At 35.8% G+C, this 288358-nt stretch overlaps 2 protein-coding genes across 2 annotated transcripts; one reads left to right on the forward strand and one right to left on the reverse strand.

Moving 5' to 3' along the window:
* The first annotated feature begins 34587 nt into the window (after positions 1 to 34587).
* Positions 34588 to 173882, forward strand: PHIP (pleckstrin homology domain interacting protein). The gene is made up of 40 exons (XM_030799018.1): positions 34588 to 35210; positions 35326 to 35384; positions 35511 to 35540; positions 35733 to 35792; positions 52660 to 52810; positions 52903 to 53001; positions 70789 to 70949; positions 87629 to 87850; positions 88170 to 88270; positions 94948 to 95018; positions 96510 to 96610; positions 96707 to 96747; positions 97455 to 97553; positions 98314 to 98467; positions 98882 to 99016; positions 110298 to 110426; positions 112037 to 112262; positions 115763 to 115900; positions 116564 to 116747; positions 122867 to 122984; positions 125495 to 125635; positions 128424 to 128500; positions 130742 to 130973; positions 135136 to 135255; positions 136939 to 137046; positions 137657 to 137781; positions 137913 to 137995; positions 141771 to 141882; positions 142062 to 142123; positions 144572 to 144727; positions 146021 to 146141; positions 149226 to 149351; positions 152176 to 152245; positions 152570 to 152620; positions 152889 to 153038; positions 160514 to 160666; positions 161415 to 161578; positions 162031 to 162290; positions 162789 to 162986; positions 166978 to 173882. The coding sequence occupies exons 1-40, from the start codon at positions 35171 to 35173 to the stop codon at positions 167613 to 167615; spliced, it is 5466 nt and encodes a 1821-aa protein (XP_030654878.1). The 5' UTR covers positions 34588 to 35170; the 3' UTR covers positions 167616 to 173882.
* Positions 173883 to 206186: 32304 nt separating this feature from the next.
* Positions 206187 to 243821, reverse strand: IRAK1BP1 (interleukin 1 receptor associated kinase 1 binding protein 1). Its single transcript, XM_003258258.4, has 4 exons — positions 243388 to 243821; positions 220190 to 220255; positions 207706 to 207836; positions 206187 to 207601 (listed from the first exon to the last, which is right to left on the reverse strand). Exons 1-4 carry the CDS (start codon positions 243700 to 243702, stop codon positions 207331 to 207333), a joined length of 783 nt encoding a protein of 260 aa, XP_003258306.1. The 5' UTR covers positions 243703 to 243821; the 3' UTR covers positions 206187 to 207330.
* Between the last annotated feature and the right edge of the window lie 44537 nt (positions 243822 to 288358).

Here is a 288358-nt window from a genome sequence, read left to right on the forward strand (position 1 = left end):
TGTATGTGTGTGTGTTTTGTTATCTCTTCTTTCCACCTTCCAAAATTTTGTCATTAGTGTCTTCTTTGTTCTTTTTGTCTTTGTGAGTTTATAGGCTTAAAATACAATCATTAACTGCCATTTAGTGGACGTTGAAGAGGGTGCTAAGGGAAATGCACATGTTCAATTCTCCATCTTTGCCTGTGAGTTAAAGGGTGTTAAGGGAATGTCCTCAAGATAAGATGATATTCAAGCAGAACCCTGAAAAAAGTGAGGAACTAAGCCGTACAAAAATCTGAAATAAGAGCATTCCAGATGGAGGGAGCTGCAGGTGACAAAGCCCCTAAATTAGAAGTATGCTTTCTCTGTTCAAGGAACAAGAAGCCTAGTGCTACTGAAGTGGAGTTGAGAGGTAGGATGGGAAGGGAAGCCTGTTAGAAAAGGAGGTAAGAGAGGTGGCGTGGGACCAGATCATTTATTGGAAGTCAAGGCAAGGATTTTTATTTTTATTGAGAGTGAAGTAGGAAGCCCTTGGAAAACTTAAAGCAGATATTATTATAATTATGTTTTAGATAAATCACCTGGGCTGCTATAAAGTATCCTGTAGAGAGACAAAAGCAGAACCAGGGACACCAATTAGGAGAGTATAGGCAAAAGATAATGATGACTTGAACTAGAATTGTGGCAACAGACAATTTAGATTTTACTGATGGACAAGACAATAGAAGAGCCAAGCATATTCCAAGGTTTTAGACTTGAAAAAAAAAATGTAATTATGGTGTTATTGAGATCATGAATACTGCAGGTGGATGGATTTGTGTGGGTGGATTGGGGGAGGAATAGGAGCTCAGTTGGACATCCCAAGTTTGAAATAACTATTAACTAGATAGTGATGTTGAGTGGTTATTGGATATGAGTCTAAGATGTGAAGGAGAAGTCAGGTGGCTCTTCTAATTGGAGCTAATCAGTATTTGTACAGTATTTAAATACTGTTGTTAAAAGAAAGAGTGGCCAGCGAAATAGGAGAACCAAGAGAAGGTGGTCCCTGGAGGATAAGTGAGAGAAGCATTTCGACGAGAAGGGCATAATGAACTCTGCTAAATGCTGCTGAGAAGATGAGTGAGATGAAGTCTAAGAAATGAGAATTACATTGACAATGTGGAGGTCACTGATGATCTTGAAAAAGGAAACTTCAGTAAAATGAAGGGAGTGAACACCTAACTAGAGTGCTACAGATGGTGACTGACTCAGGAAGACAGAAGTTATCTGCTGTAGCAAGGTACACAAGTAGTCAAGAAAGAGGAAATGCAGCGCGCAGATGGAGATAGTGGTCTTAGGTAGTAAACCAGACAATTTATCCATTGCAGTTGGAGGGAAGGCAGGAGGCTCAGTTTGTAGTAGATTGGCAAATGTGACCAGAGATGTAGAAGCTCACTTTTGGTTGAAATAGCAAGCAAGATAATTATCAGCTGAAAAAATGGACAGCAGACAGATGTTGAAGGTCAAAGGAAAGAGGAGATGCAAAATAGTCATTTAAGAGAGTAGGAAGGTGAATTAACTAGGAAATTATAAAACTATAGTGGGAAATTATATTTTAAAATATGGCATGACTAAAAGCCACTTGAAGATTTAGGTCATAAAGAGAGATTAGTCAGCTTGGTCCAGTGATTTTCCTCCATCCATGTTTCATTGCTCAGGTACAGGTGAAAAGTGAATAGAAATTTAGATTTGACCAGGTTTGGGGTTTGGCCAGGCAAGTTTGATGGAGAGACGCAAGCAATCCATCTTCCACACAGCAGCCAGAGTCAGTTTCTACCATCTTAATCAGATTATATATTGCCTCACTTCAGACCTTCAGGGGCTCCCCACTGGACTTTCATTTTAGCCCAAATGGTGGCCATCAAGGCCCTTGCTCCTCTGGCCACTTCTCCAAACTCCTCTAGCACGACTTTCTCCATGACTGCTCTATTGTGGGCACACTGGCCTCTTTGATTCCCAAACATTCAAACCCTTTTTGTCTCAGACTGATGAAATCCTTTCTGTGTCTGTCTGGGCTGCTCTTCCCTTAGTTCTTTAACTGGTCACTTTTATGCATTCTTCATGTCTCAGATTAAGCTGTAACTTCCTCAGAGAAGACTTCCCTGAGAATTGCACTTAAAGCACCTCTACTCATGTACTCGGCATCACATCAGTTCCTTACTTTTAGTGCCCTTAAACAATCTGAACCATATCTTTATATATTTCTTCACCTGCATGCCCCAACCAGGATGAGGGCAGGGAATTCATCTCTTTCATTCTTCTTCTATTTCTAGGGCAATGATTTTCAAATTTATTTATCTCAGAAAGTTTACATTCTTAGAAATCACTCAGGATGCGAAGGAGCTTTTTTATATTTAAGTTATATCTACCATTATTTGCTACTAGACATTGAAAAGCAGAAATTTGGAAAATATTAATGGATTTCTTCATTAAAAAAACAATTATTTTGTTGGTTTATTATTGGTATATATAATAAACCAATTAAATTGTTAACATAAATAACATTTTATGAACAGTAATTCTATCTTCTAAAATAGAAAAAAAAGTGAAAAGAGTGGTATTATTCTTTCTTTTGCAAATCTGTTTTTTTTTTTTTAGATGGAGTTTTGCTCTTGTCGCCCAGGCTGGAATGCAGTGGTGCAATCTCAGCTCACTGCAACCTCTGCCTCCCGGGTTCAAGCTATTCTCCTGCCTCAGCCTCCTGAGTAACTGGAATTACAGGTGCCCAGCTAATTTTTTTATTATTTTAGTACAGACGGGGTTTTGCCCTGTTAGCCAGACTGGTCTCGATCTCCTGACCTCAGGTGATCTGCCCGCCTCGGCCTCCCAAAGTGTTGGGATTACAAGCTTGAGCCACTGCGCCCGGCCTGTTTTGCAATTCTCTTTAATGTCTGGTTTAACAGAAGATGTTGAGTCTCATATCTGTCTCTATATTCAATCTGTTGTGATCTGTTGTTTAGATTCACATATATGAAGAAAATCTGTCCTCCCACCAACATATAATTGGAAAAGGAAGTATATTTTATAGACTTTTTAGGTACTTGTGTATACCATCTTTGGTACTACACTAAAGGTCAACAAGTGGCTATTCCTTAAAGGTAAGCTGCAACGTGGAATCTGTATCAATTAACCTTTTCACTGTGCATAAACTTTTTGGTCTACTGTGAGATTTGAATGGATCTTTTACCTGTGCGTGACTTTGTAACATCATGCATTGGTCATCTGGAACTTACTGGTTTACTAGTTTATAAAGAGTTTTCAAATGTTGACATATTTTATTATATAATATTTTAAAAGCACGTTTGTTCTGATGTCATCAAAGTATCTTTAGTATTGGGATGCTGTCAGGCTAATAATAGGAAATACAAATTTTCCAAAATCCTAATTTCTATTTGAAAACTTAAATTTTTTATTGGCATCAAATATTGTTAGTTGCTTATTTTGAAATAACAGACTCACTTTTTTTTCATTTTTTGAAAAAAAAAGTGTTTGCTAAATTCCTAAGCCTGAATAATCATAGTTGTCAGCCAGTTGTTCTTTCAAGTCATAATGATGATCCATGAAGAAAGTGGCTAATTCAGCTTTCAAATAATGGGAAAAGTGTTTTTTTCTCAAAATGGCCATTGTACTTCAGCATGCATACTTTCAATTTTACCACAAAATATAAAAAGATTCAAATTCAAGGATTGAGATTTAATAAAATTAGTTTTTTTAACTGCTCCAGCAAGTATATTCTTAATAAATACAACCAGCATTATTATTATTTTTTGTTTTTGTTTTTACTGTGAGTACATGTCAGTCAAGGACACAGTGACCATTGGTACAGTTTGGTGCTACTTCCTTGATTCATGCTAAGACACCAGCAATTTTACCCACTATTGCTTTTGCACCATCAATGCAAATATCAACCCAGTAGAAAAAAAACATCTCAAAATTGTTATGGATATAGTTCTTATCTCCTAGACCCCTGAAAGGGTTTCAGGATTTTAGGCATTCACAGATCATATTAGAACGGTAGCCTGGCACATAGTAGGAAGTTATTAAATGTTTGTAATATAAATGAGGGGTTATATTATCTTACTATTTAAGTCTATTATTGTTGATTTGGCAACTACTTGTTCTAAAAGTAACTAAATCTTATAATTTATCATTTTGTTAGAAACATTTTGTAAGGTAAAAAATAGGGAATCATTTCATCAAAAGTACATAGCAATATCTATCTTTACACGGAGTTGTGTAGACACTGCACAGATTGAGTTAAACATACTTCATGTCTTGAGAAGTTTATCAGCTTTGCACACATAAAGGGCATAAACAGAGATAATATTGAACAAGTACGTTAAATTAGTTAATACTGTCAACTTCTAGAAAGAAGACCACATATTAGATATCATTAATGTCTAAGTCCTCTAGGGAGAATATTTAAAACCCTACGAAATAAAATTAAATAAGACCTGAATAAATGGAGAACTGCATTTAGATGAAGTGACTTAACAATGTAAGTATGTCAACTATCCTGAAATTACTCTATAAATTAACTGCAATCCTGATCCAAATGTCAGTTGTAATAGACAAATAGATGAATTGAATAGACATAAGAAACAGACAAAGGAATGATAATGGTACTATGGAAGAAACCTAGAATTAGCAAGACTAAAAACCTAGAAAGATGGAAAATATATGGATAATTAGTATATTATCTCAGTAAATAGAAAATAAATTTAACAATGAGATACTACTTTACATCCATCATATGGGAAACAATTGTCCATTTTGATAATATTAATTGTTAATGGATAAATGAGAATTTCTTCATATTTGGCTTCTGCCATTTTGAAGAAAAATCTGGCAAAGTCATTGCGAATATATCATATGAGTATTTGATCTCACTCTTAAAGAGAAAGGGGGAGATAAAAATTTTATAAAAGAATGTAAGATAATATGTTTTTTCACAACATTGTTTACGAAGGCAGGGAATTGGAAGCAACATTGTTGTCCATTATTAGAGGACTATACTAAAATAAGGTTGTGGAGGCATACTACCGAATGCCACGTGGTAGTTAGAAACAACACAGATCTTAAAAATGTAATGCTTTGTGAAAAACAGAAGAAAATGAATGGGTTCCATTTATGTAAATTTAAAACTATACGCAAAAAAATGACACTACGTGTTTCTAAAGATACATATAAATTTGAGAATGTATCTCAAACACATTAGAGCAGTTACCTGTTTGGGAGGGAGTAGAATATGATAACAAGAAGAAATCGTTTAAAATTGCTTTTTTTTTCACTTTGTTCAGATCAATGATGATAACGTGCCGTGAACCAGATTCTGCATCTCACTCTCCTCTCTTTTTCTTTAAAAAAAAAAAAAAGGAAAGAAAACTACATACATTGTAAAATAGTAACACATTCAGGTAGTCTGCATATTTACACAAGGATAATTAGAAAAATTTGTTGCCTACCTCTTTTATGATTAATCAGAGAATTAGCCAGACAACTGTAGAGTTTTTTAAGGCTGAAAGAAGATCTAAATAATTTAGGTTTTCTAGTTCCCTGATTGCAAGTATATCTGCTCCTTGGCCATAACAAATTGATGTGTCTATTTTTCTCTATAATAGTTAGCAGCAAAGGAGATGCCACATATTCTTCTTATAGCCTGTTTTAATATTTAACTCTCAACCCTATCAGTAAATTCCTTCTTATGTCTGTATTATATGTCCACAGTTACTTTCAAGTCATTTCTCAGAGAAGAGAGATGGTCTATATTTTTCTTGTAATAATGCTTCATGTATTAGAAGGCAATTATTATTTCCAGACTAATTAATTCAAACTCCTTTTCTCATGGGTCTTATTTATTCAACACTTTAATCATATTGTTAATCTACTCCAAACTCCTCAACTTCACAGCATCCTTATTAAGGTAAGGAGACAAAAACTGGGTGCAACACTAACTCCACAGTGTGTCTAATCAAGAGAGAGAAATTATTTCCAACTATTGCCTTCATGAGTCCTCAAAGATAACAGTGGCTAGGCGATCTCTTCAACCATTTTCTTTATGAATTTTAATTATAACAATCCCCTTATACGTATAAGTTTTATTATTACAAAGCACTGTCATATTTTTTCTTCCAACAACTCATTAACAACAGGAAAGATGCCATAATTCTCTGCACAGATGAGTAATGTAAAGTGCAAAGAGGTTACCATAACTTGCCTACGATCACTGAGCTAGTAAGTGCTGGAGGTAGAACCTCCCATTCTAAGTATGTAGGAAGCATGTAATGTGCTTGAATGGGAGGCAGCATAGAGCAAGAGAAAGAGCATAAATCTGTTGCCAGAGGACTTGGATTCAGATTCTAGCTCTGTCACTGGTAGTCTTGTGGCCAAACAGAGATAATAATAGGGTTGATGTGGACATTGTGGTGTAATCAACTCTCTAAAGTTTTATTGTCATATTTTCCTTGTTCTGATGAGTTGAATACATCTGACTTTAAAAGGTTATTTCAAGATGATTTTCCTTCTCTTTTCTGCTCCCACATCACCAGTTTATTTTTCATGAAAATATGTTCTTTTTTGTTGTTTTTAGTTGCTGGGTTTTTCTTCCTGTTTTACCTGAAGCAACATTTCTTACCTCCTCTTATTTCTTAGATTTTTATTAGTAAAATGAAGATTTGCTCTGACACCGTTTTCCTTCCTTAGACTATAAAATCAGGCCAGTCTCAAGATATTTATAGAAAATAGACAAAAAACTAAAAAGCATTAAATATTTCTACTCACTTATATTTGTAGTTTTGAAGCTGTAGAAAATGGAGCAAATGACCCCAGAATCAAAGAAGAAATATTTTAAATCAACATAATTTTGTCATATTTAGTGACTTTTTAAACCTTCAAAAGTTAGTATTGGAGAGCAAAATTTCAGAATGTGTCAGTGACCCACCATTGAAACACTTTTGTTTATTGAATATAATCATAGTATTTGTACACCTGTTTTCCTACCTGGAGTGCCAGAAAGTTCTCACAGAAGATAAGCAATACATACACTTTATTTTTTGCTATGGGACATCTGGAGGTGTCTACCTAACACTCCTCTTCTAGACAATTCTCTGCTTTCATCCACATAATTAACATTCATCCAGGGCCTCTCTCCATGTTTCTAGTTTCCTGAGATTTAGCTATATCCCTGATCTGCTTATGATTTGGTTACTTTCTTGGATTACATGAGCCAATTTAATTTTCCTTTTGCCTGAAAGTGGTGACATTGATATATCTCTCACTACCCACCTAATATGTGCTACAGATGAGGTTTTCATGGTTAAGGTGGTGTCTTTTGGATGGGCTGCTGAGCTGAGTAGGTCAAGTGGGAAAGCATAAAGCAGGAGTAAGTAGCCTGGCACAAGTAACATTAAGCTGATGTCAAGGAAAAAAAATCATCCATTGGAATATGCAACAACTTTACATAATGAATATTACAGAGTACAGGCATCAGCAACATAGCATTAAAAGAACAATCAAGTGAACTGCCTCACAGCTATCTTGCTTTCATAGATACTATGAGATATTATACAGCTATCATAACTGTACTACAGGTATTATAGATCAGAGATAGTATAACTATCTTAACCATACAAGTGCCCTTGATTCAACTGTAATTATTTAGTGTTGCTTCAAGTCTACAACCCTTTAACCCTTTCAATGTGCTGCCGCACCTAACATTCAGAAGTGCCACAGGAACATGAAAGATTTGAGGACTCAGACTAACATACAAAATAGAAAAAAAAGTTGTTGAGACACCCCCTATTTTCTCAATTCTAGGTCTTTTCACATTTAATGTGTCTGGAGTTGAAATATATTTCATACTGATATTTTCTTTAAAACTTACCAGCCATCAGGGAAAATAAGACAGTAAGTTGTCATTGTCTGCACATGTGCAAACCTATGTATTGAAGGAAACTCTTCAACTCAGTTACTTGCTGTTTTAATTTTATGTTAAATTGGCATCCTGTTTTTGCGAAGTGAAAGCCTTTCACTAAAACACTGAACATCTACCTGTTTAAAGCTTCCAGTTAACTTTTAAGAAAAGAGATTTTTAATTTACATAAAACCCTGTGATTTTACCCAAATAAGATGTACAGAGAGAACACTGGTATCCCTCAATATGCCTAGAAACTCCCCTGTCAAATCTAAGGATGCCAAAGAGGTCAAGGTTTGAGCATAGATTATGAAAGGCAGCAGGTTATCATGGTACTATTCATAATTGATAATAGCCTAACATAATTCTGAAAAATTAGACTTCGAACACACAGAAGATTTACTCTCATACTCTGGTTTGCTGCTGAAATTAAAAGGCATGTAATTGTATGGATAAAGGAATCATATTATTGGCAGTTAAGATAAATTATCTTTATTTAACATAGTTGTTTTTCCCTCTTGAAAGCTACTATAAAATGGTTGAAGTATGTCAAATGGCTAACATCTTAAAATTGAGGGGTTTATGTACTTTTTTCTATCCTAACAGGCCACTAGTTGTGATTAGAGCATCTATTTTTCAAATACATGTATCTACAAAAAATAATGTTGGATTAAATACACCTGGGTCCAGCTGAATTGCTCAACAAATAAGTTTATTCTCTTCATTCCCAAAAACTTCCAGGACATGATTAGTTCATGCATTGTTAATTGAAGATTCTGTGAGTTTCTGCTATCATATGTTAAAAGTTTCTTTTCGGAAAAGTTTTTAAAGTTCTTATGAGAGGTTTCCACCAGGTAGTCTATTGAAATCAATTGGTGATAATTAAGTGAATTTCACTGCCACTGTAGGGACTCTTTCAAAACTCTCATAGAGATTGGAAATTGGTTGGGATTGAAACAAGAAGAAATCTCCAACTTTCAAACGTTTCAATGACCCAGTTCCATAAAAACTGCAAAGCTTGGCTAGGCACGGTGGCTCATACCTGTAATCCCAACACTTTGGGAGCCTGGGCCAGGAGTTTGAGACCAGCCTGGCCAACATGGCAAAACCCCATATCTACCAAAAATACAGCAATTAACCAAGAGGGCGCCCATATTCCCAGCTACTTGGGAGGCTGAGGTGGGAGGATCACTTGAACCCAGGGTGCAGAGTTTGCACCACTGCTCTCCAGCCCGGGAGACAGAGTGAGACTCTGTCTCACAGTGAAAAAAAAAAAAGAAAAAATAATAAACTTTAAGCTTTGAGGCTACTGATAACTGAGAATGGCAAGATCATTAGTACTCAAATAGTAAATTTAGCCAGTCACGTACTGGTCCTTACATAACCTTGAGTTTCTTCCAGTATCAATTGACCTGACTGAGAATATTTAGGTGATCTCTAGTTCAGAGTTGCAACAGTATTGGAACTTTTTATTTTAGAATCTCTCATTTAATAGAATTCCATAGCCTATATAGAATATGTGTATATGTCAAAAACACATAGCTTTCTAGCATCTTTCATATTTTTGTTTTATAAATAATTATGCCTAGATATGTTAGTGTCAGTATGACCTTTTGTAAAGCAAAGTTTCATTATGTAAAGATATTTAATTTTTAAAGAGTAATTAAATACCTTTGCTTATCAGGACCCTAGTAAAAAAAAAAGCAGCGTGGAGTATTGTAGCTTGATACTGACAGATCAGATTCAGATCCTTTGGTCTGCTTAAGTTTCCACGGGGATGGATCTTAAAATAGTTGGTATATCATGCTAATATACTGCAACTTGTTGTTTTTGCCCCGTGTGCCACCAACTGCCCACTATTAGTCAAGAGAAGCCACATGCAAGCCTAACCAGACTGTATCATCTTTGTCATTATTATCATGGTCCATAAATTAAGAGGACACACTAAAATTCCTACAAACATATACTACTTTTGAGATTACAATTGCTGGTATTAAATTTAGCTCCTTTTAGAATTCTGACATTTTGTATTAATATTGCATAGACAAATGATATTTCCTTTCTGGGTGAAAAATACTTCACTCAACACAATGGGTATAATGAACAAACTTACTTAAATTATTATTTAAGTTAACAAGTTTATAAAAAAATCTATATAAAGGGATGATTATTTTCAGAAAAAAAGACTTGATTAAAAGAAACTCAGAATCTGGAGCTCTATTTATTGAATGGGGCAATTGGCGAGTCAGGTATCAATATATCCCCAAATAATAACAGTGTAATAAAATGCTTCAATGACAAAGTACTTCCTTATTGAAATATTTGTATTTTGATATATTACTGACTCTTTATGGGGAAACTTTTTTGATATAGATTGCTTAGTTATCGGATTAAAGAAATCAGAATGGTAAACTGCCAAAGGGAGAAGTAAGTGTAATTTGAATCTGAGACATGGCGTGAAAAATAAAGAACATGAATGGATGATGGAACATTTCTTTCTGGATGACCTTATGGTTACCTTTCTTTTCATCAAAGAAACATTCCCAGGTATCAAAAATGAAACCAAAGGAAGATTTAGATCAAAATATGGTGCTTACCGGAAGTAAACCCATGCATGTAAGGTCAAGCAATCTTCAACAAAGGCACCAAGGATACGCAGTGGGAGAAAAAATAGCCTCTTCAGAAAAATGGTGTTGGATCCAATTTTGTTACAGGTGTAGTGAACTAAATTTGTTTTTTTTTTTTTTTGAGACGGAGTCTCGCTCTGTCACCCAGGCTGGAGTGCAGTGGCGCAATCTCGGCTCACTGCAAGCTCCGCCCCCCGGGTTCACGCCATTCTCCTGCCTCAGCCTCTCCGAGTAGCTGGGACTACAGGCGCCCGACACCACGCCCGGCTAATTTTTTATTTTTTATTTTTAGTAGAGATGGGGTTTCACCGTGTTAGCCAGGAAGGTCTCGATCTCCTGACCTCGTGATCTGCCCACATCGGCCTCCCAAGGTGCTGGGATTACGGGCATGAGCCACCGCGCCGGGCCATGAACTAAAATTTTTTTAAAATGATGCTGGGAAAACTCGATAGCTACATGCAAAAAAAAATATGAAATGGGATTTTTATCTTACATCATATACAAAAATAAACCAAAAATGAATCAAAGATTTAAATATAAGACCTAAAACCATGAAAGTCTTAGAGGAAGACATAGGGAAAAAGCTGCATGGCAGTGACCTTGGTAATTTTTTGGATATGCCATCAAAAGCACAGGCAGCCAAAGCAAAAATAAACAAGTGAGACTACATCAAACTAGAAAGTCTCTGCACAACAAAGGAAACAATTAACAAAATGAAAAGGCAGCCTACAGAATCGGAAAAAATATTTGCAAACAATATCCACTAAGGAGTTAATATCCAAAATCTATAAGGAACTCATACAACTCAATTGCAAATAACCCAATTAATGGGCAAAGGGACTGAATAGAAAATTTTCCAGAGAAGACATACAAGTGGCCAACAGATATGTGAAAAGATGCTCAACATCACTAATTGTGATGGTTAATATTGAGAGTCAACTTGATTGGATTGAAGGATGTAAAATACTGTGCCTGGGTGTGCCTGTGAGGGTGTTGTCAAAGGAGATTAACATTTGAGTCAGTGAACTGAGAGAGGCAGACCCATCGTCAATCTGGGTGGGCACCAACTAATCAGCTGCCAGAGCAGCTAGTATAAAAGCAGGCAGAGGAATGTGGAAGGACTAGACTGGCTTAGTCTTCCGGCTTACATCTTTTTGCCATGCTGGATGCCTCCTGCCCTTGAGCATGGGACTCCAAGTTCTTCAGCTTTTGGACTTTTGGACTTTCGACCACAAACTGAAGGCTGCACTGTTGGCTTCCCTGCTTTTGAGGTTTTGGGATTCAGACTGGCTTCCTTGCTCCTCAGCTTGCAGACAGCCTGTTGTGGAACTTTTATGATCATGTGGGTCAATACACCTTAATAAACTCTCCTTTATATATGCATCTATCCTGTTAGTTCTGTCCCTCTACAGAATCCTGACTAATACACTAATCATCAGGGGTATATAAATCAAAACAAAATTGAGATATCATCTTACTCCTGATAAGAAGATTAGTATCAAAAAGTCAAAAGATAATAAGTGTTGGTGAGGAAGTGGAGAAAAGAAACCCATTCTCTTTATATTGTTGGTGGGAATGTAAATTGGTACAGACATTGTAGAAAAGAGTATGAGGTTTCCCCAAAAAATTAAAATAGAACTACCATATGATCCAGCAATCCCACGTCTAGGTATATATCCAAAAGGAATGAAATTAGTGTGTCAAAGAGATATCTGTACTCCCATATTTACTTCAGCATTATTCTCTATAGACAACATGTGGAAACAGCCTAAGTGCCAGTCAACAGATGAACAGAAAAGAAAATGTGGTGTGTATGTAGGTGTGTGTGTGTATATGTATATATATGTATGTATGTATACACACATACGTACACACCACATACACAATGGAATATTATTCAGCCAAGAAAAAGAAGGGAATCCTGCCATATGCAACAACATAGATGAACCCGGTTGACATCACTCTAAATGAAATATGCCACACACAGAAAGACAAAAAACCACATGATCTGACTTATATGTGGAATCTTAAAAAGGTGAAATCATAGAAGAAGATAGTAGATGGGTGGTTACCAGAGGCCAAGGGTGAGGAAAATGGGGAGATGTTTGTCAAAGGGAAAAAACTTGCAGGTATAAGAAAAATAAGTCCTGGAGACCTAATGTACAGCATGATGACTATAGTTAATAATAATATATTATTTATTTGAAACTTGCCAAGAGAATAGACCTTAAGTATTCTCACCACAGGAAAAAAGGTAACTATGTGAGGTGATGGATATGTTAATTAGCCTGATTGTGGTAATCATTTCACAACATTTTAAATGCGTACATATAGTAAGACATACATTGCATACCTTGAATATACACTAATTTTGTTTGTCAATTTTACCTCAATAAAGCTGAAAAAAAAGATAGTGCTTAATAAGAACAAGTCAAAAATAATGAAGTGGACTTCATCATGAACAAAAGCTGTTTTAGAGCTTCTGGTTTATTAGAAATAACATAGAAATAATAACATTTTCCTGACATGAATAATGATAGAATGAGTTATTATAGAGTGATCAAAATGATTAGTCTGTCTTCTGAGATCTAGTGCTGTTTGGCTGGAAAGAAAAAAAAACAGAAAAAAAACCAGTTTATTGTGAGAAAGAGTAATGTGATTTTTAAAAAATCATTGAAGTCTTGATATACAGTGCATTTAATCTTACCAAATTGGCTTCATGATTTAGCATAGACATATGGTAAACTAACACGTAGTTGCTTTCCCTTGAAAGGTGGACCATGTAAATGAGAAACTTAGTCTCTTTTTTTTATGTCAGTGTCCTAGAAATGTTTTATAACCTTAAACAAAAGTTTCATCTGAATATATTCTTATTTTTATTTTTTAACATAAGTAAAGAAATATAAACCAAATACAATATAGTTACAATTTTTAAGCCACCGAAAGAGTTGATTATCCTGTTGTTAAACCATTAGCTATAAAGTGGGATACAGCAAGAGATCATTGGGCCAAAAATGTCCACTCTGAGCCCTGAGTGATATGGATTCCTAATTCACCCTCACAGGATAATTTTATGGGAGGTGTTTTTCCATAGCACTTTGACAATGGGTCTCATTTTTCTGTTTCTCTACTCTGCAAAGAGACTACATGGAAGACTCTTAGCATAGTAATTAAAAACCCCTCTTTGAGTGGCAAATAAATTATGGAGTCCATGTACAGAGAAAAAGAACACATACACAAACATTTGCAAACAATTTCAAGATGTTCACACTGTCCAAAGCACCTGTGTACCTGGTCCCAGGTTAAGAAACTATTTTGCAATGTCAAATATGCTGTGAACTTGCTGTGAGCACAGCTTTTTCCCTGTCACTGAAGTCTATATAACTTCCATAATACGATATTCTCACTACCAGTAGGTATAATGCCTGCTGGAGGATAGAACAGCAGAGGAGAAGAGCTTTGTCAGTCTGTAGTCAACCACAGAAGGGTACATACTAGCACACAAAAGGGATGAGCAAACACCATGTATTAAACATTGTGTCATCACTGACAGCCCCCTAAAAAGTCAAACCTACAATTTAATGTTCAAATTTTAGTACTTGATTTTACAATACTTTTGTTGGACAAATATATGCTTTACATAAGTAATTGTAGAAGAATTTGTATTTTTCCTCCATTAAATGGTTAAAAACATGTCTTCATGACATTCCAACTCACCCTGGTGGCAAAAAAAAAAAAAAAAAAAAAAAAGAAAACAAAAGAGAATATGGCTTGTTTCCAAGCTTTTCTGCAAAGAATAGTGCAGTGGTGAAGAATTAGGCACAGCAGTTAAAGCTTTTGCTTCGATTTTTTTTAAACAATTATGGAATGCATTCATCATACAAAGTCTTACTGTCAAATTGATCCCAATAGCTTACACTGAAGACCTTTAATGAAGCTGATGGTTGAAAATTATATGAGGCAAGCATCAGGCTAAATACAACAGTGGAAAGCTTCCTTCTTACCCCTTCTAAGAGAAAAATAAAATTTAAAAAAAAGTATCAAAGTTTTAAAGTATTACTAAAAAAATAAGGAGAAAGTAAGAGAGACAAGTTGGCCAAACTTGGGTGAGATAAATGTTTTTAAAGTTTAAGAATGGACTTCTGCTTCCAGCCAAAATGAAGTAAGGATTGAATCTACTCTCCTTCCTGAAACAAAAACTGAATAAAATGTATGAAGCATTGGTTTTCAAGAAATTGGACTTAGGCAATGAATGACAGTGATCCTAAGACAATGGAAACAAATGAGATGAGCACCCGATTGTCTCAGCTTATTGCCTAGAAGTAGTTTTCCAGACTGGTACAGAACTGGAGGACTCCAGGTGGAGACCTGCAGTCTCCCTGAGTTCAGGATGCATAGCAAGCAGTCCAGGGAGGCCGAGGTTCCTGGAGGTTGCCAGGCATGGAACTATATAAAAGGAGATGTCCTACATACACTTAGTTTACTCAAGAAGAAAGAGATCATTTTAATAGTCATATACTAATTAAAGAAATTAAATTTTTAGCTAAAAATATTCCTATAGAAAAAAAACCAAGTTCAGATTGCTTCACAGGTAAATCCTAACTAGACATATAAGGAAGATTAATCTTACAAAAATTGCCAAAAAATTAAAAAGGAAAAAATACTTCCCAACTCATTCTGTGAGGCTAGCTCTACTCAAATATGAAAATCAAAATCAATCCAAGACTTTACAGGAAGCATAACTACAGACTAACATTTTTCATAAACATAGATTTTTTTATAAACAGTTTTTTTTATAAAATGTAACAAAACATTAACAATCTGAATTAAAAAGTGGATTCCAACAGGGGTTTTCTCAGAAATGCAAGGTTGGTTTAACATTCAAAAATCTACCAGTGTAATTCACTATATTAATTCACCAGTTTTCTCAGAAATTCAAAATTGGTTTAACATTCAAAAATCTACCAGTGTAATTCACTATATTAATAGACCAAAAAGGAAAACCATATGATCAACTTAGCAGGTCCAGAAAAAGTATTAAACAAAATCCACAGCCATTCCTGATTTAACAAAAAAACAAAAAACTCTCAGCAAACTAGGAAGAGAAGGGAATGCCCTCAATCTGATAAACAGCATCTATGAAAGCTCACATTTAATATCAGATTTAATGGTGAAAGATTGTTTTTCTTCTAACATCAACAAAAAGGCAATATGTCTGCTCTCACCATTTTTACTCTACATTTTACTGGAGATTAGAGTAAGGAAAAAAATAAAAGGCATGTAGATAAGAAAAAAAAAGGAAGTAAAACTGCTGTTATTAACAACCAGATTCTCCTATATGGAACATTTTGTGAAATTATGTAAAAGCTATTGGAACTAGTATAGTATTTTTTTTGCAAGTTTGATGTTTATATATGCAACATCAGTATACAAAATTCAGTTGTTTTTCTCTATACTAGCAATGAACAATTGGAAATTAACAAACTTTTTTTTTCCACAAAGAATCAAAGGCAATTCAGTGATCTGGGAATAGATATAATCATTGATATTATTCACCACAAGCCTTTCTGCAGATAAGAAAAGTCCACACTAAGTAACAAAACAGATTCAGATTTCCCATAGCTCATTAAAATTGCCCCATGAGTTGCAGGACTAGTATTTCTGATTCCTGGTAACTAATGAGATTGATAGCAATCTCATAAAAATCACAAAACGACTTTTTTCCATTGCATTTATTCATTTAGAGACAGAGTCTATGTCACCCAGGCCAGAGTAGTGCAATGGTCCAATCTCGGCTCACTGCAACCTCCACTTCCTGGGGTTTGGTGATGCTCCCACCTCAGCCTCCGGAGTAACTGGGACTACAGGTACACGCCCCCAAACCCGGCCAATTTCTGTGTGTTTTTGGAGGCGGGTTTTCACCATGTTGCCCAGGCTGGTCTCAAATTCTTGAGCTCAAGCCATCCCCCCGGCCTTCGCCTCTCAAAGTGCTGGGATTGCAGGCCTGAGCCACTGCACCTGTCTCCCATTGCATTTAATTCTACATAGATAATCTAAGACTATTTGAAATTAGTTACCATGACTGACACCATAAGTTCAGAATAGTTTGTCCTATATCTATAAATCCTAATTTTAAGGAAATTGATTGATTCAGTCGGAATAATCAGTGATTTGTGTAGTCAGAGCTGTGTACAATAACAATATATATTTTTATCCTGATAAAAATACTAAGCTTTTAATGTAAAAATGCACTAAAAATATTTAAACTAGTGGCTGAATTAAATATTAGCCCTTTAAGTGTTTAGTTTGTTCTTAGTTAATATAAATCAAAACAACTGGTAAGAAACAGCCGAACTGTCAGTTACGACCAAGAGCATTTTTCTGAGAAGAGGAGTAAGATTTTCACTGGATTCTTAGAAGTGTTGTTACTCAAATGAATTTTGAAAATCACTGAGTTACAGATGCCTGTCATGGTGTTTCAAAAATATTTTTCATAGAAGGGTGTCTTACTCAAAACAATACAGATATATTTAAGTATTTATTTAACAACAACAATGTACTAGTTACTATTATTGGGTTTTTTTGTTTTTGTTTTTGTTTTTGTTTTTTGAGACAGAGTATAGCTTTGTTTCCCAGGGTAGAGTGCAGTGGCATGATCTCGGCTCACTGCGACCTCTGCATCCCAGGTTCAAGCGATTGTCCTGCCTCAGCCTCCTGAGAAGCTGGGACTACAGGTGTGCACCACCACACCCTGCTAATTTTTTATATTTTTAGGAGAGATGGGGTTTCACCATGTTGGCCAAGCTAGTCTCAAACTCCTGGCCTCAAGTGATCTGCCCACCTGGGCCTCCAAAAGTGCTGGGATTACAGGCGTTAGCCACAGTGCCTGGCCTATTACTGTGTTATATAACAAACCACACCAAACTTAGAGAATAAATAATAACCATTTTATGTTGCTTATAAATTTCGTATGTCCAGGGCACATCAGAGAAGGTTTGCTGCTTTGCAATATCCATGAACACTCAAATTACTGGTAATGATTCAGAAGGTTGGGAACTGATATTATCTGGAGGTTCCTTCTCTTACATATTTGGTGCTTGTGCTGGGATGACATGAAGACTGGGCTCAGCTGGGACTGAGCACAGGTATTCATTGGAATACCTACATGTGGCCACTCCATTTGGACTCTCACAGCAGGGCAGATGTATTCTGAGAGGGGAACATCCATAGAGTGAGCTTTTCAAGAGAACCACATGGAACCTGCATGGCATTTTATGACTCAGCCTCAAAAGTTATATATCATCACTTCTGCTATTTTCTGTTGTTTGGAGCAGTCACAGACTACCTAGATTCAAAGGGAGAGGACATAGATTTCACCTTCTGTAACTGGTACATTGCTTTTGATGAGGGAGTGGCAAGGTCACATTGCAGAAGAACATGTGGGATGGGAGATATTTTGGCAGCTCTCTTTAGAAAATACAACCTGTCACTGAGAACAGCAAACAAACTCTTCTTTTCAAGTCAAGTATAATAAATAGTATATAAATAAACACATAATAAGTACATAATTAAATAGTAAATAAATAAAGGCTAAATTAATGGAAATGGTGTCTGGTTTCTGCTAATCTATAAGTAGGAAATGAGGCATTCATGTTATAAGGCTGATTTTCCCAAACAGGAGACTTCTAACTGTCCCATAGCTTCCTCTTGGGAGGTACTTCACTCATCCTGACTTATCATTAGTTGTAGACATAAAATGTTATTCCAATTGCTAAACAGATAATATTAATAATAATCACCACTTCTGCTGAGGGCGGAGTAAGAAGTGATTATTTTGCGTAAGTCCTGTGTATTGCTTATAAGGTTAATTTTATTCTGTTAAAAATATAGTTGCATCAAATTTTTTATTCCCACTGACCTAAAATGAATTCAGTTTATTTTATTTTCCTAGCATATCTGCTGTTTAATAATGGCTTGTTATTATTCTCAATTTATATGAAGATCTTTTAAACCTTCCTACATTTAAAAAAACACTTATTATATATTTAACTATGAGTCAAGTACTTTGCTGATACCAGAGACATGATTCTTGCCTTCATTCCTTGGGGAGGACAGGTATCAAGCAGATAGTTACAGTGTCATGAGGGCTATAAGGAACTGCAGGATGGATGCAATGGGGTCATGTAATGGGAGATGCAGTAGAGTCTTTGGGTTAAAATGTGGGGATGGGGATAGAATAATATATTTTGAGGGAGTAATCAGCTTGTATAAGAAAGATCATGGCACCTTTAAGAAGAGAATTATATTGAACACCTTTTTAAATTTTCATTAGATGGTCTTTTTCCTATTAATTTATGAGAGTTAAAAATGTATTCTCGATATGAATCCTTTATTGGATATGTATGTTTCAAACACACTTTCCCAGTGGCTTGCTTTATTTTTTTAACCTTCTTTTTTTTTCTTTTTGAGATGGAGTCTCGCACTGTCGCCCCGGCTGGAGTGCAGTGGCATGATCTCAGCTCACTGTAACCTCCGCCTCCCAGCTTCAAGTAATTCTCTTGCCTTAGCCTCCCAAGTAGCTGGGATTACAGGTGCCCACCACCACGCCCAGCTAAGTTTTTTGTATTTTTAGTAGAGATGGGGTTTCACTATATTGGCCAGGCTGGTCTCAAACTGCTGACCTCGTGATCCACTTGCCTCGGCCTCCCAAAGTGCTGGGATTACAGGTGTGAGCCACCACGCCTGGCCTATTTTTTTTTAACCTTCTTAATGATGTCTTTTGATGACCACAAGTTCTTAAGTTTGATATTGTTTATCTTTTTTAGGATTAGTGCTCTGTATGTCCTGTTCTCTCATATATCCCATGTTCATGAAGATACCTCTTATATTCTTTTTAAGAAAGTTTTTGGTTTTAGCTTTCACAATTAGGTCTAATAACTTGTTTATTTCTTTATTTATTTACTTAGAGGAGGATCTCACTATGTTGCTCAGGCTTGACTTGAACTCCCGGCCTTAAGTGATCCTCCTGCCTTAGCCTCCTGAGTAGCTGTGACTACAGCGTGCACCACCACATCTAGCCTTAATAACCCATTTAAAATTAATTTTTTGATATAGAGGAGCAGTTGCCCCAGCACCATTTATTGTGGAGAACTCCATTGCATTGAATAGTTGGCACCATTATTGAAAATCAAGTAACCGAGTATGTGTAGGTTTATTTTCTGAACCCTCTGTTCCATACTGTCTTCATGAGGTAGCTTTATGTTCAGTCTTCAAATTTGGTAGTGTAAGTCTTCCAACTTTCATCTTATTCTTCATTGTCTTCTTGACTACTCTAGGTCTTTGTACTTTTGCACAAATTTAGAATTGGCTCATCAATTTCTCACTAGAGAAATGCAAATTGGATCCACAATGAAACCCACTACCCATCCACCAGAATTGCTAAAATTAAAGACATAAAATATTAAATGTTGAAAAGAATGTAGAACAATTGGAACTCTTGTAAAATTGTAAAATCACTTTGAAAATATTTGGGATTATCTACTAAAACTGAAAAATTCCTAGTCCCTAATTCATAAATTCCATTGGTATGCATAGACCCAAGAGGAAAGAGTACATATGTCCACGAAGATACTTACACAAAATAACATTTATATAATTATGGCTAATCGTAATAGCCATCTTATTCATAGTAGCCACAAACTGGAAACAAATCAAATGTCTTTCTGTAGACAAATACATAAACAAATTATGGTTTATTCATATAATGAAATACTGCACAGCAATAAAAAACTATGGATACATGCAATAACATAGATGAATCTCAGAATGGTATGTTTGGGAAAAGAAGTCAGGCAAAAAAGGATACCATACTGTGCGATTGGTTTACATAAAAATCAAGAACAGGCAAAACGAATCTATAATGATGAAATTCAGAATAATACTTACCTTGGGAAGAGTACTGATGAAACTCTATAGATGATGTAAATTTGCTGTATTTTGATCTGGGTGGTGATTGATTACGTGGAAGTATACATTGATAAAGGCTCAGCAAATCATACCCTTAAAATGTTCATATTTTACTTTATGTCTATTATACCTTAATTTAAAATGGAGAAAATTCTAGTATAACTAGAGCAGATAAATCAAAGTGGAAGAGTTGTTTGAAAAGAAGCTTGAAAACTATATCAGATCATGTAAAGCCCTAAGAGTACCCCACTGATACGGTCTGGCTCTGCGTCCACACCCAAATCTCATCTTGAATTGTAATCTGAATTATAATCCCCATGTGTTTGGAGAGGGAGCTCGTCGGAGGTGATTAGATCATGAGGCTGGTTCTTCCATTCTGTTCTTGTGATAGTGAGTGAGCTCTCATGAGATCCGATGGTTTCATGAGGGGCTTTTCCCCCACTTCCCCAGGCACTTCGCTCTCCTGCCACCATGTGAAGAAAAATGTGTTTGCATCTTCTTCCGCCATGATTGTAAGTTTCCTGAGGCCTCCCCAGCCATGCTGAACTGTGAGTCAATTAAACCTCTTTCCTTTATAAATTACCCAGTCTTGGGTATGTCCTTATAGCAGCGTGAGAATGGACTAATACACCCACCTTCTGGTGTGACAATTATAATGAAAAATGAAGCTGATTGTTGAAAGAATTGTTAGCCATTGTGACCATTTTTGGTGTTAATTATGGTAGCATAACTAACCAGCTTTTAAGTGGTAGTGTAAGCTATATTCCTTTTGCTTACAGGTGGCAGAAACCAAATGTGAGCTTTCTTAAGCAAATGGGAAAATTTATTATATGCATACTGGGTTATCTCACCCAATTCAAGGATGGGAACTTGGTATCAAGTAGAACAAACGACTTAGACAACATCTTGTCTGGCACTTTTCATTTGGACAAAAATTTATTAAGTAGTAAATATGATCAAACAACTGGTTAATTTATACAAAATACCTGGTTTGATTATCCAGATGGACCATTCTTTTCTTGGGTAAAATCAAAGATTTTTGTCTTGTCAGTAATTATAACAATAATTATATAAAACTGACACTTTATAAAAATTTATCAATTTTATAACAACACCAGAAGGTAAATGTTATCACTTCCATTTTACAGATGTGGAAAATACAACTTAAAGAGTTAAATGACTTCATTACAGGCAAGTAGCTGAGAAGTAGCAGTGTTAAGGTTCAAATTCTTTCTGCATCCCAAATCCATAATTTTATCATACCATATTTTCATGAAACACTAACATGAATAAATTTCAGTTTGGAAATTCTGGAAAAAATAGTAATTCTCTGTATATTTTGTGCATCTATATCTTCCCCCAATTTTGAGGACTTTGAATTGTTAAGTGAAATAACTATACGCTCAAGATCACTGAGGATGTCAGTAACTTATGAGGTTAGACAGTATTAATATACAAATATTTTTCTTTCAAAGATTTTTATATCTCTTCAAATGCACTCTGAAAGAGCATTTAGAATCAATGTTGCAAATGTCTAACTGACTGGGATTTGCTTTTGTAATGAGAGAAAGAGAGAGACATTAGAAAATGCCATTTTTAGTCAAGCTAGTACAACAAAGTCAGTTTTCTATTCCTGAGAGTAATGTCAAGACAAATCTGTGGAAAGGCATACTAGGCCCCATAATGTCACCTGCAAAAAGTTGAAGAGGTATTCTGAAACATTCATTAATTTCTTAACAGATTTAAGTGTTATGGATTAAGTCCTTTTATTTTAAACCTTTTCAACCCATGATATTACTTTCTTTGCTCTTGGAAATAACAAATATTTTGGGATACAGTTAGACTTTAACAGTTCTAAATCTCTTCTCTTCCAGTCTTTAAGAAGTGTTTACAGGATACAACATTACCTATGTAGCATTTATTCTTGCCAAAAATCTTCAAATTTAATATAATCATGAAGAAATAATTAGCAAAATTCAAACTGAGAAATGTTCTGCGAAAGATTTTTCTGGACGCTCAAAAACTAAGGATGCCATCAAAGATGGAAAATTCTGGACAACTGTTCCAGATGAAGTGAAAATAGGGCATCATATCAAGTAAATGCAACTTGAGATATCTGACTGGCCCCTGGGTCAAAAAAAGAATAAAGGAGCGAAGGAGGGAATGAAGGAGGGAATGAAGAGGGGAATGAAGGAGGGAAGGAGGGAAGAATGAAGGAGGAATGAAGGAGGGAAGGAGGAAGGAAGGAGGAAGGAAGGAAGGAAGAAAAGAAGGAAGGAAGGAAGAAAAGAAGGAAGGAAGGAATAAGGGAGGGAGACAGGGAAGGATGGAAGGAAGGAAGGAAGGAATAAGGGAGGGAGGCAGGGAAGGATGGAAGGAAGGAAGAAGGGAGGGAGGGAGGGAAGGAAGGAAAGAAAGGAGGAAAGGAAGGAAAGAATGGAAGGGAGGAGGGAAGGAGAGAGGGGGGAAGAAGGGAGGAAGGAAAGAAGAAAGGAAGGAAGCAGGAAGAAAGGAAGGAAAAAGGAGGATGAAAGGAAGGAGAAAGGAGGAGAAAGGAAGAAGAAAGGAGAAAAGAAGAAAAAGGAATAAGAAAGGAAGGAAGCAGGAAGAAAGGAAGGAAGGAGAAAGGAAGGAAGAAGGAAGAAAGAAGGAGAGAGCGAGGAGGAAGGGAGGAAGTAAGGAAGAAACAAAGAGACAAGAAGGGAAAAGAGAGGGAGGGAGGAAGGGAAGAAGGGAAGAAGGAAAGAAGGAGGAAGGAGGGACGGAGGAAGGAAGGAAGGAAGAAAAGAAGGAAAGAAGCAAGGAGGGAGAAAGGAAGGGAAGAAGGAAAGAAGGAGGAAGGAAGGGACGGAGGAAGGAAGGAAGGAAGAAAAGAAGGAAAGAAGCAAGGAGGGAGAAAGGAAGGGAGAGAAGGAGAAAAGAAGGAAGGAAAGATGGAGGGAAAGAGGGAGGAAAGAGGAAAAAAGAAGGAAAGAAGGAGGGAGGAAAAAAGAAGGAAAGAAGGAGGGAGAGAAAAAGGAAAGAAAGAAGGAGGGAGGCAGAGAAGAGGAAGGAAGAAAGGAAAAAAGGGCAATAAAGGACCTTATTGGGACAGTGGAGAAACTTGGATGTGGATTATATGTTAGGTAATAGTATTAATGTGAAATATCCTAAGTGTGAAAATACATGGTGATCCTGTAGAAAATACCCTTCCTTCCAGGAGATACATTATGAACTATTCAGAGGTTAATAAGAACAGAAACAAGGTACTTGCTGGTTCTAGAATTCTAGATTTTGATGAATACCTTTGTGTTTGTCCTATCCATTTTCATCCTGACTTTACTACATCCCTTCTCAGTTTTCAAAGATATTAACATATTTAGTCCATTTTTCCAGCAGTCAACTTTCCATATCTTTACAACATTTTAATTATTTTTCTCTAGATAGTTTCAAGCCTTATGTATTCTTTGAGGTGTGGTGACTAGAACTTCAAAATACATCTAATGCTGATGTACAGTCCTTGGGATAATATTTTATGTTTCCAGTACTCTTCTTTTTGGCACTTTGTATTGGGTTTTGGCATAGAAACTTTTTAGGATAATGTTTTGCAGGGACTAATCTAAATGACTCAAAAATGCCTTGTCTAGCAACTCATCTTGGATCATGCCACTTGACATCATTGGCTTGGCTCTTTTCTCCTGAGAAAAACATATTGTCAACTGAAAATCAATACATGTTAATGCGTATTTATATGCCACATCATGTTCTAAAACATGAAAAATTGACTGGTTCCAGTGTAGACTCTGGGGACATTAGCTGTTTATTCTTCAGAAACTGGCTAAATTCTTCCCTTGTTACTCTTTATTTTCTCTTTACTAAATTTTGCTCACTTGTAGGTCAAACAAAACATTGATAATATGCGTATATGTGCCTTATATCTTATGCAGATACATACTAATACGTCTAAGCACATTTTTGGTAGAAGAGGAAGAACAAATAAAAGTATTGATCCAAATAAGAGTTCAGGTTGGAATGTAGTAATAAGACCATGGGCTTTGGACCAAGACCAATGTCTTCTGAATCCTGGTTCTGTCCTTACTGGCTTCTGACTGTGGTTGAGCCATGGAACCTCCCTGGGCATCTGTGTGCCTTCCAGGTTAGTTGTAAAGAGAATACCTTATGCTTAGAGTAAGCCTTTAGTCAATATTAGGCATCCCTTTCTTTGTCCACATGAGAAAGTATAAAAATAGTATTATCCAACATTTATTAAGCCCTTATTATGTACCTAGTTCTGTGCATGGAAAAGGGTTTATGCATATTAATAGTATAGGAGTCGGGAGATTGACTGGCTAAGAGTGAAGGCTCTGGAGCAACCTTCCTAGGTTTTATTCCTGACTTTATTAATCACTAATTCATGACTCAGAACAAGCTATTTTATCATTCTTTGCCTCAGTCTCTTTCATTTTTAAGGTGGGGGAGGTAACATTGCCTTCCTTATACAGGCCTTATTAAGATTAAATTAGGTAATATTTATTAAGTAGTTAACAGTGTCTGGCATATCCCATAGTACTATGTATCATACTAAATATTCAGTATGTGTTAGCTTTTATTATAGACAATGTTATTATCTAATTCAATCCTCACAGCAGCCCTATGAGTTAAGTAAAATTCTTATTCTTATATTATTTGTGGAAAAATGTTAAGCAAGGTGAAATAATTTCCCCAAGGCCACTCAGTAAGAGACAGAATTAAGACTTGATTCTTCTCTGTCTATATTGTTAACTACTAAAATTTCTCCCTATTTCTCTCCAACTCAATTTCTTATGGGGATTGTCTAAGTAGTCTCTGATATAGGAACTTTCATAAAGCTTTTTGAAAGTTTAAATATAAACTTTATCTCCAAATCTCCTTAGTTATGCTTATTTATCCCCTGAAACAACTCTAGTGAAACCCACAAACATCATTTCTCATGCAGAAATCACGTTGACTCCTCCATGCTAAATTATTCTCTTTTGGCTATTCAGCTATCCTGCCCTTTCACCAATAATCTCAAAAACATTTCAGGGCTGACTGAAATTTGAAAAGAGAGTGTGAGTTTGGACAAACCATTTAACCACTTTGAAAGGAAATTTGGACTAGATAATCTGCAGGGTACGTTCCAGCTCTAAAATTCTGTGATCCTATGTGTGGAATTGCTACAATTATGGGAGTAATGGCCCAGACTCTCTTTTCCACTTGCTAGTGGAGCCTTGCTGATGCACCATCCTATTTATTAGATACCCCATTTACATGCATGCTTGTTTTCCCTCTGATTCTTGAAAGTATAAGATGTAAAGTAAAAGATATGCAAGAAAAATGTACTAAAAAAGACATATTAAAGACATATTAAAGTTAAGTGGTGTATTAATCTGTTCTCACACTGCTAATAAAGACATATGTGAGACTGGGTAATTTATAAAGAAAATAGACTTAATTGACTCTCAGTTCCACATGGCTGGGGAGGCCTCACAGTCGTGGTGGAAGGTGAAGGGGAAGTAAGACACGTCTTACATGGCAGCAGGCAAGAGAGCTTGTTATGTGGGGGAACTTCCATTTATAAAACCATCAGATCTTGTGAGACTTATTCACTATCATGAGAGCAGCACAGGAAAGACCTGCCCTCATGATTAAATTATCTCCCACTTTTTCCCTCCCATGACATATGGGAATTATGGGAGCTACATGGGAATTATTTTTCCCTCCCATGACACATGGGAATTATGGGAGCTACATGGGAATTATGGGAGATTTGGATGGGGACACAGCCAAACCATATCAAGTGGCAACAGGAAATGTGAAGGGGTAAAAACGGAATTGCTGTTCATTAAGTTAGGCCTTCTTTGGGGGCTATTATTTTGTATTCTGTGACCTTATTTTAGTGATCAAATCACCCCTTCATTTTATATTCAAATAATACCATCATGAAGACTGAAAAGAAAGAGCCAATATTGAAATGGCACATGATAGCCTGGTGTTTCTTTTAAATACAACACACACTTTGTTTCTTTCCCTTCAATGCGAAAACTACCAGTGGTTCCATAGGATTTTGTTAGTCTTGTGAAATTATGGCAAACTGGAATCATCATTAGGCACCACCCTAAAATATCTCCAGAAATGACCATAGTTTATTTATTTAACCAACACATTCCAAGGAAAAAACCCACTGAATTTATTAAATACCTGTTGTATATTCTGAATTGCACCACATAATACAGAAATTCAGGATTATTTCTGAATTCATTCAGGAACTATTCTAAAAAAAACCTCTTAGTTTAGTTAGTGAGGAAGAGCACTATAAAACAATAAACTATCTGAATGCTATACCACTGTAGAGATATACAGAAGATTCTCTGGAAGGACAAAGGATGAACACCTAGTTGTTTGTTTGCTGGGAGGAAAGACACAGGGTAAGATTTCCCAAAGAGGCAAAGAATGGGCTGTCTCTTGAAAACCACGTGGAAATTGGCCTGGTTTGGAGATGAAGATTATAGAGAGGCCAGTACGTGCAAAAAAATAAAGGAGACCTATCTGGAAAACTAAATATTTCCATACAGAAAGAATTTAGAGCGATTATGCTCTGGTGGATAAAACTGAGTGTGGAGAGTTCGAGGTGGGGCAGATCATGAAGGATCTCACATATCATACTAAGGACTGTCCAGGACTCATGAAGCATCATGGATGGGGTTTAAGCAGTTGAATGATATTTGTTAGCAGTTTACATTTCCAATCATCAGAGAACTTCTTAATAAGGATCCTAATGACATTGCCTGGCTAATCAATTCCCAGGGCTTAATCCAGTGACTGAAATATGGTAGCTCAACAAATGTTTAATATATGAGATAGTAAATAAATGAATCAGTCAATCAATAAAAGAACTTAGTCAAGAATTTGCATCTGGACTGCACACCAAATTATTTACAAGGATAATGATGAGATTTACTTTAAAATATTCAAGCAAGAAAGGTTGGTGAGGATAGATAAAACCAGAATGTCAAAATGTGGATAATTGTGAACACTGGGAATTGGAAATCTGGGGGTTATCCTTCTATTCTCTTTACTTTTTTGAATGTTTGACAATTTTTCCATAATAAAAAGGTTTGAAACATCACTCCAAAGTTAATGACTTGATTTCTAGACTCCAAATATTACTGTGTTGGAGCATAAATATGTTAGGAAAAGAAAAACTAAACTTTTAATGAATGACAACTTGTTTGTAACCTAAAAAAGCTAAAAGGAAAAAAATCTGCACACTAAAAAATTTTTTGGAGTAAATGCAACTTGTGACTCTAGTTTGTAAGTTTCAATCTACTTGTGGCTAGAGGACTTGATTGAAACCTCTCTATGGTTAATAATATTGTATAAATAAAAATAATCTGTTACAAATTAACTGTTAATTTTAAAATACGAAAATCATACCCTCACTCAAAAAGTGTTTTGAAAAAAAATTCATGAGTCTATCGTACTCAAGTGATTATTTCACAAAGTTTTAGCATGTTGTTTTGCAGTTGCTAAAAATAACTTGGTAGACTTTATTCCGGCTAGCATTGTAAAATATATACATTTTGTACTAAAAGCCATTAGGTTAAGATACAGAAACATAGACTATATGAAATAAGTACTCATTGTTTCAAAAATGTGAATTCTTTGTAGTTAAATTTGAATGGTATATATAGCCATTGATTCATATCTCTTGCAATCCATTCAATAAATTGATTTATTGCTGTTAAACAAAGTCAGATTTTAATAACTGAAAATTTCTGGAGACTAGCCAGATGATGAAACCTTTGTTTTCCAGATGTTGTGGTTAGAGGGGTCACTGCTGCTTCAGATTATCGGCCTCTAGTAAGCTGGACATCTCCATGTGTTGAAACAAAGTACATAATGAGGGTCAAATTGCAAGTGTTTAAATGATGGTTCTTCAGCTGACACACAGAGAGAAAGGAAGAATTCTGCAATGAGGATACTATAGTAGTAGGAATGACATGTAAGGGCCAAGGACAGATGTTAGAGGTTGACTTTGGGTTTTTATGTCAACTCAAATAATTTTGCCCAGGAAAAAAGAAACACACCTTCACAGCAATGCAGAACACCAGAACTTGTGACAGAAGTTCTTATTTTTTTCATCTTTTTTAACATTAAAAAAATTTCTATTAAAATATCATGAGTAGTAAAAAGGGAAAAGATGATAAAATAATAACAGGGAAAAAGTTGGGTGATTAATAGAGGAAATTACCTTTGTAATTATTATTCTAATAGAAGAATGCCTGTTAATAGGCTTTAGGGGAAAGTATCTTCACTACTGTGCCACGGAAATTTGCCATTGTGTGTTCAACACAAACTGATCTAAATTTTTTTAAGGTATGATAGGATCTGGATCTAAAAATGAAAATGAAACAAGATATCTAAATATCTCAAAGAAGTGAAGTTAAGCAATATTAACCATAGAGAGGTTTAAGTTTATGTAAGTCCTGAAAACTTTATGGAGTGTGAAAAATGCAAAAACTTTTTTTTTTAAATTTAGTAATTCATCTAACTCAGTAAAATCTAATATCTGAAGAGGCCACATTTACCTGGACTTCGGCAAAAATGTTGAAATAAGAAAAATTTGGCAACACAAAAATGCAAATACATACTGCACAAACAGCAAATGTTTGCCACTTAGCACTTCATTTATTTCCTTATGGAAAAACACAGGAAAGAAAGCAGGAAGAGGGAAGCAGGGAAGCAAGGTAGGAAGAAAGGAAGGAAGGCAGGGAGGCAGGCTACATGTTTTTTCCTTCTTTTGACACCAATTCTTTAAATTGTTTTAGTCTTTTGTATAATACCCAGGACAGCTGAAAATAAGAGATGTTGAAGATTTTAATGTGTGACAGTCCCAACTATAAGAGGAAAGAATAGATTCATATTTATATTTTTAGAGTTCTTAGAATACATCCAAACCGAAAATATAACATGGGAATTGTTTCTCCAAATAATTACATATCTTATTTCCCATATTTGGTTTACCTTTGGAAACTAACATTTCACTGATGGAAAAGAAGGAAACTTCTATAGAGACACGGAAAAAACTGAAAATGCAGGAATATCAGGGAAAGATGGAATTCTTACACAAGTACTTGCCAAAAAACCCAAAACACTGAATGACAAAAACAAGTGTAAATTGTAACATGTACAAACTATAATAAGACAAAAAGACAATATATTTCTTCCTTCTCACGTGATGCCACTTACTCAACATTTTTAAGAAAGATTTTCTCTAATGATGTCTTAGAGGCATTATTTCTGATACCTGTTAAGGGGAAATGCCACATATATTCTTACCACAATATTCCATTTAAAGGCTATCCTAGTTTGTATATAGATCATTATCAGTTGGTAAATTTTGATGAGCATTTAAAAATCCACTCCAGCCATTTCATCTGCACCTGTATTTTTAGGCACTTAAGTGTAAACATGAAAATTGTTAGTGCAACAAGAATTGTAGATGTAATCTCAAAATCAAATTATAAGCTTTTCTTAAATTTTAGCACACACATCTTGGTTAAAAGATCTACCTGGTATTAATATTATTTTAAATTGTTAACTATGATAGAACTAATTTTTTTGGAATAGTCAGCTCGTCATTGTTTCAATAAACATGTATGAGAAAATCCGTGAAAGAGAATAAAGCAACAGAGGCATAAGTCAGGGGGACCTCTGCCAAGTACACACACATCCCCATATGTGAAGAAAAACAAAAATAATATACAAATTAGATTGTATAATTAGGTCTCTTACAGGAATTCAGAAAATAAGAGTATTTTTGGTTACAGTCAGTTAAATCTAAGTTGCTTTATTCTTAATTTTGAATTAGAACTTATATATGAGTCTCAAGTCAGACTTGTGGGTGCTCTGACTGTTCAGTCCTTATTCTTTCAAACACCTGTTCTTCTTTGTCATCAGTAGTGTCTACTTTGGTGTCCTTCATATCCATTATTTTTACTCTGTATAGATTCCTCACTATTTGTCAGATAAAACTTTCCCTTCCTTTTCTGTAACTAAAATGCTTTTTCTTTGGGGTTCCTGAAGTTTATGGCTTTAGGCACATATAAAGGCAAGTGACTATGTAACTGGTTTTCTCAAACGCCATCTTAACATCGCATACATAATAGTGTACTACCGGAGCCTCTGCACCCATTCTCTCCTCCCCTCCCCCAACTTTACCTTCTCTTCTTTCACAGTTCTCTGTTCAACCCAGCCCACTCCCAGTCCATCAGACATCTTCCTATGATAGAACATGCCTACAGACTTCTCCTTTATGTTTCCTGCCATCTGGAACAGCTTTTTCTGCTTCATCCACTGTGTTGCTCCAAATCTTAGGGGAATATGTTCTAAAATTGTTTTTCTCCTTTAATCTTTGTAATTGTACTGTTAAACTCATGAAGTGATCATTTAAAAAAAACTATATAAATAAACCCATGAAGATGTGTATTTCTTGTGCAAATTAAGACTTATAAAAATACAAACTACTAGAATTATTTAACTTGGATAAGAAAGATTGAGTGAATTACTAACATTTAAATACATAAGGGATAACATGATTGTTGAGGACTAGCTATATTTGTTACACATTAAAAGGAAACGTGCTCTAATTTAAGTAAAAAGATTTCTCAGTGAGATATAAGGGAGAACTGTTAATGTTAAATAACAAAAACATTGTTAAATAATGGAATGGCTCACTGAAGTTGGTTATCTCTATTCTTTTTGTAGCAGCCAAATAGTATATCTGTTCATGTGCTTCAAATCTGATATTCATGCTTTATGAAGAAGGATGTGTGTGTGTGTGTGTGTGTGTGAGAGAGAGAAAGTCAGACAAGCATGGACAGAAACACACAATATTGGGGAGCAAGCCACAAGGAGGAGTGTGGCTTGTTAAATAAGATCCTTGACAGTTGTATTGTGTTCTTGGGGCAGATGAGTACTTTTTTTTAAAGTACTTTTGAGAGAACAGTGTTTTCTACTTTTACATTTCTGTATTTCACAGGATAAAGCTTCTGCTATAGAAGAAATGTAACATCAAAACAAAACCAAGATTTAACATGAAATTTTAAAAGTTGTACTTGTAGAGATTTTTTGAGTTATGTATTATTCACCACACTACTGGAGACTAAATTTCATAAATGTATAATTTTTGTACTTATAAATACCATCCCATCTTGTTCCTGAAATAACTGAAATGATAGCATTTTATTATTTTATTGTAATAATAGCTTACAAGATCAAGACACAATTTTTGCTAAATGTTTATTTTGTTTCATGCGTTGCCAAGTGAAAAGTGATGAATTTCACATAAACTTTTATATTTCAAGAAAAGTTTCTATTTCTCCTAGAGAGACTATATTATATAAAAACGTTAGCTCTTGGCTTTCCAAACTTTTACTATTATTTGTTAACCTTGTTATTTAAACTGCATGGAGATCTTTTTAAAGTCATATTTTATTTTTGGAACCCATAAAAATGTTAAAATAAACAAACAGGAAAGGATATAGATGGAATCTGAACTATCCTTATATGCAAAAGAGTTGGCTGAACAAAAAATTGCAAGGATCATTGCTTTGGGAACTAAAATCTAGAACTTCCAAATAAGACTTTTCTTTCTATTCGATATGTACAGACTTTGTACACAAACAAGTACAATAAACAACTTAATAAATCTTATAGTTAACAGCCAATGCTATAATTCAGAAATGTTTTTTATGTTTAAGGAAACTAAAAGGGCTATTTGGAGTATTTGTTACATTTAAAGGACTTAGTAAAATTCAATTTAATATCCACTGTTAAATACAAATAGTTTATTTGGCTGAAGAGAAGTTTTAATTTTTAGCAGGTAATGTATATTTTCTTATAACAGATAATAGTTCAAAGGGAAGGTTACAACTATCTTCATATTGGACATTTGAAAAAGAAATATAAACACTGTCAAAAGTCAATCAAAATGACAGGAACATCATGCTTAGAAAACTTAGAGGGGGATTTTCCAAAAATTTTTTAAGGAGCTAAGTACTAGTAGCATATTTAGGCTGAAAGCTTTTGTGGCTTCTAAATGAAAAGAATATATGAGATAATCATGCCAGTTTTCTATGTTTACATAACACACAGAAGATATATATCACAGACTTTACCCAGAGTAATATTATATTCCATATCATAATTTGGTTTATTTTCAATCAGAAGGATAAAACATCTATTAGTAAGAATGATACATTCCAAGCCTTCAAAACCAGAAAATCCCATTATAATTTTTAGTTTCTAAACTCTGTTTATTTGAAGAACTTCATGATCGTGTAAAATATTACAATTATTTGAAGAATACTTTTTTAAAAGTTATGCTAAAACAGCATCGGTCTTAGAAGTAAATACAATTTGCAAAAAGGCATACAAAATGTCCTATCTTTTCAGTCTGTCTTTTCAAGCCTAACCACCTAGAAAGAGGCTACTTTACCTATAATAGAATAAAGTGTCTTTAAAGATGCAAATATGTTCAGTATTTGAGAATAGCTATATTTAAAAAACTAAGTTATTCTGATAACCAGGTTGCAATAGGAGAAGTCATGATAACCTTCCATTTTTAAGATTCAGTTACAAAAGGCAATTTTAAATCCTATTATTCCAAAGGGTTTGAGGCTTTATTTCTTCTTCCTCATATGTATGATGATTTCTGGATGTTTTAGTATAGGGCATCACACCAGTGCAGCACACTTGGGCTTACATTGCAGCCCAAGGCATTTGCAGCAAGTATTTCCCACTAGGAATGTAAGGAGCTAGGAGGTTACAAGGCTTGAGGAGACAATCTAGAAAACCACAAGACAGTTTGTTGGTCCTTTCTCCACAAATAACCTTTTTAAACCAGACCCATAAAATGCAGTTTATTATCTAACATTTTTAAGGAGAATCTTTTGTTAAGTGTTAACAAAAGAACGACTATCCAAATTCCCTTTAAAATGCAATCCTTCAAAAATACTGAACTCTCAAGTCTTTTTGGAAAGTGCTTAAATCATCTGGAGATAAATATCATTTGGTGTCCTTGTTTTGTAACAAATGGCTTTTTCCATTGTTTCCATTAATTTCACCCATATTCGTTTTTTTAAAAACAAGGCCCTTATCCTCATCAGCAAAACACAGATGTATGATTTAGCATATAAAACCGGTAATTACATACTAATTTACGAAAGATTGTTTTTTTCTCCTTTTCGTCAGTTTTCAAGAAGTCTTCCCGTGATTAACTGTAAACAGGAATGGTTTACATCTCAAATTAGAAGCCATTAATTAGCATGACGAAGTGAACTGAAAGATACACAATTATTTAAATTATTTAATCACTATTCACCTTGGCTAAACTGTAGTATACTCTTTCAATATCCTTCGGTAGGTTATCGATCTGTCACTAAATTACCTCCAGATCAGTTAGAGATGAATATTAGCGTCCTTTCCTTTCCCTCAGGTTTACATTCTCCCTTCTCGTAAACACTTAAAAAAGCTTTAAGGTTCTTTAATTCCAAATACCTAATTAGCCATCACTAGCCTTTTTGTAATAAGGAAAAAGAGTATCTGAAGTACAAATCAAGAGTTCGCTTTGCCCGTTTAACAATAAAAAACATTTAAAAAACGTACGCCAAAGGCAATGGCAGTAATAAAAGAAATATGCAGAGGTGGCTTCAGCAAATAACGGGTTTGCAAAACGCAAGTGCTTAACAAAAAGCAGCCTAAACCTCTATTGCAATATACAGCACTCCAATAAATTACACAACACTTGCATAGGCTGCAGAAATAACGCAGGACAAGACTTACACAGATGCCAATCCGCAGCATTTATACACATGCACATGGCAAGAGACAGAAACCAAACACTATCATTCAACTCGGGCAGGGTAGCGCGATCCCGAGCTCGCCCAGCGTGAGAGTGCTCTCTGCGTGTGTGTCTGTGTACGCGCGTGAGTGAGACCCATCCTTGGGGCATTTCCCCTCTCTGTGCAGTTTTGCTTCATTTGTTTCCTATTTCTGCTACATAGAAACTAACTTCCATCTCAGCTCCAGCCAGCGCCGCTGAATAGAGCCTGTGCTGCGGCTCCGTGTGCGTCAGATCCCTCCGCGGAGCCGGTCCCGGCCCCCTCCCTGCCACTATCGGCCTCCACAGAGAAAGCGCCTTCCAACCAACCGGCAGCTTGGGCTCCGACATCTTCTCCGACTGGAAATAAATAAATAAATCGCACGCCCTGCGGGGAGGAGCGGGTGGGGGTCGCGCTGTGCCGGGTGCGGAGCGCTGGGGACGAGGGGTCGGAGGCACTCCTTTTTCAGCGTCGGGGGGTGGGGGCGCGGGCCGGAGCCGGGGCCGAGCCCGGGGCCGCGAAGGCGGCGGACTCCTTTCTGCGGCGGAGGGATCCGCGGCGGAGGCGGCCACGGCCGTAGCCGCTGCCTGAGAGTTGTTGTTTCCTCCTCCTCCTCCTCCGCCTCCGCCGCCGTTGCTTGAATGGTGGAGCCGAAGCTCGGCTCGTGAACACACACTGACAGCTATAGGGCAGGCGGCGGCACCGTCCCCGCTTCCCCTCGGCGGCGGGGTGTCCCGTCGGCGGCCCTGAAGTGACCCATAAACATGTCTTGTGAGAGGAAAGGCCTCTCGGAGCTGCGATCGGGTAAGTCGGGGGGCTGCCGGGGCCGCTGGCACCGGGCGATTCCGCCCGCGGTCCCCCGCCCCCCGCCGCCCGACCGCTCAGCCTGTGTGTCTCCCCGTCCCTCTCTCCCGCGCAGAGCTCTACTTCCTCATCGCCCGGTTCCTGGAAGATGGACCCTGTCAGCAGGCGGCTCAGGTACGGCGGCGCGCGGCGCGGGCCGGGCCGGCGCTCGCCGCTCGCGGGCGTGGGGGGAGGGAGGCGGCGGCGGCGGGGCCGCGGCCCGGGGCGCGGGGCTCAGCTCTCCCCGCTTTGTTGTTGCAGGTGCTGATCCGCGAGGTGGCCGAGAAGGAGGTAAGGGCGGCGGCGGCCCGGTGCGTCCCGCCGTCGCGCGGCCGCCTCTGGGCCGCTGCGCCGCCGCTGCCGCCGCCGCCAGGGCGCGGGGCGCGGGGCTCGGGGTCCCCGCCGGGGCGCGGGGCGGGCGGGGGAGGGGAGCGGGCGGGTAGGGGCCGGGGGCCGGGCTCACGGGGTGTCCTCTCCCCGCAGCTGCTGCCCCGGCGCACCGACTGGACCGGGAAGGAGCATCCCAGGACCTACCAGAATCTGGTGAGACATTCACGTCGCAGAGCAAAGAAACTTTTCCCTGAGTCGAATAAAAATTGAATTTCCCGCAATTTTTTACAGAGACAAAAACTTGGCCCTAGAACGTGAAAGCTCCAAAGGCCACGGGGAGGGTTGGGAGGCCGGCGCGGGGTCTGCGGGGGCCAGTGGCCGGGGGTGCTCGTACTCCGGGGTCGCAGGGGCTGCGGACAATTTATTTGTGATATTTTGTTAATGTGCTAGAAATAAAGATACGTCATGAGTGTTGTGCAGTGCAAGGCCGGAGGAGGAGGGGCCGGCGCGCGCGTCCGTGCGGGCGCGGGGGCGCGCGAGAGTCGGCGGCGGCGGGAGCGGCGCGAAGAGGGAGAGCGCGCTCGCTCGTTCGCTTGCTCGCTCTGCACGCGCGGCCGGCTCGGCTTTCTCCTGCCCTACACAATAGCTGGTGACTAACTGCTCCGAAGTGGCATTAGCATTTCACAAGCAGGCTATCCAGCCGCTGCGGTACCGTGGCAAGACATTATTTTTTTCCTCCTCTATCGTTTATTTTGTTTTCCTTAAATTCAGTCCCAGGTTTTTTGTCGGAAGGGTTCTGATGTGTGATGATAGTTGGTCAGTGCTTCGTCTTGCATTTACTAAAACACATCTTTGCAGAAGTGTAAAGCCTGTAATTCCCTAAAACCAGAAGTTTAGTAGGCTTTTTTTAATTCTTACGGTATGCCTCTCGTTTAATTAAAAATTATTATTGGAGTACACTGAAGAGTTTTGATTTTTGTCCACATAGTTACTGTGGGATGGAACCTGGCCAATAAAAGTTGTTGTGTTTATATTGGGACAAATTTTGTTTAATAGCTTAAAAATTTAAGACCTTAATTTTGTGGGTTGTCAAAATGAGTATCTTAGGAATCTTTAAAAATTGCTTTTCAGAAGCGGATCTATCGCTTCAGTATTGTGATAGGAAGTTATTTTAAAGGAGCTATATTTTCTGTAACACTTTCTCCTAAACTGATGCAGGTTCGTTGTGTGTATATGTGTGTGGGGCAGTTAAAGCAGTCGCACCGGACACACCAAGCCTTTGAAATTTATGTAGTGCGTTGATTTTATGAGGCTTTTGTAACCGTTTTGAGATAGTTATAATTACTAATGTTACTTCATCAGAACTTCTCTAATGACTAGGAAGTTTCAGCGAGCTTAGAATGAGTGTCTTGTGAGGTGAAGGCAGGACGTGATTATAATGGCTTTTTTTTTTTTGTATATAGTATATTTCCTAACTTTTGTGTATAAATCTCTTGTGGTTTAATATAAGTTGTTGATAACCGCTCACGGCTGTTGAAATAAGCAAGGGTACTGAGGTTTAATAAATCTAATGGAGATTTAACAGTGTATTAGTGTATTCATTTTCACACTGAACGTGTGTTAGTTTTCAAGGAGTGATTTGGGTTACTTTCATTCAATTCTTGGCCAAAGTGAATGGAGCTGGAAGTAAACTCCAAGATTTACTAATTTGAAATTAATTTTTAGGTTTATAAATATTTGATAGAAGTCTTCAGTGAATTTACATGTCTTCCTTGCTGTTTGAAAAAATTATCGCAAAGATTATAATACTCCATTTTTAAGATGGGGCAGGTTTTACAAAACTCATCTTTGCATCTGCTTTTACATGTGTGCATCTCTTAAAAACCCACAAACCTTAAGTCACCGAGGATTGCTGCGTTTTCTTGAAATCTTTTGGTAATGTTACATTTTTTAAATGAAGCAGCTTAATGGTATCTGGCTAAATTATGGTAATGGCTAATCCTCGTAGGAATATCTTTTTTTTTTTTTTTTCAGTAAAAATGAGCTATCAATTTTGATTTTGAGTTAATTTTTGGGGGGAGGGTGGGGGGGAGGAATTATTAGTAAAGTGAATTTCTATCCCTAGTCTGCATCTCAGCTCTAAGATACAGTAAGCATTCTTTTTATCTATGTATTATTCTCAAAATTCACCTATTTTGAATGGAAGTGGTTTTTCTTGCTTGGAGTTTTCTCCTTACTAGAACAGGAACGTTGGCATACTTATCAGACAGTTTAGAAATCTTATTAGAACTTGGAGTTCTTTGACTAGTTTTCTCTTTTCATTCATTCGGCATATTGCTTACTCTATATCTACTGGATGCAAGGTACCATTTGAGGTGCTTTCTCATCCATCAAACTGTATATCTAGGTGTGTGAGTTAACTTTATTTTACCTTTTTAGTTGAGATTTAGTTAGGTCTAAAAACATTTGGAACACTGGATTTTTTTGTTCAATAGTAGATCTTGCTGTTCAATATCTAAGTCAGCACATGCAAAGTCTCTTGTACAGTATTTTCTATTTTAATTCTTCTGACTTAAAAAGTTTTACGTTGTTGCATATGGAGTTGAATTTATTTAACATTGATTTGAAAATTACTTGGTGAGTGAAACTGTAGTTTCATTAGTTTTCACTCTACCTGGAAATGATTTGTTGTATTAACTAATAAACTGAGCAGTATTTTAAATGGGAGAACTCATATATCACATCACATTGAAATTTCTAGAAAACCTCAAATTATCGCTGTTTAAAATGGGGTGTAATATTTGTACATGTGAATTTAAAAATAGGCACTGATCATCTGTAGCTAGTCTAGTTATAATCGTAATGGTTGAATTTTAATTAAGAGGAAAGTAGAATTTTAAGAGCAGTTTTAAAAGTTTACAGGTTAAAATTGATGCATTCATTTCAAGTGTGATTGAGAAAGGAAATGCTCATATCTTATGGTTGTTTCTGTCTCTGGTATAAAACATGACTGTGATTATCACCATCTACCTTAAGATTTAAAACATTTTTAACAAAGTAAATGGAATTGGATAGGAAGCTAAAAGTTGTTTTTGGTACTATGGTATACGTTTAATTAGATTTTACATTTTTTAAAATATGAGATTTATTTTAAAGAAAAGGGGCACTTTTCCCAAGTATCAGAATTCTTAAACTGTAGAATAAAAAACTTTTTTTTTGGACGAAAGGAAAGCTTTGTCATTTGTAAACAATTTCTTAGTTTGAATAGTGAATCTAGTTAGTTCATTAAGTCTGCTTTCTAGTTGTCACTTAATGATGATTGCATGTTTATGAGATCTAGAGGCAGAATTGTCAAGCATTTTACCGGATTTGGGGCTCTCTTGATTACATTTTTTCTTGTAAGACTTCTCTTTTTTCCCCCCAAGAACTAGTTCATGTTTTGCCAATCTGTTAAAATGATTTAATTTTTTCCTTGTAAAATAGTGATACTTGCCTTTCTTAAAATTATTCCACTTTATTAGAAATCTTTTTTGTTTGTTTGTTTGTTTCAAGTGAAAGGATTGGGAGTCAGGAGATGTGGATTGTGGTTTTAAGCCCTGCTGACAGTTAACCTGTAGGTAATCTTGGGCAAGTCATGGAATTTCTCTTTGTCCCAGTTACCTCATTTGAAAAATAAGTGGATTGAAATTTTTTCAATCTGATAATCTGTGATTTTGAACTAGAAATAGTAGTACATTATATTTAAGAACTAAGCTTTATTTCATTCTTAGAGTTTAATTTTCCAAAACACAGAAAGTAGAAATCACATAGGTTACAAAATTATATGAATGCTTTTCATAGTGCCATTCTTTGGTGGTAATATCATTTCTTGTTGCAAAGATGATTTGAGACACTAACTACGTTGTAAAATGCCCCAAAATTACCATGATTTCCATCATAGTTTAAGTACTAGTTTTCATTATTGGTGGTCTCAAATTCAGAGATGAATAGGAACAATGGATAGGATTTATTTAAGTATGTATCTTAGGTATACATTTATTTAGTGTGTGCTGATTAATGTGAAAGTTAAGGTATAAAACCTAGAGACAACTTTCAGGGAAAAAAAAAAGATACCATATTAAATGTTTTAGAATTAGGGATTCCCATTCTATATTGAAGATAACATAGTTTCAACACTTGATTATTATAATTTTTTGGGGTTGGGGGAACATGTAATAAAGTAAATGTGTGTAGTAGAGTTACTGTTTCCTTTTTTAGTAGAGTATCAATGAAATAGAAGCTTTGCGTGGTAGTCTCTAAAACAGCTTTAATCTCACATGGTTGTTATAATGATGAATAAAATATGTTAGGTGTGAAGGGTTATATGATGAATAAAATGTTTGGTGTGAATATGTTGCTGAGAGGCTGAAGGAGCATTCTTTCTTACGTATAGAATTATTCTATTGATGATTATACCATTTTTTAAAATTTGAGGCATTTACAAACATTTTTAAATGCAATACTTACTATATTGTTAATATTCTTAAATAATTGTAAAGCAGCATGAACATAAAGCGGGAGCTGGAGTGTCCCTTTCGCAAACCATAATCGTTTTTATTTGATTGTTGTGAGGCAGAATCGTATTGAGGGAGTCTGTTTTCCATTCTGTAAAATGGGCTAATAATAGCTTCTACTTTGTGTGGTCTGTGAGTAATAACTGGCATGAATCAAGTACTATGTAAGGGTTTGGGTTTGCTATTATCAGAACTTTAGTAGTGGTAGTAAAGGTTGTTCCGCTTAGAGCTTTATAATAAAGTTTTCTTTAAGAAAAGCATTTACATTTTTATTTCAGGCACAAGTGTGTATGTACTTTCTGAACATAGAATCTGCAGTATAAAAAGGCCACATTAAAACTTCAGAAGAGTCAAGGTGTGGTGGATGGCTCATGCCTGTAATCCCAGTACTTTGGGAGGCCATGAGTTGGAGACCAGCCTGGACAAAATGGAAAACCCTATCTCTACAAAAACTAAAAAAAAAATTAGCCAGGTGTAGTGGCACATGCCTGTAGTCCGAATTACCCCAAAGGCTGAGGTGAGAGGGTCACCTGAGCCCAGGGAGGATGAAGCTGCAATAAGCTGTGTCCCATGCCACTGCCCTCCAGCCTGGGCGACACAATGATACCCTGTCTCAAGAAAAGAAAAAAAAAATCTTCGGAAGATACTATTAGTATAATTACTTTATAGACTCAAGGATGAAACAGGTCTAAAAAATAAGGAAAAATGTTTAGTTAATACCAAAAACAAATCATGGTTAAGGCATTGTGGATAGACCTCTGGAAAAATTTTGCTACTGATTTCTACTGTGACTTGTTTTTATGGAACACTGAACATTAAGAAATAATTTGGGTGGTTGACATATCCTGAATTGATTAGAGAATATGCAAAGCTTTTTTTCTTTGGGTAATCATCAAATGACATTTAGGAATATATGAAGAGAATTTGGCTATTGCATTTGCCTCCTTCTATACAGTTATTTATGAGATTTACAACCATCACAATAGTTTGTATTCTTTTTGGAAACTGTCAGAGAAGACATGTCTTGACTTCTGTTTTGTCAATCTGTTTATGTATATTTTAAACAGAATTTAAGAAAGACTTTAGCTTTAGGTTAAATAAATCCTAATCAATTTCAGTTTTTTAGTTGATTCAGAATTTCTTTGTAAGTTAGTTTTTGGTTTTCTTTTTTTTCTTCATAATCTGGAAAGTTGTGGATGAATAAGAAAATAATAATAATAATAGTCTAATGCAGCTTCAGCTTAAGTTAAAACCAATTGACAGTCATTCTTCCCTTTCTCAAATTTTGTGGGTATTTACCATGTCACTACAGAATTGTAACAAATAAAATGTATCTTGTACAACTTACTCTGAACAAGTAATACTAAACAGGTTAGTTTCATTCTTACTAGTAGTTTCCTTGTATAAATTTCAGAATTCATAGAAAAATATCTGTAATACTAAGCTAAGTAGCCTTTAGTTGCCAGAGAATACCAAACATACTTATTTAAAATAACTTCCTATTTTAATGCACTTTTACTTAGAAAAAAAAATTTAACAGCTAATTTTAGGATATTTAAGTTGCTTTTGTGGTTATATCTAAAAGTGGCAAAGGCTATTATAGGAATCAAATTTAAAATTTTAGAAAGACATTTTAAATGTGAACATTCTCAGTTTCTATTATTTTTTGAGAAGCTATGTCAATGAAATGATGAGGAAATTGTGAGTTAATAAATTACTTTGCAATGAATAATGTTATTGGACCTATGGAATATAGAGGAGTGTAAGTATTTGATAACAAATTGGTGAAAATGATAAGATGTTTTTTCTTGATGGAATTTGATAAAGCAGGGTACTGAAAAATCACAAGCTTATCGTATTGAATAGTGATGAATGTAAGTTGAGAAGTTACTACAGAGAAGGCAATCATCAGTTGTGAGGCAGGTCCTCCTTTAGTTATTTACCTTACACACTCAAAAACAGCCGTATTTGAGCTTAGGCATCACAGGTAAGAAAAGGATGGTTGGATGAGAAGTTTTTGATAAGAAAATTTAGGTGGCAACATAGTCGAATGCAACTTCTGCTTACATTAAAACTAAATCGTAAGGTGAATGAGATGTGTGGTATAGGTAAGCCCTAGGTTATCCATGACAGTACAGATGGCTATGGCAGGTTTTTTTGCAGAAGAGACACAGAAAGAATTCATGTACAGCAGGCCTTTCTTACCTGCGGGTGTCACATCTGTGAATTCAACTGTAGATCAAAATAATTTAGAAAAAATATATATAAAAAATTTAAAAACTACATTCTAACAATTATTTCCATAACATTTACATTGTATTAGGTATTATAAGTAATCTAGAGATGATTTAAAGTGTGCAGGAGGGGTGTATAGGTTATATGAAAATACTGTGCCAGTTTATATGAGGAATTAGAGCATCCTGGATTTTGATTTTGGTGTGGGGTTTCCTGGAACCATTCCCCCGTGGAGATTGGAGGATGACTGTTCTGGACTCCAGCTGACCCGTGGTCATGTGTCATGGTCTATTTGGTCGCTGTCATGAATAGAAAAAGGCATGTAACTTGTCTTGGCAAAGGTTATAGTATAAAGCAAGAAATATATATCTCGTGTTTGACTCTGGTTTAGTTTTTGGGTGTAGAGACACTAAATTCTAGGCAACTTAGTGAAACATCCGCTGTCTGAAACAACTTTGCTGTCATTGTATAAGAATTGTGTTATTTTGAGTACTGTGCTTGGAACTGAAACATTAAAAATGAAACTGGTTGTTCAAGATTATTTACGTTGGCCTTAGTATAAGCAGTTAAAGGATTTTTCGTCTTTAAATTAATACACAGTAACTTTTCAGCAGATTCCTAGATTTGAGTTTAACGTTTTACTAATGATGTTTTAAAGGGAATTTTAAAATTACACAAATTAGCACATATGACGACTTAAACATCAAAACTTGAAAATTTATTATTTTAAGCAGTTAAATGTTGTCATTTTGTTGTATTTTAAATTATTTTTTATGGAGCATCCCTACTTTGGTTTATGGAAACCTCAATTCTGAATAGAGTCTCTTTTTTTTTAGCAAGATATAATTGGTTTATGATGAATAAAATTTGGAAGCGTAGTATTGCATTTTCTTTTTCTGTTTGTTTTTCTGTTAGTATTGCATTTTCTTTAAATGACAAATTTGTATTGGTAATTGTATTGATAATGTAAACTGAATTATTATCTAAATGAATTCTTAACAGTTGACTAAATTCTGAATATGACATATTCTTTGAAGCTTGTTTATTCACAATTACTTGAGCAGATAGACCGTCGAGATTAATTTTGACACTTAATAAGGTTCTATATTAATTTTATTATAATTATAAAGACATAATAGGCATCTAAGGGTCCTTCTGAGAATAGTTACCCAAGTTAGAGGACTTGACTTGAACTGACTTATATGGGTTCTATTAAGTTTCTAATCAAATCTATGTGTCAATGGGGAGAAAACTAAAGTTCTAATAAGGAAGCTGTAACATAATAAAAATAACAGTAAACTTGGAATCAGGAGACCTGGGTTTGATTACTATTTCTCCTGTTTTCCAAATGTGTGCCCTCAGACAAACTGCTGCCTTTGAACTTCAGTTTTCTTTATGTATGAAATAGGGAGAATACTTAAGCTGATGTGCTTATGAAGATAAATAAATTTTGAGATCACTCAGCACAAAGGAAGTCTTTGTTTTTCTGTGGAGAAGCTATTACAGTTAAAAAATCAGAAAATGCATTCTTTCTTTAAAGATTATAGATATAATTTAACCCACACTGTTAGTAACAGATTTATAATTATAAGCTTGGATGTTTTTAGAATTTTAGGGGCTGGGATTTTAATATAGGCCTTACACAGTAATTAATTATCACATAGTGTTCTATAAATTTATATTTATATATTGTATATTATATATTATAAATAATACAATATAATGTATATACAATATATTGTATTTCTATAATTTTGTTTATATGCTATAGTAGTGTACAAATAAGAACTATATTCCAATAAACTGGCCTTTTAGAACTCAAAAACATAATAGAGAGCAGAAGTGTAACTAGCCTTTTATATCTGACAAAACTGTGAGAGAATAGATGTGAGAAGATCTGAAAAAGTGACTTTTTTAGAACCAATTAGGTGTTCAGAACATAAGGATGAAGTGAAAGCCTAGTTAGACAGATGATACTGGTGCCAAACAGCAGGGTTTTATTTTCATAATAATTATATGCTAGAGGACAGAAGGGCACTTCTAGGTCTTCACAGCTAAATCAAATAATTGGAATGAATATATTGATCTAACATCACTTTGAAAAGATTGTTAAAAAGATGCTCAAATTTTTTTCTTATTTAGATTTACAAAGATTTTGTTCAACATGAAGGGTCAATATGTAATACAGAATGTAATTAAAGTAACAGCCAACTGTTAGGTACAGTACTAACTACTTCATATGGTTTAATTTAATAATTTATCACTACTTTCCAAGGTGGTAACTGTTGTCTTGCTAGTCATACAGATGAGGACAGTGAGACTTAGAAAGAGTAAATGTTTTTCCCACCCTCAGCCTTAGCAACTTTAAACCCAGGCTGTGACTTGAGATTTCGTGGGGTTTTTTTGTTTATTTTGTTTTGTTTTGTTTTGTTTTTGAGACAAAGTCTTGCTCTGTCACTCAGGCTGGAGTGCAGTGGCATGATCTCGGCTCACTGCAACCTCTGTCTCCAGGGTTCAAACAATTCTCCTGCTTCAGCCTCCCGAGTATCTGGGACTACAGGCATGTGCCACCACGTCCAGCTAATTTTTGTATTTTTGGTAGAGACGGGGTTTCACCGTGCTGGCAGGGCTGGTCTTGAACTCCTGACCTCAAGTGATCCCTCCACCTCAGCCTCCCAAAGTGCTGGGATTACAGGCATGAGCTACCATACCCGGTGAGATTTCACATTTTATACTACTGACCATTTCTTTAAAAACCGAGTAGAGTTCTTAGTGACAGTATGTCTGCTAGAATGCAGCAGCTTCCAGATCCGTTGTATTTTCTTCCCACTGATAACACTTGCCTTTTAACAATACCTTCCACTGAGATAATGGCAAAATTTTTTGGCTGGGAAGGATGGCTGTTTATGTGAAGTAGCATACTATCAGAAAATGTTGTTTTAGCCAAAAATGCAGGATAATAAACCTCTCAAAGAGCTCAGTTTCTTGTTTCTTCCATACTGTAATTCACATTCTCAGAAGATGACCCTTTTGTTCAAATTGCAATGGATAATTTTAGAAATATTTTATATATGTGATCTGAAAAAGGGATGATACAGATTTAAGACTTGGGCCAAGATGGACAAGGAATGAGCAGAGTTGCTGCTGTTTCACAGAATTCTTTTGTTCTTGCTGATGGAAACATTGCTAGAACCATGAATCATTCTTTCGATCAGGGGTGGTAAACTAATAATGGCTGCTGTGGGTAAATTGTGCAGGAGATCTGTTTTTGGGAGGCCATCAAGCTAAGCATGGTTATTGCATTTTTATTTTATTTTATTTTATTTATTTATTTTTTTTTGAGACAGAGTCTCGCTGTCGCCCAGGCTGGAGTGCAGTGGCGCGATCTTGGCTCACTGCAGGCTCCGCCCCCCGAGGTTCACGCCCTTCTCCTGCCTCAGCCTCCCCAGTAGCTGGGACTACAGGCGCCCGCCACCTCGCCCGGCTAATTTTTTGTATTTTTATTAGAGATGGGGTTTCACTGTGTTAGCCAGGATGGTCTCAATCTCCTGACCTCGTGATCTGCCCGCCTCAGCCTCCCAAAGTGCTGGGATTACAGGCGTGAGCCACCGTGCCCGGCCGGTTATTGCATTTTTAAAGAATTGTTTTTAAAAAATAAGAACATGCAATGGAAATAGTATATGATTCTTAAAGCCTCAAATATTTACCATATGATGGTTACAAATGTTTGCTGACTTGTACTCTAAATAATATAACATGATATTTTACGAAAAGGATACCTTTGGCTAATTCAAGTTTTAACCATGAAAAAGGATTAAAATGGATGGACAGTTAACCAAAGATTGTTGTTCCCATAGCAAGCAACTGAACTGAGAACGGAGGTGGAAGGGACGTAAGTTTGAAAAAGCTCTGACTAGCCTCCTGGTTTAGCCAGTAGAGGTGTGAATCTCAGTGGGATGGCATCAGGATTTGCATCCATAGGGCCCGTTCTTGCATCTTATTGGAGGAGAGAAAATGTTTTGTTCATCAAAAAGGGATAAGAGCTAGGCATGGTGGCTCATACATGTAATCCTAGCTACTTGAGAGGCTGAGGCAGGAGGATCACTTGAGGCCAGGAGTTCCAGACTAGCCTGGGCAACAGAGAGAGATGCTGTCTCTAAAGAAATAAAATAAAAATTAGGCGTGATGTAACGCACCTATAGTCTCAGCTGCTCTGGAGGCTGAGGTGGGAGGATCATTTGAGCCCAGGAATTTGAGGCTGCAGTGAGCTGTTACTGCGCCCCCTAGCCTTGGTGACAGAGCGAGATCCCCCCACCCCCTTAAAAAACAAACAAAAACAAAATCAGGGTGGATGAGTTTAAAAAGTTTTGAGCACTACTGATATATGGGCATTCTTGGGGAAATTTTAAAAATAGTAATAATGAATTTGGTATTAACTCTTTAATCTGTTTTTACTTTCTAATTTTAAATTAAGGGTTTAGAGCAGTATAATCTTATAAATATTGTAGTTTTATCTTCTACTTTTACCGTTAGAATTTTTTAAAGTGTTCCCTTTTACCTATAGGAATTTATGCCTTTATGCTAGTTTCCTTAGTAGTGAAAGTGAACTGTGAAATGTTTCTCTTTTTCTGGCTCAGTTTAATGTCTGTGTTGAAAACTATTCAAATTGTCTGTTGTATGACTTGCTTATATCTTGCACATTGATATATACACATATTTGAGGTAATAGGTCATTTGTGTGATAGTATGAATTGTAGGGTCCAGAGTTATATTGCTGTGGTTTGACTCTCTGATGTGCTGTGTTTGAACTTGGGAAGGTCACAATATCTTTTTAAATAAATTCTATAATTTTTTTATAGAATGGGAATAATGATAGTATATACCTCTCAGAGTTATGAGTAGTTCCATGTAAAACTTACCACACTTACCATAGGGCCTGGCATTCAGTGTGCAGCCAATATGTGTTAGCTATATTAGTATAATTTATCACACTGACTTTATAATCTGGTCATAACTTTTTATGTGTTGAATGTTAAGAATTTGAAAGCACCTAGGGTCCCAGAAAGTAACTCGTATATCAGAAATTGGGGATCTTGAGGGACTATTTTTCCCCTGAAATAATATCGTATGGCAGATTACTGAGAAACCACATACATACAATATAGATAAGAGATTTTATTATTGTATTATTTTAAATATGTCTTTATTTACCAGTGAAATAAAAGCTAATTAAAAGTAAAAGCTTAAGTTTATATTAAAGATATGGGGTTCTTACTAACTTGAAAACTGAAAATCACATATGTATATCTGTAAATAATGGATTAATATTTATGAAGAATATGAATATGGTTAATATGTTTATAAAGAATGTTTAGAAAAAGGTAGAAAAGATTGTTTTATTGAAATATTTTTGTTTATTCTGTGTGTGTGTGTGTGTGTGTGTGAGAGAGAGAGAGAGAGAGAGGTATAGTTGAGAGCAAAAAGATTCATGGCCCCTGCTCTTTTGTAGTTAATGGTGAAATAGAAAAACATTAAATTATACTTCTAAATGTATAATCACAAGCCGATATATTGAGTTAATAAAGGAAAGTCACAGGAAGTGTGCAACCAAGAAAACAGACTTAGATTCTGTAGAGTACAGAAAAACAAAGGAAGTTACATTCCGTATCCAAAGAGTGAGAAAAGCATCAGAAGTGTTTTAAGTAGGGGTGACTTGATCCAATATGTATTTTGGAAAGAACATTCTAATTGCAATATAGAGAATAGATTTGAATGGGGCATGAGTGCACTTGGGAAAGGTATGCGTTTATTGCAAAGATTATTTGAATTTGGACTGTTATGGAGATACAGGTAGATGGATTTAAAAATAGGAAGGAAAAATTAAGTTGAACTTGGTGACTGCTTGGATATTGGGAATATGATGTGAAGGAGGAAGGAATGGGCTGTGTACAAAATGCAGCTCCTTGGTTTCTGGCTTCTAAGGTTGGATAAATGGGGTTGACATCCACCAAGGTAGGGAGCACTTTAGTGGGGAATGTTTTCATGAGGATCCGTCAATTCAGTTTTGCATATGTTGAGTTTCAGATGCTTTGGGGCTCTAGAGAGCTGTTTTAAGAAAGTTTGATATGCAAGTCTATGCTGTAAATAGAAATTTGGCAATCATTGTTGTAACAGTTGTCCAAAGAGAGAGTATATAGTGAGAAGAAAAGAGGATCTGGAACTGGACTCTGGTGCCCAGGATCTTAAGGAAGTTCACTATTTAATGGCTGTATAGAGGATTATAAGCCTAAAAGAAAAATGAGAAGGAATGGTTGGAGAGGAAGAAGGCAAGCCAAGGAGTGTCACGAAAGTTAAGAGAAGATAGTTTGCAAATGAGGAAGTGTTCAACAGTTAGGTGAAATATTATGGGACATTAAATAAGGTATAGATTTAAAGATGCTTATTAGAGTTATTGATAACCGAAGGTGAACTTTTGATAAGAACTATTTTTTGTAAAGTCATGAGTGGGAGCTAGTATGGAGTAGATTGAGAAGAGGATGGGATATGAAATGAGATGGACTATGGACCATTGTTTTAAAAACATGTTTCCGGAGAGGAAGAGAACGGGAAAGGGGTAGCCAGGATATTTGGGTGGGGAGGTGTTGGATAATAGCAGTTAGGCAGGATTTTTGTTTTTTCCTAAAGTGGATGCAAAATGAGCATGTTTACATGTAGATGGGAAGGAGTTGGTTGAGAGGAAGTTAGTGTACATACTAGAATGTGGAGGTCTAATTTATAGTGTAGGATTTCCATGCAGTCAGAGAAGTTAGAATTCAAAGCATAGGTAGAGGGATTGGATCTTAAATATTTATTAAGAGGGACAGTTGTGTTACTAAGAGTTACAGAATTGGTACAGGTGTAGGTAGGTTTACAGATTTGATAGGGAAGAAACAGAAAGCTTCAGCTTTAAAAAAGGTTCTCCTGTAAAGTAGGTTAGGTCATCTGCTGAGAAAATGAGGGGTGGGGAAGAGGATTCTTGGGAAAGAGAGGATAATAGCATTGTTTGTTAGTCTGTTTCCACTGTTCTTTCCAGAGACCCTTTCATGGTGGTACCTCAGGGACTGCTAAGAGGAAGCAAGTAGAGAGTCAAGCATTGAGATATGTGTTCCCTGATGCCACTTAAGTAAGAATACTTTCTGAGTACCTTTAATCTGTTTTGTCTAAAATTTTGTTTGAAGACATGTTCTAAGGCTTTCTTTAAAAAGTGTTTTAAAACTATTAGAATTGGCCGGATGCTGTGGCTCATGCCTGTAATCCCAGCACTTGGGAGGCCTAGGGGGCAAATTACTTGAGGTCAGAAGTTCGAGACCAGCGTGGTCAACATGGTGAAAGCCCGTCTCTACTAAAAATACAAAACTTAGCGGGGTTAGGTGGTGGGCGCCTGTAATTCCAGCTGCTCGGAAGGCAAGGCAGGAGAATCACTTGAACCTGGGAGGCGGAGGTTGCAGTGAGCCGAGATCCCGCCATTGTACTCCATCCTGGACGATAGAGGGAGACTCCGTCTCAAAACAAACAAACAAACTCACCCCAAAACTATTAGAATAAAGAATTATACCATGTAAAGAAATTTTACTGCATCTATTTTTATGTGCTGGGATAGGTGCTAACAAAATGTTTTGAGTTTTTTGAGAGTGGGGAAGTCAGTAGTTTCTGCATATTCTTAAATCTTCATATATCCAACTAGAACTTTATTAAGCACTTAACTATAAGTACTGCACTAGGTATTGGGTAGACAGAGGTAAAAATGACCCACTCTCTCCTTATGCAGGACACAGACAAGTAAACTGGCAATTTTAGTATAGTGCATGAGTCTTATGAACCCCCAAAACAGGGCAAATAATGGTAGGGCTTGTGTATTTTTTGGAGGAAGAAGATTATAGCTGTCATTAGACTCTTAAAAGTCTAGGTATCAAAATATATTAAGAACAATTAATATGGTAAGTACTACACAGTGCTAGAGGGATGAAGGGACATTCGAGGAGTATAATGTGCTGTGGGAACACAAAGTGTCCAAAAACGGGCACAGGTGGTGTAAATAGGTCATGGAAGGCAGTGAGTGAGACATAGACTGAGACATGAAGGAGAATGAGGTGTAGAGGTGGGCAGGTAAGACAAGATTGCCAGCAGAGGGATCAGCTTGTATAAAGTCTCAAAAGCCAGAGAAAGCACAAGGAATTTAAGAACTGGAAGTATCTCTTCTAACTGTAAAATGAAAGTTGATTTTGAAAAATTCAAACATTCTAAATCACCAAAGAAAGCTTGAGTCAGAGTGGATTCATAATATTTTATTGAAAGATAGAATATTACAGTAAGGATTTTCAGTTTCACTACCTGAAAATATATTTTGCCAGAGGATACTAAAACAGGATCATCACCCATCTGAAGTTAATAAGTAATGAACTTCCATCTTCTTTAAAGTAAAATTTTTAAAAGGAATTTTGATCAATTAAGTCATATTAAAATAATCATTTGCAAGCTTAGAACTGGAAGCAACCTTACAAGTATTCTAGACTTCTAAATTTTATTTTTAGGTAAATTATTTTGGGGGAGATTAAAGAAAAGTATACAATTTTAAAAACTCATTTTGCTAAGTTCTCTTTTAAATGCTTTTTTATTTAGCTAATCATACTAGTGTTCCCTAAAGTGTGTTCTGAGTGAATATGATAGATATTATTAGGGAAAAAAGGGATTCTGTAGCTAAATGAGTTTGGGAAATTATCTCAGGATTTCTCAGAGACTTCAATGTCACTGTGCTTTTTGACTGCAAAACAAGGAGGTAGTATGTGTAATTCATATGATACGTACTCTATTAGAACTCCTTTTTCCAAAAATACTCATTTTACTGGCTTATCACCTACTGTATGCCAAATTCTGCTGTTTTAAATAATCTTACCAAAGATTATTTGGTGGCAGTATGGCTCCATGTTATCTTTGTGAAAGAAGGAGTGTATTTTGATGAAGAGTAAGGTAGGTTTCTCCTATTGGCTTCAGTTTAGATGGATGAGTATTAGCTACCTTTAAAAACATATCGTTCATGGATTTCTGCAGTTGGAGTATAGCAGATATTGCAAGATGGAATGAAATGATTTAAATCCTCACCTCCCCCCACATCAGTCTTATCCAAAGGAATTCATATTAAAGTTGCCATTACTTGGTAAACTTGAGGAACAATTTTCAAATTTCTTGGTCTTAGGACCCCTTTACACTTACTAAAATGTATTGAAGTTCCATTATTTGTGTGGCTTATAATCTATTGGTATTTACCAATAGATTAGAAAGATCAGAAACTTAGCATTTAACATATTAGAGACCTATTAAATAGTACTAATAAACTAATCTCATTATAAGTTTATAATAAGATTATATTATATTATGTACTGCTGCATTCATATTATGTACATCTGCATTCAAAAAGAAACTTATAATGAGATTATATTATAATCTCATGTTAATATAAGTAACATTTTTATAATAATTATTCCCAAACAAAACAAATTTGTGAGAAGCGTGGCATTGTTTTACATTTCTGTGAATCTTTAATATCTGGTTTAATAGAGGAGACATTTTCCTATCTGTTTCTGCGTTCAGTCTGTTAAGACATCACATGTTATGTGTCCTGTGGAAACCTCCACCGTGCATTCATGAGAAAAAGTGAAAAACAACTAATATAGTATTATTCATAAGTTTTATCTGAGGGACCTCCAGGGGTTCCCAAAACATACTTTGAGAACAGCTGAACTAGATACTACTGTGGAAATTTTTTTCTAACTTGATAGCTAATTATAAAGTAATACAATAGTATTTTTTCCAATATAATTTTATTTAGATCATGAATATTGTTTATTTATTGAAAGACTAATAAAAATATTAGCATTTCATATCATGGTTTCAAATGCAGGTATAAATTAAGCAGTATTTTGAAGTTGTTCCAAAAGTGCTCAAACTTTTTATAGTGGGTAGCTTTATTTTATGATTGAAAGATATTTAAAGCAGCAGTTGGAATTTTGCCTTTCTCTCTGTAAGGTTTTTGGTAAATTATGAAATTCAGCATAGATGTTAAGTGTTCTTAAATTTTTTAATAACATAAACTATCAGTTGTTTTTAATTCTTAATTATTCTGGAGATTTGCTTTACATCAAAGATGCAAAAAAAAATATTTTATACTTGGATGCATTTTTTTTTATTGTTGCTCAAAGATTTTGAAAATTAAAATGATAAACTGAAACATACTATATTTGTCTTTTACATAATAGGTGAAGTATTACAGACACTTAGCACCTGATCACTTGCTGCAAATATGTCATCGACTAGGACCTCTTCTTGAACAAGAAATTCCTCAAAGTGTTCCTGGAGTACAAACTTTATTAGGAGCTGGAAGACAGTCTTTACTACGCACAAATAAAAGTATGAAAGTTTTCTCGTAGGATTTAGACATTATTTATCTCACTTTTGTTTTTTGTGTTCTTTGTATGCATAAAAATACATGTGTTTAATAGGCTGCAAGCATGTTGTGTGGAAAGGATCTGCTCTGGCTGCGTTGCACTGTGGAAGACCACCTGAGTCACCAGTTAACTATGGTAGCCCACCCAGCATTGGTGAGTTGTTTGAGTTCACTGGTAGTTAATAGCCTCTTGGTAAAGAGCTTTTGAAAATGAAAAGGTTTTTTAGTTACTGTGGTATTAGAGAACTTCATATTATGTACATCTGCATTCAAAAAGAAAAAAATAGATTTTTTTCCTTATTAGTAGTTTTAATAGTGAAAAAGTCATGTATAATTAGGGATTGTGCACACTGTACCTTATGTAGGCCAATTAGCTCATTGGAATTTTATTTTTACAAAAGTTCCATATTAAGGTATATATTATTAGGTCGAGTTAGTAAAATCAATATGTAATTCAGATTAGTTATAATGGTAGGAGACAAAAATAGTTGTCTTTTTAAGAGCACAGTACTTTTTTTTTTTTTTTGGCTAAAGTTTCAAAGAGGGAATACTGATGCAAGTATATCTTGAGATGCCTCCTAGGTTCATGCCTTTCACATCTGCTACTACCAGGCCCTTGCCTTACCTGGATTAATACAGCATCATCCAAACTAATCTTCTTGCTTATGGTGTCTTCTATCTCTCTCTCCCTTCCAGTATAGTGTGTAACACTGTAATAGTAACTTTATTCAGTTTTACCTTTGTTGTGTCACTCTTCTGCTCAAGATAGTATAGAGAGGTTAAGATATTTTAATAGTGTTGTACTTTCTCTAAGTGTACTCCTAATTTTCAGAGACCTTCAAAGTTCAATCATAGCTTCTTTTCCACTCTCATGTTCCTGCCTAGCCAGGAATGTTACTCGTCTTTCTTCCACCTGTTCAAATCTTACTTAATTCTTTCTTTTCTGGATACTTATTATACAGATAGTAAGTTTTATATGACTTTGGTTTGGCATTTATATATATATCTATCTTTATCTTTTTCTATCATTTTACTTTCAACTTTTTGTTTCCTTTTATTTCTTGTCTTTTAAAAATATAAAAGTGGCTTTTAAAAATACAATATGACAATCTTTGTGTTTTATCTGGAACATTTAGTCATTTACATATAATCATTGATGTACTTGGGTTTAAATCTACTATCTAACTTGCTACTTTGAAGGCAATCCCTTTTTCTCTAATTGCTTGTAAGATTTTTTCTCTTTCTGGTTTTCTGCAGTTTGAGTATGATATGTCTTGACGTTAATTTGTTAAAAATTTGTCTTGTTTAGATTCTGGAAATGTCTTTTATTGACATTGAAAAATTCTCAGTCATTATCTTTTAAAATAACCTCTGTTCCTTTCTCTCTCCTTTCCTATGGGACTTAAACACTTTATCTGCTTTGTTATCCTTCTATGTTTTACATGTTTTTGACTCTCTGATGTATTCTGAATTGTTTCCTCTGACTTACTTTTCAGAGATAACGTATGTGATCTCTGCGTGGTGGTAATCATGTATGATTTTTTTTAAAACATAAGATTGTCCTGTTTAAATAATTTCAATATATAATCTTGCTATAATGAACAACCATTAAAACAACAAAAGAATTTGAGAGACGAGGGTATATTTGTACTTAGAAAAGTATTCTAAGGTGGTATAATAGGTTTCCTGAAAGAAGGGAAAGATAAAATATTATAGGAGTTTTCCCATTTAGGAAAAGTTTATCCTGTCTTTGAAAAACTGTAGATCCATATAGTAAGGAGAACATGTTATGCTTGTTCTTTCAGTACATTGTCAGTCAGGCCTGTGGTAGGTAATGAAAATGTAAGAATGATTGATGGTAAATAACATTTGCTTTGTGAGTAATTCCTGTATGCCAGACACTGTTCTAAGCATTTTCTATTTATTTACTCTTTTAAAACCTTAAATGTTCTATAGGTAGGAACTATTATGCTTATTTTACAGCGGAGACTGAAGCATGGAAAGATTTTGGTAACTTGACCAAGTTCACACATGCAGTGAGAAGTGAAGCCAGGATTCCATCCAGACTGTTTGACTCCATTATGCTATGCTTTATTCCCAGTAAACTAAATTTATTAATAATAACACTTGGCTACTCAAGAAAATTGGTGTTAGTCATTTTTTGGAAAAGGGTACCAAATATTTATAAAATCAAATAAAATATTTTAGGCCACGTCATTGATGGTCAGATTAGTAAATACTGCTGACAAGGAGAGAGGAACATTTATCTTCCCTTATTCACAGGAGATACATTCTGAGATCCGTAGTGGATGCCGGAAACAACAGATGGTACAGAACCCTATATATACATATGGCAAAAATACCTTGGATTTTGCATCCAAGCATAGAAATGTAATTGATTCATGTAGGTAACAGAATTAATTGCCAAGCAGGTGATTGATGTACCTTTCTGAAAGACTATTTTATTTTTAGAGTTTAAGATAAATTTTTTTCTCTCTCTTCCATTGTGATTTTCAGGAAAATCTTTGCTTTATGTTAAGAAACACCTGTAATAGATTGCCCATTTTGCCTACTTTTAAAAATTGTATTTACATATATTTTTTGAAAGCACTACAGAGAAGCTAGACTGATCAAAATGACTCAACTTGCATAGTCATAGTTTAGTGTCTGTGTTTTGCTAGAGTTCACCATGGTATATATTTTGTTTTATTATCACTATAAAGTTATGAACACGATGGTGATGGGGAGAAATAATTCATCAGTCTTCTTGCCCGAATAGTTGCCTGCATAGTGGTACAATGCATTATTTCAAGCTGTTACAGTATGGTTCAGAAGATTTAAAAAAATATATATGAATGTTTGTAGTACTGACTTATTTCTTCTTTTGTTGAGTCTTTGCCATTTTCTGTCTGGCTACCTTTAAAACTTTTCTTTGCCCTTTCCTTGGTCAGTGTGGTATTACCAAGTATCAGTGGAGGTAAGAAAAAATTCTTGACATTTTGGCTTTTCTTAAGATACGTATATAGATTTAAATGTTTAATATAGATCCCAAATACTAAAATTTTGACACATTTGGGGTAGTAGTTTTTCTTTAAATAAACTTTTAATTTTGGAGTAAGAAATTATTTACTGAGAAGCTACACAGATGGTTTAAAGAGCTCCTGTATACCCCTCATGCAGTTTCCCCAAATGTTATACTTTTGCATTACCTGGTCTATTTCTCAGAACGACTAAGCTAACATTGGTGCATTACTGTTAACTAAACAGCAGACCTTATTCATATCTCACTAAATTTTCCCACTAATTACGTTTTCTTATTCCAGGATTCAGTCCAGGATACTGTACTGGACATAGGGTTTGTTAATTTTTTATTGGACTTCTTACTGTAGTTCAGAGGATAATTTTAGGTTAAGTTTGTGGCAAAATTGGATTTTCTTAGATATTTCAAACCATCTGGAAACTGTTGGACCTCTTGAATATCTCACATTCATCTCAAACTTAAAAATACCTAAAATGTAATTTTTGACACTCTGAACCTTGTTACTCCAAGCCAGAAGCCTGGAGATAATTTTGTTTTAGATTTACTGTTCATTTCTTATGTCTATTTAATATATAATACCTGTTTATTCTACTTTCTTGAATTTGTTCTCCATTATCATTGCCACAGCCACATTTCAGGCCTTGGTACTTCTTGCCTGGAGTCCTACATTATTCATTCACTCACTAAGTAAATATTGTGTATCTCTAATTATATCTGGCACCGGGCTAGGGTCTGGAGTTGCGGATAAGCAAGAACAAGGCCTCTGCTCTCCCAGAACTTAATTGCTACTTGAGCCCCTGCCCCTAGTCTATTCCTGTATCCTAGGAGTCAGATTCTAACCAGGGTTGTTTTTTTTTTTTTTTGAGACGGAGTCTCGCTCTGTCACCTAGGCTGGAGTGCAGTGGCGCGATCTCGGCTCACTGCAAGCTCCGCCTCCCGGGTTCACGCCATTCTCCTGCCTCCGCCTCTCTGAGTAGCTGGGACTACAGGCGCCCGCCACCACGCCCGGCTAATTTTTTTTTTTATATTTTTAGTAGAGACGGGGTTTCACCATGGTCTCGATCTCCTGACCTCATGATCCGCCCGCCTCGGCCTCCCAAAGTGCTGGGATTACAAGCGTGAGCCACCACGCCCGGCTAACCAGGATTTTTTAACCTTGGCACTGTTGAGACATTTTGGGCCAGATAATTCCTGGGTGTAGGCAGCTTTCCTATGCATTGTTGGATGTTTATTAGCACCCCTGGCCTCTGCTTGCTAATTGCCAGTAGCATCCCCACTACCCCCTTGTCACAATTTTAAAAGTCTCCAGACATTGCCAAATATCTCCTGGGCAAAATTATCACTGCTCTAAACTTTTTGAAGTGCACATATTACCATGTCATGCCTCCTCTTTTACCCCATTGAGAGTGACTGAATGATAGTGTCAGCCATTTTAATGTATCACACAAGACTGACCTTTTCCCACTTTTCCTGCCGTGTCCTCACCTGCACTTTGTGCTCTAGCTTAGTACAACTCTTTGGCAGTTCTTAGAATCAGCCATGTTGGTTTTCATCCTTTTGTCTCCTCACATGTTTTATTTCTCCCTGGAATGCCCCTCTGTTTTCTGTACATTGTACAAATATCTGTTTATCCTTTAAAACTCAGATGTTAAACTGGGCAGAATTAAGTGGTTTTACTTATCTCTACTATTGATTTTATCACATGGTTATGGCTATTTATTTACCTTTGTTTCCTCTACTATACTGTTAGGTCCTGGAGGACAGACATTATGTTTTATTGCTCTTTAGAGACCCAACTCTTCAGCATTAGTAAATATTAAATGAAAAGTAGTAGGTAGTTGATGAAATTGATACACTGGGATGGGACAAGTAAAGTTCAAAGGTGGGTAAGGCATTACAAAATGGAATGAAGGTTAGTAGAAAGAAGAGAAGCTTGATTCAAGAATAGCTTTGTGGTAAGAGAAGATAAAATCACCAAACCAGAAACTGATTTTTAAGAAATTAAGGTTTATGAGTAGACTGAGTTATCAGTTCATTACACTTGGAATATAAAATACCTATACAATTTGAGAAGCCACTTGAGCTTGTCTGAGTGTTTTCTTATCCTGTTTTATTATGTGCTTATAATTCCCAACTACTCTGAACCTTTTAGTCTTTGATGTAAGTTGTGAAAATTGAACTAGAACTCAGTGTCAGCAAGAGACCCAAAGTGGTCCACCTGCCTTCCAGTGCTCTAGAACCTCCTTTAATACTGTTTTCAAAAGCAAAGACAAAAGATCCCACTGATCTGTTATTATTACTAGCTTGTGATTCTTTTATTGTGGAAGAGAGATGTGAGTGTGTACTTGGCATAGCAGCATTTGCTTCCAAAGGTATTAGGGAATCTTTGGTATTGTCCTTTCTCTTACCTCTCCATACTCACATTATGCCTGTTTTCAGATATAGTTTATTCTATATTTGCTTATACTTCAGTAATAAATGTGCATGAATAAGGGGAGATAGGAAAGAAGAGACCTAAATACATTAAAGGGGTTTTTAAGGTTAAATTTGGAAGTTGGTTTAATGCATGTTTATCTTGTGAAAAAGATTGTAATACATTAAATTAAAGCAATTTTTGCTGATTGCTTTGTTTGCATTTTTCTTACATTTGACATGTTAGCAAAGTAAACTTTTTATCTCTAGGTCTTTCATTTGTCATCTTTTTTGGTGTTTTGCCTAAGTTTTTCCATATTTTTATTTTACTTGTCTGTGGAGGATTGCTATTAAGTTCTGCAGTTTTGGGTGAGGATAAGGAGTTTTGAGAATCCTGATTCTTAAACATGTTTGAGTGTAAGGAAAAAACTTTGCCTTGAAAAGTAGCTTCACTACCCAGACATCCAATTAATGCTAAGAAGCCTTTGCATTTAAAAAAAAAAAAAAGTCTTAAATCTTGTCTACATTTATAATTTTGTGATCCTCTGAGAAAACTAGTTTGATTAAAGATAGCAAACAGTCACTTAAAGCTAGATGCAAATCTTTGTAGAGAAGACTCTTCTTTCTCACCTTGTGCTATATTTTGCCGTATTTCCAATATTGTGTTTGACTTATTCTGTAGCTGGTAATTTCTTAAATTTATTCAATCAAGGTTTTTTTTTCCCCTTAGGTTCTTAAGTTTATATTTTCGTCATATATTTCTTACATAATTATTAAAATGATTTTTTATATTACAAATATGTGAGATTACATAATTTTAATATATAAGTTAACAGTTACATATAATTCAGCAAATTATAGGATATAATATATGGGTTTTTTTTCCTGTTCACTTATCTTTTTCTAATATGCTGTATTCAGTGTTTTTTCTTTCCATTTTCTTACTCAATCCATACTTTATTCCTAGTTAGATATCTACTCATCACTTATTTAAATATATTTATTTTAACCTATTGTTTCTCAGTAACCATTTTTACTTTTAGAGCTCATTTTCTTCTGTTTTTCTAGTCATAATTTTAGTCTTATAAAGATTTTATACTTCGCTTTTTTGTTTGTTTGTTTAATGATTGTTGACTCAGTTATATTCTTTTTTGTCTTGGTCTTTGTTTTTTAGTGTTTTCCCTGAATGATCTTCATATTTCTATTTGACATAGGTTTTGTTGTTTTATTAACTATTTTCTCCCTAGCCCCCTTCCCTGTCTATTTCCTCCCTTTTTTTTGCCTCTTAAAAACAGGTTAGCTGTGAGAGACTTTCAAGGTGTATTAGCATTTTTTTTTTTTTTTTTAGGGAAATAATGTTCATTATGCCAGAGTATCAAATGTATAAAATATATATTTATTTTTTTTCTTCTGCTAAAATTTCTTTTCAAATTAATGGTTGACAAAAAAAAAGGGGGCGAAACTTTGAAGAAATGAAACTCCCTTAGGTGAGTTTAAATTGTTGCTTTTGTAGCTAGCTGTGTTTTAATTTCTTCTGTAACTGATAGGATAACATTTGTTTTTAGGTTATAGATGTGATGAGGGATATCCCCTCCACTTTATATAAAACATCTGGCTAGTAATTCCAGTAGTAATTAGGAATCACTAGCCATTTTCCCTTTTAGTTTGCATCACATATTTTTCCAGAGTGATTATTGGGTTTGATTTTGTTGAATATTCATATCTGTGTAGGTGAAGCAAATTATGATATTTTCTCATAAGGTCATGACTTTTTATTTTGAATTTCTTCAGGGATCCTTTGAAGTTACATATTCAGTGTTTTCTTAGACATCTTTTGGACCTGGGAAGTCCATGATCCGATCAGGCTGAATAGATATTTTTATAAACAAAGGAATAATTTGTTCAGCTCCATAAGGAAGCCTCGGGGAAAATTGGTCTCCAACAAAAGTCTTTTAAAAAGTAAAACTATGTTCAGTTAAATTAACTTTTATGACACATGAAGATTTGATTGTTTAGGGGCAGTCCATATCAATGTTAGTATAACACACCTTTGAATTTGCAAAACATTTTGTCTCGTCTGTTTTCTATAGCAACTCTTTAAGATAACCCTACATTTTTAACTTAATTTTATTCTTTTGAGATTGAGTCTCGCTCTGTTGGCCAGGCTGAAGTGCAGTGGCGCAATCTCAGCTTATTCCAACCTCCTCCTCCCAGGTTCAAGCCATTCTCCTGCCTCAGCCTCTCAAGTAGCTGAGACTGCAGGCATGCGCCACCACACGCGGCTAATTTTTGTATTTTTGGTAGAGACGGGGTTTCACCATGTTGGCCAGGCTGGTCTCAAACTCGTGATCTCAAGTGATCCACCCACCTCAGTCTCCCAAAGTGCTGGGATTACAGGTGTGAGCCACCACACTCAGCTGATCCTACTTTATTAATGAGGAAACTGAAGCTTAGAAAAGCAGTAACCAATGACATTATATCTCTGTTTTTGTGTGTATATATATGCATGTACCTCAGATCTTATGCTTTTAACTTTATGTCACATTTATATAGCACCTTTTTGCCTTCTCTGTGAAATTCTTTATGTGTTAATGTGCCAGCTCTGTCCATTTGTTGATTTGGGAATAGCAGTTGTTTGAATTTTGCCTCAGTATTTGAACTCTAGAAACAATGAAACATGGTGTGTTCTTTTCAAGTTTTTATATAGTGCCAGATACTTATGAGATCAGGTATTTAATTCCTTGAGAAAGTGTTGATAATTTTGGTCTCAAGCTGATTAAATTTTTTCTAAAATGAAATTTTGTTTTCAGAGCCCTTTGATTTTTTTGCAAAGTTAGCTTTTGCTTTTAGTTATATCCTTTCCAATTCATTCTCATTGTGGTCAAGAGAAAACTGCAATGAATTATCCCAAAGTAAATTTTACTATGTATGTTACTCCATTCTTTTCTCCCCCAAAACTTCAACCCATTATTACTGGAATTTAGTCCAAAATACCTAACATAGCTTAGAAAGCACTCTATATAGTCCGCCCCCCTACCTTCTCAGTCTCTTCTCTTGACACGTGCCCTTTCTGTGCTCTGTGTGCAAGTCAATCTTGACTTCTTTATGTTGCTTGAATGGTATGCTCTTTCCAGCCTCAGGCTATTGCACATGCTGTTTCCTCAACCTGGAATATGCTCTGCTCCCATCAGCATTCTGTGGCTGTTCATTTTTCAGGTCTTAGTTTAAATGTCAGTTTTTCAGAGAAGTTTTCCCAGACTCCCAGATATCCACCCCTCAGCCCCAATGTGTTTAGAACCCTTTTGCTATATATTTCAAGATTTCCCTATACCTTCTATTTGATAACACTTAACATTGTTGTAAGTCCTTGTTTCATGTCTTTCTTCCCTGCTAGACTGCAATCTCCATGAGGGTAAGTACCATGTCTTTTCTTTTTCCCGTTTATATCCTCTAGCCCATATTTGGCTCATGTAGGTGCTCTATAAATGTTTGTTGACTCAAAATTGAGTGATTAAAATGTTTGACATTAAAAAAACCCACCTAACTTAAAAAATGTTTATTTAAAAGAAAAATAAATTGTTATTAAAACAACTGTAAACATTTTAAAATATTTAAAACTGAAAACATTATGTCATTGTGTGTTTTCTACTTGAAGTAGAATCAGACTGGTTTCCAGGAAATAAAATAGGAGGAAGATTAAATACTATTCCTAATAATTATCATATCTACCCTTTTTATTAGTGCTCTTTATGTACTTGGTTCATGAAATTTTTTGCTTCTTGGAATCATCTTTTCATTTCCTGTATTTTATTTCAGTTTAGTATTTGGGTTTTCCTTTTCAGACATTATTCGTCTTTATGGTATCTGCTAAATTTTAAAAACATAGTATGTTTCAAACAGGAGGTGCAACTAAACACCAAAATTGAATATCTAGAGATCTGGGAAGTAGCTGCTGTGCATACTGATTATTTTAGTTATAGTATTAAAGCGAAGAGAGAAGCTCTCATGGGTGCTATGTTGCTCAGGTGACTATTTCCCCTTACTCTTCTATTCCCAATACCTGCCCTCCTTTTTTTGTAGACAAAAAGGTGACTACAGGATTATCTTTTTATATTGCAACCCAGTTCTTTGTACTTTAACTGAAATTGGGACTGTCATTCATTATAGTTACTATTAGGGTGATTTATTTGTCCTGTTTCTATGTTGGTTGGTTGCTACTTGCTGGTACAGTATGATGTAGAGACCAGATGGTACTGTAGAAGTAAACCAACCTGTGTTGAATAATTTCCTAGATTAACTCTGGCCCTCAAATTAGGAGTATTTGGTTGTCATTACTTCCTTGATACCCGTATTAGTAACAGGTCTTTCCATGGTGGCTCTATAGTGAATTAAACATTCCTTCTTATACGATTCCCTCCTAAATAAAATTGAACCTGAACTATCTTTGACATGTTTCTCTTTTAGTTTAAAAATTCAATGGGAAAGATTACACAAACAAAACTTACAAAGTTGATGGCCTGCTTTGTAGTATTATCTTACAGCTTTCAAATCAAAACTGATGTGAATTATTTCTTTATAGCATATCATTTTTTCAGTCCATTTTCAAATACAAAATTGTCATTCTCTGTAGCATAATATACATTCATACACTGTAATATGCTTAGGCATTAGTGTTTCTTTTTTATGATTAAATAAATTTAAATTCCTTGCATCTTTATCTCTAGGTTTATTTTTGTCAGTCTTTGAATTTAAGCTAATCTCTTCAGATATTTTAGAGTTTTCATACTGCTTTTTTGAATTCCTTGAGGTAGATTGAGTTATAAAAAATTAGAATGAACATATGCTCAATAGAGAAAGTTTAGAAAACAGAACAGCTCAAAAATTAATCAGTCTCACTTCTTATCTGCTATACATACTTTGGCATGTTTTCTTTCAGTCTTTCTTTTCTAATATTGATCTACATAGGCAGCATATAATAGTTAAGGGTACAGTCTTTGGCACCAGACTGCCTGAGTTCAAACCTCTGGTAAATTACATTTTATCCTTTGGTTTCCTTACTGGTAAGGAATATCTGCTTATTGGGAGTAATGGAAGTACCCACCTCAAAGGATTAGTGAGGATTAAATGAGAATATATGTAAAATACTTAGAATAGTGCCTGGAATGTAGTAAAACACTCAGTAAATACTAGCTGTTATTCTCTAAACTTGCTACACATCGTAAGAGTGTTCTGTAGCCTTTTTCCTCTCCTCGTTGTGTATTTGTATTGTGACATTTATACTCACATTATTAATTGCAGCAGATAAGACTTTTTTTTTTTTTAATCATCAGATTCTTGAAGTCCTAGTAAAAACCTCTCATAACTCTAAACCATGGTTGCTTTCCTCTTCCTTTATAGCCATTTTCTCAAGGGTTTGATGCCTGGCTTTAGCATAACTTCTGTTAGAAAATTATGATTAGCAATTTCTTTTTTATTCTCATATTTCCTTTTCATTAAAACACTTCTGTGGATCTCTAAAATGAATAACATTTCAAGTAATTTTATGCCTTATTAAATACTTTATGCCACACAGTACATTTATCTGATAGAAATTCTGAAATCACCAACACCATATATATAGACAACTATTTGGACTTGTAATAAACTAATAACTTGGAAGGTCGTTTTTATAGACATTGCTCTCTGATGTCTAGTCATGAATATAGCATTATTTTCTTGGAAAATCTAATTATCATCTAAAATTGGAGATGGCATGTATGAGGGGTAAATCAGTTTGGAATTTGTTTTCATGTACTCTTAAGTTTTTATCAACATTTTTATAGTTCACTCAAGTTTAGTGTCATAGAGTTCCAAACTCTTGTTTTACAGTGATAGTTATTAATCGTGTTTGTAGAAAGCCAAAGCCTTTATTAATACAGATTTTGGAGATTAAAATGAAACCTGGTACTGATTATTTAGAAGTTACTCCCTTTTATATTTTAATTTAGGAATCATTTCTGTAGTCGTTAATTAGAAATTATAATTACTTTTGCATTTTATTTACAGAAAACCTGGGAGCTTTCCTTCTAAGTGTTTTCTTTAATTAGAATCACAGAATAAAACTAGTCAAGACCAGTCATGGTGGCTCACACCTGTAATCCCAGCACTTCGGGAAGTTAAGGCAGGCAGATCACTTGAGGCTGGGAGTTCGAGACCAGCCTGACCAACATGGTGAAACCCTGTCTCTACTAAAAATACAAAAAAAATTAGGCATGGTGGTGCACACCTGTAATCCCAGCTACTCAGGAGGCTGAGGCATGAGAATCGCTTGAACCCAGGAGGTGGAGGCTGCAGAGATTGTGCCAGTATACGCCAGCCTGTACGACAGAGTGAGACTCTGTCTCAAAAAAAAAGTAAAACTAGTCAAAAGAGGATAAAAAATGAATTAAGTAAAATTATTGAAAACCTTCTCGTAAAATACCGATGCTTCTTGTCTGAGTACCCCCAATTCTGCATCAGAAGAGGCCCAAATTTTACTGAGATACCTTCCGAGTTATTCTTGTGCCTCCTCACTTAGTTCTTCTACTGTAAAAAATTGGTTCTCCAGGTTTTACAATCTACAGCTACATGCTTTTCCTTGCATTTCATTAGGCTACCAGCAGGGCTCTGCTTTCATGAGTTGGCAGAAATTGTAAGCACTGTTTTTGTGGTCCTCCATTTCTGTTTAAGAGGGAACAGCTTTCCTACACTGGAGTAGGTATTATATAGCATATTATATTGTTATTAACAGTTAGAAAACAATAATAACAAAAAACACTAACCTTTGTATTTTCTTAATTCATAGTCATTTTCATTTTTTTCCAAGTCATCTTTTTTAACCATGGTTAATTTTGATCTTGGGTAATTTATTGCAGCTTTATCATATGTGCTTGTTCATTTTACATAGATCTTCGCAAAAGGAGAAAAAAGTCTAAACATTTTGTAGGGAGGTAATGGTATTTCTGCTATACTACTTATTTGCAGGGATTTTTTTTTATCATGTATTTTTCTAGTGCCCTCAAAAATGTATTTACTAACGTTATTGCAGATACTCTTTTATGGCAGCTACCTTTTTCTTTCTTTGTGAACTTGGTTCAAATGATGTAGTGAGAGAAAATGAGGTAACTTTATTATGTTTATCTTTTTAAAAAATCATCTGCATTGAAAACTTGGGCCCAACAACAGGAAGAAAGCACCACGTTCTAGATAGAAAGATGTCAGTTTGGTAGTAAAGTTAAATTTACATTTCCAACAAAAATTTTGTAACTTTCTGTTTATTTTCAAAACTAACAAATAATCAAGATACAACATTGTTAAGTGGACTTACAAGAGGAATACCCAAATATTAAAACATCATTGATTGTAAGATTAAAATTTTGGTATTGGCATATAAATAGACTGTCGGTCATGTCAGTGGCCCAGCACAGAAAAAAAGAAAAAAAATATATATACATGTATATATATATATATATATATATATAACCATATATACGATAATGTAATCAGAATTTAATAGGAAAGAATTATTTAGTAAATGGAAAGGCTGGAACAAATATTCAGTTACTTGAGGAAGAAAAAATAATCTTTAGAGACCTCATAATGAGTATTATAATTGTGGATAGATTAAAGAGTTAAGTGAGAAATCTAAACCACAAAAAAGTAAAAGAAAATGTAAGTAGATGTTTATTGTACTGTTGGGCCGAGTAGGAGGACTTCATAATAAAGCAGTAGAAGATATTAATAGAACTATGTAAAATTTGTGAAACTGTGGAGTGTCAAAGAACAGCATAATATGAAAGCCAGTTATATTGTGGTAAACGGAAATGTTTCTCTAATAATGTAACTGGAGAAATTAAAGTTTAGAAAGAGTAACTTGCTTAAAGTCTCCATAGTGACAAATTTGAACACAGGTCTGTCAGACTTAAAACCTCTTATTTCATTAAGGAATACAACATAGCTGTTAAAATGTTGTTTATGAGGTAAACCTTTGCAAAATTTTAAAAGTGATTGCTATAGACAATAGAATTATGAGTTTTTCTTCTTTCATTTATGTTCTTTTCTAAATTGAATATGCATTAGTATTATGATTGGATAAGTAAATCAATTCTTGAAAAATAACTAGATGTGAAGTAAGAAGTGACTTGTGGGGGAATTTGACTTATCCTAGCACCTAAAGAAGTAATGGATGAGAACCCAAGGGCCGAATATGTGCATAGTTACATCTAATGTTTAAGAAGTTGTGGGCCTTTTGTTAATCTCTACTAATTGGTTTTGTAGACTTGAGCACATATACTTTATTTCAAAGACGGTTCTGAATGATTTGCTACAAATGACACTTTTCAGTATTTTGCTCCTTTTTTACTTCAGACTTTATTCAAATGGATAACAGTGATTTCTGGAATTTTTATTTCATTTATGCTCTATTTTCAGAAAATTAGGTGAATACGTTCCCCCCTTATTTCCCAATTAAATTCATTTAGCAGGGCAGTTAAAATGAAGCACTATTTAGAGATATTTTGAATCTTGTAATCTGTGAGATAAATCTTCCTTTTTTTTTTTTTTTTTTTTTTAATTCTTAAACCTAATTTGTTGTTGTTGTTTGAGACGGAGTCTTACTCTGTTCCCCAGGCTGGAGTGCAGTGGCATGATCTCAACTCATGGCAACCTCTGTCTCCCGGGTTCAAGCTGTTCTCCTGCCTCAGCCTCCCACGTAGCTGGGATTACAGGCGCCTACTGCCACACCAGCTAATTTTTGTATTGTTAGTAGAGATGGGGTTTCACCATGTTGGCCAGGCTGGTCTCGAACTCCTGACTTCAAGTAATCTGCCCACCTCAGCCTCCCAAAGTGCTGGGATTACAGGTGTGAGTCACTGTACCCACTAAACCTAATTATTTTTATTAATATGTAATTTATTTGTTAATTCACCAACCTGTGTCGGCTCTTAGGCTAATCAGAGAATAAAATAAAATCCTGCCCGTGTGAAGTTTGTTATGTTGTAGTAGGAGGAGGCAGGAAATAAGCAATGAATATAATAAATAATTAAAATGTCTGGTAATAAGTGATAGATGAAGAGCAAATATAAAGCTGTATAAAAGGGGATCAGGAGTTATGGGTGATGGCAGGGGCTGTGTTGCTATTTTCAGTGGGCTGGTTAGGTTAGGCTTTATTCAGAAGGTAACAGACATCTGAGAAAAGACTTGAAAAGGGATAAGGGAATTAGCCATATGTGGAAAAAGACTTTATGAAGAAGGAACAGCCAGTGCAAAGACCCTAAGTTTGGAGCATGCCTGGTGTGTTGGAAGAACAGGAGATTGGAGTGGCTGGAGCAGGTCAAGGCGAGAAGTAGCAGGTAAGGTCAGAGATAATGGGAGATAAGTTTCTGCAGGGCCGTCTTAGGCTGATGTATCAGGAAGTTGGTGTTTATTCAGAATGAAATGAAGAGCATTGCAGTTTTGAAGAGAGGAGCAATGTTGTAGTGCAACCAGTTAGGATGCTTTTGAAATCTTCCTAGAAGAGGTTGCATTTGAACTGATCCTAGAGGATAAAAAAGAATTTGCCAAGTGAAAAAAGAATAGAGATTTGCTTTGGTAAGCTTTATTTAAGAATAGTTTCTATTGCTATACTTATGAAAATAAATGTGCTTTTAAATGAAAGTCCTATATGCTTCTTGATTTAAGGTTAAATTATAATGTCATATAAAGAATTTATCCTTTTGTGTCCCCTTATCTGTTTAACCATGCTCATTTTAAAAATTGATGTTCTAGTTTAATAAAATTTAAGGACTTCCAATAATCCAAGAGACGTTTCCTTTTTACTCAAATTAATTGGTGTCTTATTAATTTCTTTAGAAGTGAATGATTGCCATTGCCATTCTGCCATAAAACTATAAATTCAGTTGAACCATCTTGTATATCTTATTATTAAGGAAGATTTATTTATATACTTTTTTAATTTAAAAGGGTGTATACTCAGGTTTGAGAAATATAAGAGAATTTTTGTCTTTAAGGTACTTAAGATCTGATAGGAGAGATAGACATTTTCCAAATGGTATTATAAAAGAAAATGGGAGTTCATCGAATGTGAGTCCTAGCTCATCCTTCTATCTTTATAAAAATTATCTACCTATTTGATATGGTCAAGCCTTCCTCAAATTCAACCTCTTCAGTTGTACAACTACTGAACTATACTTATATTTTCTCTTCTAAATCCTATAGTTAGAAAGTTTGAACTACCACCTTATTACCTGGGAATCTACGTATGTTCTTTCTGTATGTCTTACCTTTTAGTGCTGTTACACAAGTTTGTAAATGTTTGAGACCAGGACTCTGCTAAGTACCTTTTCCTTCAGAATATAGTCATAGCATAGATAGCCAATAGTTAATTGGTAGCTAAGCATTACAAAGGGTAGTGTGGAATATAGTTTTAGCTATAAATGTTTCACCTAATGTGATTCTGGAAAATGTTGCTTGAAAATATGACTGTAAAGTAACTTTGAAAAGGTTATTCTTTTTTTTTCAATTGGCTTCCAAAATGAAAATAGATTTAATCCCAGTTTAGTTCAAAGAATCAGTAAAACCTGTGTTTAAGAAGTAGTAACATTCTTTTTTAAGAGAAGTAGTTTTTGCTTATAAAAGACTTTATCATCTCCGATTTTTAGATGGTCTTTATAACAAATTTATCTTAAAAATTCTGACCTATATACTAATGCTTAATCATCATTGAGAAATGGGTCTTGATATATTATTTCCAACAATGACATTTTCACACTTGAACACTGTTAGTTTCCTAAAATTCGACATTTTGGAAATTTTGGATAGAGGGAATTAAAGTACATCTTGGTAATACTATCAGTGTTCATGTGGCATGTCATCTCTTACTTTCTTACAACAGACAGCTGAGTCTGAGATGTGAGTGATCCTTGGTGTTTGGATAAGATGATTTTAGTTCTCATTTGGCAGGAAAATTGATGTCTGTGGTTTTTGTGTGATTCTTGCATTAAATAAGTTTGGAGCCAAAGCATCGGAGGATGTCTTTTACCAGGCCATTCCTGGGCATGAAGAAAATGTATCTGGGGGCTAAGCTATGATTGAAACTTATTGAGTCTCTGTTAAATTGTTATATAACCAACTTAAGCCTAAATATGCTAATTCACAACTGTCAAACCTTGTCTTAGAAATTCCCAAGTGTTGGGGTAGATTGTTGCATAGAACTTACATGCTAACAGCAAGAGAAATAGTGTATCAGAATATAAGATTGTTGCTGTGATGAAAGAACATAAACATAGTGTAATTATTCTTTGAAATATTATTGCTTAGGAACCTGTAAAGGCTATATATCTCCTCACCAGGCCCAAATATTTTTTGGGGGTTTGGGGTGGGGGCAGCGGGGGTGTGGAGTGGCTGGAAATATAGTGTGAGCCAGACATTTATTGGATGTGAATAATATAATCAATACTGAGATTCTTCATAATACAACCAATGTATTTATTTTTATCAACTTTAGGGCATAATTACTGGGCTCTGTACCTTGGTTAAGTAGTATTTTATATATATATTTAGTTTTCTTTAGGGCTAAATTCAAGCGAGAAACCCTAGTGCTAATTACCCAATGTAGATGGCAGTCACTGTTAGAAAAAAAAAAAAAAAAAGCCTGTATTAGAAGATCATCTGTAGGTTAATAATGTGCCTGCAGATCAGTCAACATATATTTATTGAGCACCTTCTTTGTCCATAAGTTACTGGTATAGAAAATAAGTACAGTAGTAATTTAGATGGAAGAGGACATTTTCAGCTGGAGTCAATGTATCAAGCTTTGGGACAGAAGATAAACTTCAGTCAGATCTTGAATGATGATTAGAATGAATGAGTTGAAAGGGAGAACTAAGGGAGAGCTAATAGATTCCAGAGAAGGAATCATTATACAGGTGTTTGGCAAGATTCCCAGTTTAATTATTATTTTTTAATAATGCAAATGACATATTCCTTTGTCTTCACTTGTTATAAAGATGTTTTTAAATGTCATTCTGCATGTCAGATTTCGAGTGTTCAAGTGTTACTGGTTTGTGAAAAGTACACCGGGTTCCAGTTTTAAGTGCCTTTGTAAGAAAAACTATTTCATAGACAGCTTTTAAGGAAATAACATATAAATGCTTTAGGGTATTAAAGAGCACTAGCCAGAGAGTAAATAAATCCGAGCTTTAATCCTAGCTTCATGCCTTACTTTGTGATTTTTGGACAGGTCATTTAGCTTACAAATTAAGTTATAAAGTGAGAATGATAGTGCCTGACTTATTTCAGGTGAAACAATGTTTTTATTCATTACTTTAAAGACTTTTAGCGAGAAGCCATATATATCAGAAAGCATCTTTATTTTTACCTCCACATGACAAATTGGAATATGTGAATTCTTAAAAGGTGATTATTTAAGAAAATTAATTTCCAGATTACATTTATTTTCCTTTTTCTTGGTAGCGGATACTCTGTTTTCAAGGAAGCTGAATGGGAAATACAGACTTGAGCGACTTGTTCCAACTGCAGTGTATCAGCACATGAAAATGCATAAACGAATTCTTGGACACTTGTCATCTGTGTACTGTGTAACTTTTGATCGAACTGGCAGACGGATATTTACTGTAAGTAATTGTTAAAGTATTATTTATATTCATATATGTAATTGAGGAAATATTGCTTATAGATGAACTTGAAGTAAAACCTTGGTTTTTTTCTTTTAATAGGAAACCGGAAATTCAGGGTGGTTTCACTTACTCTAACAGAAGAGTTTAGTTAAATTTGGACTTTATCCAAATTCAGAAAGTTTCTAAATGACATGTTGCAGCACACTCACAGTTATTATATGGTTGTACATCATGAATAAGTATGGTTCTCAACATTTATCAAATACAGTTTGACATCTTGCAAAATGTCATAAAATAATTTTAATTTTAAACTAAGGACATTTCCTAAGTATGTTGAGAGATTATTAAATGTGCCTTTTTATAATTGTATGAGATTATTGAATATACCTTTTTATATTATCTGTAGAAAATCACTTGCTTGTCTATGAGAAATTTCCCTTAAAATAGTGATTTTAAAAAAGCTAAAAAATTCTGAGCATATCTAATACTCTTATTACCTGTTATTCTTAACCGTTCATTCTTCAAAATATCTGACGTTTTGTTTAAAGAGCCTCTTTGGGTTTATTTATTTGTTATTGTTTCTTGTAACCTGTTGAATGGAGAAAAGCAAAGCTTTTGAGCTTTAAGTGAGAAAATTACTTTGGGAAATACTTTATTTCAGGTGCCTTAACATCTCTACGTTCATTAAGTGTAATACTACACTATTATGATGATATTTATTATTAAACACTACCCTGTGGGCTGAAGGTATGCATTCATTCACAAGGTTTTTAATTTCTTTTGAAATAAGAAAATTTGAAATGGAAGTTAAATGGAAATTTTCCTGTCTTTGAAGAGAGCAGCTGTGAATTTTACGTAGTTATGACAATTATAGATTCCTCTTTTTAGTAAATTTGCTTGTAAACTGAGACCTATTTATACCTACTACTTCTCCTCTATCCATACACCCAGTCATCTGTAAAACAGCTAAATAGCAGGATGTAGGAATGCATTTTTGTACTTTTCTTTTCCCTTGGCTCTAATCTACCTCAGGCATTTGCACATCACTTCTTATATCAGTATTTTCCCTTTTTACCTTCTCTTGTATCAAGTATTATTTTCAGAGTGGAAAATAGGCATCTCTATATTTGCTGAAGTGCCTGACATACCTACAATAGTAATTTGCTCTCAAATAGTAATTGAAAATTAATTTAGCCATTCAAGTTTAATATGGTTATATTCAAATTCACCTCTCAAAAACTTAAAGTAAATTTGGTTTTTCTAATGTTTGAAAGAATTCTTTCAAAAACAGTAATAAATTAAAATAATGAAAAAGGAGCATTATATTGTGTTTGTATTACATTTTGGTTAGTATAAAGTTATGCCATTGTAAAGAACCTTGTAGGAATTCTTTCTTTAAAAATGATAGGGATTGTAAGCATTTGTTTATCATATTTTACGAAGCATTTTACATGTTTTGATATTAATTAGACATATAATCTCCTGGAATTTTTTTAGGGAGAATGCAGTGAAATAGTGTGCTTTTTGCTATCTCATGAGTCCGGTAGGTACAGACTTGGAAGAGCTTTTTGAACCAGGGTTCAGCATGCTGCTGCCTGCGTGTCAAACCCAGTTTGTCACTTGTTCTTATAAATGCAATTTTATTGAAACACAGGCATGTTCAGTTGTTTATATATTGTCTATGGTTGCCTGTGCACTACAACAGCAGAGTTGAGTAGTTTTGACTGAGAACATATGGCCTGCAAAGCCTAAAATATTTATCCGGCTCTGTACAGAAAAAAATTGCTATCCTTTTCTAGACATTTGATTCTTTCTTTGAAGGGCATGTGATTTAGAGAACAGGAATAATATGCGAAGAGGAAGCTGTTTTTTGGTTATTTCTTTAGTTGAAAGCACATCAATTAAGGGAAGAAAAGTAGCACTGTACTATTTTATATGGTCTTACCAAAAGTCTAAAGGTGTTTATTTTTTAAGAATGTGATAGAATTTGTTAATTATGCTAAATTCAGTCTCATTTGTAATTTTTTACTGGTGGTTTGCAGTTACAGATTTCAGAATGTTACCTTATAATAAGAAATATGAAGATATGAGGGCACTGTTTTTTAAAAAAATTCTTGTATTTTTATTATTTTCACTTCAAGTGGTGGTAGGGTACACATATGTTCACTGTTCATATTACTTGTTAATAGAGTGGGCGCTGAGTGTTTTTTGCATTTCGCTAGGCACAGACTAGACACTAACTAGTCCTTTGGAAATCAGTTTTGAAAATAGATAGAATCAGCCTTTAAGATAGTAGATCATGATTGACCAGTGAAACACTCCTGTGAGAGAACATACTGTTATTATTTTTGGAGATAACAATTTGGTAATGGACCAACCAGTATTTCCTTTTTATATAATTGGTATTTTAAGACCTTGCAGATTTATTTCTAAGATATTTGTGTATATATATTTGAAAGCTTTTTCCAAGGGATTAATTCTCTTGGGTCCTTTCTGAACAGGCACAGCTGGAGGCATACAGTACTGTGGTTAAAAGCATCAGCTTTGAAATCAGAGGGCTTTTAGTCACAGCTTTACCACTTCTACTAGTGAAACTTTGACAGATTACCTCATCTCTTTAATCTCCAGTTTTCTCATCTCCTAAAGAGAGAGGGGAGTAGATGATAATACTACCAACCACATAGGATTTTTGTGGGATTACATGAAATAATGCATAGAATTAGTACTGAACAAAATAGTAAGCAGTCATTAGGGTTTTCCTGCTGCTACTTACAGATTTAAGTAAATTTTATCTTTTATTTTTTATCCAAATAAAATCTTATTTATAAATGGTATACAAGAATTAAAAAGGAAATCATTGTAATTGATAATGAAATTCTGTATTAGGAAAATGTATCATTATTTTGTACAACAGTATTTTAAGAATGGGTGCTTTCCCAGTTATTTTAATGAGAAAAACCCAAGGAGGGAAATAGCATAATTGCCAAGTCAGATTTTGTTCCCTAATTCTCTTTTAGCCTTTTAATGTTTTTTACTTGGTTTTAAAATCATTTCCTTAAGTGACATTTAACGGAGAAAAGCAGAGTTAATGAATTTTCACAACTAAGGCACTCAAAAGTACATGGAACACCATATAAAAAGCAGAGTTCCCCCCTTTTCAGAAACATAAAATGTCTCTCTGATTCTAATTAATATGGTATAATAAAGAAAATGAGTTTATGCATTCCTTTAATGAACTTCAGAGTTTTATGAACCAGCCACTGTTTTAAGCAGTTGGGATATAGAATTGAAAGTAGTATTTGTTCTTGGAGAGTTCACAGATGGTAAACAAACAATATTGTTATAATGTGATAAAACCTTGACAAGGTATACGAGATACTGAGATACCATAGGAGATAGATACCTAATCCAACCTTGTGGTAGGAGATGGTAAGGGAAATTTACTAGAGAAGTAACAGCTTGATAATTTAGGAGTTGAATTGGATATTGCAGACTTAGGGAAAGGCATTTACAGACTTTGGGAGAATGTAACATGCAATTGTGTATTAATGGATATGGCATAGAATAAATCTGGCTCATCATAAAGAACTAGAGATATTGGTGTGGTACAAAATCAAGATACTTTTGTGACCTGCTAATTAGTGGGTTTCTTTTCTGAAGGCTGTGGAGAGCTAATGATTGATTTGGTTAGAAGAGTGAGTAGAATTTTTCTTTTCATTGAATCCTTTGGCATTATTGTAGAAGATGGATTCAGACTAACTCTATATACATAGACATTGGCAAAAAGTTTCTGGCAGTGATCTACAAAAGAAATCAGGGATTAAACAGTCACAGTGGGATGGAACTGACAGATTAAAAATAGGATTTGTAAGACTCGAGAGACTGATTTGTATGTAGGGAGTGAGATGGAAGAGTATAGGATGACATATTTTTAACTTCTGTGATTTAGAAAGTCCTGTCATTTACTGTGGTAGGAATTTAAGGGGAAAAGTTTGTGAAGGTGAAACATGCTGACTTTGAGATACCTATGTGGAAAGTCAAATAGAAATTCCCAGTAGGCAGTGGGAACTCAGAGATTTAGGTTAGAATATTTAGTTTAGGAATCATTCAGCTTGGAAAGTGGAATACATTATCTTGTATATATCTAATGTAAGAAGGCTGAAACTTCAGCTTTTAAAGCAGACAAAAGAAGAGTCAATAATTGAGACCGAGAAGCTGCCTGAGAGGCTAGGGAAAAAAAAAGAAGTATGGTGTCTTAGAAGCCAGGAGATGAGAATTTCATGAAAGGCAGAAACCTAAAGTAAGATTATTACTGAAAAATATCCTTTGGGTTTGTCAAGGTAATTGTTGACTGCTATGGTCTGAATGTTTCTGTCCCCTCAAAATTAGTATGTTGAAACCTAATTCCTAATGTGGTAGTATTAAGAGGTGAGGGCTTTAGGAGATGAGGCCTCAAGAATGGAGCCCTTGTGAATGGGATTAGTGCCCTTACAAAAGAGGCTCAAGGGAGCCATGTGAAGACACAGCTAGAAGGCACTATCTTTGATGCACAAAGAGAGCCTTTACCAGACACCACATCTACTGGCACTTTGGCCTTGGCCTTCCCAGCCTCCAGAACTGTGAGTAATAACTTTCTGTTTACAAATTAACAAGTGTCTAAGGTATTTTGTTATAGCAGCTCCAACAGACTAAGACCAAAAAATGTTCTGTTTTAGCATTGGGGATAGGAATGAAATTGCAGTGCACTGAAGAGGGAATGGGAATTGAAAAACTGAATACACTTAATATAAACTAAACTTTCAAAAACTTGACAATTAAAAGATACTTTAGTCTGTATTCTGAATGTGGAGTACTGCCACTTAACTTTGTGCTTCTAATACATTGTATTTTCCTATTACATTGCAATGACAGATGTCTGTTTTCCTATTAAGTTGTGAGCTTTGTCTTTGCCTTTGTTATTGTTATTTTTTTAGATCTGTAGTGCCTTGCAGAGTATCTGATGTATACAGGAGGCATACCACAGATGATGAATGAATCAAGCAATTTGAGATATAAAAATGACTAATGTCCATTCTTGCAGAAAACTTAGCATTTGTTAGGGGAAATATATATAAATATCTGTAAGATAAGTTCCTCTCTGCTACTGTACTTCAATTACACTGATCTCTTGTACTTCAGACTTGGAAAGCCCATTTGTGGCTTAAAGTCTTTGTATTAGGACTTTGCCTGGGATCCCCTTCTCCAAAGTATTCATGTGGCTGATTGTTACTATTTTTTTAAATTAGCAGATAGAGGCCAGTAGAAGATCTTAGTTTGAAGATCTTGCAATATATCCCCCAAAGATACTAATCAATTACAGAGCAAACATTGCAAATTTACAGGGGAAAAACCTTGAAAATACTAATGTAACCATGTTAACTTCACTAGCTCTGGGATGTGTTGACATTGTGTTCTCAGAAGTGATGCACTGAGAAAAACACAGCTCCTTGTTTGTGGGATTCCTGTAAAAGATAATATGACCTGGATCTGGTCAGGAAGAAACATTGACAGACCTAGGTTTTGGGTCATCCTGCAGATTGTAAGGCCTGTATTCTTTATAACCTGCTGAGGACATGAAAGAGAAAGCCTGAGAAAGTATTCCAAATTGAAGGAGCCTGATGAGACATGCCAATTAAATATAATATATATGGTTTGTGGGCCAAAAAGGAAAAGAGAACATTGTTGACAAAACAGTTGACAAAATTTGAATAGGGCCTGTAGATTTGGATGTTATCAGTATTGTTATTGGTAGTGTTACTGGTATTGATTTCCCAACTTACATAGGGAAATATCCTTGTTTTAGAAAAATAAACACTGCGATATTTAGAGGTAATGGGGTATGAAGTCAGCAGCCTTGCTTTTTTTTTTTTTTTTTTTTTTTTTTTTTTGAGATAGGAGTCTTGCTCTGTCGCCTAGGCTGGAGTGCAGTGGCGCCATCTCGACTCACTTGCAAGCTCCACCTCCCAGGTTCATGCCATTCTCCTGCCTCAGCCTCCCGAGTAGCTGGGATTACAGGTGCCCACCACCACACCCGGCTAATTTTTTGTATTTTTAGTAGAGACAGGGTTTCACCACCTTAGCCAGGATGGTCTTGATATCCTGACCTCATGATCCACCTGCCTCGGCCTCCCAAAGTGCTGGGATTACTGGCATGAGCCACCGCGCCTGGCCCAGCCTTGCTTTTAAATGGTTCAGAAAAAAGATTAAGGTAATGGAGTTATGCGTTTATGTTATATGGAGAGAGAGGGAGGGAAGAAAGGTGGTAATGGAGATACGGGAAACATTTGTACTGTTCTTGAAACTTTTGCATGTTTGAAATTCAAAATTATTTTAAGTGCATAGGAGGTTGTGTAGAAGCAATAGTGAGCATTTAGCATGTCTGATAATAATGGAAAAGAGGCAGAGTATGGTAATTTAGAGGACAATAAATTGTAGGAAAACTGGATTGAGAGGAAGAAACTACTAAGATAGCAAATTTGAAGATATGAGAGGAGATTATTGATATGTACTGATTTTTAAGGAGGTGGGATGTATACAGTAGCAGTGTGGACTTTTTAGAAAGGTAATTATTAGGTCCACAATTAACAGTTTCTACTTTTCAATATGAAATGTTCTATCTGGCGAGAGTCTTGTTTATGAAATGGGACTGGATTCTAGAAATTAGTGATAAAGCTTGGCAATAGAAGAGTATTGAATAGAGACAGGAAAAATGATTGCTGATTATGCTTAGCCTACCCAGTAAATAGAAGATTCATGAATTCGTAGTGTTGTGTAATTAGTATGCTTATATTCCTTACCGTAATGTTTCTTGGCATCCTGGTAGCAGTATCAGAGCAAGTGATGGTTAGATTGACACCGGGTTGGTCATTGGTGGTATAGATGAATAAGGGTCAAGAATGAAATCAGACATGTGTTGAAATGTTTGACCCTGAGGTTTAGGCTGATTTGTAAGGGAAATGAAACACAGGTCTGATAGATTGGTGAGAAAGAAAATAAATTACCTAGAAAAAAATTGAACCAAATTTAAATTGTACGCAATTTTTAGTTTTGCTAGAAAAACAGGTTACTTTTTAGCTTGAATAGGAAAATGAAATTGTAGTAAATATGACAATATAGACATTTTTGGCATTTATTTTTACTGCTTATTCTAATGGCAATAAGAGATGAGATCTCTGACTGAAAAGCTGTAAAGTAGCCTCAAGAGAAATTAAAATTCTCCTTGTTGACTCTGCCAGATAGCAGTAGGTTTTCAAGGAATGTCAAATTCTCTAAGATATTTTTAGTTAAAAAATCACATAATTTCTTCTATTTTCACGTCAAAGTAGTAATCTTTGTATAATTGATGCCTGTCTTTTAGGTACACAGGTCAATATTTTAATTTTAAGGTTTCTCAGGTTATCTGAACAGAAGTAAACTGTTTCCCAATGTATACAGTTTTCTGCTTGTGTTATTGAGCAGAGGGGGCTTGCTGCCCAGTAGTGTTGGAAGCCAGTACTACGACACTGGGTTTTTGAGAAAAGAAAAGCTTTATATTGAAAGTCAACTCCCAAGAAGACTCAGGGGTCAAGCTCAAATCTGTCTCCTCATGCTGGTTTCAAGGCAGTATTTTTATTAGAAGTTCAGTAGGGGTGAATTCTGAGATTAGTAGGTGTTTGGTGGAAGGAAAGGGGAGGTCTGGAATGTCCTTGGGCATGCACAGTTATCTCATTATGCTACTTCATGGGTCATATGTGCAAATTCTAGGGTAGTTAGTATGAAATGTGGTAGATAGTCAGGCTATGATGTCAGCAAGCTTGTTCTGTGCAGACTCCAGTTGGCCATCTTGGTTCCAACTGATTTCAGCCAGTTCTTCTATCTCATAAGTAGAGGGAGTTTCAGCATTTGGACAAGTTGTTTCTTAGTTGCCATCCTGCACACTCAAAGAATGTTAGTCATTCAGTGTTAATGTTAGTCATTGATTTCTTTAACTCTTTGGGGCATGATTTCACTTAGAGAAAATTCAACCATTCCTTGTCATTTATGCTGCTTCCTTTAAATTACTTCATTACTGAACAGAATTGTCCTCTCTAATTGTCTACCTCATAGTTTTGCAACATCTGGGCCTAAATTGACTTCTTGGCCTTGCATAGAAAGGCCTGTATTTCATTTATATAGTCAGAGTATCTGTAAATAAGACATACCAGAAAGACCTTTATCAAGTTGTTCTGAAACTTAGCTTTTCTTTAAATAAATAAATAGTTCAATTAGGCCTTTTGAAGCTTAACCTCTGGAAACTCATTAAATTATTAAAATTTGGGGGCATAGACTTTAGGTGCTGTTTGGTTTCTGCATCGAATTGAAGTGATTCATGGCCCCGTGTCTGAAGTTGTTGGAAGTTTTCATGGCAGTACGTAGGCCATTTTTTTCTGGATTTTGAGGAGAATTTTAATACCAAAGTGCCTAACAGTAGAAAGCCACATCACAAAGACCTGTGGAACTTTTCTTCGTGAGAACATTAAAGTCAAATGTGTTACTAGACATTGCCTAGGCTTTATGAAAAATGCTAATACAGACATACCCTGTTTCATTGTGCCTTTATTGCATTTTGCAAATACTGTATTTTTAACAAATTGTATGTTTGTGAAAACCCTGAGTAAAGCAAGTCTGTCAGCACCATTTTTCTAACAACATATGCTCAAGTCTTGTCTCTTTCACATTTCGATACTTCTCACAATATTTCAAGCTTTTTCATTATAACCGTTATGGTGATTTATAATCTCTGATGTCCCTATTGTAAGTCATTTTAGGGTGCCATGAACTGCACCCTTACAAGATGGCGAACTTAATGAATGTTGCATGTGTTCTGATTGCTCCACCAACTGGCCCTTCCCCATTTTTCTCTTCTCGGGCCTGCCTATTGAAATTAATCCAATTAATAACCCTACAATGGCCCGTTAGTGTTCAAGTGAGAGGAAGAGTCTCAGGTCTCTCACTTTAATCAAAAGCTAGAAAAGATTAAGGCGAGTGAGGAATGCATGTTGAAAGAGTTAGCCAAGTTGTGAATGTAAAGGAGAAGTTCTTGAAGGAAATTAAACTTGCTACTCCAGTGAGCGTACAAATGATGAGAAAGTTAAAGAGCTCATTGTTGATGTGGAGGAAGTTTAAGTGGTCTGTATAGGAGATAAAACTAGCCACAATACTCTTTTAAGCTAAAGGCTAATCCAAAGCCAGACCCTAACTCCTAATTCTGTGAAGGCTGAGAGATGAGGAAGCTACAGAAGAAAAGTTGGAGCTAGCAGAGGTTGGCTCATGAGGTTTAAGGAAAAAAGCCATCTCCATAACATAAAAGTGCAAGGTGAAGCAGCAAGTGCTGATGAAGTAGTTGTCGCAAAGTATCCAAAAGATCTAGCTAAGATCATTGAAGAAAGTTGCTACACTAAACAATAGATTCTCAATTACAGGTGAAACAGCTGTGTATTGGAAAAATACATCATCTAGGACTTTCATAATTAGAGAGAAGTCAATGCCTGGCTTGAAAGCTTCAAAAAGCAGGCTGACTCTTTTGTTCAGGGCTGATGCAGCTTAGTGACTTGAAGTTGAAACCAGTGTCCATTTACCATTTTTTAAATTCTAGGGCCATAAGAATTATGCTAAACTACTTTGCTTGTGCTCTGTAAAGGGAACAACAAAGTCTGGAGGACAGCATATCTTTTTATAGTGTGGTTTACTGAATATTTTAAGCCCACTGTTGATACCTACTGCTCAGAAAAAAAAAGATTCCTTTCAAGATACTACTGTTCATTAACAAGATGCCTGGTCACCCAAGAACTCTGATGGAAATTTACAAGGTGGTTAGTGTTGTTTTTATGCTTGCTGACAATACATTTATTCTGCAGCCTGTGGATCAAGGAGTAATTCTGATTTTCAAGTCTTATTTAAGAAATACATTTCATATGGCTATAGCTGTCATGGATAGTAATTCATTTGATGGATCTGGCCAAAGTACATCGAAAACCTCCTGTTTCACCTGTAATTGAGAATCGATTATTGTCGCCATTCTAGATGCCATTAAGAACATTCGTGATTCTTGGGAGGAGGTCAGAATGTCAACATTAACGGGAGTTTGGAAGAAGTTGATTGCATCCCCTGTGGATGACTTTCAGGGGTTCAAGACTTCAGTGGAAGAAGTTAACTGCAATAGCAAGAGAACTAAAATTAGTAGTGGAGCCTGAAGGTCTGACTGAATTGCTGCAATCTTGATTAAACTTAAATGGGGGAGGGGAGTTGCTTCTTATGGATGAGCAAAGAAAGTAGTTTCTTGAGATGGAATTTACTCTTGGTCAAGATGCTGTGAACATTGTTGAAATGAAAACAAAGGATGTGGACTATTACATGAACTCAGTTGGTAAAGCAGTGGCTTGATTTGAGAGGGCTGACTCCAATTTTGAAATAAGTTCTACTGTGGATAAAATGCTGTCAGATAGCATTCCGTGCTGCAGAGAACTCTTGTGAAAGGAAGAGTCCAGTGGATGCAGCAGACTTCATTGTTGTCTTATTTTAAGAAGTCACAGCTACCCCAACCTTCAGCAACTCCACCCTGATCAGCCAACAGCTGTCAACATCAAGATAAAGCCCTCCACCAGCAAAAATATTACTACTTGCTGAAGTTTCAGATAATTAGCATTTTTTAGCAATAAAGTATTTTTAAGTTAATGTACGCCCATTTTTTAAGACATAAGGCTATTATTGCACACTTGATACACTGCAGCATAATGTAAACATAACTCTTACATGCACTTAGAAACCAAAAAATTTGTGTGATTTGCTTTGTTGGAATACTTGCTTAATTGTGGTGGTCTGGAACTGAGCCTGCGGTGTCTAGGAAGTATGACTATATTTGTTTTTATTTGAGCCTTGCCTCTGAAACTTTTTATTTTGAAGAATGTTGAAGTTTTTAAAGGGATTTACAAAATCAGAACTTTTTTTGGATATACAGAAAAAATACTAATTGCTTGTAGTAAGAAATCCAGCTGCATGCTGAAAGGAAAAGTAATTGGTACCATTACCTCCATACTGTAAAAGTACTAGAAGAAATAACAGTGGTTACAGAGTAAATGTCTGATGCTGTTTTCTTCCTTCATCCTAAAGTGCAGAAGTGTGTTGACTGTTTTTAAGGCACATTTCTTTATCATAATATGTGTGGTTTTCAGGTGTGGCAGTAGACTAAGCTAATTTTAGAGTACTTGAAGCCAAATTCTTAGGATTGGAAAAATGTAAATTTTGTTTAATTCCCTCCCTTTCTCAACACACTTTCTTATAAATAATATCTATGCTGTTGTGTTTTCAAGTATAGAGATGTACTCTTTTAGCCTCCTTGGCTTCATCCTTTGATGACGATTGTCTTGACTTAAAAAAAACCCTGTAAATTTGGTGTCTCATTTTGTTTTGGGATTTAAATAAGCTAAAGGCTATACAGATTTTCTTGAGATTTTTCCAGCTTATGCTAAGTTTGATATAAACAAATGATAATATTAATGAGCACTCTTTTGCAGTAATTATGACCATTTTATATTATTGAAAAATGAGGCTTGGTGTGGTGGCTCATGCCTATAATCCCAGCACTTTGGAAAGATGAGGCAGACGGATCACTTGAGGTCAGGAGTTTGAGATCAACCTGACCAACATGGTGAAACCCTGTCTACTAAAAATATAAAAATTAGCTGGGTGTGGTGGCGGACGCCTATAATTCCAGCTATTCGGGAGGCTGAGGCAGGAGAATCTCTTGAACCTGGGCTGTGGAGGTTGCAGTGAGCCGAGATTGCACTACAGTACTCCAGCCTGGGCGACAGAGGAAGACTTCGTCTCAAAAAAACAAAACAAAACAAAAAAAAGAAAAATGAAACAAGTGATTTACTACTCTCTTTGTGATTAAACAGTAGCATAATAATTTGATTTTAAAATGAATCATAAAAAACAATTTTAAATTTTGTACCCACCCCATGGATTTCTTTAAACCTGTTCATAGTTTTCTAGATAAAAATCTACACTAAGTGGTCTCTCTTGGCAATCTCATCTGCTGTCATTGTTTTGAATACTATGGTATAAACTGGTAACAGCCAGATCTCTATCTCTAACCTAAGCCTCTTCTTGTAGCTTCAGATCTATTACTCACATAGACACTAGCAGGATCTGGCTAAAATACTATAGTGACCATGTCTTGTCTGCTTACAGATTGTCTAGTGACTACCTCAGCAGGTTAAATACAAATTCTTAACAGGCATGTAAAACTCAATTATCACTCTTACGTAAAACATTTCCAGCTTAATCACTTATTTTCACTTACACTTTGTACTTTCAAGTTTTCTTACTTTGCCAATTCCTAGCCCGAGCAGCAATCCCCAGCAACATTGAGATGTTACTGAAGAGAAATGACTGCTTAGTTTTCCCCTGGGTATTGGAGCTTTGCTGAAAAAACTATGTCAGTTGAGGTATTTCTAACATCATGCTATTTAAATTTAGCAGGTCTTTAATTGTTGCTTGCAGAATTTTTCCACCTTTCTTACTGCTTTTGTTCCACTGCATTTCCAAACTTTCTTCACTTTTTTAGTTCTTCGGTTGTTGTTCTCCTCTCCCTCTCACTTTTAATCCTCAGATTTGTTTTGTTTTGTTTTTGCTGAGGTTACATGATCTCTCCCTACTTCTTTTTCTTTCATACACCTTAGAAGAGGTATATCTTATGTCATTGCCCCTTTTCACCATTTACATAACATTGTTTTTAATATCCATAACTTGGTTTTAACATTTTATTTTTCTTCAGCCAAAAGACTATAGTATCTTACTCTTTGGCTTATTGATCTTAGTAACATTCGTGGAACTAGAGGTAGGCTTATGGAAAAGAGAGTGTATCTATTCAAATTATGTTAGACATTTTGGTCTTTTTTAAAATAATGATATTTATCGATTTTTAATTCATTCTTCCTCATTTATTTAAAACACATTTATAGCCTGTAATCTCAGCACTTTGGGAGGCCAAGGTGAGTGGATTACTTGAGGCCAGGAGTTCGAGACCATCCTGGTCACCAGGGCGAAACCCCATCTCTAGTAAAGATACAGAAATTAGCTGGATGTAGTGGTGCACATCTGTAATCCCAGCTACTCAGGAGGCTGAGGCATGAGAACCACTTGAACCTGGGAGGTGGAGGTTACAGTGAGCCATGATCACGCCACTGTACTCCAGCCAGGGTAACAGAGCAAGGCTGTCTCAAAGTAAATAAGGAAATGTATAAATAATAAAATAAAACACATTTATAGTGCTTTAAACATTTTTTCCCAATACATTTAATTTTTCCGCTGCAGTTCTTCTAGTCAATTGTTTTTGAGTACTTGTATATTGTATAGTCATCTTAAAAGAGTTTTGTTGAATTTATGCTCAGATTATCTTTTGTTTCGAATTTCCATAAAGGTAAATTAATTATCACAAGTGATGATATATGAGATAGAAATTGCTTAAGAATGCTTACAATTCTGTTGGAAAATCTTCCAGGAGTCCTGAGGGGTGGAATTAGGGGTAGGGGCAGCAAACTTCTTTGGGTCATGGAAGAGGATAATGGAGAGAGATTTTTGTGAAAGGATGGTCAAAAATTTCTCTCTCTGGCAATTTGATGGAAGAAAAGAAAGGTTAATTGAGATAATATGCACTCAGGGAAGAATATGCATTTTTGTTTGTTTTCAGCACTTGTCTAAAAAGAGCAAATTTAATCAAGCAATACTAAATTGGTAAGATAACTAAATGATAAGCCCAGTAGGAATATAGTAGGACTTCCTGTTATATTTTAATTGGTGAAGTCACTGGAGGTTAATTTTAGGTCACAGATTACCATTGCTCCTTTCATTAAAACTGACATTTTGGTCAAAAGACTGGTGTTTTTATTTGTTAACATGAAAAATACGTGAAGCACCTTTATAGTGGAATGTAAAACACACTCTTATTCAAAGATTCATAAGAACGATATGAATTGTATCGGTATTGTGAAGCGTAACATGATGTCATGATTTTACTTTTGTTATATGGTCTACCTACTGTAGTGTACTTAAAATTCTTTCTGTACTGAATGCAGGTGAGAACCAAATACTGCTTCAGTTTTGGGAAGATAACCAAATGTAGTGAATACATTGATTCAATTTGTGAAATTTAGAAAACTTAATTTGAATGAATGCCCTAAAGCATTTTTTTTACTCAGCAAATCCCTAATGTGTTTCCCATGTGCCAAGTGGTGGTATAGACCAGCTTTCTGGGAGTCATAGTCTGCTGCTACAGCTCTTCCTTCACTTCCAACAGATAATCAGTGATGTGCTCCTTATCCCTTTAATTCCCCAAACAGCTGTTATAACCATGTCTTTGATTATTCTTTTTTGTTATAATAATTTGTGTTACCACTCATTCTCTCCTGACCATACTATTTTAACAACTTTCAGCTGGTCTCCTACTTTCTGTCTAGCCTAATTCACACTGATGCCAGGATGCTCTTTAGAAAACACAAGTATGATCCTGATACTCACCTGTTTGATATCTTCAGTGACCCTCATTACACACCACTTTTCTTAGTAAACCATAAAAGGCCTTTCACAAATTTTTTTTACTTTTTCATCCTTATGCCTTCACCTCACACTCTTAAATTACCTTGCAGGCTGCTTGCAGTTCTATGAACTACTCACATTGTTTCACATTTTCATGCTTTTGACCATACTTTGTAGTCGCATTATGGAATGCTCTTTTTAAAATAATAATAATATTATTAAAATAAGAATATGAATACTGTCACCAGCAAAAGCAGTGTTAGAAGATAAAGCTGTAACCATGTGTCAGACACTGTCTTATCTCTTCACCCTCGTTTAGTTTTGTGACAATCCTGTGAGGTAGGCATAGGTGAGAAATCTGAGGCACAAGAAGTTTATGTAACATGTCCAAAGTCATACATTTGACCCTGGAGGCTGTCCTCTAAGTTACATTACATTGCGTCTTCTTGCATGAGACTCTATTCAAGCATCACCGCTTCTGGGTTCCTTTCCACACCATACCTCTGCATCTGTCAGAAAAAGTAGACTGTTTCTTTGTTTGAATCTCTGCTGATTAACAATGGTTAAACACTTAGGACATATAAGTGTTTATATGTCCTACATAATATATAGGACGTTATCACATTTACATTCTTCTGTCTTGCTTCACAAGGACAAGAATACTGTGTCTTTATATCTCAGTCTTATATCTTTAGTGGTTGTCACATAGTCACAAGACAAAGGGATAAATGAATGCATGAATCACTTAATTTTAAAGGTATAGGGAACTTTAAAGGCCATCCAATTTAACCTCCGTATTTTATAGATGAAGAGCCTGAGGTGAGGTTAAGGGTATGTGATAAGAATACTAGACAACAATATGGATAGTTGACCAATGTTAAGTTTTACTAGTCTTTATAGTGGTTAGTAACCCATTTATTTTACTCCAAAGCTTAATCAGAGGAACTGGTTTTATAGTTAATTGGGGGGTGTTTTAGGTATCATTGGCAGAGTCTGATTTAAGATATAGCATTTAGCATATTCTGTTTGGAAACATTTATGTTATATTTATTGTCAGTATGATGATTTATATGCTATATTTATTGTCACTATGATGCAGAAAGTTGTCTGAATTATATGCCTCTGTAGGTCCTCTGAGTTCTTTCTAATGTCAGATATGAAGGTGTTTCTTTAAGAATTAGATTGGAAGGTCGTTAAGCATTCTAACATGAACCCTTAGTAAAACTATCCTGTAAGATATTCAGTAATTTTGCAAGAGTGTGTGTTTTCTCTTTTAACCTTGTGTTAAAGACTAGAAAATGTGGCAAAAATATTAAGTTTTGAATCTGGGAAGTAGATATATGGAGATTAATAACACTATTCTTTCTACTTTCTTATATATTTAAAATTATTATAATAAAAAATAAAAATAAAGGGAATGTTCTGTCTCTATTTTGGCTATATAAAATGGGAATGTTCATTTGTAAATATAGGTATTGGTAGGAAACTCCATATCCTTTACAATTTCTTTCTGAACTTACACTACTATGGCAGAGTAAACAAGTAATTATGTATTTTTATTGACTTCATACAGATAAGATTAATTTTTTTCTGATAACTGGTTGTAGATGATGTCATGTTTTTAGCTGAAGATCAGTGATTGGAAACTCACAGCTTCCTGAGAGAAAAAGCCCTAAACAAGCTACTTTTAGTTTTGTATTACAAAACAAAATAGATAATATTAGTCACCATTGTAGCTTGCATTTGTTTTGCAAGTATGATTTTTTTTTTTTTTTAATTCAGAAGTTCAAATTCTTTTACAGAAATCCACATTGAGGGTACTTTGATAGTAGATAGGGAACCAAAGGTAAATATTAATTATCGTATCCCACTTCTCTTATTTGCTGGTGAGTACACAAGTGCTCTTTTTAAGTGATTTAATTTAATAAAGAACTTTGTGTAAGCTAACAAATGTTTAACACTTTTTGGTATTTAAAACTATACTTGTTCAGAAGTGGACATAACAGATAGATTTATCAGTGTTAAGATTTTGAATTAAAATTTATAGGGTTAATTCTATTAATATCCATTCTTACTTTAAGGGTTCTGATGACTGTCTTGTGAAAATATGGGCAACAGATGATGGGAGGTTATTAGCTACCTTAAGAGGACATGCTGCTGAAATATCAGACATGGCTGTAAACTATGAGAATACCATGATAGCAGCTGGAAGTTGTGATAAAATGATCCGAGTCTGGTGTCTTCGAACCTGTGCACCTTTGGCTGTTCTTCAGGGCCATAGTGCATCTATTACATCACTACAGGTAATTGTCTTAATCCCTATACATTTTTTTTGTTGTTGTTACAATGTAAAATAAATTTAATGAAGTCACTTTTGGCTATTAAATTGTAAGAAGTTACTTTTATAATCACTTTTATAATCCAGTATATAAGGCCAACTAAAATGAAGACAGGAGTATGTCTGCTTTCTTTATAAATATATGGACTTTAATAACATAACCTTGGTAAATTCTTGCCATTTTCTAACTGCTATTGTTAGTTGCTATTTGTATGGCAAAAAGTAGATTTTATTTTGACTGTGTCACTCTTGTAAAGATTTTCTTTCTGTGATTGTCTTTTCAGTTCTCACCGTTGTGCAGTGGCTCAAAGAGATACCTATCTTCTACCGGGGCAGATGGCACTATTTGTTTTTGGCTCTGGGATGCTGGAACCCTTAAAATAAAGTCAGTTTCTATTTTATTTCATAGATTAAATGTGTTTAATTTAATGAGTGAAATTGCAGAAGTATAAAGTCGTCGACAGTAGGAATACATTTACTTTCTCTCCTTGAGTAAATAATAGAAATCCTCTTTTGGCTCTTTACTAACCTGTTTTATTTTTATTCCTCCCCCTTTTTTTTATGTTTCAAAGAAAATTTTCTCATGTTCACATTTTTTTTTCTCTTTATCCTAATCCTAGCTCTTTCCTTCAGCATTTACCTGTTTTATTACCACTCCTTTCTATGTGCTGCATAGTTTTAATAGCTGCTTTTGATGCTGAGTACTTAATCTTAAGAATTTCTAATGCTGTTCTTTAGAATAATTTTAATTATTGATGCTACTGAATCTATAAACTTTAGATTTTATTTTAGATCTAGGAAAACGTAGGGAGACAGAATCATTGAAGTTTCACTTAACTGCATCAAGGTAGATAGATGTATTCCCCTCCCTCCCCATAATAACATTTTGCATTTGTGCGGTTGCCCATATTAATACTTTGGTTTATCAAAACAAGTTGGCTGGATAGTATTATCTTTTGATTAAGGGCACTGAAATGGTTAAATGACTTTCCCATTGTTAAAACAATTAAACATTGGCAAGGCCAGGACTAGAGCACTTTTCTGCCCTTTGATGCTTTCTATACCATATCTTTTACTTATTTATTTATTTATTTTTGAGACAGAGTCTCACTCTGTCGCCCAGGCTGGAGTGCAGTGTCGCGATCTCAGGTCACTGCAAGCTCTGCCTCCCGGGTTCACACCATTCTTCTGCCTCAAGCCTCCCGAGTAGCTGGGACTACAGGCGCCCGCCACCACTCCCGTATAAGTTTTTGTATTTTTAGTAGAGACAGGTTTCACCGTGTTAGCCAGGATGGTCTTCATCTCCTGACCTCGTGATCCGCCCACCTCGGCCTCCCGAAGTGTTGGGATTACAGGCATGAGCCACCATGCCCAGCCTCTCTCTATACCATATCTTTTAAGTGGATGTAGTGGAGAGAGGAAATAGTGTATTTGCTCCATGGGTAGTCTTTGAACAAGAAAGTAGTGTATTCAGTTGATTATTCAGTTGATTTCACAGTGTTGAAATGGCCATTTCTGCCACTCAGGGTGGAAAGTCATTCAGATTAGAAGGTATGTTTCAGTAATTATCTCTGACTTCTATGTATAAATTAGCAACCCAAGTTAGGTTATTTAATAAAATATGTATGCCTTTGTTATTTTAAAAACAGTAGTGTTTAGGTAATTGTTTGTAATGCAACACATGCTTCTTTAACTTCATGTGTATGAACATTCTTGTAGAGTGGTTCTTTTTTTTTTTTGAGACGGAGTCTCGCTCTGTCGCCCAGGCTGGAGTGCAGTGGCGCAATCTCGGCTCACTGCAAGCTCCGCCTCCCAGGTTCACGCCATTCTCCTGCCTCAACCTCTCTGAGTAGCTGGGACTACAGGCGCCCGCCACCACGTCCGGCTAATTTTTTGTATTTTTTTAGTAGAGACGGGGTTTCACTGTGGTCTCAATCTCCTGACCTCGTGATCCGCCCGCCTCGGCCTCCCAAAGTGCTGGGATTACAAGCGTGAGCCACCGCGCCCGGCCAGAGTGGTTCTTATGACAGCTTGGGGGCCATGGTAGCTCCAGTAACATAATAAAACTACTTCATTTGAAAAAAGATTGTGATTTAAAACATGGTTCTTTGGACAAAGCAGGTTGACTTCACTTCAGTTGCATCCCTTGTATTTAAAGTCTGTCTATAGATAGTTAGATAAAAGTTGAAATATTTTACTGATGTATGTGGACAATAGCAATAGCTAATTGTTAATTGTTGTTTTCTTGTATATATTTTTAACCTCCTCATGGACCGGATTGGGATACCTTTCTCTTTTCCTGTCTTACTGTTTTAGAGAAGAAAAAGTGATTAGCAATGTTCAAATTGGGATAGGAACAGAAAATGTTTTACAGAATTAAACTCACACCTTATTTGTGCTTCTTGAGGATTTTATTGCTAAGTACAATAACATTTCATGTTTCTGGATGCTTGAGAAGTGAGCTTTTCCATATAAATGATTTTTTTCAGAACCTTTATGTAGAATCACATATAAACCACTACCCTAATACAGTATTTTTTCTCCGTGAATGTTTTATATAGATATAATTAGGAAAATATATATAATTTTGTTGTTTTCTTAGTATTTTACCGTACATATTTGTATTTATTTTAATAGCTTGCATCGTGTTCTATAGAGTTGTTATATACAACTTAGTAATTTTTTGATTTTTGGACTTTAAAGTTTTTTCTAGTTATTTGTAAGTGATATTCTTTCCTATTTGGTATTAAAATTGTCCCTTAAAATTTTTAAATTCAGAGTTCAGGCATAAGAATGAGTACTCTGGCTGGGCACAGTGGTTCATACTTATCTAATCCCAGGACTTTGGGAGGTCAAGGAAGGAGGATCACTTGAGTTCAGAACTTTGAGACCAGCCTGAGTAACAGAGCAAGATCTTGTCTGTACAGAAATTCAAACAAACAAACAAACAACAACAACAACAACAACAAACGCCAGACATGGTGGTACACACTTATAGTCCCAGCTGCTCAGGGGTCTGAGGTGAGAGGCTTGCTTGAGCCCAGGAGTTAGAGGCTGAAGTGAGCTGTGATCTCACCACTAAACTGTAGCCTCAGCGACAGGGCCAAGATCCTGTCTTATTAAAAATATAAAAACAAGAACAATCCATTGCTCTTTAGATATAAGCCTTGGAACACCTATTTTCTTTATGTATTTACACATAGTTGAAAACTGCCAAAAATTTGGCAGGATATTGATTTCTACTGTGTTTGTCACATAGGATTTAATTAATAATCAAAGGCAAAAATTGTATTCTGCTATAATGCTTTTGTATAATCTGCTGGGGGAAATGACTTTAGAAACCCAGCATCTGCATTAGTTGAATGAATCAATTCAACTTTGGGAACTCAAATATCTTTATAAATTCACTTGTATGTGTGTATTGCCAACTCACCAGCAAAGATGCTGTTTCTTAAATGGGTAGTCTAAGTGGCTAAGTGAACTGTAAGCTAGCCCCAGAGGTCTCTGGGTAGGAGGAAGCTATCCAAGGATATTTAGACTTAGGTGTAAAGAGACTAGGAATCCTAAAATATGCATATAATGTGATGATTACAAATTTTTATTTGTGATTATTAGGCACTTAGTTTGCCAAGCTAGTACTAAGCATTTCACATTTGTTACCTCAATCCCTATAACAACCCTTTGAGAAAGGTACAGTTATTATCTCTGGGGCAGATAAGGGAAAAACCTGGGGCACTGCAGGTTACATTGTTAGCAGGTGGTACTGGAGCCAGGATCTAAATACTACTAGAGGTGTAATGTCAGAAACCCCTTTTAACCACTGTGCCAAACTAAATAGCAGTTAGTCATTGAAGGATTGGCTAGAACTTGTTGAACCTAATAAAAATACTAATATTTATTGAGCATATTGGACACTGTACTAAGCACTTTAGATGTATCACACTCATTTAATTCTCCCAGCAACTCTGAAATAGTTTCTGTTAATTACCCCTGTTTTACAGATGAGGAGTCTGAGGTACAGAAATGTTAACTTGGCCTAAGGTGACACACTTGATAAGTGATAGACCTAGAAACTGAACTCGGCCCAAGGCCCTTTTTAAAAATGTTTCCTCAAATAATGCATCTAAAAACAAATTATAGGTACCTACTTGTTTTTTCCCTTTAAAAATATAAAATATTTCTATTTTTTAATTTTAGTTTTTGTGGGTATATAGTAGGTGTATATATTTATGGGGTACATGAGATCTTTTGGTACAGACATGCAATACATAATAATCACATGGTGTTAAAGGGGGTCTCCATCTCTTCAAGCATTTATCCTTTGTATTACAAATTATCCAATTATACTCCTTTAGTTATTTAAAAATGTATAACTACTATTGATTATAGTTACCCTGTTGTGCTATAAAATACTAGGCCTTATTCATTTTATTAGTTTTGTACTCATTAACCATCCCCACCTCCCTCCTCTTCCTCCCACTACCTTTCCCAGCCTATAAAAGCCATCCTCTGCTATCTCATGAATTCAACTGTTTTGATTTTTAGATCCCAAAAATAAGTGAGAACATGTGATGTTTGTCTTTCTGTCCCTGCCTTATTTCACTTAGCATAATAACCTCCAGTTCCATCTGTGTTGTTACAAATGACAGGATTTCATTCTTTTTTTATGGCTGAATAGTACTCCATTGTGTATAAGTACCACATTTTCTTTATCCGTTCATCTGTTGTTGGACATTGTGGTTCCTTCCAAATCTTCACTATTGTGGCGGGGCGCATTGGCTGACGCCTGTAATCCCAGCACTTTGGGAGGCCAAGGCAGGCCAATGACCTGAGGTCAGGAGTTTGAGACCAGCCTGGCCAACATGGTAAAACTCCTGTCTCTACTAAAAATGTAAGAATTAGCTGGGCATGGTGGTGCGCACCTGTAATCCCAGCTACTTGGGAGGCTGAGGCATGAGAATCACTTGAACCTGGGAGGCAGAGGTTGCAGTGAGCTGAGATAGTGTCACTGCATTTCACCCTGGGTGACAGAGTGAAACTCTGTCTCCAATAAAAAACAAAGTAGCTTGTAGTGTTTTATTAAATTTATTGGTTAATCAAAATAATTCACCAGTGTGTAAAGTGTCTAAAAATAAGTGACATTAACAATGACAAAGACTCAAATGATGGTCCATCAGGTTCCAAAGCATCTATGTGTGTGTGTTTTCCATTAAACTAACGTTACTGATTTGCTTTAAACCTAAACAAGTAAACAAACACATAATTACTTACATTGTCACACTAATTTAATATTTTTAAATATAATTTCATTGCTTTTGTCATTTGGCTGTAATTTAACTTATAAAATTTTAAGTTGAGGCAGGAGAATCACTTGAACCTGGGAGGCAGAGGTTGCAGTGAGCTGAGATTGTGCCATTGCACTCCAGCCTGGGACACAGAGCGAGACTCCGTCTCAAAAACCAAAAAACCCACAAATCTTCGCTATTGTGAACAGTGTTGCAGCGAACATGGGAGTGCAGATATCTCTTTGATATACTGATTTCCTTTCTAAAATGAAAATCTTTAAAAAAATGGTAGTTTATAGGACTATTTGCATATTTTTGTAATGAGTTTCAGGTAAATGGTTGCATGGAACTTATGTGAGCAGATGTACCAAAAATTAAAAAAAATCTAGAGCTCCAATCCATAAGATAGTAATGAAAGCAATACATTTAGTTGCCTTCATAATTCAGATTAATTTACTTAAATTACAGTTAATTTTGCTCTGAATAAATGTTTAGGTTTTAAGAATGTTCTAATATCTTCTCTCTAAATGAGATTTGTTCTGCTTGTCTGTTATATTAGAGCCTGTGAATATTAATAGAATTTGCTGTAAATACTAATGTAAAACTATTTACAAACTTATTTTTTAAATTCTTAACATTTTGTTGGCATTCTGTATCAGTAAAAAAGATAATTCTCATCGCTCAGAATATATATTAGGTTGGTGCAAAAATAATTGCAGTTTTTGCCATTATTTTAATGGTAAAAAGCTTTCTTTAAAAAAAAAAGAAAAAAAAAATGGCGAAAACCGCAATTATTTTTGCACCAACCTATAACTCAGAAATATTTTTTATATATACTTTTTTTCCAGTAAGTGATCACAAAACTAAAACTGCTCTAAATTTGTTATAGATTGTGAAAGTTATATAGGCTTAAGCTCTATTTTTGCATTGTGTCAAATAGTGTAGAACTATTCCAAAATGTACAGTAAGTAGGGCTTCAAATATAATCAGTATATTGGAACATTACATACATATTGTTAAATGTATTAGAGCTGGTGTCATGATAAAAATCTTCATTTTCTCTAATTGGTTGACTGTAACATTAAACATTTAATATCAGTAGTATTGATATAAAATATATAATCTGTAATACAGTTATGCAATTAATATATATACAGCTGAATGTAACCTGTTTTCTGTAGACTGCTATTTTGAATGAGCATTCATTATAGTTGACGTAAGAGTCAGATTATCTTCAGATTTTCACTAGGATAAATGTAATATTCCTACTTTTTGGAGTCTTAAAGAACATGTTTTATCACATTAGTAGGTAAAAGAAGGGAGAAGCTTAATTAACAATGTAAAATACTGAAAAAGTTCAGTTATCGATGGTATACATAAGGCACAGACAGCACCTATTTTGCTAATGTATTCATGTTTGCGAATAGCTTAGTTCCTTATATGTTTGTATGTTGCTATTCTGTATGAAAAACTGAGAACATGTTAAATTTGATTAGAAGTCAGTGTAACTAGTAACTGCATGTCTGGTGTGACAGTGAATTTGGGATTGTTCCATGTAGGTATTGTTGTGTAATCAGGAGCTCCTACAAAATCTATATCTAGAATTTCTACAAGATCTTCTGATTTATGACACATAATAATTTCTAAGTTGTTTTTAGGAAGGGAGCATCTGTTGCTTCTTAATTTTGTCCTTCTGGGATTATTTTTTGAAACAGATTATTTCTGGTGCTACTGGCTCCTTTAGGATATTTTTAATTGTTTATTTTTTGTATTACAGCCCAAGACCTGCAAAATTTACAGAGCGCCCTCGGCCTGGAGTTCAAATGATCTGTTCTTCTTTTAGTGCTGGTACGTTTCCCCCATTCTAATTTTTGACTTAAAGTTGTTCATTTAGAAACCTTCTAGTGGAGTGCATAATATTTAGGAAAATATTTACTGTTGTATTATAAATCATATTCTTATACATATGCCAGAGCTAATAAGTAACCGAGAATTATTATAAACTAACTTAGAAATATTTCATTTATGCAAGAGTTTAGTTTATAGAATCACATGACTTTGTCTCTAAGGAGACTATAATGTTCTAGTAGGAGAGAATAGTTTCAAAATCGACCCTGTTAAAGAATGAATGTTTAAATAGTTGTTTCATTGTAAGAACAGTATTTTAAATCTGGTTTATGTTTTCATGGATTTTGAAGGTATTCTACAGTTAAGTAAAATAAATTTGATTCATATTTGTACATCTTTATCAGTTAATTCGCTACATATTGTTCTTATTTGCACTTTAAAAAGTGATTGTATAGCAGTGCTAAGATTCCAGTTCAGATTTGTGTTTATGCAGCAGCATTTTGAATGGATATTAGGGTGTTTTTAAACAAGTTATAAAAAAATGTGGTTATTTGTAGTAAATTGATAAGAAAATTAAATGAAACATGAGTAGATCCAAATAGTGTCTAATACCTGTTCCTCCTACCTTTATTTTCAGTTTTACTTTTTCTGCTCATTTTATAATTGTGGATAGGAGTATTACCTGAGATAAGGGATAGCAAACTAATGAAGTGAGTCTGTTTTTGCCATACTAATATCCAAACATGTTCATTTTCTAACTTCTAGATGTTCAGTGCCACTGCCATGGATTCAGTGTTGTAGTAATCATACAAATATAGGCATGCATGCATCCAGAATACTCTGAATTTTTACTCCTTTTTCAAGGACAGTTTGATTTTTTTAAGGGGTTAGTGGGTAGATCATTTAGCAAAAGTACTTAAATATTTTATTATTTACAGGTACTGTTTTCAATACTGTGGAAGAGTGTTACTCTTGAATACACTGCATATACAAATAACTAATGCAAGGTAGAACGAATATGCTACAAAACAAAGTCTTAGGGGAGTTCTGAAGAGAGCAGCCTCAATTGATTGCAAAGTTTGTAAAGAAAAGTTACTGAGGGAGTTGGGCCTTAAAAGTTTGATAAGATTTTGACACATGGGAAATGAGACAACAGAAATATTTCAGCAGAATTGCGAGAGAAATTTTTTCTAGTGAAGATGACTGATAATTTTAACATGGTATGGTTATATATTCACTTAGTGAAATTATTTTTTGAGCAAAGCTTTACTTCTATAAATGTTGAAAAATTCATTCTAGTAACAGATATATTCATAAACTTCCTTCTTAAATTCCAGTTAGATGTGTTATATATTTAGGATAAATGTGAATGGTTTTGGAGTAAAATATTAATTCAGTATATATTGTAGTTTTGCTTACATTTTATTATCTAATTTTCAGAGATTTTGAAGTTATGTTTTACTTCTTAATAATTGCTGTTTTTCTTCATAGGTGGAATGTTTCTGGCGACGGGAAGCACAGATCATATTATTCGGGTTTATTTTTTTGGATCAGGTCAGCCAGAGAAAATATCAGAATTGGAGTTTCATACTGTAAGTATTGGTGAAAAGAATTAGATGAGTATAATTTATGTGAGTCCAAGAGTTTATATTCAGCACCCACTTTCTTGTTTATTTGTTTATATATAGGACAAAGTTGACAGTATCCAGTTTTCCAACACTAGTAACAGGTAAAATATTTGTCTAATTTAATTCTAATTTTAAAATTATGAAATAAAGACAATTTTAGTCGTCAGATTTTATTTGAAGTTGTATAGGAAATAATCACCTACCTAAAATAAAGATCTTGACCAGTTATACTTAAAAGTGAATACAGCCTTCATATGCATAGGCACGTCTTTATCTTATTTGTAATAATGTTAGTATACTTGGACACTTTTAGTAATAACTGCTTTTTAAATCACCCTGTATATTCCAGATATGTTTTAAAATGTAGAGAAGCTTTTGGTATAGATTGAAAATGTATCACAGTATAATATTTGAGGCAGACCTGTTTATTGATGATATTGTATAAATTTTCCCATGTTCTTGTTATAAAAGGAAATAAAGCTACTTCTAATACCTTGTGTAGAATAAGTCAGATTCTTCAATATTGAGAAGAAAATCATTGTTTTTTCCTTGGAAAATGTCGATTTTATTTCTAGGGTGGTACATAGTGACCTTGAATCACTTTTGAAAATGTTATTTTGTCACCTAGCCATGAAAATTGGAATGTTTGCATATAAAGTTCTAAAAAGCCCATAAAGTTTCAGAAGTTATTAGAATGCTGCATAAATAAAGATGAATGCTGTCTTTCTAAACGAGATCTCTAGGAAAAGTGCATTTTGGTGAAGCATGTATGATTTGTCTTTGGGGGATTGGATTCCTTTTAATACAGGTTTGTAAGTGGCAGTCGTGATGGGACGGCACGTATTTGGCAATTTAAACGAAGAGAATGGAAGAGCATTTTGTTGGATATGGCTACTCGTCCAGCAGGGTAAGAGGTCAAATTTGAAATATTATGTAGATATTGATTATTTAAAGTATGTTATAGTGCAGGTTGGTGACTCTCAGCCTATAAAATTATATATCATGTTAAAATTACTACTTTCCTGCAATAACTAGACGTACAATTGGAGATGAGCAGTGTTGATTTTTATGAAATGGTTCATTGGCATATTTCAGGACGTTGCTGCATTAATTTTTTTTAAGGGGATGATAAAAGTACTGTAAGAATAATTTTAACTTTAAATATTTTTTTCAGAAACCAGAACATATTATGTTTCGTTTATCACAGAGGGACAATGTTTTATGTCCAATGGTTTCTTCAAGCCAAGATAAATTATATTGCGTGTTGTAGCTGTTATTTTGGTTTTAATATTTTTCTGCACTTGTATTTGTGTGTAGTCATCTCGGATGGGAAAGCAGAACAGTCAGCAGGGGATGACAGCAACAGTAAAAGGTGGAGAGTGAGCAGCATGGCACAGAATTCCTGGATCTAGATGGAGTTATAGCAGTGATATTTATGCAAGATCATCTTACTAATGGCTTAGAAGTGCTAGAATTCTGGAAATCCTGGATTTCCTGACTCAGTGCAGGGATTTTTACCATCATTCTATGTTGATTCAAACTTCTCATTTACTGTTAAGTGATAGTTATTATGTTAGTGAATATAAATACAAATTATAGATTATATGTTTTGGTTTTTGTTGTGTCAGTATTTTAATAGTGAGTGTAAAACACTTCCTCACTTTCAGCCAAAACCTTCAAGGAATAGAAGATAAAATCACAAAAATGAAGGTTACTATGGTAGCTTGGGATCGACATGACAATACAGTTATAACTGCAGTTAATAACATGACTCTGAAAGTTTGGAATTCTTACACTGGCCAACTAATTCATGTCCTGATGGTGAGAAAAAATTCTGATCTTTATTTAATATAACTGAAGCTGACTATAGAATCAAACATTCTCATTGAGGAATAAAGTCTTTTATGTTAGCTAAAAACTCTTGCTTGCTGGGGTAACGGCTTTGTGAGTGATTGGGAATAATTTTAACAATGCAGTTAAACAGGTTTGGCTTGGAAATAGATAGTAGATATTTGCTGTTTTTTTTAATATGAAAAGATCCATCCACCAAGCCCTGGACAATGATATTAGCTCAGTTTCATTATTATATATACAGGACAAATTTGAAGATTTTTGCCAATTTAATACTTCTTAAAACTCCATTTCTAGAAATAGTGCCATATTGGTATTTCATTATGTTTGTTTTTCTTTCTTTTTAAATATCTATGATTCCTTGACACTTCAAAAATATTTCAGGGTCATGAAGATGAGGTATTTGTTCTTGAACCACACCCATTCGATCCTAGAGTTCTCTTTTCTGCTGGTCATGATGGAAACGTGATAGTGTGGGATCTGGCAAGAGGAGTCAAAATACGATCTTATTTCAATATGGTAATTATCATTCTCTTCATTTTATACCTGCTAAAGATTTGGGAACTTTTTGACAAAGGTACTCTGCATGTCACAAAGGAAATCCATTTAAAAATTGGTTCATTATTTTGATTTTTAATTCCCATCAATAAAGAGTGATTTATTCCACACCTTTATTGACATGCTGAATTTAAAAGAAAATTAATTGTGCATATTACAGTGCCTGTACATTGTGATAACTGATACAGTTTTATCAGTTTTAGCAGTGAAACTTTGGAGATTCACAAGTATGAAGATACAATATAGAGAAGAAAAAATACTTGGAAAACCATGTGAAGAAATTATAAATAAATACTTGTATTGTACTTCTTTAATAGTCTTCTAGCACAATAGAATTTGACTCAAGTACACTGATTTTAAAATGAAGACCAAAGAATCAGGCATTTCTTGCTTTTAATCAAATGGTAATATATTAACTATTTGAGTTTATGCCCTTCTCTTCACATTTTGTTTCTTAGATAGATGTTAAAATAATTGGCTGAGTATTTCAATTACAATGTTTTAATATATCACATACAACTTACCGAGCAGCATTTCCATTTACTGTATGAAGTATAAAGGTCTCCTCAACTACTGCAGTTTGTGTAGTCATATTTTTTAAATGTCTACTTTCTGTATATTAGAGATACCTGTCAACAAAGAACAAAAGAAAAAAACTGTTTCCACTATTTCAGCCTGTTTAAATTTTTTTAAAAAACCAATTATAGAAATCTTTAGTAATGAACCGTAAAACAATACTATTAGTACATGTGGTCAGAATTATTTTGCCAAATAAATTATTTCACAAAACAGTTATTTGTGAAACATGGTTTGTGAAAAAATTACACGAACGTGATGCTATGCTTGATTGATAATCAGAGTAAAGTTATTTCTATGTCGTGAGTCAGCAGATATAATAGCAGATTTTTTAGTGAGGGAAATAGCTTTAGCTATCTTTAAGGCTGTGCCTTAGAATACTTTAGGTAAGAAATAAGGTTTATGAAACCCTCTATTTCTAGAAAACAGTGTTAATTATTTGGTGTGCACTTGTTAGTGATGGATGGATTTCCTTTGTGATTGTATTGAGATTTTTTTAAAAAGCCACCTGTAAATATGCTAGTAAAAAATATTTTCTTCTTTTCTATCCTTGTGTTTCTAATTTGCTCCTTTTTTGAATATCTGTTGAATAAGGAAATTAGTCATTTCTCAATCTGTCTTTATAGCTTAAAAAAAATAATTTGTGGGCTATACATATACTAGTGGCTTCATTTAGTAGTTTTATATTTCCAAAGGGCATTATTGTATTGGTAGAGTGTTTGGAGGGAAACTTTTCTCTCATAATTGAATACTGCTTTAACTTTTCAGTTATAAAGGTGAATTTTCCCTTATCAGGTAAGTTGGTCACACTAATATTCTACCTTTTCAGTAGATAACAAAAACTGCAGCACCTTGAGAGTTAAGTGATTTGCTCTTAGACCATTAAAAATTAGTAATGTAACCAGGAGTAGAAGTCAGCCATAATATATTGTATATTTTTAAAAATTAGCTGAGGGATTGGTTACATTACTGCCTTAAAAATTGTTTATTGTTAAATAAGGGTTTTAGATGAGGATATTTTTCTGGTTCTTTTTATGGATAAGAGATAGGAAAACTCTAAAGGGCAGAAGAAACAAATATATATAATAAGTTGAATTGGATAGTATTCATAGAATTGCAGACAGTGAGCAAAACATAAACCAAAAAAGCTAAAAAATATATCCTGCATTTGAAAAAACAGAAAGTGAGCCACCCTTAATCTCATTAAAATAAAGATACTACCTTTAATTTTTTGTATGATGTTTAATGGTTTCCAAAATGCTCCCACATATTTTACCTCCTTTGGGTCTCATGAAAACCTTGTAAGATGATCAAGATAGATTTTATTATTCTTGGTCTTAGGAATGAAGAAACTGTACATTACAGAGATGAAGTGCTTTGCCCCAATTTACTGAGTTCACACAGCTATTATGCGGGCACTTGGAGCATAAACCCATGACTCTGGCCGTACTCAAATCTTGTCATGGTTGGCTTTTTGAGCTTTTGTCAATGTTATTGCATAGCTAACTTTTAACTGTACTCAGTTAGTGATATGTCCATGAAGAAATGTTTTCATAATGGTAATAAATCTGAGTGGATCTTTTGACATCTTACTCTTTAACTTGATTTTTTTTCCTGTCTGTCTTTTATGAGTTATCTAATTGCCCTAATTCTTTTTGCTCTTCACTCTTTTGTTCTTTTCATTGCTTGTTTTATTTATGGGCAAATGGAAGATAAAGCATCCAGCATTGCTATTAAGAAAATAAAGAGAAACAATTCGAGGGAGGGCCTGTGTTCTCACTGCTTGCTATCATGAATGTTGAGTTTTGGCTATAATTATAGCTATTTGGCTCTATGTAGCTAATCAATAAGTTTTTCAGTTACTAAAATACCACGATACTTGATTGCATACAAATTTAATCCATGATGTTAAGTTGTAGTAGTAATCACAAGTTCAGTTTAGTAAATATTTTTTGAGCACCATGTGAAGGGTCTAGTCATATATAGTGCTTTGGTCTATTAGAGGATGAAGAATTCTGGTGGAATACTCCTTTTTTGACTAGAAATGGTGAAAGTTATGTGAAGTGTTTTTAAGATTAAATAATATTTCATGTGACTGTTAAAACTGAAGTTTATAAAACAGATAAGTAAACTCACCATTCCACCTACAGCTAGAAAATAAGGAATGTAGACTATACCTTTAGAATAACAGTTTTATGTACAAATTTCTTAAATGCTGGTTTTTGTCAAGTACATTTTAAGAATACTTTAATATTTCTCCTGCTTTTTGAATAATAATTGAATTTTCCATTGGAAATTTATAATACCTTTGCAAAAGATAATGGAAATCATGTAACATATAATTTAGTATTTTGTATTCATCAGCATTTTACTGCATTTTTTGTGCAATTATGGAAATGTAAATTCTTTTTTTGAAATTTTAGAAATAGCCAAAAATCCTGTAATGTTTAAAAGCCTTTCAAGTGAAAAGGTGAACTTTCAAATGCCTGTTTGATACATAGTAATTACATTTTAATAATTTTTAAATATAAGATTATAAAACATTAATATTTTAATATTGCACTGTTAGTCATCATTCTAATAAATATTATAATTTTTTTCTGTATCAAGCCGTGACTTTTAAAAATTTCTTGTGCTTTATTTTGGGACCATCTAAATTTGTCAGCAAATTAAAGAGTTTGAGACTGGGAATTGAGATGAAGCTATTTAGTTCTTTTATGTTTAAATAATTTATTTCATTCTGAAATCTTATAAATGGATTCTCAACTTTCAAGTAGTATTCTCCAGAAAAACTGAGGGGTTTATTTTTCTTGTTTTTACTGCGAACTTTCCTCCTAATAGAGGATCTCAATGATAAAAGCAGTTGGGGAGTGGGTGCTGGGTTTGTTTTTGTTACTTATAAGAAGTATATGACATGTGAGATGATGTTTTAAAAGAGGCTAACAGGGCATGAAATGGAATAGACAGTACATGTAGCTTGTACTCCCCCTACCCTTTCTGTTGTCTCATCTTTAACTAAAAACTTTTAAAAGCACTTATTGGAAAAGCCTTTGTGTTTCTTTTTGTTGTTGTTTTTCTTTTTTAAATGAACAGGAGAAGAAGCCAAAGAGAATTTTTTAGAAAAAATTATGAGACAACTTTATTCTTTAAAAACAAACTACATTCTAGGCCTTCAGTACTTTTATCAGTTATTTCTTTACGAATCAACTGAACAGTCCTTACATAACTTGAGTATTCAGAGGAAATGTAGTGTATATTTGGATATTTTACTGAAGCAAGTAGTGTATATTAAGAATATTGCAAACTATAATAGTTGGGTATAACTTAGTAAGCCCACGTTTGTTTGGCATTGGCAGGAGGTAAACATCAGAATAGCTTCGTTTTGATGAGAGTTGTTCTAAACTCTAAAGGCTCTATACTCCCATTAAATGCTAAAAGGCAGATAAATAATTCCCAGAAATAGCTTGAAAATGTGTGCAACTCTCAGGACTGAAGCTGAGGGCCTTGTGTGAAAGAGGTCGCCAGGTTTAGAAGTTAATTGTAACCTTAAATGTTCCTAAATAGAAATTGTTTTATGGTCTTTTTTTCCCCATTAAATTAGCACAGGACAGCTAAGTTTTAACTACGAGTTTAACTAAATGAATATCAAATTAATTTGAAAAGATAGAGACTTTTCACATTTCTTAGTACTAGGCCATTTGAATATTAAATAGTAAATAAGAGATGCTTGGAGTTGAATTTGTAGACCCCATGTTTTTAGTAGCTTTCCTCATGTTTCTGGCGGTTTTGCTTTATTTCTCTTACTCTTTCTTTTCTCTATAGCCCTAGCTGTGTCTCTATCTCTCTTTCCATATCTTTCTATTTCTGTCATTACTCAAAGCTGTAGTTTGTTGCCTCCTGTCTGGTTTTCATTTTAATCAAAGAGTATAGTATGTCTCTTAATAGAAAGCAGTTTTACTGAATTTGATTTTTGCTTTACTTTTGTTGTTTCATGGGTAAATTCCAAATAAGTTTTTATTTGATTAAAGTTTTCCTTATTTTTATAATTGTTCTCTTAACCTTTCTTTTACTTGAGATTTTTTTTTAAAAAAAGTTCCAGTGTCCACTAATCCAGAACAATATATTTCTCCTTGCAACGTTCCAAACGAGCAGAGGCTGCCAATCTACCACCCAGAATTTTTGTACATGCATACTTCTTCTGATGTTAACATGTTCTCAGTGTGACCTGTACTTTAGTTTTAGATAATTGTAGCTGTATATATCTAGGAAAGGGAAAAAGAGAAGCTCAAAATAGATACATCTCATATTGTGTTATCTCTTATGAATCAGGAGAAGAGTCTCTCTTTCTCTTTCTTTCTTTTCTTTTCTCCCTCACCCAACCCTCCCTCTCTCCCTCCCTCCCTTCCTCCCTTCTTTCCTTCCTTCTTTCTTCCTATCATCATCTAACAAGATAATGTCCTATATTTATATTCTGTGTGTTAAAAGGACTCTCTGATGCTTCCAGTCTGTATTTCAGCTTCTTTGGTAAGGAAGTACTTTCGGTCTTCTTACCATACACTTTAGTTATTATCACTTTCTTTCAGGTTTTAGGATTCTTTAGATTATATCTCTTTTTTATATATATATATATATATCGGTACAAAAGGCATGTTAATCTGTTGCCATGAATGTGAGTTTGTCTTTCCAGCTTCTCACACTGCATTATATGTGGTGAATTACTTTCATGTAGTAATTCCTTGACATAGTCCATGACTTGCTATCACAAGGGTATTTGAGATTTGATAGTTATGTGAGAAAGTATATGAAATTACACAGAATTTAAACATGCAGATGAAAACGTTTTAACAAATATTTGAGTATTTTATTATTTGAGTGTTTTCTTTTGTGTTAAGCACAAAATATGAGGACCACAAGGGAGAATAAGATGTGGTCTTTATTTTTAGTCAGCCTACAGTTAAGTTGGGGAGACAAAATATACAAAATATACCTTAAGAGATAAATATTGATAAATAATTTCAAACGGTAGCATGACAAATGAGAAAAGACAGTTGCTGTACCTTAAGATGTAGAGATCATGTCAGGGTGGACGATTTGAGACGTTTTGTTCAGGAGGAGGAATTGAAACTATGCCTTGAAAGACAAATAGGAATCGAGTCAGTAAGAAAGAGAATGAATTTTATAAACAAGAGGAACATTATAAAAAGCTAAGTGTCAAGACATGTTCATAGAGTTATTTAGAAAGCTTGATTGCAGTAGATTTTGGAAATAATGACGAAAAACAAATTGAGATGAACTGTCAGTGACTTCAAATGATCTCATAGGCATAAATACCTATGAACGTTGTGGGGGCTTTAGTAAATTATTTTATAGGATGATTGAGAAGCTAAGAGAAAAATAGTTTGGTTGCCAGTAGTACTATTTCAGGTATGAAATTGAATAAGTGTGAGGACAACTACTTTAATTAGTCATGAAATATTATAGGGGTAGTTGGTAGGAAATTTGTAAAGAAAAAATACGTAAATGACTTGGTGTTTTGTGACTATATTGGGATTTGGGCTATAGGGTGACAGGGAGGAAAGATTTAATAAATAGGTTTATAGAGTGTTAAGCCTGGGTGACCTTGAGAACAATGGTTTTATTAGTGGAAATATGAAAGACATAAGGGAGAACTGACTTCTTTTTTCAGTTCATTTGTAATAATGTTTATTGCGTTGAACTACCTATGTGGAAATGGCCAGCTGGCACTTGGAGATAGACTACTTAGAGGGGCTAGGAGTAAAAAGAAGAAAATGTTGAAGCGTTTCTTATAGTATATAGTTTACTTCCTCATGGAGACAGGAGAAGGAAGTGCAGAAGGCTTAGAAGTAAACTTTGGGAAATACTCATATATTTAGCAGAATGGAAAAGGGGTCACAATCCCTAGAGGGTGTGTCAAGGAAGACACACCATGCTAATATGCCAAAAAGACCAAAAGAAAATAAGCCTCAAGGAAGGCTTAATCAACAGTATTGCTGTCCCCAGAGAAATCAGAATATGGGTACAAAATGCTGTTAAATTTGAAGATATTTATTTTGGTAATATTTTTCTTTTGATGAAAATCTAGAGCTGATTTTTCAGAATCACTTTTATATAATAATTTTTTTTTCATTTTATGTAATAATCTGATCTACTGATTTTATTAAGTCAGGTCCAGCAGTTTCCTTTTTTATGTTGGCATAAGTTAAAGAATTTTCAATATTAAAACAGCCATGCAATAACTATTTTAAAGTAATTTGATAACACCTGAACTGTCGGAATTTGGATTTTTTTTTTTTTTTTTTTTAAAGACGGAGTCTCGCTCTGTCACCAGGCTGGAGTGCAGTGGCATGATCTCGGCTCACTGCAACCTCCGCCTCCCGGGTTCAGGTGATTCTCCTGCCTGCCTCAGCCTCCCAAGTAGCTGGGACTACAGGCAAGCGCCACCACACCCAGCTAACTTTTGTATTTTTAGTAGAGACAGGGCTTCACCATGTTGGCCAGGATCCAACACTTATTTCAAATATATGTCTGAGTCTCTTTTGTATCTAGTTTACGTATTTTTCCCTAGGTTGGCAAGCTCTAATCTAAAAGTTTTTTTAATACATAAGGAAGGGCTTCTTAAGGGTTATTCTTAGCATAAATTCCATTTATCAGCTCTTTTCATTCTTGGTATATGAGTCTATTTCATAAGATTATTTTAGGGTATTTTAAAAGATGCATACATAATTTTAAATTTTGGAGTATTTCCTAGGTAAGATGCTTTCTTCTAATCAACGGTATGCTAAAAAAAAAAAAAAAAAAAAAAAAAAAAAAAAAAAAAGGAACAAGACAAACTGACCCTGCTAATAGAATTGAAATAACTCTAGAATAGGATGGTTCTGCCTAAGATAGCCCCATATTTTTTAACCTTCCTACTTTGGGTTAAGGTTTTCTAGAAGCATATACTTCTCATAATCACTCTCTATATATTCTTCATGATTGATATAATTGAGACCCTGAATTTTAGTATGCATTCTGCTTTTAATATACTTCATCTCCAGATTTGTCCAGTTCTCTTCAACATACTTATACCTTTCAGAACCTCAGATGGTAGGATTTTAGAACTGGACTCTAGTGATCATTTATCTCCATCATTCCACAGAGATTAGGTGATGTACCTATTACTGATGGAGAGATGTCTTGGGTCTTCGACCTCATTCCTCTGTCTAATCATTCATCTTTCTGCTTCACGAAAATTATGTTAGTTGGGTATAGTACCTTCCCTCAGAAAAGGTATTAGTATTCTTTCCTTAATGAGTCCTCATCAGAGCTCTTAGCTCATAAGTTTTTGTATCATTTAATTTCTTTAAAGTTCAGTGTAAATCTCTAAATGCCTAACAAGTTTATACTACTCATTTATTGGTAGTATTTATAGAATTCTTTAGTCAGTGTGAGAATTTTCCAATAAGGGAGTCATTATTTTAACACATCTGATCCTCCCATCTCCTCCTTTTAAAAATAAAACAAAATACAATAATTGCTGAATATACTTTTATTTCTTTTCTTTTTACTCCTCTTATTTTTTTTGAAGTTTTCACAGTTACTGGTAAATACTGTCTCAGATTATCTCAGCTAAACTTTATTGATATTTAATGTCTATGAGCTTCATGTGGTCTTTATTTCTCTATATCCAAAATAATGCATAACAAGCACACTTGATTTTATTAGAGGAATAGTTCATCTAAAATGCACTTATTTTGATAATTAGTCATTAGTAGTTTCACTCTGTTTCTAATTATTTTACTACAATTGCAGTAAGTGCTAGCTAGCATAAGCTGTATGTAGAATTAAATTTTATGTTGACACATTTTCTTAGTATGCAGTGCATTTAATTTTATGATAGGCTCATATACCTTTCATTTGGTGAGAGAGGGTATTTTCTTTCCATTTTTGAAGATAAACCTTATTGCTTTCTAGTAGATGTGAATATTCAAATAGTGCCTTCATTTAAAATTTTGTCTTTGAGAATTCTTACTCATAAATACTTTGACCCTTGTTTAAAAAGATAAAATTCTTTTCTTTTGATTGGCTTAGTTAATCATACCATACATTTTAAAACCAGCTAGGATATTTTTAGTTAATACAGAGAAAGTAAAATATTTTCCTGTTTTATATCATCAACTGTTTGGAAGCCTGGTCTTGGAAAACCTAGTCTGCAGTTTATAGATGTGGGTGTTTATTGTTTGAGGATCCATTAATAAATAGAGAGTTGGTCTTTTAATTGATAAGGTTAGAGGCACCTTTTCTAACTGGTTCATGAGTAAAGCAGATTCTTTTAATGCCTCCTTTAGTAAACAAATGGTTAATCCAAATAATATCCTTTTCTTTTTTCTGATATGATTGAAATATACTTTCATTTTCTCCATATAAAAGTCACTTTGGAGTTAAACAGATGCCTTATACCAAGAAAATTAATACTGTCTTGCCATATTCACAATGAAATGTGTTATATAGGACACACAGGCATCTTAAATATGATTGCTATTTTTTCTTTGCTCTTTTAGAGCTTTATAAGTTTCAGCTGTCCCCAAAGATTATTTTAGAGATCTACTAACTGTAAATGTGGCAACATTGGTAAATAATAGGGTCAAGGGTTGATCAGTCCTAGTTGCCCCCCAACCCTCAACCCCAAAAAGAAAAAACGTTTGTTTAAACAACACATGAAGGATACCATGCTTAGGAACATTTATCAGATTTCCTTTGAAATCGCTATATTGGACTACTTTCAAGTCTCCACTCTACTGTCGACTTAAAATTGTAATCTTAGACTTGTAATTACACTTCTGGAAACATTTATTAGAGTAGATTTATAAAGTAGTTGCTTTTTTATTCTCTCTCTTGCCTTCTGTGAAATTTTGAGTGAACTGAGTTTAAAAAAAAAAAAAACCATTTAACAACATATGGCCAAGGCAGTTTCAATCCCCTAATTTTTAGTTTTTGATATAAAAGTCTATTTAGAGGTGTACTTTGTTCATGTGGTTGCTTATTTATAACAGTTCATGTAACTTTTTTTTTATTTGCCTAGGAAAACACTGAAAAATAAAGACTTGAATCCTGAATTTCTACTTATAGTCTTTCATTTTTGGCAAATGCCTAGCTGTATGGCTACTGGTGCCCTTATGGTAATCTGGAGAAATAGTTATATTCCTTCTTGTTTTTGAATTGTTTTAGACTTGGAATCAGTTACCTTCGTCTCCTATCTTATCATCCTCCAACTTTCTTCACACTCGAGATATAATCCTGTTTCGCTTATGATTCATTTCCTTTCTTTTATAAGTTGTTGTGTATATTAAACATTAAATAATTTTACTAGTTTTATCTAATATGGTTACATTTTTTAAAAAGTTATTCTTTCTTTTCTATTACTGTAACCATCCAAAATAGCATTAATAAGCACTGTTGCACACATTCTTCTTTTTAGCAAGCCAAAGGAAAAAGCTAGCTTTCTTTTTGAGGCAATCCCATTTGTGGTATTGTATTAACTTCTTAGGTAAAGTCCTTTCTTTTATAGAAATATTTTCTCTTTTTACTAAAATGCAAACCTTCCTTGAGAAATCAGTTATTCTTCTTCTGAATTTTAACTTCTGCATTTGGTGAACTGTACATCCATCCTTATGCCACATTTTTAATAAGAAAGAAAGTTACCACCTTTCTCTTTTCCAAGCATCTCCTGGGATATTACTAATAAAGCTCAATTTGTTCTAGATCAGTGGATACCGGAACAGAAAGGAGGTATTTCTTACCTGATAATGTGTGTGTGTTCCGATTCTGCTAATCCAGAAATCCAACAGCATTTGTTGAAAATCATCCTTAGTTGTTATTTGTTAGGGAGTCAACTCCCTATTTTAGTTGTTTCTGAAATTCAGTCCCTAGATGTGCTTTAGATAGGGTAGAATTTTTACCTCTTTCAGAACACTGCTAAAGAAGTTTTCAACTGGAACATAGTCTGAAGAAGCACTGAGAGCAAAAAATTCAGAGTGGTGATTGGCCACCTCTGTTTGATTGACAGGTTGCAGGGAGGAAACCCATTCGTTCTGGATTAATGGAACTGGAAAACAGAAAACAATTATCAGGTAAAAAAAACCTTTTCTTTAACCTTTGAAATTCACCATTTAAAAGACGAGTCAGACTACCAGGGAATTTATTACCAAAAATAATAAAATCTAGTGTCATTTGAGCAATGATCTCTGCCTACTACTTCCAAGAATTACCAAAAAATCAGTACAGTTGCTACATGTCAGCTTTTGCAGAAAGGGCATGATTGAACGGAGATAGATGGAGTATAAGACATAATTATGTGTTAAATCTGAGTTTAAAACATGAAACAATTCTATGGGTGGGGGAGTTGGTATTCTTTTATTTCCTGAATTGTGTGTGGTCTGTGGATAGAGTACTTTATTTTTCAAGGCTATTAATCTGGCACTTTTCATGGCTATTAATCTGGCACTTTTCATGAATATTCATAAATTTTATTACTGTACTATGCTTGTTTTACTTAATCTTCACTTCATTAGGATGTGTGCTTTTATCATAAAATTATTGTAATAATAGTGACCAATTCTTTACATTTTAATGGTAGTTTTCTTACTGTTGGTTAAATATATTTCAGATTGAAGGCCAAGGACATGGCGCAGTATTTGACTGCAAATGCTCTCCTGATGGTCAGCATTTTGCATGCACAGACTCTCATGGACATCTTTTAATTTTTGGCTTTGGGTCCAGTAGCAAATATGACAAGGTAGAGTATGATGACTATATATCATGTCCTTATTTTTTTTTAATGCATGTTTAGGGGTTGTATGTTTTTGGAGTGGGTGAGAATCAGCATCTTTACATGCAGGATAAAATTTGAAGAATCTTGTGTTAAGTAGTCTGGAGACTTAGTTTTGGAAAGGAAGGTGAAGACAGCAGTTAAATCTCACTTTATTAGGGCTTATTATTTAAAATCTGCATATTTCAGGAAAAAAAAAACTCTTAGCCTGCTGGAGCAATCTAGATTGGAATTCTTAACTTGGGGTATATAAACTGGAGATGGAAGATGTTATCCATAGTGGGACTCTGAAATTATGTAAAATGTTTTTTTAATATAGATAATATGTACTTATCTAGGGTACAAATCTGGCTTTCATGTGGTTCTTAAAAATGTATTATATTACCTGATTGTAGTTAATGTTTTTTATTAAAGATCCTGTCCAGTTTTTGGGGGGCTTTTTTTACAGGGTGGGGGTGAAATGTCTCACTATGTTGCTTAGACTGGCTTTGAATTCTTGGGCTCAAACAATCCTCTCATTTCAGCCTACTAAATAACTGCAGCTGGCACTACAGGCATATGCCCTGCCACTTTGCTCAGCAGTTAAAGACCCCAACTTTAAGATTAGTGACTAAAAGAATTAAATTGCTTACTTGTGGTGGAATGGTATAAAAGGTTATGATAGTAAATATTGAGTAGTTTATAATTTAGTTTAAAAAATTGCAAATTAACCAGTGAAATTTTATGTAATAAAATTTATGTCCTGTTTGAGTTTATATTAATAATTTTATATCATCTCAAAACATTTAGAGAAAATGCTTATTAATCTTTAGAAAGTCTTACGTGATTTTTATAGTAATATTACACAAATCATACTTACTGTATACCTAAGGATTTAAGATAAAGCATGGTAGCTCTGTGGAAGTAAAAATACTGTTGAATGATTTGTGACTAGATTTGATGTTACCATTTAATTTAAAATTGAATATTGAATAGCTTATTTTTAGTGGTAGCTTTTCTACACAGTAGCCTCCTCTTATCCACAGGGAATATGTTCCAAGACTCCAAATGGATGCCTAAAACCTTGGAGAGTACCAAACCCTATGCACACTGTGTTTTTCCTATACAGTAATGGGTGGGTAGCATTCCTAGACAATGTGGATATGCTGGACAAAGGGATGATTTGTGTCCCAAGTGAGATGGCACTTGATTTCATTATGCATTTTGGAACAGTGCACAGTTAAACTTATAAGTTGTTTATTTCTGGAATTTTCTGTTCAGCATTTTTGGAGTCAGGTTGACCACAGGTAACTGAAACCATGGAAAGCAAAATTGCAAATAAGAGGGGACTCCTGTGTATAATCCCTTCCTTGTTTCAGAGAAAATTTAAAGCAGCTACTTTTCTGATCATAATACTTAAGGTAGAAAATTAAAATACATATTTACAATTAATTCAGGAAAATAATATTTTACAAATTGTTGCTTAATACCATTATTTGTATTCAGATGTTTGCTTTCTATTAGAAATGATGTAGCCTTTTTTTCTACAATGATACATTTTTATTTTTGCAGTCTTTTATGGACTTTTCTTTTTACAGATAGCAGATCAGATGTTCTTTCATAGTGATTATCGGCCACTTATTCGTGATGCCAACAATTTTGTATTAGATGAACAGACTCAGCAAGCGCCTCATCTTATGCCTCCCCCTTTTTTGGTTGATGTTGATGGTAACCCTCATCCATCAAGATATCAAAGATTAGTTCCTGGCCGTGAAAATTGCAGGGAGGAGCAACTCATCCCTCAGATGGGAGTAACTTCCTCAGGTAGGTGCTCATTTTCTTAGACAATTAAATTTTCTTCTTCCCACTGAACTGTTAAAATTGCTAATTGAGTAAAACTTTGTTTTCAGTTGTTAAGTGGATAAGAAGTAAAAGTATGTTTTATACTTTTATGCAGGTCTTTGATCATGCTTAAGGATTACAAGTTAATTATGGAACATTGGTGATTTACAGCAATAATTTTGATTTATTATCCATTTGTAACCCCTAGGGATCAATAAGGTAGTTCCTGTATTTGGTGTGAAACAAGTCAATTCATTTACTTACTCAGCAACATTTATTGATAATCTCTTCTGTCTCTGACACCTGCTAAGCCATGGCTATTCAGTAGTGAATTAAACAAACATGATCCTTGCTTTCATGGAATGGGTTAGTAGATTAATAAACACGGTTCACTAGAATAAACAAATACATAGTTCAAATTGTGATGAATGTTACTAAAGGGAATAATAGCATGATGTGAGAGAGATTGTAGATGGCCTGTTCACATTGCAGATGTTTTAAAAAGTTACCAACTTTTAAAGGTTTATAAGAGGATTGAAATGGAAAGTGTTGAGAGCTGTTTTAGTGAAGTATTATGGAGTGTTGAGGATTTAAATGAGAGTTAAAATGGAGTCAAAGTCTACAAACTGCTTTCCCTCTTTTGACAAGAAATGCAGCACTAGTGTATTAAGTAAAAATAATGGAAAGGTTCTGTAAAGAAGGTTAAACCAGTTTTGTCATTATGAATACTTCTACTATATTTTTAGACTAGAAAAATATTTATGAAAATATTTTAAGTTCTAGACTTTAATTGACAAAAGCTTCTAAGTAGCTTTTGTGTTGAGTGACTTTTAAATAATGAAATTAGATTCTGTAAGGAGCACAGAAAAAAATCAACCTCAAACCTGCATCTTATTTTTCTTAAAGGATTTAGCATGAAGTTGCAATAAAGGTGGACATACTGGACAGAAAGGGCTCCTCCTGGAATTAGACATGTCCACTTAGAATGGAGGGTGAGAAGAAGCATTAGAGGAATCATTCCTGCTGCTACTCCTAGAGTAGTGCAGTCCAGTGGACTTGAATATCTGGAGTTTGTGAGATTAATGTGTCTCAGTACATGGACACAGCATGAACTCAAAGAATAAGTAGTATTCGAGAACCATGGATAGATATTCAGATTAGATAAGTTTCAGTATTAGAGAAGTTCTGGTCATAGGACTGAAATTAAGAGAAATGTCTTCAGTCTCTCGGAGAGGAATTGGCAAAATCAGATTGTGCCTAAGCCTCAAAATAGATAGCTACTTTAGGGTTTCAGACACAGAGAAATAAGGAAAAGACTCATTTATTAAAGTATCAGTGCTAATTAATTATTATTATTTTTAAATCCATTTACCAATTTATAAAGGGTTTTCATAAACAATATTTAATCCTGTGTCTATGAAATTCCAGTCCTGCAAGTTGAGAGAATTCAAAGTTTAATGGTATTGTGTCATAGAATCACAGGACTCTAACCTCAGCTCTGATTCTCAGTCCATTGTTCATTCTTCCATATAAAGTAGGCATAATCTTAAAAATGAAATAGATACCAGTTGTTGGTATCCATAAGAGAATCCATAGCAATAATATTGGCTTTGTAATAAGTCCCAAAAATTTTCAGTGTTCTAATTCTCAGAATTCAGAGTAAAAATCTTTTTTTGTCATTTTTTAGACTTACTGAGTGTAAAATTGGTTAATACAAAAACAGAACAAAAGCAAAATGCTTTTCAAAAAAACCTTAACTTTTTATTTGCAAATCCAGATAATAAAATTTATTCTGGGAAATCTCTCAGAGTTAGGGAAAAATAGATTTGAGTTTTTATAATAATAAATTAGCTTGTTGTATTGGCACCATACAACATACTTTAAATGTGTCTTTTTCAGTTGTAAACTTGAGCTGTATCAGATTATTCATCAGTATTCCAACATGGTTTTCCAACAGCAAACCAGGAAAGAAGTATAAGACATTTGAACTTTGACTTCTGTCTAGTTTTACCACTTCTACTTTGGTGACCTTAAACAAGTTATTTTATCCTATTGAATTTTAGTTTTCTCTTATAAATGAAATTATGCATTTAATACATGTAATTTATTTTTCCTTTTACCTTTCTTACTACTACTTCATTTCAGAATATCCTTGCTATCTTTTCTTACCATTTAAGCCCACCCTTAAATTCTGAGCTGATCAGATCTTCTCATATACTTGTATGGCTGATACTAATTGCTCCCTTCTTTATACTCATGGCAATATTTTTCATATATTTTATAATACACCTTTTAAAAATTTATTCAGCAAGAGTGAATATTTTTTAATGCCTAGCATTGTACTAGATTTAGATAAGATAAATGAGACAGTTCATGCTTTTGAGGAACTAACTGGTTTGGACTTCATTTATGTTTTATATTGGTCTGAATACTTAGATATGTATGGGTTGTTCAAGGAAGTGAAAGAGGGTAGCAGGTAATTCTTTCAGAAGTAATTGGAAAGATTTGGCAGAGGAAATACGGAGGTGCCATTTTAGTTGGTGCTGGAATGGTGAGTTAGAGATTGTCATGTTTATAGTGGGAATATTGTGTTCAAAAGTTTCAGTGCATGAAGGTGTTTTCTTGTTAGAAGGACAGAAAAGTCAAGTGGTCCTGTATGAATGGTACAAGTAAGAATTAATGCTGGAAAAGTTGGATGGATTAAAATACAAGTTTCTCCCTGCTTCACAGCCTTTGTACCTCTTTGGTTCTACCTGAAGTGTTCCTTATCTAGATCTTTATGTGGCTAACTAATTTAAATCTCAACTCAAATGCTACCTTGTCCGAGAGGGCTTCTTTGATTTTTCTGACCCACCATCACCTTCTTTATTTCAACACCTTTCTTTCATACTCTGTATTAACTCCTGGGTTATTGTTTACTTTCCCCATCAGTATGTTAGCTCCCTAAAGAGTAGGGATCTTCATGTCCCTTATTTACCACTAGATCTCAGTACCTGGCGTAGTTCCTAACATATAGTAGACAGTCAATAATGTATTGAATAAACGAGGCAATAAACATTTTTTTTTAAGAAAGTGGGTAATCAGATGTGTCATTTTAAAAGAAACTATGATCTAAGTGGAAAACCTAACTATTGCCACTCATTAGATGTATGACTTCGAACAGTTATTTTGGTTTTCTCATCTATAAAGTGGAGTTTTTTATACATACCTGATGGAGTTACCATAAGGATTATGAGTATCTGAGTCATGATAAACACTTAGTAAAAGTTAGCAACCATCCTCATCATTAGTTTTGATAAACTAAGATGGACAGATGTTTTCTTTCCTTTTTTTTTTTAACTCCTGTGATTTACAGTTGATCATTTAAGTCTTTTACCCAAGCAACATTTATGTTTAATTCTGAACTCATAAGTGAGGTTGATGAGTAAAATGGTTTGAATAGTAGCTAAAATATTCGTAATATTTTGTGTGGTATTGTATAGGACTGAATCAAGTTTTAAGTCAGCAAGCAAACCAGGAGATCAGCCCACTGGACAGCATGATTCAAAGACTACAACAGGAGCAAGACCTGAGACGTTCTGGTGAAGCAGGTATCAGTAATACCAGCCGTTTAAGTAGAGGTAAGCAGATATTCTATTTTAAGTGGAATATTTAAAAATTTGAAACAGCCTAAATCTCCCACAGTGTTAAGTGGTTTAAGAAATTATGGTACATCCGTAAAATGAAATATTAGGCTGCCAAAATGATCAGGGTTTTGAAGAATATTTAATGACCTAAGAAAATGGTTCATAATGAGATTTCAAGTTAGAGATAATGAGTTTTTAAATGTGTATATTCTTCCACATTTTCTATAGTAAACATGTAGAATAGTCAAAGCCACATTCTTGAACATCTCATCACCCTTATTGTTGTATATTGTTAAACTTTAAGAGTCAAAACAAATTTATGAACCATAAATACTCTTGGGTTTGTCTAGTTTGCTTCTTATGAAGTCTTCTCAAAAATACTTAGCATTTTTTTAAAGTAATGATTTTATATCCTTGGGGCTTAATAGTCTATAGTTATGATTCATTGACTTACCTAATCAACTGAATAACCATGTTTTGTTTTCATTAAACCACTTTTGCCTGTGGTTTAGTTCCTGATACGGTAATTTAATTAGTTTGCCACAATACGAAGTTTCATATGGAAGATAGTGTATTATCTCTTTTTTTCTGTTATAAACTAATGGAGAAATATCTCTAAGTAGAACTTAATCACTTAGGCTCCAACTTTTCACTTAGGCTCCATAAGTTCTACCTCAGAGGTTCATTCACCACCAAACGTAGGACTAAGACGTAGTGGACAAATTGAAGGTGTACGGCAAATGCACAGCAACGCACCAAGAAGTGAAATAGCCACAGAGCGGGATCTTGTAGCTTGGAGTCGAAGGGTGGTAGTACCCGAGCTATCAGCTGGTGTAGCCAGGTAAGGGAAGTTGTGAATTGTTATGTACCATAGTTCCTTGGGTTCATTTTGAGTTAACAGCATTCACAGCATAATACCTTTTCAGCCCTGTAATTCCTCTGAAATTTATCTGGAAGGGTAGTATAAACTATTCATGACTGTAGAAAAATTAAGTTTCTAAGATATATTTATTTCTAGAATGATTTATGTAAATGATAAGAATAATATGTGTTAAGGTCAACAGGAAAATCATAAATTTGGATTGACCAAATAGGAGGTTTTATTGAGTAGCATATTTCAGTCTTGGCTTGTCTTGCTTAACTATATCTTAAAATACATTTTATAAAGTTTGTTATAATTATTTAATTTTTTAATGGATTTAGCCAGCCATTCACATGATATTCAGATGCAAAAAAAAATTAATTGGAAAATACATAAAGATTTTATATATATTAAAATATTTATATTTAAAAGTATACATTTATGACTTTAAAAGTATTGATTTAATAAAATTCTATTCTCTTAGACCATGCCATGAGGGAACTTTTTATCCAGTTCCTTTTGATCTTCAGTCATGAAATACTCATGAATGAGGCCTATATGAACCTAAGTAAGGCTGATTTCTGTGTATGAAGTATGTTCTAAGTATGAAGGTCAAAATGTGAATTTGAATTTAAGATTGTCTAGTTCTTCAACTCAGAAGATAGTAGTAATTACATAATTAAAATTTTGATCTTAATGTTCATATAGATTATGCTTTTTGATTGGACATACTTTGAATTTATGTTAGGATTTAGAATTAAATACACACCAAAGGTATACATTTACACTTTTTTTATGACAAATATATCCAGTTATCTGTCATAAATTAATTAACTCACATGGTATATTTTTAGTTAGATTCTTGTTTACTTCTTAATTCTAATGTTAAGGTTTGAAAGGGGTCAAATAAATAATGCCTATTTTTTCAAGACCAATTCTGAAATAATTGAAAAATAGCATGGAGAATAAGACACATAGTAAATCAGACTATCACTGTTTGTTACTATCACTTTTTATTTCATGAAATAAAACCCATATCAGTAACAAAAAGTAATATTCCACAAAAACCATATCAGTAACAAAAAGTAATATTCACCAGACACAGATAGCAGTGGGCCACAGTTTTTCTTCCCTTGTGGGACATGTGGTTTGCTTCTTTAAGATGCAGGGCAAAATGTATAATTGCACACAATGGCATAAGGCTGGGCTGTGCTAAGCTGGGTTTTTCTTCCAGAGCATATCAGTTGACTAATTTACTCCTCCTCTGGAGAGGAATGAGTCAGGAGATAAGGTTGCTAGTTGTTGGTTGAGGCTCCTCCTGCACATGGAAGGGAACCTGAGGAGTGAGGAAGATTTATTTGTCTTCAAATATTCTTCATCGTTTTATTCCTTTATCATTGGGCTTAACTATTCATTGGCCTGTGGTCAAGCAAGACTGTGGCCATAACTTTAACAGATATTCTTTCTTTGGGCTTCCTAGAGCTTTGTCTCTAAAACTTTGTACTCATCCTATGGGAATCTTCCTAAGAATCTCTTCAGTGGGTAGTCTAAAGTTTCCTTTTAAAAAGGCTCTCTGAAATGGGTCAGCCTCATCCATTAATTAAAATGGAATCCAATGACATACCCAACAGGGGGCTAAGTAACATAGAAATAATTCTCATAACTCAATAGTAAACAACAGAATCCAACCAGAGAATGGGCAAAAGACATGAACAGACATTTACCAAAGAGGATCTATAGATGACAAATAAGCACATGAAAAGATAATCAATGTCGTTAACCATTAGGGAAATACAAGTTGAAACCACAATGAAATATCACTGCATTCTTCTCAGAATGGTTAAAATAAAAAATAAGTGACGGCACCAAATGCTAGAGAGGATGTAGAGAAAACTGAATTACTCATGCATTGCTAGTGGGAATGTAAAATGATAGAGCCATTTTGGGAAACAGTTTTGCACTTTGCTAAAATCCTAAACATGCAACTGCCTGTCATATGACCCAGCAGTTGCACTATTGGGAATTTATCCTAAAGAAATGAAAACTCATGTTCACACAAAAACCTGAACATAAATGTATAGCAGCTTTATTTGTAATACCCAAAAGCCAGAAAGATACCCAGATGTATTTCAGTGGGTAGATGGTTAAACAATGGTATATTCACACCATGGACTGTGCAATAAAAAGGAACAGCATATTGATACAATGGGTATGAATCTTGAGGGAATTATGCTGAGTGGAGAAAAATAATTTCAAAGTACATTCTGTATAATTCCGTTTATGGAATATTCTTGAAATGACAAGGGTATAGGAATGGAGAACAGATTTAGGTTGCTAAGATACAGGCATACTTTGGGGATATTGCAGGTTTGGTTCCAGACCAGTGCAGTAAAGCAGCTCACATGATTTTGTTTGTTTGTTTCCCAGTGCATGTAAAAGTTAAGGTTATACTATTCTATAATCTGTTAATTGAACAATATGATTATGTCTGAAAAAAACTACATACCTAATTTGAAAATTCTTTACTGCTGAAAAACGCTAACAACCATCTGAACCTTCAGTGATTATACTCTTCTTGCTGGTGAAGGGTCTTGCCTCAATGTTGATGGTGGCTGGCTGATCAGAGTGGAGGTTGCTGAAGGTTGGAGTGGCTGTGGCAATTTCTTAAAATAAGACAATAATAAAGTTTGCCACATTGATTTGACTCCTCTCATGAAATATTTCTGTGTAGAACTTATTTCAAAACTGGGTCAGTCCTCTCAAACCCTGCCATTGCTTTATTAAGTTCATGTAATTTCCTTTTCTTTTCTTTTCTTTTTTTGAGACGGAGTCTTACTCTGTTGCCCAGGCTAGAGTACAGTGGTGTGATCTGGGCTCACCGCAACATCCACCTCCCAGGTTCAAGCAATTCCCCTGCCTCAGCCTTCCCAGTAGCTGGAACTACAGGCGCATACCACCATGCCTGGATAATTTTTTATAGTTGTAGTAGAGACGGGGTTTCACTGTGTTAGCCAGGATGGTCTTGATCTCCTCACCTTGTGATCTGCCCTCTTCAGCCTCCCAAAGTGCTGGGATTACAGGCATGAGCCACTGCACCTGGCCAAGTTCATATAGTTTTCTACATCCTTTGTTAGCATTTCAGCAATATTCAAAGCATATTCACTAGAGTAGCCTCCCTCAAGAAACCTCTTTGTTCATCCATGAGCCGCTCCTCATTCGTTTAAAGTTTTATTATGCATCTTCAGCAATTCAGTCACATCTTTAGTTGCCGCTTCTAATTCTAGTTCTCTTGCCATATCTATTACATCTACAGTAACTTCTTCCACTGATCTCTTCAGCCTTCGGAATCATCTATGAGGGTTGGAATCAGCTTCTTTCAAACTCCTGTTAACAGTGATACTTTTCCTCTTCCCATGAATCATGAATGTTCTTAATGGCATCTAGAATGGTGAATCCTTTCTAGAAGGTTTTCAATGTACTTTGCCCAGATCTGTTAGCAGAATAACTATCTAGTGCAGCTATAGCCTTATGAAATGTAATTTCTTAAATAAAAAGACTTGAAAATCAAAATTACTCCTAGACCCACAGGCTGCAGAATGGATGTTCGGTTAGCAGGCATGAAAAGAACACTAATCACCTTGTATATCTCCATCAGAGCTCTTGGGTGACTAGGTGCATTGTCAATGAACAGTAATATTCTGAAAGCAATCATGTTTTCCGAGTAGTAGGTCTCAACAGTGGGCTAAAAATATTCAGTAAACCATGCTATAAATAGATGTGCTGCCATCTAGACTTTGTTGTTTCATTTATGGAGCACAAGATGAGTATATTTATCATAATTCTTAAGTGCCCTTAAATTTTTGGAATGATAGATGAGCATTAGCTTCAACTTGAAGTCACTAGCTGCGTTAGCCCCTAAGAAGAGATTTAGACTGTCCTTTGAAGCTTTGAAGCCAAGCCCTTACTTCCCTCTAGCTGTGAAAGTCCGGATGATACCTTCTTCCATTTAGATGGCTGTTTGATCTGTTACTACATTGAAAATCTGTTGTTTAGTGTAGCTACTTTCTTCAGTGATCTTAGCTAGTTATTCTGGATAAATTGCTGCAGCTACTTCATCAGCACTTGCTGCTTCACCCTACACTTTTATGTTACACAGGTAGTTCTTAAGCCTCATGAACCAACCTCTGCTAGCTTCCAACTTTTCTTCTGCAGCTTTTTCCCCTCTTCCAACCTTCACAGAAGAGAAGAGAGTTAGGGCCTTGCTCTGGATTAGGCTTTGGCTTAAAGGAATGTTGTAGCTGGTTTGATCTTCTATCCAGACCACAAAAACTATTTCTGTATCAGCAACAAGCCTGCTTCACTTTCATATCATTCCTATGTTCACTGGAGTAGCATATTTAACTTCCTTCAAGAGCTTTTCCTTTTCGTTCAAAACATGGTTGTTTGGCACAAGAGGCATAGCTTTCAGCCTGTCTCAGCTTTTGACATGCTTTCATCACAGAGTTTAATCATTGCTACCTTTGATTTAAAGTGAGAGATGTTTTCACTGGATCAGTTAGGGTTTTTAATTGGCCTAACTTTAATATTGTTCTGTCTCAGGGAATAGTGAGGCCTGAGGAGAGGGAGAAGATGGGGCAATGGCTAGTTGGTGGAGCAGTCAGAACACACGTAACATTTGTCAGTTATAGGTGAGGTTCATGGTGCTTCAAAACAACTACAATAGAAGCATAAAAAATTACTGACAACAGATCTCCATAATAGATATAATGGTAGTGAAAAAGCCAGAAATATTTTAAGAATTACCAAAATGTGACACAGAGACACGAAGTTAGCATATGTGGTTGACAAATGGCACTTGCTCGCTGCAGGGTTCCCACAAACTTGCAACTTGTAAAAAAAAATGCACTATCTGCAAAGCACAGTAAAACATGTATGCCTGTGTACACACACACACAAACTAATAGAAACTAATAGAAGTAAAACTGGGGAAGTCTGAGTAAGATCAATGGATTGTATAAATGTCAGCATCCTCCTTCTGATGTTGTACGATGTTTTGCAAAATGTTACCATTTGGGGGAATTGGATAAAGGATGCAAAGTTTTGCAAAATGTTACTATTTGGGGGAACTGGATAAAGGATACAAACAATCGCCCTGTTATTTCTTACAACTGTATGTTAATCTATAATGATTGCAGTAAAAAGTTTAATTTTTTTTTTTTAAATTAAGAACAAAAAAATTAAATCCAAGCCTGTTCTTTTCAGAAGATTTAAATTTGCTCATTTTATTTTCCATTCAGAATTATGGCCAGCCACAGTGGAGATTGTGCAGTAAAATAACATGATAACATTAATATCATCTAGTAAAGAAATATCAACAGTATATAGTTGCACTGTGTTTTAGTATTAACTACCTTCTTATTATGAAATCTTAAGGGAGAATTAAAGTTCAAATACCCTTGCATTTCAAAAACTTTAAAGTTGTAAGATATTGAAATAAAAAATAAAATTATCTTCTCATGAGTTCATTTTTTTTTTTATTAAATTAAAGTTTAAAATTAGTGTTCCTCAATTCGTGTTGTTCAGTTTCACCTTGATGGTTTGAGTTTTTTCAGTCAGTGAAACCTGACCTCCCTGTCTCTGGAAAGAGTGTAGTTCTTTCAGGGCTTTCAGTGTAACCTCGGGCTCTGTTGTATTGAATTTTTAAAGAGATTCCAGCTATCTGTATGGAACAGAAGATTATCAAAGCATAGGCCCTATCCTAAAAAAAGAAAAAAAAATCCAATTTCTCACTCTTGGAAAAATATCCTAGGAATCACCATGTTCCCAGAATCTAATACTTGGTTTGCCAAAGACCGTAGCAGGAACCGGTAGTATTAAGTTGGAGTAGACAGAGTTTGTCTTTCCATTATTTCAGTCATTTAATGCCAGATGTCCTGAGCCTGCAACCTATGAAATTAAACTCAGAAATCTTTATCACGTGCTTCCATCTTAAAATAAAACATCAGGAGTAGCGTTCCTTTCCTGACACCTAATATTCCTTTTGGGAGGAAAGTTATGTGTAAAATTCTAGATTAATGCATATGGCTTTTGTCTTTCAGTAGGCAAGAAGAATGGAGAACTGCAAAGGGAGAAGAAGAAATAAAGACTTACAGGTCAGAAGAGAAAAGAAAACACTTAACTGTTCCAAAAGAGAATAAAATACCCACTGTCTCAAAGGTACATATTAATTATTTTGATATTTAATATTTGCTTCTTAAGTATAGTGACCATTTTAAGGCTCCATTTCGTAATTTAAAATGTTATTATAAACAGGTTAATGGTAAAAATTAACATAGTACTTCTTGGTTATCTCTGGATTATCTATTGTTTACTATTTAAAATTTTTAATTCCATTTCTGCTTTGTAGCACACTCTTTCCCAAAGTGCCAATTCTTATATACTCATGAAATTCTAATAAATTACACTAAAGCCTCATCAAGAACTTTCTTTAGCTCTTCATAATCTTGTGCGCCATCTTTGTACAGTCTGAAAATAGCATTTTGTTATGTTCTTCTATGTGTTTTTGTGGTGTCTTGCATCTATTCATTATTCTAGATAATCAAGTCAGCTAATGCTGCTATAGATAATATTTCTCATTTTCTCCATTAAGAGAGGTAGATTGTCCCTAATAGTTTTGACCGATTGGCTTTTCTGTCATCCTACTCTGGAAAAACTTTTGCACCCAGTAGATTTCAATTGGTCGTGGCCTAATTGGAGAGAGATATGTACTTCCCTGAGTGTGAAGGAATCACAAGTATCGCTTTTTCCTTTTTTTGTTTTCTTTTTTTTTATTTTGGAGAAAAACATCTTAGCTTGAAAACTTCAGAGCCTTAGAGTCTGTAATTGAGGAAGCCTATGTGAAACTTCTTTTTAGGTCCAAGTCACTATCTAAAGCAATTATTGAAACAAAGGAAAAATAAATAACAGGCCTTCTTCACCAGCTTCGTGTTCCTTCCTTTTTTTCATTTGAGTTTTTTAAAACTCCTAAATCAGTCTTCTTTTTTAGAATTCACTTTTCTGTTTTATTACTCATCTCTTCAAAATACTCAAGTAGTCCTTTTTTCTTTACTAAGTGTATCATACCCTGGGATCAGTAGGACCTCACAGTGGTAGAATTCCTGTTAGTATAATAAAGGAAAATTTCTTTCTGAAATAATCTTGTTTTTTGGTTGATTGATTGGTTGGCTTTTTCATGGTAAGTAGAAAGCATACCTTTTTTGCATCCTTTGCTGAGATAAACTTAAATAATGATGATGAGAGTTTGTATTGCTTGCTACTACCTTTTTGGATGGAATATGTTAGTATCTATTAATAAATTAAAAGATGTGCTTATCTCTTAATTCAGTAGTACTTCGAAGACTTTTTAAGAAATAAAAGGAACGATATGTATATGTATACATATATGTATGTGCATGCACACTCACATATTTTTAGCGTCTGTGGTCGCAAAAACTGGAATAACCAGTATTATTTATGTCGTCAGCTGGCTATCATTTATTTTTCCCTAATTTAATTGGTTATTTTCGATTTCAAGGATGTCTAATTGAGTCTTTGTTTTTTTCTAAGACAAGACCCTGCATTTATTTCATGGATGTGATTCTCTTTTTTGTTTGGTTGGTGGGGAGACAGTGTCTCATTGTGTTACCCAGGACAGAGTGCGATGGGACAGTCCTAGCTGACTGCAGCCTTGGACTGCCTCAGGTGATCCTCTTGCCTCATCATCCCAAATAGCTAGGACTATAGGTTTATACCACCATGCCTGGCTAACTTTAAATTTTATTTTTTAACTTTGTAGAGATAGGGTCTTGCCATTGCCCTGGCTAGTCTTGAACTCCTGATCCCAAAGCAGGATTCTCCCACATTGGCCTCCCAAAGTGCTGGGATTACAGGCATGAGCTACCATGGCTGGCCTTTGTATTCACTTTTGAGATAGCTTTATTAAGTTTTTTTTGTGTGTTTTAGGTATAAATTTTAATGTTTATTGAGTTTGTCTTCATCACTGTGTTGTACTTGGTCAGTTTTTTAGTGCTTATTGGTTGTATTCTCATCTGCAGAAGACTCCTCACATTATTCCAGCAGAAGAAAAATAACCCAGCCACATGGCATCTTATCTTCATAGTGGCAGGGTAGCTTTATGATCCCCATTTTGGTTTCCAATTTGCCTCTGCCTGTTACATATGCCTCATAGCCCATTATCCTTTTTCTTACATCATTTCTGTAGGTTTGATGTAGATAAAGAAGAGTTCAGTGTTTGGTTTAGTCATTTATCATGAATCCTTATGTCTGTCATTAATTAGAAAAAAAACCAGAGTTTTTGTAACTAATCAATCAGCAAGTAAATTTCAACGTAACCATGGTAAGCCTTTAACTTGATGAATGTTAAAATGTTTGAGTTGGTACTATAACCTCGTCCATTTAAGTGATATCTTAAATATGAACAAATGTTTTTATTGTTGTTGTATGTTAGGATAAATTGTCTCACTTTGTCACCCAGGCTGTAGTGCAGTGGTGCAATCATCCCTCACTGCAGCCTTGAACTCCTAGGCTCAAGCAATCTTCCCGAGTAGCTGGGACTACAGGCATGCGCCACCATGCCCAGCTTGAATTTTTTTAATTAAAAAATTTTAACTTTTAAACTAAAAATCCTGCTCTTTAAACAATCTGTGAATAAATTTATTTTTTTCTAGAATCATGCTCATGAGCATTTCCTGGATCTTGGAGAATCCAAAAAGCAACAGACAAATCAACACAATTATCGTACTAGATCTGCATTGGAAGAGACTCCTAGACCCTCAGAAGAGATAGAAAATGGCAGTAGTTCTTCAGATGTAAGATATCAGCACATTCATAAATTAGATGTCATTTTTACTTTTTTTTTAAATATGAGTTTAATTCTTTGCAATTATTGATATGTTTGTAGATGTAGCTTAAATATGGCATTTTGGGGTCTTACGATACAGCTTTTATTTTCTAAAAATCTATTTCTAGGCATGGCACACATACACATAATTTCAAATCCACAAAATAAACTCACGTGAATTAATTATTCTCATTTTATAGATAAGGATTCTGAGGCTCAAAGATATTTAGACTATACAGTCACCTGTTAAGAGGTAGAGCAGGGAATAAATGCAAGTTTGTTTTACTTTAAAGCCAAGCTTTTTAAGTGGTACCATGAAGCTGTAGTATAGTGTAAATATAACAACAAATCAATAAGTATTTGACAATTTTTGTTGGTTTTTAATCTCTGTACCAGTTTATAGCTTTCTCAGTGTAATTTTTAAATATTCCTCATGCGTCATTATTTCAGTAAATATTACTGTCCTTACTAAATTATATATTATTTCAATGAAGGCAATCAATTTGCAGTCATAAACCAATCTTATTAAGCAGTTAAACCATCTCCATCCCTCTTTTCTTCTCAACCCTTCCCATCACCTTCCTTCTTTACAGGTTAGAGATGTAATCATTTTAGATATTGACTACTATACACTTTTGAAACCATGTTGTGCTTTGAAATGCTAGGCATATATGAGAATTCTCTAAATATATTCTCTTTATCCAGGGCAACATTAACTCTCAAACTGAGAGTATTCTAACCACAATTTAAGTTAGTCTCCAATGGCTTTGGGTCCTCATATGGCCAGGTCAAAGTGATATATTCATTCTGGCAAAAAAAAGAAATATACTGATTATATAAACTTGACACATGGTAATTTGGATAGACATACGAAACATAAAATACATGTGGGCTAATTATTTATCTTATAAAATGTCTCTATTTTTGAAAGAGTTTCTTCTAAATATTAAGTTTCTATATAATATTTAAAATATTCTGTTTATTAGAAACTTAAGAACTGTATTTCCAGAAACACATCTGTTACAGTAAGTCCTTCAAGTGTCTTCAAACTAATTTGTTTATGCTTTAACATCCTTTTAGAAATTCAGAATATATTTCTAGAGGAGCCCATTGAGAACAAAGTATCACTTTGGGCACAGTATACTAATTAATTGGAAAGAATTCTGATTTTTTGGTTCAAATGTTTTGTACTTTAGTATTTCGTATTTGGAATGTAGGAATAATTCCGTTTCTTTTTTCCCCCCTTTAAGGAAGTAACACACAAAATGTGGGAAAAATTATATCACTTGCTTAGATTTGTTATATCAAGCAGTGATTAAATTTGTTAATAAAATGTGCTTTTTGTTAATAAAATATGCAAATGTGATTTTTTCATTTTTGCTTAGTTTTCATAACTGTGGAATAGACATATAATCACATTCTTCATTAAAACATCAAAATGGGAAAACTTTTGTCCCAAATATATTATTTTATTTAAATATTAAAAGAATCCACCCCATTGTCCTCTTTAAAAGTTATCTGAATATGCTGAGCAAGTAAGTAACACCATTCTTACAGAATGTTGTCCAGGGTTTGGACTAAAGTGACCTGGGCTTAAATCAAGTTTTGTTGCTTATTAGTTGTGCCGCCTTGGGCAAAATTCTCAACTTTTTAAAGCTTTAGTTTGTTTTATTTAAATAACTCTCTATCACCAATAGTGCATTATCAAGCCCAAATGGGGTGATACATACAAAGTGCTTAGAATAGTTTGTAACATACAGTAAAAGCTTAATAAATACGAGGTGTTATTGTTATTGGAGCATAAAGTTTATTTAAGCGAGGAAGACATGCAACATTTTTGCCATCAAAAAACCCAACTTTATGAAGAAAATGCTTTCATAAAGATAATATTCTTTGTTGACTCGTGAATATTTACTAAAGAGAAACAGAGTGTTTAAGTATTTTTTAGTCCTTTACCGTTTGGATAAAATAAGACCAGAAGTGGAACATCCTTTTTTATATGGGACAGCTGTTTTAATAAGTAAAACATAAATGTGCCTATAATAAATAAAACATAAATATGCCTTCTCAAAGCACTTATAGAAAAGAAAGCTTAGTGATTTAAAAAGGCTCAAGAAGTAAAAATTAATTTCAAATGTAAATATGGAATTTGATACCATTTTATCTAGAAGATATGTTATGAGGCTTTTACAATGGTAATCTGTAGGATTGCTCTGAATCCAATATTAGTATTATGTTTTTATATACATTTACGTATTCTCATTTATTTGTGAAAAAAAGGTAAAAGCTGTATTTTGCAACTAATTTTTTAAAGAGCAGCAGCTGACTCTTTTATTATTTTATTGTTATTATTTTTGAGACAGTCTCTTTCTGGAGTGTAGTGGTGCGATCTCAGCTCACGACAACCTTCGCCTCCTGGGTTCAAGCAATTCCGTGCCTCAGTCTCTCAAGTAGCTGGGATTACAGGCATCCGCCACCATTCCCAGCTAATTTTTTTTGTATTTTAGTACAGACAGGGTGTCGCCACGTTGGCCAGGCTGGTCTCGAACCCCTAACCTTAAGGGATCCGCCCACCTCGACCTCTCAAAAGTGTTGGGATTATAGGCGTGAGCCACAACACCCTTTACAACTAATTTAAATCAAATTTTAAATATCCCAATATGACTGATATTATAAGATATCACTGATATTTTCTGTAATCATAAAATGTTATTTTATAAAATTATGCAATAAGATGTGTATTCAACATATCTTAGGAAGGCGAAGTAGTTGCTGTCAGTGGTGGAACATCCGAAGAAGAAGAGAGAGCATGGCACAGTGATGGCAGTTCTAGGTAAATGAATGATTTTTATTTCTGCAAATGTTATATAAAATCTTCAGAAAGGTGATTTTTTTTTTTTAACCAGCAACACGTTTCAAAGTCTCTGTAAGTTCAAAGTTCTTCAGAGAGTTTTTGAAATTGTATGAAATGTAGATTTTCTGATATATGTTCTCTATAGAAAATAATTTTTTGGTGATTGCAACTAGATCTGCAAAATGATGCTTTTAACTTTATCATCTTAGTATTGTTTCTTCTGAATACTGTTATAATGTTGAATTGCAAACCAGTTTCATTACTGGTTTTGAAAAGTGTGAAGTTAAGAAAGCAATGCCAAGCCTCCTGAGTTAACTATCTTATATAGTGGAATTTATGGTATACTAATGATAAGAGGAATAAGCTCTGCTTTTTCTTGTTATCCCTACCTTATTTGACCACACCAGTGAGGATTCCTTCAGCTCCTTATACTGGCAGTTCACATTGTTGCAGAGCTTATGACCTTGGCTAACTTTGGAAGGTCTTAATAGCAAGAAGAGAGTATAGCCTTTGGGGATGGCAATTATGATTAGCTGCTACACTTATCCCCCACCTTAGTGGCTCTTAAAATAGAAGGGACAAATTATGAAGTAGAGGCTGTAAGAGTTCCTCAGTTCTACAATCAAGGGCTTTCCTATTCCCACTGTAGTGATTTCTGGTAATGATGTGCAAATGTGTGTGGTTATATCTAGTAGTTTTCTGTATTCAAGACAGGTCATTGAAGGAAAAATTGAATTTCTTTTGGCTCAACAGCAGAATCAGAGTATTTCAAACCCTGAGATGACATAGGGGGTCCTGTATTAAAAGAGCAGTGGTGGTTTTAGCAGTTGAGGACAGTTGTAAAGAATGCTGGGCTCTGGAGTTTGTAATTATGTTTATGCTGACAGCAGAAGATCTTCTGTAAGAGCCAAGTACTCCAGAGAGTGATAACTGTGTGATTTGGCAGGTACCATTTATAGTGGCCGTGGCTGGAGCTAGTATAAATAAAATGCTTATAAGTTGAAGACAACCTATTTTAGAATAGCATATCTGAAAGTAGTGTAAGTTCTTAAAAATCATTTAAAATTTCATAGTGAAATCACTAAATCATGTTAGAAAACATCTTAATTATTTGATTCTTATCTGGGATGATTAGGATAATCAGAGATTTAGGTACGTGCTTATAAAGAACATTTGGACAGTGGAGGGGGTAGTGGGGAGGGTTAGTGACAATGGAATAAAGCTCCAGAAAAATCTGCTTTTTGAGTGTTAATGTTAACAGCAGTATTTTTAGAGGCATGAGGTCATGTATCATTAAATCTAGGAAAGCTAATTACTGCTTTTAACATAGTATATAACTTGATTCCTTTAAGACATTTATGTTCATAAAATTGTACAAAATAAGTAAATATGCTCACATACTAAAATTAATATAGAAGATAATACAACTAGATTCTTTATTTTGCAACATGATTGGTTCAATAAATCATTTGTCAATGAAGGTAAACTAAAAAGAAATGACAAACATGATTGGAAGCAGTATACAAAATATAGTAAGGCCTGTATTTTTCTGAATCATGGCATGCTTTGAAGCATAAGATACACCTAAGGTTTAGGGTGCAGGTAGGTAGAATAATTTTATCTAAATGAAATTTTGTTGCTTTACATACAGAGTAAAGTTTGCAAACACAGTCTTTCTCCTGGATAGGAACACTGCTGATTCTGCCAGTTCAATATCCAGCTACCCTGAGAGCACTAGTACTGGACCATAAGAGTTCCCCCTGTCTGGAACTCCCACCTCCCCTTAAAAAAGGAATCCCCATATCTCCTTAATGTTGACACCTTCTGTGCTCTGCAGGGTAATCTTTATGCTGTCATTAGAACTGAGAAAAGTGAACCCCTCTTATTTTTATATGCTCACAGAATTTGTAACATATGCAACACTCAGAAGTCAATATTTTTCTTAAAATCTTGGAAGGTACTTAAATTTGTTTTTTCAATTAAAGTTGTGACTTTGTGTATCTTCAGGTTTTGGGGGAGTTTTTTTGTGATATTTAAGTAAAGCCTATAGAATTTCAAGAAACTTTTGAAGATGAGTTGAAAATTAGGGAAGTATTTTTTTGTTAGTTTAAGTATTTGTTCTGTCATTTGTCTTTATTATAATCTTTCTTTTCATTTTTATAAAACAAGTCTTAAAATTTTGTCTTGTGTGTTATCTAATGATCCCTTCTCTCCTTCTAGTGACTACTCCAGTGATTACTCTGACTGGACAGCAGATGCAGGAATTAATCTGCAGCCACCAAAGAAAGTTCCTAAGAATAAAACCAAGAAAGCAGAAAGCAGTTCAGATGAAGAAGAAGAATCTGAAAAACAGAAGCAAAAACAGATTAAAAAGGAAAAGAAAAAAGTAAATGAAGAAAAAGATGGACCAATATCACCAAAGAAAAAGAAGCCCAAAGAAAGAAAACAAAAGGTTTGGTTTTTAAAATTACAAATTTGGTGTTTTCTAGGGAAACAGTTTAAAGCACACATGTTGAAGTACAATTGATCACAAACATTGTTGAAGTGTTTCAGCAAAGAATAATAGAAAAAACTCAGAAGTACACAGTAGTAAAAAAGTATACCTAAATATATTTAGTTTATTCGAGTTTTTAGATGTTTAGCATGTAAAAGTATTTACTTACAAAATTGACATATTCTAAACATTGAACATTTAATCTTAAAAAGATCAGATTTTTCTTGACAGTTTAGTGGGATTTTTTATGTGAAATACATAATGATACAAAACATATAGTATATTAGCCTATGAATTGCCTTTATGTTTAACGATCCTTATTAATTGTTATTGCTGAAAATAAAGTCTGTGAGGAACATCACACAGAGTAGAAATGACACAACTTGTTACAATTGACTCCAAGGCAAATATGAAGCTAAAGTGGGGTAAGATGGTCTTGTAACATTCCTTCATTAATCTACAATGTGTGAGCCATAAGTTTTCAGTCCTTTGTTCAGTAGCAGTATTGATTTGATTACCACAATTACGTCTGTGGACAATTTGAGAGAAAGCAGAGAACATAAGAAATATTATAGGAAGAATATCTGTCAGCTCTTACGGAGTTGAAATTCTTTAACATAGGAATGAAAATGAGAGCTGTTTATTTTTTGTTCTAAAGTAAATACAACATGAGGGGCATGTTTTCTGCTTCCCAAAAGACTGTAAATGGGAAGCAGTATTTGGTTAAAAGGAAGATTTTTTTGTAACCTCTGCCATTTAAGTATAAGTTGTCATTTGTAGAATTAAATAAGTAGGAGACCATAGGGTCTTTATTCCCACAGAGCTTTCAAAAAGTATAAGAATATATCTGTTTTAAATGTTTATTTTATCTACATTTGTTGAGTTCTTGTTTCAGCTTTATAATTATCAGTTACTTTAATTTAGATTCCACAGCTGCTATTTTTCTTGTTGCCTCCTTTGCTTTTGTTTGGGGAAGCTTTACCAAAGAGAATGCCACACATTTACCCACACGTTTTCTTTTCTACCTTGTCAGTGATGATAAATGTAGTCTGTTTTGTTATTTAATGTATGTAGTAGACAGATTGGTTAAAGAAAACTGATTTAGCCATGTTTCTGGCTAATAAGGTAAATATTCTTTTTCATCTCAGGACAGTTTTGATGAACTTCTGAGGTTTTTAGTGACAAGTTACTGTGAGAACAGTTCCTTCATCCCAAGAGTACAGTTTGCTTCATCTGGTCCCCTTAATTTGATAATTTTTCTCAAGCTAATACCATGGGCTCCTTCATGCACTGGCACATATAGATCTATTGTTAACATTTGGCATATTTTAATTTCACTGTGTTGTTGCAACAAAGTATTGTGATAGGATGACTCTGCCAGTAGAATTATGTGGGTCACTTTAAATATGGTAAGGTTAGGATACTGGAGGGTATTCTCTTTAGTTTAAATTTTGTTCACATGCCTAGCAGTGATGTAACGGTAGATGGACTTGTTCTTATTCCCTAGTCCTCTAGTTATCTCAAATAAACATAAAATTATTTCCATTCTTAAACAGGGGCATCTTATGTTGAGATTTCAGATGGGATTTCCTAGAGGAAATAAGATTTGAGCTGCGCCTAGAAGCATTCCCATGGTTGGAAAGGAAAGAAATTATTTATGCTTTCCATAGTTTAAAAAACCTCAAATCATGGAGCTGGAAATGTTAAAGAATACTCAATGCATTCTTAACCCCTTAATGGTTATAATTAATAAGTGACAGAAATCTTCCTCAACCAAACTTTCTAAGTTCCTCAGGAATTATTGGGGAATAAGATATGTCCTCATAATGATTTTTGGTGATGCCAAAGTCTTTCAGTCATACATATGATTATTCTTATTTAATATACAACTTACCTGTCTTGATGTAAAAGTTGTTAGCTTCCCCATTGAACATAGATAAATTCCTTATGGGGAGAAATCCGTGCCTAGCAATTAATAGTCCATATTGAGGCTAGAATTGTGATTTTCAAACTTTTCTGTCTTTATTAGTCAAAGGAAACCTTTTTCAAACAAACTTTTAGCTCCTCAATATACAAAACTGATAGCAGCTGCTCTGAATAAAGCATAATGGAAGTTCCTGGTTGTGGGATCTCTGTGATATACTCAGTGCATAACATAATGGCTACTTTATTTGATAACCGTGTATATATCAAATTACTGTTTGGATATCATTTTACTCCTCACATCTAACACCTACAAAACTTATTTACCAAGCTTTTTTCTCAAACCTGCTGTACCCCAGCCCTCTTTATCTCAGTAATGTGACGACTCTCTTAGTTGTTTATATCAGAAACCCTGGAGATAACCTTTGATTCCTCTTTTTCTCTCATATTCCACATCCAGTCCATCAGGGAATTAATTATCTAATGGATTATAAATATATTCAGCACTTTACTGTTTTTCACCACTCCACTGCCATCACATTGGTGTGAATCACCCTGAACTCTCATTTATGTTACTGTGGTAGCATCTCATGTGTCTTCCTGTTTCTCCTTTTTTCTCCCTAGGGTCTATTCTTTAAAGCATAGGTTGACAGATTTTTTTCTACAGAAGGCCAGCTACTCTGCCATAATAGCATTTATAGACAATACATAAATGGATATGGCTGTGTTCCGATAAAAATTTATGCAAATTGTGGCAGGCCGGACTTGCCCTGAGGGTTATGATTTGCTGATCCTTGTTTTGATGCATCCAGAGTGATCGTTTTAAAATATAAGTGAGATCATACTATGCTTCTGCCTAAAATTCTGTAATGAACCCATCTCACGTATAGTAAATACCAAAGACCTTTACCCTAACTCTCCAGGGTAATGCTCTTGATGTGTTTGACTGAGAAATAGTCAGTATGGCTGTGGCTAATAGGAAAAAGAGGAAAATGACAACTACTACAGTTGGCAAGTAGTAGTATTACCTATTGCAAGTAGTGTTCTCTGATATCATGTTATGGCATTGCTTCCTTTAGTAAACAAGTAGTATTTTATAGTGATAATTACACTACCTTGTTTTTGAAAAACACGAGTAAAATGTAGCAGTCTTAGTGTAGTCATTTTTAATGTTTTACATGGGATTCACAAAAGACTTTAATCAGTTGCATAACATTTTTTTACTTATAAAAATATTAGGTTTCAAATGTTCTTAGAAAGTTCATTTTTTTTCTGAGTCTAAGGGTAACAACATCAAGACCATTGTGGCCACTTGTGGGTGACCAGCAAAGTTAAGGAACTTTCTCAGAGGCATAGTTTCTCATGCTGTGTAGAAGTGTCATGTCCAGCTTATGGAAATAATTAGCCTTCTACATCTTGCATTACTCAGCTCCTGTGAGAATACCTTATTTAGTTGTAACTTACTATAACTAGGATTTAAAAAAAAAAAACTCTAGGCTGTCTTGGTTTGTTATATGGAATGTTTATAAAACTGATAGCATTTTGAAAGGAAAGGAGAATACACAGAGCTTGTACTTTGGGGTTTGTGGGGATATCTTGTTACCTTGTTGTGAGTGTTGGCTATGGATTTTTGGGTTTTGCTTCTAGTTCTCTTTGTAGACAGTGATTTGGAGAGATTGAATAACTGTTGCCACTGCTGCCATTTTTTCTAGAATAAGTGTTTTGTTGCTTAAAGGATAATCATCTCCCAGTAGACACGGAGGATTGGTCCCAGGACCCCTGTAGATAACAAAATCCGGGGATGTTCAAGTCTCTTATAAAAAATGGCATATAATATTTGCATGTGACCTACACACAGTCTCCTATATACTTTAAATCATTTCTAGATTATTTATAAAACCTACTACAGTGCCTACACATCATTTTATTTGTGTGAATTCAACATAGTATTCAGAATGTAGCAAATGTAAGTTTTGCCTGTTGGAACTTTGTGGAATTTTTTTTCCAAATATTTTCAGTCAAGGTTGGTTGAATGCATAGATGTGGAACCCATGGATACACAGGGCCAACTGTATATAATGTTGTACAATGGTGCCCTTCCCCTTTTATTTAATTATCTTTATAGTTACTTTAAAGAGTAGATTGGTGGATTAATGCTTTTTTGATTATTACTTAACAATGTTCTAACTTTTGTCAGAGATTGGCTGTGGGAGAACTAACTGAAAACGGTTTGACATTAGAAGAATGGTTGCCATCAACATGGATTACAGATACTATTCCCCGAAGATGTCCATTTGTGCCACAGATGGGTGATGAGGTACTTTAAAAGTTTTAAATTATCCTTTTTTCCTCACATAGTTTTAAACATTTTTAAATAGCTCTTGAAATAGACTTCTAGAAAATTGAAGCAGTTTCGTAAAGTATCTCATTGTAGATGTTTGTATCTATGTATGCAGAAAGTACAATTAGGAGTGAAAATCTAATGATATCCTCTTTGAAGCTGCTGTAAATCTGAATATTGTAAGAATGAAAATTTTGTTAGTGTTTTAAAAAGAAATACATGTTTTAGAGGGTTTTATTGCCAGCTTTTTCTTTTTAAATTAAAATATATTCATTTATCTTAAGGCTTAATGTATAACATGTTAAAGGAAAAATGAAATTTAGCAATTTATTTTCATTTAATTTTATTTCAAAAAGTGTTAGTGTTTTGTTTACCCACAGTGTTCACAGTTCATTAGATCTTTAAAAAATCTATAATCTTAGAATAAGAAATACTATTTAATTTTTAAGAAACTGAGGATGAGACCATTGTTTTAGAATATGTACTTGTGAATTTAGAATGAAAATGTAAGAACTGGTCTCAACATTTTTTACTCAAGGTTAATGTCTCCTTATTTTGTACAGAAATTTTAAGAGGCAGTGTTATCTGGTGTGCAACAGATTGAACATAAATAGGGAATTAAAATAGAGGCTTCTTTAGCAAAGCACACTAATTTACAGTATAAAGTGGTAATTGACACTTCAAGAAAAAAAAAGAAAACAAAAACTTTTTAATGCTAGAGTGATTCTAAAGAACAGTCTGAAAGAATTTATTTAAAAATCATACTTGCCTCATAAGACTTGAAGAGCACAGAGCATTACCACATTGTTGTGGTATAGTACAGTGATAGATCTTAACATCCTGCAGCATTAAGATGTGAAATTATATTTAATATATTATTTCAACATGGCCAGAAAAGTTTGTAATTCCTTGTTGAATGATTTCCTTTCAAAATGGTTGGGTTGTCTTTTTAGCTGCTGGTGCTCGAAGGTGCTTGAAGGTCTTCATTATTCAGCACTATTCCATCATTTAAAGTTCCAGACAACTGGAGCAATAATGGTATTAATGAATAGAATGAAAGTATGGGATAGTGGCTATCCCAAAATGTTACTAAAAACTTAGCATTTTAAAACACGCTCTTCTACTGGTGGGCGTGAGACTGCTGTGTTCAAGTACTAGTTCTCCAAGACAGTAGTCAGGAGTCACTTAAATTTGATCTTCATGAAATGTGGATAAATGTATGCCCTGCTGTCTTACCAGGATTTGTGTAAGGATTAAAATATATATGAAAGTACATTTTTCATTTTAATGTTTTCTGCATATGTACAAACCACTTGCTAAAAAAGTTAACAACAAAAGTGGACAATAAACTTATTAGTTAGTCAACATTATTATGCAACATAGATTAACTTATTTTGAATTTAAGAATAAAATTGTGAAACCAGAAAGTAACTTTTCATCTTAACTTATAAGTGTGTATTCGAAGTAATGTTATTTAGAACACTTCAGTTATGATTTAGTGATGTTAAGACAACTTGAGAGAAAGAGGAAGGAGAAAATATTAGAATTTCTATTAGCTCAAAAGGCATTAGATTTTCTGTTTGCAATTTCAGCTGATACCCTGTATATTGGATTAAAGGAAACACGTCCAGGTTTTAAGATTATGACTTTATTTTTTAGGTTTATTATTTCCGACAAGGACATGAAGCCTATGTTGAAATGGCCCGGAAAAATAAAATATATAGCATCAATCCCAAAAAACAACCATGGCATAAAATGGAACTACGGGTATGACATTGATTTATTATTTAATAGCCCCAAAAATACAATTATGGATTTTGGAGAAAATTGTATCAAAGGTTATTATTAACACAATAAGAAACTGCATCATGAAGATACCTTGTTTAATTGAAGCAGTGCTAGAGAGTAGCAGGTGTTTAATTTTCATCCAGAGAAACACAAGATTTGACTGAATTTATATACTCCAGTGCAGTTTATGGGTTGGGTACAAAATTTAGTTACAGTGAACATTAGGTAATAAGTCTAAGGTAAGCTTTGTATTCATAAATTTGATGCATATTTCTAGATTTGTCAGCAATAGTTCAAAGTTACCAATAGGTCTTTGGAATGGTGATAGAAAACTTACTTTAGTAACTATACTTTAGTAAAGTTCTCCTTATTTTTCTTTCCTTTTTTACTTTTTAAAAATTTCATTGTAACTTGCATACTATAAAGTGCACAAATCTGAAGTACAGAGCTCAATGAATTTTTACATGTACACAGTCATCACCATCCAGATCAATATTTAAACCAAGAAATTTTTTCTCAACAATGTTTAGCAGTCTGTTTTGTGGTTTATTTTGTAAAGATGGTTTCTTATATTCTCTGTCTCTCTCAGGAACAAGAACTTATGAAAATAGTTGGCATAAAGTATGAAGTGGGATTACCTACCCTTTGCTGCCTTAAACTTGCTTTTCTAGATCCTGATACTGGTAAACTGACTGGCGGATCATTTACCATGAAGTAAGGACTGTTGAAAGAGGCAATGGTTTTCTTAGTATTGTAGATTGTTTTTCAAGATTCAGATACATTTGAACATCTTTTAGGTATTTTTAGGTATGTGACCTAATCAATTTGTTTCTGTTTGTCATTAGATACCATGATATGCCTGACGTTATAGATTTCTTAGTCTTGAGACAACAATTTGATGACGCAAAATACAGGCGATGGAATATAGGTGGGTAATTTATTTAGAAGCTATAGATGTTTGATGTGCTTTTTTTTCTTAGTAAGTGATTTACTATTTTTCATAACTGAGAAAAAGATTATCAGAGAAATCTTTTTGCTATTTGTAGGAATGTTAATAGCAAAGTAAGATACTATGTCAGAGGTATTAAGTTTTGCTTAGGAATGAAAATAGTCGATGCTGAAATTTCAAACATTTTTTCTGTTACATTTGACTTTTTCTTTTCATGTTTTACATGTTAAGTTAAATTTTTGTATAAAAATATTAATAAAAGAATTTAAATTTGAAGCCAAAAGAAGCTTAACAAGATGTGTAAGTTTGTACTGGGACTAAAGCTAAACTGACATTTTTCTTTTATTGGTTAATCCTATTATAATCTTTAAAATTAGTATCGTAAACAGGTCTCAAAGAAACTAAAATCCATAAAGGTTTTCAGGCACTTAAGGTGCATTAATTTACATATAGATGATGTGCCACTTATGAGAGTAGTTCTCTTAAAAATTTCATATAGGACCAGTGTGTGTCATGGTGTGATGTGTACATGGTATGTATGGTTTGAAAAAGCACATCAATTGATATACCAGTCTATCCTTCAGTGCCATTGGAACGCATTGGCATGGTGGTTTGTCCTTTGTTAAAAACTTGTATGTGCTAAGGAAAATGCAAGTTATCAAAATTATGGACATGGAAGTTAGAAAATTTACATCTCGTACCATTTCCCTAGAAGTTTTGAAAGATGTGTTTCATCAAATAAGGGAGTAAACCAAGAAAGGGAAAAGAATGGAATCCCCTCAGGAAACAGGAAGTCCAGGACAGGAAAAGTTAAAAGGAATCCCAAGTAATATTCAGTAGAAGCCTGAGGATAGCAGCTACCTAGCAGGTCCAAATCTCCTTCAAGAGGAAAGTCTTCAGGGGGAAAAAATTGGAACACATAACTTATCTAACAAGTTTGTCTTTGTGGAAAATTACATTGAAGAATGTTTTTTACAGCTTGAGCTGTTAGAGATTGTGGGAAGATTTAATTGTAAATTCACTGAAAACCAAGCATTAAAAAAATGAAGCAATTATTAATTTTAGGGGAAACAAAATTATATAAGAAAGGAATGATATGCTATTTTGTTTAGGAGCAAGCAGTATTTACACAGTCATGATTAAAAATTGAATATGGATTAAATATAATACACATTACTTTTTATGTACAGTTGTATTGAGGTTATAGTTGTCCCTTAGTATCCACAGGGAATTACTTCCAGGACCTCCATGGATACCAAAATCTTTGCGTACATAGGTTCCAGAGTTGATCCTATGGAACCCCCGATGTGAAAAGTTGGCCCTTCCATATTCATGGATTTCACATCCCACTACTACTGTATTTTCAATCTGCATTTGGTTGCTGATGCAGAATCTGCCAATACAGAGGGCCAAATCTTGATTTATTGGAAAAATCTGTGTATAAGTAGACCTGGTCAGTTAAAACCCGTGTCTTCAAGAATCAACTCTGATACTGTCAAAAATTGATGAGTGAAGAAATCTGTAAGTCAAGAAGTAGTAGTTAAAATAGATGAAAACATTTTTCTTGGTTTTGGCTATCAGCCTTTGGTACATCTGATTGTTTAAATTTTTCACATACATTACTTGATATGATAAATTTTATTTTATTTTATTTTATTTTATTTATTTTATTTTTGAGACGGAGTCTTGCTCTGTCACCCAGCCTGGAGTGCAGTGCCGCGATCTCGGCTCACTGCAAGCTCCATCTCCCAGGTTCACGCCATTCTCCTACCTCAGCCTCCCGAGTAGCTGGGACTACAGGCGCCCGCCACCACGCCTGGCTAATTTTTTTTTGTATTTTTACTAGAGACGGAGTTTCACCATATTAGCCAGGATGGTCTCGATCTCCTGACCTTGTGATCCTCCCACCCCAGCCTTCCAAAGTGTTAGGATTACAGGCATGAGCCACCGTGCCCGGCTGATAAATTTTATTTTTTAAGGAGTTGCATTTGCCAATAAATTGCAGAACAAATAATAGAGATCAAAGTGCAGCAATATTCCAGAAGTGAGCTCATAACCTCGGCAAAGTAATGTGGCTAACGTTGGACAAATCAGAGAGAGTTAAAATGAATGAGCATCATAATTTTCTCATTTGGATCTTATAATTTTATTCTAATTTATGCGTTAGTATTTCTCTAAAGTTAGTATCTAATTAGTCTTTTATATCTGAGGATATATGCATTCACCCGCCGACTGCCATTTAAAATTACATTAGTAATTTTTACTTCAGCCCCTCCTCAGAAATATATTAAAGGCTTGCTCTCAATGGTAGACTTCAGTAGTAGTCCAGGTTCTTTGCTTAACTTTCTTGTTGTTCTACAGATACTGTTCATTATGATTGGGCACACATTATTCAGTTCTTCCTCTTTAGCATAATCATCAGTCTGTGTAGGGTCATAAGATACAGCTCTTTGAAACTTTATGTTTAGTGTGAAGTTGTGGTGGTGTCAAGAATGCTTCTTATTAAACTGTATGGTAGCTTCTTGTTAAGTATCACTAGTATGCATCTGAGGAACAACTGTCAACAACATGCAGTTGTGTTCTATTAACTTTTCTCCTGGCTCCAATTTTCTTTTTTATCATATTCTTTTACCTTGTTTTTCTAATTTTTAATTCATTTCATGCTGTATGTTTTTATAAACTTTTAAATCCTTTTTGGTAAGAAAATGAGAACATTACTTTTCTCTTTGAGTTTAAAAATAAAACTGATTCAGATTAATTGCTAACTTAATTTCATTTTAACTTAACTGTGTGTCGAAATGTGGATGCTTTAATAGAACGCATTACTCAAAAACTACCAGGAGGTAGACATCACCATTTCTGTTTTATAGACAAGGAAAATGAAGTTCAAAAATAATTAATATATTCAAAGTTACACAGATATATTATTTGAACCCAAGTCTTTCAGACTCTAGCCTATGCTAGCCACGAGAAAACTCAAGTACTGTGATAGCTGAGGAACAGGAAAGCATTGCATAAAGGAAGTAAGTGACTTACAGTTTTCTTATGACACAGAAGGAACATGAGAAGATTTAGATAAGAAAAAGCCATAGCATTTATAGCTTATTCAGGTCTTTGGGAAAAAGCAGGTTAAGTAATACGACGACAGCAGTCGGATAAGGAAATAGACACAAGGAGTGTCCTCTGTTTTAAAAAGAATAGTTGTTTTATTTTTGCTTCTTTTTTGTTTCCTTTTACAGGAAAGGGAGAGTGAGTGAGTATTAAGGGTGATTGAGATGAAGGAAGACAGGTTGGATTTTATGTTGTTTGTTGTTTTTAGCTCGGAGTCTTGATTGATTGTTGGTTGGGGAGACTTGCTTACAGAAAGTAAGAAATTAAAATAGACTAAGTAATTGTTGAGTGGAACGTACCTCAATTATAATTTTATTTGAGTGAAAAGTTTGGGTATACTGTTAATGATGAATTTAAAATGCTAGATTGGTAAAAATGCCTAAAACAAGTGAATTTCTGTATACCTTAATGAAATATAAAAAATAGTCTAATTGAAAACTGTTAAGTTACACTTCAAGTATGCTTACTAAATACCTTTTTTCTCTTGGTATTGCTGATTGTACTTATTTTTGGAGTGTGTGGTTCACTTTTTGTCTTCTGAAATCATACAGGCAGTTTAGGTACTTAAAGGTTTACGTTAGGAAAAAGCAGTGACAGCAGCCGTGCATTTCAGAATAATAAGATAGTTTTTGTTCTTGGCCAGGTGACCGCTTCAGGTCTGTCATAGATGATGCCTGGTGGTTTGGAACAATTGAAAGCCAGGAACCTCTTCAACTTGAGTACCCTGATAGTCTGTTTCAATGCTACAATGTTTGGTAAGGAAATATTTGTTGTATTTTAGTTCACCTAGGCTTGCTTTGAATTTTTTTTCCAGCTATTAAGAGATAAAGAGACTTCTTTTAAACACAGAAGCAATTATTTTGATAATTGATTTTATTAAAATTGTGATACAATAATTTAGATTTTTTAATATAATGATTTTTCTTTCTTTAAGCTGGGACAATGGAGATACAGAAAAGATGAGTCCTTGGGATATGGAGCTTATACCTAATAATGGTAAGTGTGTGTTAGGCTTTTTGTGTCTCCATTATGGAGTTAATTTCTTAAGAAATTATTTAATATTTGCTAACATACTACCACTTACAGTTGTTGTGAGTATCAAATAGAAAACATTCATTCAGCAAATATTTATTGTACACCTTGAAGTAGGGGAGATTCAGCAGTGAAGAAGATAGATATAACTCTTGCCTACTTGGAATTTATAGTCTAACAGGGAAGATTGAAATTAATTTATTACAGCAAAATATGAAATTGTTTTATTAATTACTATTCACCCAAGAAAGTGTGCATTTGGGAGGCAGAGACACTTTTGTAACTTTAGCAGAGTGCTTAAAGTGTAACATAATAGTTAAGGGGTCATGCTTTTGAGTGAAACAGACATCAGTTCATATCCTGACTTGTCATTTTTTATGTGATCTTGGCAAGTTCCATAAAGCCTCACACCCCAACTTTTTAGGACTTCGCCTTTGAAACCGTCAAAGCTAATACCTTCCTATAGGGCTGCTTTGAAGATTAAATAGCATCATGTGTGTATAGTGCTTATTGTAGAGCCTGACACATATAAGAGCTCAATGAAGATATAGTTATAATTAATAATGATAATATAACTGTCATTATGCATATGGCCTGACACATTCAAGATTTAATAATTAGCCTTAGGCAGTGAGTATGACATCTTCCTTGTACTGAGGAAAGGTCATTGGGACCAAAGCCTGGAGATTATATTTTCTTTCCACTTCATTGCCCATTTTTGTTTGTTTGTAAAAAATACAACACACATGCACAATTGCATAAGCCAAAAAGGGATTAGAAGGATATTGTCCAGATTTTAATAATGATTATTTATAGAGTAGCATTATAAAGACTTCATAAATTCTTTTACGTTATTCTATATTGTTTGATTTTTAAAAAATAATATATTACAGAGCAGGCGTGGTGGCTTACACCTGTAATCCCAGCACTTTGGGAGGCTGAGGCAGGTGGATCATGAGGTCAGGTGTTCGAGAGCAGCCTGACCAACATGGTGAAACCCCGTCTCAACTAAAAATACAAAAATTAGCCTGGTGTGGTGGCATGCGCCTGTAATCCCAGCTACTCAGAAGGTTGAGGCAGGAAAATCACTTGAACCTGGGAGGCGGAGGTTGCATCGAGCCAAGATTGCACCACTGCACTCCAGCCTGGGCAACAGAGCGAGACTCCATCTCAAAAAATAATAATATTACATCTCTTAGCAGATAAAAATAAATGAGATCTTTAAAAAACAAAAAGGAAAACATCTAATTTCTAACATAGTAGAAATAGTCTTTTATTGAGTTGCTCAGTAGTTATTGTAATCAAAAGTCAGAGAAAAAATAACTGTTGGAGAAAATAACCCAGTCTCGTAGACCTCAGAAATGAGAAAATGGTCATGCTGATAAGCTAAGATTAGTTCTCTGCAGGAATTATCACTTTGAAAATTTAATGCCAATAATATATGTTTTTATCTCACTGCTAAATTAGAGCTGTTTAAAATTATAAAATATCTTAATCAATTTGTAACCATGTTACATGGCTTATCTTTTTGTTTTGTTTCTCTCATTTATTAAAAAAAAGGTTTGAATTTGAACTCACATTGAACTGTTGTGAATATGATAGCAATGCAGCCAGTTGGTGTTATAATGCCTTGGATATTTTTTAAATGAATAACTGATACTGATTCACTATTTTGTTTCCTACCTAAATATATTGAAGGGTGGTTACTGTTGTTCTATTTGGATACACATTCATATGAACCTATAGAGTTTAATTGTAGTTTGTGATGAGAATTTTGATCGTACACAAACAGTGGCATATTTTCTAGTGTGTATCTGCCAAAACCTAGTCTAAAGGAAAAATTACCTAGCACATTTCTAGATTTTGGGTTACCACAACCCTCTAGTGATTCCCTCAGCTAAAACTGTTAAAGATTCAAGCATGCAGAAAGCATACCTTCATAATTTATGAGTAATAAACATAAGCATCATTTGTCAGTTTTCATAATTCTCTCTGTTCCTACATTCAAAAATTGAAGCTTTGATTGAAGTATTTCTAGAAAATGTCACTTTAGTTCAGTTTTACCTTGTGTATACTTTATCAAAGTAAACATGGCAATTATGAAGTGATTCAGAAAATTTTGAAATTTGCATATTTTATAGAAATGCTTTCTGCACATGTACTTGATTACAGAGCAGATTTTCAGGTGTAATTTTGGAGAAGTAATTATTTAGAGAATTACTGATAGTATCATTTCAAAATTAATTTAAATTTTAGTGACCCTCGAAACATACTTTCCTTTGTTAAAGAGTATATTTACAAGATCTATACAAAATATACTTTAATTTTGTGACTGTTATTTTTACATTCTAAAGCTAACCTGAATACTAATAAGTTACCATGTATTTGCAATGATCTGCTTTTCTATTTCAGCTGTATTTCCTGAAGAACTAGGTACCAGTGTTCCTTTAACTGATGGTGAGTGCAGATCACTAATCTATAAACCTCTTGATGGAGAATGGGGTACCAATCCCAGGGATGAAGAATGTGAAAGAATTGTGGCAGGAATAAACCAGTTGATGACACTAGGTAAGTAAAGCAACACACGAGTATAGGAAAAACTGGCAGAATGCAAAGTAATGGAAAAATACTGTTATTCTCCAACAAAAATTTTTTTTCACAATATCCTAAGTCAATGGTTTCAGACATTTTAAGTGGAATCTCTTTTTGAATGTGGTCTTAACACAGGACTTAACTATTTAAAACAGTTATAAATTAGGTTATGTTAGCTGAATTTTAGAATAAGGGCCTCCTAGAAGTGCCAGAGGCATCTCTGAAAAAGCTGGGTCCTCCACAACCCAATTTAAACACTTGACATATTTAGGCTGACATGATATGAATTAGAGGAGGAGGATTGAAAGCTGAATTATAATTATATGGATAGCTTGTACTGGTCTCCGCCAACTTTATATACACACACAAAGAGGATCTTTTTAAGGGGAGAGGAGAGGGTATATTAATTGCTTTGCCTTGTTAAAAGAAAAGAAAACAGTGACCACAAAACTTGATTATCTGAATTCTGGGCTTCTGAAGTAACTCTAGACTATGGTGGTTTGTAGCAACTCACTCTCTCAGTAAAGAATCAGCTGCAAAGAGTCTAGAGAGAAATTAACATGAGTAAGAGGAGCTGGATGGACATGGAGATTGAGGAATATTCAAATCTGAAGTATTTTATAAAATGCCAACACTTTATAGGAATAGCCTTATAAATACTACCTTAAATAATTTTAGCAATATTTTAGGATATTAAGTAGTATTATATGTGAATGAGCAAAAAATTGGGAGTGATCTTAACTGGTTTTAGTTTTTGCTGTACAACTTTATGGTGTGTATTGGGTCAGTAGTATCACTGAATCAAAACTTCTTAGTCTGTTTCATTTTCTCTACTTGTCTAATATTTCACAGAATAATGTAAAGTTGAGATAAAGGGATACGTTTGAGAAAGTCAAAGGTTAGATTTGAATGCAGTATGTTACAGTGTTAATAATAGAATGGCTTTGTCAAATATAGATTCAGGAATGGCCAGCTGTCAATTATGGCAATGTATGTGTACTTATTAGGTCTGATATATGTATATATAATTTGTTTCTTTCTCCCAGTGAACCTATGAATAAAACAATACCCCTAGAATTTGGCAGTGTAAATGTAGACATAATAAAAAGTGAGACTCTATGTCAGCTACACTACATTGTTTATGAAAAGACAGTGGCAGACTAATGATTACGTAGATTAGGACTTTTTAAGTCTTAATTCAAGCATAATTCTTCTTGAATTATTTTAGGCATACAAAAATAAATTTACAAACTTATCTATTTATTTTAGATATTGCCTCAGCATTTGTGGCCCCCGTGGATCTGCAAGCCTATCCCATGTATTGCACAGTAGTGGCATATCCAACGGATCTAAGTACAATTAAACAAAGACTGGAAAACAGGTTTTACAGGTTAGAACCATTTGATGTAGCTACTATCAAAGGAAAGCTGGTGGTCTTTCCACCCATTTACTGATCTTCTTTAGCAGTGTTTCTCAACTTTTTGTATATATGAATACACATAAGATTATGGGGATTATGATAAAATGTAGAATCTTATTCAGTAGATTTGGAGTGGGACCTAAGATTCTGCATTTCTAACAAGTCCCAGTAATGTCGATGCTGCTGGTCTTTAGACACTTAAAATACAATTCCTAGATCCTAGGTACAGTTTTTCCTAGAGGCTGAAATGATTTGATGTTCACTGTCTTTATATTGTATTTTATAAAGCAAGGCAAGGTATTTCATTTTCTCCTAGATAACATGAAAATATTTGTTCTTTGATTTTTAATAGAATATATAATAAAAATTATGTATTCATATTATGTATTTTGTTCTTATTTTGCCTATATTCAGCTTATCGTTACTTATAACACTGAAATTTGAAAATACTCAGTTTTTCATAGTTGTAGTTTAGCATGAAAAAGAATTAGAGTTAAATGGCCCAGGCATAATTTCAATTAATTTGCATTATCTAGGTAATTTTGATGAATGTCTTTAATCGTCAATAGGCTTTATTATTACCTAAAATGTTTTGTCAAAAAATATGTTTATAGTTTTTAAATAATGGAATCCTGTTTTTAGTTTTAATTTTTCTCGTATGACCTTTGCTTAGCAGTCCAACAATTTAATTTGTGTAACATTGCATTAGAAGTTTTTGTGACCAGTTATTTATTACTGAAGTCCTTTCCGTTATTCTTCTTTTTAACTTAAAGAAGCTTTATTCATATTTTGTACTAATATTTTTCTATATAAAATATGCCTTTGGTTCTTTTTATGACTTAAATTTTTTTTCTGTATCTCATTGTGAGGGGCTATCCTGTGCCTATACCCACTAGATGCCAGTAGCAGCCCCCTAGTTGTGAAAACCAAAATGTATTCAGACATTGTCACATGTCTTCTGGGGAGCATAATTGTCCTGGATTGAGAACCACTGGAATAAAGAAAACTAATATATTAGACTTTAGTTTCTAAAGATTTTTCTGATCTTAGGTGTGCTTGCTGTTGCTTCCTTGATATTTATCAAAAAGCGTAGAGATAAAGAGAAAGTCCTCTATGCTATGTGGTTCCCAGCCGTCCCACCCTTAAAGCATTCTTCAAGTCTTTTTCAATATCAGATGTTGGAAGTTTAAGAGAAAAAAAAAAAAAAAACAAAGGAATTCCTAATTATATTCCTCTTTCTCCCTTGACCCCTTAAATTGCTAAAGATTGGAAGTTAAACCTAGTGCTTCAGAGATGAAACAAGACATGGGTGGATGAGAAGGAAAGAACTGTTTGTATACATACACTAATTGTTGGACTGCAACTAGAAATATAAGCTGCTGATATCTTCCAATATTGTTGTAAATTTCTCACATATTGCTCAACATGGTAATTGCTAAAGTATACTATACATAAGGTTTGACTTACAATGGTTTGACTTAGATTTTTCAGCTTTACAGTGATATGAAAGGGATATGAATTCAGTAGAAACATACTTCAAATTTTGAATTTTGATCTTTTTCTGGGCTTGTGATGTACTCTTTCATGATGCTGAGCAATGTCAGTGAGCTACAGCTCCCAGTAGCTCCCAGTCAGCCATGTGATCAGGAGGTTAAACTGATACTGTACAGTGTATTGTGTTGCCATATGATTTTGCCCAACCATAGGCTAATGTAAGTGTTCTGAGCACATTTGAGGTAGGCTTGGCTGAGATAAAATGTTTGCTAGGTTAAGTATATCGCATGCATTTTCGACTTAATGGTATTTTGAATTTACAGTGGGTTTATCAGGATGTGACACCATCGTTAGTTGAGGAACATCCGTATTTCAAGATACGTTATATTTTAAATAGGCTTTTGGCGTTACCCTAGTTTTATAGTCAATTTAGGAAAAAAATATTTGAAAGACAATACTTACATGAATTAGAAATTGCCTGTTTTCCAACCTGGTAATAAACTCTGTTATAAACCTTAGTTATGTTCTTATTCAATACAATGATGACTTCCAGTACTATTTCACTGTGTAAAGGTTTTTGCTTCTTCCTTCACTCATTGGTGTTAGACTTCTTACAGTTTGTTTTTCTTTCGTGATACTTCTAGTTCAATCTCTTGTTAAACTATTACTGTCAGTTTGCCCTGCTGGTATTAATCTAATACTTTATTTTACACACAGTTTTCTATATGATACGCTGAAGATATCTGTGATTCTGTTATTAGAATGAGCCTTGTGAATCTATTTGAAATGCACAGTTTTTCTTTATGTTTCTATGTCCACAATTAGATACAGTGTTTTTTTTATTCCATATAATTGTATTTCTGTTCACAATCAGTAAGATTTTCTAAGTGTTTTCTTCTGTATTATTTTAAGTCAGGCCACATATTAGATAATATTCTCAAAAGTTGTCCTTGGATTTTTATTTACTTTCAGAAATAAAATTATAAAACTCCAGATTTTATTTTAGCATTGTCAATTAAGTGTTCAGAAAATAATTCTCATTTAGTTAGGTTTCTTGGTAAACTAGCATGCTATATTTTTATGGTTTTGTATCTCATAAGGTGGCTGTCAGTTAACTTTTCATTTGTATGTCATTTGATTACCAGTAATATAATTAGATTAAAATTACTTGTTTCCTTTTTTGTTCAGAAGTCAGGGTTCTTTATTACCAAAAAATGACAGCATACATGACAAAAATATATAAAGCCAAAACTTAAAACTCCCCTTTCTACTCTCCTGCAACTCCCCATATAGACGTTCTCCCTCCCAAAAAGAGGGCATTGTTAATACGGTGTGTTCCATTCCAGACATCTTGTATGCAAATACATAGTTATGGTTGCCCCTCTTTTTTTCCGCTAACACAAATGCAGTTATGCTTCTTTGAAAATGACTTTATAAGACCAATGGTTTTTACATTTGGTTTAGACTGAAGTTGAAAAGTTGGAATGTCTTGGTTTTAAATGATGTACACATATTTCTAAATACAAGGAAGTTAAAACTTCTATATTTTGTTTTTTTAAGGCGGGTTTCTTCCCTAATGTGGGAAGTTCGATATATAGAGCATAATACACGAACATTTAATGAGCCTGGAAGCCCTATTGTGAAATCTGCTAAATTCGTAACTGATCTTCTTCTACATTTTATAAAGTAAGTTATCTTTTCATATGTAATTATGATAGTTTTAATAATTAATGGCACTACAGTTCCTCTTAAAATAGAAAACACACTGTTTATAAAGAAGAAACATTTAAGAGTAGCCAAAATAGCTCAGCTGGGAGAGCATTAGACTGAAGATCTAAAGGTCTCTGGTTTGATCCTGGGTTTCGGAAGAAACAGTTCATTGGTTAACAATAAGAATGAAATCATAAAAATCACATTACCATTGTGTTGCAAGGTTAAAATTGTTTAAAAAAAGATGATTTTCTCAATCTGTTAGACAATAATAATAGTAAAGATTTATTTAACATGTAATGTTTTACCTACATTAACTCTTCTAACCCAAATAACAATCTTACAGGTGGAAGAGATCATTATCTGGAATTTTGAATTGAGGAATCTATGGCCTATAGTGGTTAACATGTATAAGGTTGCACAGTAAATGAGTGTCCGCCATCTGATTTGAGAATTTTTCATCCTAACAGTATATTGCCCCTGTCAAGTATATTAACAAGTATTTAAGTAGTCCAGCAGGAGACTGAATTTAACTTCCATGATTCTTCTTCAAAGTCAAGTTTACTTCCTCACTGATCCCATAACAAGAGTGATAACCACTATTTATTAAGGCAGAAGTGCTTTCCTTTCTTTATCTTAAGGATTTTATACAATCATATAATGAATTAAGCCTCCTAAGTTGAAGGCAGAGAAATGAAGTCTATTTTTTGTATAAAGACGCTGTGATTCTAAGTTATTACTTGTATTGAATGTTTTTTCCTAGTTGAGAAGTAGTAACAGCATTTTAAAAGCTTACTTAGCTGTTATCAGCTTTCATTTTTACATAATGAAAAATTCAGGATTATTCAGGTTTTTTTTTTTAAATAAACATCCCTGCTTCATTCTCATTAATGGACATAATCTTTGAGCTCCTTTTTGATTAATGTTTTTTAACTGAGGAATGCAGGTCATTTCAGTATAAGAAAACACCAAACATAATTAATAAGGTAAAGTTTGTGCCCTTTCTCTACCTTACTCTCTAAGAAATCTATTGCTTTCCATTGGTTTGGGGGCTATTATTGCTATGCTTTTGTTTTCCTTATTGAAATTAGTAATTAAGCATTATCCTCTGAAGACTCTTATGTCTGTAATTTTTTATAAGTGTTATAACTATGTGTATGTGTATCTGTTTTTTCAAAGAGAATCAGTAGAACTACATGAGATAGTATATTCATATTTCAGTGAAATAATTTAGATGAAAATTGTTAATACATTTGAAATAGTCTATGAAATGTATTTCTTTCAAACAGCTACTTTGAAATGTCTTTGAAATCAGATTCACGAAATGCTTAAAGCATTTGTATTGTATATTTCTAAAAGTAAATCTGTGGCATTTTTTTAGATGTGTATAGTTTGTTTAAAAATACTTTTTTTTAGCAGATAGTTTTTAAGATATTAAGTATTCCTTGAAATTTTGATTATTATACTTTTTAATTGAGTTATTTGGCAAAATTTCAAGCAATTGATACATACAAAGTAATGTAATGGATCCTTGGAGGTAGTATTTTTATCCTTTTAATACAGTTTCATAGGATAGATAAATCTGTAAGAAACTATAATATAAGGAAAACTGACAAGTAATAAGATAATTGTATAAAAGTAGGTAAGAATAGGATCACTTTTAGCTGTGATGATGGGGATTCAGATACATGGGAGGAGAAGTATGTTAAGAAGACATTGTATACAAGGTGTAGATACTGATAGATTCCAGAGACGTTAGATGAAAAGAAACCCATTCCAGGGATAAGGAGCAGCGTGAGGTAGGAAAGTTTAATTAAGGGTAATATAAATTGGAGGAGTCATAGTAGAGATACAGTGCTATAAATTTGAGTTGGGGCCACATCGTGGGTGGCTTTGAATACAAATCTAAAATGCAAGCTCTGAGAGCAAGGGGCTGTTGAAAGTATATTAACATGAGAATAAAATGTTTTACACTATGCCTTAAAAATGTTAATTTGACTGCAGTGTCTAATTTAATTGATAGAGAAGAGACAAAAAGCATAAATAGCAGATTGACTGCTGCAGTTGACCAACTAAGAGTTGATGAGGGCTTAATATTTATGAAAGTGAGAAAGGGACAGATGCCCAGACATACTTGGGGATAGAGTTCACAGGCCTTGACCACTGATTGGGTTTATAAGGAGGAGGAAGGGAAAGAATAATGCAAAACCAAGATTCCCATTACTGTAAGAATGGTATGTTGTTAAAAAAAAAATTAGAAAAAGGAACAAGGATATCTGGGGAGTCACTATTAAGTTTAGAGACGTGGAATTTTAGCTGATGGTAGAATGCTCAGGAGAAGGGTTAGGACAAATTGCAGGAATTTTGGAATTCATTTACACAGATAAACCACAAGTATGTAAAGTTATCAAAGCAAAAGGTACAGTGTCAAGAGAAGATGCCTAAGAACAAAGTTTTAGGAAATACATTTAAGAATAAAAGAAAGAGTTGGAAGACAAGAAATATATTAGCTGTTTGAAGACTGAGGAGTGGAAGAAGCACAGCAGATACCTAAGCAAAGACTGGGAGATGAGACTTGGGTTTGGTGTAATGATATAGTCAGGCCACACTGAAAGCTCTACATAGAGTGGAGGGGTCAGGGTTAAATGTGTGTGCATAAATTATTGGAGTAAGCCAATGGAGAAGAAAGCAAGCCTTCAGCTTCAACTTTTACCTTAAAATATGGTTTTAGGAACAAATTTTTAAGAAAAAAAGTTATCATGGCTCTAATCTTACATGTTAACATTTCCTTGTTATGTAGGGATCAGACTTGTTATAACATAATTCCACTTTATAATTCAATGAAGAAGAAAGTTTTGTCTGATTCTGAGGTATGTAATATTTCATTATGATTACCATATTTTCTTTATATAAAAAAATTTACATATTGTAGTTTTCAGGTAAAAGCTGTTGTGAAAATTATTTTTTGTCTAGTGTAGTTAACTTTAAAAAACAACTGGCAGTAAAATATTCTTCTTATAGTTAAAAAAAAAAAAATTTTAACGGGAGGAAACTTTTTAATGAGTCAGTAAAGTGCCCCAGCATATAGATTACAGGTGTTCCAGTGTGCAAAGGAAATAATTGCTAATTAATCAACTATAAAGTATAATGACATCTAAAATGTTTTATGAATCTGATAAATTCTTGCCTCAAAGGAAGAAGAGAAAGACGCTGATGTGCCAGGAACTTCTACTCGAAAAAGGAAGGTAATATAGTTTTAGTTTTAGCAGAAGTACTTTATATGAATTAAAATGTATTAAGAGCTTTCTTTATTTTTTTACTCTTAGCATTTTAAAAGACATTAAGTATTTCAAATTAGTTTCAATTACAAAATGTATGTTTTTTAGAACTTGGTGAATATTTTCTTTTGTTTGAATTATTGTATATTACCCAATTATCTAAGACTGCATTAAAAGTACAAATTTTATTGTATAAGTGCTCTTTTATTAATATATTTGAACACTTTTATCACAGGACCATCAGCCTAGAAGAAGATTACGTAATAGAGCCCAGTCTTACGATATTCAAGCATGGAAGAAACAGTGTGAAGAATTGTTAAATCTCATATTTCAATGTGAAGATTCAGAGCCTTTCCGTCAGCCGGTAGATCTCCTTGAATATCCGGTAAGTATTTTTGAAAATATTTTCTTTACCTGTCAGTTTGCTACATACCTTTTTCATGACAGTTGGCTATTTTAGTTACTTTTTATGATTATAGTTTATTTCTTTATTATTTTATACATGTTCTCATTATCCATTTGGCTACATAGAGAATCCAAATTTTGAATAGTGTGGTAAAATGGAAGGAGCCCTGAACCAAGACACTGTAAGAATTGGGTTATTCTGTTCCTACTGGTTGTGCAGCTTTGAGCAAGTCCCTTAGTTTTCTTATCTCAACTATTTTTTTCTTTTTTTGTCTTCCCTACGCTGATTCCATGAATTTATTATGGCAATTGTCTAGAAAAAAAGAATAATGCCTACATCCTTACAGGATTATGGAGATATAAAGAGAATATATAAAATTAGTTTTTAGGCTGGGCACGGTGGCTCATGCCAGTAATCCCAGCACTTTGGGAGGCCGAGGCAGGCAGATCACGAGGTCAGGAGATCAAGACCATCCTGGCTAACACGGTGAAATCCCGTCTCTACTAAAAATACAAAAAAAAAAAAATTAGCCAGGCGTGGGGGTGGGCACCTGTAGTCCCAGCTACTTGGGAGGCTGAGGCAGGAGAATGGTGTGAACCCGGGAGGCGGAGCTTGCAGTGAGCCGATATCCCGCTGCCGTACTCCAGCCTGGGCGACAGAGCGAGAGAGACTCAGTCTCAAAAACAAAAGCAAACAAAAAATAGTTTTTAAATGTGAAGCACTGTGTACAAATGTTAAGGTGACATTATTGTATATATTTAGGTTATGCCAATGTGTAATCTTTATGGAATACATGGTAAAAAGAGCTAAGTAAACATGATTCAAGTATTTATTTTGGCATGCAATCATAGCAATCTAAATTTAATGTAGAGTGATTTCTCATCCCTTTAAAAAGTAATTAAATGTTATATAGTTCAGGGGTCGGGCGCGGTGTCTCACACCTGTAATCCCAGCACTTTGGGAAGCTGAGGCGGACAGATCACCTGAGGCCAGGAGTTCAAGACCAGCCTGACCAACATGATGAAATCCCGTCTCTACTAAAAATACAAAAATTAGCCGGAAGTGGTGGCGGGCACCTGTAATCCCAACTAATCAGGAGGCTGAGGCAGGACAATCGCTTGAACACGGGAGGCGGAGGTTGCAGTAAGCTGAGATGGCACCATTGCATTCCAGCTTGGGCGACAGAGCGAGACTCTGTCTCAAAAAAAAAAAAAAAAGTTATGCAATTCAGATAGCATTCATGGTTTGAAATGAACATAAAAAAATGTTTTATAAAGACATCATGACCTAGATGTGGTATCATCGGACATCATTATGTCATCCCTTTAAAAAGTAATTAAATGTTATATAGTTCAGGGACTGGGCACAGTGGCTCACACCTGTAATTCCAGCGCTTTGGGAGGGCAAGGCGGGCGGATCACCTGAGGTCAGGAGTTCAAGACCAGCCTGACCAACATGGTAAAATCCCGTCTCTACTAAAAGTACAAAAATTAGCCAGGCTAATTTTTGTTCTAACTTACAATGATGAAAATAGAGAAATTTCATCAACAGATAAATATCAGAAAATGACTTTTTTCATGTCATTTAAAATACCAGAAACATAGAATGTTAAGTGTAGAAGAGAAATCTTTAATTCCAGCGGTATGATAAATTGAGCTAATTAGAACCTCACCTTTCAAAAAACGTAGGACTGAGCTGATGCTATAATGTTCTGGCTTTCATTTCTCTCTTTGTTTTCAGAACTTACCGATTTCACTTTGGTTCTTGCAAGCTCAGCTATGTATTCCTTTGAAAAATAAGTTGCAGTTTATTCATTGTTTTAAGCGTTTGTATTCTGGGCTTTGCACAGAAAAGAAGGGATAGAAATAAGACAATGTTTTTATTCTAGAGGCACAAGTATTAACACTATACAGAGATAATTGAGTCCTTGGGCAGTGGTGAAAAAGGAATTTGGAGCTGAAACCCAACCCTAAACCAGAAGTATTGAAGAACTGTACTCTGAATGAAAAGAATTGAATAATTCCTTTCACAACAAAGAATGTTTCCCCCAGTGGTTCTAGTGTCAGAGAGGAGAAATTTTCCTAAACTTACACTATACATGGACTTAGAATCCAAATTTGCACTACCCTTGTGTAGAAATCCATTATGGAAAAAATGTTAATCCTTAACTGAATGAACTAATGATTAAAAAAAAAAAAACACCTATATAAGGGAGTGATCCACCATAATAAGATGACAGAAACAACAAATGAAAATATTAGTACCCTCTCCCTGAAAATTTGAGTAATAGATTATTCTGAAGTACTGTACTTCATTAAAAAAAAGAGAGATGACATTCATTGTAAGATTACTGTTATTATATGTACCACCAAGAAAAAAGAAATGCTGTTGAATTAAACTTTGATAGATAATTTTGGTTAAAGGAATAAATGAAAGAATAAGAAACATAGGGGAAAAACATGTTATTTGAGAGGAAAAGAGGGAAGACATATTAAAATCAACTAAATAGAATCCTGGAAATGAAATGTATAATTACTGAAATTAAACTTACTGGACAGTTTTAAAAACAGATTAAAGAGATAGTAAGTGTAAAGATCTAAGCAAATTCTGTAGAATCCCACACAGAATGATAAAGAGATTCAGAGTGTGAAGGAGAGGGTAAGAGGTAGTGGTGGATAGAAAGCGAAGGTCCAAAATATGTCTAACAAAAATTTCAGTGGAAGAGAATAGACAGAATGGGAGAGAAGCAATATTTGAGGAGCTAATGGCCAAGAATTTTCTTTTTCTTTTTCTTTTTTTTTCTTTTTTTTGGGGGGGTACAGAGTCTCACTCTGTCGCCAGGCTGGAGTGCAGTGGCTCAATCTCGGCTCACTACAAACTCTGCCTCCTGGGTTCAAGCGATTCTTCTGCCTCAGCCTCCCGAGTAGCTGGGATTATAGGCGCAAGCCACCACGCCCAGCTAATTTTTATATTTTTAGTAGAGATGGGGTTTCACCATGTTGGCCAGGATGGTCTCGATCTCTTGACCTTGCCTCAGCCTCCCAAAGTGCTGGGATTACAGGCGTGAGCCACCATGCCCGATGGCCAAGAGGTTTCTAGAATTGGTAAACATTTGACAAACTATGATTCCTGATCGGGATATACAAGAAAAAAATCTTTACCTAGAATAAGAGTGAAAAAAACTCGACAGTTGAAAGTCAAAAAGAAAATCTTGAAACAGTCATACAGAAAAAATGGAGGAGACCTGAGACTGCTCCAAACCACTCACTTTACTGATGTTGAACTGATACTCACCTCTCTAAGATTTATAGACAAAGCTATTTATAGCTATTTATTTGTAGCTATTTATAGACAAAGCCACAATGGGAACCCATATCCCTTATGTCCAGTGCACCAGTTATATGTGATATTCTGAGACAATAGGCAAATGAATTTTTATATAAAGAAAGTAGTTCACTTTTCAAACTTATGAGGGAAATATATAAGAATGCAGTCATCTTTTACGTGTTCAAAATAATGAGAACAATATTTAGCAAATACTTAGAACCTGTCCCACCAGGTAAATATGTTAGGTGACAAAAAGTAGTAGAAATAAGAAAAATATAATCTCTTGCCTCTTGCATTACTCCATGATGGAGGTGTGTTGTTTTGTTAATTACTGTCACAGAAGAGAAAAAGAAAACTTCAGATAATCTACTTTTTATAATTCAGAATTGACTGTATCATCCTTACTTTATTGCAATATTTAAGGCAGATCATGCACTTCATATTTCACCTTTTATATGAAAATATTAGTTCACATTTTGAGTTTAATCAAATATTCAAAGCAAGATGTTAAAAATTAAATTTTTGATGGAAATGAATGGTCTTAATATTCTACAGCATTCATTTATTCAACAGAATTGTATTGAGCAGCTATCATGTACTGTACTGTGTGGTGGAAGCCCAAGATATGAGCCAAGAAAAATTAAGTATTCTACATAAATAAATTTTACATTAACCAAAATATTGCAAAACATTTTAAAAACTCATTTTTATATTTTGCCCAAATCCACAAAGTTTGTAAAGCCAATAATGTAAAATCTCCAAGAACTTGTTAACAAAAGAGCCCACCTCTAAATAATCTATGGATCAAACAAATCTCATGGGGATTTAAAAAATGCATTGAACTCAATTAAAATAAATTCAGTATATCAAAATTTGTAGGACACAGTTAAAGCAATGCAGGGAAATTTCTAATACTAAAATGTACTAAAGAGTACAGCAGAAAAGGAGAAGTTTCAAATCAATAATCGAAGCTCACTCCTCAAGAACCTAGGGAAAGAAGAGTAAAATCACCCAAAAATAAGCCAACAAAAGGAAATAATAAATAGCTGAAATCAGTGAAACTCAGAAAAACAATAAAGAAAATCTATGAAATTGAAAGCTGGTTCTTTGAGAAGATCAACAAAATTGACAAGCCTCTGTTAAGATTTGCAAAGCTATAAAGAGAGAAGACAGATTGTTAATATCAGAGAAGATATAGAGCATATCACCGTAGACCCTGCAAATACCAGAAGGATAATAAAGTAAAAATAAATAATACTACAAAGAATTCTACATATATAAATTTGATAACTTACATGAAATAGACCGACACTCAAAGTATAAACTACCACAACTCACCCAGTATGAAACAGATAACTCAGTAACCTATTAAGGAAATTTAATTTGTGATTATAAGTTTTCAAAAAAGAAACGTCTAGTCCCAGATGGCTTCACTGGAGAATTCAACCAAACATTTAAAGAATTAACACAAATTCTACATAATCTCTTCCAGAAGATAGAAAAACTCAAAATTCCCAACTCATTCTGTGAAGGCCAGTGTTCCCCTGATGTCAAAACCAGACAATAACAGTAGAAAAGAAGAAAAAACTTTAACCAAATAACAGCAAATAGAATTCAGGAATATATTAAAAAATGATTTTATACCATGACCAAGTGCTATTTATTCCAGAGATACAAGGATGGTTCAGTATTCAAAAACCAGTCAGTGTAATCCATCATATTAATAGGCTAATGAAAAAAAATCTCATGATTATGTCAAGTAATCCAGAAAGAACATTTGACAAAATTTCACACCCATTTGTTCTGTGAATGTGCATTTTGGTTATGGTAAAGTCAGTGCGGTCACAGGAGGAAATGAAAACAAGGCTTGGAAGGAAAAAGTTTATTATACTCAAGAGTCCCAGGCCAAGCATGGTGGCTCACACCTGTAATCCCAGCACTTTGGGAGGCCAAGGTAGGTGGATCACTTGAGCTCAGGAGTTTGAGACCAGCCTGAGCAATATGGCAAAACCCTGTCTTTACAAAAAATACAAAAATTAGCTGGGTACAGTGGCGTGCACCTGTAGTTCAAGCTACTCATGAGGCTGAGGTGGGAGGATTGCTTGAGCCTGGGAGGTAGACATTGCAGTGAGCCAAGATCATACCACTGCACTCTAGCCTGGCAATAGAGTGAGACCCTATCTCATTAAAAAAAAAAAAAAAAAACAGTGAAAAAGAGTCGCAGAAAAGTAGGGGCTTACCACATGCCACACAGGGCCACCGGGGAAGTGCTAGGTTTTGGTTGGGTAGGAGAGACCAAAACTAGGGAAAAGCTTAGAAATCCTTCATTGGGGTTTCTGCAGGAAATGCAAGGCAGGTCACATTTAACAGCTTATTATTGGCTAGTTTGAATAATTCCAGTGGGCTCTGGGGCACAGCTATCTAGTTGTCTGGTCCCAGCCCTAAGATGATTTAAAACAGGGAAATACTGGCTTAGTGTGTGATAGTGAGAAAAAGGAGCTGATTATGGCTTTATACTTGGGATTCATTGGTATGTATATGAAAGACATGTTCTCAGTGGAGCCCCTCACTAAGAATTGGCTGCCCCAGGAAGGGGCAGTCTTTTCCCAGGTCTGTAAGGCCCCCCATGTACCAGATCATCATAGGCCCTGTGAATAGATGGCAGATAGACAAATGCAGAATCTGAAGAAACAAGACATTAATTCATTGTAAAACCCCCAAGAAAACTGGGAATAAAGGAAAACTTCCACAATTTGATAAAGTACATCTATAAAAAGTACGTCTACAGCTAACATCATGTTTACTGGTGACTGACTGAGTGCTTTCTCCCTAAGAATTAGGAATGACTGAAAAATGTTCACTCTCACCACTGCTATTCAATGTAGTACTGGAAATTCTAGCCAGTGCAATAAGGCAAGAAAAGGGAATGAAAGGCATAACTATTGGAAAGGAAGAAATAAAAATTTGTAAAGGCAGTAATCCTGCCTTATAGGACACCTTCTTCATGGTCAGACGTATTTGATCATAATTTAAACTTGATGGTGCAAAGTCAAGTTGTTATACTTCAGAAAATATAATTGCATACCGAGGGACTGTTGAAAAGCTGCAGGCCAGGTGTGGTGGCTAATGCCTGTAATCCCAGCACTTTGGGAGGCCAAGGCAGGCAGGTCATTTAAGCCCAGGAGTTTGAGACCACTCTCAGCAACATGGCGAGACCCCGTCTCTACAAAAATTATAAAAATTAGCTGGGTGTGGTAGCGCCTGCCTGTAGTCCCCGCTACTTGAGAGGCTGAGGTAGGAAGGTTGCTTGAGTCTGGGAGGCCAAGGATGCAGTGAGCTTTGATGGCACCAACTGTGCTCTAACCTGGGCAACAGCAAGACTGTGTTTCCCAAAAAAGGGGGGTACAATACTCTTTGTCCCTGCTAAAAAAAAAATAGCATATTCTGATAATTTTAGATTTATATACCATATTATGATAATTTTCTGTTGCCCTTCCTGTTTCATGTGTGTGTTTTTATTGGTTCCAATCTGTTACCTAATTTTATACTCAATTGACTAGGTAGACACCTCAGGTGACATGCATGGATTTTATGACAAGTATTTACATTCGTAATTCTTTATTACTGCAAAGCAAAACTCCCAATGGTAGTACTGAAGTTGAGATTACTAGAACTTAGGTGTCTACATAAATGGGATGCTGGCATACTTCCATTGTTTTTATTTCCTTAAAGTTACAGTTGTGTTTTAATGAGTCAGACCTTTAGAATTTATAAGTAGTATAAAGTTTTGAGTTTTTCTTTCAAACTTTCGGTTGTAGAGCTGGGCTTTTTCCTTACTCTTTTACTTTCCCTTTTCCAGTACAACTCCATCTCCCAAGTCTCCAGTGAAAAATTAATAACTTCTGTGTTCTTGAATAAGAAAATTATTGTTGACTGCAGTATAAGGGGGAGAGTATGAAATAAATAAGAATTATTAGAAAAAAGGGACTCTTGATAAGGGGAACAGGAGTGATTATTAAGAGTTCTAGGACTTGCAGTAATCATAAAAATCCTGTGCAAATCCCTTTGCTGAGAAGTGATGCTTTGTGTAGTAATAATCATACCACCACCTGTTTTCCCTCTCCTAGGACTACAGAGACATCATTGACACTCCAATGGATTTTGCTACTGTTAGAGAAACTTTAGAGGCTGGGAATTATGAGTCACCAATGGAGTTATGTAAAGATGTCAGACTTATTTTCAGTAATTCCAAAGCATATACACCAAGCAAAAGATCAAGGGTATATAATTACATTATTTTCTTTTATGACTAGATTAAGTTAGAGGAATGTGTTAAATGACTAAATGTTGCTTTACTTAAAATTTAGGTCAAAGTTAACTTTCTGTTATATTCTTAATGTTGTCCTACTGGAAAAAGAAATTATACGTTTCTACTCAGCTCCTTGTATGAAATAACATTGATGTTATCTTTGATGTCTGGGAATGGTTATTTTTCTTGAAGTAGTGTAGTTGATGCAGATTGTCCTGGTATGCACCAGAGCCATCTGGCCTTGACTTTTCTAGCTATTATCTTGCCTTATGGAGCATTTTTGCGAAGATTTTTACAAATAAGTAAAAGTATAAATATAATTTAACACTCTTTGACCAGACATGACATCACAAAGGAGTGCTATATAGCAATGAAATGAGAAAGAATAGATGCTAGTCCTAGATAGAAACAGGTTCAAACCTTTGGGATAGTTTCAGTGTAATAGAGTTGACAATAAGATTTGTCTGTATGAGCCATTTGAATTTAGAGTCGGACTTTTCTATAAGAATCTCAAAACTTGGAAGATTTCTGTTCTAAACACAAAAATATATAATTGTTAAAATGTTTACCTTTTCATCAAAAGATTAGGAAAAAGGGATGTAAAAAACACTATTTAAATTCTAAATAGTTTTTACTGGAAAAATATTTACATTACAATATTTACTGAACAAAGATTTTCCTCCGAGGAATGTTTGAACACTTTTTTTTTTCCCTCACAGATTTACAGCATGAGTTTGCGCCTGTCTGCTTTCTTCGAAGAACACATTAGTTCAGTTTTATCAGATTATAAATCTGCTCTTCGTTTTCATAAAAGAAATACCATAACCAAAAGGAGGAAGAAAAGAAACAGAAGCAGCTCTGTTTCCAGTAGTGCTGCATCAAGGTATTTAATTTCTTTTAAATAGCCACTAGCTGATCTATAACTTTCATCTAAATGATAGAACTTGGTGTTTTTTAATACTTCCTTTACTATTCCCTATATTGCAGAATGATATATTTGACATGCAAGTTCCTATGATGTGGAGGATTTTTAATCTTTTAACTAAAGCTATACTAGTGTAAGTGCTTAAATTCAAACTGCTAAATCTATAAAGTAAAACAGCATTTTTAGGATAGTGATGGCATCATGCTTTCCGTCATATAACTTTAGCATTTACAGCGATCCTTCACTAAATATTCACTTTCAAAGGCTCACAATCATATGAAATCCACTACAAATCTCATATTTTAACATACTTCATAATAGTACAAATATTGAATCCAAAAATATTATAAACTGTTTTATTCATTCACATAGAGCTATAAGAGTGACTGACACTACTATTTTATTTACAGCCCTGAAAGGAAAAAAAGGATCTTAAAACCCCAGCTAAAATCAGAAAGCTCTACCTCTGCATTCTCTACACCTACACGATCAATACCGCCAAGACACAATGCTGCTCAGATAAACGGTAAAACAGAATCTAGTTCTGTGGTTCGAACCAGAAGCAACCGAGTAGTTGTAGATCCAGTTGTCACTGAGCAACCATCTACTTCTTCAGCTTCAAAGACTTTTATTACAAAAGCTAATGCATCTGCAGTACCAGGGAAAACAAGTAAGACTCACTTTCTAAATTGAAATGTATATGATGATTTTCTTAATTTAAGCTTTTACTTTGCCAAGTGCAATCGACTGAGTTTTAGTAATTTCTAGCAGACACTGTTGTTTTTGCCTTCTTTATTAATTTCCTATTTTAAAAAAAGTTTTTAATAAGAATTAAATTGAGGTTTAGGTCATTATAGACTAATGCTTAAAAATGGCAACTCTGATCTAAACTACCTGAATTTAAATCATAGTACCCACACTAGCTAGCAATTTGCCGAGACTTGCCCTCGAAATTTTGAAATGATGGGACAGCTTCTAAAAGGGCTGAAACTCTTAAGAGTTTCTAGTTGGATATGCCTTTTTCCTATTAGAAAGTAGCTTTCCTAAGAAAGCTTAAGCGTCCTTCAAGTTTTGTTGTCTTGGCTAATTCAAATAATTCAGGTTAACTTTTTTCTTATCTTTAGGTTCAATAACTCTTAATTTTTAACTTTTTGTTTGTATGTTTTAGTACTAGAGAATTCTGTGAAACATTCCAAAGCTTTGAATACTCTTTCCAGTCCTGGTCAATCCAGTTTTAGTCATGGCACTAGGAATAATTCTGCAAAAGAAAACATGGAAAAGGAAAAGCCAGTCAAACGTAAAATGAAGTCATCTGTACTCCCAAAGGCGTCTACTCTTTCAAAGTCATCAGCTGTCATTGAGCAAGGTAAGGTATTATTTGTATCTTTCAAGATACAGCAGATCCTTATTTTAAATGATGCTTTTGTTGGAATCAGCATTTATATCCACTTTTCAGGTTGCCCACTTAAAAGTCACATATCTGTATTAGTTGATAAATTTACTGCAATGAGCTATTACTGTGCCACTGCACTCCATCCTAGTAAAAAGAATGAGACCCTGTCTCAAAAGAAAAAAAAAAGAAATGTATCTTCAAAGTTTAAATTAAATAGGGTATAGTTAACCCAATGTAGCATTCTTCACTTTTCTAGAAAAATGTTTAATTATTGGATCACAAAACTACTTATTTTTCTAGACTAACTTTTACTAAATAATAATTCATTGGGGTTGTCTACAACTGTAGAATACAACTTTTGACACCTTACTGTTACACTTCAAGTTCTTTCAGCTCCAGGTTTTTATTGTAAAGTCTTTATATTTGAAAGATGAAGAAGGTAAATAATAAAATATGCCATGTGACATGTTAATATGGCTTCTTGGCAGCAGACAGCCCAATAATAAGCATTTTGCATCATGACTTTCAAAGTGTGTCTAAGACATTTCTTCTTCATTGTTGTCTTCCGAAACCTCTCTCAAAATTTAATTTCTCTACTGAAATCTTATTTTTGTTAATCATTGGGATCTACCCATGTAAACTTAAAATCAGGGAGTCATCCTAGCCTTCTCTTCAGCAACTGAATCTGTTGAACAGCTTTTTGTTTTTGTTGTTTCTCCCTCCATAACATCTCTTAAATCTATTCTCTCCTCTCCATTCTCACCTCCATGACATTATTTCAAGGCCTACATAATTTCTTGCTTGGACTATTTTCCTAGTTTCCTAACTGGTCTTCCTGCCTCAGTTCTCAACTCTTTCTTAACCAGTCCATCTCCCATATTGCAGCCAAAGTGATCTTTTTATTTCTCTCTAGCACATGTGGATGTGTGTACATACACACAGAGAAGACACCTCCTTGTCTTCAAATCATATATGGAAACATTTTAAATTTTTTGCCTGTTACATAAGACTCTTTATAACTTGGCTCTTGCCTAACATTCCAGGTTCTTTTACCTTCTTTCTCTCTTTTGTATCCCAGTCATCCTAAACACTTAGAAGTTCCTGAGTCTTTCTTTTCTCCTTTTGGGGGAATGTCTTTTTTTCCCTCCTAGTTTAATTGTCTGTTGCCTTTCACGTCTCACTTAAAATATCGTCTTCTTTAGGAAGTCTTCTCCTGGCTTCTTTAGATAGAATCAAGCACTTCCTTTTTTTTTTTTTTTTTTTAAAGACAGGATCCTTGCTCTGTCACCCAGGCTGGAGTGCAGTGGCCTGATTCCCATTCACTGCAACCTCTGCCTTGCCGGTTCAAGCAATTCTTCTGCCTCAGCCTCCCAAGTAGCTGGAATTATAGATCTGCACCATCACACCCGGCTAATTTTGTATTTTTAATATAGACAGGATTTCACCATGTTGACCAGGCTGGTCTCAAACTTCTGGCCTCTGGTGATCCACCCCACTGGGCCTCCCAAAGTATTGTGATTTCAGATGTGAGCCACCACGCCAGCCAAGCACTTCCATCTTTCTGTCCCAGAAAACCCTGTTCATTACCTTTGGTGGTACTTATAATGGTGATCAGATTATTCATTTTCACATGTCTATATCTCCAGAAGAATCTGAGCTTAATGTGTTTACTCATTTTTAGTGCCCATTATATAGAAGATAATAAGTGTTTGAATAAATAACCAAAATGCTTTGCATATGAATGTTTCACATTTTTAATAATCTGCCCCCTTTCTGAACTGAATTTAGAGTTTGAATAGTATATTGGCCTTGCTTCTTTTTATTCGTGAATCCTAGAGAAATCAATATATATGATGAATTGGTTCTAGCATTATGATAGCGGAAGTCTGGTATCATAACCCATTTGATTTTTAATTTTTGAGTATTACAAATACTTGAGTACTGGTACTGTATAGAAATAGCATTATCTATTAGTTAACATTAACGGTGTTTTATTATAAATAATGATACCTAAATAAACTATTTAGAATCAAGCAGTGTTGTCTAGTGGAATATAATACAAGCCATATATGTAATTTTAAATTTTGTAGTCACCATGTTTAATAAAAACAGGTAAAGTTAATTTTAATAATATTTGATTTATCCCATTACATCCAAAATGTTATTTCAGTATTTAATCAGTATTTTAAAATATACACTGCTTTAGTATTTAAATTGAAATTTAAATAAAAATTTAGTTCCTAAGCTGCATAACTTTTCATGTGCCCAGGGCAACACAGTTCAATATCAGTGGTTTTTAAACTTTTTAAAAAAACTTCTGAATTCCTTTTTAAGAAAGCTGCATTCATTCTTAACCTTTTTACATTATATATTGCTTTATAAAGTTGATGAGTCCTATAGTCCCTGTCTCAGAAAAATGTACATAAACATATCCGTACAAAATTTTGGACCATTTCAAGGGATTCATGTAGTCCTTAAAGCCTATCTTCTGTAGTAGGTACGTGTACTGGATATTTAGAACCCTTGTAGTCATAATGTAAAACAAAAGAGATTGACAGAATCCCCAGGCAGTTTAAATGTCAGTTGCTCCATAGGAAATACTTAACTACTTTATGTCCACACCCACATTTTTTCCCAACCACTAATCTAAAGAGAGTCATTTCACTATGGGGGTCAGGAATTAAAAGCTTTGCATTTTCTGTCTGTACTTGGCTCTGATCTTTGGTAAGTATCTTAACCATGTTGTTTTGTTTTGCTTTGTTTTGTTTTGTTTTCTTTTGTTTTGTTTTGTTTTTGGGATGGAGTCTCGCTCTTGTCGCCCAGGCTGTCTTGTCGCCCAGTCTGGAGTGTAGTGGCCCGATCTCAGCTCACTGCAACCTCCGCCTCCCGAGTTCAAAGGATTCTCCTGCCTCAGCCCCCTGAGTAGCTGGGATTACAGGCACCCACCACCACGCCCAGCTACTTTTTGTACTTTTAGTAGAGAGGGGGTTTCGCCATGTTGGCCAGGCTGGTCTCGAACTCCTGACCTCAGGTGATCCGCCCACTTTGGCCTCCCAGAGTGCTGGAATTATAATCATGAGCCACTGCACCCGACCAACCATGATTTTCTTATTTACAAAGTACAGTTCCAACCTGTGACCAAAAATGCTCTTATGAAGATGTATTCCCTTTAAAAGCAGTTTCCATCTATGAATTTCCTCAAAAATAGAGCATTGCAAATCACCTACCATATCAAATAAAAACATGTCAGAAATTTGAAGGGAAAGAGAGTTAGTTACTGATAGTTCCTGTGGCATATTTTTCCTTTATCTAAGTTATAGCATTTTTTTCTACAACAGAAAGGTAATTCATTATCTCCAGATCCTTCAGGTTTAGAATTTGATTGCCAGCATTTTCTCTCCTGTTTTATGAAGCATAATGACCTTTTATCGTGGAGTTTGTTACAGTGGGATCTTAATCATGATAATGATGGCACACATAGTGATTTTGATTGATATATAATCAGTATTTCCTAGGATTGTAGTCATTTGACATTTATTACACAAGGAGATAGGACTTTTCAAAGCCTGTGAAAACTGCCATTTAGTTGTTTTTAAATCCTCCTTAAACAGTTCTAAGAACAAAGTTTTTGACCAAGAGTAACTTATTTCTAAGTTAGAAATAAGAAACCTTTGGTCATCCCAGCTTTATAATCAATCACAATGTTAACTTAGATAAGTTACTTGTTTTCTATGAGCTTTACTTCCCTCATGAGATCATTAAGAATCTGTCTCTTTTAATTAGAAAATAAGATCATTGAACTATTAGTGTTTTCTAGGTTCTTTTTTCTCATTTTAATAAAATAATTTGGATTATGTCATTATGTCATTACATATAAGTATACCAATGGGGCCTTATTGACAAGTTTGAGAGTCAAACAAAAAAAGAAACTCCATATATTAAGTGTACTGTTGTTCCCTTTTAGGAGATTGTAAGAACAACGCTCTTGTACCAGGAACCATTCAAGTAAATGGCCATGGAGGACAGCCATCAAAACTTGTGAAGAGGGGACCTGGAAGGAAACCTAAAGTAGAAGTTAATACCAATAGTGGTGAAATTATACACAAGAAAAGGGGTCGAAAGCCCAAAAAGCTACAGTATGCAAAGCCAGAAGATTTAGAGCAAAATAATGTGCATCCCATCAGAGATGAAGTACTTCCTTCTTCAACATGCAATTTTCTTTCTGAAACTAATAATGTAAAGGAAGATTTGTTACAGAAAAAGAATCGTGGAGGTAGAAAACCCAAAAGGAAGATGAAGACACAAAAACTAGATTCAGATCTCCTAGTCCCTGCAAGTGTCAAAGTGTTAAGGAGAAGTAACCGAAAAAAGATAGATGATCCTATAGATGAGGAAGAAGAGTTTGAAGAACTCAAAGGCTCTGAACCCCACATGAGAACTAGAAATCAAGGTCGAAGGACAGCTTTCTATAATGAGGATGACTCTGAAGAGGAGCAAAGGCAGCTGTTGTTCGAAGACACCTCTTTAACTTTTGGAACTTCTAGTAGAGGGCGAGTCCGAAAGTTGACTGAAAAAGCAAAAGCTAATTTAATTGGTTGGTAACTTGTACCAAAATATTTTACTTCAAAATCTATAAAGCAGGTACAGTTAAGGAATAAGTAGAACTAAGGCTTCTGCTTCCTTGCTGCTGCAGTGGAGTAGGGAATGTTATGATTTGATTTGCAAAAAAAAAAAAAAAAAAAAAAACAAAAAACAAACTTACAAGACACTTCACTTCTTTAAATGAATATATATATATATAAATATATACATATATATTTTAAATGTTTGCTATTTATTGCCCTTAGATAGGTTATGCATTTTCACATTCATTTCATTCACTGTTTGAAACGAAAGAAATTGATCTATAATGAATTCCTGATTTATTTATAGAAAAGACAGTTCTGCTACACTCTTTAGGAGCATAGTATTCCTAGCGATAGAGCATTTCATGTTAAAATGAATTATTTTTGACCAAGCAAGGTACATTTCTATTGATACAAGTCATGCCCCTAAAAGATAGATGTTATACAGAGTAGCAGTGAATTAAGAAATGTTTCCTCTAAAAGATAAATATAAAATTTCCACCATTTGATACCCTAAACAGTTTAATTTTAATTACAGAATGTTCATCTACAAAGTATCTAGAGGAGGCTTTTGCTTTATTCCATTTCTGCCAAACTTAAGAGAAAATGTACTGATGAAGGGAAACATATCCACATTGGAAAACATTTGACCGTCTAATTTTTCAGACCTTGATTCTTATATCACTCAATCTCTGTTTATTGTGCCAAAGACTGAGAATCAGTGCAGTGGAAAGCCTGTTTTTGACTGTCAGGACAGCATACACTTTTCAATATTGGAAAGGCTATATATTCTAAAGAGCAAGTTATTAAAGAGTTATGCTGAGATATATCTTTTTTTGGTACTAATAGAAAATAATGCACTGGTGGGTCCTTTGACAGAGATGTTCTAGAGGAAATGTTTAAGTGGTTAAAGGATTCAAGGAAAATACAGGAAAAAAGGTATGGGATTTGATGTTTACTTGTTGATCTGGATTAATGTCATTTCTAAACTTTAGACATATCTAATAGCCTAAAATGACTTACAAAGAAACGTGTCTGTGTGTGTATGTGTATATATTGATAAATGGGTATAATTAAATATATATACAAACACATACTTATATACTATTACCCAGGTATAAATTCTTTTTTCAGGATTTTTTAGATAGCAGTAGAATAAAAATAATTTTAAAATGTCATACTTTATAGTTTAATTTTAAGGGGGAAATTGGTTATTTTCAATTATTAAAGGTTAAAATAGGCCAAATCACTTTTTATGCAATCATGTTTTATACAGTGGTCTCATTGCACATTGTGTTTTTTCTGCACTTTTTACGGTATCCTTATCATGCTGGTATGTCAATATACACCCTAAAGAAAAACTCCATTTAATGATTGTGCCTTGTATTCTATTATTTTTTGCATCATTAGTAAAATTAAGTTGTCTATTGTAAATGATAACTATATGACTTAGGAGAATGTATTGCTATATGTACTGCTATGGAAAAGGAAAGCAGTTATTTATTTGTTTATGGTACAGTTAGTTATTTTATACCTTAAAAACCAACATACTTACCATTTCTATTGTTTAAAAATTACTGTCCATTTTTTTAAAAAAATTAAAGAATGTAGTATTTTCTGAGGACTGGTATGGTACAAAAATGTAATCAAAATTTTCAGATACTACATTTTTAAAAAGTGAGGATGGGGAAAATATGTATCAGCATGACCCTGATGTAGAAAAATAAAGTCTGCAATTGAACCTTGGCAAAATACATTACATAATTATTTCTGATAAGGATAAATATTAGCTGCCATTTAACTGTCATGAAGAATGAAAAGTGATACATTTGGGCTTTTTAGATCATTTGTAACTAAATTTGTACAGAAATTCTCCTGTGAAATTAAGTAAACCATTTTCCAGATCTTGACTGCATTGCTGAGATTTTGCAGTTGAAAAATAATTTCAAATTTTTCAGATTTTTTGTATATTTATTTTTTTCTAACAAATATATTTAACTATAAAATTAAAATTCAGTAGTTAAACTCTTCATAATGCAGAAATGGATGGCTTGATTATATAGAAAAATGAGTCTTTCAGTTACACCATTCTTGAAAATAATAGTGTATGTTTGAAATTTGTCATTAATTAGTTGTTTTTGAAGGCAATCTATTTGAAATATGTAATTTCCTGATGTTATCTGCATTGTTAAAAAAATAATAGGCTATAAAACCAATTTTTGTAAAAATGTACAGTTTTAAGTTGTGTACAGAAAAAGGAAGAGCGTACACAGTCTTAGAGTGGAATATACCTCTAGTGCAGTGTATGTGTTAATTCCAACCCTTGAGCAAAGAAATGAGTATTTACCATCTTTCCTATAACACGTAAATGTATTATTCCTGTTCTACAGACACTGTATATTTATGACCTTATTTGGACATTATTAGACACTGGTTTCTTAGTAAAGCACAGTAACTTGGATCAGATTCTTTGTAACCGAAACACTTAAACATGTATTAGTAATACCAATATATTTAGATTTTATATTTTTATAATTTAGCTTCTATGCATTGCAGAAGTTGAATTAAGAAATTTAAGTCATCACCATATTTTTGTTTTCTTTACCACTTGGGAAAATAATCCTCTTTGAGGCAGTAACACTATGTATGTACTGTTGATAGGCCAGAAAGAAGTGTTGGCAGTTGTCTTAGGTAAGCAATAAAAATATCTCCAATTTACTGAAAGTTCAGAAATATAACTGTTACATGCATGGAAAGTGTAAACCAATTTAGGTATTTCTAAGTACCCAACCCTAATATTCTTTCCCTCAACTCCAACATTCTCAAGTCCCAGATGAAAAGTTGAAGTGGAGCATTAGTTTAAGTATTCAGTCTAATCAGAGACTCACAGTCCTGGGCAATAGATATATAGCTTTTTAAAATTTTATCCTTTGTGACCTGCTATAGTGGCATTGAACTATTTTCTGCATGTATTATAAACTAAAGATTTTTTGGCCTTATTTCGATTGTTTTTATTGCACAACTTCACTACAAATTTAAAGACTGCTGGCATTATTATAAAACTGTCTTCCTCCAATCCAAGTAAATAAGTGTGTGGAATATTTGTGAGCTGGATTAGGTAACATCTGAGACTTGGGATTGACTAAATTTAGTTATCACTTGGAAATGAATTACATAAGATAGAGTAATCAGAGAAAATATCTTTGTGCAGCATCTATGTTAACATCTAGAGTTGTCCCTCATCTGCAGTGCAGTAGATGAATCAAGACATTTTAAGAAATGTATTCAAATATTTTTATCTTATATGTTAGCAGCATTTACATGTTTTCAGATATGATTTGTAATATAAATTAATTTCTCCAGTTAACAATGTTTACTTCAATTCTGACATTCCATTTTATACATATATACCTACTGTATATCTCTCTCAAATGTCAGCTAGAAGTGACTTTTTCAGTTTTCTGTCTAGTGAAAACAGATGTATTCTGAATGTTTTCGTGACCTGAAATATATTTTTGAGTAGGTTGAAAGGACCAAGATACTTGAGTGATTAAAGGGCTGTAAGTGTTCTGCTTATATGCAGGAGTTACATGATTTTAAAAGTCGTAATAGGGGAAGTAGTTTTATCATCTGATTACTCCTATTAACCTAAAAAGTATTTCTAACATAACAGGTTGAGCAGTGGTTTTGTTACACTTAGGCAAGAATTTGTTTTCCCATTAAAATTTGAAAAATCCACTTTTCTTTGCTTCTACCCTTGCAGTTTCCCGTAGTTCCCCTAATTTCCAAGTGATCTGAACTAAAATTAATATTACATTTACTAAGAAACTATTTTTGTTAATTATACTGAGCAAAGCGCTCCAAATGAAAAGTCATTATGAACTATGTATAGTACCCAAGAAAAGGTCAAGTTGAGTCAGAAGACTGTAAGTACCACTTTTGGCGCTCCAGAGATGAACCTTGTACACACTGCAGTAAAACAGTGAGTAGAAAAGATGAGCTATAAATAGATACTATTTTTAGTTTTGATAGCTCTGTATTGAAATACTTTTTTAATGCAGATAAAAATTATCAGGAAATTAACCTTATGGCACAGACCAAATACTTAGTGCATGGCTGAGTTTCTACAATTCACGGAGCCAATAAAATAGGTTCAAGATGGAATATAGTACATGCATATAAGGCAGATGCACACATGCTGGTTACTTCAAGATTGTGTGTGTTGATTAGTCACAATGATAGACTATAACATGAGACAATACAAAGTTACATTTTTGGACCATATTAAAACTGCAAGAAGACAGGGGTCTTACTGAAGATCTTTTAGAAAACTTAAATCCTGTCACAGGATATTTAGACATGTGTAGAATGTAGCTCAATTTTTAAAAAGTAACTGACCTAGAGGGTGAAAGTTGAAACTGACACATTTTCAAATTAAGATTATGCTTATTTTGTACAGAAAACAATGTTTAAACACAAGCAGATCTGTTGTATGTAATAAGTAACACAGAGTTTTAAAACAAATTAATTATTTAGCTTTATTGAAGTTTGTTTTTTTCCTTCCAAACCTGGAGTATCATAAACGGCAGTTTCACACCAGAATAGCAGTGCCCTTTCTTTTTGTACATACTGATTGGACCTTTCTTTACTGTTACGTGGACACTTTCTATGTTAGTTTTGATGCATAATTCTTTGAATCCTTTTATACAAACTAGAATGTATGTGTAAGAATACCTGTCCCTGCAATGTAGTAACTACAAACTTATTTTTAAATAAATAGAAAACTTGTTTTTCTAAGCTATTTTGTAGAGCCTGATGATTTATTATTTGCTTTTTAAAGTTTTTTGGCAACACATAAAGCACTTAGTACATAATCTCAACAAGCTGCTTACCAAAGTGGTCATATGGCAGATACCATTATGTAAATGCTGGTTCATATAGAGTTTCCAGTGCCCTGTGTGTTTTGCAAAGTGTGAAAACTGTCAGTTAAAAGATTTTTGGGTGCCGAAATGTAATTTAACTCCAAAACAACTGAAGGTCAAAAACTTACATGCCTTTTTATGTGCACATTTAATAAAACAATTTTATTGATTTCTTACCATGAGTAAGTTACTGTGATGAGTGATAAATACTTCAATATTCAGATACTTTTGTAAGAGATACATTTCAGTGGAACACTTTGCATAAATATTTTCTCAAAAATGTGCAATTTCTGGGAAAAAAGGAATGATGAAAGGGAAAGAAGGTTATTGTAGTTTTCCTAGAAATTTTGTCAGATTGGCATGCATTTTTATTGACTTACTAAGAATCCCAATTTTAGCATGAAGACCATTAGATATGAATACATAAGGCCATAACAATTCAAATTAAGCACATGGAGTGATTTGTAATTTTGTGTTAATTTCTCCCTAAGATGTTTTGTTAAAATGATTTTGTATAAAATAAGTTGAGGAAGGCAGGTAAAAAAAATTCCAGATAACCTTTTCTTTATGAAGTCTGCTAATAATACCTAGTATATACTTAGAAGAACCAGCCAAGAAAAATTAACTTTCAGCAACCACTCTTTACTCGTTTCTCTTTTGTAATAATACCAATTTTATGACCCAAGATTCCCCAGGATTTAACGGAAGTAAGATTAAAGACCACAAAACCTCCGTTGCTTGCAATATAGTACGTTGTGTTTGTAATCAATGTGTGGCAAATTTAACACATTTACCACTTACTGATTAGCCTTTGGGAAAAGAATGGTGGAAGTCATTCAGTGAAATACCATTCTACCTAATTGGTTAGACATACTGGCAGCACAGTGTAATGAACTGGCCTGGAGTTAGGAAATGGGAATTTGACTTTCATTCCTGACAGGAAGTAGAGGAACCCCAGCAAAGTATTATCTCAGCTTCATTTTCCTCATCTGTACAGTTTTAAAAGTTGATTAAATTATCTGTGAGGTCTAATTCTGTTCAAATAGCCAGTGGTGATAATCTCATTTGTATACTGTCCTCTGTATTCATGGCTCAACCTTGGCTTTTATATTTAGTCCCTAAATAGAGTACATCATTTAATGTGTAGCTTCCAGACAAGCTGTGTCTTGCGGCCATGACCTGATTGTTGTAAGTGTGAGGTTTTCTGAACCCTTAGAAGAAGGACTTTTAATGTTTTCGCAACACACTATTGTATTGCTATAAATTGTGAATTGCTTTAAAAATACATGTTTACTAATAAAAAGAAGTACAGGCACACTTTATTTTATTGTGCTTTGCATTATTGCACTTTGCAGATAACTGGTAACCCTGCATCCAGCAAGGCTGTCGGTACCATTTTTCCAACAGCAGGTGATAACTTCATGTGTCACATTTTGGTAATTGCAATATTTCCAACTTTTGAAATCTCATTCTATCTGTCCATGGTGATCTGGGATCAGTAGTCATTTATGTTACCACTGTAATTGTTTTGAGGTGCCACAAACCACACCCATATAAGATAGTTAATACATGTTCTGTGTGTTCTGACTGTTCCAATAAATGGCTATTCCCCCCTCTCTCTCCCTCTTTTTGGGACTTCTATTCCCTCAGATACACCAATACTGAAATTAAACCAATTAGTTACCCTACCGCGGCCTCTGAGTGTTCAAGTGAACAGAAGAGTCTCAAGTCTCTCACTTTCATCAAAAGCTAGCTATGATGAAGCTTAGTGAAAAAGGCATGTCAAAAGCCAAGAGAGGCTGAAAGCTGAAACTATTGTGCCAAACAGCCAAGTTGTGTAAGCAAAGGAAAAGTCATTGAAGTTAAGCATGCCACTTCAGTGAACATATGAATGATAAGAAAGCAAAGCAACCTTATGGTTGATAAGGAGAAAGGTGCAGTGGTCTGGATAGGAGATCAAATCAGCCACAATATTTCCTGAAGCCAAAACCTAATCCCAGAGAAGGCCATTAAAGCTCTTCAATTCTGTAAAGGTGAAAGAGGTAAGAAAGCTGCCAAAAAAAAAAAAAAAAAAGTTGGAAGCTAGCAGAGGTTGGTTCGTGATGGTTTTTGGTTTTGTTTTTGTATTTTTTTGAGACAGAGTTTTGCTCTTGTTGCCCAGGCTGGAGTGCAAAGGTGCGATCTCAGCTCACTGAAACCTCCACCTCCTGGGTTCAAACGATTCTCCTGCCTCAGCCTCCTGCTATTCAACATAGTACTGAAAGTCCTGGCTAGAGCAATTAGACAAGGAAAGGAAATAAAGGGCATCCAAATTGGAAAGGAATAAGTCAAATTATTCTTGTTTGCAGACGATATTATCTTATATTTGGAAAACCTGAAGACTCCACCCACACACACGTGCCTGGCTAATTTTTGTATTTTTGTATTTTAAGAAGAGAAGGGGTTCACCATGGTGGCCAGGCTCAAACTCCTGACCTCATGATCTGCCCGCCTCAGCCTCCCAAAGTGTTGGGATTACAGGCGTGAGCCATTGCATCTGGCCTGGTTCATGATGTTTAAGGAAAGAAGCCATCTCTAATAAAAGTGCAAGAGGGTGCTGATGAAGAAGCAAGTTATCCAGATGATTTAGCTAATATCATTGATGAAAATCTGTACAAATTTTCAATGCAGATGAAACATCCTCATATTGGTAGAAGGACCAATCTAGGACTTTCATAGCTAGAGAGAAGTCAATGCCTAGCTTCAAAGGACAGGCTCTCATTGGGGTCTAATGCATCTGGTGTTGAGATGAAGCCAGTGCTTCCTCACCATTCCAAAAATTCTAGGGCCGTTAAGAATTATATTAAATCTATCCTACCATGCTCTGTCAATGGAACAACAAAGCCTGCATGACAGCCCATCTGTTTATAGCATGGTTTACTGAATATTTTAAGTCCATTGTTAAGACTTACTTTCCAGAAAAAAAATTTTAAAAAAAGATACCTTTGAAAACACTACTGCTCACTGCCAACCTGGTCACCCAAGAACTCTGATGGCAATGTACAAGGTGATTAGTGTTGCTTTCATGCCTGCTAACACAACATCTGTTCTGCACCTCACAGATCAAGGAGTAATTTTTATTTTCAAGTCTTGTTATTTAAGAAATACATGTTGTAGGCCAAGCAGAGTGGCTCACGCTTGTAATCCCAGCACTTTGGGAGTCCAAGGTGGGTGGATCACCTGAGGTCAGGAGTTCAAGACCAGCCTGGCCAACGTGGTGAAACCCCGTCTCTACTAAAAATACAAAAATTAGCCAGGCTTAGTGGTGTGTGCCTGTAATCCCACCTACTCAGGAGGCTGAGGCAGGAGAATTGCTTGAACCCGGGAGGCAGAGGTTGCAGTGAGCTGAGAGTGCACCATTGCACTTCAGCCTGGGCAACAACAGCGAAACTCCAAATCAAAAAAAAAAGAAACGAAAAGAAATACATGTTGTAAGGCTATAGCTTCCAGAGATTCCTCTGAGGAATCTGGTGTACACTGAAAACCTGGAAAGAATTCACCATTATAGACGCCATTAAGAACGTTCGTGATTCATTGGAGATCAAAATAGCAACTTTAACAGGAATTTGGAGGAAGTTGATTCCAACCCACATGGATGATTCTGAGGGTTCAAGAATTCAGTGGAGGAAGTCACTGCAGACATGGAAATAGCTTGAGAACTAGAATTGGAAAGTGGAGCCTAAAGCTGTGACTGAATTGCTGCAATCTCATGATAAAATTTGAATGGCTAAGGAGTTGCTTCTTATGGATGAGCAAAGTTTCTTGGGATTATATCTACTTTTGGTGAAGATGCTGTGAACATTGTTGAAATGAAAACAAAGAATTTAAATACTACATAAACTTAGTTAATAAAGCAGCAAATGGCAAACAGGCATATGAAAAGTGCTCAATATCATTGATCAACAGAGAAATGCAAATCAAAACTACAATGGGATATCATCTCACCCCAGTCAAAATGGCTTTTATCCAAAAGACAGGCAGTAACAAATGTTGGCGAGGATGTGGAGAAAAGGAAATCGCATACACTGTTGGTGGGAATGTAAATTAGTATAACCACTATGGAGAATAGTTTCGAGGTTCCTCAGAAAACTGAAAATCGAGCTACCATATGATCCAGCAATCTGACTGCTGGGTATACACCCAAAAAGAAAGGAAATCAGTATATCCAAGAGATACCTGAACTTCCGTGTTTATTGCAGCACTGTTCACAGTAGCCAAGATTTGGAAGGAACCTAAGTGTCCATCAACAAATGAATGGATAACAAAATGTGGTACATATACACAATGGAGTACTATTCGGCCATACAAAAGAATAAGATCCTGTCATTTGCACCAACATAGATGGAACTGAGGTCATTATGTTAAGGGAAATAAGCCAGGCACAGAAAGACAAACATCACATGTTCTTACTCATTTGTCAGATCTAAAAATAAAAACAGTTGAATTCATGGAGACAGGGAGTAGAGGATGGTTGTCAGAGGCTGAGAAATGTAGTGGGAGGGTGTCGGGGAGGTGGGGATGGTTAAGGGGTACGAAAAAATTGAAACAATGAATAAGACCTAGTATTTGATAGCACAACAGGGTGACTATAGTCAATAATAACTTAATTGTACATTTTTAAATTCCTTAAAGTGTATACTTGGATAATTTGTGACACAAAGGATACTTAAGGAGATGGATACCCCATTTCACATGATGTGATTATTACACATTTCAAGTCTGTATCAAAACATCTCATGTATCCCATAAATATATACACCTACCACGTACCCAGAAAAATTAAAATAAAAAATTTAAAACAAATAGTGCCGTGATGAAGATACAAGTGCATGTGTCTTTTAGTAGAATGATTTTCTTTTGGATATATACCCAGAAATGGGATTGCTGGATCAAATGGTAGTTCTGTTTTAAGTTCTTTGGAAAATCTCCAAACTCCTTCCACAGTGGCTGAACTAATTTACATTCCTGCAAACGGTGTATAAGCTTCCCTTTTCTTTGCAGCCTTACCAGAATCTGTTGTTTTTTGACTTTTTAGTAATAGCCATTCTGACTGGTGTGAGATGTTATCTAATTGTGATTGTGATTTGCATTTCACTGATGATTACTAATGTTGAGCATTTTTTTATCTTCACCCTCCTCCCACCCTCCACCCTTAAGTAGGTCCCAGTGTCTATTATTCCTTCTTTGTGCCCATGTTTAATCAGTGTTTATTTTCCACTTACAAGTAAGAACACACAGTATTTGGTCTTCTGTTCCTGTGTTAATTTGCCTGGAATAACGGTCTTGAGGTACATCCACATTGCTGCAAAGGACATAATTTTGTTCTTTATTATGGCTGCATAGTATTCCATGGTGTATATGTACCACATTGTCTTTATCCAGTCCACCAGTGATGGGCATCTAGGTTGATTCCATCTTTTTGCTATTATGAATACTGCTGTGATGAACATATATGTGCATATATCTTTATGAAAGAATGATTTATATTCCATTGGGAATGTACCTAGTGATGGGATTGCTGAGTTGAATAGTAGTTCTGTTCTTAAATCCTTGTGAACTCTCCAAATTGCTTTCCACAGGGGTTGAACTAATTTACATTCCTACCAGCAGCAGTGTATAAGTGTTTCCTTTTCTCTGCAGCCTTGCCAGAATCTGTTGTGTTTTGACTTTTTAATAGTAACTATTCTACTGGTGGGAGATGGTATTTCATTGTGGTTTTGATTTGCATTCCTCCAATGATTGGTGATGTTGAGCATTTTTTCATATGCTTGTTGGTCACTTGTATGTCTTTATTTGAGAAGTGTCCCTTCAGGTCTTTTGTCATTTTTTGAATGAGATTGTTGGTTTTTTTGCTTGTGGATTTTTTTTAAATTATACTTTAAGTTTTAGGGTACACATCCACAATGTACAAGTTTGTTACATATGTATACAAGTGCCATGTTGGTGTGCTGCACCCATTAACCCGTCATTTAGCATTAGGTATATCTCCTAATGCTATCCCTCCCCTCCCCCCACCCCAAAACAGTCACGGGAGTGTGATGTTCCCCTTCCTGTGTCTGTGTGTTCTCATTGTTCAATTCCCATCTATGAGTGAGAACATGCGGTGTTTGGTTTTTTGTCCTTGCGATAGTTTACTGAGAATGATGGTTTCCAGTTTCATCCATGTCCCTACAAAGGACATGAACTCATCATTTTTTATGGCTGCATAGTATTCCATGGTGTATATGTGCCACATTTTCTTAATCCAATCTATCGTTGTTGGACATTTGGGTTGGTTCCAAGTCTTTGCTATTGTGAATAGTGCCACAATAAACATACGTGTGCATGTGTCTTTATAGCAGCATGATTTATAATCCTTTGGGTATATACCCAGTAATGGGATGGCTGGGTCAAATGGTATTTCTCATTCTAGATCCCTGAGGAATCGCCACACTGACTTCCACAATGGTTGAACTAGTTTACAGTCCCACCAACAGTGTAAAAGTGTTCCTATTTCTCCACATCCTCTCCAGCACCTGTTGTTTCCTGACTTTTTAATGATGGCCATTCTAACTGGTGTGAGATGGTATCTCATTGTGGTTTTGATTTGCATTTCTCTGATGGCCAGTGATGATGAGCATTTTTTCCTGTGTTTTTTGGCTGCATAAATGTCTTCTTTTGAGAAGTGTCTGTTCATATCCTTTGCCCACTTGTTGGATGGTGTTGTTTGTTTTTTTTTCTTGTAAATTTGTTTGAGTCCTTTGTAGATTCTGGATATTAGCCCTTTGTCAGATGAGTAGATTGCAAAAATTTTCTCCCATTCTGTAGGATGCCTGTTCATTCTGATGGTAGTTTCTTTTGCTGTGCAGAAGCTCTTTAGTTTAAGTAGTTCCCATTTGTCAATTTTGGCTTTTGTTGCCATTGCTTTTGGTGTTTTAGTCATGAAGTCCTTGCCCATGCCTATGTCCTGAATGGTATTGCCTAGGTTTTCTTCTAAGGTTTTTACGGTTTTAGGTGTAACATTTAAGTCTTTAATCCATCTTGAACTAATTTTTGTATAAGGTGTAAGGAAGGAATCCAGTTTCAGCTTTCTACATATGGCTAGCCAGTTTTTCCAGCACCATTTATTAAATAGGGAATTGTTTCCCCATTTCTTGTTTTTGTCAGGTTTGTCAAAGATCAGATGGTTGTAGATATGTGGCGTTATTTCTGAGGGCTCTGTTCTGTTCCATTGATCTATGTCTCTGTTTTGGCACCAGTACCATGCTATTTTGGTTACTGTAGCCTTATAGTATAGTTTGAAGTCAGGTAGTGTGATGCCTCCAGCTTTGTTCTTTTGGCTTAGGATTGACTTGGCAATACAGGCCCTTTTTTGGTTCCATATGAACTTTAAAGTAGTTTTTTCCAATTCTGTGAAGAAAGTCATTGGTAGCTTGATGGGGATGGCATTGAATCTATAAATTACCTTGGGCAGTATGGTGGTTTTCATGATATTGATTCTTCCTACCCATGATAATGGAATGTTCTTCCATTTGTTTGTATCCTCTTTTATTTCATTCATTGAGCAATGGTTTGCAGTTCTCCCTGAAGATGTCCTTCACATCCCTTGTAAGTTGGATTCCTAGGTATTTTATTTGCTTTGAAGCAATTGTAAATGCGAGTTCACTCATGATTTGGCTCTCTGTTTGTCTGTTATTGGTGTATAAGAATGCTTGTGATTTTTGCACATTGATTTTGTACGCTGAGACTTGGCTGAAGTTGCTTATCAGCTTAAGGAGATTTTGGGCTGAGATGATGAGGTTTTCTAGATATGCAATCATGTCATCTGCAAACAGGGACAAATTGACTTCCTCTTTTCCTAATTGAATACCCTTTATTTCCTTCTCCTGCCTGATTGCCCTGGCCAGAACTTCCAACACTATGTTGAATAGGAGTTGTGAGAGAGGGCATCCCTGTCTTGTGCCAGTTTTCACAGGGAATGCTTCCAGTTTTTGCCCATTCAGTATGATACTGGCTGTGGGTTTGCCATAGATAGCTCTTATTATTTTGAGATATGTCCCATCAATATCTAATTTATTGAGAGTTTTTAGCATGAAGTGTTGTTGAATTTTGTCAAAGGCCTTTTCTGCATCTATTGAGATAATCATGTGGTTTTTGTCTTTGGTTCTGTTGATATGCTGGATTACATTTATTGATTTGCATATGTTGAACCAGCCTTGCATCCCAGGGATGAAGCCCACTTGATCATAGTGGATAAGCTTTTCGATGTGCTGCTAGATTCAGTTTGCCAGTATTTTACTGAGGATTTTTGCATCGATGTTCATCAGGGATATTGGTCTGAAATCCTCTTTTTTTTGGTTGTGTCTCTGCCAGGCTTTGGTATCAGGATGATGCTGGCCTCATAAAATAAGTTAGGGAGGATTCCCTCTTTTTCTATTGATTGGAATAGTTTCAGAAGGAATGGTACCAGCTCCTCCTTGTACCTCTGGTAGAATTTGGCTGTGAATCCATCTGGTCCTGGCCTTTTTTTGGTTGGTAAACTATTAATTATTGCCTCAATTTCAGAGCGTGTTATTGGTCTATTCAGGGATTCAACTTCTTCCTGGTTTAATCTTGGCAGGGTGTATGTGTTGAGGAATTTATCCATTTCTTCTAGATTTTCTAGTTTATTTGTGTAGAGGTGTTTATAGTATTCTCTGATGGTAGTTCGTATTTCTGTGGCATCAGTTGTGATATCCCCTTTATCATTTTTTATTGCGTCTATTTGATTCTTCTCTCTTTTCTTCTTTGTTAGTCGTGCTAGTGGTCTACCAATTTTGTTGATCTTTTCCAAAAACAAGCTCTTGGATTCATTGATTTTTTGAAGGATTTTTTGTGTCTCTATTTCCTTCAGTTCTGCTCTGATGTTATTTCTTGCCTTCTGCTAGCTTTTGAATGTGTTTCCTCTTGCTTCTCTAGATCTTTTAATTGTAATGTTAGGGTGTCAATTTTAGATCTTTCCTGCTTTCTCTTGTGGGCATTTAGTGCTATAAATTTCGCTCTACACACTGCTTTGAATGTGTCCCAGAGATTCTGGTATGTTGCGTCTTTGTTTTTGTTGGTTTCAAAGAACATCTTTATTACTGCCTTCATTTTGTTATGTACCCAGTAGTCATTCAGGAGCAGATTGTTCAGTTTCCATGTAGTTGAGCGGTTTTGAGTGAGTTTCTTAATCCTGAGTTCTAGTTTGATTGCACTGTGGTCTGAGAGACAGTTTGTTTTAATTTCTGTTCTTTTACATTTGCTGAGGAGTGCTTTACTTCCAACTATGTGGTCAATTTTGGAATAGGTGTGGTGTGGTGCTGAAAAGAATGTATATTCTGTTGATTTGGGGTGGACAGTTCTGTAGATGTCTATTAGGTCCGCTTGGTGCAGAGCTGAGCTCAATTCCTGGATATCCTTGTTAACTTTCTGTCTCGTTGATCTGTCTAATGTTGACAGTGGGGTGTTAAAGTCTCCCATTATTGTTGTGTGGGAGTCTAAGTCTCTTTGTAGGTCTCTGAGGACTTGCTTTATGAATCTGGGTGCTCCTGTATTGGGTGCATAAATATTTAGGATAGTTAGCTCTTCTTGTTGAATTGATACTTTTACCATTACATAATGGCCTTCTTTGTCTCTTTTGATCTTTGTTGGTTTAAAGTCTGTTTTATCAGAGTCTAGGATTGCAACCCCTGCCCCCCCTTTTTTTCCATTTGCTTGGTAGATCTTCCTCCATCTGTTTATTTTGAGCCTATGTGTGTCTCTGCACCTGAGATGGGTGTCCTGAATACAGCACACTGATGGGTCTTGACTCTTTATCCAATTTGCCAGTCTGTGCCTTTTAATTGGAGCATTTAGCCCATTTACATTTAAGGTGAATATTGTTATGTGTGAATTTGATCCTGTCATTATGATGTTAGCTGGTTATTTTGCTCATTAGTTGATGCAGTTTCTTCCTAGCCTCGATGCTGTTTACAATTTGGCATGTTTTCGCAGTGGCTGGTACCAGTTGTTCCTTTCCACGTTTATTGCTTCCTTCAGGAGCTCTTGTAGGGCACGCCTGGTGGTGACAAAATCTCTCAGCATTTGCTTGTCTGTAAAGGATTTTATTTCTCCTTCACTTATGAAGCTTAGTTTGGTTAGATATGAAATTGTGGGTTGAAAATTCTTTTCTTTAAGAATGTTGAATATTGGCCCCCACTCTCTTCTGGCTTGTAGAGTTTCTGCTGAGAGGTCAGTTGTTAGGCTGATGGGCTTCCCTTTGTGGGTAACCTGACCTTTCTCTCTGGTTGCCCTTAACATTTTTTCCTTCATTTCAACTTTGGTGAATCTGACAATTATGTCTCTTGGAGTTGCTCTTATCAAGGAGTATCTTTGTGGCATTCTCTGTATTTCCTGAATTTGAATGTTGGCCTGCCTTGCTGGATTGGGGAAGTTCTCCTGGATAATATCCTGAAGAGTGTTTTCCAACTTAGTTCCATTCTCTCTGTCACTTTCAGGTACAACAATCAGACGTAGATTTGGTCTTTTCACATAGTCCCATATTTCTTGGAGGCTTTGTTCATTTCTTTTTATTCTTTTTTCTCTAAACTTCTCTTCTCACTTCATTTCATTCATTTGATCTTCCATCACTAATACCCTTTCTTCTAGTTGATTGAATCGGCTACTGAGGCTTGTGCATTCATCATGTAGTTCTTGTGCCATGGTTTTCAGCTCCATCAGGTCCTTTAAGGACTTCTCTGCATTGGTTATTCTAATCAGCCATTCGTCTAATCTTTTTTCAGGGTTTTTAACTTCTTTGCCACGGGTTCGAACTTCCTCCTTTAGCTCAGAGTAATTTGATCATCTGAAGCCTTCTTCTCTCACCTTGTCAAATTCATTCTCCGTCCAGCTTTGTTCTGTTGCTGATGAGGAGCTGTGTTCCTTTAGAGGAGGATAGGCACTCTGATTTTTAGAATTTTCAGTTTTTCTGCTCTGTTTTTTCCCCATCTTTGTGGTTTTATCTACCTTTGGTCTTTGATGATGGTGATGTACAGATGGGGTTTTGGTGTGGTTGTCCTTTCTGTTTGTTAGTTTTCCTTTGAACAGTCAGGACCCTCAGCTGCAGGTCTGTTGGAGTTTGCTGGAGGTCCACTCCAGGCCCTGTTTTCCTGGGCATCACCAGCAGAGGCTGCAGAACAGCAGATATTGCTGAATGGCCAGTGTTGCTGCCTGATCATTCCTCTGGAAGTTTTGTCTCAGAGGAGTACCTGGCCGCTTGAGGTGTCAGTCTGCCCCTACTGGGGGGTGCCTCCCAGTTAGGCTACTCGGGGGTCAGGGACCCACTTGAGGAGGAAGTCTGTCCATTCTCAGATCTCAAGCTGCATGCTGAGAAAACCACTATCCTCTTCAAAGGTGTCAGACAGGGACATTTAAGTCTGCAGAGGCTTCTGCTGCCTTTTGTTTGGCTATGCCCTGCCCCCGAGGTGGAGTCTACAGAGGCAGGCAGGCTTCCTTGAGCTGCGGTGGGCTCCACCCAGTTCGAGCTTCCCAGCCGCTTTGTTTACCTACTCAAGCCTCAGCAATGGTGGGCACCCCTCCCCCAGCCTCGCTGCCGCCTTGCAGTTTGATCTCAGACTGCTGTGCTAGCAATGAGTGATGCTCCGTGGGCATAGGACCCTCTGAGTCTGGCACGGTATACAATCTCCTGGTGTGCTGTTTGCGAAGATCATTGGAAAAGCGCAGTATTAGGGTGCAAGTTACCTGATTTTCCAGGTGCTGTCTGTCACCCCTTTCCTTGGCTAGGAAAGGGAATTCCCTGACCCCTTGCCCTTCCTGGGTGAGGCGATGCCTCGCCCTGCTTCGGCTCACATTCAGTGCACTGTACCCACTGTCCTGCAACACTGTCCGACAATCCCCAGTGAGATGAACCCAGTACCTCAGTTGGAAATGCAGAAATCATTCATCTTCTGCATCGCTCACACTGGCAGCTGCAGACTGGAGCTGTTCCTATTTGGCTATCTTGGCTCCACTTGCTTGTGGATTTGTTTAGGTTCCTTATAGATTCTAGATACTAGATCTTTGTGAGATGCATAGTTTGCAAATATTTTCTCCCATTCTGTAGGTTGTTTACTCTGTTGATATATATATATATATATATATATTTGCTGATATATATATGATATATATATATTTGCTGATATATATGATATATATTTGCTGATATATATGATATATATATTTGCTGATATATATGTATGTATATAGATAGATATAGATTTGCTATGCACAAGCTCTTTAGTTTAATTGAGTCCCACTTGTCAATTTTTGTTTTTGTTTCAATTGCTTTTGGAGTCTTTGTCATGAAATCTTTAACAGGGCCCATCTCAAGAATGGTATTTCCTAGGTTTCCCTCTAGTGTTTTTACAGTTTTAGGTTTTACATTTATGTCTTCAATCCATCTTGAGTTGATTTTTGTATATGGTGAAAGGAATGAGCATGGTTTCAAACTTCTGCATGTGGATAGCCAGTTATCATAGCATCATTTATTAAATAAGGAATCCTTTCACCATTGCTTGTTATTTTCATCTTTGTCAAAGAGCAGCTACAGATGACTGTAGGTGTGTGGCATTATTTCTGGGTTCTCTATTCTGTTTCATTGGTCCATGTGTCTGTTTTTGCACCAGTACCGTCCTATTTTGGTTACTGTAGCCTTGTTTGAAGTCAGGTAATGTGATTCCTTTGGCTTTGTTCTTTTTGCTTAGGATTGCTTTGGTTATTTGGGCTCCTTTTTGGTTCCATATGAGTTTAGAATAGTTTTTTTCAAATTTTGTGAAATTTTTTATTTGAGATGGAATCTTGCTCTGTTGCCAGGCTGGAGTGCAGTGGCATGATCTTGGCTGACTGCAATCTTTGCCTCCCAGGTTCAAGCCATTCTCCTGCCTCAGCCTCCTGAGTAGCTGGGATTAAAGGCATGCACCACCACACCCAGCTAATTTTTGTATTTTTAGTAGAGACAGGCTTTCACCATGTTGGCCAGGATGATCTCGATTTCCTGACCTCGTGATCCACCTTTCTCAGCCTCCCAAAGTGTTGGGATTACAGCCATAAGCCACCATGCCCCACCAAAATTAACTTTTGGATGTGCTGCTGGATGCAGTTTGCTAGTATTTTGTTGAGGACTTTTGTGTCTAAGTTCATCAGGGATGTTGACTCACAGTTTTCTTTTTTCACTACGTGTTTTCCAGCTTTTGTCATGCTGTCTACATAGAATGAGTCAGGGAGGAGTCCCTCCTCCTTGATTTTTTTGGAATGGTTTCAGTAGAATTGGTACTTTGTACATCAGGTAGAATTTGGCTGTGAATTCATCTGGTCTGGGAGTTCTTTGGTTGGTAAGTTTCTTACTGCCGATTCAATTTTGGAACTTAATATTGATCCATTCAGGGTTTCAGTTTCTTCCTGATTCACTCTTGGGAGGTTTTATTTCCAAGAATTTATCCATTTTCTCTAGAGTTTCTAGTTTGTGTGTGTAGAGATGTTCATAATTGTCTCTGATAATCTTGTGTATTTCTGTAGGGTCAGTTGTAATGTCACCATTGTAATTTCTAATTGTGCTTGTTTGGATTTTCTCTCTTTTTTCCTTTGTTAACCTATCTTGTGGTCTATCCATCTTGTTTATCCTTTCAAAGAGCCAGCTTTGGGTATCGTTGATTCTTTATGGATTTTTGGTTCTCAATTTCATTCAGTTCTGCTTTGATTTTAGTTATTTCTCTTCCTTTGGTCACTTTGGGGCTAGTTTGTTCTTGTTTTTCTAGTTCCTCTTTGTGTGAGTCAGAACATTTATTTGAGATCTTTCTAACTCATTGAGGTCTTTAGTGCTATAAGCTTTGTCTTAACCCTGCCTTTGCTGCATCTCAGATATTTTGGTATGTTGTATCTCTGTTTTCCTTTATTTTAAAGAACTTTTTAAATTTCTGCTTGAATTTTGTTGTTTACTTGAAAGTCATTTAAGAACAAGTTGTTTAATTTCCCTGTAATTGTGTGGTTTTGAGAGATCTTCTTGGTATTAATTTCTATTTTTATTCTACTGTGGTTATAGAGTATGTTTGGTATGATTTGATTTTTTTAAATTTATTCATACTTGCTTTACGGCCAAGCATGTGGTCAATCTTGGAGTATGCTTCATTTGCAGATGAGAAGAACTATATTCTGTGGTTGATGACTGGAGTATTCTGTAGTGCCTATTATGTCCAATTGTCAAGTATCTAATTTAAGTCCGTAATTCCTTTGTTAGTTTTCTGCCTTGATGATCTGTTTAGTGCTGTCAGGTGGGTGTTGAAGTCCTCACTATTATTTTGTGGCTGTCTAAGTCTTGTTATAGGTCTAGAAGTATTTGTTTTATGAATCTGGGTTCTCCAATGTTGGATGCATACATATTTAGGACAGTTGTCTTCTTGTTGAATTGATCTCCCTATCATTACATAACACCCTTCTTTGTCCTTTTTTTTTTTTTTTTTTACTGTTTTTGGCTCAAAGTCTGTTTTATCTGATATAACAACCATGACCTCTGCTTTTTTTTTCTGTTTGAGTAATAAATCTTTCCCCAGCCCTTTACTCTGAGCCTATGAGTGTCATAACATGTAAGAAGGGTCTCTTGAAGACAGCAGACAGATAGGTCTTGTTTTTTTCTTCAACTTGTCTCTGCCTCTTCAGTGGGGCATTTAGACCATTTGCATTCAGGGTTAATATTGATATGTGTATACTGGGTTAATATTGATATTTTAAAAATAATTTTTTTTTGAGACAGGGTCTTACTCTGTCACTCAGGATGGAGTGCAGTGGCATGATCATGGCTCACTGCAGCCTCAAACTTCTAGGTTCATGCAATCCTTCCACCTCAGCCTCCCAAGTGGCTGAGACCACTGGTGTGTGCCACCATACCCAGCTAATTTTGTATTTTTTATAGAGATGGGATCCCTCTATGTTGGCTACGCTGGTAACAAATACCTGGGCTCAAGCAAGATATGTGAGGTTTTGATCCTATCGTGAAGTTATTAGCTAGCTGCTTGTAGTTTCTACTGTGTGGCCTATGTACTTAGGTGTGGTTGTGGGCTACGTACTTAAGTGTGTTTTGTGGTAGCAGTTATCATTCTTTCATTTTCATGTTTAGAACTCCTGTGAGGATCTCTTGTAAGGCTGAGCTAGTGGTAACAAATTCCCCTAGCACCTGCTTGTCTGGAAAAGGTTTTATTTCTCCTTCACTTATGAAGCTTAGTTTGGCAGGATATGAAATTCTTGGTTAGAATTTCTTTTCTTTAAGAATGCTGAAAATAGGCACCCAATATCTCTTGCTGTGTTAGCTTTCTGCTGAGAAGTCTACTGTTAGTCTGATGGAATTCTCTTTGTATGTATCTGACCTTTTTCAGTAGTTGCCTTTAAGTTTTTTTTTTTTTTTTTTTAGTGTTGACTTTGACAGTCTGGTGACTATATGCCTTGGTGATGTTCATTTTATATAGTATCTCACAGGTGTTCTCTGAATTTCTTGTATTGTCTACCTCTATCAAGATTAGAAAAATTTTCTTGAATTATTCCTTGAAATGTATTTTCCACGTTGTTTACATTTTCTCTTTCTCTCTCAGGAATCCCAACAATTTGTAGGTTTGGTTGCTTTACATTATTCCATACTTCTCAAAGACTTTGTTCTTTTAAAAAATCATTTTTTCTTTACTTTTGTCTGGCTAATTTGAAAGACCTGTCTTCAAAATCTGAATTTTTTTCTTCTGCTTGGTCTAGTCTATTGATAAAACTTTCCATTGTATTTTGAAATTTCTTAAGTGAGTTTTTCAATTCCAGAAGCTCTGGTTGACTTATTTTTAAAATGTTTATCTCTTCTTTCATTTCCTGAATTGCTTTAGAAGATTCTTTGTGTTTATTTTCAACCTTGTCTTGGATCTCATTGAGCTTCCTTTCAATTCCATGCTTTGAAATCTTGATCTGTTATTTCTGAGTTTCCATTTTGTTTAGGAACCATTGCTGGAGAGCTGGTGTGATCCTTTGGTCATATCACTACATTCAGATTTTTCACAGTGCCAGAATTCTTGCACTGGTTTCTTCTCATCTGAAGAAACTGGAACTTCTAATTTTTTTTTTTTTTTTTTTTTTTTAGATGGAGTCTCACTCTATTGACCAGGCTGGAGTGCAATGGCACATTCCTGGCTCACTGCAACCTCCACTTCCTGGGTTCAAGAAATTCTCCTGCCTCAGCCTCCCAAGCAGCTGGGACTACAGGTATGTGCCACCATGTCTGGCTATTTTTTTTTTTTTTGTATTTTTGTAGAGTGCTCTGATGTCTGGAGATCTGCCTGGGCTTGTCTCTAACCACTCTGTTTCTTTTCTAGCTCTTTGTTCACCTAGATGTAGATTTTTTTATACTAGCTGTCTTGGCAAACTACATATGTTCAAGTGCCAAACTCATTGATAGTAACAATAATGACTAACACAACGAATTAAACACTAGTTGTTAGGCACTGTTCTGCATTCTTTACATGGAGTAGCTCATTTAGTCTTCACAAGTTTATGAGTCAGATACTATTATTCCCATATTATATTAGAGAAAGTAAAACACAGATAGATTAAGTAACTTCCTTCCCCCTACCACACTGCCAAATTAGTTGACTGGATTGGTGAGTGACTTCTACATATGGATTATAATACTCCAAATGCAACTCTAAGTTTGGGTCTTATTATAAAAGGCCAGTGTACAGACCACCAAGAGGACCTTCTTGCACTACACATAATCATTTTCTGATATCTAGGATTTAACAATACTGAGGCAAGAAATAGGGTCTAGAAGCAGGCAACCTAAAGACTTTCTAGAACCAAATTAGACAAACAAATGAACAAAAAACCCAACCTTCTAAGCCCAAGTAAATAACTTTATAACTTCACTTTAGCCTCTTCATCTACATAGGAGGTACACGAAGTAACCAATGGAAACCTCTAGAGGGTATTTAAACCCCAGAAAATTCTGTAACTGGGTCCTTGAGCCGCTTGCTCCAGCTGCTCACACCCTGTGGAGTGTGATTTTGTTTTCAGTAAGTCTCTGCTTTTGTTGCTTCATTCTTTCCTTGCTTTGTGAGTTTTGTCCAATTCTTTGTTCATGGACACCCTTGACTGGTAACGAAACATCATCAATTTGCCATGGATCATATTACTTTCAATTGAATTGCCAACACTATTATCTGGACATATGGGTTTGTCCATGTCCTTCAAAAAGCAGATGCCAAGATAGAATAAAATGCACAAGGATTATAATAAAAGAAATGCCTACAAAAGAAAATGGGAAGGGAGCCAGGAAAGGCTGGGAGGTCTTTCAGGCTGTCATGCCAGTGTGAGCTCCAAGTGAAGGAAAAAAGGAAGTAAGGTTGGATGAAGTGTCCTTGACCTCTATGTAGTCTAAGGAAGGTTTGGCAAGGCTGTTGGAGAGTCCTTGGGCCAATTTTGATCATCACAGGAGTCCCCTGTCTCCCAGGTATGCACCAATTTAGGTATCCCTGTGTACTCATTATTGGCTAGGATAGTCTGAGGGAAGTGTGAATCCACAGCACACACACAGCAGTGAAATTCAGAGTGCAGCTGCTCGGGCCTTGGTCTAATAAACTCCCCGCAGGTGAAACTCTGCGAGGCACGTTTTCTTGGCCACTATAACATGCTTTAGCATCCTAAAAGTTTTGGGCTTTATTTTAGTCATGAGGTCTATGCAACATTTTTGCTTACACTATTGCCATATTTTCCAACTTCTTGATGAATTATATTGTTAGAAATGCTGACAGTCTTTGAATCACTCTATCAATTTTAGTTGCTCATAATTTAATGCATCATATGCATTGTAGTATACACTGATCCATATCATGTGGCCAGAAGTTCACATTTGAGGCATGATGACATTTCTGCCTATAATACCTAGGTTATAAAAACCTGTAACTTAGGCCAGGTGCAGTGGCTCACACCTGTAATCCCAGCACTTTGGGAGGCTGAGGTGGGTGGATCACCTGAGGTCAGGAGTTTGAGACCAGCCTGACCAACATGGCGAAACCCTGTCTCTACTAAAAATACAAAATTAGTCGGGCATGGTGGCACGTGCCTGTAATCCCAGCTACTCAGGAGGCTGAGGCAGAAGAATCACTTGAACCTGGGAGGTGGAGGTTGCAGTGAGCTGAGATCACACCATTGTACTCCAGCCTGGGTGATAGAGCAAGACGCCATCTCAAAAAACGAAAACAAAAACAAAAACAAAACAAAACCAAAAACCTGTAACTTGTTAGTATTAATTGGTACTGATAAAATTTGTTCATCGTATTAAGCCAAATGTCATAACCACTTAATAAGTGAGTTGTTCCATCATTACATGTAGGCAATGACAATTCACTGGAAATCTTTCTAGCAATTATAAATATGCCATATTTCACAGAAACAGTGAAATTGTTTAGGAGCATTGCCTTAAATTAATTTTTTATAAGAAAGAGAAAATCAACCAAAAAAAAACAGAAGACATGGAATTTAGACAAAACAGCTCCACTGAACATAATGCAGAAATGTCACATTACAACTGCGTAAATAATGCTTTCCATCTTGGGAAACACTCATTTTTTTTTCCTCATATAGTTTGAATGTCTGTCTACCAATAACCCTGCTATGCAACAGCAAGACGTTTTATTTTAGAAACATGAAGGTATTATACAAATCATTTTAATGTGCTGAATATTATGATACCAAAACTCAGATAATGGCTTATCTTCAAAATTAAGATTCATTTTCAGGCAAGATGTTTTAAAAAGTTAATCTTTGGGTTAACCGTTTCATAATTCTTGTCAGTTGAAAGGCAAGTTAAGAAATACTCTTTTTCTCCAGTTTTAAGAATTTTTTTCAATTTTTTTGCAAGTTATTAAGATTACCTAGGAGTGAGTTAATTAACTTATTAATGTGCTAATCATCAATTAAAGCAAGCTTCTTTTAATTTAGTGGAATGGTTAAAATGATCTATATTACAAGTGAAATTTGTAACATTTTGGAACATATCATATGACCTCCTATTTTGGAACACTTCATATGACTGATGTATTTTAGCTTAGTATAATGTTGTGATGATTACAAATATAGAGTCTATATTCTGTCATATGTGGTTACTAAGAAGCAACTAGCAAATGTCAAAAGCATAAGAGTATATCATCTGTTCACTTCCTATTTGCTGCTCACTATTTTATTTTACCCAATATCAGTACTTTTCCAAGAATTCTAACAAATGCCCATTTTCTATTCCTTTGATATAAATAGTTGAAATACTCCTGGAGTGAAAAAAGTAGCGGTCTCACTTTAGCCATTAATTAGTTCACTCTCATCACTTTTTAGTCTAAACTGTATTTTAAAGATGCAGCCATCTTCTCAGCAATGACTTTTTTTTTTGAGACAGAGTCTCGCTCTATCACCTAGGCTAGAGTACAGTGGTATAATCTTGGCTGACTGCAACCTCTGCCTCCTGGGTTCAGGCGATTCTTGTGCCTCAGCCACCCAAGTAGCTGGGATTACAGGTGTGCGCCACTATGCGCAGCTAATTTTTATATTTTTAGTACAGATGGGGTTTCACCGCATTGGCCAGTCTGGTTTTGAACTCCTGACCTCAAGTGATCCACCTGCCTCAGCCTCCCAAAGTGTTGGATTACAGGCATGAGCCACTGCGCCCAGCCCCAGTAATGACTTGTACTTTTTTTTTTTTTTTGAGACAGAGTCTTGCTCTGTTGCCCAGGCTGGAGTGCAGTGGTGTGATCTCGGCTCACCACAACTTCTGCCTCCAGGGTTCAAGCGATTCTCCTGCCTCAGCCTCCCGAGTAGCTGGGACTACAGGTGCATGCCACCACGACTGGCTAATTTTTTTTATTTTTAGTAGAGATGGGGTTTCACCGTGTTAGCCAGGATGGTCTCAATCTCCTGACCTCATGATCCGCCCGCTTTGGCCTCCCAAAGTGCTGGGATTACAGGCGTGAGCCACCGCGCCCGGCCATGACTTGTACTTTTGTGGAATCAATCATGATTTTGCAGTCCATTTTAGACCATGACACACACACACATACACACCCACATATATATGCTTACAGATCCCTTATGATTTATCAACATTCAAATCTCTATGTAATAAATTTAATAAATTGCAGATATTGTATATAAGTGTAAACATAGATAGTACATTTCTCTTTAACAAATCAAGAGCCTGGGTGCTAATATATTTTCTTCCACATTTCTGGTGGCGTGTTCTTTGTCTCCTCATACGACAATAATTTTGTAATATTTCCAAGATTTATTCACGTTTTTACATAAGGTAAAATTCATTCATTTTTATTGCTATATAATATTTATTGTGTGAAAACATCACAATCTAACCATTCTGTTGCCAGTAGACATGGTGGTTGTTTCCACCTTTTGCTATTAGGAACAAACCTGTTATTGACAACATTTTCTGTAGTTCCTTTGTATCACTGCAACTCACTCCCTGCACTGTTGCTGGAGGTGGTGGTGGTGTGTATGTGTGTATACACATTTATGTGTGTATACAGCAAATCCAATTCTGATCATATTATTACTTAAAATTCTTCAGCTGGTGGCTTGGTACCACCAGGAATAATATTCCAGATGGCCTAGAATGACTTCAAGATACGTTATTGTACTTATATAGTAATTGTACAGAAACTCAAGGAATTTTTTTGATGCTACACATGAAAATAATGATGTTGTGAAGTGGGTTTGCTAAATCTGATTAGATGTAAAAACGAATCTCTTATCATCAAACTTTTCCAGGAAAAATAAAAAGGAAGTCCTCTTCTGGGAAGTTGTCCCAGAAAAAGCTACAATGGTGAAAAAAGCATGAGAGGAGTCACATGTCCCTGTTCTTTATGAATTGCCAAGTCAATTTTCTGGATCTCTTTGCATATCTAAAAAAGGCACGTATGATTCCTGTATGGCCTGCCCTATAGAGTGGTGTAGAGGATCAACAAACAAAACAAAACAAAACAAAACTTCCATATATTTCACACTTAGTGAACACCTGCTATGTCCCAGTCACTGTACTAGGAACAGAGACAAAAACCAACAACAGTAAGGATGCCTGTCTGAGTTCTCTGCATCCCGGCCATGTAGACTGATAGATTAAACTCTCTTAGCCTCTATATGCTCGCTTGTAAATGATGAGGGTAACAGAAACTACTTCACATGGTAGTACAGTATTCATAACATCTACTTAACCCAGTGCCCGGTACAGAGTACTCAGATAATAAATTGCTGGGAATGAAGTGAGATAAATAGGTAACTAAATAGCTACAGTAGTGATCTTGACTACATTGGAGACAAACATACAGCTGTTGTAAGATACAAAAGGGTCATCTAATTCAACTGAGGTGGCAGTCCTGCAGGATATGATGTTATGAGTTTTCAACTTAAAGGCGAGTAAATTATCCAGAGAAACTGGATAATTTCATTTTATTGATGTTTTCACACAGTAAAATAAAATCCAGAGAAACTGGTGAGGCCATGGGGATGAGTAACATCCCAGAGGTGGGATTGTGTTTTGTTCCCATGGAGCAGGAGAGAAGGATCAAGACTGGGGAAAATAAAGGGATCGGATCTTGAGGTGCCTTGAAAGGGGCAGAGGAGGTTGACCTCGGTCCCTTTGACCGTCAGGAGACACCAAAAGTTCTAAGCTGGGAAGAAGGCAATCAGAGTCGCATTTAAGTTAGGTCACTGCGTTCTGGCATGGATTTGCCCTGACCTGATTTTGACACTGGAGTAGGTAATTTGCGCGGGAGGTGGCCCGGTCTCAAGCAGTCGCGATAGGAATGGAGAAGGAGCCTGAGAGGAAGTTAGGGGAAAGAGGTAAAATCTGCAGCTGTTGGCAGCAGAAGGAAGGCGAAGGCTGCAGAGGACACGAAGGCCATCCCGACCCTTGGCAATAAAGGGCATAGGAGGGAAGTGTCAAGATCTAGGCATGGGCGTCACGGCACAAGATAAAGCTCAGGTGGACCGCGGTCGACTTCGTCCAGGACCCGGTGCCAGTAGGCCAAGGAGCGGGTCAGACCCCTGCAGCAGCGTCTTGGGGTGCTAACGCCCTCTGCTGGAGGTGCGCGGCTGTCCCAGCGCGGAGCGCGCGCCCAGCAATCGTGACAGCGCAGAGCGCCCTGGAACTGCGACAGGGCGGAGGTCGGGAGGGTGTGCGTGTCTGGGGCAGTCCCCGCCCGTAAGAAGCGCGATTCTAGCATCCGCGGTCCTGGCGGCCGACGCCTGCGCCCTACGCCGAAGTGAGGAGCGGAAGCTCGAGGAAAGGCTCCGCCCTCCGCGCCGAGAATGCGCCCTTCTCCCCGGGCTTGATATCACTTTTTCTTGTTACGACCTAGTCCATTTCCTTAGGTATTTTGTAGCTATCGCACGACCTAGGTCTACATTGTATAATTCGTCAAACAGTAAGTATTGATTCTATGGGAAATCAGTTTTTCAAATGTTATCAGTCTACTGCTTTCCATGAATAGTTTACTCTTCGGGGATTCTGTTCTGATGCTGATTCCTGAGCTAAATTCTTGGATTTGTATTTCCCTTGAATATTCCACAATATCCTGGACTGTGGTGGACACAGACTTTCAATAAATTCTTGAGAATCCATCGCGTTTTTTATGCAGAGAGAAACCAGTATCCTCTTTCTCCTTCCTCTTGTAACTGATAGACCCCCGCCCCGCGCCCCCCCCCAGGCCATCCTGCTGTGCCCTCCGTCCAGTCCCCTTTTCCCCTCCCCGAGCAGGCATTCCCTTATCCCCTCTCATGGACCTTGCACCATCATCCTAACTAGCAACTGGGTCCAGTTTCTCTCCGTTACAGTCTGGCAACCCTCCTCTCCCATGAAACTCCGAAGGGTCATCGTTAGTATTACTCAGACGAATGTCAAGGCCTGCCTTTCAGACTCCTTGTGTCCGTCTTTGTGACCCACCTGAACTTTTTCACTGTTTCCCTTCCACCCTTTTCCTGTATTTTTGTGGGAAACAGAATACTGTAATGAAAAGATGCCATTAAAAAATTATGAAAAATATCCAACATATAGAAATAACATCACTGATTCTGCTGAGAGTGAGCAAAAAAAGAAAAGAAATAACATCAAACATCTGGTCAGTATTCAAATTTCCAAATGTCTCCTGCTATAGATATTTGTTGATATAGCGTGTTTGAATCAAGATCCAAATAAACTCCACACATTGTCATTGGTTCCCATGTGTCTTAAAGTAATCCACAGGTTCCCCCGGCATCTGGACTTCGTCTTAGCCTGTGTACCACTTTTCATTGTTGCTGGAGCAAGTTAAAGGCCCCTCCTCCTAGTGAAATGTGGGGACCCAGCAGTGCGGTCCAGATTTAGAGTTGTGCAATTCTGCATTTGTCATGCCCTTAAATAGCCCAGCTTTTCGGCTTGGAATCAGGAAGTGAAAAGGGCATACAAATACATGTCTCTTTAATTATGTTTTCATTCAGGGGAACGTTGAAGTACTTTATGAAAGTTGCTGAGAGAAGCTAGGTTAAAATCTTTACATTTCAGGGAAAGAGAAGGAGGCTGTGCTAAGCTTAGGCCAATCTGATACAACTGCTCCTTGATTTACCATGAGATTATGTCTGGATAAACTCAATGTAAATTGAAAATATTGCTAGGTCAGAAGTGTGTTTTTGACTTAGGATATTTTCAACTTATAATGGGCTTGTCTGGACATATTCCTGCCGTAAGTGGAGGTATATGCTGAATGTGTATGGCTTTTGCACCACCATAAAGTTGAAAAATCATAAATTGAACTATCGTAAGTTAGAATCATCTGTATTTGCTTGCTTTGCCATCTTAAATCAGTAGTTTTCCTTCTCAATATACACTTTTCCCTCTTGTCACTTCATATTTTCTCTGTAGTCCCAAGACTGGCCTTTCATGCTATTACTCCTCACAGTTTCTGATCAACGTTATAATGCCAAAGGCTGGCTGACCAATCATCAAGGAGGCTGTAGAAGAGGTTTGGGATTAGACGGAAGGTGGGCCCAGAGTTGATCCTATGTATCTCCTTCAGCTCTAGGACTGCACATACATCAAGAAATAAACTTGCTGTTGGGAAAGAACTTGAAAGGCAGATGATGACTCACCATCTCTACCTATTAGACTACTGTTGGTGAAGAGTCAGCTGAGGGTGGCTTAAAAAAATATTGCACGTGGATTTTCAACCCCATTATGTGTCTAAACCCAGAAGTTCTTCTGGTAGATGTGCACACGCTAGCAATATGTAGGCACCTATTGAACACTGACCAGTGAGTGCCATCTTGGCTGGGTCTGGTGGCTTACACCTGTAATCCTAGCACTTTGGGAGGCCACGGCGGGAGGCCAGGAGTTTGAGACCAGCCTGGGCAATATAGTGAGACCTCATCTCTACTGAAAATAGGAAAATTAGCCAGGTGTGTTGGTTGAGTCTTAGCTACTCAGGAGGCTGAGATAGGAAGATCACTTGAGTCTGGTGTTCAAGGTTACAGTGAGCTATGATGGCACCACTGCATTCCAGCCTGGGCAACGGAGTGTGACCCTGCTCTAAAAAAATAAAAAATAACGGCCGGGTGCGGTGGCTCACGCCTGTAATCCCAGCACTTTGGGATGCTGAGGCGAGCGGATCACGAGGTTAGGAGTCCAAGACCATCCTGACCAATATGGTGAAACCCCGTCTCTACTAAAAATACAAAAAAATTAGCCAGGCATGGTGGCAGGTGCCTGTACTCCCAGCTACTCAGGAGGCTGAGGCAGGAGAATTGCTTGAACCTGGGAGGTGGAGGTTGCAGTGAGCCAAGATTGCACCAATGCACTCCAGCCTGAGTGACAGTGAGACTCTGTCTCAAAAAATAGATAAATAAATAAACAAATAAATAAATAAAAAATAAAAGCCTGGGTGCGGTGCCTCACGCCTGTAATTCCAGCACTTTGGGAGGCCGAGGCGGGCGGATCAAGAGGTCAGGAGTTTGAGACCAGCCTGGCCAATATGGTGAAACCCTGTCTCCACTAAAAACACAAAAATTAGGTGGGCCTGGAGGCACGCGCCTGTAGCCCCAGCTACTGGGGAGGCTGAGGCAGAAGAATTGCTTGAACCCGGAAGGCGGAGGTTGCAGTGAATGGAGATCGCGCCACTGCACTCCAGCCTGGGTGACAGAGTGAGACTCTGTCTCAAAAAAAAATAAAAAAATAAAAAAAAGAAGTGTTATCTCAGTTACCAACTAAGCAAAACATCTAATATAATTAGGCTACCTCAATTTTTCATTCTGTGTGTGTATTCAACACACAGACAAAATAAACATTCTCAGTAACAGCTTCTAAAGTTTTAGTTTTAACACAGAAACTATGGATTAAATGGGCCTCTGGAATTTCACTTCCCTCTCCTCAGGAAAGGATCTTCTGTTCCTAGTGAAGAAAGCTTTTCTTGCAGTCGAAGCTTCCTCTTTATTTTCATCACAAATACCAGGTGGGCTTTTATCTGGACACACGAATGTAAGACACCTGTTACATGACCCCAAGTTTTGTGGAAAATATGGTGCTTGAATCAGTGGAAATTATGCTGTTTATCATTTATTTTAACAAAAATAGGTATAACTAGGAAGAAAGCTAATGATATGGTAATGTTTCTAATTAGTTTTCAATCCAATACCAAAAAATAAAAATTAGCGACAGATTCACACAGTAACTAGAAAAACTTAGCGTTTTAAGTGTAAATATTTCTAAAATAATTTGCACAGCAAAGTTAGTAACCTTGTTTTTCATCTTTTTTCCTCATATACTGCTTAGAGATGCATCTTGGAAGACATCATTGTGGAGTTGTGTACAAATAGTGTAGCGACAGTTTGCAACTCTGTGTTCTCCTAGCAGCTGTGTCAATAGAGCATTTCATCTCTCCGGGGTATGACAATGATTCTGCTCAGTCTTCACAGAATATTGTCTTACTTTATTTCTTTCATCCTTGAAAAAATAGCTACCATCTTTCAGAGGAGATCTTTACCCATCATTTAAGATAGTATTTCGGGATTTCAGGGCAGAAAATAATGTGATTAATTAATATCTCTTTTTGGCAAATAAAATATATAAAATGACACGTGCATATTTTACCATTTATGTTGAAAGGTGAAGTCCTGGAATAAAAATCCCCTAAAACACTGGTATAATCATCCTTTTGTAAATATTTGGGGAAAAAAAAACCGAATCCAAGATCAGCATGCATTTTCCTTTTGCAGTGTAAGTTTGTAACTGAATCACCCTCCCTAATCATTTTCTTGGGGTGGGGAGTAGAGGAATGTGAGTCAATAAATCGTAACACTCCATGTACTTATTGAGATTAGTACAGTGCTTTTCAAAAATATTTTGGTGATTTGAATACTTACACATTATACTTAGCTTTAAGATAAACACAAACTCTTATTAAAATATTTTCAAAAACTAGCTCTGATCACTGATGGGCAAATGGGGGCAAACAATTTTGTAGAAAAATGAGGTCACTTAGTAACCTTAGGTGACAACGTGTAATTTCTGAAAAATATATACTTTTCAGCTTTATCTCATGAAAAGTGAAGCAAGAAGGTGCGGACAATGAAAAAGTGACCTCAGTCTGTTCTTTGTCCACTTTGTTTCATCTGCCATTTCCCAATAAATCTGCAAAATAAACTAGGTCACTCAGAAAAAAAAAGAGTATTCAGTCTCCTATATACTTGAGGATAATTTGTTCCAGCATATATAAAATCTTACTTCTAGCTAGACTTACTTCTAGAAGACTTAACAAATTTCTCATGTATTTTATTAATTTCAATCATTTTAGTCAATTTTAAATTTCATCCCTTCTTCATGTTTCTTGGAAGTGTAGCATTACAACTATACTACATCCCATACTGCTGATCATTTTAAAACATTCTTTAGATTTTTACTTTTCTTTCCAGTCTTGACATTCACTTAGGTACAGATGTATTGCATTTATCTGTGGGTGTACAAAAAGTATGGATAATATTTTCTAGGTCGGGCGCGGGGGCTCACGCCTATAATCCCAGCACTTTGGGAGGCCGAGGCGGTGGATCACGAGGTCAGGAGATTGAGACCATCCTGGCTAACACGGTGAAACCCTGTCTCTACTAAAAATACAAAACATTAGCCAGGCGTGGTAGCATGTGCCTGTAGTCCCAGCTACTCGAGAGGCTGAGGCAGGAGAATCACTTGAACCCAGGAGGCGGAGGTTGCAGTGAGCCGAGATCGCACCACTGCACTCCAGCCTGGGCAACAGAGTGAGATTCAATCTCAAAAAAAAAAATTTCTAACAAACAGCAGACTGAAAACTTAGCATTCAAAGTATTACCTCCATATATTCTGGAAGTAATATTATAGGCCCTATCATGCCACACTATTTTTCAAGGAATTTACTGTTTCTTCAACTGCATGTCTCTGTCCCTTTCTGAATATTCTAATTCACACATAGAGAAGCAGTAGTTGCATGGCTCTTTGGACATTGCTGATGTTTCAACTTTTCCTTTCATCAGGCCTACTGTGATGGACTGACGGCTGAAATCTGTCCAAAACTCAGAGCTTCACGTTATTCTCATAGTTATTTAGGTGGCTGTTGCAGTGTTATGTTTCCAGAGTTATCACCAAACAATATGAAATATCACTAATTAATATTGGTCAATGAAGTGTCTAATCTTTTAGAGAAAACACTTCTAAAGCATTGGATTTAATATTAGGGAGATCAATCCTCTATTTCTTCTTTTTCAAGTATTTAATAATTGAATATTTTGAAAATGAATGCAATGCTCCAGAGGAGTAATATTTTGGGATACTGTAAATTCTCAACATTCCTACAAAATGAAACCAATATAGTCATTCTTCAAATGTATGCGGAATTTTGTGGTTTGCAAGTAAATTCTCTTTAAAAGTTTTAGCTGCATATTCCTATTGATTTCTTTGTGGACGACATGAATCTGTATCACTAAATCTTTATCTTTTTAGGAACAGGTACATTGAAAATGAAGATGAAATCTATGCTTACTTTGTATGTATTGAGCTAGTGAAATATTTGATATATTAAACATAATTCTGTATTTTATTTTGTTGACATTAAACTTTGAATTAATTATACTTCACCTCCTATTCCCTATAGAATGTAACACCTTGAAGTTTTCATGGTTAATTTAGTACAAACTAAAAACAATTTCTTTTGATGCTATTTAGTTACTTGGGCTGGAGTTGATTTATCTAAATTGTTATACTAATTCTTTTTAAATGAAATTATAAGATATATGACTGATTCAGTGGAAGAACAAAGCATTACTCTTTTGTATGAGCTGTACATTTACTGTTGCTATCAAGTACAAATATGATTTTCTAAAATATCCTTTGGAAGTAAAATGAATGCCCGTGGGAACAAATTCAATTTACGCATCTGTTTATTAAAAGTTGTAAGTTTACTGAATTTATTAGATGCAATTTTATAGTGGCTGCTGTCAGAATTTCAAAAGCAACTTTCTCTGGACAGCAAGTTATGGCCTGCTGGTGAGGAATGTGTGGCTTAAGTGGTAATCACCCTCAGTGGCAATAGGAGGTAAAGGGCAAAGATACACACGATTATCTGATCCAATAAGCTTGAAATGAACATAGGTTCTGAAATGATTTAAGAGGCTTGTTTACACAACAGAATGTATGTTGTTGCATAGCCACAAACTACTTTTTGAGAAAGGTAAGCTCTGGAGAAATAAAAGCATGCTTATTGGACCGCAAAATGTGCAAACACAGTTTGAGTATGTGTCCTGCATTTCCCATCCCTGCTTCCATGTGTACCAACGTTCAGGTACTTTGCCATAAACAGTATCTGTCTTATTTGAGAATAAAGCAGGATACCTCACTTTTTTCCTCCTTAGCCTTTTATTACCCAAATGTTGGGAAAATAACTGTTTCAGGCATAGCCCTACTCTTGGGGAGTTCATAGTCTTGTGAAGGGGAAGACAAAAAATAATTAGGGCATAATTAATGTGACCAGCGTAAAACTGATGTCCATATGAAGCACTGAAACTATGTGTCTGTTTTTTACTCTTTGCCCAAAATTGTTCTTTGAAAAAAAGGAGCAGGATAGGTGACAGAATCTTTATTTTTTGAAAGACACTGAAAAAGTGTCATATTCTGAAAAATGGACAGACAGTCCCACACATACTGTCACTGCCTGACCCCTGCCTATCACATGGTAAGCGACATGGCATTTGGGAGTTTTTTCTTTTTTTTAATTCAGGGATCAGTAACTTATTTCAGGATCATTTTAGATTAGAACTTTCACCTGCCACCTGGGCTTTTCATCTTTTAGTGTGTAAATTATTTTTAGTTTTTGGTTCACTAATATTGTCTTGTTAATTATACTGAACATATAAAACCCTAATACATCTTTTTCTTCTTGTTGCAACTCACCCAAGCTGGAGTGCAGTGATGTGATCTCAGCTCACTGTAACCTCTGCCTCCTGGGTTCCAGTGATTCTCATGTCTCAGCCTCCTGAGTAGATGGGATTATAGGTGTGTGCCACCACACTCAGCTATTTTTTTTTTTTTTTTTTTTTTTTGTATTTTTAGTAGATATGGGGTTTTGCCATGTTGTCCAGGCTGGTTTCAAACTCTTGGCCTCAAGTGATCCACCTGCCTCGGCCTCCCAAAGTGTTGGGATTACATGTGTGAGCCACCAAGCCTGGCCCCCTAATAAAGCTTAAACCCTATGTAGCAAATAATACAGTATGTTTTTTCTTAGTCTTCTTTTTTTCACTCTTATAATGAACCAACTTACATTCAGAGTCCAGAGCCAGTATTTGTTCATTTGATATGGGATTCATGATAATTCACAGGTGATATGGCTATCTGGGAGTTAATTGTTGGTTGGGATGTTGAAGAAGGGTTCCAGGAGTTGATGAAACAGAAATATCCTCCTGATAAACAGGTTTATAAGAGTTTTATTCTTTTAATAGTACAAACAATCCTTCTTGAAAGATTTCTATTAATATTACCTCTCTTGAAGAGCAGTGTCTGATTTGAATTACCCACTGTGAACTACAGTCTTGTAAGATACCGGGCATTTTATGTATGTATGTATGTATGTATGTAGATGGAGTCTCACTTTGTCACCCAGGCTGAAGTGCAGTGGCACGATCTCGGCTCACTGTAAGCTCTGCCTCCCAGGTTCGAGCATTTCTTCTGCTTCAGCCTCCCGGGTAGCTGAGATTACAGTCACACGCCACCACGCCTGAGTAACTTTTGTATTTTTAGTAGAGACAGGGTTTCACTATATTGGCCAGGTTGGTCTCGAAATCCTGACCTCAAGTGATCTGCCTACCTCGGCCTCCCAAGTGCTGGGATTATAGGCGTGAGCCAACGTGCCTGGCCCACCCGGGCATTTTAAATAAATTTAGGCCACACTAGGTTATGACTAGAAGCTATTTGGGGCTTGGTGCAGTGGCTCATGCCTGTAGTCCAGCACTTTGGGAAGCTGAGGCAGGATTGCTTGAAGCCAGGAGTTTGAGACTAGCCTGGGCAACATAGCAAGACCTTATCGCTAATAAAAAAATTAGCCAGGCCTGGTGGTGTGCACCTGATGTTTCAGCTACTTAAAAGGCTGAGGTGAGAGGATTTCTTGAGCCCAGGAGATTTTAGGCTGCAGTGAGCTATGATTGAGCTACTTGCACTCCATCCTGGGTGACAGAGCAACAGTCTCAAACAACGACAACAACAAACTCTGATTTGGTTGCAAATACCATATATGTAATAGTAAATGTCTAAATGTTAGCTTAAACTAATTTATATAGGTCTTTTTTTGTTGGAATAAATAAAGCATTTGCTTTCATTTTATAATGCAGATAATCATATATTAACTCCCACATTTGATCTCATAATTCATGCTTTTATTTTTGTAGGCTATAAGAACTCCTCACTATTAAATTCTTATCAACAAATCTGACAGAGTTGATATCCTTAGCCCACATTCTTGAGAAGGAATATTACAAAACAATAATTATAGGATATGAGGTATAGCATTTGAGTTACAAATTATTTTTCTAAGTCCTATTTGTTTACATTGAATTCAAATTGACCGTCAAATAAGAATACTGATAAAAGTACATTGCCACTATAAAAAATGTAATTTCTTGTATGTAACTGAATGGAATCCTAAAATTCATTATGAATTATCAGTAATATATGAAATCTTATTTTAATAGCATTTCCTTTTAATAGCACTTCCATTTAGAATACAGTGGGGTCTGTTTCAAATATCCTATTTAGAATTTTTGTCTTTCAGAACATAGAAATTATAAATTTCTACTTTCTAGAAAGATTCTCTTTTTTTCAAACGGAGTTCAAAAGAAGGAAATTCTAACAGGATTAAGTTTAGGATAGGTTTATTCTAGTAGCCTTTGTGGCACAGGTCCCCTAAATAATTCATCAGAAGATTCCAGTGTATGCCATGTATCAAGAAATGAAATTGCTATCAACTGACAACTAAATTTGATACCCTTTAGTATACAGAATACTACACATAAGTCTTTCCAATCTTTGAATGATTTCTTCCCTAAGCTCTTCTATAGAAAAATGTAGGATTGTATACTTTACAGGATTTTTTTTGTTTTTTTTGGAGGCAACATCTTTAAAAGTTCCTGGAAATTCTAAAAAGTACCTGCTAACTTAAAAAAAATTGTCTTTAGGTATTTCATGCTAAGTTGGAAGCTTCTTTATCAAATATGATGAAACCAAATATAGCATGAACCCATAGCTAAAAAAAAAAAAAACTACCCATGTGATTAATTTTTTGTTGAGAATGAACAATTTTTTTCTTGATGCACAACCTCATTCTACTTTTCTGTACAACTGGATAGTAACTTTTTTTTGGTAATAAAAATTCAACATATGTTACATTGGTTTTCTGATAACTTTATTTTCAATATGGCTATTTAAAAATTCTTCCTAATGGAGGATTTAGAAAAGCCAACTTTTAATTGAGCCGACAACAATCAAACAATGCAGCTGATATATCAGCTACTATTTTCAGAGTGACCGCTATGTGCTAGCAATTGTTCTCATGATCATATATTTATCAACTTTAATCCTTATAATAACACTGCAAGGTTAAGTGCTATTAGTCTATTTCATTTGTAAGGAAAAAGGAAGATTAAAGAGATTAAAGTAACTTGCCTTTTATCCAGTTAGTAAATTTTCCCAGCAAATATTTGAGAGCATACTTGGTATTGGCCTTGAGACTACCTCTGGGGCTGGGAACACAACTGTGAACAAGACAGACAAGATCTCCACTTTCAAGGAGCTTACATTCCAGTAGTAAGGTCAGGATTTGAATATAATGGTGTTGGACTCAAACTCTTCTTAGCTTCTACTCTTCCCCTACAGCAACACTCCAATAAGATGAATAAAATTGTTTCAGGGCCACTTTAAAAAGTGGGTGAAGATGGACACTATATACTGGAATATGTTGTAAGAAAGTAATGTTGGTATATAAACGTCCAGATTCATCAATGGAAAAACTCTATGACCTAGATGTATAGAGAATGGAAAGCCTATGCTGCATAACAGCCATGGCTTATGATTGCCTGTAGATAACATGTAATTTTTACTGTAGATAGCAGTAACACATACTTGCTGTTAACTTTCAAATGGCCTTAAGAATCATTATTATCTCAGCGTTTGACCTTGCTCTGTTCAGCAAGGTAGTCACAAGCCATTTGTGGCTTTCAAGTACTTGAAATATGGCTAGTGTGACTGAGGAACTAAATTTTAAATTTTATTTAATTTTAACTAATTTAAAAACTGATACTTGATCCAGTTACAAGATTTTTTAGGCATGCTAGAACAACCTTGGTATGTGAATCTCTTTTTTTCAACTGTACATTTTAGGAAATTTAAATACAGATAAAATATTTCTGATGAAAATTTAGCATCTGAATTGAGATGTGCCATAATGTAAAAATATACACTGAATTTTGAAGACAAAACATAAATCTCATTAATTTAAAAAATACTGATTACACGCTGAAATAATATTTTTGATATATTTGGTTAAATAAAATGTTATTAAAATTAGTTTCAACTGTTTCTTTTTTAAAGTTTTATTTTTAAAAATGTGTGTACAGGGCCAGATGCAGTGGCTCACACCTGTAATCCCAGCACTTTGGGAGGCTGAGGTGGGTGGATCACAAGGTCAAGAGTTCAAGACCAGCCTGGCCAACATGGTGAAACCCCATCTCTACTAAGAATACAAAAATTAGCCAGGCATGGTGGCATGCACCTGTAATCCCAGCTACTTGGGAGGCTGAGGCAGGAGAATTGCTTGAATTCAGGAGGCGGAGGTTGCAGTGAGCCGAGATCGTACCACTGCACTCCAGCTTGGGCGACAGAGCAAGACTCCATCTTGAAAAAGAAAAATAAAAAAACATGTGCACTAGGAAATTTTAAATTACACATATCGTTTGCTTTGTATTTGTATCACTCTAAGGAGCCCTGTTGGAGTCCGATCCAAACATTAACTCTTTTATTTTTGGTATCAAAACATTTTCCTATTATACCTCATTATTCTTTTGTAAAAAGCTATGAATTATTTATCACTGTTTCTATTCATGTTGTGAAGTTGTTAAGGTCGGGGTTGTTGTCTGCATCTTAACCAAAATGGTCTCTGGTCCTAGTAAAGAAACTGTTAGATGTGAGATAGCCCTCAACAGACTTCACCTTCTTACACATATTGCTGGGTGTGGCAAGCATGCAAGACCTTGACTGTTCTTTACCCGGGCCATTTCTCAGTATTGAGTTTTGAGTGAGCATCTGTAAGGGATGAGGCAAAGAGCAGGTTTGCTTCTGTTCATGGATAAAAAGCAGTGAACCCTCCAAGCTCCATATTCTTTATCTACAACAAAAGCCCACTGTATATGTAGCCATATTGTGTATGGCCATATCATTTTGCCCCCGTGGGACCTGGGACAAGGGGAAGCAATGAGAATGTGCTGATATTCATGCTCCTTGTTGTGCCATGAGTTAATAGTCCTTTGTTTCTGTCCGGGAATCTCAAGTCTTCTGTTAGCATCCATGAAAAAGTAACAGGGTAACTACTTAGCTTCTAACTAAAGTAAAATCAAATATCAGACCTGACAGGATGCACTTAAAATTATGTATTTATACTCATTTTTAGTTGTGGAAAATTATTAGGTTTGATGGGATATAAGAATTCTTCTCCATAAAAATTTTGTCTTACAATTTAAAAAATTTAACTAACTTATTGAAGCCTAGTTTTTACATAAAATTTGGTTTTATATAAAAATCTGGCTGAGAAAATGTTAGCTTAAATATCTTTAAAAATTATGAAATGCAAGGGTCAATATTTGTCCTTATAATAGAACTATTACACATGTGCTTGTATGAACTGTCAATATATAAGTATGTACATAATACATTTATTTTCCAAGAGTGTTTTTCAGAGTAGTCTTTTAAAAATAGAAAGTGAACATAAGTATTCTGTGGGACTATATTCAAAGATTTATAGATTTTGGAAAGAAATAGCTTATCTCCTATACTATACATATATATATGTCTTCAGGACAAAAGTAAACATTATAAAAAGTATAAAAATAGGTAAAAAGATACAAGTACAATATAATTTGGTTGGAATTTCAAAGGTGCTTTTTTCTCTTCTCTTTCCCTTTTACCTCAAAAGTTATAAATACTTTTGAAGCAGCATGTATTGTTGCACTTTTGATTTTTTGTTGTACAGTTAATGAACTTGAGAGTCTGGATGACTGGTGATCATCTATTTGGCCTTCCCATTCTTTTGTTTCTTCTTCTTTGATTAGTAAAGGTTTTCCTAAGGTTTGGCCAACAAGGTTACAGACTTCTTGAGCTTTGCGCCACGCATTCTCAACAGCAACGAGACAGGCTTGCCGTCTTAGGAATTAAATGGAGAGATTATTAATATGACACTCAATGAAATGTAGCACTGGATAGTTTTGTTTAAAGAATATCTTAGTTAAAGATGTGCTTAAACTTACCGAAGATTCTCAACAGAACCTGGAGTATGATAGAACTGGGGTGGGCTGATGACAACAGAGCTATCTAGCTTTTCAACAAGAAAGTTACAAATATTTTGCATTTTTCCAAATTCAGTAAATGTAATGCAGACCTGTAAATGAAATGACACAATATTATTTTCATGTCTGATGTACTGTTTCAATTTTCTCTACATGTAAGTAAAAAAAGTATAGCCAGACTACGAGGTCATTTTATAGTATGTAACAGATTTTTAAAAGCCTATTTGATACTTATAACTAAATTATTTTGTTCTTTAAGATTTTTGCTTTTGAATTTTCAAATTTATCTAATATTGTCTTGAATATTAAAAAACTTATATTTTAAACCAGGGATTTTTAAATGAAATTGGAGGAGTTTCCCTTAAACCTTATTACTTGGCTAAATTTTAATCCTGATAACTAGCATGATTCCTTTGTCTAATCAATGCCCTTAGCTTCCTGATTAGTAGTAATTATGCCATACTTCACTGCTATCATTGAGAAATGTTTCTTCTTCCAATAGTTCTGTTCAGATCTATATATGGAAGCTAATGTATTTCACTCTGTCTTCTGCCTTTAAATATGTGGAAGCAGTCCTTATATTCGGCAGTACTTTAAAACCGGTCTGTAAACTCTTCAATGAAGGGAACTAAACCTTGTCTTTTTTTTTTTTTTTTTTTTTTTTTAAGAGAGACAAGATCTTGCTACGTTGCCCAGGCTGGAGTGCACTGGCACAATCATAGCTCACTGCAGCCTCAAACTCCTGAGTTCAAGCGATCCTCCTACCTCAGCCTTCCAAGTAGGAAGGGCTACAGGCATGCACCACCATGCCTTTAATTAGCACCCAGCTAATTAAAAAAATTTTTTTTTGTAGAGGTGGAGTCTCACTATGTTCCCCAAGCTGGTCTCAAACTCCTGGCCTCAAGCAATCCTCCCACCTTAGCGGTTGTAAGCATGAGACACCACGCCCAGCCTAAACCTTTTAGCAAAACAAAAAGTACAGATATTAGAGAATAAGCTGGAGTAGCAAAGAGAGACATAAGATAACCTCATCTTATACAATGCAGAACAGCTGTCTTTAATCATAATTTTTTTTTTTTTTTTTTTTTTTTTTTTGAGCCAGGGTCTCTTTCTGTTTTCCTGGCTGGAGTGCAGTGGTGTGATCACGGGCTCACTGCAGCCTCAACCCCTGGGTTCAGATGATCCTCCTGCCTCAGCCCCCCGAGTAGCTGGGACTACCAGAACGTGCCACCATGCCTAGTGAATTCTATTACTTTTGAAAAAGATATAGAACTTTGTAACCACCATAACAAGAATTTAGACCTGTTCCAACACTCCTAAAAATTCTCTCAAGTAACTCCTCTATCAGTTCCTTCCCCAGTTCCTAAACCCTGGCAACTACTGATACATTCTCCACTGTTAAAGATTTGCCTTTTTCAGAATGTCATATAAATGGAAGCATATAGTATGTAGTCTTTGAGACTACTTCTTTCATTTAACATAATGTATTTGCAATTCATCCACATTGTTGCATAACAGTTTTTGTTCCTTTTATGCTGAATAGTATTCGTTATATGATCTAATCACAGGTTGGTTTTTTTTGTTTTGTTTTGTTTTCCATTTAGGTTGCTTCCAGTTTGGGGCTATTATAAATAAAGATGCTGCTTTTTCAAAGTAGTTCTAGATCCTTTGTATTTCCAAATGTATTTTGTAATCAGTTTTTGTCAGTTTCTGTTTTTTGAAAAGCTGGCTGAGATTTTGATTAGGATTGTATAGATTAATTTAGGGAGAACTGATATCTGGAATAGTCAATCTTCCAAACCATGAACAAGAAATGTTTCTCCATTTATTTAGGTCCTCTTTAATTTCTCTCAGGAATGCTTTGCAGTGTTTGGCACACAGGTCTTTCACATCTTTATAACAGATTTATCCCTATGTATTTTAAATTTTTTGATGCTTACTAGTTCTAATAGCTTTTTTGTAGATTCTATCAGATTTTCTACAATGGTCATGTTGTCCATGAATTAAGATAGTTGCACTTCTTCCTTTCCACTCTGGATGTCTTTTATTCTTTTTCAAGTACAGTGGTGAAAGAAGACATGAACGAAGACATCTTTGATTGTACCTGATCGTAGGCACAAAGCATTCAGTGTTTCACCATTAAGTATGACAGCTGTAGGTTTTCATGGATTCCTCTTATCAGTTTGAGGAAAATCTCAACTGTTCTTATTTTACTGATAATTTTTACTAGGAATAAATAATGGATTTTGTTAAGTGCTTCTTCTGTATCTATTGAGATGATCATGTGATTTTTCTCAGTTTATTAATATAATGAATTAGATTGACCAATTTCTGAATGTTAACCAACCTGGGATACACATTTGGTCATTATGTATTAATATTATTCTTTATACCTGCATGCAAAGGATACGTGTGTGTGTCCATGTGTGTAAGCATGTATGTGTATAAATCATTCAATTTGGCTAAAATTTAGTTTATAATTTTTGCACATGTTTATGATGGATATTGGTCTGTAATTTTCTTTGCTTGTAATGGTATTTTTCTGGTTATCTTCTGACCTCAAAGAATGAGGTAGGAAATATTTCTGCCTTTTCAGTTTTCTGGAAAAATTTGTATAGAATTGGCATGATTTTTTCCTTATAAACTTTCTAGTTTCCTTTTCAATTTCTTCTTTGACACATGGGTTACTGAAAAGTATGTTTTTAAAATTCAGCATATTTGGGGGATTTTCCTGAGGCCCTTCTATTACTGGTTTTTAATTTAATTACACTGTGGTCAGTGAACTTTGTATGATTCAAATACTTTTTTTTTTTGAGATGGAGTCTTGCTCAGTTGCCCAGGCTGGAGTGCAATGCAATGGCACGATCTTGGCTCACTGCAACCTCTACCTCCCGGGCTCAAGCGATTCTCTTGTCTTAGCCTCCCGAGTAGCTGAGATTACAAGTGTGCACCACCATGCCCAGCTAATTTTTGTATTTTTGTAGAGATGGGGTTTCACCATGTTGGCCAGGCTGGTCTTGAACTCCTGACCTCAGGTGATCTGCCTGCCTCAGCCTCCCAAAGTGCTGGGATTACAGGTGTGAGCCACTGCGCCCGGCCAAATACTTTTATATGACACAGAATATGGTCTACCTTGGCAAATGTTCAATGTGCACTTGAAAGGAATGTGTAGGCTGCTGTTTTTGGAGTGTTCTATATATGTCAAGCAGGTCAAATTGGTTGACAGTGTGACTCAAATCTGTTATATTCTTACTGATTTTCTGTCTATGGTCTTATCAACTATTGAAAAGGGGGGTATTGAAATCTTCTACAAAAACTGTAGACTTATTTATTTTTCCTTGTAGTTCTATCATTTTTCCCTTAAGTATTTTGAAGCTTTATTATATGTATAAATATTTAGTGCTGTATGTCCTCTTGATTAATTGACTTTTATCATTATGAAATGACTGTCTTTATCTTTGATAGTCTTTGCTCTGAAATCTACTTTGATTACTATAGCCACTCCAGCTTTCTTTTCATTTATGTTAGCATGATGTATCTTTCTCCATCCCATTACTTTTAACCGATATATGTCTTCATATTTAAAGTACACTTCTCTCAGGCAGCATGTAAGTGGAGTTAACTTTTTAAATACAACTTAAAATATCTGTATTTTAATGAAGGTATGTGGACCATTTACATTTAATGTGATTGTTGATATGGGTAAATTTAAACCTGTGGTCTTGTTATTTCCCTTTTACTCATTTTCTGTTTTCTTTTTGACATTTTTATTATATTATTTCATAGCTTTCATTGACTTATTAGCCATAACTCCATTATTTTAGTGTTTGCTTTAGGATTTATGAATACATGTTTAAGTTATTACAATCTACCATCAAGAGCTAGCATACCATTTCACATACAAGAAGTTTATAACATTGTACTTCTGTTCTTCCCTTCCTGACCTTTGTGCTATTGTTGTTATATGTTTTATTTTTACATATGTTATAATCCCTGTAGTGCATCATTATCATTTATTTAGTCAGTTATCTTTTTTTTTTGAGACAGAGTCTCGCTCTGTCGCCCAGGTTGGAGTGCAGTGACGTGATCTCGGCTCACTGCAACCTCCGCCTCCTGGGTTCAAGCGATTCTCCTGCCTCAGCCTCCCGAGTAGCTGGGACTACAGGCATGAGCCAACATGCCTGGCTGATTTCTGCATTTTTTAGTAGAGACAGGGTTTCGCCATGTTGGCCAGGCTGGTTTTGAACTCCTGACATCAGGTGATCCACCTGCCTCGGCCTCCCAAAGTGCTGGGATTACAGGTGTGAGCCACTGCACCCGGCCTAGTCAGTTATCTTTTATATAAATACAGAGATTTCTAAAGAGATTTATATTAAGAAAAACCCATGTAGTTACCATTTTCAGCACTCTTCAGTCCTTTGTGTAAATTACTATTTCTTTCTGGTATCATTCTTTTCTGCTTAAATCATGGCATTTAAATTTCTTATAGTGTAGATCTACAGGTAATGAATTATTTCAGCTTACTGGAAAGGTCTTTAATTGGTCTTTGTTTTTGAGCACTACTTTTGCTGGATATATTAACAGAAACTCTTGGTTGAGATATATATATATATATATATACACCTTTTAGTTTTAAAAATGTGGCACAACTGTCTCCTTGCTTGCATTGTTTTCAACAAGAAATCTGTTGTCTTATCTTTGTTCCTTTGTAGATAATATGTCTTTTTTCCCCTCCTCTGGCTGTTTTAAGATTTATCACTGGTTTTGAGCAACGTGATTATAATGTGTACTGGTGTATTTTTTTTTTAATTTCTTCTGCTTAAGGTTAGTTGAACTTTTTGACTCCATGGGTTTATAATTCTCATCAAGTTTGGAGATTTTTGGGTCATAATTTTTCCAAGTATTTTTCTTGTCCCCCACTTTCCTCTGCATTGGGACTTCAATTATATGTATAATAGGCTATTTGATGTTGTCCTATATTTTATTAACTCGTTTTTACATCTTTCTTTTCTGTGTTTCATTATGCATGGTTTTTATTGCTACATTTTCAGGTTCACTAAGCACATCTTGTGTAAGGTCTAATTTGCTGTTAATCCTATTCAGTGTATTTATTATCTCATACACTGTAGTTTTCATCTCTAGAAATTCAATTTGTTTTTTTGTTTTTAATATCTTGCACATCCCTCCTTAACTTTTGAGCATGTGAACCACAGTCAAAATAACTTTTAATGACTATGTCTTTTAATTCTAACATCTGTGTCACTCCTGAGTTGGTTTGAATTGATTTTTCTCCTTATTATGAGCTTTACTTTTCTGCTATTTTACAGACTAGAAATATAGGTAAACCGAATTAAGACAAAATTTCATAGAAATAAATGTAAAATCCCACAGTTCATACTGAAATAGCAGTAACAAAGTATAAGATGAAAAAAATATGATTTAAAGGTAGCACATGAGAAAGACACTTTTATTGGTTACAATTATTATGACTATAAGCTGAATTGAGGGAACAATATGATGCAAATGCCAAAAAGTTAATTTAGTCTTGCATGTGTTATTAGAAATAAATATTCTAGAATAAGGGAGATAATCAACTTTCTCTAGTTTGGACTGGCCAAATCAGAAGTAGAACAATATAGCTGTAGATGGTTTTGAATGAAACTGGCTAACTAAAGAAAGAGTTTGTTACATAAGAAATGGCCAAACAGGGTTCTTACCCTGGAAAAGAAAAAAGTAGCATCAATATGAAAATGAACTTCAAGTATATATTTTAAGGAAGAAGTATGTACCTTGTTTTGTTTCTTCTTACAGAGGTACACTAATAGATGGCTACTAGTGAGTCAATTTTGGCTTAATGTTTAAAGAGTCTATTGATCAGATGTCTGAAAATGGAATGAGTCATATATTTATGCCTATATATGTATAAAATATTTCACAATAAAAATGAATACTTAAAAAAGATTGGATGGAATAATACATGGAAAACGCTTAACACATAGCAGGCATGCAAGGAAAAGGAGAGGGAAAGAAGAGGGAGAAAACTATATGAGTAGTTATACTACTACTTTTTCTACCTGATACACAGTATTGAATACCTATTATATCCCAGGATTAAAAAATTCCTCTAGGCTGGGCACGGTGGCTCATGCCTGTAATCCTAACACTCTGGGAGGCAGAGGCAGGTGGGTCGCCTGAGGCCAGGAGTTCGAGACCAGCCTGGCCAACATAGTGAAAACCCATCTCTACTAAAAATACAAAAATTAGCCAGGTGTGGTGGCAGGAGCCTGTAATCCCAGCTACTCAAGAGGCTGAAGCAGGAGAATTGCTTGAACCTTGGAGACGGAGGTTGCAGTGAGCCAAGATCACGCCACTGCACTCCAGCCTGGGTGAGAAGAGTGAGACTTCGTCTCAAAAAAAAAAAATTCCTCTAAACACTAAGGTTATAACATGAAAATAACATAAAAAGTGGAAAGAGTACTGGTATAGGAATCACAAAGCTAGGATTTTAATCCAACCCTCCTTCCCACATCCATTCATTCACCTACCATTAAAGTCATCACTTAGAACCTTTCTTTTTTTAAATTAAATCAACAGTCACTGTTTGTACTATTATGATTGTTTACAGCTGGAACAATATAGTGTACTATGACTGCATTTCTTTTCTTCTAGTCTTCATTGAATTCCTGGGAGTTAATAATCACTTCATTTTTGTTTGCTTTCTTAGTTGTACATGTCCTTTAAACCCTCTGACAAGAGCTATAAAATTCAAATAAATAGGTCAAATTAATTGGGTAATCTATGAGTTCCTTTATTTTTTTCTTGGAGGCATTTTACTGAAGGCTTCAGTCCTCCTGTCCCCTGAATCTGGGGACATTCCTTTGCCATTACCTGGGAACTCCTGTTTTTCTCTTTTTTGGTTTACTTCCTCATGTATGGTAGGGAAATGTTTTGAGACCTTGTATGCAGGAGTGATGTTTCACATTTTTAACATCTTTCAGAGGGCATTAATCCATCAGATCCTGGCCAAATAATGAACAGTGTGACAGTTCTGGTCAGCGCTGTCTGCTTGTCCTTGTATTACCTTCTCCTTGATTGCTTTTTGGCCAGGTAAGGATTTCTAGATTAGACATTGTTTTCTCTCAGAATTGGAAGATGTTGCTGTCTTGCCTTTCGGAAGAGGTTGCTGTCTTGCCTTTCAGTTTCTAGCTTCCAGTGTTGACACTGAGAGGTCCAACTGCTGTTCAGATTTCTGACCCCTGGTTTGTGAACTGTTTTTTTTTTCTCTAGAACTTTTGGGGTCCTTTTATTCCTGGGGATCTAACATTTCCAATATGCTTTGATGAGTTGTTGTTGTTAGTCATTGTGCTGGGCACCCACTGGGTCCACTGAATATGGAAATTCAAATCTTGCATTTTAGTAAATTTTGGATAAATTTTTTTTATTATTTTATTCTGTTTCACTCTGTGCTCTCTTTTTGGACTTTTTCTTTTTAAATTTGTACTTTAAGTTCTAGGATACATGTGCAGAACGTGCGGGTTTGTTACATACACGTGCCATGGTGGTTTGCTGCACCCATCAACCTGTCATCTACGTTAGGTATTTCTCCTAATGCTATCCCTCCCCTAGACCCCGACATGCCCTGGTATGTGATGTTCCCCTCCCTCCCTGTGTCCATGTGTTCTCATTGTTCAACTTCCACTTATGATTGAGAACATGCGGTGTTTGATTTCCTGTTCCTGTGTTAGTTTGCTGAGAATGATGGTTTCCAGCTTCATCCATGTCCCTGCAAAGAACATGAACGCATCCTTTTTTATGGCTGCATAGTATTCCATGGTGTATATGTACCATATTTCCTTAATCCAGTTTATCATTGATGGACATTTGGGTTGGTTCCAAGTCGTTGCTGTTGTAAATAGTGCTGCAATAAATGTACGTGTACATGTGTCTTTATAGTAGAATGATTTATAATCCTTTGGGTATATATCCAGTAATGAGACTGCTGGGTCAAATGGTATTTCGGGTTTTAGATCCTTGAGGAATTGCCACACTGTCTTCTAAAATGGTTGAAATAATTTACCCTCCCACCAACAGTGTAAAAGCGTTCCTATTTCTCCACATCCTCTCTAGCATCTGTTGTTTTGTGACTTTTTAAAGATCGCCATTCTAACTAGCATGAGATGGTATCTCATTGTGGTTTTGATTTGCATTTCTCCAATGACCAGTGATGATGAGCTTTTTTTCATGTTTGCTGGCCGCATAAATGTCTTCTTTTGAGAAGTGTCTGTTCATACCCTCCACCCACTTTTTGATGGGATTTTTTTTTTTTTTTTTTTGTAAATTTAAGTTCCTTGTAGATTCTGGATATTAGCCCTTTGTCAGACGGATAGAATGCAAAATTTTTCTCCCATTCTGAAGGTTGCCTGTTCACTCTGATGATGGTTTCTTTTGCTCTGTAGAAGCTCTTTAGTTTAATTAGATCCCATATGTCAATTTTGGCTTTTGTTGCAATTGCTTTTGGTGTTTTAGTCATGAAGTCTTTGCCCATGCCTATGTCCTGAATGGTATTGCCTAGGTTTTCTTCTAGGGTTTTTATGGTTTTAGGTTTTACACTTAAGTCTTTAACCCATCTTGAGTTTAATATTTTTATCTTTGAAACAAAGAGAAGCAGCATGGTAGGTGGAAGGTAGATAAAGAATTTCATGCCTTTTGGAATGAAATTTTTGGACATTATGTCAAAAGTAATGTTCTACCAACTAATATTTCTTTCTTTCTTTCTTTCTTTTTTTTTTTTTTTGAGACAAAGTCTCACTCTATTGCCCAGGCTGCAGTGCAGTGGCACGATCTTGACTCATTGGAACCTCTGCCTCCTGGGCTCAAGCAGTCCTCTCATCCCAGCTTCCAGAGTAGATGGGTCTACAGGTGCATGCCATCACGTCCACCTAATTATTGTTATTTTTCTGTAGAGAAGGGTTTTACTATGTTGCCCAGGTTGGTCTGGAGCTCCTGGGCTCAAGCAATCCGCCCACCTTGGCCTCTCAAAGTGCTGGGATTAGAGGCATGAGCCACTGGCCTCATCTATTCTTTCAAAAAAAAATTATTTAGGCCAGGCTGGGTGGCTCATGTCTGTAGTCCTAGCACTTTGGGAGGTCGAGGCAGGCAGATCACTTGAGGTCAGGAGTTTGAGACCAGCCTGGCCAACATGGTGAAATCCCACCTCTAGTATAAATACAAAAATTAGCCAGGTGCTTGTAATCCCAGCAACTCCAGAGGCTGAGGCAGGAGAATCACTTGAACCTGGGAGGCAGAGGTTACAGTGAGCTGAGATCATGCCACAGCACTCCAGCCTGGGCGACAGAGTGAGACGCCATCTAAAAAAAAAAAAAATTGGAGCTGTACTGAGGTGTAATTTATATATAAAAACTGCACATATTTAGAATATACAATTTGATGAGTTTGGACGTACGCATACACCTGTGATATTATCACTGTAATCAAGACAATAAACCTATCTATCACCTCTAAAATTTTCCTTTTGTCCTTTGCTTTGTGTATGTGTATGATAAGAACACAACATGAGATCTACCCTCTTAACAAATTTTTAAGTGCACAACACTGTGTTAACTGTAGGCACTATGCTGTATAGCCCATATCTAGAATTTATTCATCTGCATAACTATAACTTTATACTCACTGAGTAAGAAATCCCATTTCCTCTTCCCTCCATTCTTTGGCAACTAGCTCCTATTTTTTGCTTCTATGATTTGATTATTCTAGACTCCTCATGTAAGTGGAATAATCCAGTACTTATCATTCTGTTACTGACATTTCTCTTAACATAATGTCTTGCAGGCATAGCAATGTTTCAAATGGTAGGATTACCCTTTTTTTTTAAGGCTAAATAATATTTCATTGTATGTATATAACACATTTTCTTTATCCATTTGTCTGTCAATGGACATTTGGGTTGCTTCCATATCTTGGCTATTGTGAATAATGCTGCAATGAACATGCAAGTACAGGTATTTCTTCCAGATCCTGATGTCAGTTCTTTTGGATATACACCCAGGAGTGGGATTGCTGGGTCATACTGTAGTTCTATTTTTAATTTTTTGAGGAACCTGTATACTGTTTTCCATAATGGTTACACCATCATACATTCCCACCTGCAGGGCACAAGGGTTCTAATTTTTCCACTTTCTCATCAACACTGTCTTCTGTTTTTTTTTTTTTTTTTTTTGAGATGGAGTCTCACTCTGTCACCCAGGTTGGAGTGCAGTGGCGCAATCTCAGCTCATTGCAACCTCCACCTCCTGGGTTCAACTGATTATTCTGCCTCAGCCTCCCGAGTAGCTGCGATTACAGGTGCCCGCCACCACACCTGGCTAATATTTTTGTATTTTTAGTATAGATGGGGTTTCACCATATTGGTCAGGCTGGTCTCGAACTCCTGACCTCGTGATCTGCCCACCTCGACCTCCCAAAGTGCTGGGATTACAGGTGTGAGCCATCGTGCCCAGCCAATCTTCTGCTTTTTTGATAACAGCCATTCTAATAGGCATGAGGTTATAGCTCAATGTAGTTTTGATTTGTATGTCTCAAATAATTAGTGATGCTGAACACCTTTTTCTATACCTTTTGTCCATCTGTATGTCTTCTTTTGATAAATGTCTATTCAAGTCCTTCGTTCATTTTTAAAATCAGGTTATTTGCTTTTCTTCTACTGAGTTGTAGAAGTCTACCAACCATCTAGTCTCATTCCATATATTTAACAGTACTTAAGAATACTGGTATGTGTTATACATTAGGCTCTAGTGTTTGCTAAATCCATATTCATAAAGCCACACATTGTTATTAATGCTTAGGTTGGTACATTTTGTATCCTGTGATCCCAATACTTTGGTTTCCACTGACTGCTGGTGCTGACCTAAAGGCAATCATGTATTGCACTATGTGATATGATATAAATTCTGGCTACCTGGAATCCCTATACAAAATATAATCGGATTCTCTCTTAAGAAATATAAATATAAAACATTAAAAAGGTAAAGCAGAAGGAAGAGGAGCAGAGTTTAGCCAAACTCTCATTTAGTCATGTTTGAAAACAAGCAGCTCTAATGCTCTCTTTCTGCATCTGAAAGGTCAGTTCCTAGGACAACTCAGTGGTTTCAAACACATTCCAGTTTCCATGAAGCCTGGCTGTGTAGTTTCTGGGACTGTTTCTTTTTTCTCATTATTCCCTTGGTATCTTCATAATAAACCTCCTTAACTAAGATAACTTGCTCCCATCTATATTTATTACAATCTGAAGTGCTAACAGGTGATAATTACTGGAGGAGTGCTATAACATACTACCAGCTCTTAACCTCTGTAATTTGGATAAGACTGCTCTTCATACTGTTTTGAAAGGTATTTTTTCAGTTCCTACTACTACAAAATAAGTTTTGCCAAGTGGATCCCTAAAATCATAATGAGTAGTTTAAAAATTCCTTGACATAGTAAAATTTTAAGTGGAGAAATCACAAAATGATTACAGGAAGCATTGGGGCAACAAACAGAATATTGTGGAAGTTGCTTCTCAAGAGATAAGAATCCAGGGTTCTAATTTCTAATCTAATTCTTGTTATATGACCTTTGAGAAATCTGGGCCTAAGTGATTTGAACCTCAAGTCACACCTTTAAAGTCAGAAAAATAACTGCCTGAAGATAGAAACGGGTGATGGAGATACTTTCTACTTCAAAAGACAAAGATTCTCTCATTTGATATACAAGATTTCAATATAACCCCACTCTTTGTCTCCTGTTACAAGGAGGTGGCATGTACTAAGCATGCACTCCAAAATGTTTGGAATCAGAAGCAGCAGTCCTGTAACCTAACCACCACTAGAACATACTCTGATTTCACAAAATCCTGGCCATTAAATCTTTAAATATAAGTAAAAAGTATAGGCAGTTGTAGGAACTAAATGTTGTCATTAATTGAGTGTATTGAAAATAGTTTTATCCTTTTTAATTTGTATAAAGGTCGAATGGTTTTCATTTTTAAACAATATTTATCACAATACAGTAAAATTGCACTGCAAAACAAAAGAATGTTGAAAAGCATTTCAAATCCTTTATGTTATGACTTTATTTGCTTTTTATCTAAAGAGCAATTTCTCTCCTGTAGTGTCACCCGCACATTAGGTGATGATAGTACTAAAATTGTATTTAGTGGCACTTAACTGCTATTTCCCACTTGCTGTTTTTATTCCATTTTAAACTATTTCTTTTAAATCTCATTAAGTTTATTTAAAAGCTGAAATAGATATATAACACCAAAATGATTTTGAGAAAAATAATCTTCTATCAATATGAGAAGCATTTTTCACCATTCGTTTCAGTTCAAGAATAAAAATGACTGTCTCCACAAAATCATGCTGCTTCCAATTATTTGTTAAGTACATACCTCTGCTTCCATGTGATAAGCATTTTCCACTCTCCTAAAATCCTTTGTCACAGTTATATTATCTGCCTGAAACAGAAAAAGTCCAAGAGTATGATTACTAAATATTTGACACAATTACTCTAAAACATAGATTAGAAACCTACACTAATTAAAATCAGAAAAACATGGAGTATGCAAAAAGAACTTTGCCTGTTGTTTTAAAACTTTCCTAAAAGTGACATAAAATGAATTCAGAAATCGATTTTGCTTAAAATTTCATATATGTCACTCCTTTTATAATTTGAAAATAGTTTTATTCTTTTTAATTTGTATAAAGGTTGAATGGTTTTCATTTTTAAACAATATTTATCAAAATACGGTAAAATTGCACTGCAAAACAAAAGAATGTTGAAAAGCATTTCAAATCCTTTATGTTATGACTTTATTTGCATTTTATCTAAAAAGAAATTTCTCTCCTGGAGTGTCACCTGCACATTAGGTGATGATAGTACTAAAATTGTATTTAGTGGCAATTAACTGCTATTTCCCACTTGCTGTTTTTATTCCATTTTAAACTATTTCTTAGTTTATATTACCTTATAATGAAAGTATGAAGTTAGGGTGATGTCTATGAGCAATTGTTTGCACATAAAGTATACTTAATGTTGAGTGTCAGTGTTTTAAAAAATATTTAATTTACAAATATTTTAATACAAAATTACCAAATACTTATCATGTGCAACTCTGGGCAAGTTACTCAATTTTTCGAGCCTTAGTTTCCACATTTATCAAATCAGGTTAATACCATGTACACCATATAGCATCATTTTGCAGATTTAATGAGAAGTTGTATATCAAGTATTTGGCATAGAGAAGGCACTCACAAAAAGTGGATGTTATACCACTATGATATCAATATTTATTGAAACATCTAACCTGAGCCAGTTTGGTTTTAGAAAAGTACTAATATTTATATATTCTCAGGGTAAATACAAGACATATAATTCTGACAAAAAAGTTGAATTTCTTATTTACTTCCCAAAAGGTTTTTAAATTCAGTGACTAAAATCTTCAGCTACTCTCATTCTTTGGGGACAAGCAAAACTTATATTTTATGTAATTTTTTTGTACCTTTCAAAATATATGTTAAATCAATATATGATTATGCCAAGTAATTTAATTATGTTATTTGAAGAAGACATGGTTGCATCTAAATTTTAAGATATAAACTAATTACAAGCAGTTTATGTTATCCAGAAAAATTCTTAAAAGTTTTAACTTAAGTTAAAAGCTTTTGACTCAAGTTCCAAGTATCACTCTGATGTCTGTCAGTCCCATGAAAATATTAACGCAATATTTTTATTATGAAAGTAATACCTACTCATTGTGGAAAATTTAGAATACAGGTTAAGTACAAAACAGTACAGTAGTTCTCCCTTAAACAGTACAGTAGTTCTCCCTTATCTACAGGGATAAATTCCAAGACCTCCAGCAGATACCTGAAACCATAGATAGTATCCAACCTTATATACATTTTTTTCTGCTCTGATAACCGAGAGAGCTACAAGTGACTAATGGGTAGGTAGCACATACAGCATGGATACACACTGAACCAGGTATGATTCACATGCCCAGGTGGGACAGAGCAGGACACAGAGATTTCATCACGCTGCTCAGAATGGTGTACAATTTTAAACTTATGGATTACTTCTGGTATTTTATATTTAATATTTTTGGACCAAGACTGACTGCAAGAATTAGGGGTCTGTACTATATATATTGCTTGCAATCACTTTTTCACTTGATTAACATGAAACTTTTTTGTCATTTAAACATACGTCATAAAACATGTCTCATTTTTCACTTTTCTCCCACTTCACTTGATAAACTTCTGATTGAAAAATTATTAGAGAGATAATTTTAGGAAAGGTAACTGGAAAGAAAAGTATCTTTTATTGCTATTTTTGTTTTTAATAGTGTTTTTAAAATAAAAATACATGCTAATCAAAGAAAATCTAATACTAGAGAAAATAACCAAAAAAAATAATAACATTCTCAAACCCCATTACTGTTAATATTTTAGTAAACATTTTAATAAACCATCAATGTATATAAACGTATCTAGATCTATATACAGACTTTTTCACAAATAAAATTATATTCTACATTTTGTTCTTAACTACTGATTGACAGGGTCTTGCTTTGCTGCCCAAGCTGCAGTGTAGTGGTACAAGCACGGCTCACTGTAATCTTGAACATCTGAGCTCAAGCAATCTTCCTGCCTCAGCCACCTGAGTAGCTAGGAGGATAACAGGCACACACCACCATGCCTGGATTTTCTAAAAATTTTTTTGTAGAGATAGGATCTTGCTATGTTGCCTAGGGTGGTCTCAAATTCCTGGCCTCAAGTGATCCTCCCACCTTAGCCTCTCAAAGTGCTGGGATTACAGGCATGAGCCACCACACTTGGCCTGAACTTTTTAAAATAAACTTTTAATTTTGGAATAATTTTAAATTTACAGAGAAGTTACCAAGATAGTACAGAGTTCCCATTTATCTCACTTTCAGACTTCTCTGATGTCAATACTATAGTACATCTGTCTAAACTATAAAGCCAACATTAGTAGATTACCATTAACAAAACTCCAAACTTTATTTGGATTTCACCAGTTTTTCTATTAAATGTCCTTTTTACTACCACAGGATCAAATCCATGATACTGTATTGCATTAATTCATCAAGTCTCCTTAGTCTCCTCTGGTCTCTTGACAGTTTCTCAGTCTTCCCTTGTTTTTCATGACCTTGAAAGTTTTGGTCATGTATTTTGCAGAATGTCCCTCATTTTGACATTGATGTTTTCTCATGATTAGACTAGAGTTATAAATTTTAGGAAAGAATACTATAGAGGTGAAATGCCTTTTTAATCACAACACATCAGGCAGTACATGGTATCCACATGACACTACTCAAGATACTAATACTGGTCACTTGGGTAAAGTAGTGTTTGCCAGTTTCCTCCACTGTAAAGTTATTATTTTCCCCTTTCCATACTTTATTAATTGGAAGCATGTCACTAAGTGCAGCCCACACTCACTCAATAAATACTACTTTATTTATTTTGTTGCTCAATTGTTCTAGCTTTGGCCATTGGGACTTCTTTCAGGTTGGCTCCTTTATCTGTTTGACATACCCCTTTCCTTTACTTTTTGAGCACTTTCTTACTTTCTGTTGCAAGATATTACAGCCTTATGTAGTTTCCTTGCCCCAGTCCTAGAATAAGCCCTTTCTCCAAGAAGCATAGTACCTTTTCTTTGAGATTCATATGTAGAACCAAGATCTGAATGCTGAGACTGCTTACTGCTATTGGGGTGTCATTCCTTCTAGGCTCTCTCAGTGGACAGAGCTAGGTTACATATATATATATATATATATATATATATATATATATATATATATATATATGCATAGACATATATACGCACACAGATACTAACTCACATGTAAAATTTTCTGTATTTTTCCATCTGTACAATATACAAAGGTAAATATGAGTTCACACTGATGTTTTCAACTCTAATCCTGAATCACAGAATTCATTTTAACCTTACATTTTTATCTGTAACTTCCCTCTCTGATAGTGAGAAACCTGGCTCCCATCATCCACTATCCACTTATTTATTTGTTTAACCCCAGTATACATGTAAAGCAGTTTCAGACTTGTTAACAAATACCCCTTTGGAAAACATATTTACCAACTACAGCATAGAGTTTTTGTATCTTTATTCTTCATCCTTATAATTTCCAGTCAAAACACCATTTTCCAGTAATTTAGGACACTCCCTGCCCCTATCACCTTAAGCACAGTTATGTCACTCATTTGTAAGAACTGGGTCCATTTGTCAACAGAATAAATTTTATCCTGGGATTGATCCTGTGATAGGCTCTTTGATGCCTTTTTCCCGCAGTTTACATACATCAAGCTTCACTATTTGTGATTTACAGCTCTATGAGGTTTGACAAATGCATAAAGTCATGTATGTACCACTCCAGTACCATAAAGAAGTTCTTTCACCTTAAAAATTTCTCCATGCATCTCTTTTAGTCAACCACTTTGCCCTCCAACAGTTAACCACTAATCTGTTTTCGTTCCCCATAGTTTTACTTTTCTCCAGAAGATCATATGAATAGAATCATAAAATTCAAAGCTTTCGGGTCTGGCTTCTTTCACTGGCTAATATGCAGCTAAGATTCACTAACGTTGTTTTGTGAATCAATTCTCATTTTTATTGCTGAATAACATTCTTTTGCATGGATGTACCACAGTTTTTTATTATTTATTTATTTATTTATTTATTTATTTATATTATTATACTTTAGGTTTTAGGGTACATGTGCACAATGTGCAGGTTTGTTACATATGTATCCATGTGTCATGTTGATTTCCTGCACCCATTAACTCGTCATTTAGCATTAGGTATATCTCCTAATGCTGTCCCTCCCCCCTCCCCCAACCCCACAACAGTCCCCGGAGTGTGATGTTCCCCTTCCTGTGATGGGGATGTTCAATTCCCACCTATGAGTGAGAACATGCGGTGTTTGGTTTTTTGTCCTTGCGATAGTTTACTGAGAATGATGTTTTCCAGTTTCATCCATGTCCCTACAAAGGACATGAACTCATCATTTTTTATGGCTGCATAGTATTCCATGGTGTATATGTGCCACATTTTCTTAATCCAGTCTATCATTGTTGGACATTTGGGTTGGTTCCAACTCTTTGCTATTGTGAATAGTGCTGCAATAAACATACGTGTGCATGTGTCTTTATAGCAGCATGATTTATAGTCCTTTGGGTATATACCCAGTAATGGGATGGCTGGGTCAAATGGTATTTCTTTTTTAAATCCATTCCACTGCTGAAAGACATCTTGGCTGCTTCCAGTTTTAGAAGTTATGAATAAAGCTGCTATAAACATTTGTGTGCAGATTCTTATATGTACTTACGTTTTCAATTCACTTCGGCAAATTATCCTAGAATGCTGACTTCTATGGTAAGTCTATATTTAACTTATAAGAAACTGTAAGACTACCTTCCAAAGTGGCCATATAATTTTGCAATCTCACCAGCATTGAATGAGAATTTCTGTTGCTCTGCATCCTTCCCAGCGTTTGGTATCAGTGTTACTGTATTGAAGCCATTCTAATAGGTACATAGCAGTATTTCATTGTGGTTTTATTTTCCATTTCCCTATTGACAAGTAATGTTATCTTTTCATGTGCCTATTTGCCATCTGTATAAATTCCCTGGTGAAGTGTCTGTTAAGATCTTTTGTGCATTTTTATTGAGCTGTTTGTTACTGCTGAATTGAGGTCTATATATGTTCTTGATACAAGTCCTTCATCAGCTATGTAATTTACAAATATTTTCTCCCAGTCTATAGACTGACTTTTCATTTTCTTAACAGATACAAGTCCTTTATCAGCTATGTAATTTACAAATATTTTCTTCCAGTCTATAGATTGGCTTTTCATTTTCTTAACAACATTTTTCACAAAGTGAGTTTTTAACTGTCATAAAATACAATTTATCTTTTTCTTTGTTTCACGGACTGTGCTTTTTGGTAATACAGGTTGAACATCCTAAATGTGAAAATCCAAAATTTGAAAAGCTCAAAAATTCAAAACTTTTTTTCAGCACCAACGTGATGCTCAAAGAAAATGCCTCTTGGAGAATTCTGAATTTTAGATTTTTGGATTTGGGATATTCAACCATTAAGTATATAATGCAAATATTCCAAAATAAAAATCTGAAATCTGAAACATTTCTGGTCCCAACATTTCAGACAAGGGATACTCAACCTCTGTATCTAAAAACTCATCTTGAATCCTAAGGTCACATAGATTTTCTCCTTTTATTTTTTCTAGAAGTTTTGTGTTTTACTGTTGGGAAAGGCAATCTCATGCTATAGTCTTTTGATCTACACTCAACTGCCCAGGAATGGGCCGTGGCCCTGGAGCACTTGCTTACTAAGAGATAAAGTGTCTTTCAGAGCTTGTGCTGGGCTTGTTTCCTTGTATGGGAATACCTTCCCCATTTCAGACTCAATATGTAATTTTTTGTTCTACTTAAAGGTTGTATGTCGTATGACACCTGACCAACCTCACTACTACATCTGCACCCTGTAGGAAGGGGACTGAGTCCTTCTGTTGCAGCACAAGAGATGTGCATGCAGGTCAACTGCCCTGCATTAGCTGCTGGGAAGGAGTTGCTGGCGATGGGGGACTGACATCTACTACTGACTCTGATCTCACACTTGTCTTTTCTCTACATAAGTAAGGTTTGTTCCATCCAGTGCTTGACTGCATTGTGTTTTCTTGGTGACTCTCACACCAAAATGCAGTGGGCAGAAGTGCTTGGACTTCTATCCTGGTAGAAGGCAACAGATGCTACATGCTCAATATTGACCAATTTTGAACAAAGTTTTGTGTAAGGTGTGAGGTGAGTGTGGAGGTTCATTTTTTTGCATACAGACATTTGACTTGCAGCAACATTTGTTGAAAAGACTCCTTTCTTTATCGAATTGCTTCTACACTCCTATTGTTTTTCTCTCTGAAAAACAATCTTAGAACAAGTAAAATACTTATTTACTTTAGCCCAGTGATTTTTTAATTTTTTTTAAATTTTTATTATTATACTTTAAGTTCTAGGGTACATGTGCACAATGTGCAGGTTTGTTACATATGTATACATGTGCCATGTTGGTGTGCTGCACCCATTAACTCGTAATTTACATTAGGTATATCTCCTAATGCTATCCCTCCCCCTGCCTCCACCCCAAGACAGGCCCTGGTGTGTGATGTTCCCCATCCTGTGTCCAAGTGTTCTCATTGTTCAATTCCCACCTATGAGTGAGAACATGTGGTGGTTGGTTTTCTGTCCTCATGATAGTTTGCTGAGAATGATGGTTTCCAGCTTCATCCATGTCCCTACAAAGGACAGGAACTCATCCTTTTTTATGGCTGCATACTATTCCATGGTGCATATGTGCCACATTTTCTTAATCCACTCTATCACTGATGGACATTTGGGTTGGTTTCAAGTCTTTGATATTGTGAATAGTGCCACAATAAACCTATGTGTGCATGTGTCTTTACAGCAGCATGATTTATAATCCTCTGGGTATATACCCAGTAATGGGATGGCTGGGTCAAATGGTATGTCTGGTTCTAGATCCTTGAGGAATCACCACACTGTCTTTCACAATGGTCGCACTAGTTTACAGTCCCACCAAAAGCGCAAAAGTGTTCCTGTTTCTCCATATCCTCTCCAGCACCTGTTGTTTCCTGACTTTTTAATGATTGCCATTCTAACTGGTATGAGGTGGTATCTCATTGTGGTTTTCATTTGCATTTCTCTGATGCCCAGTGATGATGAGCATTTTTTCACGTGTCTTTTAGCCGCATAAATGTCTTCTTTTTTTAAAATTGTATTATTATTATACTTTAAGTTTAGAGTACATGTACACAACGTGCAGGTTTGTTACATATGTATACATGTGCCAGGTTGGTGTGCTGCACCCATTAACTCGTCATTTAGCATTAGGTATATCTCCTAATGCTATTCCTCCCCCCTCCCCCCACCCCACAATAGTTCCCAGAGTGTGATGTTCCCCTTCCTGTGTCCATGTGTTCTCATTGTTCAATTTCCACCTATCAGTGAGAACATGCAGTGTTTGGTTTTTTGTCCTTGCGATAGTTTACTGAGAATGATGGTTTCCAGTTTCATCCATGTCCTTACAAAGGACATGAACTCATCATTTTTTATGGCTGCATAGTATTCCATGGTGTATATGTGCCACATTTTCTTAATCCAGTCTATCGTTGTTGGACATTTGGGTTGGTTCCAAGCCTTTGCTATTGTGAATAGTGCTGCTATAAACATATGTGTGCATGTGTCTTTATAGCAGCATGATTTATAATCCTTTGGGTATATACCCAGTAATGGGATGGCTGGGTCAAATGGTATTTCTAGTTCTAGATCCTTGAGGAATCGTCACACTGACTTCCACAATGGTTGAACTAGTTTACAGTCCCACCAACCATGTAAAAGTGTTCCTATTTCTCCACATCCTCTCCAGCACCTGTTGTTTCCTGACTTTTTAATGATCACCATTCTAACTGGTGTGAGATGGTATCTCATTGTGGTTTTGATTTGCATTTCTCTGATGGCCAGTGATGATGAGCATTTTTTCACGTGTTTTTTGGGTGCATAAATGTCTTCTTTTGAGAAGTGTCTGTTCATATCCTTTGCCCACTTTTTGATGGGGTTGTTTTTTTCTTGTAAATTTGTTTGAGTTCATTGTAGATTCTGGATATTAGCCCTTTGTCAGATGAGTAGGTTGCAAAAATTTTCTCCCATTCTGTAGGTTGCCTGTTCACTCTGATGGTAGTTTCTTTTGCTGTGCAGAAGTTCTTTAGTTTAATTAGATCCCATTTGTCAATTTTGGCTTTTGTTGCCATTGCTTTTGGTGTTTTAGACATGAAGTCCTTGCCCATGCCTATGTCCTGAATGGTATTGCCTAGGTTTTCTTCTGGGGTTTTTATGGTTTTAGGTGTAACATGTAAGTCTTTAATCCATCTTGAATTAACATTTGTATAAGGTGTAAGGAAGGGATCCAGTTTCAGCTTTCTACACATGGCTAGCCAGTTTTCCCAGCAACAGCATTTATTAAATAGGGAATCGTTTCCCCATTTCTTGTTTTTGTCAGGTTTTTGAAAGATCAGATGGTTGTAGATGTGTGGTATTATTTCTGAGAGCTCTGTTCTGCTCCATTGGTCTATATCTCTGTTTTGGTTCCAGTACCATGCTGTTTTGGTTACTGTAGCCTTGTAGTACAGTTTGAAGCCAGGCAGCACGATGCCTCCTGCTTTGTTCTTTTGGCTTAGGATTGACTTGGTGATGCGGGCTCTTTTTTGGTTCCATATGAACTTTAAAGTAGTTCTTTCCAATTCTGTGAAGAAAGTCATTGGTAGCTTGATGGGGATGGCATTGGATCTATAAAGTACCTTGGGTAGTATGGCCATTTTCATGATATTGATTCTTCCTACCCATGAGCATGGAATGTTTTTCCATTTGTTTGTGTCCTCTTTTACTTCATTGAGCAGTGGTTTGTAGTTCTCCTTGAAGAGGTCCTTCACATCCCTTGTAAGTTGGATTCCTAGGTATTTTATTCTCTTTGAAGCAATTGTGAATGGTAGTTCACTCATGATTTGGCTGTTTGTCTGTTACTGGTGTATAGGAATGCTTGTGATTTTTGCACATTGATTTTGGATCCTGAGACTTTCTTGAAGTTACCTATCAGCTTAAGGAGATTTTGGGCTGAGATGATGGGGTTTTCTAAATATACAATCATGTCATCTGCAAACAGGGACAATTTGACTTCCTCTTTTCCTAACTGAATACCCTTTATTTCTTTCTCCTGCCTGATTGCCCTTGCCAGAACTTCCAACACTATGTTGAATAGGAGTGGTGAGAGAGGGCATCCCTGTCTTGTGCCAGTTTTCAAAGGGAATGCTTCCAGTTTTTGCCCATTCAGTATGATATTGGCTGTGGGTTTGTCATAAATAGCTCTTATTATTTTTAGATACATCCCATGAATACCTAGTTTATTGAGAGTTTTTAGGATGAAGGGCTGTTGAATTTTTCAAAGGCTTTTTCTGCATCTATTGAGATAATCATGTGGTTTTTGTTTTTGGTTCTGTTTATATGATGGATTACGTTTATTGATTTGTGTATGTTGAACCAGCCTTGCATCCCAGGGATGAAGCCCCCTTGATCATGGTGGATAAGCTTTTTCATGTGCTGCTGGATTTGGTTTGCCAGTATTTTATTGAGGACTTTTGCATTGATGTTCATCAGGGATATTGGTCTGAAATTCTCTTTTTTTGTTGTGTCTCTGCCAGGCTTTGGTATCAGGATGATGCTGGCCTTACAAAATGAGTTAGGGAGGATTCCCTCTTTTTCTATTGATTGGCATAGTTTCAGAAGGAATGGTACCAGCTCCTCTTTGTACCTCTGGTAGAAACTGCTGTGAATCCATCTGGTCCTGGACTTTTTTTGGTTGGTAGGCTATTAATTATTACCTCAATTTCAGAGCCTGTTATTGGTCTATTCAAGGATTCAACTTCTTCCTGGTTTAACCTTGGTAGGGTGTATGTGTTGAGGAATTTATCCATTTCTTCTAGATTTTCTAGTTTATTTGCATAGAGGTGTTTATAGTATTCTCTGATGGTAGTTTGTATTTCTGTGGGATTGGTGGTGATATCCCCTTTATCATTTATTATTGCATCTGATTCTTCTCTCTTTTCTTCTTTATTAGTCTTGCTAGTGGTCTATCAATTTTGTTGATCTTTTCAAAAAACCAGTTCCTGGATTCAGTGATGTTTTTGAAGGGTTTTTTGTGTCTCTATCTCCTTCAGTTCTGCTCTGATCTTAGTTACTTCTTGCCTTCTGTTAGCTTTTGAATATGTTTGCTCTTGCTTCTCTAGTTCTTTTAATTGTGATGTTAGGGTGTCAATTTTAGATCTTTCCTGCTTTCTCTTGTGGGCATTTAGTGCTATAAATTTCCCTCTACACACTGCTTTGAATGTGTCCCAGAGATTCTGGTATGTTGTGTCTTTGTTCTCATTGGTTTCAAAGAACATCTTTATTTCTGCCTTCATTTCGTTATGTACCCAGTAGTCATTCAGGAGCAGGTTGTTCAGGTTCCATGTAGTTGAGTGGTTTTGAGTGAGTTTCTTAATCCTGAGTTCTAGTTTGATTGCATTTTGGTCTGAGAGACAGTTTGTTATAATTTCTGTTCTTTTACATTTGCTGAGGAGTGCTTTACTTCCAACTATGTGGTCAATTTTGGAATAAGTGCAGTGTAGTGCTGAGAAGAATGTATATTCTGTTGCTTTGGGGTGTAGAGTTCTGTAGATGTCTATTAGGTCTGCTTGGTGCAAAGCTGAGTTCAATTCCTGGGTATCCTTGTTAACTTTCTGTCTCGTTGATCTGCCTAATGCTGACAGTGGGTGTTAAAGTTTCCCATTATATTATGTGGGTGTCTAAGTCTCTTTGTAGGTCTCTAAGCACTTGCTTTACAAATCTGGGTGCTCCTGTATTGTGTCCATATATATTTAGGACAGTTAGCTCTTCTTGCTGAATTGATCTCTTTACCATTATGTAATGGCCTTCTTTGTCTCTTCTGATCTTTGTTGATTTAAAGTCTGTTTTATCAGAGACTAGTATTGCAATTCATGCTTTTTTTTCATTTTCCATTTGCTTGGTAGACCTTCCTGCATCCATTTAATTTGAGCCTATGTGTGTCTCTGTACATGAGATGGGTCTCCTGAATGCAGCACACTGATGGGTCTTGATGCTTTATCCAATTTGCCAGTCTGTGTCTTTCAATTGGAGCATTTAGCCCATTTACATTTAAGGTGAATATTGTTATGTGTGAATTTGATCCTGTCATTATGATGTTAGCTGGTTATTTTGCTCGTTAGTTGATGCAGTTTCTTCCTAGCATGGATGGTCTTTATAATTTGGCATGTTTTTGCAGTGGCTGGTACCAGTTGTTCCTTTCCATGTTTAGTGCTTCCTTCAGGAGCTCTTGTAAGGCAGGCCTGGTGGTCACAAAATCTCTCAGCATTTGCTTGTCTGTAAAGGATTTTATTTCTCCTTCACTTATGAAGCTTAGTTTGGCTGGATATGAAATTCTGGGTTAAAAATTCTTTTCTTGACAAACGTTGAATATTGACCCCCACTCTCTTCTGGCTTGTAGAGTTTCTGCTGAGAGATCAGCTGTTAGTCTGATGGGCTTCCCTTTGTGGGTAACCTGACCTTTGTCTCTGGCTGCCCTTAACATTTTTTCCTTCATTTCAACTTTGGTGAATCTGACAATTATGTGTCTTGGAGTTGCTCTTCTCGAGGAGTATCTTTGTGGCGTTCTCTGTATTTCCTGAATTTGAATGTTGGCCTGCCTTGCTAGGTTGGAGAAATTCTCCTGGATAATATCCTGCAGAGTGTTTTCCAACTTGGTTCCATTCTCCCCATCACTGTCAGGTGCACCAATCAGATGTAGATTTGGTCTTTTCATATAGTCCCATACTTCTTGGAGGCTTTGTTAGTTTCTTTTTACTCTTTTTTCTCTAAACTTCTCTTCTCGCCTCATTTCATTCATTTGATCTTCCATCACTGATACCCTTTATTCCAGTTGATCTAATTGGCTACTGATGCTTATGCATGTTTCATGTAGTTCTTGTGCCATGGTCTTCAGCTCCATCAGGTCATTTAAGGTCTTCTCTACGCTGTTTATTCTAGTTAGCCATTCATCTAATCTTTTTTCAAGGTTTTTAGCTTCTTTGTGATGGGTTTGAACATCCTCTTTTAGGTCGGAGTAGTTTGTTATTACCGACCATCTGAAGCCTTCTTCTCTCAACTTGTCAAAGTCATTCTCAGTCCAGCTTTGTTCCGTTTCTGGCGAGGAGCTGCATTCCTTTGGAAGAGAAGAGACGCTCTGATTTTTAGAATTTTCAGCTTTCCTGCTCTGGTTTCTCCCCATCTTTGTGGTTTGATCTACTTTTGGTCTTTGATGATTGTGATGTACAGATGGGGTTTTGGTGTGGATGTCCTTTCTGTTAGTTTTCTTTCTAACAGTCAGGACCCTTAGCTGCAGGTCTGTTGGAGTTTGCTGGAGGTCTACTCCAGACCCTGTTTGCCTGGGTATCACTATCGGAGGCTGCAGAACAGCAAATATTGCAGAACAGCAAATGTTGCTGCCTGATCTTTCCTCTGGAAGCTTTGTCTCAGAGGGGCGCCTGGCCGTATGAGGTGTCAATCGGCCCCTACTGGGCGGTGCCTCCCAGTTAGGCTACTCAGGGGTCAGGGACCCTCTTGAGGAAGCAGTCTGTCCATTCTCAGATCTCAAACTCTGTGCTGGGAGAACCACTACTCTCTTCAAGGCTGTCAGACAGGGACATTTAAGTCTGCAGAAGTTTCTGCTGCCTTTTGTTCAACTATGCCCTGCCCTAGAGGTGGAGTTTACAGTGGCGTGCAGGTCTCCTTGAGCTGTGGTGGAATCCACCCAGTTCAAGCTTCCCAGCTGCTTTGTTTACCTACTCAAGCCTCAGCAATGGCAGAGGCCCCTCCCCAACCCTTGCTGCTGCCTTACAGTTTGATATCAGACTGCTGTGCTAGCAGCAAGCGAGGCTCCATGGGTGTTGGACCCTCTGAGCCAGGTGCAGGATATAATCTCCTGGTGTGCCGTTTGCTAAGACCATTGGAAAAGCGCAGTATTAGGGTAGGAGTGACCCGCTTTTCCGGGTACCGTCTGTCACGGGTTCCCTTGGCTAGGAAAGGGAATTCCCCGACCCCTTGCACTTTTCCCGGGTGAGGTGATCCCTCCCTCTGCTTCAGCTCATGCTCCATAGGCTGCACCCACTGTCCTGCACCCACTGTCTGACAAGCCCCAGTGAGATGAATCCAGTACCTCAGTTGGAAATGCAGAAATCGCTCGTCTTCTGCATTGCTCACGCTGGGAGCTGTAGACTGGAGCTGTTCCTATTTGGCCATCTTGGAACCTATGCCAGCCCAGTGGTTTTTAAAGGGAAGTGTGTACAGTCTGAAAATAACTCATATAAGACAGTTATGTTGCTTCTCTATATAGTAAAATATTTGATACATTTTGAAATTCTAAATAATATTACAGGGAATGGAGAAATAAAAGTTGCCTGTTGACAATCAGATGGAGGAGGTCTAAGCAGAACATAAACAATGTTTCCAGAGGACATAGAATCTAAGGAAAGTTTTTAATAGAGCCAAAGTTTCTAACGGAAACTAACAGACCTGCAACCACAAAAAATAATTAACATTCTTTTTCTGCTTGATTGCTGTGCCTTTACTAAAGGCACACCTAGCCTAACTGTAATCCTCTGGGTTTCATATGAAAAAATTAATTAAATAGCCAGTCACCAAACTGTCCCTGCCTGCTTCACTGATCCTTTCCTGGAACTACTCAGCACAAGGCCAAAACCTTTAAGAGGCTCCTCCTGAATACCTGTTTCTGAAACACTCCTAAGGTCCTTTGGGATGCATTATTCTTTGTTGCATCATGCTAAATAAACCCAACTTGTTTCACTATAGATACATTTCTGATAGTCTGGCTGGGGGGTTCCAACACAGAGTATGAAATTTTTTGTTTAGCTATAGGGCAGTGGTTCTCCACCAGATGATTTTGCCCTGGGGGACATCTGCCAGTGCCTGGAGACATTTTTTATTGTCACAGCTGGGGAAGAGGAATACGCTACCAAGTGGATACACAAGATGATCAAGTGTCCCTATAAAACTCGAACTCAGGAGCTTCCTCACACATGGGCCTGCCAGTTTTAAAACTTGAACAGTTTCAGGTAAAGGAGGACATGCTGGTCACCCCATGGGTGTGGGCCAGGAATGCTGCTAAATATCCTACAATGCACAGGACGGCCCCCAACAACAACGAATTATCCAATCCATAATGTTAACACTGCCAAGATTGAGAAAGCTTGCTGTAAGGGGCACAAAACTGAAAAGTATTGAAATATATCAGCCTACTCTGCTAAGTTTTCTTGATTAAGCTACTGTTTATTTCTAAATACAAAAGGCAGAGTTTTAAGACAAATTGGTCAAGACAGGAATAACTACTTAAGTAATATGGGTGTATTAGTCCATTTTCACACTGCTATAAAGATACTACCTGAGTTTGGGTAATTTATAAACAAATGAGGTTTGACTCAGCTCCACATGGCTGGGGAGGCCTCAGGAAACTTACAATCATGGCAGAGGGCAAAGGGGAAGCAAGGCACGTCTTACATGTTGGCAGGAGAGAGTGATAAAGTATCACACTTTAAAGCATCAGCTCTCATGAGAACTCCCTCACTCTCACAAGGACAGCATGGAGGAAACTACCCCCATAGTTCAATTACCTCCCATCAGATCCCTCCCTTGACACATAGGGATTACAATTCTAGATGAAATTTGGGTGGGGACACGGAGTCAAACCATATCAATAGGGAAGCACAAATCATGATGATAACAATCTCAATAGCCATAAAAATTATTTTCATAGGAATAAAATTTAAAAAAGTAAACAAGAAGAAAACCATAAAACTTTAAAAAGTCTTTTAAAATCTTCTGGGAAAACATCCCATCTATTCAATATATATATTTTTATTTATTTATTTTAGATTCAGAAGGTACATGTGCATGTTTGTTACATGGGTACATTGCGTGATGCTGAGGCGTGGCGTAGTTGCCCAAGTAGGGAACACAGTACCTGGTTACTTTTTTAACCACTTCTGTGCTCCCTCCCTACTTTTGGAGTTCTCAGTGTTTATTGTTCTTATCTTTGTGTCCATGTGTACCCAATGTTTACTTCTCACTTATAAGTGAGAACATGTGGTTTTCTGTTTCTGCACTGGGGTAGGATAATGGCTTCAAGCCTTATCCATATTGCTGCAAAGTACATGATTTTGTTCCTTTTTATGGCTACATAGTATTTCATTGTGTATAAGTATCACATTTTCTTTATCTAATCCATTGTCGATGGGCACCTGGGTTGATTCCATGTATTTGCTATTGTGAATAGTGCTGCAATAAACATACAAGTGAATGTGTCTTTTTGGTAGAACAATTTATTTACCTTTGGTTATATGCCCAGCAAAGAGATTGCCAGGTCAAATGGTAATTTTATTTCTAGTTCTTTGAGAAATCTCCAAACTGCTTTTCACAGTGGCAGAACTAATTTACATTTCCACCAAGAGTATAAGCGCTCCTCTTTCTCTACAATCTTGCCAATATCTGTTATTTTTTGACTTTTTAATAAAAGCCATTCTTACTAGTGTGAGATGGTATTTCACTGTGGTTTTGATTTGCATCTCTCCAATGATTAGTGATGCTGAGCACTTTTCCATGTGTTTGTTGGCTGCTTGTATGGCTTCTTTTGAGAAGTGTCTACTCATTTCCTTTGCCCACTTTTTCACGAGATTGTTTTTTTTTTCCTGCTGATTTATTCCTTATAGGATTCTGGACATTAGACCTTTGTCAGATGCATAGTTTGCAAATATTTTCTCCTACTCTATAGTGTTTCTGTTCACTCTGTTGATAGTTTCATTTGCGGTGCAGAAGCTCTTTAGTTTAATTAAGTCCCATTTGTCTATTTTTTATTTTGTTGCATTTGCTTTTGGGGTCTTCATCATAAATTCTTTGCCTAGGTCAATGTCTAGAAGAGTATTTCCTAGAAAACCAAAAAACTTTACAGAAAAACGAAGCATTTAAATAAGTGGACTGGGACACAACACTGTAAAATCAGCTGTTATCCTGAAATTAATTTGTAAACTTAATGCAAAATATAAATAGAAATTTTTGTATAGAAATTTTCCACCCTCTGGAATTTCTGACTATAATTCCATGTTGTCACTTAAAATGTCCCTCCGTTCCTTGCAGACAGGGAATTTTTTTCAGAAGAGTAATGAGGGGAGAACTTGCCCTACAAATGTTTTATGAAGATAATAATTTAAACAGGATAGTACTGGTACAGGACCATATCAAGGACCAAATGAACTAATTAATTCTGTAACTAATTCAAGAACATCTGAAGATTACAAATAGCAATAACCAGTAACATTTCGAAGCAGTAGGTAAAACAAGGAATACGGAATACTCATGTCATACACTCTTCCCCTACTCCCTCTGAGCAGTAACTATGTGATTCAGGGTAAGCCGTAATAGGTTTAAATTATTTAGGATGATCACATCTGATTTGCTACAGGATTAGGTTAAAAGATGGACAGAAATCCAAATCTAAGCCAATTGGTCTGGCATTTCTCTGGCCACAAAAATAAGTTTAGGTTGTCTATTTAGAGTGAACTGTAGGATTTTTAAAAATAAATGTGGTTGCAGGAAATAAAGACTATTGTTTTTCCTTTTAAGCTATGGTATAAGATGTAAGGCTTGGGAATGTTGCAGCCATTTTAGTATCATGCAGGAAGATGAAGGTAAAGCCAAGAGAACTACATCAAAGTATGCAGAGCCTTGACAATGAAAGCCCACATTACAACTTGACTTTCAATTATGTAAAGCAAGGTTCTTGCGTGTGTAGTAAGGGAAAGACAGACTTCAGTAAATGGTGTCAGTACAGCTACTTACCTATTTAAGAGAAAAAAAAACTCTTATCCTTATACCAAAGTAAATTCCAAGCACAGTACACATATCTAATGTACTACAAAGGTTCCTTAAGAGACCAGGAAATATTAGTTAATAGTTCTATAAGGCTAGGTTTGGTGGCTCATGCCTGGCATTCCAGTGCTTCAGGAGGGCAAGGTGAGAGGATTGCTTGAGGCCAGGAGTTTGAGACCAGCCCGGACAACATAGTAAGACCCTGTCTCTACAAAAAATAAAAAATTAGCTGGGCCTGGAGGTACGTGCCTGTAGTCCTAGCTATTTCGGAGGCTGAGGTGGGAGGATAGCTTGAGCCCCAGAGTTTTAGGCTGCAGTGAACAATGATAGGATCATCCTACTCCATACTGGGCAACAGAATAAGACCCTGTGTTTAAAAAAAAAAAGTTATATAGCTTTATGCTTGAGAAGAACCCAATACACCCAATAAACATTATATACAAAAGTAGAAAAAATACAGAAAAAAATTAATGAATTTGGCTAAACAAAACTTTAAGATTTTGAATGTTCAATACTATAAACTAAGTTATACAGCAAATAAAAAAACTGAGAAAGTTTTTTGCAATATATGACAGGTTATTTACAATCTTTTTTTTTTTTTTTTGAGACAGCGTTTCACTCTGTTGTCCAGGCTGGAGTGCAGTGGCATGATCTCAGCTCACTGCCACCTCTGCCTCCTGGGCTCAAGCGATTCTCCTGCCTCAGCCTCCGGAGTAGCTGAGACACAGGCGCCCACCACCATGCCTGGGTAATTTTTATATTTTTAGTAGAAACAGGGATTCACCATGTTAGCCAGGCTGGCCTTGAACTCTTGACCTCAAGTAATCTGCCTGCCTCAGCCTCCCAAAGTGCTGGGATTACAGGCATGAGCCATTGTGCTCGGCCAGGTTATTTATAATCTTAATTTTTAAGGTTATCAATTTAATAAGGTAAAGACAATAGAAAAATGGGCAAAATATTGTGAACTAGAAATTTATATTTAAAAAGTTTAAGTTCAAATGATAAAAAAGAAATGGCAGTATCATTTTTTGGACTGCTAAGTCGGCAAAATTACAGAAGAAAAGAATGCCTACTGTGCCAAGTGAAGATGTAAATGTATATTTTTAGAGTACAATTTCTCATAAGCCTTCAAATATACATAATCCAGGAATTAATGTCCAACGAACATTACCAGTTGAGGATCCCTAATCTGAAAATCCAAAATGCTACAAAATCTTAAACTTTTTGAGCGCCAACATGACACTCAAAGGAAACTGGAGCATTTTGAATTTTGGATTTCCAGATTACAAATATTCCACTGGTACATATAAAATATAAATATTCCCAAATCCACAACTTCCGAAATCCAAAACATTTCTGGTAAAGCATTTTGGATGGGATGCTTAACCTGTAATTAAGGACATGTATAAATATGTAGCTTACAAGGACATTCATGACCATTTTCAATAATGAAAAACTTTAGCCAATGCTTATGTTCAATTTGTTGCCACTACTTCTTATCTTAATTTGGGTGCCCCTAGAAACAGATCCTAAGACAAAGATTTGCATACAGTTAATTTTAAAGGTGATCCCAAAAAACACCATTAACAGAATGGGATGCAAGACAGATAGGGAAAGAAAGGCACTAAAGGATGTGTTGTCAAGCAAATTACCACTGTGGTCAACTCAAATTTAATCCTGCAGAGAAACTCTAGGAACCAGGGTGGAACACGTACCTCAGAATTATCCGACCCCAAGGGGTGAAGATGCTGGGGTCTCTTTCCATTCATTTCCCTCAGTCATTCTAGTTCTACATTAGCCTTCAGATGAAGGCTGCTGGGGCTGGGGGAGAGGACTTTAATTCCCTGGCATTACACTCTGGCCCCATTTGCAGACAGAGTGCATTCCAGCAGCCAGGGAAAGCTTTCACTTTCAGGCAAAGAATTTACAAATGTTGTCAGATGGAAGCTGGGCTTGCATGCACACAAATGTGAAGTGCCAAAGGATATAAGTAGTGGCATCAATAGCATCAGTGACATCTTCCCTACCTAAAACCTCAATTATCCACTGTCAAGAGAATAAAGAAGCAACATCCTGTAGTGGTTAAGAGCATGGACCCTAAGGTTAAAATTCTGCCACTTCCTGGCTGTGACCGTGTGCAAGCAACCTGCCAATAATCACTCTGGTCCTCGGAGTTCTCATCTATAAACAGCCCTATCCTCATGTCCCAATCACCTCCTAAAAGCCTCCTCCAAATACCATCATACTCGGGATTAGGTTTCAACATATAAATTTTGGGGGGAAACAAACATTTAGTCCATTGCAAGAACTATATGCCTTGATATGTCATTATGTAAGGTAAGTTCTCTTCTGCTGCTCCTGTGGAATACCTCCTACTGGGTGTCGTGGTGGCTGAGGTGGTCTGTTGTGAAGCAAAAAGGAGAAAAGGGGTCTCTCTTTTGGCTGCACTGTGTTAAAGGAATCTTACAGTAGTTTTGCTCATACTGCAATGGGTTAAAGGGGTTAAACATTCCCTTCAGCATTTACTCCTAGTCCTCTCTTGCACTAGAACTTAGATATGCATCCTGAGTGACAGAAACACTTTTGTGAAGGGAGGACCAGACATTGTGAGGTCATTTTATGCCTATAGTAGGAGAGAGAAGAAAATAAAGGGGAAGCAGAGATATCAGGGTAATTCTTGGTAGCATTCACTATATACCAAATCTACTGGCTCCTTGATCTTGGATGCCCCGCTTCCAGGATTGTAAGATATACATTTCTGTTGTTTATAAGCTACCCAGTCTACGGTTTTTCATTACAGCAGACCAAACAAACTAAGACAATATAAAGTATTGTTTAAAAATGAACAATGGGCCAGGCGCAGTGGCTCACGCCTATAATCCCAGCACTTTGGGAGACTGAGGTGGGGGATCAGTTGAGGTCAGGAGTTCGAGACCAGCCTGGCCAACATGGTGAAACCCCATCTCTACTAAAAATACAAAAATTAGCCAGGTGTGGTGGCTGGCGCCTGTAATCCCAGCTACTTGGGAGGCTGAGGCAGGAGAATTGCTTGAACCTGGGAGGCGGAGGTTGCAGTGAGCCTAGACTGCCTCCATTGTACTCCAGCCTGGGCAACAAGAGTGAAACTCCATCTCAAAAACAAAAACAAAAACAAAAATGAACAATGAAAAGGCTTAATGTTTGTTGGTTGAATGAGTAAATATTGCTTAGAACTTTAAAACACTTTTCAATGAAAACCACACTAGAAGTAAGGATTATACCTTCACACAAGTTCATAAATCTATGATCTATACCATAGCTGAATAATTTGTTCACTTATTGTTTCATTTTTTTCTATTATTCATTCAGAAGGCATTTTCTGAGTACACATTATATGAAGTGTATGGACCATAACTCATATAACTCATACAGGCAAAAAAAGAACAAATGGTCTTGGCTCTGGAGAAGTTTAGAATATGGAGAAGAAACAAGTAAATTAAGAATTATGATACAAGATAAGTTTTTATTACAAGTATAGGGAGTGAAGTGTTGTATGGCAGGGATTAGTAGTGTTATATTAGGAAAGGAATGCCAAGAAGGTGAATTTGGGCTGATTCTTTTTTTTTTTTTTTTTTGAGACAGGGTCTCACTTCCATAGCTCAGACTTGGGCTAATTCTTAAAGAAAAATACAATAGAGGGGAGGAAGATGTGATAGGAAATGAGGATAGAGAGTCAGCCTCCACCTATTTTTTTTGTTTTTCTTTTTGAGATGGAGTTTCACTCTTGCTGCCCAGGCTGGAGTACAATGGCACGATCTCAGCTGACTGCAACCTCCGCCTCCCGGGTTCAAGCAATTCTCCTGCCTCAGCCTCGCAAGTAACTGGGATTACAGGCATTCACCACCATGCTTGGCTAATGTTGGTATTTTTAGTAGAGACGAAGTTTCACCATGTTGGTCAGGCTGGTCTTGAACTCCTAACCTCAGGTGATCTGCCCTCCTCAGCCTCCCAAAGTGCTGGGATTACAGGCGTGAGCCACCACGCCCGGCTCAGGCTCCATCTTTTAAGCAAAGGAGTTTGGATTATGAGGAGCCCTTTAAGCAGGGAAGTGATGTTTATAAACCTTACAGCTCAGAATTCTAAAGTTTGAAATGAACAAGGACTTTGTGAAGACCCATAATTCATCCTGGAAATATAAATGATATTTTGTATTATCTCCTGAACAAATTATCTACCTGACTGCTTTCATCCATTAGCAGAGATAATTGGGAGGTTACTGTCCTTCTTATGTCTTGCCTTGAACACTGAATCTTAACATAATTACTCTAAGTTGGACTTAGTAATTTATTTACTTACTTATTTGAGACAGAGTCTCTGTCACCCAAGCTGGAGTGCAGTGGCACCATCTCGGCTCACTGAAACCTTCGCCTCCCGGGTTCAAGAGATTCTTCTGCCTCAGTCACCCTAGTAGCTGGGATTACAGGAGTGTGCCACCATGCCCAGCTAATTTTTGTATTTTTACTAGAGATGGGGTTTTGCCATGTTGGCCAGGCTGGTCTCGAACTCCTGGCCTCAAGTGATCCACCTGCCTTGGCCTCCCAAAGTGTTGGCATTACAGGCGTGAGCCACCATGCCCAGCCTATGTTGTTTTATATATTAGAGACCTGTGAGCTCCATTTTTATTTTATGTAAATAACTTAAAAACTTGGAACATTATTCAAACGACTACAGCACTAGTAGCAGTTTTTTAAAACTATTTTTCTACATATTAAACCCACTTTACTCACCTTATTTATAATTATCTGTATTTTTCTAAATTTTAAAATCATTTGAAGAAATCTTGTCCAAATGACTTTGTAATAACTCGTATGTCTGTATTATAAATGCAATTCAAATATCTTTTCTTGTTAAAAATAAGGACTTGCTTTTTCGGGGTATGGCATTTCTTGCAATAGACTGGAAGTAACAATGCCTGCACTTTTCCCAACTCAATGTTATCCTGGATAAGTTACATCTGTGGCCTTTGGGGTCCTACTCTATAAAATGAGAAAACTGAAATCGTTGATCCCTATGATTTCTAATTTTCTTTCATTCTAATTATCGGCAGAATTGGAAGCAACTTATATTCTGGTTTCAGGAATACATGAGTTCAAATATTGCTCTACCTAAAGTTCAGAACATTGTTTAACCTCTTTAAATTTGGAAAACAGGGATATTAAAACATGCCTAACAGTGCTATTGTGTGGATTAAATGATGGCTTCATTTTTTTTTCCTTCCTTAGGAGTAGGCTTAAGGTCAGATTTGTTTAGTGATTTGTCTCATGAACATCTCTGTTAAGTAAGTAGAAGTATTTCATATATGTGGTATCCACAATACTAGCTTGATTTTTTCTTTTAAGTTAAACCTAAGAAGGCCGAAGAAATTTTTGGGGAATCATTATAAAATGAAAATCATTATAAAATGAAAATGGACGCAACTTCTTCCCCACTCCCCAGCGTTACTGTTTGCGGAACATACTCAAGAACCATTCCATGCAAAGTTTTACATGATCGGAAGGAAGCAGGTCGTGCTCTTCACTTGCCAATTCCATGGTGCGGAATAAAAACAAAACAAAACAAAATATTTAGTGTCCAGCACTCCACTTGGGCAAGTATTTACAACTAACATTTCAAGTTTTAACATTTCATCACTTCAAATTTAAAAACAAAATCACTGAAGCAAATATCGCCAGATAAAAACCTACCCAATTTGCATTCTTTTATTTTTAATTTGCCTGAGGCCAATAATTACCTTAGTCTAGGAGAAGAATGGGTCAAATATTCACTCTGCCAGGTCCTGGCGTCCCGGAGTACCTTTGCGACAAAGGCGTCCAAAAACGCTCCAGACCCTCCATATCTCCCTTCCCGCTAGAGGGGCCTGGGGGGCCCGACCATCTGCCAACCCTTTCGTGTCCTCCGGCTCTTATTTCCTCCCCCGCGGAGATCTCACCTGCACGCCCTGCTGCTGGAGGCTCTGCGTGATGTAATCTAGACGGCGACAAACGCTCTTTTTGGCCTCGGCCGCCGCCTCCTTGGTACTGCTCACTCGCACCACCACCTGCGCCCGGTCCGGGCCCGCAGACACTTCTGAGGTGCCGCTTACGTGCACCTCGCGGGTAGCAGTTTGGGCTTGTGTTGAGGAGAGGGGGTGGCGTAGGCCCGGTAGCTTCTCTCCGCGTGAGACCAGGTTGTTCTCCTGGCGCGGATCAGCCCAGGGAACCAGTTCCACGAACACCCGGGTCGGAGGGGTCTTTTGCAGAGACATAGCGATGGCAGCTGGGTTTCCATAGTAACTACCGGCCGACGGCGGCCGAAGGGGCCAATGCGCACCACGGCTTGCCTGTTCACGGCGCAAAGTATGCCGGGATGGGTGTGGAGGCCGCGGAACTTCTGGCGGGCGCAAGCTATGCCTTGTTGATCTTGCCGCATCTTTTTTACTAGGTGTCGGCTGAGTGAGTAGCTACAGTTTTTAACATGTTTAACTTACGGCCTTCAAAAAATGTTAGCGGACTTTCTCTGTTGCCTCCTCAGTGAGCTCTGCCCTTTCTCGCAACTCCTTGTTGTCCCACCCCGCCTCTGCACCTCAGAGGAAGAAGAGTAGCGAGGCCAAGCGGGTTTTTAGATTTCTCTGTGATTACCCAGCCTTGTCTTTTCTGACTTTACCGTCCCCGCTTGGGGTACTGCTTTTTGAGGCTCCCTCGGCCACATTTTTGTGGTTCGTGAGGTTTCAGTTGAGGTGAACTTTTTGCCCCTGTGATCTTGGACAGTTTACCATTCTTCATATCTCAGTGTCATCTTCTCATCTCAGTGTCATCTTCTCTGAAGCAGTGTTGATAATTTTATATTAATAATATATAATATATTCGAATATATAATATATAATATATTCTAATATCTATAGTATATTCAAATATATTATATATATTAATAATATCAAAGCAATGTTGATAATATTTTTCACATTTGCTATGTGCTTATAAGGCGCCCATTGTATGTAGAGTGCGTTGCATATGGAAAGCAGAGTGAACATAATGGATGTTTGTAATGATAGCTATGGCTTTGGCATCATTTTCGTGTCTCCCCATTTTTTTCTAAAATCCCTGGAATGGTTCGGGCCTTGAACTCCGACAGGAGAGATTTAGGTGGTAGCAAAGCACGTCCAATATGGACGTTGCTGGGCCTGTACAACTTGGAGCTTCTCTGTACCCTTTTCTTGAGAGAACCTTTAGAACACAACCCTCAACTTCCCGTCTCCGAGATTCTCTTCCTAGCACTAAGCAATGATCTTTGTAAAAATAGCCCCACTGGCTTATACCTCTTTACTGTCTGAATTTTATCAAGAGAATCGAGGGGGGGAAAAAGAATTTTGAATAACTAGTTTTGGAAGGACAAGAACTGTTCTTTTAAAAGGATCCTGAAAAAGCTGACAGTCCTCTTGTAGTATCACCATTGTTTTTTCTGTTCTTTTCGATTAGTATAATTCAACTAAATCAAATGGTACCCCTCTCCTTTAATTAGGCTCATCACTAGATTAACATAATTTTGTGTATATTCATCTTGTTTATTGTTAGCTGAAAACAATTTTAATTTAAAAACTAACGTTAAGAACTTTCCCTCATAGTCTTTTATGATTTAAGACACCCAAAATAATGTTTCTTAAACTTGGTGAAAAATTCTTTTTCCCTTACGATAAATGTGGAAGAATATAGCCTCCAAAATAAATTGTTGAATGAATGAATGTCATAAACAAAAAGCAACAGGAGTTAAAGTGTAAGTATTTAGTATACGATAAAAGATTTCATATCAGTGGAAAATGATTACATGGTACAGGGATAATTGTAAGCTATATATATATGTATATACATATATATATACACATATGTATATACATATATATACACATATGTATATACATATATATATACACATATGTATATACATATATATATACACATATGTATATACATATATATATACACATATGTATATACATATATATATACACATATGTATATACATATATATATACATATATACATACATATATACATATATATATATATCTATATATATATTTTTTTTGTTTTGAGGCGGAGTCTAGCTCAGTCACCCCGGCTGGAGTGCAGTGGTGCGATCTGGGCTCACTGCAAGCTCTGCCTCCCGGGTTCACGCCATTCTCCTGCCTCAGCCTCCCGAGTCGCTGGGACTACAGGTGCCTGCCACCATGCCTGGCTAATTTTTTTGTATTTTTAGTAGAGATGGGGTTTCACCGCGTTAGCCAGGACGGTCTCGTTCTCCTGACCTCGTGATCCGCCCACCTTGGCCTCCCAAAGTGCTGGGATTACAGGCATGAGCCACCGCGCCTGGCCCATTGTAAGCTATATTTTTTAAAAATTTATATCTTACATCATATATTGAAAATAATTCAAATGAGACCAAAAATAAAAATAATTGGAAGAACCTATATGTAAATATAAATATTCTGGGGGATGGGAAGGCTGGCCTTAATCATAGTTTCATGTGCAGCAACCATGAAGGAAAAGTTTGAAAAATTGGACTATACTAAAAAATATCAGTTATATAAAGCAAAATGAAAACAAAGGTGGGGAGGCAAATAAATGGGGAAAAATGTTTGTTAATGTTTATTGTGTATAAAGGGCTAAGAGTCTTAATGCTTAGAGAGCTGTTGCTAGAAGAAACAAACGCGTCAAAAGAAAAATAATGAACACTGAGGCAAACTGCATTAGATTGCTATTGCCATAACAGAAGTCTTTCAGCTTCAAAGACTTTGGAGCTTAAACAGCACAAATTTATTTTCTCACAGTTCTGGGGCCTAGAAGTCCAAGATTAAGGTGTCAGCAGTTTTGGTTTCTCCCAAGGCCTTTCTCGTTGGCTTGCAGACGGCTACTTTCTTGCCGCGTCCTCACGTAGCCTTGCCTCTGTGCACATTACCCTGATGTCTCTTCGTAGAGCCTCACCTTTATGACTTCCATTTAACCTTAATTACCTTCTTAAAAGCCCTATTCCAAACACAGTCACATTGAAGTTAGCACTCCAACATACAAATTTTGGGAAACACAATTAAGTCCACGATACAGACCAAGAAAGCAGAAATGTTAGTAGTCTATAGGATGAAAAAAAATTAGTTTATCCTCACCAGTAGTTTAAGAAATGCAAATTTAACTACAGTGTAGTGTCTGTTTTTGAACTATCATTTTGGCAAGTAATCAAGTCTGTGAGAATGGAGAAGGAATAGATAATACTGGATTTTGAAAGAAGAATGAATTAATTCTTTGTGACAGAGCTATAAATTAATAGTATATGAAAGAGAAGGATAAGCCTAAACTGACTTACGAAGTTTTCAGCTGGAATGATTGGGAGAATGAATGAGGAGCATAGAGCTATTTGTTCAGCTCATAGTAGCCCAGTTCTCTCTCAGAGTCAAGGCTGAGCCCCTAGCAACTGTTTTGAATAAGGTGACTCTACCAAGTTAATTGGACTAAGAATAGGTACCTAATTCCAGTTGAACCCGTTAGAATTTTTCACATGAGAATCTGTATTTACACCAAATTTTAAAAATTTAGTCTCTTAGGTGACAGGGCTGTGACATACACTCATATTTATATAAAACCTTGGGAGATATAGATTGGCCATTTTTCTATTAGAGAAATAGAAAAAGTGTAGAGATGGGGTGGGGAGAAAGAGAGAAAGAAAGAAAATGATACTTTCCAAGAGGATCAGAGGTGAGATGGAAAAATAGTCCAGATGCAATTCTAGTCTCTTTTTTAAGAATTTTGTCTTAGGCCTGGTTTCATTCCTGCCCTGGAGTTCTCTAAAATATTCCTGTATCCTTATAAAAATCCGCCCCCCTTTTTTTTGCTAAGTAGCTTGACTAAGTCTTATCTTATCTTAAAACCAAGACTGATAAGAATAAATGAGAAGGAGAATTTAAAGCTGACTTTTATACCTGTCAGCCTTAAGGAATTTATAGAACTTCACACAAAGTGGATCTGTAGGTGCACTGCTCAAAGCTTCACCTTTTGGGGAAATTTTCCTTCTCCACTGTTATTCAAAGACTTTACAAGTCATGTTGTTACACAGCTGCTTCTCATTTTTTACTGGCACCTGCATACTAAGCCAGCCTATCCATAATCTTGCCATCAAAGCTCAGGTTTTTTTCCTCTTCCTTCAGCTGGCCATAGAGTAATCCCTACATAACCATTGGTGTGAGGTGAGGGAGGTGTTTTGGTGCAACCTTGGTGGGTGGCATGGGCGTCTGAGCTGCTTGCTCAGGCAGCTTGCTTATACCCTCTGGTGCTTGTGTCTCAGATGTGCCATTATCTTTTTATCTATTTCTGGTGGGGTATCTGACTTTGAGTTGAAGTCTCTGACAGTACCCAGCTTATGATGGGCAGTTCCAAACATCTCAAAAATTAAAATCCCAAGTGTCAGAAGAGAATGGAATAATACATTCTAAATGCTGAGGGGGAAAAGAAAAACTAACCTAGAACTGTGTATTAAGGTCCTTGCCTTGTTCAAAAAGATGTCAGATGTACTAAAATCACTTTAGACTTTGTTACACTTTATAGTTAAATACTTACGGAAAATATATTGGTAAGTGAAGAAGCCAAAAGAAACAGAAAAAAGGCTCAAAGCGGTAAGGGAGAGATTAAGATAGTACAATGTTGTGGAACCAAAGTTTGTATAATTGTCAAAAAGAGGTGATCCATAATGTCATGATACAGGTCAAAAACTTGAAGATGAAGACATGCCTATTGAATGTAATATTTAGCAGATTTTTAGTGACCATTCAAAGAAATGTTTTACTGTTAACCAGATGGCAAAGGGTTAAGGAAGAGTGATTGGGAAAAGGAGAAAGAGATAAATATTTGTTAATGTTCTCTTGAGTTTTTTTTTTTAAAGTAATTGGATTCAGACTTTCCAGAAATGAAGTGAGGTATTATCTTATTTTATCTCACAAATAACCCAGACAGTGGGTATAGCTTTCCTTCTAGGCTTTTATTTTATTTCCAGGTTTGTTTCTTGCTTTCTTAATAGGTTGCAGATGTTTATCTTCTGGTACCTTAAATGATACAGGTAGAATAGGATGCTGTGTGGACCATGGGCATTTTTGCCAGTCAGCTTTGTTTATTTGTCTCTGCCGCACCCTTACACAGGGTTCTAGTCTCATGATTACATCTTCACCTTGAAAGTTACAACTTAGTCCAGAAAAAGTGCTCTCAAGTATATCTCTGATATCTGAGTGAAAATAAACTTGAATCAGCCAATCCACTATATCATTTTGTTGTTAGACTGGGCTACCCTATATTTTGCTGTTAGATTTCATACCACCTGATTCTGTGTACATGCTTGACTGACCTCTTGGACACCTCAAATTTTCAGAAAAGGTTATGGTTTAAATGTGTTTTCACTTTGCTCATTTTCACCGTAACTCATTTCACATCACTGTTTTTCTTTTGTATTATCTGGCTTATTATTCTTGGTTTTCACATATCTAGCTGCATAATGTAACTACTTAACATTTTAATTGGTTATGCGAAGCACTGAATGCTTCATTTAATTAGGGGAGAAGTAATATTTTATAAATGAAGCTACGGTAGTAATAGTAACAAGTATTAGTTGTAATTATATCTTAACTAATTTACACCGTATCCAAGAGACTAAGAAATGTTTGACAGTTCTTTTCAGATTTAAGCTGTGAAACTCTCACTTTGGTAAAGACTGCTTCTTCTTGATGTTTCTCCTTGAAAGCAGTGGATTAGAGGTAGCTTTGCCCACAGATATTTTAACCTCCAAAAAGTATTTAATTCCAAATTTTAATAGTGTCAAAGCTAACAGGATATTGCAGATACATAAGTTACTTAGGGAGGAAATCTTAATTTCTTGATATTTTATGTAGAATAAATAGTCAAGTTTATACTATAACATCCTGGCAAAATTGTAACAAATAAGAGAAGACTGCTTACATAACTTCTGTGTCCATGAATACTATATTAGATGTTTGTAAAGAGTTATTGTAACTGTAATTCTCTAAGCATGCAGAGGGAAATGAAATCTTGGTTAGATGTTCAGTCATTAAAGATCTAACAGGGCACAGAGATACAGATGATAAATAAATTAGCAAACTTATCCAAGAAAAAAGATGGTGTCCAAAAAATTGACAAAGGGAAGATCCTGTAGTAAGAAAACATTGAATTTAGAAACTAGAGAAGCATAGTCTCATTTTACAGATGAACACACTAGAACCCAGAAAAGTTTTTCAAGTCTTGTCCCCCAGGTTACCGACAGAGGCAGTCTAATACTCTTTCCACTCTGTCCTGCTGCTTCCCAGTAATCACGATTATTTACACTACATACAGAGCCTATTGCTGCTGGCAAAGCTCTTTCTCAAAACAAATAAAAACATCTACTTCACCTCTAGCCTTTTTTGATTCTTACAACATTGCTCTTCTTGTTCTACTTCCTTCTCTCTTGTCATGTCTTTCCTATATGTTTCACTGGTGTCTCAGCTTGCTTCTTCTCCCTCTAATTTTTTCTTTTTTTGAGATGGAGTCTTGCTCTGTTGCCCAGGCTTGAGTGCAGTGGCACGATCTCGGCTCACTGCAACCCCTGCCTCATGGGTTCAAGTGATTCTCTTGCCTCAGCCTCCCAAGTAGCTGGGACTACAGGTGTGCACCACCACGCCTGGCAGATTTTTGTATTTTTAGTAGAGATGGAGTTTCACTATGTTGGCCAGGCTGGTTTCGAACTCCTGACCTCATAATCTGCCTGCCTTGCCCTCCCAAAGTGCTGGGATTACAGGTGTGAGCTACCATGCCCGGCCTCTCCCTCTAGATTTATAGCTACTTTCATGGATTCAGTTTTCACCTCTACTGGCTCAATTTTCTTATGTGTAGTATGAGAGAATTTGAGTTGCTTCTTTTTTTTTTTTTAATTTTTTTTATTATACTTTAGGTTTTAGGGTACATGTGCACAATGTGCAGGTTTGTTACATATGTATCCATGTGCCATGTTGATTTCCTGCACCCATTAACTCGTCATTTAGCATTAGGTATATCTCCTAATGCTGTCCCTCCCCCCTCCCCCAACCCCACAACAGTCCCCGGAGTGTGATGCTCCCCTTCTTGTGTCCATGAGTTCTCATTGTTCAATTCCCACCTATGAGTGAGAACATGCAGTGTTTGTTTTTTTGTCCTTGCGATAGTTTACCGAGAATGATGTTTTCCAGTTTCATCCATGTCCCTACGAAGGACATGAACTCATCCTTTTTTATGGCTGCATAGTATTCCATGGTGTATATGTGCCACATTTTCTTAATCCAGTCTATCGTTGTTGGACATTTGGGTTGGTTCCAAGACTTTGCTATTGTGAATAGTGCCGCAATAAACATACGTGTGCATGTGTCTTTATAGCAGCATGATTCATAGTCCTTTGGGTATATACCCAGTAATGGGATGACTGGGTCAAATGGTATTTCTAGTTCTAGATCCCTGAGGAATCGCCACACTGACTTCCACAATGGTTGAACTAGTTTACAGTCCCACCAACAGTGTAAAAGTGTTCCTATTTCTCCACATCCTCTCCAGCACCTGTTGTTTCCTGATTTTTTAATGATCGCCATTCTAACTGGTGTGAGATGGTATCTCACTGTGGTTTTGATTTGCATTTCTCTGATGGCCAGTGATGATGAGCATTTCTTCATGTGTTTTTTGGCTGCATAAATGTCTTCTTTTGAGAAGTGTCTGTTCATGTCCTTCGCCCACTTTTTGATGGGGTTGTTTTTTTTTTCTTGTGAATATGTTTGAGTTCATTGTAGATTCTCGATATTAGCCCTTTGTCAGATGAGTAGGTTGCAAAATTTTTCTCCCATTCTGTAGGTTGCCTGTTCACTCTGATGGTAGTTTCTTTTGCTGTGCAGAAGCTCTTTAGTTTAATTAGATCCCATTTGTCAATTTTGGCTTTTGTTGCCATTGCTTTTGGTGTTTTAGACATGAAGTCCTTGCCCATGCCTATGTCCTGAATGGTATTGCCTAGGTTTTCTTGTAGGATTTTAATGGTTTTAGGTCTAACATTTAAGCTTCTTTTTAATTCTAAAAGCTGAGTAAAGTTTAATACAAAATGATGAATGTTATAAAAGTCTTATTTTAAAAACCAGTTGTCTGACTAGACACCTTACCAAAGAAGTTAATACATATGGCAAATAAGCATATAAAAAGATATTGAATATCCTATGTCATTAGAGAATTGTAAATTAAAATAACAATGAGATAACACTACACACCTGTTAAAATGATCAAAATCCAAAATGCTGACAACTCCAAGTACTGGTGAGTATGTGGAGCAACAAGACCACTCATTTATTGGTGGTAGGAATGCAAAATAATACGGCCACTTTGGAAGACAGTTTGGCAGTGTCTTACAAAACTAAACTTGTTCTTACGTGACATCCAGCAGTTGTACCCTTAGGTATAATGCACAAACTGTGGGCCAGGCATGGTGGCTCAAGCCTGTAATCCCAGCACTTTGAGGCCGAGGCGGGCAGATCACCTGAGGTCAGGAGTTTTGAGACCAGCCTGGCCACGTGGCGAAACCCCATCTCTACTAAAAATACAAAAATTAGCTGTGTGTGGTGGTGGGTGCCTGTAATCCCAGCTACTCAGGAGGCTTAGGCAGGAGGATTGTTTGAACCCAGGAGGTGGAAGTTGCAGTGAGCTGAGATCACGCCACTGCACTCCAGCCTGGGTGACAGAGGGAGACTCCATCTCAAACAAAAAAACAAAAAAACCCCACAAACTGTGGACTTCAGGTGATAATGATGTGTTAATATAGGTTCATTGCTTGTAACAAATATACCTTTGTGGTGCAGCATATTGATAGGGGAGGTTGTATCTGTGTATGGAGGTAGGGAAGGCAGATATGGAAACTCTCTCTACTTTGTGCTTGGTTTTGCTGTGAACCTAAAATTGATCTAAAAAGTAAAGTTTAGGCTGGGTTTGGTGGCTCATGCCTGCACTTTGGGAGGCCTAGCGGGGTGGATCACGTGAGGTCAGGGGTTTGAGACCAGCCTGGGCAAATGGTGAAACTCCATCTCTACTAAAAATACAAAAATTGGCTAGGCATGGTGGTGCATTGTTGGGGTGATCAGACCCAACACTAGGTCGTGGGGGTGACGAAGTCTGGCAGAGCCAAAGGATTGAGAAAAAGACAGTTTGAGAAATAAAGTGGGACCAGGGGGCCATCGCGATTGTGGAGGCCACGAAGGCCCCGAGCTCTGGGAGACCACGCTATTTATTGGTAATCTAACAAAGAAACAGTTGGTGAGAATGTGGGGGTCAAAAGGGCAGGCACATGATCTACAGCTGTGACGGTTTAGCATTTATATGGAACATCTTCTGCTACTTGAGATAATGGGAATACAATTGATCTAGGAGCCTAGGAGGGCTAGAAGCAAGGAGCCAGCAAGTGTAGACACATTCCAGAGGGCATTATGTCAGACATGCAAGCACTGCCTCAGTTTTTTTTTCCAACACTCAGCTTTTTCCCAACATGCCTCCCTTCTCTTTTTTGTAAAAGAGAAGGTATCATTATTACTATCATTATTACTAGCATAAAAGGTGGCATCTTTTAATTGAGCAAGGCAATTGCAGGCTGTGCAGCGCTAATTGCTAGTTGGTGATCCAGCTTCATTTTTCTTAGCCCTTATTCAAACTGGAGTCACTCTGGTTTGAATGCTTCACACATATCTCTCCTTTCCCTTTTACAAGAGGACCCTTAATCCTAGGGGTTGTAGAAGGATGAAGGTCCATCTTCTGTAATTTCTTCATGCTGAATAGGGGCAGTGATATTCCTGCCTAACTATTAGGGTCTCTTGTATTCAGGGTAGAGAGGAGCTGAGTTAGAAGGCATTGGTCCATTAAGCATTGTGACTCTGGTCGGTCTTCGTTCCATCTTCACATTCAGATTCAACTGGCTCATGGCTTGTACTGGGGGAACCCGGTCCATGGTTGGGATCCATGGGTCCCTCCAGTCTCCCGTTCCATGGTCGTACACATCTTGAGGGCATCCACACAGTTCAGTCATATCCTGCAAAAACACAAGCATACCCTCACCCCCAACCTTACTAAATCTACTGAAACAGAAGCAAAAACTTTTGTGGCTGTAGCCGGGAGGCCACTAATAATGAGAAACAGGCCCCTTTTAACACAAGGCATAGGGAAAGCAAATAGAGGCTTTTCAAACCTTCAATTTGCACTGTACAGGTGGTCCCCTAGATGCTGTGGCTCATGATAAATCTTCAGATGTTTAGTGGACACCCACGCTGGCACCTGATTGTCACCTGGAGAGACACAAGCAAATCCTCTTCCCCAAATAATTATCTTTCCTTTTTCCGAGCTCCCTTCATGTGCATCCCTCCACCACATATCCTGTACAGCCCCCTTTACCTTCCTTCCGTCCTGTCAGGCATTGTTCTGCTGCAGCCATGGGTTGAATTACAGTATTAACAGCCCTTAAATCTGTTAACATTCTCAATTTCCCTGACTTTTTCTTATTGGCAAATACAGGAGGATTCCAAGGGGGGAAAGTATGTTCTATATGACCCTTTTGCAATTGTTCGTGCACCAGCTCTTTTAAAGCCTCAGTTTTTCCTGTTTCAGCGGCCATTGGTCCACCCAAACTGGTTTGTCAGTTAGCCAAACAAGAGGAATGGGAGCTGGAGGCTCAACAATGGCCACTTCTAAAAATGACACCCTAATCCAGTCTGATCTGTTTGTCCTTTTAATTCTAAAAGTTCTGATTGGCCTTATTTGTCTTTTCCTAGTCCTTTTCCGTGGGCGATATCCCATATTTCTTATCATTTGTCTATTGTTACTACTATATTGATCCATAAGAATAGATATTTCAGCATGTCATTGTTGCAATATGTCTCTATCCCATAAATTGACAGGAATAGGTGTAATGATAGGCTGAATTGTCCCTTCCTGACCATCCGGCCCTTGACATGGTAAAATCAAGGAACTTTGAAAAACTTCTGAGGCAGCTCCTACTCCAACAGTGCGAATGGATGCCTTTTGCTTAGGCCAGTGTCAGGGCCATTGATTTATAGCAATAATAGAGACATCAGCTCCAGTATCTAGTAGTCCTTCAGAATCTTTTCCCTGAATAGTTACTGTGCAAATAGGTCTTTTGTCAGACATTTGATTAACCCGTATACAGCCTTTCCTACTACCAAAGCCTCCTGTTCTCTTCACTGTGCTGGTTCCTAGTTTTACATAAGGTAACAGCAACAACTGAGCAATTCATTCTCCTCGGGAAGCAGACCTCGGAGTTGAGGAACTAGTAACTAATTGAATTTCTCCGGTATAATCAGAATCAATTATTCCCGTATGCACAGTGACACCTTTCAAATTTAACTAGACTTTCCAAGTAATAGACCAACTGTTCCTGCTGGTAAGGGTCCCCTAACTCCCATAGGGACCTTTTTTGGTGTGGCTCCCCAGGAAGTAAGGAGAGGGGAATTGTGCTGCAGAGGTCTGTGACAACACTGCCTGCTGTGGCAGGGGACAACTGTTGTACATTTGTAAGGGAACTGGCTGTGCTGGGTATGCCTCGGTTTGTTGAGGGGCTTGAGGCGGGCCCCTATTCTTGTTTCCTGAGAGAGGTTGTCCATCTTTGCTAATTTTAGAATGACATTGACTTGCCCAGTGATGGCTTTTTTCACAACGGGGACATACACTGGGACTTTTCTGTTGTTTGATGGTAGCTCTTGCCTTTTGATTTCCTTTTCTACATTCCTTTTTTGTGTGTCCGAATTGCCCAAAATTAAAGCCAGAGCCTGAGAAACGGGGCATATTATTTCCGACTCTTAATCCAGCCATAGCCTGAGCTAAAAGAGTAGCCTTATGTAAGTTACCTCCAATGCCATCACAAGCCTTAATATATCCAGGTAAATGAGCCTTCCCTCTCAGGGGTCTAATAGCAGTTTGACACTCTGCATTAGCATTATTGTATGCAAGAAGCTGCATTACAAATCTTGAGCTGTTTTATCAGTTATGGTTTTATACACAGCCTCTTGGAGCTGAGCAATAAAATCAGTATGATTCTTTAGATCCTTGTCAGACAGAACTGAAAGAAGGATATTTTTCCCCTGTAACATTTATCCTTTCCCATGCCTGTAAGCACACAGAGCGCAGCTGAACAATGGCAACATCCTCCATTACTGCTTGATTTTCTCATCGACCCCAGTCAGTTCCGACTCCCATTACCTGTTCAAAGGAAACAGGCACAGGTGGTTGTGCTTGTGTATTTTCCCTTGCCTGAGTTTGAGCTTCATCAGCCCACCAGGTTTTAAACTGCAAGTACTGAGATGGAGTGAGAATAGATTTTGTTAAAGTATCCCAATCATGTGGTATTAATTGATTATCAAGAGAAACATTTTTTCATAAAGTTTGCACAAAAGGAGACTTTGGCTCATATTGACTAATGGCTTGCTTGAATTCCTTTAACAGCTTAAAAGGAAAGGTGGTCCAATTAGCTATATTCTGTCCTTGCTGCTGGATTATAGTTACAGGAAATTATCATGCTTCAAGGTCTCCCTCAGCTCTGGCCTTTTGAATAGAATTTTGTATAGCACCACCAATTGCTCCAGATTTTAATGTTGCAACTACAGGAGCAGTAAGTTTTGTAGCTAATTCATCTTCTCACCCATTAAGGGGAGAGAGAGGAGGTGGCCTTTCACTTAATTCAGCAGGTGGGCTAGTAAAACATACTTTTTTTTCAATTTCCCTTTCTTTTATTTAATTTCCTCTGTTTCCTGTTCCTCACATTCAGAATCTGAAGTTGGTTTTTTACACTTGTCCTCTTCCTCATCCGAATCTGCCTCATCATCTGTTTGAAATGGCTCAAGAGCTGCTTTTATTAGCGCCCACATTGACGAAACCGAGACTGGAATTTTTGCTCCATCTTTATACGCTTTCTTTTAAATCTCTGCCAATTCTCTCCCATTCATCCAACGCTATAGTCCTTTGTTCTGGGAACCATGGGCAAAACTGCTTTACTGCAGTAAAGAGTGATAACAAATTCTGAGTACTAACTTTCACTTCACCTCTTCGTAGTAAATGCCTTAAGAAATTTAAATAAGCAGAATGTCTGCTTTCACTTTGTCCCATTGTTACCCTGGTTCTTCCAAGCACTCAGCTTTCCCACAGAGCTTCTTTTAGATGTCCTTGGGTGTCCTTTGACAATGCGTCCTCCGCTTTCACACGCTCTAGCATTTCTTCACCAGGGTCTTTGTTGCCCCACGTTGGGCAGCCAGGTATGTTGGGGTGATCAGACCCAACACCATGTCGTGGGGGCAATAAAGTCTGGTGGAGTCAAAGGACTGAGAAAAAGACAGTTTGAGAAGTGAAGTGGGACCAGGGGGCCATCACGATTGTGGAGGCTGCGAAGGCCCTGAGCTATGGGAGCCCACGCTATTTATTGGTAATCTAACAAAGAAACAGTTGAGGAGAATGTGGGGGTCAAAAGGGCAGGCACACGATCTATAGCTGTGACGGTTTAGCATTTATATGGAACATCTTCTGCTACTTGAGATAATGGGAATACAATTGATCTAGGAGCCTAGGAGGGCTAGAAGCAAGGAGCCAGCAAGTGTAGACACATTCCAGAGGACATTATGTCAGACATGCAAGCCCTGCCTCAGTTTTTTTTCCCTCAACACTCAGCTTTTTCCCAACAGTGCATGTCTATAATCCCAGCTACTTGAGTGGCTGAGGCAGGAGAATTGCTTGAACCCAGGAGGTGGAGGCTGCAGTGAGCTGAGATCATGCCACTGCTCTGTAGCTTAGGCGACAGAGTGAGACCCAGTCTTTAAAAAATTAATAAAAATAAAAAACACGGTCCAATTTAAAAACAGTAAAGTTTATTAATTAAAGCATGTTTTTAAACCAGCATTGTGTTTTTAAAAGGCAAAGGCATTTAGAGTAAAATGGTCTGCATTTTTAAGATTGGTGAGCTGTGTAATTCATCTCTTGTGAGGCCCAGTTGCTTTATTTTTTTTATTTTTTATTTTTTTTGAGACGGAGTCTTGCTCTGTCACCAGGCTGGAGTGCAGTGGCCCGATCTTGGCTCACTGCAACCTCTGCCTCCCAGGTTCAAGTGATTCTCCTGCCTCAGCCTCCTGAGTAGCTGGGACTACAGGTGTGCACCACCATACCCAGCTAATTTTTTTGTATTTTTAGTAGAGACGGGGTTTCACCATGTTGGCCAGGATGGTCTTGATCTCTTGACCTTGTGATCTGCCTGCCTTGGCTTCACAAAGTGCTGGGATTACAGGTGTGAGCCACTGCACCCGGCCTACTTTATCGTGTGTGTGTGTGTGTGTGTGTATATATATATATATTTAGTGGGCCAAAAATATTGTGAACCAGTGGTACTAGAGTTCCACTTAGGGAACTGGGCACTGTCTTCATTTAGAAAAAATGCCTTGATAAGCTTTTCTGAGTGTGGAAGTTGAGGCCTTGAGCGTGAGTTCTAGAAGGTGACTGCAATACAAAGAGAGAACTAAACACATGTGTACAAAGAAATGAATAGAGATGTGGGAGGAGAAATGCCAGAAAGACAAGGGGGAGGAATTAGAGAAAAGGGCATGCAAGATAGATAGGAGGCTGAATCCTGTGGAGAAGGAGACAAATGCCTTGATAGCAATAGTGGCCATAACTTTAAAGACTACAGAAGTCTAATTTACAATGTTTAGTTGTTGGCATCTTGGCAATGTAACAACATGACTGTATTGCATTGTAGTTTGGGAGAAATCAAGGAAAGAAGCTATGTGTATAACAAAGATAAGGAGTATCTGCAAAGGGCAAGACATGTGAGATCAAGAGTTCAGCAAAAGCAGAAGACACAGTCAATTATGAGACAGCAAGTCCATAGGATTAAGAACAATGGAATTTCCCACAGGAGCCTGTCTCAGAGGATGAGATTCTGGTTGACAGATCAGATAACTGGATTGACAGAATAGTTGTGCAGATATTTAAAGGTTTGCAGCACAGTGCTTGACACGTGGCAGTGAAAACCTAAGAACGCACTCAACTTCGATGGTCTTGTATAGTCTGGCATCACCACTTTTGGAGCTGAGACAGCCTTAGCTTTAAGAATTATTTCTGAGCAAGTTAGTACAGAAGTTTTGATGGAACAAAGCTCTTCCATGATTTCTAATAAAGCATGGAGGAAAACTGCTTATCTGAAAATGCCATTCACCCAGTTAAGAGACAGTACCTGTTAGACAAAAAGATCTAACTGAAGTCGTGTGCCCATGAGGATAAAGTTATGACTTGTCATCTTTTTTCCCCGGACTTTTATGCTTCTCATACAAAGCATAAATTATACTTCTCATACAAAGCTAGAGAATATAATAAACTACAAGAACCGTAGAAGATTGTCCGAAGGAGGCTTACATTAGATAAATAACATTCAGGGAATAACAATAGAACTGAAAAAGAATATACTGTATTCTCTCAGAAACATGTTCATAAAATTCAGTACATTCAAGAATACTAATTAATAAGATATAGAGGTGGATGAAGTGCTCCTGAGATGCAATGAATATAAAAATAGAGAAAAAACAGAAAATGACTAGTAATATCCTTGGATGTGCCCCTTTTCACAACCATAATCATTATTTTGTCATAGTCATAGTTTTCCTGTCTCTTTGCTTCCAGACTTTCCTTCCTGAACCAATTGTCTAATTCAGTGGCCACTAAAAGAATTTTATCATTGGTATCAGCAATTTTGAGTCTGAAGTGATCTTTCATATCAAATTTAAATTTCAAATCTGTGAACTTCAGGGTTTCCTATGAGTGGTTCCAGCACTTTTTACCTTACTAATCTTTTGATGTGCCTTGATTTCCATCTCATTTATAGCCAGATTAGTTTAATGATTTTCATATACACCTAACAATTTTATCTACACTTCATAGCCAGCTCACTAGTCATCTGTCTGGGAGAAAATGTTCTAATTTCCTATTAGTCATTTCATGTTCTGTCCTTCCCCCTATTACAATTAATTTTTGTTCAGTCAGAAATATCAGGGATTAAATGATTCTGAATTTTTGGGCAATGTGGCTGATTTAATGTAAGTAGTCTATGCAAGTTATCAGCATTGAATTATTTTATAATAGAATCTTAATATTAAAACATAATAGAATTTCTATTTTATAATAGAATCCTTAATGATAATGCTAAAACGTAATAAAATAAAATAAAACATAATAATTCAAAAGAAACTTCAGAATCTTGTAGTGACTTAGGCTCACCAATACAAGCAATAATTATTATTCAATAGTATTGCAAAATAAACTCAATTGTTAAGATGTTCCAGGTGTTTTTGACTTCTGGATAAATAAGAGATAAATAAATATTTTGGGAGGTAACAGACACTAATTCTGCTAGACTGTAATTATTTATTAAACATCCTGGGGACTTACGTATTTGACTACTCAGCATTTTGGCAATGAATAACCCACCCCATTTGTTCTTTTTGTTCGTTTAAGGTTGATCTCAAGTCTCATAGATATATTATTTAATGATGCAAAGGGAAATTTTAGTTGTCTAAACTGATTTTCCCAACATTGCTCATTTGTAATAGTGGGAGAGGACAGAAGATTCAATTCCTGTCATCTCTTGCTCATTTGCTTAATCCTTCTTCTGAGGTAAGTGTACATACTGAGATAGTGACAATTTTTTTGAGTTCTGCAACGTTGCCTGGAAAAAGCCTGGGCTTTGGTGTCCTACAGAACTGTGAATGCCATTTTCTAGGTATGTGACATTGTAAAATTTAAGTGTTTCTGAGAGCCAGTTTTTCAGCTATAAAATAGAGATAAAATTTACCAGTTGCAGAGACTGTTAATGCTCACCAATATCCATGTGTTTTCCTTCCTGGGCACAGTTAAACTACATTTTCAGCTTCCCTTGTAGGTTGGTGTCTTCATTGCTGACTTCTGGCACTGGAATGTGGGTGGAAATAAAGTGCACCACTTCCTGACTTAGCTTATGAAAATCTTCCATGTGCCCCCTTCTTTAGCTGGCTGACTGGAGAGGACTCCAGAGACCTATGAGAATGAATAACTAAGACAGAAGAGGCCTGAATCAAAGTTTGCTGTGAGTCCCTTGCCACCCCCATCAGTTGCAAACAAGAATTAGTATTTATTTTGTTGAGGCACTGAAACTTGGGGGATGTTTGTTTCAGCAGTTAGCCAACCCTGATTAATACACTTCATTGGATTATTATGAAGATTACATGAGGAATCTTTGTAAAGTGCGTGATATAAATTAGGTGTTTGGTAAATGATAGTTTTCATCACCATCATCCTTTACACATATAAACAGGTAAGCATTCAGGCATTGCAGGTGCTAACGATTACCCACATGACCAGATTCTACAGGATCTGAACTGGCAGAACTTACATTTTGCTGCCACTATTATAATTAGACCCACTGTTACAATTTCCCCTATTTTTTAGTTGTATGGGTGGATAATTTATTTAATGATAGATTTTGAGGTTATATGTTTCATTCCTTTATTGGCTTGTTAAATTTATCTAGTATAATCTTAACATATGATAGCCCTAACTTAATTTGTGTGTCTTATACCTGTAATTGTGTCACTATTCAAGAGCTAGGAGAGAGAGATGAGATCAATGATGTTCATCAGAAATCTGATCCAAGCCACATACTTGATTTAAAATTTTCTAGTAGTCACATTAAAAAAGGTAAAGAAAATACCGGGTAAAATGAATTTTAATAGTATGTTATTTAACCTAAGATTTCTAAAATATTATTTCAAAATGTAATAAATATTATTTATATTCTTTTTTGGTGCTGATTCTGAAATTAGTATGTGTTTTAAACTGACAGCACATCTCAATTGGACTAGCCTAATTTCAAGTGCTCAATAGTAACCTTTATATAGTGGCTACCATATTGGACAGTTCAACAATAGATAATTCAGAAAAGACCTATTACTACAGCTGAAAGAAACAAGAAACGTCAAAGTCACGTGCCACTGATACTGGGTTGCCACATTTTCTTTGTATATGAAGGATAGCTTATTTTTATTGTTCTGGGAAAACAGATGAGGATCACATCACCAGGATGCTCATCCAGGAGATGAGCATTTTACATATGATATGTTATTTATTGGGAGACACAAGTCCTGAACCTTCATTGTAGCTCCACCTGCTGTGGTACTTTGCATATAGAAGTCTCTTGCTGAGAGTCATTCATGGAGGTGATCAATGTTCACATAATTATGTGCTCAATATTCATACATTTATAATAAAAATATGTATATCTCTTACAAGAAACCAAACATTCTGAGCTCATATCCTAAGGGAAGCCATGAACCTGAAATACAATAACCCTAAAATTTAAAAGCAATAAAAGTTTTATTTTTCTTAAGGAATAACTGTTGGTTATTACTGTTGGTCTCAATTTTTAAAGGAAATTTATTTTTTTAAATAAAATATAGACTTTAGAATCTGTGTATTGAAATGCACATCTATCCTTGTTTCGATTATAGTGCAGAAACTAGTCATTTTCCAGTATACAAAAGGTAAAACAGAGTTTAGTTCAAAGACATTGGATTTACCATTGTAAACAATGTTTGAATACGTAGTATGGTTAAAGGTGACAGGCAGTCACTTCTGGGAGGGAATAATATGTTGCAAGTTTGAAAGAGAAAAGATTATTCAAGATGTCATATCATGAGGAGGAAACAGTATCTGATATTGAAAGCACTGAAAGAGAATTTAACACATTGTGCTAGAGAAACAAGAGATACATCTAATGCTTAGGAAAGATAGGGTTTTAGGACATCTTCCTTATACCATATACAAAAAATCAACTGAAGATGGATGAAAGACTTAAATGTAAAACCCCAAATTAACAAAAACCCTGGAATACAACCTAGGTAATACCATCCTGGACATAGGAATGGGCAGATTTCATGACAAAGACACCAAAATAAAGTACAGCAAAAGCAAAAATTGACAAGTGGGACCTAATTAAACTTAAGAGCATCTGCACAGCAAAAGAAACTATCAATGGAATAAACAGACAGCCTACATTCTGGGAGAAAGTATTTGCAAACTACGCATCTGACAAAGGTCTAATATCCAGCATCTATAAGGAACTTAAACCAATTTACAAGAGAAAAACAACCCCATTATAAAGTGGGCAAAGAACATGAACAGACACTTTTCAAAAGAAGATATACATGTGGCCAACAGGCATATGAAAAAAACCTCAGTATAACTGATCGAGACCATCCTGGCCAACATGGTGAACCCTGTCTCTACTAAAAATACAAAAAATTAGCTGGGCATGGTGGTGCATGCCTGTAATCCCAGCTACTCGGGAGGCTGAGGCAGGAGAATTGCTTGAACCAGGAAGTCGGAGGTTGCAGTGAGCCAAGATCGCACCACTGCACTCCAGCCTGGCAACAGAGAGTGAGACTCCATCTTAAAAAAAAAAAATACTGATTCACTTTTGCAGTTTTTCAGATACTACTTGATGTGACACCTCCCCTAGGCTTGCTGTGGGTCTCTTGGAAGATAGATCTATATTAACTCCTTGACTTAAAGGGCAACAGACTATATAAAGACCCTTTACAGACAGAGTAGGGAGAATAATGAAAACTTTTTGATTTCTAGAGAGAAGAGAGAAGACATAGCAACAGAACTCTTCTTAGCTTTGTTTGCCACAACTCTTCAAAGTTTAATTTTAGATTCAGTGCATTTATTCATAGAGCATGAAACATATAATCATGCCTTTTACTAATTGCAGGTACTTAAAATTATATATTTTTGACCTACTGTGTTATGGTCAATTTGAAAAAGAGTGGTTTCATTATATATTATTGTCTGTAGATTGCCTATACTATTCTAGGATCATATGACGTATTATCATTAATATAGCACTAATTATTGATGCTCCCTATGATATTTAAAATTAATTTAATTATAATGTTTCCTTAAATTCATATTTTAATAAAGCAGAAGAAACTGATTACATTTAAATGTACAAGCTTATGCTACTAGAAACAATTGTTTTCTAAATTCCTTAATTTATTAAAAAAATAATGATGAGCCGGGCACGGTGGCTCACGCCTGTAATCCCAGCACTTTGGGAGGCCAAGGCGGGCGGATCACGAGGTCAGGAGATCGAGACTATCCTGGCTAACACGGTGAAACCCCGTCTCCACTAAAAATACAAAAAATTCTCCGGGCGTGGTGGCGGGCGCCGGTAGTCCCAGCTACTCCAGAGGCTGAGGCAGGAGAGTGGCGTGAGCCCGGGAGGTGGAGCTTGCAGTGAGTGGAGATTGCGCCACTGCACTCCAGCCTGGGCGACAGAGCGAGACTCTCTCAAAAAAATAAAATAATAATAAAAAAATAACGATGGCTCTCTTAAGGAGCCATTTGTGCACTGAGTATAGAAGGGTGTATAACTATTAAAATTTAAGGCAATGCATATTTTTATAGCTTCCTTATTCCCAAAACACTTATGTATTGACTGCTTCACATACAGAAAATGATACCTTTTCCTGCTGACCAGAAACTTCTTCAGATTATCTAGGGACTTAAGAGACCTTAAACATTCTTAAGCAGTAGTTCCCAACATAGTTACTTTCTAAGTTATATTCTTTAAATGTCATGGTTCTTCACATGATTGTAGATGTGTATTAAAGAACTTGCTTCCCCAGGGTCTATGTGCTAGGTTGTTATTATTTTCCCCAATTATTCACTGAGTTCCCCATGGGAGGATTGTACTTCCCAGCCCCAGAGTTGGCCATGTGCCTTTCTTTGACTAATGGCAACATGAGTGACTTATATGTTGTCTAACCATAAACTTTACTTGCCATCAGTCATTTCACCATTGCTCTTTTCCCTGTGGCACAAGAATGGTGTGTCATAGAGAGTGTTCCTTCAGCCTGGATCCTGGAATGAAGAAAACATGTGGAACAGAGTCACAGCCCACCTGCAGTCAATGTGGAACATAGGCTGGAAATAAACCTTTTTTGTGAAACAACAGGATTTGGGGGTTGATTTTTACCACAGCAGAAATTTGCAAAAGCTGACTTCTCAGACTATAATTGCAGCTCTTGTTGAATGAAAAAAAGGAAACTTAGGTGGTCATGTAACTCACTTCTGTTCTACCAACCTGCACTTCAGCCTGCAGTTGCTTGGGTCCAATCCACTCCTACTTTTTTGCTCTTGAGGATTTGAACTGAGAGGCATAGAATGTTGTGTTCAATTATGGTGACCTCGAGCTGAAAGGTTTTGTAGAGCACGGGTTATGGTTGGCTTCACAAGCTGAAGTCATGAGTAAGCAGAAGGTGTAAGTGAGCAGAGGAAGCTGATATGCAGATCATAATAACAGTCAACATTTATTGAGAAGTTACTTTAGGCCAAACATTTCTCCAAGCACACCCTATGTATAATCTCCTTTAGTCTTCATATCCGTGCTATGGACAGGGCCAAATTGAGACAGCTGCAATAAGCACTGAAAAGATTATGGTGTTTTGTTGCCACTCCTGCAATGTAAGCACAAACCCAAGATAATTTCATATAATACCCACTATATTGCAAAATCACCACTTTAATGACCATATTGATGCTTTTTCATATCAATTTTTTCAAAATATTTTATCACTTCATCTTGATTCCCCTGCTTTGCTGGTGCATGGAGCACATTCTTATTCTGTCTGTTGGGTAATATCTGACTACTTATGAGGTAGGTACTGATTATTATTCCACTTTACAAATAAAGAAACGGAATCTTCAAGAGGTTGCATAGATGTCTATGGTCATATACATACTAAGGGCTGGAACTGAAATTCAAACTTGGATCTATTATCATAGATACAAAAATCAGTGCACTTAGCCACTGTGGAAAAAAAGATGAAGTTTAGGAGACACCAAGAAGAACCTCTGCTCCTCATATTCCAGTTTCTAACTCTTATGTGGCCTGGCTGTGGTTAATATACTGCTCTTACATGTGCACTGGAGGTGAGGAGAGAAGAGAGAAGTCAAAGAAAATGCCCTCATCTATCTGCTTTTAGGGTTACTCTTCGTTTGAGGTATCCTAAAACAATACTGCTTGTTTCTTAATATTTTACTTGAAACCCACTTAGGGTTTGTCCAAGCCCTCTTTCTTGTTACACCACAGACATAAGTCCCGGCAGCTAGGCCAAGGTGGATTGAATGAAAGCTATGCAGATTGTACAAATATGTGGCAACTAAGACTTTTTCACCTAGTCAAGTTTATTGTGCTTGGCTGGCTCTTCTCTCCCTTCAAGCAAGAAGTCCTGTCTTCTGTAGTTTCTCAGTCTCTCAAGCAAAATTTCTCTATGGTGTAGTGGCTCAGTTTCCCAGATATCTGCAGATTTCTGAGCCCAAGTAATAGTGTTAAGAATATTTATTTTTGAGTTAGACTGCTGTCAACATCATTTGCTAGCCAGAGGACATTGAGTGAATTACTCTTCTAAGGAACTACCACATAAGGTTATTAGCAAGTTTGGGTGAGGCTTTCTGGTATAGGCTGAGCATAGGCTGAACATGGGCTGCTTTGCTATTTATTATCGACATGTAGTGCTTTATGTGTCTACAAACTGATAATCTCTTGAAATAACTGAGGTTCACACTTTCCAACCCAATAGTTTAGAAAGCCCAGAGTCTCAGTTTATCTAAATGGATTAAACCTTTAAGGTACTTTTGATTTATCTCTTAAAAGGGAGTTGGAATATTGTTAAGGACCTTCTAAGTCAATCCTCCCTTGAAGGCCTGTTTATTACCACTGATATTAGTTAATGGTGTCCAGCTTCATGGTGATGGCATGGTGGGAAGGAACATGAGGTCCTTACTCTGATTGTAGTTGTGTTCATTCTGGCTAGGAATTTCTGATTGGGAATAAATTTCAGGGCCTTCAGCTGTCTAGTTGCATCTTGAGGCTATACAACTTGAAGTTTTGCCAAATCCCTCCCCTTCACCCTTCATGGGTTTTTGGCAATTGGTTATAGGGCAAGAAACTTCGCCTGTAATCACATGGCAGGGACCAAGAATTCTAGGTTCTTTATCATCTGCAGGTGCAGCCCCTCAGGTATTATGCAGCTGCAGTGAGGGGTGTTTACAGCAGGGAACCATATTGACTAGAGTTTAGACAAGTGATTCTCAAACTTTTGTGTGCATCAGAATCAACTGGAGGGTCTGTCAACATATAGATTGCTGATCTCTGACCCCTGAGTTTCTGATCCATTAGCTGTGGGTGGGGCCTGAAATTTTGCATTTGCAGCAAGTCCCTGGGATATGATATTGCTGATCCAAACACCTAGAAATATTTCTCTATTAATATTTGTATTGTGTCCTCTCTCCATAGGATTTTACCACTCAAAAATCTTTTTATAAACCAATATGATATCAGATATGGATATAGTTGACTGGCAGACATGGTTGCATAAAATCTATTGATGGGGACTTGCTTTACTGAATTTTCTATCAAATCACATAACAATGACATTTATCTGTATGCTCACTGCTTTACATTTATTTATAAACATTAAATGGAAGTATATTTGGGTGAAGTACAAAGATAAAATTAGATTTAACAATAGGAAACATATTTTCAAGAAGTATAGTTCAGTTTTACTCTTGGGAAACATACTGTTATAGAAATAAAAGTAAATCATGTCCTAATCTGAGAGGCCTGAAATAACACTGCTGAAATTTACATGCTTTGTTGAATGAAACCTTTAGAAGTGTTTATTCCCAAGAAGTCTAGGTTCAAGATGTATATAAAATGATATTGATAATTCACATGTATTAGTTGTTTATTATTTGCTAAGCATTGTGCTAGATGCCTTCCTCTTATAACCTTATGAGATAGGCACAGTATTTGCATCCTTGTTTTAAAGATGAGAAAACTGAAGCTTAGAGATATTAAGTGACATGCCATACTCATACCTCGGCAGGATTTGAGTGAAAGTCTGACTCTCAAATTTAAGCTTTTAATTAGTATCCTATACAGATTTTATAGGACAAATTTGTTAAGTCAGAGATACAAGCCCTCTGTGTTGTCACCTTTTAACAATCTTTCTTCCTTCAGAGAACTCCCTTACCCTTCAAGTACACAGCTTCTTCCTGATTTCTAGGGATCCTTCTTTATTGAGAAATTTCATGCTTTATTTGCATGTTAATGTTTTCATCTCTTTTCAATTAAAGGCTCTGTTTCCTATTGAAGTTTTAGGCAATATCAAGTAGGATTTTTTTTTGAACAAAGAAAAATTCTTGTCTCTGAAATCATACTATTTCTGAGGTTAAGTTTAAAAGCTGACCTGCTTGTGTCATATTAGGATTCTTTCGATCTTAGGAGAGCGAGAACAACGGAATTCTTGAACTTTTCCCATTCTTTCTTCTGGCTCTGCTCTTGGTGAGCTCTATGGACTTGACCAAGTCACCTACCCAATTCACATCTCTGTTCTCATCCACCTTTTGTTTTATGTGTGCTTAGTTTTCATATTTTGACATCTCTGTGGCATGATCGCTTTGAGCACAATATTTAAAAATCAAAGAGGCCAATGCTTTCAATCATTAGACTTGTTTTAAAAGGCAAAGAAACTATTGAAAACGAGAGTTGCATTTCATGCATTTTATGCATGCCTCTAACTTACATTAGAGGCTAACTTATCATGTTTATTTCTTGTTTATGAAGGTCAATTTTGTAAGAACTATTCTGTTCTGGTTTTTACTTTTTATTCTTACTAAGAGTCTGTGAGCACTACTCTTGAAATGCTTGATCTGACCCAAGTTGACAAGTGCTTATTTTCCTTCCTGAAGCAAAAGCCTATTAACACTTCAAAAGGTTTCAAACCATAAGATTACCATTACTCCAAATATTCTCTCCAATTCAAATTGACAGTTCCCACTCCATCAAACACTTGGTAAAAGAGCATGTTTATCTTTAACTTCAGAAGAGTATAACACAGAAAGTGTAAAGTGTTTTATAAAAATTTTATTCCCAGAGTATCAAAAGATAAAAAAAAGCAAGGAAAATTACATTATGTGTCTTTCAGCAATCATTTTTTTCACTAATTTAACATGTATTGAGGGCCCACTATGTGTGAGACAGTGATGCTGCTAGACGCAGACCGTCTTTAATAACATTTGAATGTGTAAGATTTTTACCTTGGCTTTCTTCATAAAAATTTCCATTGGTATAAAAATAAAATATTCATTAAAATAACTTGATAGGATGTTCCACAGCCAGTTCTATACTTCTATGTTTACAAAATCAGGAAGAACCTCTTATTTTCCCTAGAGCAGATCTTGGGGATGTTACATACCAGTTCACATTTACTGAGTGCTTATAGGTGCTATACCAAGTGTTGAATGGATACTATCTCATTTAATCCTCTCAAGAGTCCTCAGACACAACCATTATTATCACACTTCTGTAGTTGTGGAAACAGGCATGGAGAGCGAACTCACTTGTGCAAAGTTACACAGCATCAGTCAGGATTCAGATTGTTTTCTGTTGACTCTGAAGTTCATGCCATTAACTGCTATACTCCAAAAGGTGCTTGCCTAAAGATGGTCCTATACTTTTGACTTTGTAGTCTCTGAAGCTTAAGTACCTCTGGGTTTTGCAGCAGCAATGGACATAGAAGCATGTATGGTAATAATAATGATAAAGCTATCAATTGTAATAATTATAATGGTTAATATAAATGATAGCAATTATAACAATATAATTAGATAACATAGTAATTAATATTTTATAATGTGTTATATGTTAGTAATATTATAAAATAGCTACCGTCAATAACCCTTACAATATGCTAGACAATGTTCTGTGCCTTAAACCATGCATTCACTCATATGGCTTAAAAGCAAAATATAAGAGAAGCCACATGGAGGGATCTTGAGAGACATACTGAGAAGTTGGAAGGCATGTCTTTTACCTATTAAAGTGCTGATGATGTCAAACATCCAGATACTTGCAAATTTTGGGAAAAAGAGATAAAATTTTTAATTTTTATTTTCATGTTTAAGTTCTTTAGGTTTAGCTTTGGTATCAACTAAATGCCACCCCAAATGACAGTACAATAGGGTTGTCACATTTAACTCCTTTTTGTTAGTAAAATATAAGAAAAAATAGTGAGGGAAGATATGGTACATTCCAGTAAATTGTATTCACCTTTCATATTATATTTGTTCTCATGGCTTTTGAAGAGTAAGAGCACCAGGGAAAATAGTTGCTTTAGTTTCATTATCAGCTCCTCTGATAATGTATTGGTGCCTTGGCCACTACAAATTGTCATCTTTGTATTCTGGGACTACCAACACTGCCATATTTGTGTTCTAATGCTCTTTGGAGCTCACTGTTGGTCGGGAACATGATTCTGTGTTTTGGATGTTTTCGAACTGAATAATATTGTTTGCTTGATATCATCTATTGCTATGCTTTTTAATTCATCTTCTGTATTAGAGCATCATCTGGTAAATTAAAAAAAAGCATGAGCTCAATTTCTAAAGGTTCTGATTTAATTAATCTGGTATTTTTAAAAAGACTCCCCAGGAGATTCCAATTTGCAGCCACTGATTTCCCAGATGCCCAGCATTTTATTAGCTTCCATCTCTGAATTACAATGTCTTTTCTTCTTAGCACCGTGAACAGGATGGCATCAAAGTAGAATTTCTTCAGCCTAGTCCTCTGAAATAAGTTTAAGAAGCCCAGGCCAAATATGCAAAACATAGAATTACAGGAATGTCTCAGGTTCTTTATGTTAGCGCTAGGAAATCAGGGGATCCTTGTGTGGCTTTAGGCCTAATTTGCTTTAAATTGACTTGTTAATACATTGATTTAACAGCGATTTGTATAGGTACTTTTAGGAAACCAGGCTGATAATTGGTCTGTTACATATATGTGTTCCTGTTTGTGTCATTGTCTTAGTAAGAAGTATTCTATATTGCTATGATTGGATTTAGTCCAGTTTTTATGTGGCCTTATTGCTTTTAGTGGAAGAATTATTTTATTATGTTCTTTTGTAACTTTGTTGATCAGCTTTTGTAGTTCTATTATATAATGAAGTAGAACATGGTTATTGTTCATTATGATACTTACATACTTTATATAAAGAAAATTATTTAAAGAACTTGGTGGTAAATAGGTTGGACAATTATTATTTTCCATTTCATCTTTTTTTCTTAAATGATCAGTATCATGTAGCTTATTAATTAGGTTTTTTTTTGTATGTTTTTATTTTGAAGGGGGAAACTACTACTACCACCCTTCCTCTAGCATCCATAATTATTGCTAAAGAAGTTAAATTACCATCAAGAAATTCAACAGTTAAGAGAACTACATTATTATTATAATATAATAACTATAGTTATTATTTAGATGTTGAAGAACTGATTGAGTATATTTATATTCTTAAGTTTTGTATTAATAATTAATATTTCATTAGAAATTTTTGACATGGAAAATAATTTGTGGAAGAGCTTTTTCCTTATAGAATGAAAGGCCTAGAGAGACTTCTGCATCTTCCCCACTCTTGTCTTTCAGGCAACTGATGTTCTGAACCATGTAACTTTTCAATTTTTATTTTTTCCATTTTGTTTTAACATAAAAAGCAACACACATTTAGACATTCTAGCAAGGTACAAAGAAGAAAGTGAAAATCACTCATAATCCCATAATGATTGATTGATTCTTTTTTTATCATTATTTTACTTTAAGTTCTGGGATACATATGCTGAACGTGCAGGTTTGTTATGTAGGTATACATGTGCCATGGTGGTTTGCTGCCCCTATCAACCCGTCATCTAGGTTTTAAGCCCTGCATGCATTAGGTATTTGTCCTAATGCTCCCCCTCCCATTGGCCCCCATCCCCCGACAGGCCCCAGTATGTGACATTCCCCTCTCTGTGTCCATGTGTTCTCATTGTTCAACTTCCACTTATGAGTAAGATCATGCTGTATTTGATTTTCTGTTCCTGTGTTACTTTGCTGAGGTTGATGGTTTCCAGCTTTGTCCATGTCCCTGAAAAGGACATGAACTCATTCTTTTTTATGGCTGCATAGTATTCCATGGTGTATATGTGCCACATTTTCTTTATCCAGTCTATCATTGATGGGCATTTGGGTTGGTTCCAAGTCTTTGCTATTGTAAATAGTGCTGCAATAAACATATGTGTTGCATGTGTTTTTATACTAGAATGATTTATAATCCTTTGGGTATATACCCAGTAATGGGATTGCTGGGTCAAATGGTATTTCTGGCTCTAGATCCCTGAGGAATTGCCACACTGTCTTCCACAATGGTTGAACTAATTTACATTCCCCCCAACAGTGTAAAAGCATTCCTATTTCTCCACATCCTTGCCAACATTTGTTGTTTCCTGCCTTTTTAAAGATTGCCATTCTAACTGGCGTGAGATGATATCTCATTGTGGTTTTGATTTGCATTTCTCTAATGACAAGTGATGATGACCTTTTTTTCATGTTTGCTGGCCACATAAATGTCTTCTTTTGAGAGGTGTCTGTTCATATCCTTTGCCTACTTTTTGATGGTTTTTTTTTTCTTGTAAATTTGTTTAAGTTCTTTGTAGATTCTGGATATTAGCCCTTTGTCAGATGGAGAGATTGCAAAAATTTTCTCCCATTCTGTAGGTTGCCTGTTGACTCTGATGATAATTTCTTTTGCTGAGCAGAAGCTCTTTAATTTAATTAGATCCCATTTGTCAATTTGGCTTTTGTTATAGTTGTTTTTGGTGTTTTAGTCATGAAGTCTTTGCCCATGCCTATGCCCTGAATGGTGTTGCCTAGGTTTTCTTCTATGGTTTGTATGGTTTTAGGTTTTACGTTTAAGTCTTAATCCATCTTGATTTAATTTTTGTATAATGTATAAGGAAAGGGTCTAGCTTCTGTTTTCTGCATACGGCTAGCCAGTTTTCCCAGCACCATTTATTAAATAGGGAATCCTTTCCCCATTGCTTGTTTGTGTCAGGTTTATCAAAGATCAGATGGTTGTAGATGTGTGGTGTTATTTCTGAGGCCTCTGTTCTGTTCCATTGTGCCTAGAGATGGAAGTTAGTTCCTGATCTGATAGCCTATTTCAGCGTTTATGATATTGAAAGTCATAGAGTCTGCCTTTTGTGTATCAATTCTGTTCCAATTTGGATCTTTTTTCCTCACTGGGAGCAGTAACTTAATTTCCTTCTGAAATATTTTACGTACTTTCAAAGAAGAACTTGAACATAGCACACATGTATTTTTTATGTGAAATGAAGCAACTCCATTTAATTTTTGTTCATAATGCTGATATTCCATGTACTGGACAAATTTTAACATCTCTTGGATCTTTCCAGTTTCTTTAAAACTCATTTAAATTTGTGTGATTAGGACTAGACACAAGCCTAGGAATGTAGAAAGGCGAGTCAGCAGTACTCTGATAGTTATTTGTGTATCTCCCACAACCCCAATGGGAAGCTGGAATGGGAAGCTGGAAAGAACCTTGAAAATTGATGACATTGTTGAGAAATAGAATCAAAGGCAACTTACTGCTGCTTGTGGAGACAAACTCTTATTTGTAGAAGCCATGGTTAGTTGGCTGTTTTTGTTACTTGTGAATGAGCACATTCCTAATTGATATATATCTCTAATAGTTGCAATGTTGGTATTACATAGCAAAATAAGAGTGGAGAGACTCTCCTAGTGACAGCCTTCCAAATTATACTGGGCGATATGGACTTTTGAGTAGTGATCAATTTGTGACATGTATTAAACAAGATCTTTCAAAATTTAGCTGAAAATTCATCTCTTTATGATGCTTTTCTTGGATTGAGGCCCTCATCTGGTCTACTATATTTATCCTTGTGGCCATGTTTTGGAGACCTTCAGGGTCAAGGAGTATATCTTGCAATTTTTGATTATATGACCTCTGTCCTATATCCCTTAGCTCCTTAAAATACAGTGGGTTGTATATTGATTTGTTCTTGTAAATGACTCTGTGTCCTTTAGCCCTTTCATTTGTTTTCTCTGAATGACATGTAAGCTCATTTTAGGGTCATGGGAGAAAAGGGACAAATCAAGTCTTGTTTTTCTTTAATACCTTTTCTTGGTCTCCTCCCATAACTCCCCAGAACCTTGTATGGATTGTGTTTATGGCTTTTATTTTTTAAAGGTGATAGAGTCTGACAAAGACCAGATTTGAAAAGACCAATAACTAATTCTTTTAAAAATATATGTATTCCTATAAAATGTGTCAAATATTAATCTGTGGAAAATTCTCCAAATGATATCCTAAAAACCTGCTAACCACTCTACAATGCTAAAGTTGAGATTCTTAAAGAATTATTTATATTCTGAGATATTTCTCATTTGTAAAACATATTTGGTTCACTTTAAAATCTGCCTGTTCTTTTTCATAATGACCCAATCTTGCCTTGATAGTTACAATTTCTTTAAATATTTTAAACACCCTTATTGTAGAGTAACTTTGAGATTGCTCTATTATCTGTCAATCCCTGGGGATGATTTTTTCCATTTGATGTGCCACTCATGGCATTTGCTTTTCCAGCAACTTAATCTTTTATAGCAGTTATCTTCTATGTGCCCATGGTTATGAAGGTGTCCCTTTGGGGAGGTTTCATGCTTGTCAGTTACAGTGTCCTACAGAACCTGTTGTAGACCGTTTCCATTGGTTTTACTTTTTGAGGTTTCCATTCTGTGTGAATTGTGTAAGGATTCAGACTCCACATCTGCATACTACGCAAGCCAGGAACTTACTTCTTACAAAAGATTCTAGTTTGGCCCAGGCCTGAGGTACACTGTTCATATCTGTGCCATGTCTTTGCATTGGTAGGGGATGTCTTCCCAGTTAGACCTTCCATTCCCAGCTTCCAGGTCAGTGCCAGCTCTTGCCTGCACATGGCATCAGGCATCTTTCTTTCTGCCTCTTGGGTGCATTCATTCCAGTTACCTCTGTAAAGTTTGGACTTCAGCTTCTAGGCATTATTATTGGTTCTCTTTGTCTATGGCACTTGAAGATTTCCTTCCTTGCTTTAAGCTTGGCTATGTATTTTTCCTAATATTTTACCTAGCATTATTATATGTTTGGAAAGGGAGGGAGGCGTCCTGCTACTGCTTAGCCCACTCTCTGGACCCAAAATCTTAATTATAGACCAATATTAATCTCATTCTTTGGGCAGACATTGTTTCTTTCCACTATCTGTTCTTCTCTGTATCTTGTTAATTTTGTCACAGTGACTATGCTGAACTAAATACTCATTTTCTCAGCTTCCTTTGTAGCTAGAAATGGCCGGATGAAATAGTTCTGGCCAGTGAAACTAATAAGGATAATAAAGGGATGGGTGCATCTGGCACTCTCCTTTTCCCCTTTGTTACAATTTTGATACTTGACTTAATGTTTAGAACTATAGTAACTCTTTTGTGACGATGAGATGACAAGCATGAGGACAAAGGTCATTGTACAAAGGATAGTAGAATGGGAAGCTGGAAAGAACCTTGAAAATTGATGACATTGTTGAGAAATAGAATCAAAGGCAACTTACTGCTGCTTGTGGAGACAAACTCTTATTTGTAGAAGCCATGGTTAGTTGGCTGTTTTTGTTACTTGTGAATGAGCACATTCCTAATTGATATCTATCTCTAATAGTTGCAATGTTGGTATTATATAGCAAAATAAGAGTGGAGAGACTCTCCTAGTGACAGCCTTCCAAATTATACTGGGCGATACGGACTTTTGAATAGTGATCAATTTGTGACATGTATTAAACAAGAACTATTAGAATTTATAGACAAATCAATACATATTCAGCCTATGTGCATTGTGATTATTAGATTAAAATACTGGCATGTATTTACAGTTGACATTGTCAGCATCAGGACAAACGTCTCTAAGAAAGTCTGTTGACTTCTGTTGCTTTAAAAAAGAGAATAGTACTTTGATTCTGCTTTATTACAAATTTTAAACTCTAGCTTTGGAATTACTCATGCATCTAAATAATATGGTGCTAGATAGCATTTTAAATTATAATAAACTGTATGTAAAAGATAATAAACATGACTAGAATAGAAAGTTTACAAAATTAATAGGGAAGAAATTAGAAATAATTTCTTATAAATAAATAGTATAATTAGAGTGGGGAATGGAACAATAGATATTTAATTTTTTATGTGATGGGTTTGAAATACAACCTCCAGAAAGTGCTTTTGGTTTTCCTTCATGCATATTCCGTATTGTGTAGTGACAAGACATTACATAAGGTGGCAGTAGGAGATTACAAATGTTCCCTCTCAGAGTGACATGTTCCAATGAATTGGCCTGTAAAATATAATAAACACAATTATATAATAGCTGTTTTGGATTGCTAGATTTCTTTTATATATATTTATTATATATATTGTATTTATATATATATAAAATCTTCATTGACTACCCATTGCTTTTATAATGGAATGAAGAAAGCTTATTTTTATTTCACATACTTTTTTTTAAAGGATTCATATACAATGTTATATTTCAGTTCACTTTTTTCTGCCCAACTCTCTAAAAACTAAAATTTTGCTTGTTTTTCTAGACTATGACTTAATAGAGTAAGGCAAGGTTTCTTATAATATTTTAGCATTTTATTAAATAAAAAGATATTATTGCCTGCTGTAAACTCATAAAAAGGATATATTTCCAGAGATTAAGTATTTCATTATTGTTTTTTCCCACATATTATTGGATTTGATATTTTAAAGATTATGTTATTATTTTTAATCTTAGAAAATTAATCTCAGATGAACTAGGTTTTCCAGGATGTAGTTAGATATAAGAGATTGATAGTAAGCTTTATGTCCTTTGCTGTTTCCAAAAAGATGAATATATTGCTTTGTGCCTCTAACCATTAGAAGCCCCAAAATTAAGATAAGCCATAAATAATGACTGTATATTGATAACAGAAGCAAACATTGGGCACAAAATTTCTAATATTTGTACTGTTTATTATTTTTCTGAAAGAACTTATGCATTCTTTAATGTCAGTCCATAAACACCAGAGGACCATCTGAATGTAGACAACTCTGCAAATCTGCTAAATCAGAGAGGAAAACATCGAATCTATCTGTATAGAATCTATGTAGCATCTTGTCATAGATTTGTTGTTAAACCTAGAGAATTGAAGTCCATAAACCAATGAATAAATTACCACAGGAGAAACACTTCATTGATGACAAATATGATCTTTTTTAACTATTACTCTTCTTATAAAGGAAGAAGGAATCCCCTTCCTGTAAAGGAAATTGCATTTTAATTCTTCCATTATTGACTTTCCAGAATATGAAAAGTTGTGACATTCTTTATATACCTAAACATTGAGGATTTGATATTTTTTCCCTGCTCTGTTGGGATAAATTCTGTACACTGTACACTGTACACTGGGGATAAAATAAGGGGCATAGCTTTTGTTTTACAACATCATGCATATTAAACCTAATGTAATTTGTTTATTCAAAATGCGATTAAACAAATATGAAATTATAAACATAATATAAACCTGTTACATAATTAAATTTGATACCTGAAAACTGGTAGATTTAAAAATATGTCAATCAGCAAGTGTTACAAGTCATAAGAGGAAATTGCAGGGTATTATTACTATTATTTTAGATATGAAATATGAAATTTTATGTTTATTGCTTTCTGATCATTTAAACCATATAAGTAAAAATTTTAATTATAATGAATAGTTTATTTTACTGCCATCCAGTACATGTTGTTTATTGTTTCATGTGTATATGTTAAATATTATATTATCTTTTCTCATCCTAGTCACTTAATTTTTCTTTAAACATTTCATAATGTTATAACAAAAATTAACTTAATTTAATAGTGTTATTCTTCATCAGATTTTGCTAGAGAGTAGTAGAATATTCTTGGATGCAAGGCTTTTAAAGTTTTACTTTTTAAAGAAGTTGTGTTGTCTCTATTTGTAGCCCTATCGTCACAGTTTTTATATTCAGATTTCTGTTTTTCCTTTTCGTCTAAATTCCGCCTACCCACTATACCTGTATACCAATTCTTACCCATGCAGCCTGAGTGAGCAATACTCATGGTTCCCCAACAAGCTTCCAAAATGAGTATCCTTCAATATCTACAGCTCTTAGCTGGACATCTTTTCATAGTGGGGGAATCTATTCTCTGCTGCCCTTTATTTTTGGGTCTTAACTGTTTCCACAAATGCTGAACTAATTATCTGTCATATAGACAGCTGTCTGTAGGACTCAGCATCTCAGTTACACTAGATCCTAAATATTGTGCAAGCTCTAGAGTTTCCATTCAGCTCTGACTAGCAACTAGTGGCCTTTGAGCAAGGAGCACAGTTAATGCAATAAAGTATCATATTGGGGCAGCAGTGGGGTGGGGTTCTGTATGAGTGCCTTCCTATGAAATTGTCCCAGGTCTTTATTGTTCAATTGATAAAATTCTCAAAGAGTGACACAAAAACTCTACTTTGAAATGCTTTCTGCCCAGGGCTGCAGAGGCAAAAATATGCAAATAGTACTATAGCCTAGCATTTTTTAAAAGATTTTTATTTTAGAAAGGAAGTCAGTATATTGAGGAGATATCTACATTCCCACGTTTGCTGCAGCACTGTTCACAATAGTGAAGTTTTTTTTTTTTTTTTTTTGAGATGGAGTCTCACTCTGTGGCCTAGGCTGGAGTACAGTGGCGCAATCTCAGCTCACTGCAACCTCTTCTCCCAGGTTCAAATGATTCTCCTGCCTCAGCCCCCAAGTAGCTGGGATTACAGGTGCAAGCCACCACGCCCAGCTAACTTTTGTATTTTTAGTAAAGACAGATTTTCGCCATGTTGGCCAGGCTGGTCTTGAACTCCTGAGCTTGGGTGATCCACCCGCCTCGGCCTCCCAAAGTTCTGGGATTAAAGCATGAGCCATCGTGCCTGACCAAAAACTATGCTTCCTAAACAGATTTTTACAGGGAGGAATTTGCTACCTGAGAAGACATAGTTCCATCCAGTGGTAACTAATCCAACTCTAATCATGTGCTCCAGAATGATCCTATAGTTAAGACATTCAAACTCAAAGTTAATAATAGCTCTTTCCAACTAATTCCAGATAAAAACAATCACTTTCAGTACGAATTAGCTCCAATGCTCTCTATTAAAAAAAAAAAACAAAAAAAACTAGTGGTTCTGACACTCACCAGCTCCATGACCTTGGGCAAATGACTTAACCTTTCTAAACCTCAGCTCTCTGGTCTAATAATGGTATAAAGATGGGATGAGTTAATGAAAGTAAAAACCGTGCACTGCTTACCACTAAGTAAGTAAATGTTAGTTCTGATTATTATATTATTCAAAGATATAGCCCAAGTGAAGTAGTTTCAGAGAATACACGGGAGGCATATTCCACAGGAGCAAACTTAAAAAGTAGCTCTTAGGGTAGATCTTGAACTTCCAACAATGATAGGAACACCAAAATGAGAATGAAAATATCTAGTTTAAAATGTGTGAGTATAGATCCAGGAGCTGATGTGAAAGTACTTGGTCCTTTTTGCTCTCTTCAATAGATAGTACACTTAAAAATGGCAGCACTTTGATGGAGAGACCAATGTCACACCAAATCAAATGACCATATGGTGAACTTGGTAATTATAAGTATTAACAGCAAGCTGGCCCATGGCCAGTCAGCATTTCCATTCCACAGGTGCTCTTCAACAGCAAAGCCTGGTTACATTCCCATTAGTTGTTCATACAGAATGCTCAGACTCATGTGGTTTCTGCCTTGTCAGTCATAAAATGCTCAAAATTCCTGCCATAAAATGGCAGGAATTCAGTGCTGAACTCAGTATAATAAGTCACAGATATTAGACAGTTTCAGCAAACTAATTATACTTTCATATTTCTAGTCTTAAAAAAGAATAATTTCTATACAACTGAGAAACATCTAAAAGCCAGTTTGTTGAGGTCTGAAACTCAAACTCAGCAATGCTATCAACCCTGAAAGTATGTGAAATGATTAATGTGGTGTTTCCACAGAGCTTGCCTAGGAAGTAAGTAGCACTAGAATGCCCCATCTGAAAAGGGTAATGATAAATTGGTGGTTTGGGGGAAATGGTACAGTGGGTGCCAAATGTCAAATCCCTGATGTGTATCCTGAGGTATGCAAAATTCCTCAGGCTTTTGCTACTGTGAGGATTTGAGAATATTTCTGCTTCCTGAATCTCCTTCTGAGGAAATTTTGGTTTCCCTATCAGAGGGACTCAGCATTCATTTAGGGACCATTTGTACTGAGATCACAAGAGTCCTTTCTGGGGACATCAGTCCTTAGAAGAAGGTTTTCTATTTAACTCCAAATTACTTTGCTACACTATAATCCCTATTTCAGTAGGATCACTAAGTTTTGCCGAAGGAAAAAGCCAATATAATCAATAGATTGTAATTAAATTCAAATGCCATATTTGGGAACTTTACCTTGAAGAAGGATGAGGGGCTGTTTTCAGGCACAGAAAGCAAGAACAGTTTGGAGATTTGAAAGAACATTCTGTGATTGAACAATGGCAAATAGTCTGTTTTGTTGCTAACACTGGGGCTGGAACCTTGGAGGGAGGCCAGTAAAAGAAGAAAGATAAGCTAGATCTCTGGAACAAAAGTGGAACAAAAGTGTCAAGCAAAAGCTACCTCCCACTCAAAGCTCTTCTCAACTGTGTGCGCTTTTGCTTTGATTTGCCTTCACAATGCATTCTTCTTGTCAGTTCTGTGCAGCTGTTAACTGAATTATTGTGGTAACTCTGGCCATAAGTGATGGTCTTGGCTAACAGTTACTTGTAATAAGAAGAGATTGGCCAGGTGCCTTGGCTCACGCCTGTAATTCCAGCACTTTAGAAGGCCGAGGTGGGTGGATCACCTGAGGTTAGGAGTTCGAGACCAGCCTGGCCAACATGTTGATACCCCATCTCTACTAAAAATACAAAAAGTAGCTGGGTGTGGTGGTGCATGCCTGTAGTCCCAGCTACTCAGGAGGCTGAGGCAGGAGAATCACTTGAGCCCAGGAGGCGGAGGTTGCAGTGAGTCGAGATTATGCAACTGTACTTTAGCCTGGGCAACAGAGCAAGACTCCATGTCACACACAAAAAAGAAGAGATCACAAAAACATAAATTGTTGTTATTATTTCATAATAATGTTATTTTTACTTAATGGACTGTGCTCTCACTTACCCTGTACTGGAGGTGGGCTTTTACCCTTCTCTGCATCTCCCTTACTCACCTATCAGGCAAGGCTGTAGCCCTATAAACCACACCCATGTGTGCCTTCTGTTTCTATATCTTTCTTTTCTTCTTTTGCTTGAGACACTCCTCTCAATCCCACCTTTGCTCTTTGCACACTTTATTTCTTCTGGCTTGGCTCCTAATACTGTTCTGTCTGTTCGCTAATTTCTGCTTGTTTATATTTTATGGAGTCTCTCCTTTGCTTTTTGCCCTATCTGAACCAGATTCTGTCCTCTCCCACCCCACCCGTACCTCCCCTAGAACTTTAGCCATATTATCTCAGGCAGAATTAAGTCCTCCCGTAACTTGCTATTGACAATTCCTGCATCCTGCCTTGCAGTATAATTCATTCATTCATTCTGTCTCTCTCTCTCTGTCTCCTTCTTTTCCTCCCTTATTTCCCAGCTAAAATATAAGTTTCTCAGGGCCTAATTTATCTTCAAAACATAAAAATACTTAATAAATATTTAAGTTGAATTTATTTCCTGTTCTGTCTAGTAACTCAAATTATTGCATTTCTTTTTTTACTCTCCATTAAAATATTTTAATTTGAAAGTTAATAAATGACATTGTTTCATTACTTTTGTACTTTATGCCTGGGTGGCAAATACATGGAAATTATTTTGTGTGATCACTTTTACAGGCCTCTAAGGGTGTTGTGGGGATTAAATGGGATAATGCATAGAAGCGCAGCATCTGGCATAGAATAGAGCTCACTAGCATTAGTGTTTTTAATAATTAGAAGGATCACAAATGTTGAAGTTCTGTGCTTAAACGCGTGAACTTAAGGTAAAAATAACATCAGAAAGGAATAGTCAGTTCTCACAAGTACTTATGTAACACTATTCAACTTTTTTTCTTGACAGAGGTCAGCAGCATTATGACAAAAGTAAAACTTGAGATCTGTAATAGTCTGTGGCATAATCATATTTAGATGATTACAAATGAAAATATTGTAAATCTCCAACTTGTATGAGATGCAAAGAGGTCTTTCATAGGACCATAAATAAACTATTCTAGCCAAACAACTGTCTATCATCTTTTCCCAGAAATCTTGTGATATTTCTTACATTTTAATGTGTGCTAACATGCATGGCTTGGTCCAGCGTACCAGAGTGATGCCTCTAAATCATGCTGATAGCCATGTAAACTGGTACCCAGACTTTCTCTCTCTCTCTCTGTCACACACATACACACACACACACACACACACACACACACACGCACACAATTATAACAGCCCACCACCAGGAGGGTAGAAGATCAATGAGTGAGTTTTCTGATTGTGGGGATGAAATTGCTCTGACTCATTTATTCTCTCTCCCCCAGGCTTCCAAGTGACAGTGACATATTTTTCTTTTCTGATTTAAAGATGTATTACTGACTTTGTAAAAGAGTGTCCACCTGGCCCCCAGAGGTTCTTATTCGTGGTTTCGGTTTCATTGCTGTCCCTTAAACACCCCAAGCAGAATTCTGCTTCATGTGATAGCACTTTTATCACTTTTATTTCCTCTGCCAGGACAACTCTTGTTCTAGATAGCCACATGGCTTACCTCTTTGCTTCACCAGGACCTCTGTCACCTTGTTAGAGAGTCGTCTCTGCTCATCTTAGATAAAATAGAACACCCGTAGCACTCTCTATTCTTTATAACTCCGTTACTACCTGACATTTCTATTTCATTATTGTCTGTCTGTTCCTTGTAGAATGTAAGCACCGTGGCGTAGGGGGCTTTTTCTGCATTGTTCATTAGTCTGTCTCCAGCATTTTAAACTTCATTTAGTAAAGAATAAGTATCCAAAAACTATTTTTTGAAAGAATATATAAAACTAGCTGAGATAGAGACAACTGTCATCTATTGAAAATTACAAGTCCTAATTTATGAAGTATGCCTTTGGGCGCAAATATTACACGATAGCTTAGACGTGGACTTGTGTCTGATGACTGAGGTAGCTTCTGGACTGATTTCCCTGCCTCTAGTCTCTTCATCTTTGTCTGCATTGTTCTGAGTTTTCCTTGCACAAAAATCTGATCTTGCCACTTTCCAGACCAACTTCATTTCATAGTTCTCTGTATTTTCATACCAAATCCAGGCTTCTAGGGTGACTACAAGATCCCTTAAGATCTACCCTAATTTGCCTTTCTAGTCTCATCTTTTCCCACTCACTTTCCTGCTTATACAGAGTGGCTACGTGTACATCCCTGCACAGATCACATTGTTTCATGCCTTTTCGACTTTGCCCACGTACCCTGCATAGTGTTTTTATCACTACCAACCCCATAAGAGTTCCCTGTAAACTCTTCACTCAGGTTCTGTTTAAACATCATAGCCTCTGAAAAGCCCCCACTCTTCCTCCTAGTCCCAGCCAATCGTGGTCTAATGTCATTTGTAGGCTCCCTTATGCAAATGTGTCTTACTAAGGTGCAGCAATTTGCATTCACAACCATTATTATTGGCTCTTGAGGTATGAGTCACGCACATCCTGTCCATCTTTAGCCATCAGTAACCATCAATTGTCTAAACTCTCACATGTGCTGATTTTTTATTATCTGGGAAGGTTGATGGCTCCTTTGTGTTCCCCATGATTAATTTCTGGTGCTCGGTTAATATGAGCCAATTTAAATACTAACATAAAGAACACTTGATAAGGTGACTCAATTAGGAATCCTAGGCACAGTATTTTCTTAGCCATATGTAAATGATATCTTGTTATTTATTTTAAGCATCTTATTTTAGCTGTTCTGTTATAATTTTGAAAAGCAAGTGATTAATTGATGTGTAAAATTATAAAGATATATTTTTTCACCTTAAGTAGATGGAGTAGGAATTTTCTATTGATAAACTATGACTATGTTTAAGTTCTCAAGTAACATAAATGTAACACAGGATTTTCTAGAACAGCAGCCTTCAGACTTTGTTATTTCTTACTCATGTCAGTAAAAATGTAAGAGCATATATTCCATATGTTTCTATTTTTTTAAATAGTAATGTTTTAATTTAATTTAATGATACTTATATGGAGCTTGCTATATTTAAGGCACTGTTTTAAGAAGTTCACAAATTTATAGAGTAGGTAGTTATTCTTGTTTTACATGAAAAGAAACTGAGTCATAGATTAAATAAGTTGCCCATGTTAGACAGTTGTAAGTTGCAGAGCTGAGCAGTCTGTCTGCGTGCGCATGCTGTCAATGCACTAAGCTGCATTTATAATAAATAAAAATTTACTGTAAACAAGTTCTAATATATTCTGTATGCTACAAAAGATACATAAAATAAAAATTAAAAAGAACAAGGCAAAAGGGAACAAAATAGTGGTGTTTTAAAATATCAGGCTAATTGTAATTACATAAGGGCTTCACATAATCGATAACTAACCATCACAGGGAAGAATGTATGCGTAAGGATGGTTTATAATGAATGATTATAGATGTAAATCTGTCCTTCAAATTGCAGTCTTGATAACTTTGAATCTTTTGGCCAACAACTTTTTGTCGAACCTAATTTGATCATCTTCGTTTTTAATCTTATAATATGGCTGTTGAATAGCTTATACCAGGAGTAGAATTTCCCACGTTACCATTTTCTTGTTCACTTACACGCTTCCATCACTGGTGTTATCCTCAGCATGTGATGCCTTTGAAGGAATATTTTAGACCTATTTGTCCTTGTGAAGTATAGTATAGCTAAAACTTGACAATATACTCTACAAATTCTCCTAACTGGTCTCTTGTAAACTGCCATAGAGTGTAACCTGCTGAAATCAGAGAATGACTACATGAGGGCACCACTATCTACCCCTCTGTGCCTGGAACATGCATGCTTCTTTCAGGATATTTTGCTCACTGTATGAGATATGGATCCTCTGATACAATTACTGAACTAGAATGCCTGTGAAAATCCATATATCAAATGTAGACTCATATTATATTTAGAGAAAATGGAAATAGAAATTCTAATATTTTTCTTTACTCACCCCAAAGGATTGTCGTGTGCTGCTCCCATCCTTTTTTTTGGCTTAGAGAACCCTTGAAATGCAATGAAAGAAGTCACCTGGATGTAAAGCCTCAAATACAAAGATAAAACTGTGGCTCAGAGAGGCAAAAGAGGCTTATAAAGATGAAACTCAGCAGCGTTGCAACAGACACTTGGCTTACAAATAAAGATAGATATTGTTAACACATTTAAAATGTGAGAACAATTTAAGTTGCAGTAGCTCTTTCTGTTAAGTCTTTTTTCCCCCCTTTTTTGTTGTCAGCCAATTGCTTCATGGTTATGTTCAATCCTTAATTTAGACCTTTTGGCTGAGGCCTATGGGCATATTGTGGTATTAACAAAATGGGAGCCAACTATTGCTTCTCTCTTTCCACTACTGGATCAGGATCTGTTGCTTGATTGCATGCACTAATGAGCCATGAAATATTATTGTTCTGCTGATTTAACTCAGGGAGGCCATTGGGGATTTGTTTGAAAAGTTGAGAGATGGTTGGAGTACTTGGCTTACAGATGAACTCACTAAAATACATGAGATTTTTCATTGCACACACACAATAAAACAACAACCCAGCCAACTAATCAAATGAAAAAACAAAAACAGTCCAGAAAGTTGTATGCCAAAAAACTATTGCACAGATTAAACATATAATTTTCAGGTAAGTATTAAATTATTTAGTCACAATTTAGACACTTAAAGGAGAGATCATGTTTTATAAAGTTATAAAGTGCTAATTTCTGTGATACTTGCATGGTCTTTATAGTGCTTCCCTTTGTATAGTGTTTCCTGTTCTTAATTTTCATTTGCCTGACGTAAGACTGTATTTTACCTTTTTGTAGTTAAGGAAATTTAGCTCAGAGTAATTAATAGGTCTATCATTGTCCATGTATAAACGTATTTGTATATATGTTTTGATAAATCAACAATGAAAATATCACAGGAGAGATTATACCTCCCTTTTGTTTGCTGACATTTAACTATAAGTAGATAAATAATTTTAAGAAACACTACTTTAAATTTGAAGTTATCAATCCTTTATAATCCAAAGATATGTTTTGATAGACGTTGATCAATACAGAATGAGTAGCATAATTGAATAGATTAAATTAGCAAATTATACTGCATTTGTAGAATGTATTCATCCTCAATTTTTGCTAAATCGAAATTTTAGATTTTTCAAGCAGAGTAAATGGCACAAATACTTCTTGACCATACAGAGTTTGACTGTTTCATTTATTCTCACTTGTATCTCAAAGTATTTCATACATGTGAAAAATAAAGTAGCATAATAATGAAAAACTGCTGTCCTTTGTCTTGCCCCTCCAAATCCCCAGTCCTCCCAGAGGCAATCATTTTTATTTATTTCAGCCGTTTCTTGTAGTATTTTCACCCATATTATCCATTGATTTCCTGTAAGATAAGGCTTGCTTTCTTTCTCTTTTCTTTCTTTCTGTCTTTCTTTCTGTCTTTCTTTCTTTCTTTCTTTCTTTCTTTCTTTCTTTCTTTCTTTCTTTCTTTCTTTCTTTCTTTCTTTCCTTCCTTCCTTCCTTCCTTCCTTCCTTCCTTCCTTCCTTCCTTCCTTCCTTCTTTCTTCTTCCTTCCTTCCTTCCTTCTCTCTCTCTCTCTCTCTCTCTCTCTCTCTCTCTCTCTTTCTTTCTTTCTTTTCTTTTTCTTGGAATTGAACAATGAGAACACATGGACACAGGAAGGGGAACATCACACACTGGGGACCGTTGTGGGGTTGGGGGAGGGGGGAGGGATAGCATTAGGAGATGTACCTAATGCTAAATGACAAGTTAATGGGTGCAGCACACCAACATGGCATATGTATACATATGTAACAAACCTGCTTGTTGTGCACATGTACCCTAAAACTTAAAGTATAGTAATAAAAAAAAAAAAGAGTCTTGCTCTGTCACCCAGGCTGGAGTGCAGTAGCCTGATCTCGGCTCACCGCAACGTTCGCCTCCTGGATTCAAGCGATTCTCCTGCCTCTTCCTCCCGAGTAGCTGGTATTACAGGCACACACCACCATACCTGGCTAATTTTTGTATTTTTACTAGAGACAGGGTTTCACTACATTGGCCAGGCTGATCTTGAACTCCTGATCTCAAGTGATCCACCTGCCTTGGCCTCCCAAAGTGCTGGGATTACAGGTGTTAGCCACCACGCCCTGCCAATATAAGGCTTTCTGAAATGAAATCTTATATTCTTTTCCCACCCTTTACTTTCCTGCCCAACTACCCTTTTGATGTAATCATATAATAATTTTTAGAATAAATCAGTATTGTTTTTATGTTGTTATTGTGAAAATATCTTTTACTACAAAACCAAGTGGTAGTCTATGACTGTTTTTTAATAAGATGTTTTTCTTTGTAGTTAATAATTCCCCCTTTTTCCATATACATTAGTTTTTAGTGTATCTATCATTAATTATTTTTTATCCATTCAGCCACTCTATATCCTTTAATTGAATAATTAAATCTATTTATTTTTTAATTGTTTTCTAGTTGTTTTGTAGATTTTTTTTTCTTCCTCTCCTAGTGTCTTCCTTTGTGGTTAAGTGATGTTTTTCTTTTTTTTTTTCTTTTTTTTTTTTTTTTTGAGACGGAGTCTCGCTCTGTCACCCAGGCTGGAGTGCAGTGGCGCGATCTCGGCTCACTGCAAGCTCCGCCTCCCGGGTTCACACCATTCTCCTGCCTCAGCCTCTCCGAGTACCAGGGACTACAGGCGCCCGCCACCACGCCCGGCTAATTTTTTGTATTTTTAGTAGAGAAGGGGTTTCACTGTGGTCTCGATCTCCTGACCTCGTGATCCGTCTGCCTCGGCCTCCCAAAGTGCTGGGATTACAAGCGTGAGCCACCGCGCCCGGCCTAAGTGATGTTTTTCTATTAGCATGTTTCAATTTCTTGCTTTTTATTTTTAATGTATCTGTGATAGATTTTTGCTTTGTGGTTACCATGAGGGTTTCAAGAAACATTTTATAGTTATAAAAGTTATTTTAAACTGATAACGACTTAACTTCAATTACAACAAAGGAAGAAAAAAAAACTTCTATCCTTTAACTATGTTCTCTACCCACACTTTGCATTTTTGATGTAAAAATTTATGTCTTTTTATATTGCATAGTCATTAACAAATTATTGTCATTTTTTTATTAGTTTTTTCCTTTTATATTAAAGATGATATGTGATTTACACACTTCCATTACATTATTAGAGTATTCCGAATTTGTGTACTTTTATTGCTGAATTACATACTTTCCGATGCTTACCTGTTACTCATTAGCACCCTTCATTTTCTTCTTGAAGACAGCATTTCTTGTAAGACAGGTCTGGTGGTGATAAATTCCCTCAGTTTTGTTTGTCTGGAAAAATCTTTACCTCTTCTTTATTTCTAAAGGCAGCTTTGATGGGTAGAGTATTGTTGATTGGCAGTTTTTTTTTTCCTCCAGCACTTTGGATATATTATCTCACTTTCTCCTGGGCTTTAATGTTGCTGCTGAGAAGTCAGCTGTTAGAGATACTGGGATTCCCTTGTATGTTATTTTCTTTTCTC

The sequence above is a fragment of the Nomascus leucogenys genome, chromosome 18, assembly GCF_006542625.1.
Source record: "Nomascus leucogenys isolate Asia chromosome 18, Asia_NLE_v1, whole genome shotgun sequence".
Taxonomy (NCBI): domain Eukaryota; kingdom Metazoa; phylum Chordata; class Mammalia; order Primates; family Hylobatidae; genus Nomascus; species Nomascus leucogenys.

Coding starts and splice junctions, on each gene's coding strand:
- PHIP (XM_030799018.1), top strand. CDS start 35,171: ATGTCTTGTGAGAGGAAAGGCCTCTCGGAGCTGCGATCGG. Junction 98,468..98,881: donor AACTAATTCATGTCCTGATG/GTGAGAAAAAAT, acceptor AAAATATTTCAG/GGTCATGAAGATGAGGTATT. Junction 112,263..115,762: donor GATGGGAGTAACTTCCTCAG/GTAGGTGCTCAT, acceptor GGTATTGTATAG/GACTGAATCAAGTTTTAAGT.
- IRAK1BP1 (XM_003258258.4), bottom strand. CDS start 243,702: ATGTCTCTGCAAAAGACCCCTCCGACCCGGGTGTTCGTGGAACTGGTT. Junction 220,256..243,387: donor TCCAGCAGCAGGGCGTGCAG/GTGAGATCTCCG, acceptor TTTCTGTTTCAG/GCAGATAATATAACTGTGAC. Junction 207,837..220,189: donor CTTATCACATGGAAGCAGAG/GTATGTACTTAA, acceptor TTTCATTTACAG/GTCTGCATTACATTTACTGA.